General features: G+C 41.1%; 10 protein-coding genes across 15 annotated transcripts; 3 read left to right on the top strand and 7 right to left on the bottom strand.

The window, feature by feature from the left end:
• Window positions 1-32,087: 32,087 nt before the first annotated feature.
• LOC121184537 (cytochrome c oxidase subunit 5A, mitochondrial-like) lies at window positions 32,088-35,117 on the bottom strand. Its single transcript, XM_041042273.1, has 5 exons — window positions 34,972-35,117; window positions 32,941-33,057; window positions 32,723-32,844; window positions 32,411-32,533; window positions 32,088-32,214 (listed from the first exon to the last, which is right to left on the bottom strand). The coding sequence occupies exons 1-4, from the start codon at window positions 35,042-35,044 to the stop codon at window positions 32,420-32,422; spliced, it is 426 nt and encodes a 141-aa protein (XP_040898207.1). The 5' UTR covers window positions 35,045-35,117; the 3' UTR covers window positions 32,088-32,214; window positions 32,411-32,419.
• A 2,560-nt stretch (window positions 35,118-37,677) lies between these two features.
• LOC121184525 (synaptosomal-associated protein 25-A-like) lies at window positions 37,678-73,886 on the bottom strand. Of its 2 annotated transcripts, none has more exons than XM_041042261.1 (8): window positions 73,783-73,886; window positions 60,216-60,322; window positions 58,493-58,534; window positions 50,655-50,703; window positions 45,371-45,488; window positions 41,235-41,354; window positions 40,055-40,199; window positions 37,678-39,164 (listed from the first exon to the last, which is right to left on the bottom strand). In XM_041042261.1, exons 2-8 carry the CDS (start codon window positions 60,285-60,287, stop codon window positions 39,096-39,098), a joined length of 615 nt encoding a protein of 204 aa, XP_040898195.1. In that variant the 5' UTR covers window positions 60,288-60,322; window positions 73,783-73,886; the 3' UTR covers window positions 37,678-39,095. The 2 variants fall into 2 exon arrangements, with proteins under 2 accessions (XP_040898195.1, XP_040898185.1); XM_041042251.1 differs by lacking the exon at window positions 45,371-45,488 and adding an exon at window positions 45,026-45,143.
• A 4,362-nt stretch (window positions 73,887-78,248) lies between these two features.
• On the bottom strand, window positions 78,249-83,261 carry lrrc28 (leucine rich repeat containing 28). 2 transcript variants are annotated; one of them, XM_041043658.1, is made up of 10 exons: window positions 83,117-83,261; window positions 82,475-82,707; window positions 82,224-82,264; window positions 81,788-81,825; window positions 81,464-81,601; window positions 80,619-80,825; window positions 80,433-80,535; window positions 80,009-80,196; window positions 79,639-79,798; window positions 78,249-79,535 (listed from the first exon to the last, which is right to left on the bottom strand). In XM_041043658.1, the coding sequence occupies exons 2-10, from the start codon at window positions 82,640-82,642 to the stop codon at window positions 79,466-79,468; spliced, it is 1,113 nt and encodes a 370-aa protein (XP_040899592.1). In that variant the 5' UTR covers window positions 82,643-82,707; window positions 83,117-83,261; the 3' UTR covers window positions 78,249-79,465. The 2 variants fall into 2 exon arrangements, with proteins under 2 accessions (XP_040899592.1, XP_040899601.1); XM_041043667.1 differs by lacking the exon at window positions 83,117-83,261 and adding an exon at window positions 82,887-83,092.
• A 7,928-nt stretch (window positions 83,262-91,189) lies between these two features.
• Window positions 91,190-130,721, bottom strand: LOC121180471 (insulin-like growth factor 1 receptor). Of its 2 annotated transcripts, none has more exons than XM_041035914.1 (21): window positions 129,833-130,721; window positions 122,615-123,178; window positions 103,610-103,913; window positions 103,081-103,217; window positions 102,014-102,158; window positions 100,838-101,046; window positions 100,481-100,607; window positions 99,768-100,003; window positions 98,757-98,924; window positions 98,441-98,648; window positions 97,564-97,871; window positions 97,323-97,456; window positions 96,659-96,818; window positions 96,414-96,513; window positions 95,450-95,520; window positions 95,118-95,347; window positions 94,917-95,024; window positions 94,417-94,579; window positions 93,572-93,701; window positions 93,296-93,430; window positions 91,190-91,823 (listed from the first exon to the last, which is right to left on the bottom strand). In XM_041035914.1, the coding sequence occupies exons 1-21, from the start codon at window positions 129,921-129,923 to the stop codon at window positions 91,298-91,300; spliced, it is 4,254 nt and encodes a 1,417-aa protein (XP_040891848.1). In that variant the 5' UTR covers window positions 129,924-130,721; the 3' UTR covers window positions 91,190-91,297. The 2 variants fall into 2 exon arrangements, with proteins under 2 accessions (XP_040891848.1, XP_040891857.1); XM_041035923.1 differs by having other exon boundaries at window positions 94,417-94,576.
• A 5,347-nt stretch (window positions 130,722-136,068) lies between these two features.
• ap3s2 (adaptor related protein complex 3 subunit sigma 2) lies at window positions 136,069-143,119 on the top strand. The gene is made up of 6 exons (XM_041044099.1): window positions 136,069-136,272; window positions 137,007-137,098; window positions 137,715-137,826; window positions 138,925-138,996; window positions 141,165-141,272; window positions 142,345-143,119. The coding sequence occupies exons 1-6, from the start codon at window positions 136,204-136,206 to the stop codon at window positions 142,468-142,470; spliced, it is 579 nt and encodes a 192-aa protein (XP_040900033.1). The 5' UTR covers window positions 136,069-136,203; the 3' UTR covers window positions 142,471-143,119.
• A 602-nt stretch (window positions 143,120-143,721) lies between these two features.
• Window positions 143,722-161,566, top strand: LOC121183396 (aminopeptidase N-like). Of its 3 annotated transcripts, none has more exons than XM_041040465.1 (21): window positions 143,722-143,963; window positions 151,774-152,472; window positions 152,633-152,775; window positions 153,065-153,204; window positions 153,432-153,558; window positions 154,541-154,695; window positions 155,188-155,301; window positions 155,448-155,591; window positions 156,033-156,098; window positions 156,330-156,395; window positions 156,504-156,679; window positions 157,079-157,155; window positions 157,305-157,438; window positions 158,037-158,092; window positions 158,180-158,327; window positions 158,444-158,535; window positions 158,677-158,787; window positions 159,009-159,176; window positions 160,111-160,251; window positions 160,756-160,837; window positions 160,964-161,566. In XM_041040465.1, the coding sequence occupies exons 2-21, from the start codon at window positions 151,868-151,870 to the stop codon at window positions 161,114-161,116; spliced, it is 2,898 nt and encodes a 965-aa protein (XP_040896399.1). In that variant the 5' UTR covers window positions 143,722-143,963; window positions 151,774-151,867; the 3' UTR covers window positions 161,117-161,566. The 3 variants fall into 3 exon arrangements, with proteins under 3 accessions (XP_040896399.1, XP_040896382.1, XP_040896392.1); XM_041040448.1 differs by having other exon boundaries at window positions 151,739-152,472; XM_041040458.1 differs by lacking the exon at window positions 143,722-143,963 and adding an exon at window positions 149,920-150,039 and having other exon boundaries at window positions 151,739-152,472.
• Window positions 161,567-163,367: 1,801 nt separating this feature from the next.
• Window positions 163,368-173,941, top strand: LOC121184093 (aminopeptidase Ey-like). The gene is made up of 21 exons (XM_041041501.1): window positions 163,368-163,504; window positions 164,496-165,107; window positions 165,596-165,738; window positions 165,915-166,054; window positions 166,704-166,830; window positions 166,927-167,081; window positions 167,190-167,303; window positions 167,524-167,667; window positions 167,960-168,025; window positions 168,159-168,224; window positions 169,141-169,313; window positions 169,445-169,521; window positions 169,614-169,747; window positions 169,830-169,885; window positions 169,965-170,112; window positions 170,304-170,395; window positions 171,805-171,915; window positions 172,172-172,339; window positions 172,575-172,715; window positions 172,860-172,941; window positions 173,469-173,941. Exons 2-21 carry the CDS (start codon window positions 164,503-164,505, stop codon window positions 173,625-173,627), a joined length of 2,901 nt encoding a protein of 966 aa, XP_040897435.1. The 5' UTR covers window positions 163,368-163,504; window positions 164,496-164,502; the 3' UTR covers window positions 173,628-173,941.
• Window positions 173,942-174,715: 774 nt separating this feature from the next.
• Window positions 174,716-175,638, bottom strand: mespaa (mesoderm posterior aa). The gene is made up of 2 exons (XM_041038434.1): window positions 174,955-175,638; window positions 174,716-174,802 (listed from the first exon to the last, which is right to left on the bottom strand). The coding sequence occupies exons 1-2, from the start codon at window positions 175,636-175,638 to the stop codon at window positions 174,716-174,718; spliced, it is 771 nt and encodes a 256-aa protein (XP_040894368.1).
• Window positions 175,639-179,323: 3,685 nt separating this feature from the next.
• Window positions 179,324-180,249, bottom strand: mespba (mesoderm posterior ba). The gene is made up of 2 exons (XM_041038423.1): window positions 179,500-180,249; window positions 179,324-179,377 (listed from the first exon to the last, which is right to left on the bottom strand). Exons 1-2 carry the CDS (start codon window positions 180,247-180,249, stop codon window positions 179,324-179,326), a joined length of 804 nt encoding a protein of 267 aa, XP_040894357.1.
• Window positions 180,250-186,803: 6,554 nt separating this feature from the next.
• Window positions 186,804-198,049, bottom strand: sv2ba (synaptic vesicle glycoprotein 2Ba). The gene is made up of 12 exons (XM_041035888.1): window positions 197,572-198,049; window positions 193,900-194,080; window positions 191,507-191,658; window positions 190,762-190,895; window positions 190,101-190,190; window positions 189,136-189,249; window positions 188,913-189,001; window positions 188,412-188,576; window positions 188,188-188,321; window positions 187,717-187,917; window positions 187,439-187,598; window positions 186,804-186,987 (listed from the first exon to the last, which is right to left on the bottom strand). Exons 1-12 carry the CDS (start codon window positions 198,047-198,049, stop codon window positions 186,804-186,806), a joined length of 2,082 nt encoding a protein of 693 aa, XP_040891822.1.
• Window positions 198,050-212,370: the final 14,321 nt, after the last annotated feature.

Below are 212,370 nucleotides of genomic sequence, written 5' to 3'. Positions count from 1 at the left end.
CTGAGAAATTGGTGTGGGAAGCACTGCCACAGAGGGTACAGGTGCCAAGTGAGCCGATAAGATGGATAAGAATGCTTCCATGTGCTCTGCCAATCAAGGAGAGAAAATTCCAGGACCTCCAGTCAATAAAACATGTCATTCCTGTTGAGTGTCATCACTTCTTTGACAATTTGCCACATGAATATGCATCAGTCAAGCACCCAGCAAAGAATAGCTGGAGGGAGAAGTGAGGTGAGGAGATGCACATGTCTCCTCAGCTTCCTGTTTACTTAGTTTCTTATGCTATGTTGGTCACAAAGTTGCAGGTGTATAATTGCCTAAGTCACAAAGGCATGTTCAATAAATTGCCTAAGTCATTTATTTCTCTTACGTTATATAACCGACTGATAGTGTTATTAGTATTTTAATAGTCATGAATTGTCATAACCTTTAGGGGTGAAACCATAAATAAATGTCATATATTCAGTATTTGGTTGAGTTTTTTGTGTTTATTGAAAAATCTGAAAAAATGACTTAAGCCATTATTTTAGGAAGGCGTCGCATTAGTAAAAAGTCGGTCGCATGCAGGCCTGGCTCAATCCTTGGTACCGGCATGTATGCACAAACCTACCAACCACACACAGGCAAACGTCCCTTTGCAGGGCTCATGGTCATTACTTTGGCTTAGTGGTGGCTGGCGGACGGCACGTCATCGTAGAACCAAGGCAGCAGCAGCCTGTGCGACCGTCACAAACCCTAGATGTTCCACCTGTATTTAAAGGGCACAAGGCGCGTCCTCCTCTAACTGATGGTTACCACTTGTCTCCTTTGGCCATTTCCATAGCTGTCACACTCTGCTCGTCACAGTCACCTGCCAGACACTTTTTTAAAAGTTGAAATTGCTTGAATTTTCAAATTATTAGCTTGGATTTGGCTGAAACGGCCCTTTGGAATTATGGGAAAGTCCTAATGCCGCCGTGTAAAATGAATGTGTTGAAAATGATCATGACATATGCTTCAAATATGAACTTTTTATCGCTTCTGTGCTGAGTGGGGGGGGGGGGGGGGGGCTGCGGGCTAAATGACATCTCATGTGGCCACAGCTGCCACTGCAGTGCTGTTTAGTGGTTTTGAGTGCTGGAAACATGAGCCAATGGCAAGCTTTTATCATCTTGTTATGATTTAATGTCACCTGTGCTTGCGTGGAATGGAAGCCGGTGACACCGCGCTGAGCTGCGCTGAGCTGGAGGAAAGCGAGCTGCACTACCACTTTCAGCCACCACAAAGAGTCAAGGGGCTGGTGGCGCTCTTTCAACATCTAGGCTGCTGTCGATGGAGAGACAGGGAGGACAGCATGGGTGAAAACACAGCGGTGTAGAAAAGAGACTAAGCGGGCTCTCCAGCAGGGCAGATGCCAAACATGAATCCATAAAGCACAAGGGACACGTGTTTTATGAAAGATGAGCGCAGGAGCGACCGTGACAACCTGACAAACGTCTGCGCACTGTGATGGGCAGCAGGTGCGCAAGAGCCACAAGGAAAACCGAACCAAACATTTCCACACAGACAGGACAGAGAAGAACTCGGATGGGACAGGGAGAGGAGGGGAGAGGAGAGGAGAGGAGCCCAGACAAAGCATATCATCTGCACAATGACCGATGCGCGCCGATAAGACTGAGAGCAGCCCAGACCATTGTGCAAAGTGCTTTTACGCACAGCTGCTGTGATCATGGGACGTGTGAAAACGTAGGAAATATCATCCCACAGCAGCCTTTCCACTGGGTGAAATTTGATTTCTCAAATAAATGAATAGAAACAGGCCTAAATTTCTGTCTAAGTAGAGAACTTTTGACTGTTGCTCCTGTTATTTGCTTTTCGAGATGGTGACAGGTAATGAAGTGTCTGGCTCTCGCCCTTCATGGAGAGGTTCAGTAGAGGTTTGATATAGCCATGGAAACAGCGTACCTTAACCGCCCCCCGCCAGAAAAGACACCGACCAAAAGCCACGGTGTATATCAACGCTGCTTTAAGGATCATTGGGGCCAGCATCAGCAGCTCTGCTAGAGTTGCACCCAGACGCTCCTCGCGCATCACTTTGCAGCCTTTAATTATTGCCAAACACAGCAATGAATATGCAGACAAACGGTGGCTCTCGCTACTCTAACTAGTCAGCTGGACTCTGTGAGGAATGGAACCCGCAACCATTTTCCTTTTTCCTAATTCCAACTCAGTGTGGCGAGGGACATTAAAGGGAGGATTGAAATTACCCACAACGCCACCTGGGGACTTGCACCCCACTAAATTCCTAGCGTAAGGACTTAGTAAAAGTAAAAGACAGACAGGTACATTACTGAGAAAGAGGCGTGAGTCGAAAAGTATATTCATGTATTTAATAATCTAAATAAATAAATGAATAAATGGATTAATAAATAAATAATAAATAAAATAAAATAAAATAAAATAAAATAAAATAAAATAAAACAAAACAAAACAAAAAGCCGGGACTGGAACTGCTGGAAAAGAGAGAAAAAGTTTACAAACAGATGGGGGGAAAAAAGACTTGCAACTTAATGAAATTGTTAAAACGTACTTTATTACAATTTCTCTTCTAAAAAGGGGAAGACCTCGACATTCATTTAAAAAGGACAACGTATTTAAGGTTTAAAATTCAAGTTAAAACACTATAGGCAGAGGCCACATGCAGAGAGGCAGACTACACGAAGGAGTGCCAGGGGTGCTACCACTACTCGCCTTTGGTGCAGCAAAACCAAAACCAAACTCACGGCAACCTCACAGCAAACGGTGCAGTCTGTAACGTCCCTGTGTGTTAACTCGCATGCAATTAAGTGAAGCGCCCTCACCACAGGTGCCTAGCCTCCCCACATTAGCACTCCGCCTAGGAAAGAAAAGAACTTCAAAACAAAATTAAATCACAATCAAATAAACAATGATAGCAAAGCAAAAATAATAATAATAATAATAATAAAAACATATATATATATATATATATATATATATAGGCTATAAAGAACTGTCGTGGGCCAACTCACCACAGGACGTTCAAAACTTGCACCAAAATCCTTCACATGCAATACAGCACAGGGACAGAGCGGGAGGCAGAGAGAGACGGACAACAGCACACAGGTGTCTCATATAACCATGATTAGGTGGACTTGGGAGGGGCTGGCTCAAGGCTGCATTCATCAGCTGTGCCTAGACTAGTGGAGCATTCACCACCACATCAGCATGAAATTGCAAGTGGTTATTAAAAACGATTAAATATGATGTGCATTATAGCAGAAAATATTTATTTAATGACAAACTCACAACACTCTTAACATTAAACAATAGCAAAAGTGGGGTCGCATGCAGACCTGGCTCAATCCTTGGTACCGGAATGTGTGCACTAACAGCTCTTGGCTGCGTCTTCAACCAGAGGGCGTCTGCAAGCCGGCCTTTTGTGGGGCTTCGATTCCTGCAGGTTGGCGGACGGCACGTCACCGTAGAAGCAAGGCAGCAGCGGCCTGTGCGACCTCTACAAGCTCCAGATGTTCCACCCGTATTTAAAGGGCACAAGCCGCGTCTTCGTTTCACTGATGGTTACCGCTTGTCTCCTTTGGCCATTTCCATAGCTGTCACACTCTGCTCGTCACAGTCACCTGCCGGACACTTTTTAAAAAGTTGAAATTGCTTGAATTTTCAAATTATTAGCTTGGATTTGGCTGAAACGGCCCTTTGGAATTATGGGAAAGTCCTAATGCCGCCGTGTAAAATGGATGTGTTGAAAATGATCATGACATATGCTTCAAATATGAACTTTTTATCGCTTCTGTGCTGACTGGGGGGGTGGGCTGCGGACCAGATAACATCTCATGTGGCCACCGCAGCGCCCTTTAGTCGTTTTGAGTGTTGGAAACATGAGCCAATGGCAAGCTTTTAAAATCTTGTTATGATTTAATGTCACCTGCGCTTGCGTGGAATGGAAGCCAGTGACGCTGCGCTGCGCTGGAGGAAAATGAGCGGCACAGCCGCCACAAAGAGTCAAGGAAGCTCACTGGGGCCAGCATCAGCAGCTCTGCTAGAGTTTCATCCAAAAGGCTACTCGCGCATCACTTTGCAGTCTTTAATTATTGCCAAACACAGCAATGAATATGCAGACAAACAATGGCCCTAATCACTCTAACTAGTCAGCCGGACTCTGAGGGGAATCGAACCCCGGACCGTCGCGTCACCAGCTCTCCTCACTAACCATTCGGCCACGGCCAATAATTGGCTTTAGTGAAGGCAGAATTCTCCGCTCCCAGCAGTGCAGGTGCTGACGTCAGGTCTGCTCTCCTGCCGATGGTGACTGCGGGGAACTGACAGCTTTCTGAATTAGGAGCCAAAGATCTTGAGCTGCCTTTTTCCTAATTCTAACTCAGCATGAAATTGCAGATGCTTATTAAACATTATTCAATATTATCTGCGTTATACCTGAAAATATTTATTGTTATGACAAACTCACAACACTCTTAACATTAAACAATCGACGCCTTTCTAAAATAATGGCCTAAGTCATTTTTTGACCAAATTAGTTTTTTTTTTTTTGCCTAAATCATCTCCTCATAATGCTGGCCTGGCCACCACTGGTAAAATTTCCTACATTCTCGCTTGAACAGAAAATGTTATTTTTCCCCTGTAATATAATGGCCTATGTCAAGAGTGTGACTTAGGCCATTTTATTTTGCCTAAGTCAAAAGAGAGTGTGACCTAGGCAATTTTACAAGCTCTTCAAGATGGTGGCGTCTTCAAGAAGAAAGATCATCAGTGTGATGTTTGTGTTTCCTTCAAGTTCATTTTTTTTCCTCATTAATGTACACACAGCACTCCATATTGACAGAGAAACACCAAATTGTAGACATTTTTATTTTTTTATTTTCATTTATTCAAAAAGAAAAAGTGAAATATCACACGACCATAAGTATTGAGACCCTTTGCTCAGTATTTAGTAGAAGCACCCTTTTGAGCTAATACAGCCATGAATCTTTTTGGGAATGATGCAACAAGTTTTTCACAACTGGATTTGGGGATTTGGGGAAAATTGTCTCGAAGCACTTTACAGAGACCCAGAGTCTGACCCCAGAGCAAGCACTTGAGGCGACAGTGGCAAGAAAAAAACTCCCTTTTAACAGGAAGAAACCTTGAGCAGAACCCGGCTCATTTGGGGGACCCTCCTGCCGATGGCCAGGGTGGGTGAAAGGAGGAAGGCAGGGTCCATTTCAAACTGTCCTTCTCTGAGAAATTGGTGTGGGAAGCACTGCCACAGAGGGTACAGGTGCCAAGTGAGCCGATAAGATGGATAAGAATGCTTCCATGTGCTCTGCCAATCAAGGAGAGAAAATTCCAGGACCTCCAGTCAATAAAACATGTCATTCCTGTTGAGTGTCATCACTTCTTTGACAATTTGCCACATGAATAGGCATCAGTCAAGCACCCAGCAAAGAATAGCTGGAGGGAGAAGTGAGGTGAGGAGATGTACATGTCTCCTCAGCTTCCTGTTTACCTCGTTTCTTATGCTATGTTGGTCACAAAGTTGCAGGTGTATAATTGCCTAAGTCACAAAGGCATGTTCAATAAATTGCCTAAGTCATTTATTTCTCTTACGTTATATAACCGACTGATAGTGTTATTAGTATTTTAATAGTCATGAATTGTCATAACCTTTAGGGGTGAAACCATAAATAAATGTCATATATTCAGTATTTGGTTGAGTTTTTTGTGTTTACTGAAAAATCTGAAAAAATGACTTAGGCCATTATTTTAGGAAGGCGTCGTATTAGTAAAAAGTCGGTCGCATGCAGGCCTGGCTCAATCCTTGGTACCGGCATGTATGCACAAACCTACCAACCACACACAGGCAAACGTCCCTTTGCAGGGCTCATGGTCATTAGGTGTTTAGCAAACGTCCCTTTGCAGGGCTCATGGTCATTACTTTGGCTTAGTGGTGGCTGGCGGACGGCACGTCATCGTAGAACCAAGGCAGCAGCAGCCTGTGCGACCGTCACAAACCCTAGATGTTCCACCTGTATTTAAAGGGCACAAGGCGCGTCCTCCTCTAACTGATGGTTACCACTTGTCTCCTTTGGCCATTTCCATAGCTGTCACACTCTGCTCGTCACAGTCACCTGCCAGACACTTTTTTAAAAGTTGAAATTGCTTGAATTTTCAAATTATTAGCTTGGATTTGGCTGAAACGGCCCTTTGGAATTATGGGAAAGTCCTAATGCCGCCGTGTAAAATGAATGTGTTTAAAATGATCATGACATATGCTTCAAATATGAACTTTTTATCGCTTCTGTGCTGAGTGGGGGGGGGTGGGCTGCGGGCTAAATGACATCTCATGTGGCCACAGCTGCCACTGCAGTGCTGTTTAGTGGTTTTGAGTGCTGGAAACATGAGCCAATGGCAAGCTTTTATCATCTTGTTATGATTTAATGTCACCTGTGCTTGCGTGGAATGGAAGCCGGTGACACCGCGCTGAGCTGGAGGAAAGCGAGCTGCACTACCACTTTCAGCCACCACAAAGAGTCAAGGGGCTGGTGGCGCTCTTTCAACATCTAGGCTGCTGTCGATGGAGAGACAGGGAGGACAGCATGGGTGAAAACACAGCGGTGTAGAAAAGAGACTAAGCGGGCTCTCCAGCAGGGCAGATGCCAAACATGAATCCATAAAGCACAAGGGACACGTGTTTTATGAAAGATGAGCGCAGGAGCGACCGTGACAACCTGACAAACGTCTGCGCACTGTGATGGGCAGCAGGTGCGCAAGAGCCACAAGGAAAACCGAACCAAACATTTCCGCACAGACAGGACAGAGAAGAACTCGGATGGGACAGGGAGAGGAGGGGAGAGGAGAGGAGAGGAGCCCAGACAAAGCATATCATCTGCACAATGACCGATGCGCGCCGATAAGACTGAGAGCAGCCCAGACCATTGTGCAAAGTGCTTTTACGCACAGCTGCTGTGATCATGGGACGTGTGAAAACGTAGGAAATATCATCCCACAGCAGCCTTTCCACTGGGTGAAATTTGATTTCTCAAATAAATGAATAGAAACAGGCCTAAATTTCTGTCTAAGTAGAGAACTTTTGACTGTTGCTCCTGTTATTTGCTTTTCGAGATGGTGACAGGTAATGAAGTGTCTGGCTCTCGCCCTTCATGGAGAGGTTCAGTAGAGGTTTGATATAGCCATGGAAACAGCGTACCTTAACCGCCCCCCGCCAGAAAAGACACCGACCAAAAGCCACGGTGTATATCAACGCTGCTTTAAGGATCATTGGGGCCAGCATCAGCAGCTCTGCTAGAGTTGCACCCAGACGCTCCTCGCGCATCACTTTGCAGCCTTTAATTATTGCCAAACACAGCAATGAATATGCAGACAAACGGTGGCTCTCGCTACTCTAACTAGTCAGCTGGACTCTGTGAGGAATGGAACCCGCAACCATTTTCCTTTTTCCTAATTCCAACTCAGTGTGGCGAGGGACATTAAAGGGAGGATTGAAATTACCCACAACGCCACCTGGGGACTTGCACCCCACGAAATTCCTAGCGTAAGGACTTAGTAAAAGTAAAAGACAGACAGGTACATTACTGAGAAAGAGGCGTGAGTCGAAAAGTATATTCATGTATTTAATAATCTAAATAAATAAATGAATAAATGGATTAATAAATAAATAATAAATAAAATAAAATAAAATAAAATAAAATAAAATAAAATAAAATAAAATAAAATAAAACAAAACAAAAAGCCGGGACTGGAACTGCTGGAAAAGAGAGAAAAAGTTTACAAACAGATGGGGGGAAAAAAGACTTGCAACTTAATGAAATTGTTAAAACGTACTTTATTACAATTTCTCTTCTAAAAAGGGGAAGACCTCGACATTCATTTAAAAAGGACAACGTATTTAAGGTTTAAAATTCAAGTTAAAACACTATAGGCAGAGGCCACATGCAGAGAGGCAGACTACACGAAGGAGTGCCAGGGGTGCTACCACTACTCGCCTTTGGTGCAGCAAAACCAAAACCAAACTCACGGCAACCTCACAGCAAACGGTGCAGTCTGTAACGTCCCTGTGTGTTAACTCGCATGCAATTAAGTGAAGCGCCCTCACCACAGGTGCCTAGCCTCCCCACATTAGCACTCCGCCTAGGAAAGAAAAGAACTTCAAAACAAAATTAAATCACAATCAAATAAACAATGATAGCAAAGCAAAAATAATAATAATAATAATAATAAAAACATATATATATATATATATATATATATATATATAGGCTATAAAGAACTGTCGTGGGCCAACTCACCACAGGACGTTCAAAACTTGCACCAAAATCCTTCACATGCAATACAGCACAGGGACAGAGCGGGAGGCAGAGAGAGACGGACAACAGCACACAGGTGTCTCATATAACCATGATTAGGTGGACTTGGGAGGGGCTGGCTCAAGGCTGCATTCATCAGCTGTGCCTAGACTAGTGGAGCATTCACCACCACATCAGCATGAAATTGCAAGTGGTTATTAAAAACGATTAAATATGATGTGCATTACAGCAGAAAATATTTATTTAATGACAAACTCACAACACTCTTAACATTAAACAATAGCAAAAGTGGGGTCGCATGCAGACCTGGCTCAATCCTTGGTACCGGAATGTGTGCACTAACAGCTCTTGGCTGCGTCTTCAACCAGAGGGCGTCTGCAAGCCGGCCTTTTGTGGGGCTTCGATTCCTGCAGGTTGGCGGACGGCACGTCACCGTAGAAGCAAGGCAGCAGCGGCCTGTGCGACCTCTACAAGCTCCAGATGTTCCACCCGTATTTAAAGGGCACAAGCCGCGTCTTCGTTTCACTGATGGTTACCGCTTGTCTCCTTTGGCCATTTCCATAGCTGTCACACTCTGCTCGTCACAGTCACCTGCCGGACACTTTTTAAAAAGTTGAAATTGCTTGAATTTTCAAATTATTAGCTTGGATTTGGCTGAAACGGCCCTTTGGAATTATGGGAAAGTCCTAATGCCGCCGTGTAAAATGGATGTGTTGAAAATGATCATGACATATGCTTCAAATATGAACTTTTTATCGCTTCTGTGCTGACTGGGGGGGTGGGCTGCGGACCAGATGACATCTCATGTGGCCACCGCAGTGCCCTTTAGTCGTTTTGAGTGTTGGAAACATGAGCCAATGGCAAGCTTTTAAAATCTTGTTATGATTTAATGTCACCTGCGCTTGCGTGGAATGGAAGCCAGTGACGCTGCGCTGCGCTGGAGGAAAATGAGCGGCACAGCCGCCACAAAGAGTCAAGGAAGCTCACTGGGGCCAGCATCAGCAGCTCTGCTAGAGTTTCATCCAAAAGGCTACTCGCGCATCACTTTGCAGTCTTTAATTATTGCCAAACACAGCAATGAATATGCAGACAAACAATGGCCCTAATCACTCTAACTAGTCAGCCGGACTCTGAGGGGAATCGAACCCCGGACCGTCGCGTCACCAGCTCTCCTCACTAACCATTCGGCCACGGCCAATAATTGGCTTTAGTGAAGGCAGAATTCTCCGCTCCCAGCAGTGCAGGTGCTGACGTCAGGTCTGCTCTCCTGCCGATGGTGACTGCGGGGAACTGACAGCTTTCTGAATTAGGAGCCAAAGATCTTGAGCTGCCTTTTTCCTTATTCTAACTCAGCATGAAATTGCAGATGCTTATTAAACATTATTCAATATTATCTGCGTTATACCTGAAAATATTTATTGTTATGACAAACTCACAACACTCTTAACATTAAACAATCGACGCCTTTCTAAAATAATGGCCTAAGTCATTTTTTGACCAAATTAGTTTTTTTTTTTTGCCTAAATCATCTCCTCATAATGCTGGCCTGGCCACCACTGGTAAAATTTCCTACATTCTCGCTTGAACAGAAAATGTTATTTTTCCCCTGTAATATAATGGCCTATGTCAAGAGTGTGACTTAGGCCATTTTATTTTGCCTAAGTCAAAAGAGAGTGTGACCTAGGCAATTTTACAAGCTCTTCAAGATGGTGGCGTCTTCAAGAAGAAAGATCATCAGTGTGATGTTTGTGTTTCCTTCAAGTTCATTTTTTTTCCTCATTAATGTACACACAGCACTCCATATTGACAGAGAAACACCAAATTGTAGACATTTTTATTTTTTTATTTTCATTTATTCAAAAAGAAAAAGTGAAATATCACACGACCATAAGTATTGAGACCCTTTGCTCAGTATTTAGTAGAAGCACCCTTTTGAGCTAATACAGCCATGAATCTTTTTGGGAATGATGCAACAAGTTTTTCACAACTGGATTTGGGGATTTGGGGAAAATTGTCTCGAAGCACTTTACAGAGACCCAGAGTCTGACCCCAGAGCAAGCACTTGAGGCGACAGTGGCAAGAAAAAAACTCCCTTTTAACAGGAAGAAACCTTGAGCAGAACCCGGCTCATTTGGGGGACCCTCCTGCCGATGGCCAGGGTGGGTGAAAGGAGGAAGGCAGGGTCCATTTCAAACTGTCCTTCTCTGAGAAATTGGTGTGGGAAGCACTGCCACAGAGGGTACAGGTGCCAAGTGAGCCGATAAGATGGATAAGAATGCTTCCATGTGCTCTGCCAATCAAGGAGAGAAAATTCCAGGACCTCCAGTCAATAAAACATGTCATTCCTGTTGAGTGTCATCACTTCTTTGACAATTTGCCACATGAATAGGCATCAGTCAAGCACCCAGCAAAGAATAGCTGGAGGGAGAAGTGAGGTGAGGAGATGTACATGTCTCCTCAGCTTCCTGTTTACCTCGTTTCTTATGCTATGTTGGTCACAAAGTTGCAGGTGTATAATTGCCTAAGTCACAAAGGCATGTTCAATAAATTGCCTAAGTCATTTATTTCTCTTACGTTATATAACCGACTGATAGTGTTATTAGTATTTTAATAGTCATGAATTGTCATAACCTTTAGGGGTGAAACCATAAATAAATGTCATATATTCAGTATTTGGTTGAGTTTTTTGTGTTTACTGAAAAATCTGAAAAAATGACTTAGGCCATTATTTTAGGAAGGCGTCGTATTAGTAAAAAGTCGGTCGCATGCAGGCCTGGCTCAATCCTTGGTACCGGCATGTATGCACAAACCTACCAACCACACACAGGCAAACGTCCCTTTGCAGGGCTCATGGTCATTAGGTGTTTAGCAAACGTCCCTTTGCAGGGCTCATGGTCATTACTTTGGCTTAGTGGTGGCTGGCGGACGGCACGTCATCGTAGAACCAAGGCAGCAGCAGCCTGTGCGACCGTCACAAACCCTAGATGTTCCACCTGTATTTAAAGGGCACAAGGCGCGTCCTCCTCTAACTGATGGTTACCACTTGTCTCCTTTGGCCATTTCCATAGCTGTCACACTCTGCTCGTCACAGTCACCTGCCAGACACTTTTTTAAAAGTTGAAATTGCTTGAATTTTCAAATTATTAGCTTGGATTTGGCTGAAACGGCCCTTTGGAATTATGGGAAAGTCCTAATGCCGCCGTGTAAAATGAATGTGTTTAAAATGATCATGACGTATGCTTCAAATATGAACTTTTTATCGCTTCTGTGCTGAGTGGGGGGGTGGGCTGCGGGCTAAATGACATCTCATGTGGCCACAGCTGCCACTGCAGTGCTGTTTAGTGGTTTTGAGTGCTGGAAACATGAGCCAATGGCAAGCTTTTATCATCTTGTTATGATTTAATGTCACCTGTGCTTGCGTGGAATGGAAGCCGGTGACACCGCGCTGAGCTGGAGGAAAGCGAGCTGCACTACCACTTTCAGCCACCACAAAGAGTCAAGGGGCTGGTGGCGCTCTTTCAACATCTAGGCTGCTGTCGATGGAGAGACAGGGAGGACAGCATGGGTGAAAACACAGCGGTGTAGAAAAGAGACTAAGCGGGCTCTCCAGCAGGGCAGATGCCAAACATGAATCCATAAAGCACAAGGGACACGTGTTTTATGAAAGATGAGCGCAGGAGCGACCGTGACAACCTGACAAACGTCTGCGCACTGTGATGGGCAGCAGGTGCGCAAGAGCCACAAGGAAAACCGAACCAAACATTTCCGCACAGACAGGACAGAGAAGAACTCGGATGGGACAGGGAGAGGAGGGGAGAGGAGAGGAGAGGAGCCCAGACAAAGCATATCATCTGCACAATGACCGATGCGCGCCGATAAGACTGAGAGCAGCCCAGACCATTGTGCAAAGTGCTTTTACGCACAGCTGCTGTGATCATGGGACGTGTGAAAACGTAGGAAATATCATCCCACAGCAGCCTTTCCACTGGGTGAAATTTGATTTCTCAAATAAATGAATAGAAACAGGCCTAAATTTCTGTCTAAGTAGAGAACTTTTGACTGTTGCTCCTGTTATTTGCTTTTCGAGATGGTGACAGGTAATGAAGTGTCTGGCTCTCGCCCTTCATGGAGAGGTTCAGTAGAGGTTTGATATAGCCATGGAAACAGCGTACCTTAACCGCCCCCCGCCAGAAAAGACACCGACCAAAAGCCACGGTGTATATCAACGCTGCTTTAAGGATCATTGGGGCCAGCATCAGCAGCTCTGCTAGAGTTGCACCCAGACGCTCCTCGCGCATCACTTTGCAGCCTTTAATTATTGCCAAACACAGCAATGAATATGCAGACAAACGGTGGCTCTCGCTACTCTAACTAGTCAGCTGGACTCTGTGAGGAATGGAACCCGCAACCATTTTCCTTTTTCCTAATTCCAACTCAGTGTGGCGAGGGACATTAAAGGGAGGATTGAAATTACCCACAACGCCACCTGGGGACTTGCACCCCACGAAATTCCTAGCGTAAGGACTTAGTAAAAGTAAAAGACAGACAGGTACATTACTGAGAAAGAGGCGTGAGTCGAAAAGTATATTCATGTATTTAATAATCTAAATAAATAAATGAATAAATGGATTAATAAATAAATAATAAATAAAATAAAATAAAATAAAATAAAATAAAATAAAATAAAATAAAATAAAATAAAACAAAACAAAAAGCCGGGACTGGAACTGCTGGAAAAGAGAGAAAAAGTTTACAAACAGATGGGGGGAAAAAAGACTTGCAACTTAATGAAATTGTTAAAACGTACTTTATTACAATTTCTCTTCTAAAAAGGGGAAGACCTCGACATTCATTTAAAAAGGACAACGTATTTAAGGTTTAAAATTCAAGTTAAAACACTATAGGCAGAGGCCACATGCAGAGAGGCAGACTACACGAAGGAGTGCCAGGGGTGCTACCACTACTCGCCTTTGGTGCAGCAAAACCAAAACCAAACTCACGGCAACCTCACAGCAAACGGTGCAGTCTGTAACGTCCCTGTGTGTTAACTCGCATGCAATTAAGTGAAGCGCCCTCACCACAGGTGCCTAGCCTCCCCACATTAGCACTCCGCCTAGGAAAGAAAAGAACTTCAAAACAAAATTAAATCACAATCAAATAAACAATGATAGCAAAGCAAAAATAATAATAATAATAATAATAAAAACATATATATATATATATATATATATATATATAGGCTATAAAGAACTGTCGTGGGCCAACTCACCACAGGACGTTCAAAACTTGCACCAAAATCCTTCACATGCAATACAGCACAGGGACAGAGCGGGAGGCAGAGAGAGACGGACAACAGCACACAGGTGTCTCATATAACCATGATTAGGTGGACTTGGGAGGGGCTGGCTCAAGGCTGCATTCATCAGCTGTGCCTAGACTAGTGGAGCATTCACCACCACATCAGCATGAAATTGCAAGTGGTTATTAAAAACGATTAAATATGATGTGCATTACAGCAGAAAATATTTATTTAATGACAAACTCACAACACTCTTAACATTAAACAATAGCAAAAGTGGGGTCGCATGCAGACCTGGCTCAATCCTTGGTACCGGAATGTGTGCACTAACAGCTCTTGGCTGCGTCTTCAACCAGAGGGCGTCTGCAAGCCGGCCTTTTGTGGGGCTTCGATTCCTGCAGGTTGGCGGACGGCACGTCACCGTAGAAGCAAGGCAGCAGCGGCCTGTGCGACCTCTACAAGCTCCAGATGTTCCACCCGTATTTAAAGGGCACAAGCCGCGTCTTCGTTTCACTGATGGTTACCGCTTGTCTCCTTTGGCCATTTCCATAGCTGTCACACTCTGCTCGTCCCAGTCACCTGCCGGACACTTTTTAAAAAGTTGAAATTGCTTGAATTTTCAAATTATTAGCTTGGATTTGGCTGAAACGGCCCTTTGGAATTATGGGAAAGTCCTAATGCCGCCGTGTAAAATGGATGTGTTGAAAATGATCATGACATATGCTTCAAATATGAACTTTTTATCGCTTCTGTGCTGACTGGGGGGGTGGGCTGCGGACCAGATGACATCTCATGTGGCCACCGCAGTGCCCTTTAGTCGTTTTGAGTGTTGGAAACATGAGCCAATGGCAAGCTTTTAAAATCTTGTTATGATTTAATGTCACCTGCGCTTGCGTGGAATGGAAGCCAGTGACGCTGCGCTGCGCTGGAGGAAAATGAGCGGCACAGCCGCCACAAAGAGTCAAGGAAGCTCACTGGGGCCAGCATCAGCAGCTCTGCTAGAGTTTCATCCAAAAGGCTACTCGCGCATCACTTTGCAGTCTTTAATTATTGCCAAACACAGCAATGAATATGCAGACAAACAATGGCCCTAATCACTCTAACTAGTCAGCCGGACTCTGAGGGGAATCGAACCCCGGACCGTCGCGTCACCAGCTCTCCTCACTAACCATTCGGCCACGGCCAATAATTGGCTTTAGTGAAGGCAGAATTCTCCGCTCCCAGCAGTGCAGGTGCTGACGTCAGGTCTGCTCTCCTGCCGATGGTGACTGCGGGGAACTGACAGCTTTCTGAATTAGGAGCCAAAGATCTTGAGCTGCCTTTTTCCTTATTCTAACTCAGCATGAAATTGCAGATGCTTATTAAACATTATTCAATATTATCTGCGTTATACCTGAAAATATTTATTGTTATGACAAACTCACAACACTCTTAACATTAAACAATCGACGCCTTTCTAAAATAATGGCCTAAGTCATTTTTTGACCAAATTAGTTTTTTTTTTTTTGCCTAAATCATCTCCTCATAATGCTGGCCTGGCCACCACTGGTAAAATTTCCTACATTCTCGCTTGAACAGAAAATGTTATTTTTCCCCTGTAATATAATGGCCTATGTCAAGAGTGTGACTTAGGCCATTTTATTTTGCCTAAGTCAAAAGAGAGTGTGACCTAGGCAATTTTACAAGCTCTTCAAGATGGTGGCGTCTTCAAGAAGAAAGATCATCAGTGTGATGTTTGTGTTTCCTTCAAGTTCATTTTTTTTCCTCATTAATGTACACACAGCACTCCATATTGACAGAGAAACACCAAATTGTAGACATTTTTATTTTTTTATTTTCATTTATTCAAAAAGAAAAAGTGAAATATCACACGACCATAAGTATTGAGACCCTTTGCTCAGTATTTAGTAGAAGCACCCTTTTGAGCTAATACAGCCATGAATCTTTTTGGGAATGATGCAACAAGTTTTTCACAACTGGATTTGGGGATTTGGGGAAAATTGTCTCGAAGCACTTTACAGAGACCCAGAGTCTGACCCCAGAGCAAGCACTTGAGGCGACAGTGGCAAGAAAAAAACTCCCTTTTAACAGGAAGAAACCTTGAGCAGAACCCGGCTCATTTGGGGGACCCTCCTGCCGATGGCCAGGGTGGGTGAAAGGAGGAAGGCAGGGTCCATTTCAAACTGTCCTTCTCTGAGAAATTGGTGTGGGAAGCACTGCCACAGAGGGTACAGGTGCCAAGTGAGCCGATAAGATGGATAAGAATGCTTCCATGTGCTCTGCCAATCAAGGAGAGAAAATTCCAGGACCTCCAGTCAATAAAACATGTCATTCCTGTTGAGTGTCATCACTTCTTTGACAATTTGCCACATGAATAGGCATCAGTCAAGCACCCAGCAAAGAATAGCTGGAGGGAGAAGTGAGGTGAGGAGATGTACATGTCTCCTCAGCTTCCTGTTTACCTCGTTTCTTATGCTATGTTGGTCACAAAGTTGCAGGTGTATAATTGCCTAAGTCACAAAGGCATGTTCAATAAATTGCCTAAGTCATTTATTTCTCTTACGTTATATAACCGACTGATAGTGTTATTAGTATTTTAATAGTCATGAATTGTCATAACCTTTAGGGGTGAAACCATAAATAAATGTCATATATTCAGTATTTGGTTGAGTTTTTTGTGTTTACTGAAAAATCTGAAAAAATGACTTAGGCCATTATTTTAGGAAGGCGTCGTATTAGTAAAAAGTCGGTCGCATGCAGGCCTGGCTCAATCCTTGGTACCGGCATGTATGCACAAACCTACCAACCACACACAGGCAAACGTCCCTTTGCAGGGCTCATGGTCATTAGGTGTTTAGCAAACGTCCCTTTGCAGGGCTCATGGTCATTACTTTGGCTTAGTGGTGGCTGGCGGACGGCACGTCATCGTAGAACCAAGGCAGCAGCAGCCTGTGCGACCGTCACAAACCCTAGATGTTCCACCTGTATTTAAAGGGCACAAGGCGCGTCCTCCTCTAACTGATGGTTACCACTTGTCTCCTTTGGCCATTTCCATAGCTGTCACACTCTGCTCGTCACAGTCACCTGCCAGACACTTTTTTAAAAGTTGAAATTGCTTGAATTTTCAAATTATTAGCTTGGATTTGGCTGAAACGGCCCTTTGGAATTATGGGAAAGTCCTAATGCCGCCGTGTAAAATGAATGTGTTTAAAATGATCATGACGTATGCTTCAAATATGAACTTTTTATCGCTTCTGTGCTGAGTGGGGGGGTGGGCTGCGGGCTAAATGACATCTCATGTGGCCACAGCTGCCACTGCAGTGCTGTTTAGTGGTTTTGAGTGCTGGAAACATGAGCCAATGGCAAGCTTTTATCATCTTGTTATGATTTAATGTCACCTGTGCTTGCGTGGAATGGAAGCCGGTGACACCGCGCTGCGCTGCGCTGAGCTGGAGGAAAGCGAGCTGCACTACCACTTTCAGCCACCACAAAGAGTCAAGGGGCTGGTGGCGCTCTTTCAACATCTAGGCTGCTGTCGATGGAGAGACAGGGAGGACAGCATGGGTGAAAACACAGCGGTGTAGAAAAGAGACTAAGCGGGCTCTCCAGCAGGGCAGATGCCAAACATGAATCCATAAAGCACAAGGGACACGTGTTTTATGAAAGATGAGCGCAGGAGCGACCGTGACAACCTGACAAACGTCTGCGCACTGTGATGGGCAGCAGGTGCGCAAGAGCCACAAGGAAAACCGAACCAAACATTTCCACACAGACAGGACAGAGAAGAACTCGGATGGGACAGGGAGAGGAGGGGAGAGGAGAGGAGCCCAGACAAAGCATATCATCTGCACAATGACCGATGCGCGCCGATAAGACTGAGAGCAGCCCAGACCATTGTGCAAAGTGCTTTTACGCACAGCTGCTGTGATCATGGGACGTGTGAAAACGTAGGAAATATCATCCCACAGCAGCCTTTCCACTGGGTGAAATTTGATTTCTCAAATAAATGAATAGAAACAGGCCTAAATTTCTGTCTAAGTAGAGAACTTTTGACTGTTGCTCCTGTTATTTGCTTTTCGAGATGGTGACAGGTAATGAAGTGTCTGGCTCTCGCCCTTCATGGAGAGGTTCAGTAGAGGTTTGATATAGCCATGGAAACAGCGTACCTTAACCGCCCCCCGCCAGAAAAGACACCGACCAAAAGCCACGGTGTATATCAACGCTGCTTTAAGGATCATTGGGGCCAGCATCAGCAGCTCTGCTAGAGTTGCACCCAGACGCTCCTCGCGCATCACTTTGCAGCCTTTAATTATTGCCAAACACAGCAATGAATATGCAGACAAACGGTGGCTCTCGCTACTCTAACTAGTCAGCTGGACTCTGTGAGGAATGGAACCCGCAACCATTTTCCTTTTTCCTAATTCCAACTCAGTGTGGCGAGGGACATTAAAGGGAGGATTGAAATTACCCACAACGCCACCTGGGGACTTGCACCCCACGAAATTCCTAGCGTAAGGACTTAGTAAAAGTAAAAGACAGACAGGTACATTACTGAGAAAGAGGCGTGAGTCGAAAAGTATATTCATGTATTTAATAATCTAAATAAATAAATGAATAAATGGATTAATAAATAAATAATAAATAAAATAAAATAAAATAAAATAAAATAAAACAAAACAAAAAGCCGGGACTGGAACTGCTGGAAAAGAGAGAAAAAGTTTACAAACAGATGGGGGGAAAAAAGACTTGCAACTTAATGAAATTGTTAAAACGTACTTTATTACAATTTCTCTTCTAAAAAGGGGAAGACCTCGACATTCATTTAAAAAGGACAACGTATTTAAGGTTTAAAATTCAAGTTAAAACACTATAGGCAGAGGCCACATGCAGAGAGGCAGACTACACGAAGGAGTGCCAGGGGTGCTACCACTACTCGCCTTTGGTGCAGCAAAACCAAAACCAAACTCACGGCAACCTCACAGCAAACGGTGCAGTCTGTAACGTCCCTGTGTGTTAACTCGCATGCAATTAAGTGAAGCGCCCTCACCACAGGTGCCTAGCCTCCCCACATTAGCACTCCGCCTAGGAAAGAAAAGAACTTCAAAACAAAATTAAATCACAATCAAATAAACAATGATAGCAAAGCAAAAATAATAATAATAATAATAAAAACACACATATATATATATATAGGCTATAAAGAACTGTCGTGGGCCAACTCACCACAGGACGTTCAAAACTTGCACCAAAATCCTTCACATGCAATACAGCACAGGGACAGAGCGGGAGGCAGAGAGAGACGGACAACAGCACACAGGTGTCTCATATAACCATGATTAGGTGGACTTGGGAGGGGCTGGCTCAAGGCTGCATTCATCAGCTGTGCCTAGACTAGTGGAGCATTCACCACCACATCAGCATGAAATTGCAAGTGGTTATTAAAAACGATTAAATATGATGTGCATTATAGCAGAAAATATTTATTTAATGACAAACTCACAACACTCTTAACATTAAACAATAGCAAAAGTGGGGTCGCATGCAGACCTGGCTCAATCCTTGGTACCGGAATGTGTGCACTAACAGCTCTTGGCTGCGTCTTCAACCAGAGGGCGTCTGCAAGCCGGCCTTTTGTGGGGCTTCGATTCCTGCAGGTTGGCGGACGGCACGTCACCGTAGAAGCAAGGCAGCAGCGGCCTGTGCGACCTCTACAAGCTCCAGATGTTCCACCCGTATTTAAAGGGCACAAGCCGCGTCTTCGTTTCACTGATGGTTACCGCTTGTCTCCTTTGGCCATTTCCATAGCTGTCACACTCTGCTCGTCCCAGTCACCTGCCGGACACTTTTTAAAAAGTTGAAATTGCTTGAATTTTCAAATTATTAGCTTGGATTTGGCTGAAACGGCCCTTTGGAATTATGGGAAAGTCCTAATGCCGCCGTGTAAAATGGATGTGTTGAAAATGATCATGACATATGCTTCAAATATGAACTTTTTATCGCTTCTGTGCTGACTGGGGGGGTGGGCTGCGGACCAGATGACATCTCATGTGGCCACCGCAGTGCCCTTTAGTCGTTTTGAGTGTTGGAAACATGAGCCAATGGCAAGCTTTTAAAATCTTGTTATGATTTAATGTCACCTGCGCTTGCGTGGAATGGAAGCCAGTGACGCTGCGCTGCGCTGGAGGAAAATGAGCGGCACAGCCGCCACAAAGAGTCAAGGAAGCTCACTGGGGCCAGCATCAGCAGCTCTGCTAGAGTTTCATCCAAAAGGCTACTCGCGCATCACTTTGCAGTCTTTAATTATTGCCAAACACAGCAATGAATATGCAGACAAACAATGGCCCTAATCACTCTAACTAGTCAGCCGGACTCTGAGGGGAATCGAACCCCGGACCGTCGCGTCACCAGCTCTCCTCACTAACCATTCGGCCACGGCCAACAATTGGCTTTAGTGAAGGCAGAATTCTCCGCTCCCAGCAGTGCAGGTGCTGACGTCAGGTCTGCTCTCCTGCCGATGGTGACTGCGGGGAACTGACAGCTTTCTGAATTAGGAGCCAAAGATCTTGAGCTGCCTTTTTCCTAATTCTAACTCAGCATGAAATTGCAGATGCTTATTAAACATTATTCAATATTATCTGCGTTATACCTGAAAATATTTATTGTTATGACAAACTCACAACACTCTTAACATTAAACAATCGACGCCTTTCTAAAATAATGGCCTAAGTCATTTTTTGACCAAATTAGTTTTTTTTTTTTTGCCTAAATCATCTCCTCATAATGCTGGCCTGGCCACCACTGGTAAAATTTCCTACATTCTCGCTTGAACAGAAAATGTTATTTTTCCCCTGTAATATAATGGCCTATGTCAAGAGTGTGACTTAGGCCATTTTATTTTGCCTAAGTCAAAAGAGAGTGTGACCTAGGCAATTTTACAAGCTCTTCAAGATGGTGGCGTCTTCAAGAAGAAAGATCATCAGTGTGATGTTTGTGTTTCCTTCAAGTTCATTTTTTTTCCTCATTAATGTACACACAGCACTCCATATTGACAGAGAAACACCAAATTGTAGACATTTTTATTTTTTTATTTTCATTTATTCAAAAAGAAAAAGTGAAATATCACACGACCATAAGTATTGAGACCCTTTGCTCAGTATTTAGTAGAAGCACCCTTTTGAGCTAATACAGCCATGAATCTTTTTGGGAATGATGCAACAAGTTTTTCACAACTGGATTTGGGGATTTGGGGAAAATTGTCTCGAAGCACTTTACAGAGACCCAGAGTCTGACCCCAGAGCAAGCACTTGAGGCGACAGTGGCAAGAAAAAAACTCCCTTTTAACAGGAAGAAACCTTGAGCAGAACCCGGCTCATTTGGGGGACCCTCCTGCCGATGGCCAGGGTGGGTGAAAGGAGGAAGGCAGGGTCCATTTCAAACTGTCCTTCTCTGAGAAATTGGTGTGGGAAGCACTGCCACAGAGGGTACAGGTGCCAAGTGAGCCGATAAGATGGATAAGAATGCTTCCATGTGCTCTGCCAATCAAGGAGAGAAAATTCCAGGACCTCCAGTCAATAAAACATGTCATTCCTGTTGAGTGTCATCACTTCTTTGACAATTTGCCACATGAATAGGCATCAGTCAAGCACCCAGCAAAGAATAGCTGGAGGGAGAAGTGAGGTGAGGAGATGTACATGTCTCCTCAGCTTCCTGTTTACCTCGTTTCTTATGCTATGTTGGTCACAAAGTTGCAGGTGTATAATTGCCTAAGTCACAAAGGCATGTTCAATAAATTGCCTAAGTCATTTATTTCTCTTACGTTATATAACCGACTGATAGTGTTATTAGTATTTTAATAGTCATGAATTGTCATAACCTTTAGGGGTGAAACCATAAATAAATGTCATATATTCAGTATTTGGTTGAGTTTTTTGTGTTTACTGAAAAATCTGAAAAAATGACTTAGGCCATTATTTTAGGAAGGCGTCGTATTAGTAAAAAGTCGGTCGCATGCAGGCCTGGCTCAATCCTTGGTACCGGCATGTATGCACAAACCTACCAACCACACACAGGCAAACGTCCCTTTGCAGGGCTCATGGTCATTAGGTGTTTAGCAAACGTCCCTTTGCAGGGCTCATGGTCATTACTTTGGCTTAGTGGTGGCTGGCGGACGGCACGTCATCGTAGAACCAAGGCAGCAGCAGCCTGTGCGACCGTCACAAACCCTAGATGTTCCACCTGTATTTAAAGGGCACAAGGCGCGTCCTCCTCTAACTGATGGTTACCACTTGTCTCCTTTGGCCATTTCCATAGCTGTCACACTCTGCTCGTCACAGTCACCTGCCAGACACTTTTTTAAAAGTTGAAATTGCTTGAATTTTCAAATTATTAGCTTGGATTTGGCTGAAACGGCCCTTTGGAATTATGGGAAAGTCCTAATGCCGCCGTGTAAAATGAATGTGTTTAAAATGATCATGACATATGCTTCAAATATGAACTTTTTATCGCTTCTGTGCTGAGTGGGGGGGGGTGGGCTGCGGGCTAAATGACATCTCATGTGGCCACAGCTGCCACTGCAGTGCTGTTTAGTGGTTTTGAGTGCTGGAAACATGAGCCAATGGCAAGCTTTTATCATCTTGTTATGATTTAATGTCACCTGTGCTTGCGTGGAATGGAAGCCGGTGACACCGCGCTGAGCTGGAGGAAAGCGAGCTGCACTACCACTTTCAGCCACCACAAAGAGTCAAGGGGCTGGTGGCGCTCTTTCAACATCTAGGCTGCTGTCGATGGAGAGACAGGGAGGACAGCATGGGTGAAAACACAGCGGTGTAGAAAAGAGACTAAGCGGGCTCTCCAGCAGGGCAGATGCCAAACATGAATCCATAAAGCACAAGGGACACGTGTTTTATGAAAGATGAGCGCAGGAGCGACCGTGACAACCTGACAAACGTCTGCGCACTGTGATGGGCAGCAGGTGCGCAAGAGCCACAAGGAAAACCGAACCAAACATTTCCGCACAGACAGGACAGAGAAGAACTCGGATGGGACAGGGAGAGGAGGGGAGAGGAGAGGAGAGGAGCCCAGACAAAGCATATCATCTGCACAATGACCGATGCGCGCCGATAAGACTGAGAGCAGCCCAGACCATTGTGCAAAGTGCTTTTACGCACAGCTGCTGTGATCATGGGACGTGTGAAAACGTAGGAAATATCATCCCACAGCAGCCTTTCCACTGGGTGAAATTTGATTTCTCAAATAAATGAATAGAAACAGGCCTAAATTTCTGTCTAAGTAGAGAACTTTTGACTGTTGCTCCTGTTATTTGCTTTTCGAGATGGTGACAGGTAATGAAGTGTCTGGCTCTCGCCCTTCATGGAGAGGTTCAGTAGAGGTTTGATATAGCCATGGAAACAGCGTACCTTAACCGCCCCCCGCCAGAAAAGACACCGACCAAAAGCCACGGTGTATATCAACGCTGCTTTAAGGATCATTGGGGCCAGCATCAGCAGCTCTGCTAGAGTTGCACCCAGACGCTCCTCGCGCATCACTTTGCAGCCTTTAATTATTGCCAAACACAGCAATGAATATGCAGACAAACGGTGGCTCTCGCTACTCTAACTAGTCAGCTGGACTCTGTGAGGAATGGAACCCGCAACCATTTTCCTTTTTCCTAATTCCAACTCAGTGTGGCGAGGGACATTAAAGGGAGGATTGAAATTACCCACAACGCCACCTGGGGACTTGCACCCCACGAAATTCCTAGCGTAAGGACTTAGTAAAAGTAAAAGACAGACAGGTACATTACTGAGAAAGAGGCGTGAGTCGAAAAGTATATTCATGTATTTAATAATCTAAATAAATAAATGAATAAATGGATTAATAAATAAATAATAAATAAAATAAAATAAAATAAAATAAAATAAAATAAAATAAAACAAAACAAAAAGCCGGGACTGGAACTGCTGGAAAAGAGAGAAAAAGTTTACAAACAGATGGGGGGAAAAAAGACTTGCAACTTAATGAAATTGTTAAAACGTACTTTATTACAATTTCTCTTCTAAAAAGGGGAAGACCTCGACATTCATTTAAAAAGGACAACGTATTTAAGGTTTAAAATTCAAGTTAAAACACTATAGGCAGAGGCCACATGCAGAGAGGCAGACTACACGAAGGAGTGCCAGGGGTGCTACCACTACTCGCCTTTGGTGCAGCAAAACCAAAACCAAACTCACGGCAACCTCACAGCAAACGGTGCAGTCTGTAACGTCCCTGTGTGTTAACTCGCATGCAATTAAGTGAAGCGCCCTCACCACAGGTGCCTAGCCTCCCCACATTAGCACTCCGCCTAGGAAAGAAAAGAACTTCAAAACAAAATTAAATCACAATCAAATAAACAATGATAGCAAAGCAAAAATAATAATAATAATAATAATAAAAACATATATATATATATATATATATATATATAGGCTATAAAGAACTGTCGTGGGCCAACTCACCACAGGACGTTCAAAACTTGCACCAAAATCCTTCACATGCAATACAGCACAGGGACAGAGCGGGAGGCAGAGAGAGACGGACAACAGCACACAGGTGTCTCATATAACCATGATTAGGTGGACTTGGGAGGGGCTGGCTCAAGGCTGCATTCATCAGCTGTGCCTAGACTAGTGGAGCATTCACCACCACATCAGCATGAAATTGCAAGTGGTTATTAAAAACGATTAAATATGATGTGCATTACAGCAGAAAATATTTATTTAATGACAAACTCACAACACTCTTAACATTAAACAATAGCAAAAGTGGGGTCGCATGCAGACCTGGCTCAATCCTTGGTACCGGAATGTGTGCACTAACAGCTCTTGGCTGCGTCTTCAACCAGAGGGCGTCTGCAAGCCGGCCTTTTGTGGGGCTTCGATTCCTGCAGGTTGGCGGACGGCACGTCACCGTAGAAGCAAGGCAGCAGCGGCCTGTGCGACCTCTACAAGCTCCAGATGTTCCACCCGTATTTAAAGGGCACAAGCCGCGTCTTCGTTTCACTGATGGTTACCGCTTGTCTCCTTTGGCCATTTCCATAGCTGTCACACTCTGCTCGTCACAGTCACCTGCCGGACACTTTTTAAAAAGTTGAAATTGCTTGAATTTTCAAATTATTAGCTTGGATTTGGCTGAAACGGCCCTTTGGAATTATGGGAAAGTCCTAATGCCGCCGTGTAAAATGGATGTGTTGAAAATGATCATGACATATGCTTCAAATATGAACTTTTTATCGCTTCTGTGCTGACTGGGGGGGTGGGCTGCGGACCAGATGACATCTCATGTGGCCACCGCAGTGCCCTTTAGTCGTTTTGAGTGTTGGAAACATGAGCCAATGGCAAGCTTTTAAAATCTTGTTATGATTTAATGTCACCTGCGCTTGCGTGGAATGGAAGCCAGTGACGCTGCGCTGCGCTGGAGGAAAATGAGCGGCACAGCCGCCACAAAGAGTCAAGGAAGCTCACTGGGGCCAGCATCAGCAGCTCTGCTAGAGTTTCATCCAAAAGGCTACTCGCGCATCACTTTGCAGTCTTTAATTATTGCCAAACACAGCAATGAATATGCAGACAAACAATGGCCCTAATCACTCTAACTAGTCAGCCGGACTCTGAGGGGAATCGAACCCCGGACCGTCGCGTCACCAGCTCTCCTCACTAACCATTCGGCCACGGCCAATAATTGGCTTTAGTGAAGGCAGAATTCTCCGCTCCCAGCAGTGCAGGTGCTGACGTCAGGTCTGCTCTCCTGCCGATGGTGACTGCGGGGAACTGACAGCTTTCTGAATTAGGAGCCAAAGATCTTGAGCTGCCTTTTTCCTAATTCTAACTCAGCATGAAATTGCAGATGCTTATTAAACATTATTCAATATTATCTGCGTTATACCTGAAAATATTTATTGTTATGACAAACTCACAACACTCTTAACATTAAACAATCGACGCCTTTCTAAAATAATGGCCTAAGTCATTTTTTGACCAAATTAGTTTTTTTTTTTTGCCTAAATCATCTCCTCATAATGCTGGCCTGGCCACCACTGGTAAAATTTCCTACATTCTCGCTTGAACAGAAAATGTTATTTTTCCCCTGTAATATAATGGCCTATGTCAAGAGTGTGACTTAGGCCATTTTATTTTGCCTAAGTCAAAAGAGAGTGTGACCTAGGCAATTTTACAAGCTCTTCAAGATGGTGGCGTCTTCAAGAAGAAAGATCATCAGTGTGATGTTTGTGTTTCCTTCAAGTTCATTTTTTTTCCTCATTAATGTACACACAGCACTCCATATTGACAGAGAAACACCAAATTGTAGACATTTTTATTTTTTTATTTTCATTTATTCAAAAAGAAAAAGTGAAATATCACACGACCATAAGTATTGAGACCCTTTGCTCAGTATTTAGTAGAAGCACCCTTTTGAGCTAATACAGCCATGAATCTTTTTGGGAATGATGCAACAAGTTTTTCACAACTGGATTTGGGGATTTGGGGAAAATTGTCTCGAAGCACTTTACAGAGACCCAGAGTCTGACCCCAGAGCAAGCACTTGAGGCGACAGTGGCAAGAAAAAAACTCCCTTTTAACAGGAAGAAACCTTGAGCAGAACCCGGCTCATTTGGGGGACCCTCCTGCCGATGGCCAGGGTGGGTGAAAGGAGGAAGGCAGGGTCCATTTCAAACTGTCCTTCTCTGAGAAATTGGTGTGGGAAGCACTGCCACAGAGGGTACAGGTGCCAAGTGAGCCGATAAGATGGATAAGAATGCTTCCATGTGCTCTGCCAATCAAGGAGAGAAAATTCCAGGACCTCCAGTCAATAAAACATGTCATTCCTGTTGAGTGTCATCACTTCTTTGACAATTTGCCACATGAATAGGCATCAGTCAAGCACCCAGCAAAGAATAGCTGGAGGGAGAAGTGAGGTGAGGAGATGTACATGTCTCCTCAGCTTCCTGTTTACCTCGTTTCTTATGCTATGTTGGTCACAAAGTTGCAGGTGTATAATTGCCTAAGTCACAAAGGCATGTTCAATAAATTGCCTAAGTCATTTATTTCTCTTACGTTATATAACCGACTGATAGTGTTATTAGTATTTTAATAGTCATGAATTGTCATAACCTTTAGGGGTGAAACCATAAATAAATGTCATATATTCAGTATTTGGTTGAGTTTTTTGTGTTTACTGAAAAATCTGAAAAAATGACTTAGGCCATTATTTTAGGAAGGCGTCGTATTAGTAAAAAGTCGGTCGCATGCAGGCCTGGCTCAATCCTTGGTACCGGCATGTATGCACAAACCTACCAACCACACACAGGCAAACGTCCCTTTGCAGGGCTCATGGTCATTAGGTGTTTAGCAAACGTCCCTTTGCAGGGCTCATGGTCATTACTTTGGCTTAGTGGTGGCTGGCGGACGGCACGTCATCGTAGAACCAAGGCAGCAGCAGCCTGTGCGACCGTCACAAACCCTAGATGTTCCACCTGTATTTAAAGGGCACAAGGCGCGTCCTCCTCTAACTGATGGTTACCACTTGTCTCCTTTGGCCATTTCCATAGCTGTCACACTCTGCTCGTCACAGTCACCTGCCAGACACTTTTTTAAAAGTTGAAATTGCTTGAATTTTCAAATTATCAGCTTGGATTTGGCTGAAACGGCCCTTTGGAATTATGGGAAAGTCCTAATGCCGCCGTGTAAAATGAATGTGTTTAAAATGATCATGACGTATGCTTCAAATATGAACTTTTTATCGCTTCTGTGCTGAGTGGGGGGGTGGGCTGCGGGCTAAATGACATCTCATGTGGCCACAGCTGCCACTGCAGTGCTGTTTAGTGGTTTTGAGTGCTGGAAACATGAGCCAATGGCAAGCTTTTATCATCTTGTTATGATTTAATGTCACCTGTGCTTGCGTGGAATGGAAGCCGGTGACACCGCGCTGAGCTGGAGGAAAGCGAGCTGCACTACCACTTTCAGCCACCACAAAGAGTCAAGGGGCTGGTGGCGCTCTTTCAACATCTAGGCTGCTGTCGATGGAGAGACAGGGAGGACAGCATGGGTGAAAACACAGCGGTGTAGAAAAGAGACTAAGCGGGCTCTCCAGCAGGGCAGATGCCAAACATGAATCCATAAAGCACAAGGGACACGTGTTTTATGAAAGATGAGCGCAGGAGCGACCGTGACAACCTGACAAACGTCTGCGCACTGTGATGGGCAGCAGGTGCGCAAGAGCCACAAGGAAAACCGAACCAAACATTTCCACACAGACAGGACAGAGAAGAACTCGGATGGGACAGGGAGAGGAGGGGAGAGGAGAGGAGAGGAGCCCAGACAAAGCATATCATCTGCACAATGACCGATGCGCGCCGATAAGACTGAGAGCAGCCCAGACCATTGTGCAAAGTGCTTTTACGCACAGCTGCTGTGATCATGGGACGTGTGAAAACGTAGGAAATATCATCCCACAGCAGCCTTTCCACTGGGTGAAATTTGATTTCTCAAATAAATGAATAGAAACAGGCCTAAATTTCTGTCTAAGTAGAGAACTTTTGACTGTTGCTCCTGTTATTTGCTTTTCGAGATGGTGACAGGTAATGAAGTGTCTGGCTCTCGCCCTTCATGGAGAGGTTCAGTAGAGGTTTGATATAGCCATGGAAACAGCGTACCTTAACCGCCCCCCGCCAGAAAAGACACCGACCAAAAGCCACGGTGTATATCAACGCTGCTTTAAGGATCATTGGGGCCAGCATCAGCAGCTCTGCTAGAGTTGCACCCAGACGCTCCTCGCGCATCACTTTGCAGCCTTTAATTATTGCCAAACACAGCAATGAATATGCAGACAAACGGTGGCTCTCGCTACTCTAACTAGTCAGCTGGACTCTGTGAGGAATGGAACCCGCAACCATTTTCCTTTTTCCTAATTCCAACTCAGTGTGGCGAGGGACATTAAAGGGAGGATTGAAATTACCCACAACGCCACCTGGGGACTTGCACCCCACGAAATTCCTAGCGTAAGGACTTAGTAAAAGTAAAAGACAGACAGGTACATTACTGAGAAAGAGGCGTGAGTCGAAAAGTATATTCATGTATTTAATAATCTAAATAAATAAATGAATAAATGGATTAATAAATAAATAATAAATAAAATAAAATAAAATAAAATAAAATAAAACAAAACAAAAAGCCGGGACTGGAACTGCTGGAAAAGAGAGAAAAAGTTTACAAACAGATGGGGGGAAAAAAGACTTGCAACTTAATGAAATTGTTAAAACGTACTTTATTACAATTTCTCTTCTAAAAAGGGGAAGACCTCGACATTCATTTAAAAAGGACAACGTATTTAAGGTTTAAAATTCAAGTTAAAACACTATAGGCAGAGGCCACATGCAGAGAGGCAGACTACACGAAGGAGTGCCAGGGGTGCTACCACTACTCGCCTTTGGTGCAGCAAAACCAAAACCAAACTCACGGCAACCTCACAGCAAACGGTGCAGTCTGTAACGTCCCTGTGTGTTAACTCGCATGCAATTAAGTGAAGCGCCCTCACCACAGGTGCCTAGCCTCCCCACATTAGCACTCCGCCTAGGAAAGAAAAGAACTTCAAAACAAAATTAAATCACAATCAAATAAACAATGATAGCAAAGCAAAAATAATAATAATAATAATAATAAAAACATATATATATATATATATATATATATATATATATAGGCTATAAAGAACTGTCGTGGGCCAACTCACCACAGGACGTTCAAAACTTGCACCAAAATCCTTCACATGCAATACAGCACAGGGACAGCCACAGCAGGGACAGAGCGGGAGGCAGAGAGAGACGGACAACAGCACACAGGTGTCTCATATAACCATGATTAGGTGGACTTGGGAGGGGCTGGCTCAAGGCTGCATTCATCAGCTGTGCCTAGACTAGTGGAGCATTCACCACCACATCAGCATGAAATTGCAAGTGGTTATTAAAAACGATTAAATATGATGTGCATTATAGCAGAAAATATTTATTTAATGACAAACTCACAACACTCTTAACATTAAACAATAGCAAAAGTGGGGTCGCATGCAGACCTGGCTCAATCCTTGGTACCGGAATGTGTGCACTAACAGCTCTTGGCTGCGTCTTCAACCAGAGGGCGTCTGCAAGCCGGCCTTTTGTGGGGCTTCGATTCCTGCAGGTTGGCGGACGGCACGTCACCGTAGAAGCAAGGCAGCAGCGGCCTGTGCGACCTCTACAAGCTCCAGATGTTCCACCCGTATTTAAAGGGCACAAGCCGCGTCTTCGTTTCACTGATGGTTACCGCTTGTCTCCTTTGGCCATTTCCATAGCTGTCACACTCTGCTCGTCACAGTCACCTGCCGGACACTTTTTAAAAAGTTGAAATTGCTTGAATTTTCAAATTATTAGCTTGGATTTGGCTGAAACGGCCCTTTGGAATTATGGGAAAGTCCTAATGCCGCCGTGTAAAATGGATGTGTTTAAAATGATCATGACATATGCTTCAAATATGAACTTTTTATCGCTTCTGTGCTGACTGGGGGGGGTGGGCTGCGGACCAGATGACATCTCATGTGGCCACCGAAGGCCCTTTAGTCGTTTTGAGTGTTGGAAACATGAGCCAATGGCAAGCTTTTATCATCTTGTTATGATTTAATGTCACCTGCGCTTGCGTGGAATGGAAGCCAGTGACGCTGCGCTGCGCTGGAGGAAAATGAGCGGCACAGCCGCCACAAAGAGTCAAGGAAGCTCACTGGGGCCAGCATCAGCAGCTCTGCTAGAGTTTCATCCAAAAGGCTACTCGCGCATCACTTTGCAGTCTTTAATTATTGCCAAACACAGCAATGAATATGCAGACAAACAATGGCCCTAATCACTCTAACTAATCAGCCGGACTCTGAGGGGAATCGAACCCCGGACCGTCGCGTCACCAGCTCTCCTCACTAACCATTCGGCCACGGCCAATAATTGGCTTTAGTGAAGGCAGAATTCTCCGCTCCCAGCAGTGCAGGTGCTGACGTCAGGTCTGCTCTCCTGCCGATGGTGACTGCGGGGAACTGACAGCTTTCTGAATTAGGAGCCAAAGATCTTGAGCTGCCTTTTTCCTAATTCTAACTCAGCATGAAATTGCAGATGCTTATTAAACATTATTCAATATTATCTGCGTTATACCTGAAAATATTTATTGTTATGACAAACTCACAACACTCTTAACATTAAACAATCGACGCTCTTTCAACATCTAGCCCAGGTGTCTTCAGCGTTGTTTAGGCCAAGGACCCCGAAACTGATGGAGAGATAGAGTAGGGACCCTCTACGCCCTTGTATTTCATAAAATTGAGTTTTATATTAAACTGAGCCTAGTGCCATGTGTAAACATATCTTCTTACTGTGCATCTAGTACTAAGCTATTCAAACATTACACAGGTTCATATATTAACAACACTCTTAACATTAAACAATCGACGCTCTTTCAACATCTAGCCCAGGTGTCTTCAGCGTTGTTTAGGCCAAGGACCCCGAAACTGATGGAGAGATAGAGTAGGGACCCTCTACGCCCTTGTATTTCATAAAATTGAGTTTTATATTAAACTGAGCCTAGTGCCATGTGTAAACATATCTTGTTACTGTGCATCTAGTACTAAGCTATTCAAACATTACACAGGTTCATATATTAATGTTTTTATTTTAAACGTGCAAGGTACAGTGAGTAGAGAGGCCGTGTTGCTGCCATTTATAAACATAGGCATCTCGCTTTTAAATAATATAGCAGCGTGCTTCCTTGTGTCTGGGATCGTAGTTACCTGTGGGACTTTATAGGCTCTAGGCCAATTAAATTGTGCCAAATGATGGCACAGCAGCGAAAGGGGCGGGTCCTCCTGTTCTTGTGTAGAAGGCTTGGAGGGACAGGTCTAGTCTCCTACAGTGAGTGACCCGGTGCCCAGCTTGAGAGAGCTCCTGTGTGACCTCTGATTTACATATATTTCAAGAATATTTCTTGTATCACCCTTGGACAAATGTTACTTCATTATAGGGAGCATTATTGTGCAATAAATTATCACATGCAGTAATATCTGTCAATGTGTTAAATTGCTGACCAGGAAATATATTTTCTTTATTTGTGTCCAATGAAAAGACTCCTATTCCCCTAGATGTTTAGTCAGCAGGAAAATAAAGCAGTTGCTCAGCTACAACAATGTCCATCTGAGCCTCATATTTTAACCTCCTCCTAAGCTTCCACTCAGTGGGTATAACGACATACCACTGGCTTATTTGCCAACCGAAGTATAAAATAACCAGTGACCTGACAGTACCAGTGAACAACCAGTGAAAGATTGAACATAGCCAACAATAATTCAGTCTGCAGTAAAACATATCAGGTATAGATTTAAAAATATTCACTGATTTACACAAATTCTTTTGTTATTGGTTTTCTTTATTAGGTCCACCATTTTGTACACAACAGGACAGCTTGGATTTAATCAACAATATAGACATTTTTGACAGGAGAGAATCAGGAGAGTTCATCTCTTTATACATCAAATGACCTGAGGACAGAGGAACAAAAGATCTTTTCAGCTGCATGCAAGTAATATGCAGTCTAACTCTTGATCTACTGTACAATTTATAAAGCACGCCAGCACACACATATAGGCTGGACAGCACCAGAACCGCAATTATCTTTCTAAAGCCTCAATCAGCTTCTCAAGCAACATGCAGGGGTTTGGTGTAGTGCAGTCTCACCTTGGCAGTCTATACCCTGTCAATGCCCAGCTCCTCTGGTGTTGAGATGCCAAGTTCTGCCAGGGTGGGCTTGAGTTCTTGGATCACATAGGGATAGATGTCTTTGTGGGGGCCTGCTTTGTTCTGCAAAACACACACACACACACACACAATATTGTGTATGGTCACAATACATGAAAATTAGTCATTTCAGAACATCTGTTTGAGTGATTCATTTATCTCAAGGCGTGTGAGTCATTCTCTTTGAAGTTCTGGTCCTGGAACTTACACCTCTGCAGTTAAACTACGTTTGGCTCACTAAGCCTCACCCACCTTCACAGCCTCAAGGATGCGGATGGCGCTGGCCAAGTCATTCAGTCTCCGACAAGCTCTTAGTGCCGAGTCCAGGATCTTGGGCTCAGGAACCAGGTCATACCCAATCAGGGTGTTCATGCCTTTAGGTTGAAATTTTTGGAAAAAGCCCCCTTACTTCACAGAAGCAGTAACATAATGTAAAAAAATGACCAAAAGAAACATCAACACACAGTCACCTTTCCTTAGTTCCCAGGCATCGATGTCGGGCTTGCTGAAGTAAGTGACCCAACGGGCATCAAACTCCTCATCTGTCTCCACCTTGCCATGGGAGTAACATCTGGAGGCCGATGGAGCTGAAACAAATGAGGCAGAAAAAAAAGAGTTCTTTATGAATTATTTATTCTACATTGTTGTCATTTTTTTATACAAATGGTTATAACTACAGACAGATGTGATTAGAAAGTTAGGGAAAAAATGAAACAGGTTACAAAGTGTAAATGACGTAATAAGCTTGAATGTCATTCAGAGAAGTATGGCTGAGTATCACTTGAAGCTTTTAAATACTGCTGTGATTATGTAGTTACCTGGGTTTCAGTTAGAATCCTGTGACCACCCCTTTTCTTTATCTAACCAAGCAAAGCAAAATTTCTTAAAAGCTGTCAAGTTGCCGCACAACAACTGTGCTTAAATAAAATACAGTCTAAAATTGGCCAAATTGTAATTCAGACCAGTGAATGAGCTTTTGAGACTTAATGGTCTTTGATAATCATGCTGCAGATGCATGTTACTGGGTACCAAAAAAGTCAAATTTCAAAGCCCAAAAGAAAAATCATTTTGAATTAATTCAAAAAGAATGAAGAACAGCTCAAGATAAAAAGCAGTATTTGTAATCTTCTACATTTGACAGTGATTATCTCACTCAAATGGATGAATTCAGCTGCCAAAAACCTATTATCTCAGAAAGTTTTTGAGTCATTTTATACAGACATTGTTTACATCTCTTTGTCAGTGAGAAAGGCAACACTGACCTGAGATGGTTTGTCAGTTGTTGCTCTTAAGAAATGAAAAGACAATACTGCCCTTACACAGACATACAGTACCAAAATGACATTTACAGCTAAAGGTGCACGCTGCACACTTCCTCTTTCATCGCTCTATCACAAAGCGAGGCAATGTCTGTGTTAAATATGGAACAGAGAGAGTGTCTCTGTGGAAACAAACATGATAGCAATTACTTAGTGTTTTAAGAAACTAAATAAATATCAGGTTGCACAACCACATTTTTTAACTACGTTGTTTTCATCAGTGTGGTTGATGTAGATCTGTAAATCCCATTTAGACATACGTGATACAGGGCTATAAACTTGCTTTACTGCATGAGTTTGGTTTCAGTTTCTTTAAATACGCTGAGCTAATAGTCATGTGACCTCCACAACACATCGGGGGTCAAAAAACTCAAATCTCAAAAATAAATATATATAGAATATTTACATGCATAATGCATTACATTGCTGCTGTTTATTTTGTTAATCATAATTTATCGCTCACAGCAGTAATGTAATAGCTCGACATCTTAACACACATAACGATCGACCTGATTCAAATCCTTTTTTTTTTAAATATGAAAGTTCATTTCATCTCATGTCCTCCACATTTCACGTTAACATTAACAACTCATATTGTTCACAACACGTTTTTAAAATAAAAATAGACATACAGGTGTAACATAGTCTGCATTGATACCCATATACTGCAAGCTTACGACTGATCACCTAACCAGGGCAGTTCAGGACACTCAGTATGGCTGGATACTGGCACCGAAACAAGTCTCAAACTACACCATTAAAAACTTCCATGGTTATTTTTTTGGGTGTATTTTATAAACAGAAAATAAATTCCTACATTTTATAAGGTCCGATTTAGCGATTACAACGTGTTGATATCAGCTGCGTATACACTGCGGCCACTGACACTCACGAACTAACTAAGGAGGGTCATCACAAGGTCGTCACTTTTTTCGCTAAAATTCATTTCGCGCCTTCTGCCTTAATATAATTTACAAAATGTTGAGTTTCAAGAAAATACTCACTTCAAGCCCACAAGGGTAGTTAGTGATGATAATAATTCAATGTCACCCCACATTAGCATTTACACACATACACATAGCAGCAGGCTAAGCTAGGCAGCCAGCCGGTCAAGCTTAATTTAGTCATTTTTAACACAGAGGGCATTTATTTTTACGGCAGGTGAAGAGCAGGCAGTCCTACCTGAGTAGCAGGGCCGTGACCGAGCCAGACTCCGGGTCCCTGTGGCTGACAGTCGGAACACAGCTCGGAACATGGTACCGTGGTGAATGCTAACCGTCCCGTAAGCTAAAGAGGGAGACTCTGGACGGACACACACGATGAGGGCGGTGGGAGTCACGTGACTGGCGGAGAGAGCCGAAGGCTTCTGCGTCCAAGCTGCTGATTGGTTGCTTCTGGACCACATCCTGTGCACTCAGTATAAGTGTTTTGGTTAAGACTAATTATCTACACAACTATCTTTTAAGATGAGTTTAAATATTTGTTTTCTAAATCGTTTATTTAGTTAGTATACATACATATGTATTTATGCACACACATTACTAGTCAAAATTTTAAAGCATCTCCAATTTAAATTTTAAATTTTGAATTGGAAATGTTTTTAAAAAATATCTTCAACAAATAAAGATTAAAAAAAATCATAATCATAGAATATAAATAGTCATAGAATCTTCTTACTGAACTAATTTCATTCTCTTTTGACTCCAGCAGCTGAACACATTCATGACTTTCTTTCTACAGTGGAAATGAAACATTGTTCAGAAAGCTTGTCCCAACACTGTGACAGAAGTTCCCAGTTGCATGTATAGTTTGCTTTGCTTTCACCTTCTGTCCAGTTCATTCCAAACCAGCTCCATGGGGTTTAAGTCTGGAGACTGTGCTGGTCTTCATCATGTGAAGCTACTATAAAGCTCTTTTCTTCTAGTGTTTTAGGTCATGATCTTGCTGAAGATTTGTCAAATTCAAGGCAGCTGCAAAAATATCCTGAATTTCAGATGAGTCACACCCCCAATAATGCATCTTGAATGCATCTTTCATTAGACCCTCAATCGTGATACACCAATACATCTTTCAAACTCTCAAGCCAAAACTGAGGTTTTTTTTTTTATCAAGCTTCACAAATCCAGAGTAACAAAATACATTATCCAACAGTTTTCACAAGCTTTAGGGTACTCTTAATGATGAGGTTATTTGTGGAGTGCCCCATTAGCATCATTGTCCAGGTAAAGTCAGAAACCCAGTAGATGAATAGTAGTTCTATGATACCAGCAGAGGGAGCTCTTGGTTTAATAACAAACTCAGTACTCAGTGATCAACAAATCAAATTAGTTTGATTTATCAATGCAAAGTGAGTAACTTCTATGACAAGTTCATGTTGAGAGCAGAAGAACTGACAAATTCCATTTCAAAACACAACTTTAAAATTTAAGTGGAAAAATCATTTTTTGTTTAATAAACCACAATCATACATATAAGATGTTTTTAAATGTTTATTATGTTGGATGATAACAATCATCCATTTTATTTTAGTTTGTGCACATGCACACGCATGACATACATGTTCAGGAGCAGTGTAATGGCTGTAATCAAGGTATAGCAGATTATGCTGTGGCTGTGGCGTGTATCTGTTGTTGATTCAACTTTGTGTGCGTGTGTGTTTGAGTGTTCTTCGTGACGTGGTAAACTCTAATCCACCCTAAGCCCAGGGCACCACAGTAGATATCCATTAGTGTAATGTGCTGCTGCACATCTTTCTTTCTGTTTCTGCCTGTCTCTTTCTCTCTCCGTCTGACTTGTATTTTCTTCCATGCCTACAACACACTAAAGCCTGAAATATGTGTGTTGACACTGCATATTTCAGTGTCATATCTTAGGCATTTAGTTCCAGGTTCAGAGCACCTTCAAACCAGTAGTTAGGATAAGCTTTCTGATCCCTGGCCTCCCTGTGGAACAGCGCAGTAGAGAACACATTTTCCTGAACTGGATTGATACAGAATAACATTATATTACATTAATGTTCCCTTGTGAGCTGTCAAGTTATTACTATAATAACTTCACCTACAAAAAAGTCTCTGAATAAAGCTGAATTTTTCCTCTGTAAAGCTGTAGGTCATGTGACTGTGTGGAGGATGAAGACTGAAGTAGCAACTGTCAGCCACTGAAGGAATGTATTGTTTTAACATGTAAAAGGAATCAGTCACTTCTGGCAGAAATGAGAATGAATGTTATGATTCAACATAACACGAGATACGTATTGACGTATTGAGTACTGATATCATAATCTACATTGTAAAACCTCCCTTACCGAAGAAATACAAGGTCTTCAGTGTCTGGGAAGATTTTATTGTTCTCTAAAAGTTAAAAAAAAAAAAAAAAGCAGTGCCTCGTGGTCCCAGATCTTGCCATATCTTGATCTTCTGTTTACTTGATCAACACACTCTGTGTTATTTGATCAACACAGAGAATCATTCCACTCTATCGACCACCATAGGCTTTATTTCTTATTTCTTAACCAAGCACTCTGAGCACATGGTCCTTCCAAGGTCATAAGTGTAGTGATTTTGTAAAGGCCCTGCACATACGTAATAGTTTTGTTTCTTTTTGAGGTGATCTGGGGGCTTCTGAAGCAAATTCTGCTGTTGCAGTAATTGTATATATTATGCTAGATGATGGCATCTATACACATAAAAACGGCTCACCTGGTCAGTGTGGGTGCTCAGTTGTCATTCCAGTTCAAATGAAAATAACCCTGCAGACACATAGATCTTAAGTCTGGTATTGTACAATGACTGCAAACATTTTCCTCACAAAATTATTTCCCTCATTATCTCTCATAAAAATACAAAGGAAGCTAAGTTTAGTTCTACGTTTATGATGGTTTTATTGGCATTTTCCAAGGAATTATTTTACAGTGATGGTCACAGTCTGGAAAGGTAAAGAGACATGAAACAAAAAGAGTGGCACTATTGCAGATAAATATGGGCCTCTCCTCTGTGTGGCCTACATACGTAGCATGCGGTTGCCATGTTAGGATATTTTTGCCTGGATAAATGAATTATTCAGTGACTTCTAGCAGTGGATGGACATGCATAACACACTTACTGCGCTTCTTGATATTGCTAGGGTTGAATCATGGGTAAAGCAGTCTGGCCTGGTATGTGAAGAGGTTGTTCAATTTCCTGTAACTTTTCCATAGGATTGGTTGCTGTTGAACTATGGCCTCTAGCAAAGCTCCACCTCTTTTTCATTATTAATCACAATGTTAGCTGTTATGATTAATGCCCAATATTTGTCTGATGGTTTAACCAGAATCCCATCAACAATGCTGTTCAGACCGCATACAAATGCAATTTTTCACACATACACCAAGCCTTGTGGTATAAATATGAAGTATCGTTTTTATGAATTATAATGGGTCAATTAAAAATTCAACCCTTGCTTTTGAATGGTTAGATTTAGCTCCCTGAGGAAAAGGTGTATACTATACAGTCTATGGCATCGAATTGTTTTAATACTGCTCCGTCATTGGAGTTTAGTAAAATACTGGTGCGCTAACAGTCATGACCAAAAAGTTCATATTTTCATCCAGATGGCTCAAATACTTACAAACACTTAGCTGAGTATCCATGATCTACTGTGGTATTCAGATCTGAGCAGCTCCACACATCTACATTACATAATTGCAGAATTTAAACAGTGGCCTTGGTTACAAGTTTTCATGTTCACTATATAAACGGCAAATCACTGTGGCGTTATCATGTAGCATCACGACATCTTAACTGATGAATACACAGTGTGTCTTACATGGACAACACCAGAATACTGATATGGGGGAAGGACATCTTGAAGCAAGGTATACATACAGTTTATCTTACACGCAGACTTAAAAAAAAGAAGAGAATGATGAAGAAAACAGGACAAATGATCTAAATCAATGAAGCCATTTAAGAAGCACTATGTACAGTGTGGAGAGAGTTTGAGTGGATGTTGTGTAACAGAACTATTACTTCTTAACAAAATCAAAAGAGCAACAACACAGAACAACACTGACAATAAGGGGAGGGAAGGGACTGAGGGTAAATGATGGGCAGGAATGAGAAGGGGGGGGGGGGGGGGGGGGGCGTATGATATGTGCATGTTGTGCAAACTTCTACAAGTATCACAATAAAAGCATGATTTTGCAGCGCCTGCTGTTGAGCCAAGGAAGTGGGCGCCATTGGTGTTGGGAGCTGGGCTGGGTTTGGTTGGTGTTGTTATTTTTAGGGTGTCTGGGGTTAAACAGGAATCAAAGCACTTTTCGCTGCAGTTTAGCCACTGCCCAACATCTTTGTAGCACGCTGGTTGGCCTCGTCAATCCTGGTCTTGTTGGAATCAGCCTGAAAGGGGAAAAAAAAACAAACAAATAAAAAACGACTGGTTCTTACACAGCTCAGGAGATACACAGTAAGTCAGGAAAAGTGGTAAAATCAGTGATAAATGGTGGGCATGAGTACCTTTAATAAAGACATACATAGTGAACTAATGGACAAAGGATGTTTAACACCCAGATTTTGTCAATTGGCATGTGAATCAGATTTTCTCCATTAATGTTCCAAGCTCAGGCTTAATCTGCTCAAAATCAGCACAGCTGCATCTGCTGTTACCTAGTCTAATGCTAAGAACGTAATCCATGCTAAAATTCAGCTGAATGCTATACTGTGTGCTGTATATTAGCTATATTTTTTCTGGTTTGTCACTTTTCATTTACTTTCTTTACCCACAATTCTGACAATGCAAAATGTAAATCTGACCTCATTCTGTTTGCCCCCATTGTTTTTTATACCTTCTTCTAACATTAATATAAAAAGGCCCATAAATACTTAACAAAAACAATCTTGAAAATCTGGTTCACTTTGCAGCTTCTTAATTATCTAGTTTCATAAATACAACAGAAGTGTACTTGTATTTTCTCCCATATTCTCACACTGTATTGGATCGTTGTCCCATATTGCCAATACTTTGGAGCCTCACACTTCTAAGTGTAAATTCTGTTGGCGCTATCTTTGTCCAACTTTGGATTTGGAAACTTTACTTTGCTACTCCAGCAACTAGGAGAGGTTGTTGCTTAGTAACAACTGAAATTGACTTGTATCCATCAATAATTATGAATATAGAACAGTGAACAGGCAAGTACATCAGTTCTCCAGAAATATTGCAAACTCTCCGGCCAATTAAACTCTGCTGTTCTCCATGGCAGTGGTATACATGCAGTGCTCGTGTGCAGTACCTTCTCCATGATCCTATCAATCTGGCGGTTCTGGGTGTCAATCTCCTGGCCCATGTCCAGGGCCATGTGACGCAGATTGCCAATGATGCCGCCCACCTGCTCCAGGTTCTCATCCATCTCATTCTCTCGGGCATCATTTGTTACCCTGGAGTACACAGGAGGAGGAAATTGGACTGATTATTGGCCAAAGATTACGTGGTAGCTACTGTTGTGACCCATTGGATCATGCTCAAAAACACAAGCAACACAAATCTGTATAGTGCGGTACGGTACGGTACAGTCCAGGGTAGTACAGGCAGGCACAATATGTTTGAAATGAATTCCTGGATATCAATAAAACTAGTCACAGTGTTCTTCAATTTCAGATACTGGGATGTTTAAGGATAAAATAATAAGAGGCACTGACTGTTCATTAAAATGTATCTATCAACCACACTGCTCTGGTCTGCTCTGTTTCACGTTATTGGTTGTGTGAGGAGTCAGCACCATGGACAGCTCACTACGTGACTCTGTGAGAGTCCGGTTTTCAAGGAACTGAAAATCCTCAACAGGAGGAAGGGACCCTGATAATCCACTAAGATCCAAAAAGCTTAAATCATATGGCAAAGTCATTAACAACTAGAGGGTCAGGACCCCTTCAATGATTTAAATGAAGCTCTGCTACACAAATTTAAATTCATTTTTGTTGTCATTTTTTGTGGATAGTTTTACCTCTTCAGGTTGTGAACAGTGTGTTCAACACTGCTTAATTGTGAGGGTCACCTATGAAAAAGGTTAGAAACTAGTGGGATAACATCCAGTATATACAGTATGTCCAGATTTGTTGTTCCAGTGTTGAATTTTGTTTTCTAAATATGAAACAACTACACTGCTTTATTAAACCCTAGCTACCCTAGACTGAGCTGAATGTGTCCTGGTGCCTCTGGGGATTTCCTTTAGTCTGTGAGCTTATGAACATTAAATTAAACTGAGATAAACATTTTATCAATTCCCAGGGGAAACTGCATTACTCCAGCAGCAAACTCATGTAATGTTATTTAATTATAGATGTAAACAGTATCATAAATACGAGCAAACACAACCATACACAAGTGCTTATGTACACACAAAATCAGAGAAGCTACATGTACACAGAGGGGCACATACAACAACCAACGCCTACACACACACATACACTTACCTGCGGATGAAGCCCCCACTGATGGCCATCTGTTCACGCTCGTCCATCACTCGAGCCCCTGGCTGGCTGTTCACCACTCCGTCCTGGTTCCCTCCCCAGGCCTGGCCCCCGCCCTTAATCCTACCACACACACATTTCAGTCAGGGCCAGTGGAACTGTTGTAATGTGTGTTTGTGTGTGTGTGTATAGATGCATTTGCTTTTGTATGTGTGTACACTTGTTTACTTGTGAATGTAACGAAGACTAGGTGCATTGTGGGTGTGTGTGTAAGTGTATGTCGGCTACTATGTGTGTGTGTGTGTACACTGGAGTGTGAATGTGTGTGTGTCTACGTAAGTGCATGTTTTCTAGCGATTTAATATTAAAACATATACATAAATATATGTTTAGAATGCACTGAATAATATGGTTTCAAGCCAATTAGCCAACTAAAAGCAACATGCCACGTATGACAAAATGCACATACATGCATCTGCAGTCTGTTAGTGAATAATTGATCTGACATGCAGATCAATTGAATCTGAGCACAACGAGCTCACATGTGGCTTGTGTTAGAAAGTAATTAAGACTTAGAAAACAATCTCCCACAAGCTCACACAGAAGAGCACAAACACAGAACACAGTACTCAGACACCGGACGGAGGAGACACAAACACACACACACACATACATATAAACATGCAGAGTGAGAGGACATGCAAGGCAGAGACATAGTACACAATGTTTGACATGGGAGGGAAAACACATAAAGAGGAACAGGATCAAATACATGTTTTATCTATTAAAAGAAAACCAAGCAGTTACATCCATTGTGGAAAACCAACCGAAAAACAAAGTAATCATTTTGCATGCATGACTAAGTAAAACTGTAGCTGTGATCAGCCCTTCATTTCATCTGGATGGACAGATATGTAGGATGATACACTGTATACAGTCAAATAGTCAAATGTAATTCTTAGCATTTGTTTTATGGTGCTTGGAGTACCTTATGGGTGGAGGACACCATTGAGGACAACACAAAGGCCCATTTGAAATGCTATTTAAAAGTTGATTTTGTTCACTTTTCAGTGAAAGAAAACTATTGTTGTCTTGAGGTGGTAAATCACACCCATCAGGTGCTCCAGACAGTTTATAACAACAAGCAAGAATTATTTTTCTTATGCTATTTGACCCAGGGCTGTCATATAAAGAGTCTAGATCAGATGAAACACGACATAACCGCAGGATTACATAACAAGTGGTTCATGACAGGGAGGACCAAAGAGCTATAGAATAGACAAGATCTGAACCCAAAACAACTGCATGTGGAAGCAGGACCATAATGGACCAAATGGAGGCAGCAAACCCCAAATATACCTTCATGTAGAAAACAAAAAAGTTCAATCTAAAATCAGGTAGTGACTATTTAAAAAAAACTGACTCCAGATCCTACAAAATGACAGCTGTGACACAAATAAAACAGATTAGTAACGTGCTATTGTCAAGATCCTGTTCAGCTCTGTTTTGGAGAAAAGAATCATCTGTTGTTAAAATGCCTGCTGGTGTACTGTATTTAATCTCCAGAATGGCTATTAATATTTTAGCAATAGACAGTGAAGGCAAAGGAAAAGAATTACTAATAATTTACCACTCTGGGTCAGATCTAAGATAGAAAACCAGGTTTGGTTTTTTTTGGTTATGTTTAAGCTTTTCCTCAAGAAGACAAAAACCCCACATTTTATACTAAAACATGTTGCTGCGAACCCGACACAAAATAACCAATATGGCCATTTATTTCTTGGTTTGTCAGCCACTTGTGTTTTCTATAGCTCTGAGATAGACAACTGTATACAGTACATGTATTGGTCCCAGAGTACAGTATGCTCAGACATGACTCAGTGGCCATAGTTTGGCTGTGGAGGGCCAGAGAACAGATCACACAGGAGTTTGGCAAAACTGACATTAGGAATCCATTTTTATATTAAAGTTTGTGATATCAAAGTACAAATATAGGAATTAAGAGCTTAAAACTTAAAACATTATTACCCTATGTAGAGTGCACTTATAGAAATGTTTGCCTAACTCATGCATGATATTTCATTATGTAGGACAGCCCTGAGGGAGGAGAGGGAAGGGCCAACTGAGGCATCCTCAGTTTACCAGTTATCTGAGGTTTGTATGGCACAGTTGGTGTGTTAAAGAGTGAGTCAGATATTTTAGTAGCTCTCATCAAAACATTTCATTACTGCATGTGTTTGATTATAAAGGTAGTGTAGTGGACTGTTAATAATAATAACAATGGTCATTAAATAACATGTTACACGTTACCTTCACATTTGTGATTACAGTGCAGAGAACACCCTGAACTATATTAAGGCTTGCACTTTAACCACTATGTACTAAAAAATTGTACAATATAAGTATAGTATAGAGTATATAAAATAGTATACATTCAAGAATAAATAAAAAATCAGTCATCGTACCTAAGAACTAGAATCCAAACAAAATTATACTCAAAGGAATAATTTGAGAAATACACTTATTTGCTTTCTTGTAGAGGATATAATGAGAGGATACCACTCGCATGTCTGAGCAGAAAATATGAAGTTACCACCAGCAGACAGTTAGCTTAGCTTAGCTTGATACAAAGACTGGAAACAGGGGAAAACAGCTAACCTGGCACTGTCCAAATATAAAAACAAACAAACAAAAACAAATCCTTCTTACAGTACCTCTAAAGCTCACTAATTAACACATCTTATATACATTGACAGGAGTCTTATAACAGACTTGCTTTTCATACGTATTAAACAAACAAAATTAAATTTGCTAAATTAATAAATGAGCTTTTAGAGGTGTTGGTGGGTGGATTATTTTGGCTAGCTGTTCCCCCCGTTCCCCTGTCTATATGCTAACTGTCTGCCAGCTCCACCTAAATATTGACCATACAGACATGGTGGTGTCTTCTCATCTAACTTGCTGCAAAAAAAACAAATGAACATATTTCCAAACTATGAAACTATAACTTTAAGGGTCTGATCTGAATGACCCATCAGATTACTTGGCTGCAAGTATCAGTTGTGTGATATATTATAATGCCATGTACCTGATTAAAGTCAGTTTTTGAAAATTTTATGCAAAATAAATCAGGAGACTGTTCTGTATCTCCTAAATGCCAGGAATTGAGAGCCTTCATGAAACATTTCATTTAAAATTAGATACCTTTCTTTGAATGCACTGCAAGAGACCCATATAATCAATTATTCATGTAGAACATGAAAAACACCACCATTAATAGGTTTTCAAATGGCTACAAAACAGAAAATGTGGTAGAGAAGGCAGCTAGTTGATTTATTCTTTGGTTGGACTTTGTACACAGCATGATGCATCATGCTGCAGGGTGTCAGGGTGGGTGCTTGGGTGGGGTTTAGGGGGGTGGTGGGTGCTGTGGCCAGATCCCTGCTGAAGCTGCTACCTGCTGGAAGAGAATCTCTCATCCAATGTGGAATGAAGGGCTTTTGAGGACACCAGCCAAGGAGGCTGGAGAGCAAATAAAGCGGCATCAGACTTGTTGTGCATGTGTGTTGTTCATGCACGCAATGTTTCACTCAGTCAGTATCAGGTTACGCAAACACAACCACACACGCATGCAGCGCTGGTGCCGGTTCACAGAGTGTGTTGTTGTGGCTATGGTCCTGACTGCTCACACCACAGGTCACCATGCTCTATACACCAGAAGCAGGCAGACGGATAGAGAGGCAGGTAGGCAGGCACTGAAACACATGCAGTCAGGCGACACAGGCAGCACCTACTTGTTACAAGGACATGAACATAGACCACAGAACTGTCCTAGATTGTTCAAATTCTTTTCTGCATCCTTCATGTCCTTATTGATTTGGTCCATCCCCTCCTCGATGCGCTCCAGTTGTTCTGATTACCAACACATTGTCATTTTTCCCAGCAAAAGTACGAAAGCACATGAGAAGAAAAGAGAGGAGGAAGAAGTCGCGGGTGGAAGGAAGGGGAGGGGAGTAGAGAGGGGAAACAAAGGAGAAAAGACAAAAAAAGACATTGACTGTGACAAAAGAGACATCAGACATCACCACCACCACCAGCACTGGACAGGCAAGAGCGCAGGGCTCCTGGCCGGTACCTACTTTTTAATACATGGGCATATCAGACCACAGCACTGTCCTAAATCTTTTAAATCTTTCTCGGCCTCCTTCAGGTCTGCGTTCACCTTGTTCATGCCCTCTTCCACACGATCAAGTTGTTCTGGTAAGGACAAAGGCATGAGAGCAGTGAAATAAAGTTGACTGGTTTGTTTTTTGAGGGTTGGCGCTCTATGCTACAGTGCAAGAGGCAAAATGTTTTGGCTAGATGCAGAAGGCAAAGCAGGCAACAAGCATGTAGCTTACCTGGATATTTCTGGTGACACCGAATAAAAAACGCATGATTTTTTTCCAACAGCATTTGTTTCCTACCTCCATCCAGAGGAACATATTTCTTTTCTGAGTAAGTGTTTCACCTGAGTGGCAGTGTCAGTGTGCTTCATCCAGCTTTATCTGCACATGAAAATGTGAATTTTGCCACTTTAACTGTCTGAATACTTCCGCCTACCAATGAAAGCAGAGACGGATGACGGAGAGAGTGAACTTTGTTGATAAGGAAGAAATCTAAGGCTGCCGCCATGATGCAAAGTTTAGAGGAAAACCACACACAGACCTGAAGTTAATCAGAGACCAACCTATGAAAATGTGAAAGGCAGAGTTCTTAAAGACAAATGAATGAATGAGCAACTAATCAATGAACAAAATGAATGAGATGAAAGCATCATTTAGGCACATGAAGTCATGCATGTTTCCTTACTCAGGCGGTCAATAGGGCACAGAGCTATAAAAAGGCTCTGACTCAAGGTCAGCTCCTCTCTCTGGCTGGTTAACGGTTATAGGAGAGGATAGCGGTAATCTCCATCAGTGGAAAGGGGCATTTTGTCTTCCAGGAAAAATTCCTAAAATTTAAAATTTAAAAATATCTTTCTGCAGATATAGTGGTTTTACTTTTGATACTTTACGTGTATTTAGCTGATAATCCTTCTGTTCTTTTATTTAAAGGTCCTGCACATGCTCACAGGTGTTTTTACTTATTTTGCCTAATCAGAACAAAATCAATAATCAATAGGTTCTGTCATTTCAAACAGATACAGAGCCTCAATAAACAGGGGACAAACTATTAGATACAAAACAGGGGACTGGAAAGCTACATGTTCATCACTAAACTTCTGCAACAGCAGAGCAAGTTTCATTTTCTACATAACCAAAATCATAACCATCAACAGTAGGGAAGAAAAGGCGTTAGTACACTAGTGCTCTGAAAATAAATGGAACAAATATATTGAAAAAATGTTTCATAAAGATGACTTTATAAGTCAGATAAGTCAGTAGAGGAGGAACATGAGAGAAAGATGCGTCGTTTATCGCCTCAGCTTCGGACAGCAAGCCCAGACTTAACAACCTGCCTCCTCCCCCTCGCCTGAGGATTATAGTGTGAGGGCCTCCCCCTCCCCTCCTCTGTCCTGGACAGTGACTCAGTCACAGGTTTAACCAGCTAGAAAGACAGATGACTCAAATCAATGAAGAATGGGTGCAATAGGCCTTTTTCACAGCACACATTCTGGCTTGTCTTAGTAGGAAAAGCTCTGTTCTAGTGACCCAGTAAAACCACAGTAGTGAGCCTGAAACTGGGGCCCAGTCAGATCTCAAATTCCATTTTTTACATTTCTTAGCAGATTCACCAGGTTTTTTTTAAAGATACTCTTACTCTTAAACTGTACAGTCCAGCAGTTAAATTTACTTTACTCACAGTGTCATGGAGACGAAAATGAGACTCATGTGTTCAAGTTGGTTTACTGTGTGTCATTAGCTGGTGTGTAAGAAAATCTAATCTTTGGCTGCCAGAACTGAACTCTGATCCAAGAGAAATTGAAAAAGGGAAGAGTCACTGGGACATGCTGTAATTTTCCAGTCCAGTAATGGAGTGGGAAATATAAAAGAAGGAAAAACTATGATTGCCAGTTACTAATTTAAGGCAATTAAAATTCATCATTACAAACAAAAATTGACCACAGTACTTGTACATCTTCAACCTGCAGGAGCTACAATCAAACCTATGTTTTGTGCTTTGAGCTAAAACGTCGCAAGTTGCTTCTTGCTACATGCATGGGCTCACTGAAGTGGAGGTGCAATCCATCAGCCCTGACTGAGGTGTAATTCGGGTCAACGTGCATGTAACAGCCAAGCAGGGAGCAACTCATTAGCTGCAGTGAGACCTCCACCACAGATTATACATCACTGTGAGAAATGACAAATCTCCTCCTATGTATGACCTGTGTGTGTGTGTGTGTGTGTGTGTGTGTGTGTGTGTGTGTGTGTGTGTGTGTGTGTGTGTGTGTGTGTGTGTGTGTGTGTGTGTGTGCATATGTGCATGTGTGTAAAGGGCAGCTACACTTCTGTTTACAGCTCGACTGTAAAGACTTTATTAATAACCACAAGTATGGAAAGCTATTACTCACAAGTCTTTTTTTTCTTTGACAATATAACACGGAATTCTTCATGTAAATATAATGTCAGAGACAAGTAAGGTAGAGGTTTGTACAGGTCAGTAGTCACTGTAAACAGGAAAGAGGAGCTGGGAAGGAAGGAAGGATAAATACAAAGAAGACAAGACAGAATTTCATCCTTAATGTAACCACAAGGATCACACAAAGGGACAGGAGAAGGAATAAAAAGTGGAGGTCAGGAGAGAAAAGCAAAGGGAGTCAGAGCAGGTGGTGAAGGAAAAGAAGATGAGCATGAAAGAGAGGAAGGAAGAAGAGAAGGGGAAGAGACACAGACAGATGGGGGATCAAGTATAGAGGACATTAGCTGAGAGGCAGAGGTAATTTAAATCTGTGAATTGATTGCTGTCCTGTGATAACAGCAGTGAGCGGTGCACTGTGGCAGCCATTACTCTGGGGGGAAGACAGGAGTAAAGAGAGAGAGAGAAGAGAGAGGAGACAGGAGAGAGGGGAAACAGGCTATCTGTTCCTTTGACAGGCCAATTAGGCTGCTCTTTCACGCATGGAACAAAGCACAGGCCACACACACACACACGCACACACACACACACACACACACACACACACACACACACACACACACACACACACACACACACACACACACACACACACACACACACAACCTCCACACATGCTATGACTAGACGCTCCACTACTCACAGTAAATGTACCGCAAGTCTATACATGCACCCACAAAACTTAGACCTTTGACCTCTGATGCTCAAACCAAAACTTTCAGAATAAAAGACGACTTTGAAATTAGCTAGTGGGGCAGACAAACTAGCTTTTCTCCCTCTCTGTTCACATTTATCTGTTCCTACCACACAGTCAAAGCTCATAATGTCAAGCACTTTGCTCTCTCTGAAATATTAAAAGCTTCAAATACTTCAGATACACACACTGTGAGTACAATTCTTTAGCATCAAAACATCCCTTTGTTTGACCTTACATGTCACTATACATCAGTATTCAGCTGCACCAGCAGTTCATAAATCCATTCCTTAGTTTGTGCATGAAGTCCTTCCTGAGTACAATTTATATATACTCAGTATATATTAGTTACAGATTTACTAATTTGGTTTGCATCATTAAAAATTCAGAAATGTGTTCACGAGTAAAAATGTTGGTAATGTGGAATAGGAAGTCACTGCAGCATCACCAACTGTAGCATAACTTTCAAAAATAAAGATATTAAATTTACCTGCCAACATTATGAAAATGTCGGCATGACTTTGGTTTATTTATACCTGCAAACATGGAGAAATATGTGCATCAGTGTTGGCATCATTTGTGCAGTTTAGTGTGAGCAGGAAATATTTAATTCTGCTCAGGTGACCAACATTATGTGGCATTTAGGCTAATGTTATTTACATAACGTTTTGTAATTGTAAGGTATATGATATGCTCTTTGTGAAATGCAAATTAAAACTAAATAAAGTGTCAGGTCAGATGTGTTGTCCACATTCCATGTGTCTCTTTTACTCTCTAAACTGGTCATATTACATTAGCAAGCTAACGTTAGCTTTGTCAGTTAAACTACACCTGGCATTTACTGGGTGTAAATATTTAGTACCAAATTATTTTCATGTAAGCACATGCACAGCATATTTCAGATTAGTGATGTGTAAAATATCCACCAAGTAAATGCTTAGTAAAAGCTGGTGCAATTAAGCTCTAACAGTCCTCACCTGTGTTGATGCACAGTACTTTCAATTTGAAACTGAAAATGTTTAAAATCAGGCCCATAATGTTGAAAATTTATAATGTAGCAGTGACTACATTATTAGTACATTTTCTCTTAACACTGAGCTATGCTTTTTTCTTACTTTTATCTACATTTTTTTGTGAAGTACTGGATACTCCTACCTATTCAGGCCCTTGGAAATCTTACAAATGAAACAATCTGAACAGGACAAATCACTCTTTGAACAGCCAGTAGCTCATGTCCACACAAAGGCCATTACCTCTGATGAGGGATCACAATTAATCACTGCTTTATTGTAAGAGTCATGTTCTCAGTCTTTGGAAAGCTCCTCCAGAGCCACACAAGACATTATACACCTGTTCTCGCAGGCTGAGTGAGAGTAGTGCATTAACGGACATGTGAAGTCAGTGGAGTGCATCTTTAATTCTTAATGCTTGGTTGAGGCATAGACAGGGAAGAGCTGGTGAGGATGTGGAGGAATATGAGAAAAACTGTGCTTAAGTTTGTTACCTGTTAAATTAATCATTATTTTACCTCACAAAAAGGATAATGGTAAAATATGTCTATTACCAGCTGACCTCTGACCTCTCAGTCAGCCGGTAGGTGTCCTGGAAAACATGTCAACCAGGTCTCAGAGAGCATGGTTAGACGCATTCATTTATTTGTTTTAAAGTTTATGTTTAAACTACTCTATGGCTTATAAGTACGCAACATATAGATTAAATATAATCAGTAAGATGAACTCAATATATATCTGTTTGACAACTAGGCAGTGAATAGGGAGGCAAAGCAGTAGGCTAGCTGAACAGTCACATCCAGTATAATCATTTCAGCCACATTAGCTCAGACGGTGGCTGAGGCTAACTTTTAAAGATTTGGCACAAGCTTGAAAACCATTATTCTACTTCAGTAATTATAAAACCATAAAGGTCATTTTTCATGGTGTAAATTTGACTGAGACTCTACAGTGTTATACCAGATGTACTGCTCATAACGACTCTCCCATTATACAGCATAAAATAGAAGCAAGAGAGAATCGGTAGAGCAGATTAAAAATGAAAAAATGAAAACAGATGTTAGAGGGACAGTGTTCGGTGATCTCTCCCTATCAACTTACCTCCCTGCTCATCCAGCATGACCAGAGTCCTGATGCCAGCATCTTTACTCTACCAGACAGACAGAAAAAGAGAGGAAAAGAACAAAGAGAAGTTAGAGAGGAAAGAGGAATAAATGAGACAGATCAGTAAAGGTCAACAGTAGGGCTGTCAGCTGTCCCCTAAAATATGAAATCATCCTGTAATTGGAAACCAAAAGACGTGCTTCATATTGAATTTATACTGGAGGCACTTTGTTCAGTATTTTTGAGAATCAATTCAGTGCAAAGCCATGAGAGTAGAAATATTACTGGTTATATTATTAAGACGGGTTGAACTCCTGCTGAGCCTGTCACGTTGTGTTCCACTACTCTAACCGAGAATGTGCTTCTCACGACCAATGAGAATCGCTGTCAGCGTTGCTATAGGCCGACTGCACCGTCTGCCACCGGGTTTTCTCCATTAGTCACCGAGGACTTTGTGACAAACAACATGCATCAACAAACTGAGGTTTGTGCGTTAGCTTGTCTTAATATATATCTTTACTTTCTTCACGAAGACACGACAGTTTTAACAAATTCAAAAGTTTTATTCAAAGGAAATTTTAATGAATCAAAACCAGAGTCTCTGCTCTGATTTGCATTTTTTACAGAAAGGTGATAAAAGTGCAGAGGAAACTCTCTGCAGCTGAAACAAACCAACACACTGCAGATTGTGTTTAAAGCAGAATTACAGCTGAAGGAGCTGAGATTAGAGATGAGCTGCTGACAGCCCTAATCACACACACACACACACACACACACACCTGAGGACCTGCTCACTGTCTGGATGTCTGTGTTCTGTGTGTGTGTGTGTTTTGCACTTGTATGAGTACAGCCAATGTGAAGATGAATTATATCAAAATGTTGTTTGCACTACTGAAAGAAATTATTACAAAGTTTTTGTATATATTGTTTTTCTTATAATAGATACATGTTTTCTTATTGTTCAAAAATACAAAAATCTAATTCAGGTTTGTGTTTGCTTGTCTTAATACACAGGCCTATAAATACATGTCTGGTAAATGGTTGAAGCCACTGCAGTTTCCTTAATGTGGGTAGTGACAGGATGTCTCACAACCAAGTATGTGTAATATCTTTAGATAGGTCTAATACTGGTTAGTGCAGGTGCAAAATAAGTTGTGTAGAACAAAATGAGCACGATGCAATAATCAAACATTTGTTATAGGTCCACAGTCATCTGAGCTCCTCAGTCCAAGCTCATTTAATGCATACAGTCGCACAAACCCCAGGAGGTTGGCAACCCTCGTCAACAGTGCAGAACAGAGCAGAGCTATCAGGGCTGCAGAGGCGGGTCAAATTACAATCTGAAATCACTTTTTATGAATGTGACTGATCTTGTCTGGCACAGTGGAAACAAGTGTCAGTGGTCCATGGAGATATTTATCATCTCTGTGAGAACAGGTGCTTCTTTAAGACTAGAAGTGAGTTTCATATAACAGCATCAACAACAACATGTAGTACACAATAACTATGCTTTGTAGAAACTGTAATTGCTGCCTACATTGCATTAAGACGCAACGTTTTTTTAATGAATTGAAGAGATACATTTATTAACGGCAGTGGCGTTGCTACAAGGTGCAATCTTTCCCTAAACTTACCCAAACTGCTGTGAGTGCTAAAGCAGAACCACAAAAACACAGAATAATGCTTTCACTACAAGTCAGATATTTTGGTGCAAATTAAATTTGTTGTGAACATTTTACTGACTTGTTCCATATCACTGTATTTATATGTAAATATGTTAATTAACAATATATCCTCTTTGTGTTAATAGAAAACAAAATCCCAATTACATTTTCTCAAAGCATATTTGCTGTTGCACTTTAGTTGTATAGAGACAGGGTTGCCTATGGGCAGATTTACATCCGACTAACCAACAATAAGGCAGAAAAAAATTACACTCCCTGAAACCTCAGAGAATATGAGAAAAATCGTAATATTAAAATGCCACACATGCATTCATGCATGATTCTGCACAGATTCTCAGGATAAACTCGTCCACCAAATGGCATGTGCTATATTCGTTGTGTTCACTGGGCTGGTACCAGAGATTTGTTGACAGAGCTCCAGTAATGTAACATTCTGATTTGGCTTACAGAGTTGGCACACGCTCAGACACACAAGCACACACATATGTGCACACATAACACAAACATCTATGCAGATTAATGCGCTGTTATGTCTCTGTGCAACGGCTTCGTCACTCAATAACACTATTCAATGAGCACACAATAACCACTTTAACCACTGTGCATGCAACAGAACAACAGCTTTGTGCTCTCTGTGAGCCTGAGGCCTCCTCTGTAACAGATATTAGAGTCCAAAGGCCGTTCAGTTCATAGATCAGCTATTTTGGATCAAAGTCTGCTTTGACCTTCTTGGAGCAGTGATAGATAGAGTCCAGAGCTGGAGGCCAGTTAGACATGACACTGATATTAGTATCAATCAAAGCGTGAAAAAAATTGCCAGTGACTGTGGATCTGTATGAGTGTGAAGTTAAATCGTTGTCACTGAATGAGCGCTCAGAAAGATTTTCTCTGGATCAGTAAAAATCACATCAGAAGGAGAAAACAGGTTTATTTATGCAAACTCTGCAGAAAAAATAAAGGATGATTATATAATCCTCAGCATGGAAGCCTCAGCAGAGCTAATGTTTGTGCATAGATGTGCTCACGTCCAGTGGGAGAACTGCTTGTTCACCCACCAGGAAACAAGGGAAATCACATTCATGCGAGGGTAGTCGGGCTGCAGACCTACACAGGACAGGATGTGTGACCACGCCAACTGGCACAGTCTGATGTGGTGATATCACTTCTCTCTGCATGGCCAGTTAAACACACGGACACACACGACCAGGTCTTTTTCACACTTTGCTGTGATACAGTGAGTCACAAAGCCCAGGAAATGAACATGTGAGGCACTGACTTTTCAAAAGATTAATAGAGATGAATAATTAAAGCTCATTTCATCTTTCTTTCTTTCTGTGGTCTTCACTTCTATGTTCATCAGATGTGCTGGTTTGAAGTCGTCCATTTGGAATATTCTGTGAATTGTGAGCACATTTAGCTGACTAATAACGTAGGAATCAATGTTGTCTTTAATTTGCTGACTTTAAATAAACCCCTGGCTGCCTTAAAGGTTCTGTGAATTAAACGAGTTGCTAAAAGACTGAAGGTGGTGTCTGTATCATTAGAGTGTGTCAATCATTAGAGTAAACACAATCATCATCGGTTTGCCCTTAAGTTAAAAAAAAAAGTTAAAGGCAATACGGGCAGGGAATAAATAAAAATGTAATATATGCAGGAAAGAAGACAGAAAAAGGGATGGAGTAAGAAAAATAAGCAAGACAAAACAAACAGAGCAAGAGGTCTGTTGACATTAAGACAGAGCCTGGTATTGATTTTTCACTCAGATATCCACTCTAATGTCTCCTGGAATCTATTCTAATTCAGTCAATGTGGAGACGAGTCCACCAAAATGACCCATATGTCCATCTGCTGTGCTGCCGTCGACCAACCAGCACCTGAGCTGATATCTGAGACATAAACATAAATCTATTGGAGCCACTGATTTTGGAACCAAATCAATCAAGTGATTGGTTGGTAGATTCAAGGTGTCCATGTACATTAGTCCGTTCCCAGGAAAACAATGTCAAAACACCAGATGATGGCAATGTGAAGTAATTTTCTATTTTTTTCATCAATTAATTTAATTAAGAAATTTTAGTAATTTGATTTCTTGCTGAGAGTTATGAAACAATCAATACCAGTCACATAAAGACTGTCAACAAGCAGAGACATCCAGCCTGGCTCTGTCTGAAGGTAATAAAAAGTGTCTCCCAGCATCTCTAAAGATCACAGATTAACACATTTGTTTAATCTGAAGAAAAACAAAGTGTTGTCATCACAGTGAGATTTCCAGGCAACCAGCGGAAACTTCAGCGGAGTTACTGCTACATCTGCTTAGCACTTTTATTAATTCTTTTTTTTTTTGTTATCTTTGGACAGAGCCGGTCTGGTTGTGTCCCCCTGTTTCCAGTCTTTATGCTGAGTTAAGCTAAGCATCTGCAGGCTATAGCCTTGTGTTTATGAGAGTGCCGCCAATCTTCTCATGCTGTCAATCTTATCTAACTCTCAGCAAAAAAAAAAAACGCATATAAGCAAATTTCCCAAAATGTCACAGTATTGCTTTAAGTATCTCATGATTTCTTCCCATAGAGAACCATATTCAACCCATTTAACTTGGACCAAGAGTAACACTATACAACAAAATGTTGTTTCTCCATAAGCAGCTGAAAAAAAACCCATGAACATGGTAAAATTCCACTTGACTGAACTGAAATAACTACGATGAAACAAGAAAGAACAAAATACATGACCCAACAACAGCGACAGAAAGGATAATCTGAGAAAAAAATATTAAAGCAGTGTATTTTTGAGTTTAAGACTCAAATCCTGAATAACTTGCTATGGTCAATATTTTCACAGTGTAGTTGTTTCTGGACATATAACAGCTCCAATGAATGTCATGTCCATCTTCTGTAACGTATTCTCTGACTTCAGGCCTGATGCTGCTCATCAAATCAGATCTCCTGTACTGACTGATCCACAGAGACACAGGATTTGGACTGATGTCCTTCACAGACTCCTCTCTATCGCTCTGTTTATCTCTTAACACTCTCCTCATCTCAGTCCTCGGCGCTCTCGTCTTCAGCTGTGTCTTACATTCTCTTTTTCATTTTCATCTCTCTCTCACTTGCTTTCTTCACATTTCATTCTGCGACACCAAGCAGTTTCTCATTTCTCCTGCTCACAGGCTCAGTGTGAAGATAACAGTTTTCATAAAAACCTTTCTGGATCTGTCTCGATAAAGCTCTTTCAGAGAAATGTATGAAATGTGTTGCTGTACGAAATGGATTCATTTCCAAGAATAGAATGTATTACACCATGTCTCTTTATCATTTGATACTGTACATGCGGCTTGTTCTACTAATGCACAGATTATACAAGTAGAGCTGCCATGCCATCACCACAGCTTGTGCAGTTTATAGCAGATCTGAGTTAATGATTTCCTAATTATAGCATATATTTAAAACTAATTCTTTTGAAGGATAACTGTCACCTTAAATCAGTTACATCAGTTATTACAGTAACAGATGGGTGTACTGCACATAGTGTATATCCAGAAGTGCTCATAAAGAGACTGTTTTATTTTAGTGTCTTCTTATGTGTCTTATACATTTGATTTATAAGATAAGAAGATAAAATTGATTGACTGTGTTGCTCTCTAATTTAAGTTCAGGCATTTCACATGAGAATCCATGCATAATGATATGATGATACAGGTTCTGCATGGATTTTACAATTATGTTTTAGGTATTAAGCTGATGAGTTGAACCAGCTCCACCTACTAAGTACTAATGTAGGTCAGGTCATTTCTGGATCATCAACATTATAACAAACAGACAGTAAAGAGAGTGAGAGTCAGAGCTGTAGTGCAGTGGCAGTGTGGGTGTGATCCCTAAAGGATCACGTAAGAGAAAACATCTAGAAGACGGAAGAAGGCTTAAAGATGGAAGGATTGGATTTATCCTACAAGCTTATTTTAGTTATGATGCTTTATCGTTTTATGAACGGCCATTAATCCTAGTTAGGGATATGGTTAAGTTGTTGAAGCAAACATCATGAAGAAGAAGGATTAAAAAATTGTTGGATGCAGTGAAGTAGCACAAGAAACTCACTCTAGACCACAACAAATCAAATCTGAGAGAAAGCAGAGATTACAGAATTTGTTGTAAGGAATGAACACCACCTTCCTGTGGTAGAAAATTTTAATATAAATGCTTAAATAAACATCTTGATTCTTCCTACCTACAAGTGGAATTGACTTAGATTCATTTCCACTTTGTTTGTAGGAGTTATTTTCTCATAACTGTCCTTCAGCAAGACAGCAAAGGCTAAATGCCATCACTGCCCTTTAATACCCTCATACCCTCAGGGCACTGCACACTATCAAAACTCATTACAGATGCAGTTTCAGTGCAGACCCAGACCTGTACAGGCCCTGAACATGCAGGTAGCACTGCACAGATCTCAGATAGATCACTGCACGAGTATGGTCTGACTGCTCTGACTGCTCTGCACTTATTCTATTAGTGTAAGCTTCACTATAAGCCCTTTTAACACTGAGGTCATGGAGTATTAGCATGTGCTTACAATTTCCTGTGTGAGGGAAAGGTGCACCGTACGGTCAGAAACAGAATCACTTTGACTGCTAAATAATATAAGAAATTTAAAAATTACACTCTGTTTTGTAGCCAGTCTGCATGTAAGGCCCCGAATGACAACATACAGAATAATATAAACTGATAAATGAAAGTTGCTTTGCCACATAGTGTTGACCATCATTATGATGCTAAAAATCAAGTCACTTTGAAAAAGAACATTAAAGCCATAAACTCTGAAAACACAGACATTGTTTTTTAAGATCTGCTGTATTATAAGAAGAAGCATGTTGAGTCTCATCCATAATTCATGTTGCTTTATTGCTTATTTGCAGCGTATATTGAGCCCATTTCTCTGGAGAGATCCTAAGTGAGATGGATAAAGAGCATGCTGCCAGTCAGACAGAGGGGAGAAGATAAACAGGACACAGTAGCTGTTTGCCTCTGTTGTCTTTCTAAGGTTTAACTAGAGAACAACAGTCTTTGAGTATCACGAGGGAGCACACTCTGAGCTAACAAACCACTGGATATTTTCAAATCAGTGACAAGCGGTTGAAACGAACAAATGGCATTCTCTTGGCATTATCTTCAAAGGTCAAATATTCAGCCACTGTCAGTGAAAAGGCTCGCCTGTCCAGCAGGTCACTGTTGAGGTCAGCCGCAGGACTCTGACTGTTCCTCGAGGCTTTGTCTCATTAAGACATGCTGGCTGGTCCTGGGGTTAGAGCGGGGACATGTCTCTGAAGCCAGTAGGATTGTAACAGGAACTAGAGCCGCAATACACAAGCTGATTTAATACCAGCAATATCAGTTTGGCAGCACTTAAAGCTAACTTGATGCTAACTTGTCTTAGCATACAGACACAATGTTTTGTTTCAAACACATGAATGGTACATTTCAGCTACTCTTCTAGACAACATAAAAGAAATAAGCCTTTGCCAGACGCTGGTAGTTAAGACCTTGGTGCCTGGATCCACACGTACCTCTGAAACAGGCACACAGCTCTACCAGAGCACCACATACAAGGAGACTCTTTTCCCATGTAGACAAAGAACATCATTTTCAAAGTGACCCGGCTATTAAAGATATCTTTTCTGAACCTCTTCCTCTACATCTCATAAACTCACAGACACAGTAGTCCACAGCACAATGACCAAACTCAGTACAGACACCTGGCTGTTTAACCCACCATTAGGTTTCTACAGACGGTCACTGCACAATAAGTTCACACTCCTCGGACACCAAGCACTTCTCTCGTTCAGTTCAGTGAGTAGCCGAACATTTGGCTGCAATTTGCAATGTGAGCATGAGCAATGCGAGTGGCCAAAACAGTTTCATGGAAACCGTTTCCATTGAGAAAAAAAAACATGGTTCTGTAAACAAGCATGTGGAATCAATAATAAATCAATTTTTAAAGAATCAAAGATGATGGCATTATGATGTTAACCTAACACAATACAGCTTGTATTTAATAGTGTTAAAGGAGACGATTTTATCCACTAATTATTTTGTCCATGAACATGAGCATGAGACATGTTGTAAAAGTAGATGTGTGTCACTGCACTGTTAGACTCACCTCCTCGACCAGAGCCAGCATACGCCGAGTGCTCTCCAGGGACTACAAGGAGAGAGAGTGAGAGAGAGAGGGCTGATTAGCTGAGAGTCCACGAGAGAGGAAATGCAGACCTACAGTATATAACAAATATTACAAAGATGGAATATTAAGGGTTTAAAATAATCAAACGTTATTAAGTTAAGTTAGGGGAACAAAGAAGAACAGAAGCCCACTAATATGCTACAGTCAAATATGTACAAATAGTCAAATTACTGATAGCGAGTCATATAATAAGCTTTGATTATTTCTCTACTCTCCTCCCTTTTCCTCTGACTCCAAGATTAATTATCTGATTTGTACCCTTTGTTTGCTAACTTTCTACCCTCTGCACGATCCCGCCGAATTTCATCCATTTCTTAAACCAAACACTCTTTCATTCCTAATCCTTATTTCACTGTTTCCCCTTGGTAATCTCTTAATCTCCATCCACCCATCCATCCTTTACTTCCTTATTCCCCCCCATCCGGTCCTCCCATCACATCCGTGGAGCCTCTTGGCCTTGCATTATCTGCTCATGAATGTTTAATAAGGCCATTTGAGCTTCTTTATTATTCTGCTGCACAGAATTATCTGCTCTTCCTGAGCTCCTCTCAGCTCATTAAAAAGGGAAAAGTTCTCCCTTATCCAAAAAAAGCACAGTCTCCGCGAAAGAGACTTAGAGAACAAATTGCTAAAACAAGGGAGGGTCAAATTAAAGCAGCTGTGTCTGGTAGCCTGGAGGCTTTGGAGATATATTTTTGTCCTCATGAGAACAGGTCATTTTGAAATGTCAAATAATAATGATCATGACATAGACCAAAAATCTATAAAGAGTGTAGACCAAGTTTTGAACAAAAGTTTTTCTGCTTCCTGGCTTGCTACTATCTTCACCTACAGGTAAGCAGCAAATTACATTTTATTTTTCTGTTTATTTATTTATTTATTTGCCAAAATAAGGTGGTACAACATAAACTGAACTGACTGTTTTTTGTTATGATGTTTGCTGTGCAACTGCTCATTAAGACTGACTGAAGGCCAACTACCCAGGTTACAACACGCTGTCTGGATTGGTAGATAACAATCTGAAACAGTTCAACATGCACATGGAGTTTGTGCGTGAGCTGATATTTTCCATGGAAACAATGTTTGCATCTATAAAACCCTTTTCAGATTAACCCAGAAACCCTGATCAGATTTATCATCGGTAGATTGGAGCCTGGAGTTGAAAAGAAATGAAAATACAGTAGATGATGTTTCCCCAAATTATGATCAATGCCACACTTTTTCTTATTTAGATTAATGATAAAATGATTTGCATCTTAAAGAGTGTATGTAACAGGTAATAATGGTTAAATGTAAAGAATTCAATTAAGATGAAATTCACTCCACTTCAGCAGGTAACACAGGATCATATGAAATCCCAGTTCACTGTAGCACCCACTGTAAGCTGCAGCCCTGTATGAAGTAGTGTACTGTGTGTGTGTGTGTGTGTGTGTGTGTGTGTGTGTGTGTTTGTGTGTGTGTGTGTGTGTGTGTGTGTGTGTGTGTGTGTGTGTGTTTGTGTGTTTGTGTGTGTGTGTGTGTGTGTGTGTGTGTGTGTGTGTGTGTGTGTGTGTGTGTGTGTGTGTGTGTGTGTGTGTGAATATGTGCAATGACCACGTTAATCCAGATGTATACAAGAGTGCATGTGTGTCTTCTACTGTACCTCATCAGCTATCTGGTCTGCGCGCGTCTGCAGGTCAGCCAGCTCATTGCGCATGTCCGCTTCATCTGCCATAATGACTGTTGAACTTTGACCTCAAACAAGAAAGACTAAAGGGGAGGGAGAGAGAGGAAGAGGCAAGTCAGTGCACCAACAATACTACAACATAAAAGTACATAAAAGATGTTGTTTTGGACATCATGTGACCTACAGTGTAGGAAAGAATCAGAAGATTTTAAAGCATAAGCTGGTGTTCAGACTAAAAACACAGGGATGTGTTGGTGAGGGTGTGTAACTTCAGATACCACTATGACATGAAACACAATCTGACATGAAACACAGTCTGAGTAACAGATCAAAATAATAGTTTTCTGGTAAAAATAAAATTGTTAAAATGAAAGACAATTGTTTGGACACACGGACGAAAGCATCTGTTTCCCTATCTGCCTCCATAGCTGCAAACACCACCACGAAAAACTCCACATTAACTTAAATCAACATATTTACATATCATCACAAAGGCCGCACAGCACTGATCCTTCATTATAAAGGCAGCTTGTGATGACTCGTGAGTCCCTGAACTACTGCGGTTGAGTGGAAATTAAGGAATATTCATAATTATCTTTCAGATTTATGACATTTTCTGTCTTCATCTGTTGTGAGATTCATCTGAAGGTTGGGGAGGTTGTTCTATAACAGCAGGGTCAAAGCAACAATCACTCATAGTAACAGTTGTGTTGTCCTTCAGCAGAACAGTGAAGAGCTTTTCACACCAGACCTGACCCCTTTGTGAATCCTGAAGTTAACGCTTGTCAAATATCCATTTCACACTCACTAAAACTCCTTTCTTTGTGGACAGGAGCTACAGCTCAGGGCAGGTGAATTTCTCTGGGTTCCTAAAAAGGTTCCTGGAAGAGTCCCTGTGCTGCGATCTGGCCAGCATTCAAGTGAGAAAAGCCTTTGTCATACCTGCTCAGTCACTGTCAATAACACATGAGATGAAGCAAAGACAGCAAACTTGTAGACTGAGCTAAAGATAAGGGCAAAATTCTTACCACATAAGCACAAGTGATGCACAATTTATTGTTTAAACACCGTGGGTAAAAAGGTTTTACTTTTGTTTACAGCCCCAGTCACTCACACACTCGTACATGTGCGTGCACAAAAACAAACACAATAGTCAAAGTAACGTTGCTGCTACAGACTCTCAGAGTTCACCCTTCCACCCTGATGACCCTGAATTTCCTCCTCAGGGATCAACAGTAAATCAAGATGAACAAGGTGGGGGAGCTTCATCGTTCTAACGGTTAGAAGAAAAAGTATCAGGACAGAGACAGGGGTTTATTTTTGCTCCTCTGGCTCAGCGCCAGACAGTTTTTCATACAGCCACACACAGTGGAGCAGGAGGTATGGTCCATGAAAAATGCATGCGGCTGTTACTCTGCAGGCTGACAGAGCTACATGCTGCTGCTGGTCGGGATGAAGGTGACAAAGGCTGAGGAGACAAAGAAAACCAGCTCTGTCTCTCTCTCTGTTTCTTTTACTCCCTCCTTCACTCGCTCACTCTGCCGCTGTTTCTCTGAAAAATTAAGCCTTTAATGAAGGAAATAATCTGATCTGGTCCAATCAGATCTCAACTGTGTGTCTAATGTGCTTTTGTCTCTACAGGACAAATCATATTGAGGAGTTTCTGTTCTAATGTGTCTTGTTGCTGATATAACTTTAACCACCCAGCAGCTTTCAGCTCGGGGATCATCAATGCTTTATGTAATCTAATCTACTGCAATATACAGTATAGCAATGGGTCCAAGGGAGCACTGACTTTCGTACTCAATCAGGCGCTGCAGCTGCAGAAAGAGACTCCTAAATAACATTTCCAAAAACAGTTTCATAAGAATGAATTTAGGCTCAGTTTACATTACTGGGTTGTGGTTATGGTATTTTTTTCGAGGGGGTTGTGTGAGTGTGGCTAGTGAAACAGCAAAAACAACCGGTAGATTTTGGTAGTTAGTTTTCTGACGGAGCCAGAGGCATCCATCAATCAGTTCCTATCAGAACGTTACAGAGATGAACAGACACAAGGTCAGTCAGAGTCACAACTGGATGTATGATAAAGTATGTCCTTGTTCTGCTGCAACCCCTGTCTGTCTGTCTGTCTGTCTGTCTGTCTCTGCCTCCATCCCAGCGGAGTCGTCAGGTTGCTTAATAATTGAACATGTGCCGGGAAAAGAGAAGGGGGGGTGGGAGGGGGGGGGGGTATTCAGTCATTTCAAAGTGCTTCTCCAATTGTGTGTGTGTGTGTGTTTGTCTACTGCTCTTGGTACATGGTTGCACTTTAAAATATTTATGTTGACATTCTACATTTTAGACTTTTGGATGACGCTGTAATCCAGAGCTCTTTCCAATGAGTGCAACAGCAAAATAAACTGCAGGTCATGGATCAGCTACATTACATGTGAACCACAGCAGAGCAGACAAGGTTAATGTTATGAAAGATAAAAGACTGGAGAGGAAAAATACAGACAAACTGACTGAACTGACTGAAACTTGGATTGTGTCAGTTTGCGCACACAGTCTGCACAACTGATCGGATGAAATGTGTTGATTTAGTCAAGTTGTTATCACATCCCTCTGCTCCGTTTTAGAAAATGGATCTGAAGCTTCCAAAATGGCAGCGAACCAAGACTGTTGATCATATCCATGGCAATGCTCACTTCATGCCCACTTGTTGACAGTGTTGTCGTGGTTGTGTTGTCAGTGGCAACAGTATTGACGTTCCAGTGATACACGTCCCATAAAAGAACCTAACTGTAATCTTCATGTACTGAAATGAAGCATTTAAGAAACATTTAACACCAGCAACAACAACTTAACTAAATACTGGGCCAGCACACTCAGTCAATCTTTTCCTCACTATATCCACCTTCCCAGTGTAACATCCTGCTGTGTTATTGATCAGTCATTGATTGTTTCTCTCTGTTAGCAGTGGAGCTGCTTCCTGTTAAGTCAAACATACAACACAGCTGCTCCTCGTTTCCTCTGGCTTAGTTTGAAAGTTACACGATAACAAAACCGAAAGCTGTGTGCTCAGATGAGCCCAGCGAGCTCCTCTCATCTACAACTGTGTGTTAGGGTCATAGTGATCTAAATTCTGTGAGAAAGCTACTGATTTTTACTTGTAACATCAGTTCATTTAGATTCACTACACCACTATATCATCCAGGTTTCTCATTTTATCCTGCTGGTTTCATATAAAATCATTACTTGTACAGTACCATTTTAATCGCAGGATATTTTATTTTTCATTTACATATAAATGAAAAAGCTTACTGAATATGGAAAATAAAAGAGAGAGTGAATAACAGACTTTCATTCTTCATTCACAGGTTGCAGTTTCCCTCCCCAGCACTTCTCTGATTTAGCAAAATTCTTACGCAACAAAGTGGCAACAGCAACACAAGCATGATGGACACGGCAGCAACAGCAGGTCTGTTTTTTCTTTTTTTTTTCTTTTCTGGTCAGCTTTTTGGATGTCTGTCCATCCTTCCCACTCTGAAAGTCACTTCCTCTTTAACATGCTTAACATGTTTCACACACACACACACACACACACACACACACACACACACACACACACACACACACACACACACACACACACACTACTGTGAAGCTGACATAACACAAGGTCTGGCCGTCCCCATCCCCCACCTGTGGCCCTGCTGGCTGTCACTCGTCTTGACTGACGGCTGCTGTAAGGCCTGAGCTGCCAGGCTCAGCCCGTAGAGAGATTAAAGTCAGCGGGGAAAGAGGATTTACCCTCCACTGTTTTCTCTCCTCTCTCTCTCACACACTCTCTCCTCTTAACTCCATCTCCTCTCTCTTGCTTTCTTTGTTTTGCTTCATTCGTTTTCCACGCCTTCTCTGTCCATGAACATATACAGTGTATGTCCAGGAACAAGAGCGAGAGAGCGTGTATTAAATAAGATTTAGGTATTACCACACCATACCATTTACCTATAATTAAAGGCCACCACAGCAGTGATTCAGGTTGTACCTGAATACTTTAAATACTTTGGTGTCAGGTAAGTCTTTGCCAGGTCAAATCCTCTGGCACACGGGAAGGGATACAATTTCCTGAAGATAGCCAATGTCTGTGAAATCTTACCTCCTACAGAGCCTCTCATTACGTCGACAATATGAGTAAAAAGAACAAAAAGAAAATCTGAGTAATTGTTGCAAGTGATATCTGAAAGTACAGAGCAAAAAGACCACAGCATGAAGTGATTTGCATCAAAGGAAAGCAACAGATTCAAGGATTAGCGTTCCAGTTTCCAGACACATAACCACTTTTTCACAAGCAGACTTAAATGGCAACATTGAAAGGGCACCGATGAATTATTGATCAAAATTTTAATAGCATTAATCCCAAAAGCTGTTGAAGGGAGATGTGGAAACAGCATGTGAGGGGGAAAGAACGAGGTCATGACCTCAACAAGCAAAGCAGGTAAAAACCTGATCACAGAACCACTTTCACTGGTTACTGTGACAAAACCATGATTTTATAATTAATCCCAGTCTGCCCCACTGAACAGTGAAAAGTCCAGCTGCTAACATGTGGACTCCTACGTCTGTCACCCTTTCTGTGTTTCTTTTGTTGGATTAAAAAGTCTGAATTTGTTGACTTTGCTTGTCTGTCTCTGTTTTCCTCCTACCTTATCTGTCACATCCATCATCACATCTTTTCCTTCCTACAAAGCCATGGAGTGCCGCCACACAAGACAGCTATACCGTCTCATGTCATGTCAGCGTAAGTTTGTTTCATAGTGCTTGTGCTTGTGTGTGTGTGTGTGTGTGTGTGTGTGTGTGTGTGTGTGTGTGTGTAGTACAACAGAGCAGCATAGAGTTTTGGCACAGAGCTCCAGAAGGGGACTGGATTAGCACTGTCATAGGCTGACATGATTAACACACAGCTACACAGCCCCAGTCATGGAAGAATCCAACAACATGCTATTTCAGGCAACAAAGAGAAATCCTGTCAAAGCACACAAATGGAAAACTCAGAAAACACTAAAAGCTCTGCTGAAAAGGCAGCGTGTATTTGTATGTGACAGGTGTCAGTAATGAAAGAGTCTCAGTAAGAAGATGAGAGTTTTACTTTGGAATTATTCCACCTGTTGGTTGGAATAAATTAGTTTTATTACTATTAATATATCAGTATGCATATACATATATATATCAGTGTATTCATGCAATGCAAGCATGAACAGGTAACTCCAGGCTGGTACCACTAGTATGAACAAGCAATTTAAGCACAATAGCAGTTGTGGACACAGTACAAAACCTTGTAAAATAAGCAGGAGCACTTACGAAAGATGGACATGCAGCACAGACTTTACTTCCTTTAGTGGAAGCAGAGTCTGCCTTCACCCCATCTGATGCTAAACAGCCAGTTCTCAAGAACATACTTCTGTCTTTTTTGTAAGCAAGACACATCCAGTTTTTTTGCAGCTATGCTATATGTCAGTTTTGTAGCTTGCAAAATGTAGAACTGAACAACCACCAAACCACTACAATCTTACCAACAACACCAGGAAAGGTAAAACAAGGAATATGAATCCAAATAGACGGTGGCAAAGGAAATCTATCAACACCTCGAAACAGACAGGCTATATACTATATACAGACTATATCCATTTCCTACATTTACATCAAACAACTACCATAGAAAGTATTAGTGTAGGTACGGTTTCTGTTATCATCAACCTAAAGAGCTGAAAGTAAAGACGAGTCATGATACATTTCAGAGATCTTATAAAAATGCTAATTTCCAGTAATCTCCTTTGTGAGGTTTAATGAGAAAAACACCTGCAGGTGGATCTAGCTCAGCCTGGGTGAGGGATAAATGCATAGGAGGGATTTTCAACAATACGCTTGCTTAGCATCTTCCATTGTAGCAGACTGTCATGATAAACAGCCTCCACTCTGAACCGAAAAGACTGCTATCAATCAAGCGTCGTGTTCAGTTGAGATAAACAATGTTTGTGAAGGAAATAGGACATCGGTGCACTCTGGTTGCCAGTGAATCTCACAGTCAGGGAAACCAGGTCAGCTTGTCAGTTGTTCAGTTCCATGTTTCTCACGGGTTTATAGAAGCACTAACCTAAATCTGGAGGATTTTTAGGATAGCTGGTGCACTTTTCCCTCTCTTTCATGCATTTGTTTTTGTGGATTAGTAAGAGAGGTGGAGGGAAATGAGACGGTGGGCACAGTGTGACCGAAAATGAGTATTTCTATTTTTGCACTGCTCCTTTTCTTTGTATAACTGTGTAGAACTGGACGACACTAAAGCGAACCCTGGGTAGGTTTCTGGAGGCTTGACAGCTCAGGGGGAAGAGCCTGAATGAAAGAATAGCCATAGAAAGCTGAAAAAGTTTTCAACGTAGTGAGAAGTTCTTTCAGGAACATTTAACATCTTCTTATTCCCTATTTCCCTCCTCTATTTGCACCAGACTTAACCTCCTGTCTTCCATTTAACCTCTTGTATTCCTCTAGAATATTATTACAGCAGTAGGATCAGACTGTAGCTACAGACGTTATAATAATGTCTTTATAATAATCTCTGTAATTATAAAACAGGCATGTCATAAGGGCTCTGACTCTCTCATGTCTATTTTACACTGAAAGTGGAGCAGGCTGTAGATACACACTGCAACAGACACACACATATGTGTACGTGTTTGTGTGTGTGTTCTAAGGAAAGTTAACACTTCTCTACACTCAGAAACTGAAAACATCAATCAGTGAGAACTGGTTCAAGGGCAAGTGTGTTTGTGCACAGGTGTGGGTAAAGGTGTGTGTGTGCATGTGGCTGTGTGCGTTTGTGTGTGTGTTAGGGTCTAACATCTAACCACATCAAAGCAGAACCATGTTTCATTATTCACAGGATAGAGCCGGGTCAACATTATTAATGCAACAGCAGTGAGTTTGTGAGTGTGTGTGTGTGTGTGTGAGTGTGTGTGTGTCTGTTCAGATGCCAGTCTGTGCGCCCAAGTATATGTTCTTGTGCATGTGTGTGAACGTCTTTATGACAGCAGGAGCACATGCAGTGTGTTTATGTGTTTACTGATGCCTGTGGGTGCTGTGCATGTGTTCACCTGTACATGTGATTGCTGATATGCTGATTTTTTCATTAATTGTCTGTGTGATGTAAATAACATGATGTAAATTCACATGGCCGAGACAAACGACAACCAGTCACATCCAAGCCTGAAGCTGATATTTGTTAGTCATCTAGATGCTCAGTTTACACTTCAGCACCAAATACTTTGTCTATGTGTACAGCAACGTTTAAACCACTGGAGTCATTTATGTCCATGTTATCACTGAACATGATTTAATTTGGCCAATGAATCAGTCCTCACTTGAACTGATGGTGTTTAATCATAACAAGCAGGCATGTCAGGGTCCAGGAATATATACAAGCACAATGAAAAGAGGAGAATAACACATTTCTAAAATGGTCTTAGTGTAACACTGTTTCCATGTGCTGTAAGCTGTAAGCTGTCTGATGCCTGCACTGATCAGGGCTAACCTCTTTATGCTTTTTTCGCAGTCGATATACTTTAAAGGATAACACACACCGTTGCGTAAACCTGCAGAGTCTACTCTTACCCTGGAAAAACACTCATCCTGGAGTCTCTCTGACGCCAAGATGAGTGTTAAGATGGAAAGGCTGATAACCTTCAGTTACAAACACACAAATAAATGTAAACAGACTCCCCCATATTCAGTGATGCCTCGTCAGCCTGTCAGTCCATTCAAAACCTGCCTGGTCAGGACCAAGCAGAACAGTATATAGAGTCAAACCTGTCATTCAGACTCAGGAGGGTAAAGTACCTGACACTTGATATATAACATCATCCATTCTCCAACCTCAGACAACCTTCATATGATACCACAAAACAGTGAAGATTCAGGAATTCTGCAGCGTATCACGTCCTTTAGCTCCTGTTTCGTTGTTTGTCTTCGTGTCCTGCTTTGTCTCTCTGATCACTTTAGTGTCTAAGAGATAAAATGGTCCATCTACTTACTTACTTGATCATTTATTATTAGCATTTTGACAAAAAAAATCATTTGTATATTTAAATTCCATTACAAGAGCTATTTCTTCTGTTTAGAGCTTTTCACAGTCACACACACAAACCTCCAGTGCATACACACTGTACCTCCACACTGACCTATAAGCTGTAAACACATATGCCAAGACGTGACCAGGCCACAGAGCATGATGGGAGCCTCAGGGCTAAACTATTCAGACAGTACACCCACTACTTCACAGCTGACTGCTTATATACCATGCACGTACCAATGGCCACACACACACACTGATATTTATGCACAAAGCATGGTTTTATACACGCTGACATGCTTTAGCAGACTGTCACACACATTAACAAATTACTACTGATTACTAATGCAACTAGAATGAAAGGCCTTCTTATGAAGATAAAACACTAATAGAAAATTGCTCCTGCATACAACAAAATTTAAAATCCTACTATTTGACTGACAGTGAAGCATTTTATGTATAATATAGTTTAGGATGGATCTAACCATCACCAAAACATTTAAATTCAAAGTGCTTTGAAATGCTGGGTGAATGTCAGATCTTCAGAGAACAGCTTTATGATAGAGCCTAACCATCCAGGTCGATCACAGTGGCTGAATGTGAATGGAAGGTAGAAAACCTCATAAGGAGCTGGTTTTCTGCCCACAGCTACGCCTGTCCTGACCATATGGCCTCACATGAATTAAAACATTCCCTATGGAGAGACAGGAGGGACACACAGGGAGAAATCTGCTGTGGAAAATCACTGAGGAAATCTAGAAGATAAATGCCCGACCGTGTTATTTGTGCTATTTTCCAGTGAAATGCCACCACAATGGGCATCATCGACGTTACTGTCCCGAACACACATGCCGATCATTTGCCAAAACTTTGCACTTTGGTTATTTTTCAGTTCTTAGAGGCTAATTTCAAGCTAAACGTTCCTGTAAAACTATTACTCCACAGGATAACTGCATGCAGCTGCCGCTCAGTGACTGAGCAAAAAGGTACAAGGTCACAACCTGACCACCTGGCAGCGAGTGTAAAAATGTACCATTTAAGATGCCCGGGCTGATTTTAACACCTTCACTGTGACACAGGATTACAAGACCCAAAACAAATGGAGGGGGCAGGTTCCCAGCATTATTGTCTCAGCTGAGCGGGGGATGATGGAGCAGATTGCGTTTCTGACATTTCCTCATTATATAATCTGAAAGAGGACAAACAGGCAGAAAGCTATGGCAGGCGGGCTAGGATTGAGACAGGCAGATTAACTAGAGAAATGGAGGGACAAGAAGATAGATGTGTGCAGAGGTGGAGTGGTCAGTCTCACAAAGGAAGAAAATACACATTAAACTCACCCGAAAACAGCTTCTGAAAGTTTCAACCTTTATCAGAAGGATAACTGCCATAGATTCTTTACAAAATTTGGTGTTTTAATGACCTATAGACATCACAAATTTTGCAACATTTACTGAACGTCAACATGTTCGTAATAAATACAGAAGACAGAACCATGTGCAGGCAGACGGACATGCAGGCTGGGAACCTAGGTAGAGTGGGACGTACAGGAGATTCAAAGCAATCATCTGTGGCCTGTGGGGATAATCACTGCAAAGCCCCACTGTCCCATTCACTGAGGATAAAACCGCCTGGATTAATCTGTAGGCCTACAGAATACACACATGCACTCACACTCACACACACACACACACACACACACACACACACACACACACACACACACACACACACACACACACACACAGAGATGCCTCACAAGACTTACATAACACATGGACCACTCTCCCTCTCGCTCTTTTACTTTCCCTCCCTCATACATGCTCTCCCTTTTCTTTCACTTTGGCATTCACTGCCTCTCTCTCACTTCTGCTCTCAATAACACACACAAAACCTGCAGTGCACACAAATACACACACACACACGCTCTCCAACACCCCCTCCTCGCCTCCATTTCTTCTCCGCTCTCATTCCGCATGCACACATTCAAATGGACACCTGTCAACACGCAGCGCCGTACATGCTGTTCATTTAATGTACACTCACATATACATAGATGTCACAGGCACATATAGCACAGCACATGTTAAAATAGATATAGCTACATATACATACAGTGCTTTTTATTAGACCACCTGTCATAAAGATGATAAAAATAAAAATTTTAGAAATCTTTCAAAAACTTGTTTAAAAAACAACAACATACTGGTGTACTAACCATTACAGAAACATAAAAAATGATTTTGGTCATTAAATTAGGGCAGCTGTGGCATAAACCTTACGTTGGGTGGTGGTCTAATAAATTTGTTAAGCACTATATATTCAAACCATGGTCTGTACATACATATGGCGTACAGGAGGAAGAAATACACTGGGAAAAAAGGATTATTTCAGGATTCTTCATAATGCAGAGATACAGACAAAAGGATAAAAGTATACACAACACAGACACACGCAAGCTCAAATAAGCATAAATTACTGCTAAGGACCTTCATGGGTTTTTTCCCATACCTTCTCCATTTACTCATATGTATATTTATAAATATTACATATTTATTAGATAAGGATCAGAATACAGAGATGTGTGTGTTTCTGAGGGTAGACTGGAGTTGGTCAGAGCAAGAAACTATGCTCACTAAAGAATGGTTTGCTGCCTTTGCTGCCACTTTGACATAAAAGCAGGTCAGTGGTATAGCTTGAAAAGCAACAATAGAAATGTGGATCATGTAACTCTCTCCGTGGTTGTGAGCGTGCATAAGCATGCTTATGAACATGCAAGGTACAATCAAAACATGAAGCACCTCTTAAAAACATTGCTCCATAGTGCCTCTAATGATCACACATCCACACAGAGGGCCTTTAAGTTCCATGAAGTTCTCAGAGATGAGACAAAATTATTGTTTTGCAGGACACAAGTAAGTCTCAAGTCATGACTATGAAGTCCAGGGTCAAGGATCAAATCCTAAATTTTGTGTTTGAAATCCTTAAAGAATCATTATTGTTCTGTGCTGGCATGTACTGCCAAACACAACGTTCCCTCCTGTTGTGCAGTGTGATTGGCTGCAGGCTGGCTTGTTTCAGAGGACAGGCTTGGGGAGGATGTCAAGTCATTCCAAGCTATAGGACTCAAGTCCCAGTGAAGTCACAAGTCATTGGCGTTAAAGTCAGTTGCAGGTCTCTAGACTTGAGTTTTCATCAACTCGAATCTAATGTCATGTGACTCAAGCACACACCTCTGTAAGTAGCACAAATGACTTAGATCTAAATACACACAGTGAGACCAAAACATCCTGCAGGGCCTATGAAAACATGTTCCCCTCATACAAAAGATAAAATTAACAAAAGATGACGAACTGTGACATTTATAGAAAATCTGCACTGACAAATGATTTGCAATCTAGGCCTGTTTTCTCCTGGTCAGCTGGTCAACTGGTTGGTCAATATGCTCCTGTCGGACAAAATTCTCATTGTTCCGACAGTCTCCGGTATTTCTTTCATAAGGAGAAAAGTGCCACATCAACAGCCTTCCATCATTTAAAAAAACAATACCCCCATTTTCACAACTTTGAACTCAGCCAGCGTAATGGAGACAGTTTGCATTTAACTGCCAACATGGCTAACCTTTCTGTGTTTTGATGCTCCGTCAGCTTTCTTGTTTAAAGGTTGAGGCTGTGGGCGTGAACATATCAGAAATAGCATATTTGAATATGTTATGCTACAAATACTATCTACCAGGTAAAGTGCACTGTGGCTAATTTAGTCTAGTCTAGAGAATACATACATAGAGGTCATAGGGGTCAGAGCAGAGTTGTGAGAGAGAATCGGTAGTTGTGCCTGAACAAACAGCCCAAATCATTATTTCACCAACCAGCCAAGTAGTGTTTGCTTGGTTGTAGATCAGCTTCACAGCCCCTGGCTAGGTGTTTGGAACAGAATAGGATTGTGTTTGATAGTCTTTCAAAGTGCCTGTTAGAGTATAACTCACCAGCTGCAGCCAATCATCACATTTGAGGTCTGTTGTACTACAAAACCAGTCAACGCTGATATGACCGACAATCTGGTTCTAACTTCTTCACTAAATCATTTCTATAAAACTAAAGCAAAAACCAAATCACAGCAGGAATCAGGGGAGGTTGGATATATTTTGATTGATATCAGTGTATGTCCAACACTTTGTGGTCATTTCCTGCCCTAATTGAAATATCTATCTGTTTGCTCCTGATTACAAACAACACCAAGCTGCCAAAGACAGAGACAACACAAACATACACACACACACACACACACACACACACACACACACACATACACACACACACACACACACACACACACACACACGTGTTGATCTGCTTAAGAGCTGGCCTGAGCTCTTTGTCCTCACTGACATTAAAACAGGTACAGTAGCAGGACGGGAAGCAGGGAGGGCCAAGTTTGTATAATGCTCTTTTTCCTGGAAAGGAGGTTGCAATTCATTTCTAAAATAATCCAGTTTTTAATAAAAATGATTCAGCCTCAGCTGGATGCAGTATCACATTTCCATATATACACATTACATTCAATCTCACAAAATGGCTCACAGCTCACACATGATGATGCAGTCACAAAACAAGACTTTATTTTCTTGTCTCACTGACTGAGAATGGGTTGTGAAATTAGCCTTTAACACTAAAGTCTCCACTGGAAACACAGGAACCAAAATATTGCCAGATTCTTGGTGTCCTTGTGAAAACAACAGCACTTCCACCTGAGAGCTAACATTACTGATGCATTACCATGTAAGACAGACAGATCTTTCATCCTCTGTGGAGCGCCTCCATACATGTGACAACCTAGATGAGATCATTTCACTCGTTTCCAGTGCAGGTCAACTTTCCCATGAGGTGACCTGCCTCACTCACAACAAGACAAACGTCCTCACCAGCACACGTGAGACCTTATCTAAGGCCTGTGGTGGATGTAGTGTGTGTGTGTGTGTGTATTTTGCAGCCTGTTGTGTGTCCGTGTGCGGAGCTGTCCGCGGTGCTGAACACGAATCACTCTGCAAAGGGCTTTTTAACCGCGACAGAAACATGCGAGCCTTTAGGAAGACGAGAAACAACTTCATAGAGGCCGCATTATCCTTTAATTCAATCCTTACAACAAACAGCTACTTTAATCCTGTAATATATTTAAGACGGAAACGCCCCATCCAAACACGGGCTGAGTATCAGCGGGTACACAAAACAACACAGAAGTTAGAGACACTGAGACACCTCCGGTACTACAACACCATCAGAGGGACGTTTATTCTGACTTTTCCTGAACCGGTCTAACTTCAGCGCGGCATACTTAAGGAAAAATTCAAACTTTTCCTGATGCTCTAACAGTGAGTCCGATAGACTAACAAACAACAAACAACAAACAAACAACAACAAAAATCAACTTAGTCAGTCCTACCTCGTCAAGTTTCCTCTGCTCTTCCTCTTCTTCTCTTTTCTGTTTTGATTTATTTGTTTCGACGCACGGTGAAAGCGTCCGTCTGCTCTGCCGCTCCGTTTAACGGGACTGTCCCCGGTGGAAACGCACCGCCCTCCTCCTCCTCCCACCCAGGTGTTAAGCCGGACGGATTTTACAGACAGTACACTTCCTGTTAACGCTTTACAAAATATAACCTTTATGGAGGAACCTCGTGGGCACGTTAAATTCAACTTTTCTAAACATTTTCGGAGACGTGGTCACCTCAGTGTGTAGACTAGGTTTTCTGATGAACAGTGCCTCCATCACATGTTGTTTCTTCAAATCTTTGCTTACTCCTTGCTATCAGGAGCCATAATTCAAATGAGACTTCCAGTCATCCAGTCATGTCGAAAAACGATATACAACTGTAAGTTAAATTAATCCGCCTCCTCGCAAACATACTCACTTACAGTCTTGAACCGACGCCTTAAACTTCCCCCCAAAATTAAAAACTTTTGTAAAAGTGCTGAAACAAAAATAAAAATGGGAGTACTGTGTAAATTGCCCCTTTCAAAACTGTCCCTCAACAAAAACAACCCCCGTAAAAACAGTTCCGCCACCTGTTCTGGAGCATGTGACACTGATGGAGGATTATAATCAGATTAATCATAAAAAAGAGTAATAATGTGCCAATTAATATTAACCAGACAATAATAGTATATATACATATATACACATGCATATGTGTGTGTGTTTGTTATTATTAATATACTTTTTTTCAATTTTCAAATTTTTTTCCACAAACTTTTGGGCGCTTTTAATTTGATAGTTGTGTCATGGAACTTCCTGCCTCATTGTGTTATATTTGATGGCGCTTACAAAATGGCCGCGCCCTCTGACGTCAGAGGTAGCGGATAAAAGGTAGGGCAGCTCAGCACCCTCCAAAGCCGTGTTGGCTTCAAGACGGTCTGCTGGTCACTGTTTGTTTCCACATTTAATGACCAGGCCGAGCTGCAGGATGAACCACAGCAAACTGCAGATTATTGATTACTGATATAATCTTCATTTATTTAGAAAGTATTGTGAGTAAGAATAAAGTGAGAAATAAAATTAAGCTTTGAATTAAAAAAAAAAAAGATGTAAAAAAAAAGAAAAAAATGTGTAAGAGTAAATGGCTTCTTCTATTAATGTCACACATCAAATCCGGTGTATTACATTAAAATTCAGTGTGAGCGACTGAGATGGAGAGAGACAAAGAGAAACAGTTTCAGTGTGTGATGTCTTCTTTCATTTTCTCCAGTCCTTCCTCCTCACACACCTGACCCTCTTTCCATTTGTCTGTGCTCCTTCAAAGTTCTGCAGGTACCATCTGAGATACACGGATGACCTCTTAGATTGACATGACTGCACACACACACACACACACCATCACAGAAGTCTGTGTGCTGGTTGATGGCATCTTCAAAGAGTGTGCACTTAAAATAATGTGTGCCACTGTCTACATCTTCTCTTCAGTTCAACGTATTTTAACACTGTTTAATTCCAGAAATTCTTCATCAGTGTGACTGGTGCACAGACACTGACCGCACCGCCAACACCTCAAAAACAAGGATAAACAAGGTTTATGTTGCAAGAGCAAGTCATGATCTCAGATTTGTTACTTAAATGCATCCAATGATCTCATATTTCCACATATCAGTCCATGCTCGCCTCATGCTGGACATACCACAGGTCAGTGTAAAGCATGCAACTATAGCATACAGTGTGAGCAGGCATGTGTGCACATACTGTACATGAAGGTGAGTGTGCACAGTCCCCTGCACAGGCAGAAAGGCTCTTTGAGATTCTCCTCAGTGTATAAGGCTGTTTGCCCCTGGAGTCCTTGACTTTACATAATCAAACACATGATACTTTTTTGCAGTGCTATAAAGCATGGGACATGAATACTGAATACCACCGGAGCTATACAGTAAGAAGCTAAACTACAGAAAGGATGGCATGATGTGGGGAGTTACACTTGTCCTATTCAACGTCTGCTTTCGTCAGGCCATCCTCATATAAACCACACATCAACTTTAACATACAGTCAGTGTTTTATAATAATTCATCTCTATGAAATTTTAGCTACATGTGTTAATCATGTGTGTCCTGTTTAAACCTTACTAGCTCCACATTACGGGATTTCTGGCCTTAGAGGTGTTTTTACGTGATCCATACCTGCACCTCGATGCCTATGTGCTAAAAGTCCACATCCTGCAGATGTGTGCTGTAAGCAACACAGTCCAAAAAAAAAAAAAAAGCTGTATTGAGGAGGTCAAAGGTCAGAAACACTGTGCTTCGACTATCATATATTATATATTATTATAAAAATCCTTTTGGGAAGGTCATTTAAGACTGAGTGAGACATGCTGAGAAAAGATGAAGGGTTAGGGGAGATGTACAGATGTAGCTACAGGGTATGATCTCATCTTTCTCCTCCTCCGCTCTGTCTGCCTTCTCACTTCACCGTCACTTGTCAGTTTACTCATTTGAATGCTGGATGCTCATCACTGCTGCAGGGAGAGATGACGGCTGTTTTCCTCCTTCTCTTTACCTCTCTGCAGTCTCCTTCATCACCTATTCTTTAAAAAAAAAACCTTCACAGATTTTTTTTTTTTCTCAGCAGAGGATCCAGATCTGAAAAGAGATGTCAGATCAACAGAGGTCTGGTCTTTACAGGCGATGGTTGGTTCCGATCATTGAAGGAACCATTGAAGGAACCATTAAAGACTTCCCTCCCAAACTGATTATCCAGTAGTGATCAGTCTGAGCACAATGACTCTCAGTGCTTTGCCAGTGACTGGAGCAGGACTGACTTCTCTCCTTGGAGTGTTGCACTTTCAAATTGACTGACTGCAAATTTATGCACAGCACACTACATCCAGTAAAACAACATTTGAGATTGATTTCTTTCGTGTGTGACAGATGGTAGGACAGTTACTGCTACTCTGGCAGAGGTCAGTGACAGATAACTGTGAATTACGAGCACACGGGAGCTCTGAAAAGGTTCAAGAAGGCTCTTCTTCATTTTTTACAGATTTGTTTAAAAGGTTGTGCTCACAGGAGGCAGAGATGTGAATAAAGAACTCAGCAGTATTCTGAGTGAATACCACACTGCATGTATTATCAGACACTAACGTGGGAATAAAACACCAGAATTTAGCAGAAAACAGGGCCTTAGGAAGCTGAAACAGGTGATCAAAGGTAAATAAATATACATAGATAAACAAATCCAAAATGTGGAAATTTGTATTCATGATGTGACATTTCACAGTTTGTATTATCTACAGCAGACTGAACAGCACTCTAGTCAGTTGTTCAGTCTATTAATCTTCCCCTCAGCCCTCTTCACACACTGCCCTGCCTGACTCACCACAGGAAATTACTTTGGTATTGCATGACGTATCTGAATGCCGCACAGTGCCTCATGATATGGGCTCAGGTCAGAGCAACATATAGTTTAGCAGAGCATATACTGCACAGTTACTTCAATTACTTAATCCTAAAACTGGTGCACCCTAAGAAACGCTGAGGGGATACATTATTAAACAGGAGTCCATATGTGTAGAGAATCTATTATATCATTAATGATAGATTGAAATTAAATCATATATTTTTTTGCCTCTTAAAATGTCATTGATTTTAAGGTTTAAAAAAAATCTTTGAATTTGCCTCCTTCTTTCTGTTTCTTTCACGTGTACAGTGTTTTGACCAGAAATAAAGACTCAAAGTGTTTCTCATGGACTCACATGATGAGGTGCTGCTGCTGCTACAGCTACAGTTAATGTCTGATTATATGTTCATACCCTGGATATCATCACATGTTGTTACAGGTTGGTTATTGCGTGTGTGCTTCTTTAATAAGTCCTGCCCTCATTTTGGGCACAGATGTGTGTTTATGTACACTTTCATTATGTTTTGTGTGTGTGTGTGTAGTTGTATGTTTTTATATGGACATGCAGTATGCTCCTGTGTTCTCTCATCTGTGCACTCAGCAGAGATGTGATAGTCCCAGAGGGGCAGAACAAAGCTGAAGCACAAGTCAGACAGCATCATGGTCTCGCACTCACCTGAACACACCATCGATCCCGAGAATGGAGCCTCTCAGCTTTCTGCTCCACAATCCACAACCCTGCATCGTCACATAAATACATATTTAGGCTTCAAGAGCTCATTCTGTTCTAAGAGCACCTTCAACAGTCAACAAAGTCGTGTTCTTAGTTGGCTAGTTCACAAAAAAATTCATTTTACATGACGGTTTTCAAAATGCCTTCATAAAGGTACCTCACTTTGGTCTTTGTGTTTGTTGATGTGCTTTTCCAGACTGACCAACAGTGACACTGTGCCATGACAACAGGTGTGTTATCATGCAACACCCGTAACAAACTGTGGTGTAAAAAAAAAAAAAGGAACAAATTCACCAAAAGTCAAACATCAGTCAATATTTACTCCCAAATGCAACACAATCAGAACAAATGATAACTTACAACTGTACAACATAGGTATGAATATTAACACACAAGCGTCTGTCCAACAGGAGACTCACACAGTGCCACTGAAGTGTACAAATCTAATTTTCTTCAGACAGTGACAGAAAACTGGGTGACATGACCATTCTGGGCTCCTTCAATGTTACAGAGATATTTCAGATTAACGCAGGTAATGAAAAAACATTACCTGTGTTTTAACATGTTAACTACAAGAAATTTTGCTCCAAAACCAGTGAAACTTTAAAAATGGATACCTGCCTTACAATACAACTGACACTGCAAACCGACAAAGATTTTGGTACCATTGCGATGAACATGAGAAACTAATCCTTGGCTCGTTTTGCTGAATAGTACCAAGGTGTTAGAAAATATTTCAGAATAATTACAAGACAAGAGTTTGACCTCATAAAATATGTTGTGTTGATGCTCTGTGTCCAAATGCAGATTTTTCCAATTCATTCATCTACTGTATGCGATGCCCTCTGAGACTTGAGTGTCCTGCTCAAAGACACATGGCTTCTGTTGTAAAGTTAAAGTCAAAGTCTCCTCTGCTGCTGGAAATGACACATATCAAACAGGTACGCTTTCTTTTAAATTAGAACCCTTCAAATGTTCATCAGTAATCAGAAAAGTAAACTGCATAACAAATGTTAATACCTTGAAGACTGATGACTCCACAATCAATGGGATGTGTCAGCTGTGTGAAAAATGACTGCTTTCACAAATATCAAACAGTGCTTGTCTTTAAAAAGTGCCCATTTGTGAGTAGGGGTTTGTAGTTACTTCTGGTCTAATACTGTTAGTTTCTAGACAGATGGTTGTTCGCTGTTCACACATAGCAGTTATTATGTTGAACCTCAGGAACACAGTCATCCAAATTGGTTAGACTCTAGACAGAAGCACCATGTAGGTTTGGGTCTTTGTCTACAGGGCGTTGAAACATTGCTGGACAAGCCCTGTGTCCGTCATCTGACCCACCAAACATCCACAGAAGCTGCTGCTTCTTTGTGGTTCTTAGTATTGTCAATCAAGCACAGAGCTCCCTGCACTTGTGCAGTACAGACCTTCAAGATGACAAACCATCATCTGTCACCTTCTGGGAACCAATCAACAGCTTCTGCTTCAAATGTGGAAAAGGGCAAAGAAAAGTGATGTCAGCCCTGGAGGTCAAACGTCCGGAGGCAGTGACTGGAGCAGCAATAGGCCACGAAACTCACAGTCGTCCTAAAGAGGAAAGACGTGAGAAAGAAGTGAGAAAGATGAGAATTCGTGTTTAGTTGAGAAGAATTAACTTGCTCGAAGGGAATGAAGGTGTGTTTGTTCTAACCTGCGGTGCACGCCTGCCAGGGCGGTGTCACGGAGAGGGAAGAGTTTAGGGTAGATGATGGTGAACATGGCTTGGCTGCAGCGGTGACAGTGACCCAGGGGGAACTGCAACAGGTCCAGCAGGCTCTTTGGGAGGCTGATGGGAGGCAGCAAGTTGAGGTCTAAAAACACAAATGCACAAGAGCTATTTGTAAAAAATGTTTCAGCATGTTTTTTCAGCTTCAAATCACACTTCTTAGTCCTGAGCATACCATTTATTTACCTTTTTTTTTTTAATGTTTCATTGTGGCATTCTGCTTTACATTCATACACATCCACACTCTTATACTGGCTGGTATAATGAACATACAGGTGCTCAGAGTGCTCCTCACCTGTTGGGCGGTGGTGGTAGATGCGGTGCAGGGTCCTCATGGCGAGCTCCTCCAGGGGAACCACGTTATCCGTCTCTGAGCCCACCACCTTTACTTCAGCCGGCAACCCGACCAGAGCCTCTCTCAGAACCTCACCCAGAACCTCACCCAGGTCACCCTCCAACACTTGGTGTGATGACACACCGCACCTGTACAGAAGCAACATACATGCAGATACTGTCACTCAACTGTTTTTTTTTTTTTTAATTATAATATAAATCATCTGTAAGTGCATTTCTTCCTCTAAGGTACTTCCATCATTCAATCAACACATGGCTAAACAACCTCATACTCTTCTATATCAAATACAGTTTAACTGTTTTAAGTTAAATTAACTGAGTCCAGCTTGAGTTATCCAAGTTAGCAGTTTGGGGAGCTGTATTACCCGCTGCAGCCAATGACCTTGTTATACAAGTAGGAGGGGAGGCCTTTCAGGTCCACATTGTTGTCCACGAACACGAACTGCAGCTCCCGTGATCTGCCCAGATCTGGAAACACACAGATATGAACACTGCCGTGCTCATTGCATCTGCATCACTATGGCAACGCACAGATAAGGGGATATACGGACCAAGTGGTAAAAAGGTCAGCCGGTTAGCGGCCATGGAGAGCTGGTTAAGGCGGTGGAGCCAGCAGAGCTGCCGGGGAACGTGGCTGAGCAGGTTGTGGTCGGCTGTCAGATTCTGCAGAGAAAGACAACGGTGCAGCCGATCTGGCAGAGACATCAGCTGATTCATTGACACGTCCAGAGTCTCCAGTTCCTGCAGATCACCGATCTCTGAAGGCATCAGACAAACATGAGAGAGCGAGCCTGAATCTATTTTTCCAAATCTGATTTCTACTATTTCAAAAAACAAATCAACAACAAGTCTCACAACAAAACAGCACAAAATTTAAGTTGTTCAAGTTAAGGTTGAAAGTTGTAATACATTAAAATGTGAGGTTGAACAATAGTTTGCTCAAATGATATGGTTATGGTTATGGTTATGATGGTTTCTGTAAGTATCTGTGTCAGAGACAGAATATGTTGTCAGTACCTTGTTTGTTCAGCACAGTGATGCTGTTGTGTCTTTTCTTTTCAGTGTATCTGAGTGACTCTGTTGCCCTCTGCTGGCCAACACAATACAACTCAACTACAGTTGGTATCCTTATCTTAGAAAGTTAAAAGTCAGTTGCAGGCTTGCAAAACATGACGTTATAACCCACAGTGGGAACTGTTACAAATAAAAGGTTAATCCGTTTGCTTGAGTTGAAGCAGTGTATCAAATATAAATCTGTTATTTAGAGACTTGAGCAACTGAGCTGTGTGGTGCACCACACATACACACCAAAATGCTCAGTCTATTTATGTTATGTTTCAAGTAAACTGGAAAACAATGACAAGTAACAAAAAGGCAGACAGCAGCTGTTTTGTACCTGGAGGAAGGCATTTCAGCTGGTTATTGGACAGTCTCAGGTGGCGCAGAGACCTCAGACGGCCAATCTCTGGACAGAGGAGCTGGAGGGCATTATTGCTGAGGTCCAAAGACTGCAGCCTGGCCAGGTTTCCAATAGCTGAGGATCAAACCACTTTCACCTTTATGTTCAACAGAAAAACTTCTCCTAGCTCCTTTCATATGCACAGATAAAGGCTAGCAGTAATTAACGCAAATAATGTTCAAAGAAAGCTACATGTCAAAAAAAAGAAAGAAAGAAAGAAAAAAACACTAACATGTTACCAGGGCATAATTGAAGACATACCTTCAGGAATAATGACTATGTTGTTTGAGTGCAAATACCTTAAAGAGAAAAAAATAAATGTTAGTTTTAGAATAGACCATTGGTTACTGTTGAATAAATAATGTGACACCTTTTATTTTCATGTCAGTGAGGTTCTGGTGAGTGCTGAGCATACTGTTCATCCAGGTGTAACAGTCTGTCAGAGTTACAGTATAGGAATTAAGAAGACAGCCTCATTCACTGCAAATTGCAAAGACTCACGCAGTTCACAACCTCAGCGTCTGGTGGACTGGTAACATTCACCAGCCTCTTCTCTCATTATACCAGCCAATAATAACAACATAACACATGAGTAGAGTGTCATGGAATATGGCAACTCTTCTCTGTCAAATAACTAAATAATTCAAACACAATTATAAGAACTTGTACAAGAATCACAGCTTAGCTGAGTACTTACAGTTCAATTAGATTTGGGAGCTTCTGAGCAAGATTGTCAGGCTGACAGGGAAAGAAAAAGCAGAAATAATCAGTAAAATAGAAATTAGACTTGACTACACACTGCTGCATGTTTTGAGGAACCTACTGACCTTCTAACATTTGAGAAAAGGTCAAGTTATGTTCTGTTGGGAATTTCTGTTTACATAAGACAGCAATAAACAATATCACTGATGCCTGACATGGCAAAAGTATAATGTACTGTGTGAATACCAGTGTAGTGAGTGAGTTCCTCTTCATGTACAGTCTCTCCAGAAACTGCAGGCCTTCATCTTTAAGCAGCTCTACAGGGAATATATTCAGGTTTTTGTAGTTAAGAAACAGGTTTTTATGGCGCTCCTGCTTGGCCATGAATATAGTCTCATGGAGTTCAGTTGCCATTTCTGAGGAGACCTCTCCTTCCTGGTGGAGAAGACTTGGCAATGCCTCCTTCCTCTATGGCATTACTGAAAGAAAAACAGACGAACAAGAGCGTTATCAGACAGCAGTTTGCAACTGAGAACAGACCAGGATATAACAGCACTGGCTCAAATTTCTGTTTCTCTATGCTTAACCGACAAACTACGCTGCTGCAGGAGACAATGGTAGCTTCAGAAACACTGCACATTCAAATAGTTACATTAACCTGTTCCGCTCGACAGCACTGGTAGACACAGGAAGATGCTGCTGTCACTGTCAGACGCAGAATACAGCAAACAGACCTTGCAGCTTGTAGTTAGCGTTATGTCAGAGCAGAGTGACTTCAATTAGCTGAGTTGTCGGTGTTTTTATCTGTCATACTTAGCACCGTTAGCATGCTAGCCAAGTGGCTTCTATTAGCACATTACGTTCACTGTCAACGAAGCAGTTATTTACCTTACTTTTGTAGGGCTATTTTATTTCATTTAAATTACCACATACGCTCAGGATCTGTCTATTGCTAAATGTATGTTTGTAAAAAGACATTAAGCTAGCGACGTAAAGGGTTGTTGAGCAGCAACACTCGTCGTAAACAACGTCTGACGTCACTGACCCGTCAGGTCAACGGTCACTGCGCAGCTTCTTCGGCGCGTCCGGAGAACAGTGCTGGTGTTTTGCTGCCACCCGCTGGTACATCGTTGAACTGCATCGATTGTAATGGCCTCATGCAATGGTGGGAAGTATAATCAGAATCAGAATCAGAAAAAACTTTATTAATCCCCCGTTAATAAAGAAAAAACTTTATTAATCCCCGTAGGGAAATTCTTTTGTTACTTACACTCTCCCAAATGAAAAATGAAGAAGAAAATTGAACAGAGAAAGATTAAGATATATATGTAATCCAATATCAAACAGAAAATAGAAAAAACATAAAGACATCTTTTTATTTGCATTATATACATGAGGTATGTGGTTTAACTGTTTAAAAATGATGTATACACAGTATACATGAGTTTTTTTTTTTTTCAGTTCTGAATTATATATCTTGATTGCGACAGGCAGGAATGATTTCCTGTGTCGCTCTGTTGTGCAGCGTGGAACAATGAGTCTGTTGCTGAACGAGCTTCTGTGACTGATTAGCACATGGAGGAGAGGGTGTGAAGGAGAGTCCAATATTGTCCTAACTTTGGACAACACTCTTCTCTCCAACACTGTATTTAGTGAGTCCAGTTCCTCCCCCACAACATGGCTGGCCTTCTTGATGATCTTATTGAATTTATTAGTGTCCTTTACCCTCAGACTTCTGCCCCAGCAGGCAACAGCGTACAGGATGGCACTGGCCACCACAGACTCATAGAACATCCGCAGCATCGTCCGGCAGATGTTGAAGGACCTTAGCCGTCTCAGAAAATAGAGACGGCTCTGGCCCTTTTTGTACACACTGTCCACGTTTTTGGACCAGTCCAGTTTGCAATCAAGGTACTCCCCCAGGTACCTGTACTCCTCCACCATGTCCACATTGACCCCTTGAATGGTAACAGGGGTCACCGTAGCCTTGGTCCTCCTCAAGTCCACCACTAGTTCCTTTGTCTTTGTCACATTGAGTGGCAGGTGGTTTCTCCTGCTCCACGTGACAAAGTTGTCCACCACAGTACCTGTACTCACTCTCATCACCACCTGAAATACATCCTACTACTGCTGAGTCGTCAGAAAACTTCTGAAGGTGGCAGGTCTCTGTGCAGTATCTGAAATCAGTGGTGTAGAGGGTGAAGAGGAAGGGAGAGAGGACGGTCCCCTGCGGAGCCCCGGTGCTGCTGATCACTGTCTGACATACAGCACTGCAGGCGCACGTGCTGTGGTCTGCCAGTCAGGTAGTCCACAATCCAGGACACCAGTGGGGCATCCACCTGCATCGTTGTCAGCTTCTCACCCAGTAGAGTCGGCTTGATGGTGTCAAATGCACTGGAGAAGTCAAAAAACATGACCCTCACAGTGCTCGCTGGGTTGTCCAGGTGGGTGTAGACTTGGTTGAGCAGGTAGAACATGAACTCAAGCGCTCAAGCTCTTTAATGACGGGTTACGGGTGTAAAATATGATGCATGGTTATAGATTAAAATACCCCAAACTGTTTAAAGCAGTAAGAATATTTAACTTTTGTTCTAGCCTACAGATATAATTATTACGAAAACATTCCATAATATACAGCAGAGTACCACTTCCTTCAGTCCACCTTCTGTCTCCATAGTACATCTTCATAGGTTTTCTTTCTCCTGAGAGCTCCATACCTGCACAAATATCCCAAATCCACTCACTGTGACTATGTTCCCTGCAGTGGTTTAGAAAGCTAAATCCCCTAACAAAACCACAACGAGAAAGAAAAAACTCCTTCATTCAAATAAGTACGGCATGCATGGGGTCTAACAGCTGGGAAGTTAATGAATCATATTATTATGTAATTTATATTTTTTTCTGTAAAGTTGCAACTTAGAACTGCAGTGGAGTAGAAGAGCACTGGGCACTTATTGCCTTATGTGCAGTTTAGAAGTTTGGCTTATAATAACACTGGCTACCTGTTCAAGTTGTACTTGTGAATGTGGAGCATCTACTGTGTTGCACAAGCCTTTGACAGTTACTGCCCTTTTACCTGAATGCACTGTACAGATGCTACCCAATATACTGGAAGGGTGGATATTTTTGCTCCTCATTTGCAGTGGTTTGAATACAGCAGCACTGGTGCACAGATGATCCACACTCCCCACAGAGACAAGCAGCCAAACAGTTTGCATACATTTTTATTCATCTTAAATTTCATGTAGAAAAAAAAGAGTCAGAGAAACAGACATTCTCTTTTCCTTCAGCCAATCATTTTTCCCGGTACTCAGATTATATTGATAACAGGAAAAATTCTTACAACAGCATGTACAAAAGAAAACCAAAATGTAACCTTAGTCTAACAAATCATTTCAATAGAAACGCAAGAGTTGGAAGGCTATGAATAATTTACACACATTAAGATCTTGGTAACAAATTGGCCATCAATGTAACAAAAAGGAAAAAAAAAAAAAAGAAGAAGAAATTTGTTCGATTTTATGTCCGCTCTGTGAGGTGTTCCAGTGGTAAAAGTGAGGCAAAAATCAGACCACAAACAGTGAAAAACCCATCCTGACCTCAACACTTCAGTACTAACCGCCACTGATTAGTCTGCTGTGGTTGGACTGGGCCAGAGGACTCTAAGCCAGAACCCATATCACTGAGACTCCCAGCCTGAAATTACAAACCTGCCTTGTTACGATGGGAAGAAACTCACAATAAAAAAAAAGAAAAAAAAAACAGAAGAGTAAGGATGCTTTTTACTGGGATTACAATCACCATGGCAACAGGTCTAGGCACAAGGAACAGCGCCGAAGTCCTGTAGTGGTAGTAGAAAAAAAAAAACAAAAAAAAAAAACTCAAGAGTCTTCTGTCTACCAACACATGGAGAGAAAAAAAAAACATCATTAACTAGCTCCTCGGTTACCAGAGGTGCTTCCAATAGCAACCAGTACAGGTCAGCTCTCCGGTCACACAACATGTCACATATGACTGACTTCTTTCTACCTGGTACGGCACATGGCTTCACTCATTAATGACAAGAAACAGCCAACTAATCATTAGTCATTAGCTGTTATGGGAGAGCAAAGAAACATCTTCATTAAATTTTCACTGTAACATATACTTGCAGGAGCAAGTTATGAGAAAGTGCACACTGCCCCAAACTAGACAAATAACCAGAAATGTCTTCATCATTTTTAGCAGGAAGAAGAGACTCATAATGGTTCCCTATATGTAGTGAAACACATATAAAGCTGTCTGTGAGCTTGCAGCCCTGTATGTACACACCTCCAATTAAATTCCTAAGAATCCTCAAAGGCTCTTCTAAACATCTGGAAGAACAAATATTCTAACTGAGCTGCAGTATGAAAAAAAAAAAAGATTTTTAACCTGCTTCTTAAAGTTGCACTGACTCCTCATTCAAACAAACATGGTAGCCAGAAATGAGATGCAATTCTATGCTGAATTTGTAAAAAACCAAAAAAAAAAAACCAAAAAACTAAACCTAAAGTTCTATATTTGTCTATATTTATGTTACACTGTATTATTTTACATTTTTATATAAAAAAAACATGTTTGCATTTCATTGTACAAAACAAACCAGGAGATATGTCAGTTCCTGGCTACCTGGAGAGGAAATACAACTGCAGTTTAGGAAACGGGTTAAATGTGTTTTTCTTGTCATGCAGCAGACAGAACATTCTTCATCAAGATGGTCAGAAGAGTATTTTTGTGTCCTTGACGTAACTTTAGAACAGTGGGAAGAGTCAAATGACCATTTGGGTTTTTCAAAGTTATTTTTTGAAAGAAAAAAAACTGCATGAATGTAATAATGTAATGGGAATGAATGAGAGCCACAAACTGGGACTAGACTTCAGGCTGTAGGTTTGAAAAGAGCAGGGGGAGGAGGTGAGTGAGAGGGGGTGTGGAGAAGGGAAAGGGGAGGACACCTCAGCCTCTCACAGCAGGACTACACTTCCTTCCTTCTTCTATGTTCCTAAACAGTTTTTCTCACAGCAGAGCATCCGAGAAATATCCCAGATGTCTACCCTTACAGATTTCAAGCAAACAAAAAGACAAGTTCTCATCACAGTTACTGAGACATATTAGTATATTCACCAGCAGCTGTTATGATCTGCTGATCATCTGCAGCATAAAGAGGAATATTTACCAGAAGTGTTTTTTACTGGCCATCTTGTTTCTGTTGCACCCTCCTCCCCCCCAGGATGGTTTGGTTTGTGGTTTGAATTTGACCATATTAACAGCACTCAGTAAGACCGTCTTTACAGCTGGACAACAGAGATGACATGTTTTGTTTTTCTGTACATGTATATAGATTGAAAAAGAAAAAAAACAGTGAGGTAGATGGATGGTTGAAGGAATAATAACAAAACCTTCCCCCAAAATAGCAAAAGAACACCAAAATATCAGAAAGAAAAAAAAAACAACTTGTGGGGAATTTGTACAGTGATTTACACTTCACAAGAAAAAGTAACATAAATAACCAAGAAACATCTGGGCTGGGAATCCAAATGCAACTTCTTGAGGTTAATGAGCCTTTAAAATCTATTCCATGCTGTCTTCTCTGATCATACTCGTCTTCATTGCTTTGTCTGATGTGTTTCTTCAGTAAACCTTGATGGAGGAGTCTGTTATGTGCTTAGATGTTCAACACAGGGATCTCCAGTTACAGTTAATTCTCTGACCAAATGCGTCTTGTTGAATTTAGATTTAGTATTATAATAAAAGAACATGTTCAGGAGGAGGGCCTTACCAGCATTCACTCCTCATATGAATCCTTTTAGTGTCATCCTTAATTGTGAAATCTTATTTTTCCTAAAGCATTAAAAAAATTCTCTCAGTGCCGTAAGATAATTCCACTTATTTCTCAACCCAATTCAACTTCAGCAATCTTCTACAAACATGTTAATATGTTGAAAAAAGATAAATAATATGAATTACTCCAGCAGCACCCTTGATTCAAGAGACGATTAGCAGGAAGTGAAATTATCTGACAGGTTTTTTGCACTTGCCTTCAGAAAAATAAGATGTTAAGACTTGCTGCTATATTAAATAAATTCTATTTTGCATTTACTTTGTTCCTTGTACCCAGTGTTACTACACAGCACAAAATATGGAACCCTGACACTGACAAAATCTAATAAGACGTTATCCCAAAAGACAAAAACTGAACTCATGAATAAATAATACTGTTATCCAAATAATTAAAATGTAGAGTAAAAGGAAATATGAAGCTTAATACTCATCCCTTCTGAAATGTAATTTATTTTACACTACTTTTTATCTTTCACTGGCTCATCTTATTTTTCAACATCTCAGTTTTCCTTTTTCTGTCTTGGCACACATTGAATCATTTGTCTTTACAACACTTCCCTCTTCCTTAGCACACATCCTGGTTTAGTACAACAATATGTCAACAATGTGTCCATGTACCCTATAATTGCTCCAGGGTTTGCATGTGTGTGTAACATCAGTGGAGCAGTTGAGAAGACTGTCTGAAGATACTGATAACTAAAGACATGGGGAATCAGCCTCAGCTAGCAACCTAGCTACAGTTAACTTTTGTCACCAAACTATGCTAACAAAGCTAGCTAGCTAACACTACTTGGAAGACACCGTGCTTTTATTTTCATAACACTATTTTCATCTTCAAGTGCTTATTTCTTTTCTTCATCAATGACAAGAATGAAAATAGGTCTTGGACCTTTTGTTGTGTTATCCTTGACATTTAGCAGCTACATATCATTTAATGACTCTTATCTTGCAGTAATCAAATTTTAAGTAGCATTAGCTAGCTTAATGTGTTAGCATTTGAGTGCAGGCTGAAATGCTTTAGCTACGGTTTAGCACCAAACAGATGTCTGTGTGGAAAACAGGAAGCAGATAAATGATAGTCTGTGACAAGACTTTATATATTTTATCCACTGACTGAAGAAAAAGGAAAACAATAAAAAGCTTTTTGTTTTTTTACCAACTGATGAAACATTACAAGAACAGAAAAATATTCCTTTTTCTGCTCCATTTCAATTATTTAACTAACAATATGTTTTTATTGATGTATTCAGTTATATTTTGACTCGTCTGACCGTTAAGTACATTTTGTCGATATTGGGCCTCCATACAATAAGTGCATGGACAAATTCAAACCTGGAAAACCCCATTCTGGTTTCAGACTGATGTAAGAAACATTGCTCTTGTCTAATCATCAAAGAAAATGCAATAACAGAGTCAGAGGGACATAGAATCAGACACACACCAGACAGGATGTCTCTGGGTATGACAGCACAAAAAAAAAAGTAGAAAAGGATTTAACTTTTCTCTTTGACCTGAGATTTAGTTGGGACTCAGCAGTGACGCCTGACCTCTGAGTATGATGATGGGTAGAGGTGGTCTAGTCAAAACCCTAGAGGACAGAGGTCGAAGGTATCCCGAGAGAACACGAGAACATCGATTTGTCACTGGCACCATCGCTATCCTCTAGTCAGATGGGAGGGGACGTTACCGGTGTTTCAAAACACAAGGCAAATTGTCGTACCTTTTACGCAAACACAGAAACGAAACTAGCTCAGATACACTTTACACAGTTACAAGCATTTAAAAAAATGGACTGTAGTGGAAACGTTCGTAGATCCAACCTGAAGGAGTTTTTTCTCTTTTTATATATATAGATATTAACTATATTACAACCACGAGAGAAATAAGGAATAGCAGCTTCTTTCTGTACATGATAAATGTCTCCAACCATATAAAAGTTAGAAAAGTGACACAAACAACTGGTGTGTACATAAATGCTCTGCCCACAGAGATGTTGTAAATGTTGGCAACTAATGACTAGTCTAAAAAAATACCTGTTTGTATACAACAAGGATGCCTCTGAACACGGAGCAAATCCCGATTGAGAGACGTTATAGATCTAGTGTTCATATTTCATATGTTTTCCTGTTTATGCTTTTCCCTCCCCAGTCTTAGCTTTGAAGGGTTTTTTTTGCTTCTTTATTGACTCGATTTGGTGGTTAAACCATAAAGAAACAGCACTTTGCGACAGGATGTGGCTCAATTTCAGATGAATTCATGTAACCAAGGTCTATGATGTCAATTTGATAGAGTGCAGTAGCTGTAGATACCAAACAGCAATAGAGGCATGGTGTAGGACTGTAGGGATGTTTGATCACAGATGAAGAACAGAAGAACAGTGTGGTAGCAGATCAAAGTGCTTTTGTTTTGTTTCCATTTTCAATTCGGTGTGTTGGAGAATTACAGGGCAAGACTGCAGAGGAGATAATTTGATAAAAAGTACAATTTTGGCAACAAATTTGGCAGATTTGACCTTTCTCCCTCTGGTTGTTAGTTTCAGCGGACTGGCTGTTGACCTGGCATTACGCTGACACCCAGCCTGCAGAGCAACGAGACTACTGAACGACCGGCGGAGACGCTGACCTCTTCTTCATTAGATATGCTTAACAGTTTCACCATAATGCCCACCCAAAAGCGACCAAAACGCCAGTCATTTATAAAGGCCTACGCATTTTGTTTTCCCATTTGGAAATGCATATAAAAAAAGTAACAAACAACAATTTATAAAATAAGTTCAGCCATAAAGAGAGAGAGAGAGAGAGAGAGAGAGAGAGAGAGCGAGAGAGAGATCTCCCTCAAGTGATTTTTTTCTTTCTTTAACCGTCTTTTTGGTCTTCCCACTCAGCAGCAAGGGCAGTGTCACATCCGACAGCCAGCTGGTAGAAACCAAAAGTAGAAAAATATGAAAAAAAGTGTTTGGAGTTACAGCAGAACACGACAGTTTTCTCCACCTTCCATCGAGTCTTTGCTCCTCATTAAGTAACCACACCAAGCTGGCAGACATGGTTTTGCTGTATTTTAACTAAAAAAAAAAAGAGAGAGAGAGAGAGAGAGAGAGAGAGAGAGAGAGAGAGAGAGAGAGAGAGAGAGAGAGATCCCACCCACTGTGACATCAGGTTCTGCAGAGCAGCAGGTGGCAGGGTTTGCAGTCTGGTGGGTGTCTCCGTCCCATCAGCAGGCAGAGGACTGTGGGAGAGGCATGGCACGTTCGTTTTTACGTCCTCCGTTCATGTGCGCGTACGGCGGCAGTTCCTCCAGAGACGGCCGCATCGTGACGCCTGCACCTGTCCCAAGCCCTGACCCTGCTGCAAGGCTCGGACCTGACAGCCCGTTGGCTGCCTGCTGGCCTGAGGCCTGTTTGTCCATGGCAGCGGTCGACGTACAGGGAGAGGATGGGGAGCTGGGACTTAGCGAGGGGGCAGGTGGAGCCTCTGAGCTTGGGGAGGGGGGTGTCTGTTGGGGTACAGGGGACTGCTGTGGTTGTGTGGAAGAAGGGGGGTCCAGAGGAACGTCATCAATGTTGTCCATTTTGTCCAGGTGGACCTGCGGATCGTCGGTTGGCTTGTTATCAGCGCTGTAAAAGAAACTAACCTCTTTGAAAGACGGGTCCAGCTCATCCTTTATGCTGCTGATGATCTCCACAAAGGACGGACGCATCTTAGGATTGTACTGCCAACACATCCTCATCAGTTCGAACCTACACACACAAATACACACACACACATACACACACGCACACACACACAGAGGTTAGCTCAGTACGGATCAACATGTCCTGTAGTAATGACTATCCAGAGGAACTGTGCCCCTCTTCCATCAAGCCAATACTTACTTCTATCAAGTGTTTGCTTTCTGTTGCTAAAACAGCTAAATGTTTGGCCTGTTTTCTGTGAAACAACATTTAATCTGTGATTAAAAGTTTTACTTGCAGTACACTTGTATAATAGTGTTGACAGAGAACAGAGAGAATCTAAATAATTCTTGTTTGTGGTGTAGAATTATGGCTAAAAAGTGTTTTTTTTTGTTGAATTACAGCAGCAGCAAGCAAGATTAAAGCTAGCAGCAAGCTGGCTCTGTCCAAAGACACAGACACCCCTAAAACCACAACATTTTATTTTTTCTGATTAAGCAAAGAACATATAAAACGGGAATTAATGAGCTTTAGAGGCACTGACCAGTAGCTGTTTTCCTCGGTTTTCAGTCTATGTGCTAAGCTAAGCAGCTGATGGCTGTATGTACACAGTTAAATATGAGAGTGGTATCAATCTCCTCAACACCAGGCCTTAAAGAAAATAATCACTGGGATGTAGAGAAACTAGCGAGAGGGTCCCATTTACGCTTTTCACAGTTCTGCATAGCTGTGATAGACTTGTGATGTGATCAATTTATCTCTTTGAAGGAGTTTCACACAGAACGCTCTGACAGCTGAAGTAGTCCTTGGCTTCGCTTGTTTCTCCTGTTTGTGCAGTTGCATGTAATCTCACAGCGCCACACAAGTTTTACTGATTCCTGGTAGTAGCACGTTCTTCTTCTTTTGTTGTTTAATGGGGGCTGGCAAACAGCTGTTAGGTGCACGACCGCCACTCTCTGCAGTTGGAATGTGTACCACCAGGCGCCAGTAAAAACGAGGGAAAATATTTTTTTAAGACAATAGTCACATAAATTATACTTTTTATTATTATAAGTTATTATTTAATTATTTTATAATTTAAGGATTATTTGAAAATGTGAAAATCCTGATCTATCCCTTGAAAGTAAGGCATCCTCATTATTCTCACAGCAAACCCTGTGGCTTCACATCTGTTCTCCTCATGACTCCACCATCTGATGCATCCTCAATGTTTTGTGGTTGATGGCCAAATCTGTCTGACACACTTACAACTCTTTTGATGTGGGTTTATACTCGGGCTGTTTCGTATTAAGAACAAACACATCATGGAGGACACAAGAGCACAGAGTGACAAACAAACAGGCTGTGGTATGGAAACTCCAATGAACGCAGAACTGCTTCACTGTTTGTGTGAATAAACATCAGTCACTTATGATTTTACTAGTAAAGTGGAAGAAAACATGGTAAACAGACAGACAAGGAGATGAAAGCATTTTTGTCACTGGTAGTTTGCTGATGTGTTAATCTGCAGAGTAGTGTTGGTGTGTTTGTCCTCTTACAGCATGTCAGGACAGTTCTGTGGTTTCTCCAGCAGCCCTCCCTCCATAACAAAGCGGAGCACCTGCTCATTGGACAGACCCTGGTAGGGCTGCTCTGCCAGAGTGGCAATCTCCCACAGTACAACCCCGAATGACCTGTACAGAGGGAAAGAAGGAAGGGGTGAGTAGGTGTGTCTACCATTATCACAATCACAATAAAAAGACATTTTTGGAAGCAGTAAGCACAGAGATTGAAGCTGCCACCTTGTGTTTGTTTGTGTCGGTGTGCCTGCTTACCAGACGTCAGAGTTAGTGGTGAAGACTCCGTCCTTCAGGGATTCGGGAGACATCCAACGGACAGGGAGCAAACCCTTGCCACCTTTGCGGTAGTAATCTGTCTCATAGATATCTCTGGTCATGCCGAAATCTACAGATACACAAAGACACACACACAGGGAGAGAGTGAAGCTTTAACAGTGTCTATAACAAAACCTCCAAAGCGTTTCAGAAAACGGTCCTAACTGTTTTAAAAAGATGGACCTTATGTGGCACAGGTTTGACAAATTTTAATCACATTTCAAACCAAACACCGAGTATGAATTTCTTGTTCATGTTATATTTTAAATACAACTCTTGTTATTATGCTTGCTGTCTGTTGTGTGACCCATATTCCATGTGAGGGCGCTGTTTATAAAGATTATAAACTCAGACATATTAGTGTAACCATAATCCCTTGGGGATCACTCTGTGCTGGTATTACAGGCCTTTAAAAATGCCAGTCTCTTAAATTCCAGTAACAACGATTGTCTACATAATAATCTAGACATTTCAGACTCAAAGAGGTTACACATTCAAAATGGGTTAGATTTCATTTTCCGATATAAAGGAAACCTGGAAACACAATGTTTATTTGCAACACGTTTACACTGAAGAGGTGAGCGTGGGATCTGTGGATGAAAACATGTTGACATGGCTGACATGTGTTCCCTTTACTGGGATTAAAGTTACCCCAATGATCTTGTCATCTAGTAACTTGATATACTAACTACCATTTCATTTCCACTTAATGAGAATACTCCCAACTCCCCCCAGCTTCAGCTTCTCAGCTGAGAGAAAGTTCTGACCTCCCTGCGGTGCCTTACCTCCTATCTTAACAGTGAAGTCCTCGGCCACCATGCAGTTCCTGGCTGCCAGATCTCTGTGGACAAACTTGTTGGCGTTGAGGTAAGCCATGCCGTCAGCGATCTGCCCGGCCATCTGAAGCATCTTTTTCAGGGGAGGGAGAGACAGGCTCGACCACTGCTGCTGGAGACAGACAGACAGACAGATGGGACAGTAAGTTCTACATGAAGAACAGGGTCCACAGGGTAGGATGCAAATTCAGTGTGTTATATACAGTTTCTTCGAGTTTTTGTCTACATCACGTAGAGTTCTATAAAGAATAGAAAAATTCTAATAATACTTTGTAATTATACAAGAACTACTCTGCATTGCACTGCAGTGTAACGTTCAAAAACTCAACACTTGTTATCTAAACACCCCCACCACTACTAAATCCCATTATACCCAAAAGGAGGGCTGGCCACCACACACTGGCGACCTGGTAGGAAGAAGCAAACGCAGGTAATAAGTCAGACAGTACCTCTTTAGGTCGGAGGGAGCGTAAATAACTCTTCAGATCTCCTCGTGTCATCAGCTCCATGATGACCAAGGTGGGCTGACCCTGAGAGACCACCCCCAGGAGACGAACCTGCAACAAACACATCGACATGAGGCAAGAACACAGTCATAACACTCCCCTTGTTCCCTGGACACTGATGTGTGAGTTTGTGTGTATACGAACCACATGGTGACAGTTAAACTCCTTCATGACAGAGGCTTCATTGAGAAACTCTATTCTCTCCCTCATGCTGGCCGACTCGTTGACAGTCTTTATGGCGACGCGTGTCTCTGGTTCATCTTTGACCACGCCCTTTGCCAAGCCCTCGTACACCATGCCAAACGACCCCTGGCCAAGCTCACGGCTCAGAGAGATCTTCTCCCGTGCCACCTCCCACTCATCTGGTACATACACTACACAGAAAGAAAAAAAAAAATCCACATAGAAGTTTTCAGTTATCCTGACAACAACAATAAAACTGTGCACTATGTTTGTCATGTAAACATTTCACCCACTTTCTGCTGCACTGAAGTACTCTGGGTTAACTGAGGCATACAGGACTCCGTTTCCAAGACGGTCGCTGTTCCTGACCGAAACAAAAACAAAAGCGTTTACAGACACACAAACGTACTTGCATATACCTTTACAAACAAACACACAAATGCACGCATGAACCCACGCACTCACACAACATGCTTGCATACTTTTGGGATCTACAAGGTGTATAATCACACATATCACAGTTTCAGCTTCCAAAGAACACTGGCAAAAACCAGTACTGAAACATTTCAGTTTCAAACCCTACTGTGGTTTTCACTTCAAAATATTTATTCATGATAATAAAATTAGCAATTTATTCCTTAAGGGAGCATTACAGCATGGCAGGAGCTGTTCACTTTCTGTGTAAAATACTTTCTTTACATTTCTTGGCTATGTCCTGGTGTTTATATCACACTGACGAGGTTTTTTGTCACCTTAAGTTTTCTTTAAGGTAAACATTTACTAAATAGTGAAGGTTAGAACTACATACAGAGAAGAGTGCCAATCACGTAACAGTGCAAATTGTAGCTTTATTTGCCTCTTGGTTTTATGGACTATAATTGGCAGAGGCATTTTCCTTTGGTTGGTGTGTTGGTTTGAGTGGGTTGTGAGTTATGGCTCCTGATGTGACCACACCAACCATTAGAGAGTTGTTCAAACATTTATTCTACAGAAGAAAAATAAGAGCATGTTCAGCCACCCTCAGCAGGTGTCTCCAGGGCATTTTCTCTGAAGGTCTATGGTGGTCTGTTGTACTTGGTTTAGCCATGTGACTCAGATTAAGCAGACATATTTTATGTTTCTCTTACATGATATTCTGCATCTTGTGTTTTCTTTCTATTTGTTTTATGCAAATACATTGTGTATTTTCACATTTACAGGTAATGAAACAATTTGCTGTGCTCCACACATATAACTACAGTACACAGAATCACACACCTTTTCCTGTTGAGGACCACCAGCAGTGTGACCAGAAGGCAGATGAAGAGGATGATGGCGATGGGAACAAAGATCATAGCATAGAGGACGTTTTCATATCCTGTTGGGTAGCACATTTTGATTACCGTGATTGTTAGCGTTCACAGCATTTCTGTGTTATTAGAAAACCGGCCAAAGAATTTCACAGCGTACAGATACAGGGGAGTGACAAACACTGATGATGCACGAGAGTGTGTGTGCCTTACGTTCAGTCACATAGAGATGCAGAGTGTGTGTCCAGGAGCCGTTGCCAGCCAGTGATGTGGCTCTCACTCTGACTGAGTAGTTTCCTGGACTGAGGTTAGAAAGCCGAACGCCACGCTGGGTCTGATACATCTGACCAGAGACACACTCGTGCTTCTCGGTCTGACACACACACACACACAAAGAAAAAAGAAAATTTGTTATAGACAGAATTTTAATAATCCAAAAGAAAATCCAAGACTATGACTCATGTTTGGTCATCGGGCCAGCTGATTGGTCAGTTTGTCTTTATGAGAACAACTTTTGTCACTTAAACTGTGGTTTCTTTGTGTTTATGATGACGTTTCTAATGCTTCACTTGAGTTCATGACCAGAAATCTTACTTTAAAACGAGCAATAAATCGCTCTTACTATGTGATATTAATGGGATATTTATCGGAGGGACATAATGGATTTGATTCTTATAACTTACATCTGAGTGTGGGCAACAGACTAATTTAGTCTATGAAGCTAAAGATATTTATGTTATGCATGAAGATGATATTGATTTTCTTCCAACTAAACAACTGGTCAGACAGAGAGGTCAACTGACGCTCCAAACAAATTCTTCCTGGTTCTTAACAAAATCAGCAGGTTTTCAGTGAGGATATGCAGATGTTGTCTTACCTCAGCAGCCTGTTTAAACTTGATCTCGTACATGAGGATGAGTCCGTTGGGGTGAGGTGGCTCTGGCCAGCGCAGAAAAACCCAGTCTTCATGACCCTCCCAGGTCACCTGGCCCGGTATATCATCAGCCTTATCTGGAGAACACAGGGAGAAAAGTTACCATGGTGACCATACAGTATGGACACGTGCTACAGATGGCCAAGTGGCAGAGAAAAAACTTGAGTTACACTTCTCCTCTAACCTGCAGGCTTGGTTCTGGAAAAGACAAACTCTGCCGCGCTGCAACGCTGGACCTGTCGATTACAGGCGTGAATGTCGATGCGGTAAACCGTGAACGGCTGCAGGCCAGAGATCTGCAGCTCACGCTCCGTCACAGATTGCTCCACGAACTCAAATTCTCTCTCTGCTGGCTCCAGGTCAGCAATGGTGCTGCTGTTACCAGCGGCTTGGAGAGGAGGAACAGTGCTGCTGTTGGTGTGCAGACGGTTGCGGCGGGAGTGAGTGGAGTTGGCGACACCAAAGAGATCTCTACGACGACGATCTGGTGGCCTTGAAGTGAGAAGAGGAGAATGGAAGGGTGGAAATACAAGAAGGAAGAGAGGGAGGAAGAAGAAAGTCTGAGTGTTGTGTATTGTATAGTACAGTGTTCTAATCTAATCACAAAGCAGAATCCAATCAGAGGGCAGATGGAAAACAAGTTTTACACTCAGTTTTCTGCTTTATATCTGTACACAGGTGTTCACAAAAGCTTCTTCTTTTTTCAACCTCTTTGTGAAAAGTCTCAAAGGTATGTGTGGAACAATCACATAAACAGAGTTCAGATTTAGACTCCAAATTACAAAGCGACATACATGTTCAATCACTCACTACTGTGGTCTGAAATACTGAAGCATGATGACCCCTGTTCCTTCTGTGGAACTAACGACATCCATTCATTTCTCCTGAATCTGCAAAGCATGCTGAGAGCTAATTAACATCAACTGGACTGAACTCTGCATGTGTCTGCGCACGTGCCAGTGAAGATATGATATGATGAAGATGTCTGAAGTACACTGACTCCCTCACCGCCAATCCACACCTAAACTAAACAGTGAAACAATAACAATGAGCTGCTTTACCTTGGTGTAAAAATTGAGTTGTGCAGAAAGTTTTCAAAGACTTTTCGGTAGGAGGCGTCGGCAGCTTCTGCCTCCAGGTCCTCCACTGACTTGGGGCAGGGGCAACAGGGACCCTTATCTGCCCCCTCAAGATCTGGCTTAGTGGGCTTGGTGTCCTCTTCCTGGTCTCCCACACCTATGGCAGCAATCCTTATGGGGATCTTCAGCTCTGCAGGGGGACGTATGGAATGTATTTCATGACTGGTGTACTCTCAACAAGTAGCAGTAAAGTTTAGAGAGTGTAAAGAGTGTTTAAGGTGTGTGTGTGTGTGTGTACCTTTGGAGCAGTAGTCGTGCTGGTACAGCTCCTTGTCTTCAGCTTGTTGCTGCCATCTGACAAGGTAGTAAGTCTGGTTTCCATTTGGTGAGATAGGGGGCGACCAACGCACCACCAGCTGTGTGGAGGAGTTAGAGTATGCTCGCACATCCTGAGGCATGGAGGGCGCTGAGAGAGAGAGAGAGAGAGAGAGAGAGAGAGAGAGAGAGAGAGAGAGAGAGAGAGAGAGAGAGAGAGAGAGAAAGAAGAGACAAAACTCCAAATTATTCTGATCTCAGTGTCATCACTATGCGGCTGCTTGATAAACCTGATTTCTAACGACTTTTAGGAAACTTCTCTCCTTCAGGGTAGGATGCAGAGTCTGCCAGTGCAGATGTGATTCCCTGACATCACAGCACTGCTATGTCTTTACAGTGCAGCTGGATTTGTTTAAAGCAGTCTTTCATTTCATCTAATTGTATTATAGTTTTTCTAAATCAGCTTTTCTCCATCTCTTTGAGTTGCAGCCATGTTTATTTAAAAACTCTCTTCCTCTCCATCTTCTTACAGTGCGTTTGGATTAAATCCAGAAATGTTATCACATGTTGAAACAATCTTGTATCTATCTAAAAACGAGCAGCAATGTGTACAGAGCACTGCCTGTCAGTAAGTGGATTCTGGTGACACCGTATGTAGTTTAACAATTGAAACGTAATGTCCATTTGTTTACAATCTTATGTTGTAAACAAATGGGCTGCTACAACCACTATTGAAGGCTCTTCCTTTACTTTCTGCTGTGGTCATGTCCTCACTTGGCCTTTACTATTCCATCTCCTTTCACCTAAATTAAGGAATGACCTCTGACCTTCTCACCACAGACCCTTATGTAAGATGGAAAGTTTTGGACATTTAGTGAAGGCTTAGTTCAACAACAATTTCACTCTTTTCGTAACTCTCCCGCATTCTAGGGTCAGAGTGACATTTGTTTTCTCTGCTGTTCGTCTACAGACTGCAACAAATGATTAGGTTTACCTGAGGGGCTCGTGCGGATGTAGACCACCTTGCTCTTGGCACTCGGCATATGTTTGTCCTCCACCATCAGTGTGATAGCTTTGACAAAGATAGCGTACTGCGTCCAGGGTTTAAGGCTGGACAGGAGGACTCCGGGGTCTGAGTCCTTTTCCGGCCTCAGCTCCACATCCACCATGTTCCAACTGTTGGAGCCACAGCCATCCTGCCCCTCGAACTCTGTGATGTTCTGGTATGGTCTGGAAGGAAGACAATTAGTGTCAGAGGGCAGTAATGAACCATGAACCTTTTGGCTTTCTTAATTACAGTTGTATTCACAAGAGACTGACTTTCTGTCCACGTTTTTATTTATACTTTCTATTTGTGCATTAAAAAACAGGGAGGAATTTTGAAATAAAGATCTTCTTCAAATTAATACATCAAAGAAAAGTAATATTTTCCATATTGTTTTAGCTCATTTGACACTTTACTGGAGAGCTTTTAATTACACCATATTCTTCTGCATCTGCACCTGACTTAAGAATCAGTGCCACCAGGTGTTTATCTAGATTTATTCAACTTCTAATACTGACATAAAAGTAGGGGATGAACATGCAGATTTTCTGGAAATTGGTTTAAATTTTTTTGTTTGTTGTTCAGTATATTTAAAGTACTGCTATAATCAGAGGTCTGAGGAAGGACACCGCTAATAACTGGGGCTACTCTGAAAAACGTACGCCTCCTTGTAGTAGACGATAAAACTGATGAGGTCTCTGTAGTCGGGGGGTCGGTAGCGTTCCCAGGTCAGTTTGATCCTTGTGCTGCTGGTGTTGTTGGATGTAAACTTCAGGATAGTGCTTTCACCTAAGAGGGAGTTAAAATCAAAGTACTTCAGTATGTTTCTGTTCAAATGTGCAGCAATTAGCCTTGTTGACAGAGTAACGCAGTAAATACTGACACATGGTGCAGAGCAACGTCAGGCTCAGAGGAGGCGTTTTCAAACTGCTAGTAAACTAGAGTAACTCCTGCACATGTACTGGACGTAGCAATTTAAATTTTTGTGGTTTTCAGACTGAAGCTCATTTGACCCTTACAGCTGGCTCGGTCGCCGTTGTTTCGGAAATCGCTCTCATCAAAGCGGCCCTGGGTGCCCGTCTTTTCCCACATGTTGCGGATCTCTGACATGCAGAGCTTTGGGTTGGCTCTGAAGAACAGCTTTCCTGTTTTGATGGTGAGATTGTGCTGCTTCCAGTCCCAAAGATACTGGAGCTGCTGGTTGTCGAAAGCTGAGAAGGCATACATGCTAAAGGGCAGAGAGAAGAGAGGATGAGTGAATGAGATTCAACAATGTCTTAATTCAATATTCACTCAATGTACTGTGACTGCTTCAGTTTATCATGTGTATTGTGATTCGTGCCAAGCTCAAGGCCAACTTTCCCACCAAGGACAATGCCTCACTATCAGTGTATGGTGGAAAAATGCACAATGAGGAGACAAAGAACAGAGTCTACAGAAGTGGAAACTCGTATATACCCATGACTTTTTACATGAAAGAGGAGAGGAGAGGAGAGGAGGAGTTTTTATGAGTCATTGGGTAACACCCAGACATCCAGGAATGACTGTAATGTGGGCCTTGGGACAGTAAGATTCCTGTGAGCTCAAGGAGAAACAGACGAAGGGGGGAGTGAAGGCCACTACATGACCCTGAGAGAACCTTTCCTTGGACTGTTGGAAGTTATGCTGCATTCAAGGTTTTAAAAAAAGAATGGGGGGGGGGGGCATATGCTGCAAGTTTCACTCAGTTGGTTTACTTTTCCAGTTAAAAACAAGATTCTTGAATGAGTTTTTTTTTAATTCAGTGATAATATTACACTTAACCAACCCAAAGCAAATAAGTTTGTCCCACATAAAACACATTCCAGTCTGAACCCACACAGTCAAAACATCCTTTCTTCATCTGCCAACATTTCAGAGATGACCTTGACCAGCCACACTGGAACACAAACACTATGCACTGTTCCTTCCTCACATTGGAGTGTTGAAACAAAACAGACTTTTCTCAGTCTGACTATTGAGTTGAGTGCAATTCCCTAGAATTAATTACTATTCAGGAGAACCCTCTGTAGTAAAACAGATTGCAAGAGAACAAAAGAGTGTAACTGAACTCTGAGTGTGACCATAAACCAACATCAGTCTCAGGGGCAGATCCTGGGATTGTGTCTGTCTGTATGCGCTCAGTGTTAAGTGTGTGTGTTTGTGCGTGATCCTACTCGTCCAGTAGGTCTTCTCCATCGATGTATCTGAGGCTGCGGAGGAAGGCCAGGGAGCTCAGAGTGTGGGAGTGTCTGATCCGCACATAACCCGTCACCCTCTGGATCAAACCAGTGAAACTCTCCAGCTCTGCCACCATGTTGTCTAAACACACACAGACGCCCACAGACACACTCCTGTTATTACCTATTTTCTCACCTGTCCTGTTAGTTTATTTATGTATTTATGCACTTTTAATTATTAATGTAACCAGATTCATATCACTATTAACTAGGTTTGACTGAACTGTAAATCTCTCTTTTATATAAACTTGTGGAACTTGTATATTTGAGATATTTCTTTAGAGGTGTGTTTCACTGAAAACCTCTACAGTAAATCATTAATGAATAACTACCTGCCTGAATTGCCTCTTCTACCTACTACTCATTTTCCACTCATTCTTTCCCCTCATTTGCTAATTTTCCTACTTGCTCCTGCTTGTGATTTGCTGAGAAACACCTGGAAATTATACATTTCCGAGTCTTTCCAGACCTTCTGGAAGCTGGTCGAGGCTAATCCTGACACTGCTCCTACAATACAAAGTCTCAAAGTGAACATTCAAGTCAAGGCTGGTGAATAACTTCTTTGTCATTATGTTTTTAGCCAATAATCAAAGTGAATACAGCCATTCATGAGAGGATAAAGTTTCACAATGATGAAGCTCAGACGATCTGATGTCAAACAATATTTTCAGTTTTTATAGTACCAAACATTCAAAGATGGTGGTAATCTGCAACAAAAAAAGTGTTTCTTCGTGATTGGAGTAAATGTTATGAAATTCTGTAAAGTTCCCTGGTGATTTCCCCAGACAAGGAACTTGCTTCTTTTGATGTCGTCAATCGAGGCTTAACACTATGTAACCAACAGGTCATTATAATTGTCTTAGACAAGCTGAGAAACATGTAGGCAGATGGTGAAGTGAGAATGAACTCCACTGTCCTCCCTCAACTAACACTGGCAGCAGAAGAAGTAGCGTGGAAATGCTAGCGGTAGCTGTGGCGTTGTTGTGGTACGCTGCAGTACTTACGGCCTCTGCGGATGTTGATATGCAGGTTGCCTTTGATAACAGTGCAGCCTTTGAGAGACTGAGCAGCGTCCACGGAGTCGATGACCTTCTCCTCACACACTTTATCACAGAGACCATCACAGGCTGTGCAGAACATACTGGAGACAGACAGAGAGAGATAGTGAGACAGGAGACAGTAAATGAGCAGTGTGTCTTTTCACTGACACACATTTTTTTAGCTGAAGTCTTAAAGTTCTCCCCTGACCTTTCAGTGTTTATTTCTGTCCCTGAGAAATTTCACGTCAGTGTTTCACAGGACCAGCTTAATGACGTCTAGGAGAGATTCCAAGATTTAACCAGAAACTTTCATTATATAAACAAATGGCCCTTTATTGTAGCTGTTGTATTACACTCTGTTCTTGCCCAGATGAAACTTCAGAATGGAAACTAATAGCAGGGTGTGGAACTGGTATCAGTGTCAGGCCAACAATAAGAGTACCTCCACCCAGTCGCTCCATTTCAGCCTAGCTCAGGGTAGACTGCAGCTCACCTGTTGGGTGCGGTGCGCGTGTACCCAGATGGGCAATCCGGCATGCACTCTCCACCGTGGATGATGAAGCTGTCGAATTCGGGGAGGTGGACTTTGGAGCAAAGCTCGGCACTGATGCAGCGCCAGCCCTCGAACTTGTAGGTACCGGGAGGGCAGTCGGCCACGCAGTGCCCTTGGTGGTAGTAATGTACGCATGCAGCACATGCTGTGTCACTACCGGGGACTGTGCAGCTGCCTAGACACTGAGGGTGACAGCACTCGCCGTCCGCTGTGCACGCTCGCCGTCCACACTTCTCAGGGCACTCTGGTAGGAAGACAGAGAGAGAGGGGGAGGAAGGATTATTTATCAGTGTGAGCAAACAGAAAAAACACAACTGACATCACGAGACATCAGGACAGTAAGCTTTTCTTGCCTGTGATCCCACTTGGATTCCTTTGGTAGAATATCCACTGATGTGATATTTCGTTTTACATATTTCAGTTGCACAGACCACACTTAATGGGCTATATGAAAACGAGTAAAGGAATTGTTCCACTCAGTAGCTTTGCATTTATGAAATACACTCCACACCAGAGCTTCTGGTCCTTGTAATGGTTTCCTAGAATGCTTAATGTGTTGACACCTATGGTTTTGTTCAGTGTCAATCTTGAGCTGTTGTAGCAGGAAGGGCCACCCTCTCACTCACAGCATGCATGTGAAGCATGGTGTGGTACAAGCAAAATGTCAGATGTCAACCCTGACAATTAGGACACAGTTCTAGCAAGATAATAGTAATTAGTGGGCAACAATTAATCAAGTGGCAGATAAACAGTTGGCAATTATTATTGATCATGTATTTATCGTTTTAGTCATTTTTCAGAAAAAAAAAGCAAAACATACTCTAAATCCTGCTAAATTTACCTAAAATGTGAGGATTGGGTGCTTTTCTCTGTTTTAGGTCTTTGCAGACTGAATATCTTTGAGTTTTAGATTGTTGGTCAGACAAAACAAGTAGCGTAATTTTATGACATCTTATAGACTTAGTGACTAATCAAGAAAATAATGCTGCATCCCTAGTTATGACAGCAAAAAACTATGTGGCTCAGTCATTGACAAATACCCTGATCGGCCACAATTGATCTGCTCGGGGTTTCTCCTGTTCCTGTCATCCACATCTAGAAAGCAACAAACACAATTTTCCCACACAGTGAAGTGGCATTTTCCTATTTTAGCTAATGTAAGAGCGTAACAAACAAACACAACCAGCGAGTCCTCAGCTTAAATTAGCCTCTGGCTTGATGCTGTTGGCTACAGCCCTTAACAAATGATTTGCATTTACTGGAGAATAACTGACAATGCATGTGCACACACATGTAAACCAGCCCAGATTAGAGCTTGTAAAGGACCAAAAACAGGCACTTACAAGGAAGGAAAGCAGGCTGCTTCATATCCAACCACCAACTCTGTGTGTATGTTTCTTTTGTCTAAAAAAAACATGTGAATGCAGCTAACAAAACCAAGTCCAACAAACAACAACTCTGAGCTTTTTGTCTAGCACAGTTGTTGGTGTTGAGCCCAGTAGTGCTGCGTGAGGTTCAACCCAGAGCCACCATGACAAAACCATTTCCAGCCCGGGTTTTCCGACAAGCACTGCTACAAATAACTCTTCTAGTTGCTGTGGTGTCCCTCTAAATAAGAGGATACTGTAACTGATGACAGGAAAAACTGATTGAGGAGCACAAGAAGGAAAACACTGGACTGACCTACGTATGGAACGGAGCCACAACTTGTGGCAGCCTTTGTCTCTGCAGCAGGGGAATTTAAATCAAGACTGATGGAGACAGAGGGCAACCATATGCTAAAGCAGCTAAATTCAGTGGTCGACACACAGCTTCGAGCAGAGAGTGGGGAACTAAATGATGCTTTGGGTTTGGGTCCAGTATGGGCCTCCTTGAAGTTAACTGAAACTCCAAGGAAATAGCAACAACAGATGCATTTAGCCCCTTACCACCACACCAGTCACTGAGAAAGAAGCAGAAACTTGCTGGAAAAATACCAAAGTTTAGCATCTACCCTGAACCCAGATTTACTGACTGAAGCTGATCCACACTAATTGCTATGGAAACACTGAAATCACTGCTTGAAATCATTTGTGTGTGTTTGTATGCGTCCTGTAAGACAAAAACAAAGGGATATCTGAATGAACAACAGCTAGATGAACAAAAAACTGTAATTTTGATTATGTCATCTGCTTAGGTTAGCCAGGGGCTGTGTTTAAACAGAAACCAAACAAAGCGAAGTTATGGGAAATTGTTCAAGCTGAGCGATAAAACAGTGGAACACGTTTCAGCATGCTGCCTCCACCAGCTCTGACTGAAGACAAACTGAAGACACCAGGCCAGAGGAGATGCCTACTGCCACTACTCATATTTATTTTTCAGTGATTTATCCAGAAAGACTCCGGAATCAATGCCACACTTAACGTACGTAATTTGTTTTTGTTTTATTACTGTATTCAAAATGGGTAAACTGATGCTGAAAGAGCTGGACGCTGTGTGTGAGGCTCTTTGAAGAAAAGCCTCCAAAAAACAGATGTCAAATTGGAATAGGAAGTCATTCCCAGGGCCTGAAACACAACGGAAAGGTTCCAACCATCTGCTTGATCTTTTACCTCTATAACTTGGAGCTCAACGCTTGAGGAAGTGTGTTTTTCACAAAACATGTCTTCACAGCTGTGCGCCTGAGCCTGCACCAGAAACTCATCCTGCAGGAAAACACTGCTCTCTTATCAGCTAATTGTTGCAGCTGTCATATAATAATAAAGTTTAATAATAAAGTTCATTTACATAGCATGCGAGGAAACTATTTTTTAAGTGTATTAAAATGCTATTACCAGCATTTCCACGCTCAGAGCAATGTGCATTTACTCTTTTGTGTTCATGGAGATGACTGTCGGAAATTAATAATACCAATTTATTCATATTTACTCTGAAATTATCAGTTGTTCATTTTTCCATTTTTCAGTTTTACAATCCACCAAACCAAAAATACAGTAGCAACCATTTTGAGCTACAACCCCACAAAAGCTACTACTGATCGATTTTTGGATTTTCTGAGTTTGCACATGCTGCAAAGGCTGCTGGTCCACACTTCTCTGACCAGACACTGATACTAAACACAGACAAACTGCCTCGATTGAGAAACCGATCCAGCACACCTGCTTGGGAAACCCCTAATTGTAATGTCAACTGCAAACACAAAAAAAATCAAATGAAGCGTCTGTGTGCTCCCAGGCCTTTTAAGCTCTCTGATCTGTTTTTCCATTTTCTGTTTACAAAAGCGGGTGACTGAATCTGAATTCAGGAAGAAGAAATCTACTGTCCTCACCATATGACAAAAAAGTCATCATCAGGCAGTGACCATGAGATGACCTTCCAGCCCGCCTTCCGACTGACAAGGAAGCCAATCAGAACCTTCAGACTGTGTGGTCCTACCAACCCTTCAGCACGCTGTTTGTGCTCAGGAGGAGACAGCCAGTGCTGCATTTCTCTGGTACAGAATGTTCTTTTTCTGCTCCGAGCCCCTGCCGCCCCTGACTCCGTCTCACCCTCTGACCTCTGCTTGGAAAGGTATAATTTTGCGATGTGATAATGTACAGCCTAGGGCCTGTAGGGGAGAGGAGGGAGATAATCTCTGTCTGAAGTTTGGCTTAGGTTGGAGCTACTAGTCTGAAGCCTCCTCACAGACTGACTGACCAGTGTAGGGTGAACAGAGGTGGAGAGGTGGAGGGGTGGATGGGTACATTGTGTACATCAGTGTTTCACTGGATGGCTGCTACATAACAGATCCCAGTTTTTATTCTCTGTCTCCTCCTTACTATGCTTTCAGGGACAGGCTGATGCATAGCTGCAGCATGAGGGGAGGATAGGGTAGAGGGGGAGAATGTGTAGAGGATTGAAGACAGAGGAGGAAGAATGGAGAAGGAAGGAGCTAAAGATGGAGATAGGGAGGTGGTAGAGGAGGAGGAAACTAAATACACCATTTAACACATCGTGTCTTTCTGAAACTAATGCATGGATGCGCGCACACACACACACACATACACACACACACACAGACAGTGGCTGGGCTGCCAGCTGGGGGAGCCAGACAACACAAATTAACACAAAGAGGTGGTGAACAGAAAAGTGTGCCATTTAAAAACATATGGAACTGTATCTCAGACTCACATGCAGTACTGTACCACGTGACTGCATGTGATTTATGGGAATTAACTGAGATTATTCAATAGATAACATTAGGACAAGATATTTTCTAGCTCACCAAAGTGATAAGATGCATTGAACTGTGATGATTTTTACCAAGAAAAATGTGGTTGTTTAATGAATGGCTTATTTACACATTTGATTTTTATGATTTTATTAACGTATCTTTCTACAAAAGTTATTATTTCCTGTGTCCTTACTTTGGTCTGAAAGGGTTATTAGAAACTTAAAGGGTGGGTTGTAGAAATTTACTGTAAGCTGCGCAGTAAAGCATTTCACCTTTTCCATTCTGTCATTACACAGCACTCTGGCTGTGGGATAAAGATCGCTGCTGTGGGTCAAAAAGCCAATACAGGGCTTCCAGGGAAACAGAAATACCAGCCCAGCAGGAAGGTCGGCTGGGAAACTCACACCAGTCGGCGGGAAAATGTCTGAGTTGTTGTTTCTAAACTAATTTATTCTAGCAGCCACTTCTACAAGTAACAAATACAACTAGAGACCATCCTGCGATGAGATCACACCAACTACGACACCAAATCACTGTTCTGTGCAATGGAACACACAACATGAGAGAAGTGAGTCTGGCAAAACAGGTGAACTCTGCCAGATTTCTTCAGTCTTCCTAACTGTCCTGTCATTTTTAGCCTACGTTAGTATTCATGTTTGTTTTGCTGAAATATCCCCTGGTGTCACACAAAGAATGAACAATGTGAGACGAGGCTGGTCAAGAATGTAGAACACCTAATGCCTTAGAGTGAGGGTGAGCCAGGGCAAAATTGGGGGGGGGGTGTACAATGGCCCCCTTCCCTAATTCCTTCTCCCTACTTCCAGTATCCTTGCTCAGACCACACAAGCTTCGAACTCAGCCTTCATTTTGATCTCAACTACACACCTGTAAAATTTCATGCACAGCATCTTGCACAGCTGTGATGCTATGGAAGTGACAAAATCTGTCCACAGGCAGACATATAAACACCTCATTCCAGTGCTGGAAACGGTCTCTGTGGTAGTTCCCGCTATAGTGGCTGTCTCAAGGACCACATTTTGCCATGATGACACACGCACACACAAAACAATACCAGCCACATGCTGTCATGGCTGGTAATCAACTACAATGCCAGTCCCGTTAGTTTCTAAATATCTTGCAGGCTGGTTAAACAAAGAAAGTGGCAGGTGGACTGCTGTTTTTCCTCTCTCTCTCCTGCTTGATCAGCTGATAAACTAAGAATTAAAAGCCTTTCTAATTGTTAATCCTTGTTTTCAGCTCCCCTCCTCGTGGTGATAGGAACAGGATGTACCACACAGACTCAGAGTTGCTGTGATGACGCTCCAGGCTTAAACAGTACGTACTACTCAGCAGCACAGCACAACAATAACAGGGAAAGGCAGATGTCTAGACTGATGACAGCACAGTTGATTCAAAAACACAGATAGGGATCAGCATTGGCTTCGATTCCAACAGCACCAACCGGAAACTCATCAGTTATTACTCCATAACTGACAATAGTTTAGGATAACCATTGTCTCAACCCAGTGCCAGACCCATTCAGAACAGTAATGTTACTTGCCAATATAAAAGGTCTATTCTATTATGCTGAAACATTAGCGCATTGATGTACCGAAATGAGAGTTGTGATGGAAACTATCACGTCAATTATGAAGTGTGGCAACACATCTTATTTCCAATATTCCATATAGGTCACTGACCATTAAATGTTAACGGTTAGTGAATTAGCTATGCTGAAGCTGCTGATCCTCCCTGTGAAAGCTAGGCAAACAGCTGGTTGATTAAGCTGGCGAGCTAGTTGGCTAACGCTGACGTATCATATAAATGCCATGTCAATGTATCATGCAATGAGAATGGATTAGTTTAGCCTCACTAGCCTATACTGTGCTAGCTAGAAGCTGATAATGATATTAGACTGAATAATGTTTCAAAAACATATAACGTTCGTCAAATTAGTCTCCCATTGGCAGACACACTTATCTCCACACTTCACTGTAGTGCTATGCCAGTGCTGGACAGTCAAATATAGTTTACAGTCAAACTATAAACAATAAACAAACTTTATGAACAGTGCAACTTTTAGTGGTAGCATCTAATCACGTTCAGTCTTGTGTGTGTCATGTCACTGTTTTGGGTGATGCCACGATGCTCACTCACACATACTTACAAACTCCGAACATGCGCGTGAGCACGAGCAACAGGATTCTGACCACAGCTGCCAGTGTCATTAATAACAAGGGTTTTCTGCATGTTACTAAAAGCACCTTTAAAAGAGGAAAGGGAGGAGCCAAATACTATACAGGAAAAAATTACTTGATTTATTTGTTGTGATTTTCCACAGAATTAAAAATTCCTTGTTTAGGAAGTTCAAGGTTCAACATCTTACATCTTAAAGAAGCCCTACAGATATGTTGCAAGAGATATGCAAATAATATGTTTGAATAATCATTTGTTCAGATGACGGCTTTTCACAAAAAAAAAGTTCAATTACCTTGGCTGAAAATTCTTAAAATTACTTCTCCTCACTTCACTTTGTTAAAAAATCCTGAATATTTTCCACTTTAAAAGTTGAGCTACAAGACACTTGACTTCTTCAAAGTACAAGTCCCCAAGTCTCCTCATCATATTTGTGTACGTTGCATTTTGGACCATGATTGGCCTTGTAAACTAGTTGTGATTTCACAACATTATCTTGCACGTACACGTCTAAAACTCAGATGTAAGGAGAGAAGAGAGAAACTTTCCTTCCTCAGAAGGAAAGTACTTTATAAGTCCTACCTCAAATTAGTTAAAGCACTTGTGGTATACTATGATGTTGCAGGAACTGGTATAATGGCTGACATAGACAGCAAGCATATAGCAACCACACTGAAGACATTCTGGTTAGCAAACCAGGAGAAGCAGAGAGGCTTTAATGAGGCCTGGGCTGGTAAATATAGATAAAAAGAGGGAAAGATTGATATTGGGATGACCCTGTTAATTCTTTATCACTGTCTTTTATGAATAATATTCAATGAAACATCCACATTTCCAGTAAATAAATAAGAAACGAAAACATGAATGAAACATCTGATTCAAATATTTACCATGTCACTTAATTACAAGGGCAATGATTCAATATAGAGCTGTGAGGGATCAGACCTTGACCTTCCCTCACCACTAACAAAAATAACCAGAGCCACATGACTGTCTCTGTTACAACTCAGCAGCAGGCAAAAGAATATTGATCTGCACCATTTCATTCATCAGTATTCAGCCCTAATTCACAGTATGTGCTCTACAGCTATGATTCTTAGCCTGAACTCAAATGGGTCTACAAACAATTGGTTTGGCCCTGGTCTATCTGTAATTTCAATTTTTTTCTTTCCATAAACCGGATCATGTCAAACACTCATTGTAATACCAGGTGAGTGTCTGCTGCCTTGCACAGTCAGCACAGTACTTTACATTTATAAACTTACATGGGCCACTCAAAAGTGATGAAAAACATTAGGTAACGGATGTTTCCAGACTCACTTTGTTTTTCCCCATTTTTTGAAGGTTTGGTGTGTGTGACTGACTGTGGGAATCGAGTGAGAGTGGAATTATACTTGCTCCATTTCCAAACTCCACACACTCCAAGCCCTCCCAGTGTGTTCCATACTCAGGCTCAATTGGGAAGTAAACAACACCAATACAGTCTCCTCAGGCAGAACAAGAAGTTGATGATGGACAGAAAACACAACAATATTTCAGTGTTTCCTGTCTCACACAAAGCATGCTCTGTTACAACCAGAGAGTCTGTTCGCGTGTAGGTTCAGTCAGTGAATCAGTCATTCAGAAAACCAGTCAGTCAGTAGTGTGTGTCGTATCCACAGGCTGATTGGCATCAGCAGAACAAGGATCTCCATTCACAGCTCTACATAACTGACCAGTACTGCCGTGTTCATCTCTTGAGCCTCCCAGCAGATCCCAGATATCACAACCTGCCAATCAGTCCGGCCTGACAAACAGACTGCTCATAAAATGCTTTGAGCAATAGAGGCAACAACAAAGAGAGAGCACATCATCAACCGTAAAAGCTGCATTTGGGCTGCCAAAATCCATGAACAATGAAAATCACTATATTCACACAAAATAACACAACGTACCAGAATTACAGAAGAATTACTGGCATTATTTTAGTCATATAATCATAACCTCTTAATAGTCATTGATAAAAACACACTTTCACATTTTATTTAGCAGACGTTTCAGAAATTTCTATAAAGGAAGGAAACAATTATTGGTCATTGGGAACAGGGCAGATGAGGTATAGTTTTCATTGGCTGGTACGAAGTTTTTTTTTTCGGGTTACCAATTAGATGAGTCAGAGACAGCTTCACTGGGTCCTTTAAATTAATAAATTAATCGTGTGTAAAAAGGAACTCCACAAGGCTTCCATTTTTTGTAGAATCAGACATTTAGGTAAGTTTAACACCAAGGCAGACGCTCGAACAAGTACAGGCAGTGTTCACATTAAGCACCAGCTGTTTCGTGCAGGTAAGAGCTGTAGTTTGCACACTGGTGCTGAAAGGAATATCAAAAGTAATACTGGATTTCCTCTTCCTCCTCCCCCTCGCTCCTCCCAGCATAAGGGGGCGTCCCACAGGAGATGTGTGGTCTGAAGCTTCCTGTTGATAATTACAGTATGTTCAGAGGGAATAACACTAACAGAGGTGAAGAACTCGCAGAACGTCATTCCTGTTAGTGATGAAAAGCTGGACATGCTTCTCTCTCTTGGCTCACACTCTCCATAAAAGGGGATTCACACAGGTTGTGAAGATCCTGCTGCCTGTCACCTCATCACATCATACCAAGATCTACTGCAGCTTCTGAGACTGTTGATCAAATCTTGTTTCTGTACTTGAGTGGTGTGACAGCATGAATACAGGTCAATAACTGCAGTGTCTGATGGTTTAGAGTGGTGATTCACAGCCAGGAGATTTGTACCCAAACGGGGTGTTTCTGCAGCTCCTTGAGGATACGTGACAAGTTTGTAGAGCACTTAAATTAATTTGATAAAATATATATACTACAATGTGAATCAAAACATCCATGTACTGAGTCAGCTATACCATCTGAACACCATCAAATTGATGGGCAAAAGTTGTAGTAGTAGTAGTTTGCTAAAAGTAATTAACAAATGGTTGCAGTGAATATCAGTATTAGTGAAGGGGTACAGTACTTCATCTGATAGGGTTGTAGGGATTGACCTGAAAACCTGTGCAAGCATATGTCATAATTTTGGAAAATCCATGACATGAAAAAAAAAAAGGTCAAACTAGAGGGCTAAAGATATACTGTGGTTTAGTGTGGAAATGATAAAACATCTGCAAGGGGCTGTATTTGTGTGGGCATGTTGCTACAGGGCACTGGTGAGAAGATGAAATACGAACCAGGAAGCCCAGTGTGAAGGCTTATCAGAGATGAAGACAGCAGACGGCAGCTTATTCTCCTTCAAGGCAGCATTGTACAACTCTGGAAAATTGTTACAGCAACATTTATTTCCTCCACTGACTTTTTTTTTTTAAACTTTCCCACACTTTTCCCTACAGTTTGAAATGATCAGTACACTTTTATTAGAACTGTCAATGTACTGCCTGCTGTTTACGACAAGCTCTTGTAGACATTCAAGGTAACAGCCATGTGTTACCCCGGTGCCTCTAGCCCCTTGTTAACTTTGTGCCATCCCAACCAGGTTCCCAGTTACTTCTAGTTGGCTGATCACAAAGAAAAATTGTCAAGGTATATTGAAAACATATTTTGTTTAAGCTAGTGTAAACACAACGGTTGACCTTGTGAACCATGCTGGGAACTAGTATCTCTCAGATCAGCTGACACTACAGGATAACTACAGACAAAAGGAATTCCTGGCATCCTCCTGCTGACTGACCTGAAAAAGACAAGACCAATCTAACAGACAGAGGGTTGTAGGAACAATGACAGACAATAAGAATCCCTTCTGATGGTGTAGGTCAAGGGACAAGGGTGTTGACATCTTAGAGGAACTGGCCACACACACGCTATGCATGCTACCCAAGAATCCGCATGCTAATCAAGAATCTGTGTGTAAAGGTGAGATCTTACACACATTAAGACAAGAAATCACTCCCAACCCAATTTTATATTTAAAAGAAAGTTCACTAAACGCCCAAACTCCACACCAAATACAACGTGGGCAGAGGAATGGAGACAGCTTCTAGTGCAGGGTGGTTGTGTATCTGTGAGTGTGTTATTGAGATGGTGTTTAGGGTGTATTATACAGTATCATACTTCCTGATATATATTCTGTGGCATTGGCCCTTCACACACTATACAACCCAGGCCACAGGCTCCGAAACCTTTAGAGTGTTTATCCTCCTAATATTATGTCTTATTGTGGTACAATGTCAAATTTGAGTAAATGAAAATACAGTCTTGACCACTTAGGGATCACTTGGATCGCTCTTGTTTTCCATAAACACAGTTTATTCTTCATCACTACATCATAGTGATGTTACTGTTCTGAACTTGCTTGTAAAATAATTCATCAGATTCTTACTGGGCTGAAACTTTTATTGTTTATGTAATGATATAAGTAATTAAACCAGAATTAAACAAGGCAGCGTAATTCTGACAAAATATAAGACTGCAGCTGGTCAGGAGAAAAGGATGTGGCATTAAGCCCAGGGTTTCCATATCAACAGATACCGTGAACCCAATACTCAACCTTACTGTTCCTAGTGTATTTTCACTTGGACTGTGTCCCTCTTAATCATATTATTCTATTGTTAGATTTCAACTCATTAACCGTGCTGCCCTACAGTAGAGTCATTTCTCAAACCTGTGGAGTGAATCAACAGTCAGTGTCATACACAGGCTAGTTCTGAAGACGTCCTGCAACTGTCCACTTTTAGTCTAAATGTGCAAATTAAATCACTGGGTCCATAGAGTTGTTTAGAGAGATTCAAAATCTGTGAAATGCAAATCATGATTGCTAATTTTATTTACTTCATCCACACACACACACACACACACACACACACACACACACACACACACACACACACACACACACACACTGCATCAGAAGGAGTTGTCTACATTCCTAAGTCTTTGTGTTTGTGTGTTTACTTAGACAGAAATATCCCAGGAATTTGATGGAAAGGATGAAGGAGGCAGAGTATAAGATTCCCATTCACATTGTGGCAGCCTGGTCTGGTTAACTGGGCGAATGACCTACAGTATCTCTCTGGCAGCCTTCAAACATGTTGAGCAACTTATTACAGCCAGAATTCAAGGCCTGGATGTTTTGCAGTCACCTAGCTTCCTTTGATGAGAACAGATTCCCAAAGCTATTCTTTTCTAATATATCATCAGACCCTCTGACCAAACCCAAGCGCATTAACAGTATGGCCAGAGATGCAACAGACTTGCTAATATAAGTATACTTAACACATTATCTATGACCAAATATGGTGGGAGATTGGATTAGAGTAGCTGTACGTTACCTTCACATTTCACACGGTATGCAAAAGCAAAAGCAATATATTGCTGTACAGATTAGTTGATTTTAGCCGGATGAGTTCTCTGCTATTTGCTTGAACAAAACATCAAATCAGAGGCCTATCAGTGTTTGTGTGTACTAGGTGACAATAAGACCTGTGCACCCCTCCCCCCCCTCCCCCCCCCCACACACACACACACACACACACACACACACACACACACACACACACACACACACACACACACACACACACACACACACAAAACCCTACTCTATGGGTGAGAAAAAAGAAAAAGAACAGAACAGATTTATCAATAAACAAAAGTCATCAAGTGTCAATGTTTTTATTCTTTTCTTTCTACTACATGGAGCTTGTTACATCCCTGACAAGCACAGAAAACACAAAACTCTAGCTATAAAGTAGGGGACTCAAAAATCTCCAACAGGGCCAAAATGTTGCAACTTCCTTTTTTTCCTCTCTTTCATTGTTTTTCTTCTCTGATCATGGCAGAATGAAATGATGAAAAATGAACCTTTATAAGAAAACAAACTGTTCTCCAACCAAATCCAACCAGCCTCAAGTCCACAAACAGGAGACTCATCTCGGTCCCTGGTCACAGCTCATCCCAATCTGACGGTGTTAACAGAGCACAATTAAAGGCCACATAATTACAGTAGGCACTTCAACACAGCCAAACCAGTAATGTTCTCTTCCAGGAATTCCAGGGATGGGTGTGACTGTTCACTAAAAGTAGTCATGGATGTGCCTGGTTTACAAAGCAGTCCCTATAATTACCAGTCCTGACAGCCTCTGGGTTCTGGGTCAGGGTAAGGGGTGCAAGACTAGTTGTGTATCTAGTTGTGCTGTGATTTTAGTAGTGATGATCAATAACTGCTTTCAGAAATCCTGCTGTAGGTAAACACAATGTAGCTGTTGTTGCAATCCCGAAGGACACGGTCATCATATTTAATTATGACATTTTACTGATTGCTTACCAAAACAGTGGGTCTGACCTGTTTCCCACAATCATTTTACTAAATATGACTCAAATTAGAGCTCTGATTTGCTGTTCCAAAGCTATGATTCCAAACAAAGGGCTGGTTACACCAACTACAAATAGTTACAGTGTAGAAAACATAGTGACCTATATATATTGCGGGTGAACTTTCTCAAAATAGAAGTAGGCACAGCCAAGTCATGTGTGGGCAATGCATGTTTATTTTGATAAATTCTCCTGCAATGATAGTTATGAGGAAAGACAATTACAAAGTTGTTTTTGTACCAAGTAGGTCTAAAAGGCCAGGTGAAGTCAATCGATACTAAAACAGCCAGAAAAGAGTCCAGTCAGACCCAATCCCAGATGGACATGTGGAAAACCTGCCTGTACCCCACGTGCATACATTAGTTTAAAAAAAAAAAAAAAAAAAAAAAAAAAAAAAAAAAGACAGCCAGGCCCCACCCAAACAGACCCAATCCAAAATGCGGTCAACCCGAACCGACCCTAACAGAGAGAAAACACAGACACCAGCAGCAACATGATGTACTATGGATTAAAGGACACGTGTGTAGGATTTAATGGCATCTAGCAGTGAGGTTGCAGACTGCAGCCAACCGAATACCCCTCCCCTCATTCCTCCCTTTCCAAGCGTGTAGGAGAACCTACGGTGGCCTTCATGTAATGTATGTAAAAAATGTAAAAATGACAAAAAGCCCTCTCTACAGCCAGTGTTTGGTTTGTCCATTCTGAGCTACTGTAGAAACATGACAGTCCAACACTGCAGGCTCCATGAATGAGCCAACATATCTATGAATGAGCCTTCATATCTATGTAGATATGAAGGCTCATTCTAAGCTAACAAAAACATCGATTCTTTGCCTCAGGTGATTATACACTAATGAAAACATAATAGTGACTATAGATCCCCCTAAATCCTACACAGTGGTCATTTAATTCAATCAATTCACAAGCAGCAGTGGTGGAAATTAATATAAATAACAAATGAATATAAATAATGTAAAAGTCCCATTCCCATCTCCTGCAGCAACAATAAAACTTTCTGCAGCCAATCGGTCTTTGACAAAAGACAAAGTTTTAACCTATTTAATAACTGTCAATCAAATTCCAAAAAACTCTAATTTAGTAACAGAGATCTTGTAGGCTACTGATTTTTCTGAAATAAGCTCAGCTTTCCTCATTAGAACAAAGCTTTAACAGTTCTCATTCTGGATCTCACCTCGTAGCACACCTGATACTGTGTATGCTCATATTAGACATTTTGACACATGGACCTGGGACTGAACCTGAACCCAGGTAGGGTCTCAGGGAGAAAGTGTAGCTGAAAGAAGGATCAATGAAGTGTGTTTCAGTAACTAGTTACGGAGGCACTGCAACTACTTCATCCACAGAACCAGGTCCCAGTCCAAAAACCTACACACAATTTAACACTTTATAGTACAAATCAACACCTTAGCACAGCATGTGCTCATCGCAGCCACCTCATCTAGAACATGTTGAGACAGAGCAAAAGCTTTCAAGGCCAAGCACAGCAGCGATGGTTCACTACTGAAAACCCCCAAAACACCAGTGAGACAGAAACTGAGAGAAGGTTAGTTCACATTAAGAAAATATATGTTTAAAAATGGCCTCGCATTTAGCACTCGAGAAGCACTGGGTAAATAAACACTGGATATACCACATCCAAAACCAACCAGAAAACAGGAGTGGGAGGGGGGTTTGGGACTGAGTCCACAGCTCACTCTCTCTGTTGGACTCTCTTTAGCTCTCTTTCACATCCACAGCAATGTGTTTTCCTGCTAGACAGCTGATAGTGTGTTTCCTACATGTCAGCTAACATGCACAGTTTCACTGATACTGCAGTAACGTGTTCAGCATTTGAACGAATTTGAAAGAATTTGCAAAATCACAGCAGAACTTGTTACTGTAAAAGCAACTGTGTAAACAGACACACTATTGTTATATATTAATTAAATGAAATAGTGTGGCAGAATTAAACAGGCAGACTTTTTTTTAGAGATATTCTGCTACTAAGCATGTGATAATTTGATCTGAGCCCGCCCACCCCAGCCCTTACCCACTCAGCCCGATAAGCTTTTTACAAAGCTATATTTTGGGCAGAAAAACAGTTGGTGGGGGATGGTGGTGGGGTGAGGGGGTGGCTGAGCGCACTGTTGTCTGTCTATCTGTCTTTTTTTATTCTACCACTAGAAGTCACCAAACACAGAAACATTAAAACTCTACAGACAGGGCCACTGAGTTTAGAGTTTTCCGTACACAATTCATCTCTCAAGTTATAATAGCTCACGAAATAACAGCTTTAGCTTAATCAAACCACAGGTGTCACTTTACACGGAGAAAAAATAGATCATTAATACATGAAATACACTATGTCCACTATATCCACATGTGCACATTGCTTTTGCATACCAAGAATATTGATACATGAGGTCCATTTTTCCATCAGGATAACATGTCAGCTAAATGACTATAAATATAAATGAGCAAACACTGACATGTCAAGTATGGTAAATTAATCTAGTGGCAGGCTAAACAACAACCCTGAAGACAATCCGTCTAGTTTAATGTGTAATCCCTTCAGCCAGGGGTTAACAAAAGACAAAAATTCCTTCCAGTAAATCCCAGAAGACCTACTTTGTACTTTAATGATGTGCTTTCATCTCCTCAGACCATACAAAGCACCGGAAAAACATCCCCCATGCTGTTCAATGTGTGAGCGTGTGTGCGGGTTTGTGTGTTTGAGAGAGAGAGAGAGAGAGAGAGAGAGAGAGAGAGAGAGAGAGAGAGAGAGAGAGAGAGAGAGAGAGTATGTTTGCGTCCCAGCATGCACGGACATGGCTCGTCTTTAGAAGAAGCCTATGAGTTATGAATGAGACAAAACACCCAAACCAGATTCCAAAAAACAAATGAGGGAAATAAACACGGGAGAATGCAGCCCCCACCGCCACGACTAAAAAACACGGCACTTTCCCAGAGAAGGAAACAGGCTTTGAACCCTATTTTCCCTGTAACAGTTTTATGAATGCATCCAGGCTGAAAGCATGTCCTTTATATTAACTCAACAAAAACAGGGCTAGCACTTTTCCCTTCCATCATTTATTGATCTGATGAATGACGGGATCTGAAAATAAAATGCAGCTGAAAACAAAGTTGATTCTCGTATCAACAAAACATAAGGGCTATGAGCAAGGCACACATTCAAACAATAGATCCCAGATAAGACTACTGAAGCTTGATACAGGGTGTTATCAGAGGATACAAATCATAATCATGATAATACAGTCCTCTATAGTCACAGTTTCTGCTGCTGCTGGTACAAAATCAAACAAACAGACATTATTCCAAGTACAGCAGCACCAAGCTTTCGTCTTTTTTATTGCTACATACTACTAACACTCATGATTACACAATATATGTGTAGGCAGCCTCTGATCTGCAGATACTGGAGCTGCCAGACAACAACTTGAGAAAATCAGCACTGTTTGGTCAGCCTGCCCAACTACTCCGCTATTGGCCTTCCTCACTTTAATGAAGCCTGGCTTTACTACCAACAGACTTCTCCAATAAACTGCCTAATAAATGGCACAACAATGCAGTCTCTGCAGTGAGAGCAGTAGAGCTCATGTTGTCTGAGATCAATTCTGTTTTAAGGCAGCGGCAGCGGCGACTGATGGCCCATTTGCCCTGGCTGACACACTCCCGCTGGAGCCCGGTAGACTGCTTATGAATCTCCACGGGGTCATCCTTCACTTCTTTTATATTTAGCCTATTTAAACTGACTTAACAAAACATGTCAACCTCTCGGACAGGAGGATGCCAACTGAACTCAAACACATTAGCCATGCTTGAAAGTGTCCCATCTGTCCAGTTAGTCAGGCTCTGATATATGGCCGGGGGCAAACTGTAACCATGAGGCTTTGGGGCAAGAGTGGTGAAACTGTCTGAACCCCCATGTCTTAGGATAGAAGATGAGTCTTTATTCTGCTGGTATTGCTGAGCTTTCTGTTTTTTTTTTTTTTGTCTAAATGAAGAATACAATTTCCAAAATTAAAAGAAAAGAGATTTTTCACCCAGGCAACACTTTAACTGTGCAGGCACCAGTTAGTCAAGAGTATAGTGGAGCAGAGGTCTGTCTACGTACAAGTGTCTGCTGGACTCTGACTTCATACAGCTGCCAACAGGAAGAGTGGCCCCAGCACTAGTGCTCACAGTGGTGTTAACAGTGGATTTTGTAGCAGCAAGATGTAGAAGTAACTGTTGTAGTCTTAGTGAGAGAAGTAGTAAAAGTAGTTGTAACAGCAGCAGCAGCAGCAGCAGATGGCTTAGTAGTTGAGGCAGTAGTAAGAAAAACAGTAGCAGCAGCTGCCACAATATCACTGGTGATACAAATGATACCACCCAAGTTTATATTTAATATATAGCCAACAACTAATATTCAGTATGAGTTGTTGGAAATTTAACAATAATACTGATATCTATTTCCTGTCCTTCACCAACCCTGACCTGTTGAAAAACATGTTTTAGTCTAGTCTCAACAGAGTGGAGACAGACAGATGGCCTCTGACCAAGAGAAAGTGCACTGTGTCCATACAACACTGTTGCACTTGACCTCCTTACCACTGGCTGTTTGTGCAACTGGTATACATAGACAAAATGTCTTAATGTCAATATTTGTATCATCAGTCAGATAAAAAAATGTATGTCTGTATTTTACTGTGGCCTTAAGTCCAGGAAGTGACAACCTTCAAGCTAAAACATTAAGATAACCAAAATCCTAAACAATGCCTGGTCTCACACATTACAAATACTGTATTTGATAAACTCTCGCTCCATGTTCCTGTTGCTTGTAATGTTGATGATACAGAAATTGCAGCTCATCTGACCGATGTTGAAAGAAGACACATTATAAACACATAACCAGAATTTTAAATGTAATATCCTTGCAGCTGTAGACAGGGTGGCATGCAGGTCACAATCCATATGATGATGTGGTTCTGACACATGCTCTGGACTGATACTGCGTCTTATTAAATGAAAAACCTGTTTCTAAATGAATGGAGAGGGTTAGATTTTATTGTGGACTCTGTATTGTGTTTTCCTGTTGATGAGAGAAATGATAAATAGCGCCAAGTTCTGCTACTCCTCTTGACACCCCCTGGATCATCCTCCATCCTCCAACACATCCATCCATCAAACATGTCTTTCTTCAACATATTCCACCTCTGAATTTCTTTTCCAGCATGCCCACACTCTGCCACTCCAACAACCCACAAAGCAGGCCGGGGATATGTGTGTATGTCAGACATATTTGCATCTCTGTAATTTGCCTGTTTACGTGTGTGCCTGCCTGCATCTCTGTCTGCGCTTCGAGTGCGTCTGATGATGACAAGTCTGTGTCTGTGTGTGTGTGTGTGTGTGTATACATGCATGCAATCCAGGCCAGTCCTGCGACAGTTTCATGTCACAAGACTGAAAACATCAACACGCTGAGTCTGCAGCAAGGCGCCAGTCACTAGGGAAACAATTCAGCCAGACACACACACTAAGTCAGCCAAAACACATCGTCTGAAACGCACCAGCAAAACAAGTCATCTAAAACACTGCAGTCGTAAACACAAAATTAAAAGAGGACTTCACACTCATTGTGCCTGGAGTAGTTTAATTAAACTCTAAAGCATTTACTCCTTTAAATCAGTTTGTTTAGGCAGGTCAGAACATTTGAAATGAACCTGAATGGCACAAAATAACTGGCACAACCCCTGAATATGTGTACACTATTGCTACACATAGCCACCCTAAAAGGTTGTTTTGTATTTAAGTTAACATACATTGACATTTGACAACCTGTAGTTGCTCGTACTCCGAGAACCTTGCACAACAGTAACACGGGCTGAGGCAAAATTGCAGTCTGAAGTGATACCTCTGTTTAGATCTTTCTTCATGGGTTCTTAACTTGGATAAACACCTGAGATACATTAGGGCATGGATCTCCAGATAAGTCAGTCATGCATAACAACATCCAACCACTTTCCTCCTTCCTTTAGCCAACAGCTAAAGTGACAGATAGCAGACCACAGCTACAAGCACTGGGTCGTTCCATTACACTTCCATATTTATACCTACACAAATCAGGTCAAAGGCTAGATTGTTCAATCTATTTGCAATTCAAATCCCTGTTGAGCTTTCATGTGTGACAGTCTGCTTACCTTTCTGGCATTGATTTGAATTCCAGCAGCGGTAGATGTAGTTGTTGTTGAACATGGTCTTTCTGCACTGAGGGTTGTTCTCCATGATCCCCGGACAAACATCACTGCACTCCTTGGACTGCTTGTTCCCGGCAATGTAATTGTTGAACTCCGCGTCCATGATGAGGGACCAGTCTATGGAGTCCAGGTAGCACAGCTCAGGGTTCTTCTCAATGCGGATGGAGCCACGGGTGATGTTCCTCAGGTTGTACAGGCCAATGTCCTTCAGGCTGGTCATCTCAAAGATTACCAGCGCGTAGTTGTAGAAGAGGTTACGTCCACGGATGACGGTGAGGTTGGGAAAGAGCGTGCTCAGACTGTCTAAGCCTGAGACCCGAAATAACAGCAGATAGTCAGTGATCATGGTCAACTTGGGGAAGCTGAGGGAGCGGAAGACTTCCTGGTTGACATTGTTGTTTTTGTCACCAATGAGGAGAATCTGCAAGTAGCCCTCCACCACCGTACAGTTCTCTAAACGCCTGAATTCACTGATGTCGTTGCCAATGTCGATGCTGGGACCACAGACTGCAGAGGGAAACAAAAGGAGAGGGTACGATGATGACGATTATAATCAACAATAACATAAATATCTAACACCTCATTTGGTTTATTCTTAATTATTTCTTTGCTGTATCCTTTTATTTAATGTTCCCCACAGGAATCATAACAGTTTCATCAGCACAATATGATGTTTTGGCTAAATCAAACGGCCCTGCCTGTATTTTTTTAGGCTAAGCAGCAAAACAATTACATGAGAACACATTCTTACAAATGATCTGGATATTTCCTAATTTTCTGACTCACTCTTTGTAATTAATGGCTGTTAACTGTAACAATATATAAAACAATGTTCTCCATTCCTGAAATAGTGATATTTATAAAGAGATGTTTATCCAATACACTTTTTAAATATTGACAGAACACTTGAGCTGTGCTGTTGTTGACATAACATGTTTGCCTTGCTATTCTCATTTTTTATGCCAACTTAATATGTAAACACTGGACTCTGGTTCCATTCAAGCTCAGGTTAAAGGTGCAATAAAGTTTAAATTGCTCTGATTTCAGGCTATTGTTGCTTTTGTGCTTACCTAACATGACCCCAGTTTTTTGTTTCACAGTCTGCTTTTATGAAGCTTTCATAATACAATGACATTAAAAGGCCTATAAACTATTCTGCTATAAACAACATCATCCATAAAACATGGACATGCTGTCAGCTGATTCAATACAGTATATGTGATAAAACAACTTGTTAAACAAAGGGCAAGAAAGAATCATGGGGGAGTTTCACACAAACTATGGCAACATCATTCTTTATGAAACAAGAGTCTGCAGTCCTGGCAGGAGCTCTGTAAGTCATAGCAATGATTTGTACTAAATGCTATTGTCACACTAACATAACAACAACAATGCTAACATGTTACTTTGTTCGGGTACAATGTTTACAGTGTTTTATGTTCACTATCTTATTTTGGCTTTTTAGAATGCTAAAAAGCACTAAACCCCAAGCACCACTGAGGCTGATGGGCATCTGTTTATTTTGTTACGAAATCACCAGTTATTACAATTCATCCACAAATGGTGACGCTAGAGTTGAGGGTTGACCAATAGAATACATCATCTGGGAAGCCTACCCATTGAGTACATGTTGAGATATTTCACAGTTTAAGTGAAAACTTTCATCATGGCACCACCGAATGGCATCATTTGATCATGGCACTAAGTGAAAAGTCAGGAGATTACCGCCCTCCGTATGATTCATCCTCTGGGAACCATGAATGTCATTGCAATCCATGCAATTTCAGTCTAGACCAGAGAAATGGACCCACCAACAGACAGACTGACACTGCCCACCCCAGAGCCAGACTGCTACCATGCATAAAAACAGCTTGTGTAAATGCAGTATAACGCCCTCTACTGGGAAAGTCTCAACCTGTATCAGTCTTTGTAAACATTATGATCCAGTTAACTGAAGAATTATCTACGGCACAAGTGAAATGTCTGGGCTTTTGATCAAAGGAAGTACAACAAAGCATAGTAGCTTCTTTGATGGGAACAAATTGTAAGAACATGTATTTATGCTCTTTTATTTTCAGCGTAAAATAGATTTGTTCACATTTGTTTTGTTTTTAACTCGCTGGGTAGTACTTTGTCATTTACTGAGACAGTCAGTACAGTCTGATTCTATTTCGACAAAGAAATACACTAAACCAAAACAACTACAAAGAAAAGTATGAAAAGAGGCACCGCTCTGGATTCTGTGTGGCCTCTGAATAATCCTGACCCACATCAGGAAAAATTTGGTAAGGCATGATGGTGATGATTGGTGTTGATAGGTGGAGTGTTTACCTTTCCAGCTTTTACTCCCACTTGTGCGCTGTACTCTAAACAATACTTAGCCTGAAGCCCCAGCAGCACCCACAGAAACATGGAGGCCATTATCGCACATCACTGTGAGGAGGATTTACACTTCAAAAGCTGCAGGGCAGTGAGTCATGGAAAACTCACACCAACCAGCTAACAGGTTGTCACACTACCACTTTAATGCTGGTCTATAAAGCTTTACTGTATGAATGTGACACAGAGAGGTTCAGGAAAGACGATGCATTCTTAGCAAACAAGAAATTGTTTTCTTAATTACAACCTTTTAAACATTAAGGCTGATGTTGCAGGTTTAGTGAGTGTAAATAAATGTCAGTTTTACAGTAAGTGATTGCACTAAAAGCAACGTCTGGAGAAAAAACAACGTGCTGCTCGCTATACATATTCCCATATCATGCATCACGCTAAATTTCAACATGTCAATAAACATCTCCCCTGCAGGGCTACACTGCTATAACTCTTGCAGGAGAGGCGCCTTGTCAAAGAAGGAACACCTCTGTGTCTTCCCCGCCGACAAGGGGCGTACGGTGAAGGAACAGTGCTTGAGGCCCTGCTCCTCCATACCCACCTCACGTGGCAGCAATGCTGACATGAGTGAGACAGGTAGGGTAGAGATGGTGCGTGTAGCCTGTTCCCCCACACCTGCCTCACAAGGCGATTATGCTAACTTGGCTGCTGACACGCAAGCAGTGCATGTGGCCAGCATAACAGCGGAGAAGCCTTACATCTTTAACCAGTTCTCATTCTGGCACGGCAGCTCGCGCATTAGGTGCATTACCATTCTCAGCTAATGCTCTGTTTATGCACATGGACGCAGACTTCGGGTACCACACACAGCCCTTGAACGGTGGAGGTTGACGGCAGAATTGTTGTGCGTAATCCACCTCTGCTGTGAGTGGTGGGGATCACTATGCTCTGTTGGTGCACCTGCCCCCCCGAGTCAGCGAGGATAGGTGAGTGACTGAACTGCAACCTAACCCACCCATCTCAACCCAGGGACTTCACAGACTCCTTCAGGTCGAGAGTCATTCGACTGAAGACGTTTTTTCCTCCACCTCACAGTAGCGAAGAGGAGAAGCGCCTTCACACTTTGTGCCCAGTGCAGATGCTCCTGCTCCATGGACCACACGGTGGGCCTGAGGAAATCCAGTCAGTTATTTGTTTACTGTGGCACACGGGCCCAGGGGCCTCTGCTGTCTGCTCAGCAAATTGTTCATTGGGTTTGGGATGCAATCTGCTGGAGCTAAGAGATAGTAATATGAGCCTACATTGGTGGGTGCACATACAATCTGCTTGTTACACAAACAGGGAGGCGCAGAAGAATCTGCCATTATAATAGCCATTATAATAGCAAACTGCCGAGGTGCAAGTGCACCAATCAGATGGCATTCTGATTGGTTTAGTGCATGTTATGCCCAAAACACACCCATGATTATTTGAGAGACTAACCACAACCCTTACCAAGCACCTGGCGCAGTGACCTTTTTTTTCTCTAGCAAAGGTAGATCTGGATACACACTAAATGCATTTGCTCACTTAGATTGTTAAAACAGAGCCTTGAGAGTCTGCTGGTGCTTGTGAAACCTATAGTCTTCAGCTAATGACAGAAAATATTAAATAAGCTGATTTTATGTTAAATTCATGTCAGAATCGGCGGCTTGTGTATTTAAAATATATATACAGTTCATTCACTGTTAACCTCAAGGGAATGTAAATTCTCACCTGTAAAAAGTTCCTAATATTCAGTGTTACATTTCAGAGAAAAAAAACTGTAATCCCAATTGGTAAACAAAAACCTTCCCAAAGTTGACCTCTTTCAACCCTGCTTGTGTTCAAAACACAGTGAAGTTGTCGCCAGTTGCTTGTGGTGTAATGTACCAGCATCCAGCTAAAAAGCAATAAAGCTGAATTGCCTTTATTTGTATTAGGCATTTTAATTGGGGATAATCTGGTTCTCACATTAAAAAGAGGGTTAAGAGCTATAGGTTTTTCAACCAAACCTGCTGAGTATTTAAATATTCTCCAGACGGAAACACAAGAGCATTTGGTGTGCCACTATAAAATGCCTTTGGTGTGATTTAAGGCAGGCAGTGTGCTGGTATGGCGGTTATGTCTTTCTCTATAATCTACTTGTCAGTGCACACTGTCAGCAGCCCTCAGCCAGCTGCATACCTGTTAATTCGATTCCAGCACCCAGGCCTGCAAAAAGACACACTGACTAGTGATGTTACATCACCACAGCCTCGACGCTTTGCCCTCTGTGGCCTCACTGCAACGCCAGCATGGCCATCTTTCATGGGAACTGCTCCTGACCACGCTCGTGAAAATCCTAAACAAAAGTTTCTGCTCAAAATTAACATCCTGTGCACCAGTTAAACGAAAATACCGATAGCAGGTGTAGCAGCTTAATAACTCCCCCTCCCTCTCCTCCCACAATGACACATTTTAAAACAGCTGAGTACACAAGCCTATCTCTCTGCAGCTTTGATGAGCCTCCAGATCACATATTTACTTTTGATAACCTTTTCCCAGCTGCCTGAAGCACCCAGACTGTCCATAAACAATCAGAGGAAATCCACTAGAAGCCCCATATGACAAGAAATGGGAAGCAATACGCCTTCTAAGGTGCTTCATTCACTGCTACTAGACTGCAGCAAGACTGTTTACTCCTCATTCCCATCCTGTTAGTGACAGACTGCCCGAGGGGGAATGTATTCATAAATACTTTTCCACATGAGAGGCAAGGTGAGAAGAAATGCACTGGGAAGCATTAGAAAGAGATCATTCTTGACAGATAAAACTTGTTTGGTTCATCTGAAAAGCTGCGTCTGCAGCAGCAGAGCTGAACCTGGTCAACCCAAACCTGCCAGCTACCCTTTAGTCCCAACTGATACAGTAAACCAGCAGGAATGCTCAGAGTTTAGCCACACAAGGAACCTTTAGACGGCTCCACATGGGAGTGAGAATAAATGCAGTACTTCGATAGGAGCACCACTCTGCTTTTCCCAGGTTTGTCCTGTAACCACTGGGGCTAACAGTAAACCCCATAACACACAGTTCACAAGCTCCTCACTCTTTCCAATCAACAGAACTTAGTCTGTTTTGCTTGTGAATGTACTTTGGCTTGTTCTATTTTAAAACCCAGACCCCGGTTCAACCCCCTGACCCACCCCTCCCCAGCATGTCACGATGAATGGGATGAATCGGGAAGCCTAGTTTACAGTATAGCTGGAAACATGGAAAAATTTCAAATGGCAACACATAAATATAGAAGCTTTAAATTCATTAAATGTGAAGGTGTACAAGCTTACTTCAATGTGAGTTTCAATATGCTGCCATAGTTAGGCACTACAAAGTCCTACGTGATCAGCGTGGTATCAGCTGATTCTTCAAAGTTCTGTCAAAGTTTCAACAGTTTAGTTAACTTCAGTGGATCATCACTGGACCACAGTCTAGCCCCTGTGGTCCCCCATCTTTTGCCTGATGGGAAGATGTTGCTGTGCCTGATCAACTGCAGCAGTCTGGTATTCATGGAAATATTTCCAAGGTCAAGGTATCCCCACGTTTGTTTGGTAAAGGTGATTAAATAACAGCGTACTGCTAGGAAAAAGCATCGTGACACCACTGGACAAACAGGCTTTCAGTAAATGTTGAGGGAGTGATATTAAAATGAGCAGCCTTTTGTAAAGAACACCTACACACAAAAGAGTGCCTACAAATGACAGTTAATGTGTTTTTCCACTCAGGTTAGGTCTGCGGCCAAGGTCTTCCATAGTACTAAATTAAGTGTAAATCCTTAACTTCTTACGGTATGCTGCCCCACTAAGATCCTGAGTGGACAACAGAGGACTCTAAAACCAACACAATAGTGGGCTTCCCCATCTTTCTCTGATAAGTTCTGACCAACAGGACCTTGTCAGAAAAGGATGTGTGCAATTTTTTAAAAATACAAAATAGTGTCAAGGTTCTTGGTACATCAGATCCAGTGACCATAGACATTATGTTTGCCCACACTTTTGCAGAAGTTTTCAGTGTGAAGATAATATATCACATTTTTGGATGTAAAGGAGGACAAACACAAACATTATCCACTTTCTAAATTTCCCAAATCATATGTTATCTGTATTTTTTTTCTTTTGCTGAGATCACAGATACCTTCCACTCTTTGTTGATTCTGATTCACCACACTGTGACTCAGAGTTGACAATGTGGTGTATATATAACTTGACTGACTTTCTCCATTGGCTGAGTCATAGTAATGTAATTACCAACACACTTCAACTGAGTTATTTTTGCGGTGTGTTTTAAAGCCAAATAACAACATCACAACTAGACTTTTCTGGTGCACACACACCATATTCACCCAAACCAAGTTAACTACACTTATTTGCACTACTGAAACAATAACATATTAAATGCTTTTCCCACAAGCATAAAAAATATATATTTCCTCCATATACAAATAGTATTGTACTTTGTAATATTTAATTTAAATTAAAATCTTTTATTATCCTATATCCCCATAAGCACACTGTGATATAGCATATTTATTCCTCTCTATTTCTTATATTTTCGCCATAAAAGCAGAAAAGTGATATGTAAATGACCAAGAAAACACTGTCATCTCTATAATTACATAGTGCTCAACTAAATACACGATGTATACTGTAAAACAAGATGTTTTCACTTTAACGAAAGCCAACTTTATTTTGCACATGTGAACAGTGCTGGAGCATGGAGCCTGGGAAAAAAAACAATGTTTCCCCGTGTGTAGTAGAGTGGTGTAGCATTACTTACTCTCTGCGGTGGCGGGCCGGAGGCAGGACGACAGACCCAGCATCAGACCCCAAAACAAGGTCAAGCGGTTCCTTTCCGTTCGAGACCTCATTCCTGGATAACTAAATCCTCCCAAATCCTGTAAATAAATATGCTGGGGGAAGAAAACGTGGGCAAAACCTGGTCAGAATTATTAAAACGCTTTTTTAATCTCCAGCCAGCACCTTTTAGCTGTTAGCCGGCTAAAGGAGCTAAAAGCTAACGTTATTACTAGCAGGATAGCTCTCTCACGTTTCCTAATGGGAGTCCTGTCGTGCTCCAAAAATCACCGATTTATTCCTCTGGCCAGAAAATGTGTATTCATAGTTCTGTTTATTCCTGCCAAAAACAACACCGCATTGACGTGTTTAATGAAACCAATGCGGCTAAACCAGCGGCGGGGATTCCTCTGTAATCCGCATCTTCACACTCCATATCTGGAGGAAAAAACGTTCAACGTCCCGCTGCTGAAGGATCCTCAGGGGGCAGAAAACGGGTCAGACCCCGTTAAAATTGGGATGCAAAGAGACGGTCTGGGGCGTACAATGACATATTAAATTAATACACAACCCCCTTGCGTGAATGACACGACGTTTGTTTCGAAATATCCAGGATAAAATCTGGTTTCAGACCGCAGCCTCCTTTTCCTCCTCCTCCTCTTCCTCCTCAGCCGCTCATCATGCACACACGCACCGCGTTGTTGTGGTAGCTGTAATTCACCTTCATTTCAACGGAAAATTGAGTATTTGACCTTGCTGCTCCGGGTCGGTCGAGTCCTTTGGTTATCTAATGCCCTCCGTCGATAGATAGCTGAACGGGACGCGCAGTTAGACAGATTAATGTACAGGTACATACACAGTCTCTTTCGGTCAGTCTGCAGTCTGCCGTGTTCGCTGTAAACACGGCGCCGTGCGCAGAGATCGTCTCCGTTTCAAAAGATGAATCACTCGAGCCTCTGCCCCGCCTTCCAGTCTGTGAAAGTGGGCGTCGCTCTTTTACTGCAGTTTAGCCACCGTAGGAGAGCAGTTACCATAGTGACTGGTCTGGTACTCATCACAAGAAGGCCAGTTTTATCTTTGTATGTTTACAGTGTCTTGGACAGAACACACCGTAAACGATTTCTGTATCAGGACGCCACATGTCATGCCTCTATCATTTTTACTTGCAACCGAGAGCAATTTCTCTACGGCAAATTTCCTTCTACCCTCAGATCGGACACAGCAGTAAGGGTTATGAGGCGAACCGTTACTGATCAAACAGCAGCCCATAAACAGAGACACTCTCCACATAGACAAAAATCATTCGCTTGTGCCCCTGTTTACCAGAGTCCACACCATCCCGGTGAGAGATAAAAATGTGGACAGAGTGAGACCTCGTGCTTCCCTCACCTCTCTGGTCACCGCCGTAGCGACTCCGTTTACGACGCGGTGTGATGGAAATCCGGGATGCTGATCCAGGATCAGGGTTGTTTTGCTACTCACAAATACACAGCGGAGGGCTGCCTATACTGAGATCGTGCCTGTCTGCACCAACTGTAATTAAACTCTTAATCAGTCTACGCAGTCACAGAGGTGTCTTTATATGTACGCTGACTTATAGGCCTGTCATTCATAGATGTATAAAAACATCAGTCACGTCTTATATGTCACTGCCCATTTTAATTAATCTGAGAGTCTGTATTATGTCTGTCTTATCTAGACATGATCAATATGTGTCCACAGTATAATGCGATCTATGGCTATCTAACTGCTCCATATGTACTGTAATAGAAGTCACATTACATATCTACTAACAAATAAAATCACAAAGGGAGATGAATGTACGGGGGGTTTTTCCACGCAGCAAACATTTCTGGAAAATTAGCCCCTCAAATTTATCTCACCACGTAAAGACACCGAAATGCTGCCATCTTGAGGGGATAGAAACTAACTGCAGTAAAATAATCTCCAGTAAAATAAAAATGTGAGGGATAAAATTTATACTTACTTGCTAAAGAAAGTATAAAGGTGCTAAAGCATTCCTTCTAAAGACATCGGTTATAGTGCTTTGTCCAACCTGTAGAGCTAAACAGGGATTTGAGCCCCTAACCATGGGTTTGCATGACCTATTGAGCTAAAAAAAAAAAAAAAAAAAAAACACAAAGAAGTCACAAATCTAATGCTGTATCCTTGTGAACAGAACAGGACAATTAAGACAGAAGAATTCAAATGTGGGGATTTTAAAACAACTCATCAAAATCCAGTGTGACTTTTACTTTGTTTGAGACACAGACAGGTACAATGTCAATGATTTGAATGATTTATTTATTTATTTATTTATTTATTTATTTACTGGAGGTCTGAGGCCCAGGCTGAGGAAGTGGAGGGCCAGCAGCTTGTGATGCTGTGAGAGAAGCAGACAGTAAACAAAACCGTCCATAGAGGAGCCCCTGACAGTTTTGATTATCCCCGTAATTACAGGCCGCTTTCATCACTTCACAGAGCAGAGCACAGAGGCATTATTTGAACGCCACACATTACCTCAGCTCTGGCAGACAGCACTCAGCATCCATCACAATCCAACAATTAGCACTGAGTGAAAAAAAAAAATGCACATTAAAAATGAAGTGAATATCAGTGGCCACCCAAGAGTCCAAATACAGTGAGTCACCCTCTAACAAGTGCTCACTGTACCAACATGACCCCCCCTGTGCCAGAGAATGTTGTGCCTGTCCACTTGCATTTGTTAAGTGCCTATTAAAGTCCCCATGAAGGCAGCCGGCAGGCCCACCTACCTCGACTGTCCCGGTGGAATCCATTCTCGGACTGCACTCATGTGGAAATAAGCCTGTTTACCACCAATGGGTCACACATGCTAATGAGCGTCTGTTTGTTTTCCACTGTGCTCATGCAGGAGGAAGGGAATTTGGGAAATAATAGATGATATGCAGACAACAGTCCAGTGGCTTTGCAGCACTAATGATGAAAAACATACAACAGAGAATTAATGGATATGAAATCAGAACAGGAAATGTGGTCTGACATTTTGATATTGTTGAGTCTGATCGCATAGAAATACAGAATGTTGTCTGACCTGGTTTGAAAAGAGTGTAGTTGTGGGTCAAGGATCCCCAGATAGAGTAACATTAGACCACAGGCCCCCAAATGGTTTGTCTGATGGATCCCCATCTTACAAGAGAGGTATGATATTGTGTACAATAAGATTTTTGTCTGCTTCATAAGCTGTGGATGCTGCATTCAGGTCCATATTGATAACAGAGCAGCCAGTCATCAGAAAAGTTATTTTGTATCTTGAGATTTAAAGTTAAGTTGTTGAGAAATAGTTTGTTTTTACCAGTAGACCTTGGGAACCAGCATACAACATGTACAACCAGTAAATGTAAAATTTTTCTTTAGAAGAAATCGTTATTAACTTTTATTTCTCCAGTTACAGTTTGTCAAGTATATTCATGCGTCATACTCCTTCTTAAGAGCTGAGATTCAGATCAGACTGCTTCCCTGAAATCATTACTATTTCTTGAGCAAAGCACTCAACCTCCAGCTGCTGTGAAGTAAAGAGCATCTGTCATACTGTGTTCAGCAGTAAGAACCTTGTCCACATTGAATTCGTAATCCAAATATCCAAATATGTGACTCAGCTAATGACATTAGCCCAAAAGCTAATTGGAGTGGGTTATAAAAAACATTCAAACACTTTGAACTTGCTATTCATAAGAAGCTGATGTGAACCATGCCTCACAAACGGGACATCTCAGAAGGCCTATGATCAAGAAATGCTGATTTGCATAAAGCTGGAAAGAGTTACATCTCCGAGAGTTTAGATGTCCATCAGTCCACAGTCAAACTGTCTATGAATGGAGATGACTTAGTTCAGTAGAAGGGGACACTCAGGGATGATGACTCCGAAGGCACAATGCAGGGTGATCAATAAGGTAAAAAAAAAGAACCTCAGTGCACTTCAGGAAATCATCGGAGCTGGTTAACTTCTCTGTTCACGAGTCTGAGACGCAAATCATGTTGCATGGTTGCATGGAACATCTGGAGGAAGCTGCTGCCTGCCTGCCTGTACACTACTACTGTACAACCCTACTGGGAAAATGCCTTGTGTATCGATAAAACTAGGGTTTAATTGTTTAGGAAGAACATGCAGCACTACATATTGTGTAGAAGGTTCACTGCGTGCCAACATGAAAACATCATCCCAGTGGGATGCATCATGCTGTTTTGCTGCTTCCCTGACTCTCACCAGTTCTGTGAGCACTGGCTCCAGCTCCCTCATGAACCCAATGACCCAGCAACACTGTTTAAATTTCAGACTGAAACGGATTTATCAATTAAACAAATATATTACTCAATCAATTAAATCATGTATGAAGATTTCTGAGGCCTTAGTTTGAAGTGTGGTTTGAGTGTTGAAGAGGGTCTTAGTATGACCACTGCTCCTTTTGGCTCATACAGTTTCTCTGTGTTTAGTACATGTATATTGATTTTTCTTTGCTTTATTACATAATTTAGCCTTTTGTTCTAATGTAGTCAGCAACTACTGACAGCATCAAAACAAAGAAAGCATCGACAGTTTGAGCTTTCAAGGCAGCGTGAAGCAGCTGACAAAGGCACAAAAGGTCCAGTAATTACGAGGTGCCTCAGTTGCAGGTGTGTTTGTCACAAAGACTGCAAAATTATGTAATGTGGCAGTGAAAAGGTCTCAGAACTATGTGATGGCACATGGAAAATAGATAAACAGTGGAAACCCTCACCAGTGTTGACTGAGGATACTTTATGGGATACTGGCTTGACAACACTATTCATAGCCTCAGAAACAGTTTCGACAAACACTAAATGACCATGAGTTTATATTTTATATTTTGTATATTTATATATTATTTTTTTAATATTATTTTTATGTCTAAAGCCTAAAAACACGTCAGTGTCTTTTGAGGATTTTGTGACAAACAAATAACAATTCTACCAATATGTTAAGAAGCAAAGTTCACATACTGCGTCACATATTATTTATTTCACCTCTCATAGGCTGCAACAGAGATGTCTGAATGAAGAAAACCAGGCTTGAATTTTCAGTACTTGTCTGGAACAAAAGATTTGAGTCGTGTAGAAACCAGGGAAGGACCCATCAAGTCCAATGAACTGTAGGAAAGACAATGGTAAGAAAGATTGCAGACAGATGAACTTTATAAATGGAAAGCAGAGTGGATTTTATTTATTTATTTATTTTGACATAGAAACAGTGTTTGACATGGTTTGGAAGGAGGGATTGATGATCAAATTAAATATGATAGGAATTCCAGGCAGGACATACAGAATAACTGGATCAAAGACTTTTTATTTGATAGATTTACTCAGGTCAGTATTGGAACAGTCCTATCAGGAAGATATATGGTAGGTAATGGCACTCCTCAGGGCAGTGTCACAAGCCCAGGACTCTCTTCCATTATGATAAATGATGTTTTTTACTCAAGTTCACGGTGAAATTGGATGGTCAGTGTTTGCTGATGATGGAGCCTTGAAGAAAGGGGCAAAGAATATTAATCATATTATGGAAAAAATACAAGGAGCAGTTAATGTGGTTGAAAAATGGTCTTATGTGTGGGGATTCAACTTTTCAGTAGAAAAACTGTCACAAAACAGTAATGTTCACTAAAAAGAGATGCGTTGATACACAGATGAAGATGTATGGGTAAAGCATAAAACAAGTATTGCTTTCAGAACGACTCCTGTGTGTGCTCTTGACGCCAAAGTGGGTAAAAATACCACTGCATTTTAGACAATAACAGTTAATGATGAACTACTGGGCAAATCTTCAAGGGAATTCTGAAGATCAACATCCAACAACAATAGTACATCTCTCGTGTTGGGAGAGAAAAAAGACCAAAAGGGGCACAGTCTAGATACATCCCTACAGCTCCCACACTGTTTTCCTCAGTGTCAGCTGGTTTCTATATTCTGGAAAAATGCAGGTACATAAAGGTTTTGGAAATACAGCTTGGAGAGGAAACATGGAGTCTAAAAATGTATTTTCCATCGGGTTAGGAAGTCTTTTTATTTTATTGTATTTATTTTTTGTTACTATGCTTGTTTGGTTAAGCCTCAAGGGGACAGAAGACTCTAGCCACACTCCAACACAGTAGGTGGCGGTAATGCACCTTAACGGGTTGCTACCCGCCGTGAAAAAGGAAGAAGAAGAAGAAGAGGAAAAAGAGGAAGAAGAAGAAGAAGAAGAAGAAGAAGAAGAAGAAGAGGCCGTTTAGCTTTCTAGTTAACGTCATCTAACTAGTCAAAACCATAATATATTTTAAAAGATTTCATATTGTGATCTTATAACCCTAAAGAATAACAATGATTAAAGCCATCTTAATATTTAACAACCACGGAAAACCGCGGCTGATCAGATTCTATCAGTATTTTGTAAGTATCTTTGGGCTCCCTGTTCAAAACAATAGCATTTTTGTGTTATCTTCATTCAGTATTGTATTATCTGAACAGCTCTCTTCACCCTCATGTGTCTAGCGGTCAGTGCTGGCTTAGCTTTTGTCGGCTTGTACTTACAAATGTAACCAAAATCTTCATCGGTGTGTGTTGTTAACCACATTTCAACTTAATAAAAACGTTAGCTAGTGTTAGCTTGTAATGGCGAAGAGGAGCAAACCCAGAAATTGGCTAGACACTTTTCAGTTTAAGTTCCTGTTCAGGCAAAAATATCTCTTTATGACATACTTTAGGGATGTACCTCCCCAAGCATTATTAAACGGGTGTTAATTAGTCGTAGATATGATTTCACTAAATTGAAACACACGTAACGTTCATGCTTTATACACATGCGTTGTACCTGTTTGCTTATTGGCCCAGTTAGCTTGTAATCTCTGAGTCTGGATCACTGTCTTTTTGCTTCGTAGCTTTTAGCTGCAGCTAAAAATGTTCTCTCGTCTTTCACAAAGAACAGTGAAATGAGTGTGAACATCAGGGCTCAGTAACAATAACTCCTGTCATTTTGTTTTCTTTGGTGCTATAAGGTCATTGTGCAACTTGTCCTTCATCAGCCAACGAGGTGGTGGTGCACCTGTAGGTGGATTTATTAACCAGAAACAAAATTTCCTGGATTGGTGAGCACTTACTAGAGTTTGTAACATGTTGTCCTGCAGGCGGAGGACATGCAGCAGCAGATAATTCGGGAGACTTTCCATTTGGTATCTAAGAGAGACGACAATGTCTGCAACTTCCTGGAGGGTGGAAGGTAAGGAGGGCTGTTTGCTGTGGTTCTGTATGAAAATCACATTTTTACACATGAAGAACAGATCAGATATTTATACATATCAAACCTATCATTTATACATACATCTATAATGATTCTTGCATGCTTTTGTAAGTGATGTGTGATGAACTCTGCTTCTTAATGTTGTGATTTGTTTTCATGGAAACACTGGTGCTGTGGCAACTAAATATAAGATGATGTGCATTTGGAGACTTTTAAGTTTATATTGGCGGAGACTGAAAGGCAGTCCTGTCATTTTTGTGATGATTTGTTATGATGTTTTGGCAAAACTTTAAAGACTAACTACTGTAAACCGAGTGTCAGTTTCTGTGTTTTCTTCACTTAATTTAATGAAACTACAGAGTCTGACTTCACTTGAAAGGAAAGATGAGCCAGAAGTTGGCTGCAGATGCAGTAGCACATTTTTGACCATTAGATGGAGGCAAACACACAAAAGTTGTCTCTTATTTCTGCTCTCTGGTCAACTACTTTACACAGACCCAACTGTTAATTTAATTCTATCATTCATTTATTTGTTTGTTTGACCGAATAGACCTGTAGAATTTTCTTGGAACAAAGCATTTTTATGTGTTTTCAGTCTCATTGGTGGCTCTGATTACAAGCTGATCTACCGGCACTATGCAACCCTCTACTTTGTCTTCTGTGTGGACTCATCTGAGAGTGAGCTCGGCATTCTGGACCTGATCCAGGTCAGCCTTTGCTTTCTTTAATTGCTGTATAAACATAATCAATATGTCGTTTTTTGAAGTAAAATCACATTTTCCACAGTTCCCTCTGTTTGCTCATACAGTGACTCAGTCAGGATAAGAAGAACGAAGCGTCTTTCCCTTGATTTGTTGTATAAGCTGCTTTCCATCACAAGATGCTGTATTGAATTAATTTTGGGAAACAGGAATCTTTCATTATTTTTTTTTTTGCTGTTGTAATCCCAGAAATGAAACTTTTTTCTACTTTTTATCTCAGTGGAAATCTTTCTGGATACAGCAGCTATGTACTAACAAAATGTCCACGGGTAAACCCTGATATCACAGACACAGGCTGTACAGACATCTCAACTAAGCTATCACGAGAAATGGTGACATTTTATTCATTTATTTATTTATTTATTATTTATCAGTGCTGAAATCTGGTTGCACGTGTTTATTGTCCCTGTGGGGAAATTTGGATGTACTTGTGGCAGCACATAAGAGACACAACTCACCCACACAAGAAGTTAAGCAACATCAGTATTTGAATCGGGAACAAGTGGGTCAACCTGCTACTGCAGATTATTGGCGTCGCTTATTTAAAGGCACATGTGATCAATAAAGAAACTACTGGAGGTCGGTTTAGATTCAAATGAATAAAATAAGGCATGACTGTCACTGACGACTTTTCATGCCTTTGCCTTCGGTATTTCTTCTAAATTCCTTTGATCATTGTGCTCACATTACATAGATTGACCTGTATTAAACCCTTATGTGTGTACTGAGCCACCTACATGGCCTCAGTCTTAATGTTGGCATCAGTACTGATGGTGTGTACTGGTGTCCTGCTGTTAGTTATGAGATGTTTGGTATGAAGCACAAGTCATTGCACCAACCACTGACTTCCTGTGTTAATAAACAATCAAAATCCCTGAGGAGATCCAAAGTTTGTTATTCCCTCAAATGTAATTAGAATCTCAAACCATAATCTTCCAAATATGTCCCTTTGTGATAACATTTGTAGGCTCACTCTCTCACTCTACATGTGGGCATTTGTTTTGTAAATGAGATATTTCACTGACCAAGTTCTCTTTGTTGTAGGTGTTTGTGGAAACACTCGATAAATGCTTTGAAAATGTCTGTGAGCTGGACCTCATATTCCACATGGACAAGGTGAGTGGGCAACAGGGGAACCTTTTCTGTAGTGTTTCCTCCACACATTGCTGTTGTCTAGAAATACAGTGATTAGTCGATTAACTAGCCCATTGCCTGAAAATTAATTGACTCTTAGTTTGATAATCAATTAACGGTTTCAGTTATCTCCCACTCAAAAATGCCAATGTTCGTCTGGTTTCAGTTTCTCAGATGAGACTTTTTGTCCCTTTTCTTTGTCACATATAATAAACTGCATATCTTTTGGGCTTTGGACTGTTGGTTGGACAAAACAAGCAAACTGAAGACATCACTGTGGGATCTCAGAAACTGATTGACATATTTTGGCCTTAAAAAAGAACATTTTATAGAGTAAACTATGAATCAGTGATGAAAATCATAATTGGTAACAGGTCTAGTAGGGTGTGTGCCACCGTGCAACTCGTCGTAAAGCAGCTTTGACATGTAGACATGATTAGACATGTTTTAGCAGCACATAACGACCTGTTGAACTGTGGCCCCTTTTCCAGTGTCATAACAACCTGCACTGCTGTTTCTCATCTGTAGGAGAGCAACCCCAACAATATTTGCACGTGATGTTAATTTGCTGTAAACTCAGACTCAACACTTCACGTTGATGCTTCACAATAAAAGCGTAAACTAGTTAGGTTATGACCCATTAAACGCACATTTATCTCAGTCTCATTGGTGTGTATGGTCCACCTCCTGATGTTGGCCAAATTCACACTTAGCACACTGTTCTACCCTTTTAACATTTACCTCAGGGTACCCAGCATCTGTGAGACTAAGAGAACATTAAGGGCTTTGTGAGTTTGTAAGTCTGATATTTTGATCCAGAAATGCTGAAAACATCATTTTGACTCGGTTTTGTTTATTGTGTGTGTGCAAACTTCAAAACAGCAGTGGCATGACCACATGACATGACCACTAAGTAATGCGCGGCATAGTGTATAGTGAGACATGAAAACATAGTGTGTTTTTATGTCTCTCCCTTGCTGATTTCCAGGAACGGCTGCATGGCTGTAATTGGCCCAGCTCCTTTTTAGTGTGTGGGCTCCTGACACCGTAAAGTAGATCTTGAAAGAGCGATTTTGCAGCTCTGAAAATTTTCACCTCAGAAGTGAAAATGTCTGTGCCTGGGAGCTGCATTTTGTTTTAACATGGGAATTTTTGCAAGGAATGATGAAAAGAAAAACATCAGTGTTAAAGGTTTCATCTTTTTCAGATGATGGATTTTAAAAAAAAAACATTTAAATTCTGCACAGGCTCCTTTTAGAATGAAGCTCTGCATTGTTCAGGTTACAACAAGGCCTCCTTTCTCTCCCTGGAACTGAGCTAGAAGTGTTGCTGGAGACTAATCAGACACATCTTCGGCCATCTTGATTGAATTTTCCCAGCAGGAAATTGGTATCATGTGGTGCAGTGGGGTTTGGCCTGAGGAATGTTCCCAAGATGTAACGTAGAAATATTTCTGTTAGAGTGAGAACCCTGTGCTCTCAGAAAGCTGAACAACACCAACTTGCATTATAAACTTATAATTTATCCACATGCACAGGGTTTTAAGTCATGCACATATGCAGATAAACAAATCAGAGATTTGGGCTGCATTTCTTGCAGCTGTTATAGATACAGTCCAACCCCTTTTCTGAGTGGAGAAAATTTAGCAATATAGCTTTATGGAGTACTATTTATTTACTGATTTCAAAATAATCCTTAATTAGGTGTGCAGTGGAAGACAGTCTCATGTTCCCACAAATCTTTTCCACCCACAGGAATTCACAAATCTAAACTTAAGCGTGATTTTGAGACTGTCCCCCATAGAGCCAGGAGTGACATCTACTTTCCAGAGAGGACTGGACCCTTTTTTTCCTCTGTCTCCCCTTTGATATAAAGACACACAGAAGAGCTGAGTTGCTAAACCAGACAACTGTAAACTACAACTTCAGAGGGTTACATCTGGCAGTCATTTGGAGCAGTGTTGTCTAATCTGGGGTTTTATTATATAATTTTCTCCATTCTGCCATTCACAGTTTTCCGTTGCATTTGGTAACGTTGTCCTAATGTTAAGTCACAGCAAGCGTGCAAGGAGACCTGTTTGAATGGCTGGAATTCGGTTGGTCCACAAGCTGTTGCTGTGTATTAACCGCTGCGATGGATCTGTCTTGCAGGTCCATTACATCTTGCAGGAAGTGGTGATGGGAGGCATGGTGCTGGAGACCAACATGAATGAGATTGTAGCCCAGGTGGAGGTGCAGAACCGCATGGAGAAGTCAGAGGTCAGCCTGTTAGCCACATTAAAGGACCGTACCCTTGTGTTTGTGCATGTTTTAGCCCATATACTGTGAGCTGTGTAATCTTTCTTGTGTAATCTTGACTTTGATGTGTAAAATCGATGGAATTCCCCTTTAAATCAACATGTTTCTTTAATTATTGTGAAAATTATTAACTGCTCTTAGCATCCTCTACTTCAGCTTCCTGGTCAACTGAACATGACGATCGCAGATATTTCACTCACGACTGACCCATTGGTTTGGAGAAAAACAAATGAACCTCCCTCCACATGAACACAATGTCAGAAGTGAAAAAAATGTCAGTTCAAGTCTGACTATTGTACTAAGTCACTGTTGCCTTTATGTCAACATTTGTCCTGTGGTTTGGTGAGGCAGGTTAGGGCAGGGACTGCGTTCCCTGTTTGGATGCATTCAGGTGCGTATGGGAGGCAAATGACGTTTGTGCAAATGAAATTTGAGAGTAGGCTGTAAAAGCACTGTAATTTGCTTTCTTGCTGAGAGTTAGATGAGAGGTTTAATACCACTCTCATATCTGCCACGCATGGAGCACCAGCCTGGAAATGATTAGCTTAGCTTAGCATAAAGACTTGACACGGGGGTGGACAGCTAGTTTAGCTTTGTCCAAAGGTTACATTACACCTGCAAATCAAAAACTCAAAAGTCGAAAAATGTCAAGTTGCTGTTTTACAGTGGATCATGTGTTGGACTGTTTCTTGACCAGAACAGTCACTTCCTGGAATGTTGTCATTAGTTGTTTCCTATTCTCCCATGACTTGGAGGGTAGAATGAAAGTTGAAACAATCTAATGGCATGCTTTAAAAGGGGTTTAGCACTAAAGCACCAACCATAAATGGTAGTAAATGGTCTAAAACCTAAAAAAAAATACAGTAGTTTAAATCTTCCAGTCTCTGTTTTTGTTATTTTACTTCAGGTTTTTTTCTGTAGACAAAAACTTGTCAAAATGTCATCAGAACAATGTGAAAGATGCTATAATCACATCAGAATTCCCCTCACAGTGGCTTTAAAGTTGTCTTCTTGTGTTGTTTTGTTGGGGCAGGGAGGTTTATCAGCGGCCCCCGCTCGCGCTGTCTCTGCTGTGAAGAACATGAACCTGCCTGAGATTCCCCGCAACATCAACATCGGAGACATCAATATCAAAGTGCCGAGCCTCTCCCCGTTCTGAGAAGCATCCCAGCTGAGCTCTGCAGGGCTGATGTACTACTGATGTCTCCATGTCTCCGCTGTTCCCCTCCACCCAGCTCTGTACCTGAGACAGAGAAAACTGTTTGTATATATGTACAATAGAACCACAGCAGCTTACTCTCCCACCCATTCCAGTCACACGTACGGGAGATAAGGTGTGGATTATTTTTGAGTTCTGCTGTGTACAAGTTACAGACTACTCCATTTGAAGGATTTGCACAATAATGTAAAGTTAAAATCTATAAAGCATCAAGAGTAACATTAATATCTTTAAAATTTCTGCTGTTCTTTGTGTGTTTTGTAGTTCTCCTGTTGATTTCCTGCCCTTTCAAAAAGAAAAATGGCTGTGTTGACCCAGTGCGTATTTTCATGCACAACTCTTCCAGATCTCTGCCATTCATCACCGGTTCGACTGCATAATTTTTGAAGACGTTCCTTCCTGCCTGAAGTGAACTGTTGGCCTGAGCACAGTTCACTGTAATACGATCCTCTGGCTTCTGTATTGGGCTATAATTACTCAAACACATCTTTATCTCCTATTCCAAGTGTGTGCTCATACAGGCGGGGATTAGACTCCTCTGCTTGGCTCTTGTCACAATTTGTTTTCCCTTTTCTGTAATATACTGTGTCTCTGACATCCTTGTGATTTGTGGGTAATATTATTGTTCTCCTGGGTGCAGATTGTGCTCAGTAAATGCTGTGTAATTCTAGCCAGTGTGTTGTGATAGGATCATGCCAACAAAAGGTTGACCTTTTTTTGGATCTTCTTTCTTTTTCTTTTTTTTTCCCTTTGGAAGTGTTTCTGTAAAGTGTGTTTGTGTCTTATTGGCTGTATTTAGAGGTCTGATAGGATCAGAGTCACACTGACATCTAAGCCATACTTTGTTGCTAGAGTTTTACCATGAAATCCTGTTGAGCCTCCCTCTCAAAGAAGGCAATATGTCTCGGTGTCAAAGACATTCCTCGCCAAGAAATTAAATAAAGGAAAATACACATTTCTCTGGCTGTGCTTTCGTGTGCACCAAGTCATTCACAACAAACTTTTTCTTACATGTCGGCGAGTAAGCTGAGTCACCGTGGTGACGGAGGTGAGCCAGCATCATGTGAAACTTTCATCGGAAATGGTCAGAACACTGTGTACTTCCGAGGATCGTATTCACTGAGTGCTGTCCGTTCAGCCACAGTGTGTTTGCAGGCTAGTTGATACAGCCACATTCTTTCAGCCCCCCTTCCCAGTAATTTAGGGATTTTTTTTTGGGGGGGGGGGGGGTTTGAGGGAGTTGCCCCCCCCCCCCCCCCCCCCCCCCCCCACGTCCCTAGAAAAACCTGTGGTAACTCTCTCCACCTCCCTCCTCCCTCACAGATGCAGACTGTGAGTGTTTCACATCAGCCAGGATCACTCCAACTCAACTTGTGTGTCCTATGCAGACTTAAAACAGGGCTTGCATTGGACTTCCAGCTGCACTGGATTTGGTATGTATTGTTTTTCTCCTGCTTAACATGTTAATCTATCCAACATGTTGCATGCCAACTCACTCTTTTCTTGCAAGTTGTGTTTTCCTCGACAGCAAAGGTTCTGTATTTGATTCTGCGTAAGCTTCGCAGCTTTTGGCACCTGGAGCAATGTTGTGCTGCTTCTTTTACACTGAAGAAAGCTTCTCAGAGTTTGTCTGCAACAAAAAGCTTTATCCTTGACTGTTCACAAAAGCAGAACGAATGCAGAATAGACTCAATATATCCACTGTGAGATACAGTTTTGTGATGCTGCTTTATGAGAATCACAGATCAATCAAGATTTCTGGCCTCTAAGGTTCTCACATAAAGCAGCATATAACAACGCCAGTAACCACTCCAGCTGTAAGAAAACAGTAAATAGTACTTGTGCAATGCAGTTGTGAAATTCTGGTTATTTTAACTAGGGAATATTTTTTTTGGTGTACTGAAGTCCATGTTTGACTTCTTGGCTGTGCTCTGGATTTATTGGTTGTCTAACATCCAGCGTGGGCTGTGCTGGATGTAAACTCTGCAGCTCCTACAGCTGGCTGAAGCTTATCTGTACCGTGTGGAGCTGAGACCACGTTGTTGATAGGTTACAGGTTCATGTGCAGGCTAGGGTTAGGTGCAGGCAAAAGTGTGTGTGTGTGTGTGTGTGTGTGTGTGTGTGTCTGTGCATGGGACGGTAGGTGAAGGTAGTTTACCTTCACCTTCTTGAGATAAGATTAACTTTATTTGATCCTGTGCAGGAAATGTGGTTGAGATAGGGACAAAGTGTGAGAGATGATACAAACAAAATGGCAATGATGTATTTCTCCCTACTGGCTAGACTGTGATTTACAGTAAAAAAGCAAATGTCCAATTTTAGTGCTTGCCAAATGTCACCACTCCTGAGCAAAAAAAGTCTGAATAATTATTAGTAGAGACAGAAATCAATATTTCTGTCTCTACTAATCAATCCCATTTTAATTCAAAATAAATAAATAAATAAATAAATAAACTGCAAAGATGCACAGAGGACATTTAGTGATTTCTAATCAGATGATAACAAACATGATACGCAGTAATACTTTCAGGGATAAGAGAGTGGAGAAGAGAGTGTGTGAAAATTGCACTGTGAAACGGGTGTGGTCACGTGGCTCCTTTGTTGTCATTTTTTACTCCATGAAAATATGTGACTTTGGGCCCCCAAGATAAACTTTCCCACTCACAAGATTATCCCTCACTCTGCTGGCACGGGGGAAAGTGTTAGTGATTTGTTTGGCTTATATTGCTCATTAACTTAAATAGACATAGACCTAAATTGACATTTTGGAACATTAGAGACATTTTGTCTGAGAGACGGCTGATTAATTTCCACTTCTCTCTTATTAACCCCTACTCACCTATTTCATGAGCTGATTGTGCTTCACTTTAACAGTGACTTAACCTTTAACACTCCACCTGGAACAGAATCCTTCTGGCCTGTTATATTAAAATGTAATATTTAATTTTATATCAAGATTTAATAATTAATTTTGTATATGTACAACACAGTGTGTATACACACACACATACACATGCTTAACAAATTTATTTTATTTTTTAGACACGTTATAGTCACACATGTCATGACAAGCCCAATGTATTTGAAATAGGTAGATGCTACTTATTTGGACAGAACTCAGTTAAAGCCTTAGACTGACAGATATACACACCTTTTATACTCTGTAAAATGTTGTTATTGCCCAGAAATGTGTAATTTCTGGGCAAACTGCTTTTAAATTTGCAGTGACTACTACTCATACAGAACAAAAGAACTACGAACCAAGCTAAAACGCAGTATCTGAACTTTGTCTTGATAATCCGTGGACTGTAGAACTCACCAACACACCCACTGCACTAAAAGAAAACAGCTAAAGCTAACTCAGGAGGGGCTATCTCTGCTTTTGACTCAGTAAATTTCATGTCATTTGGTGTGGTTAAGATACCTTTATATCACATACTTAATGCATTAAATTGCTCCTTAATTAAATTGATTTCAATATAAATATTAATAGTACTTGAACATACAAAAACACCAAGAAAACATTTAAGTCCTACTGCTGACTGTAAATCAAAATATTGTTTATTTTCTTGAACAATCTACTTAAAATAGACAACAAAGCTGGAAGAACATATTTTGTTTGTAGATGTTCATTTTCACTGTACATTTTGTGAGGATTTGCTATTCAAAGGCAGTGTCTCTAAACTTTTTCCATATGTGGTTTCTATGGCAATGGCTTCTTTGGGTAAAATAATCAGCCAAGAAAGACAAAATCCAGTAATTACAGCTTTTCTACTGGGTGCACAGTTTGCTGTCCTGCTTCCTGTTTTTTTCTCAGTCATCGCTTCTGTAATTACTGTACCCTGCCTTCACAGGACAGAGTAGGATATAGTGGTAGTAGTTTAAAAGGTAACTGTAGTTCTTATTTGGAGCATGAGTGCACACAGGGCATTACAACAGTATTAGCACTTCTAGCCATGAACTGTAGATGTGCTCTTCTTTCAGGGACTGCACGGCAGCAGCACAGATGGCTGACAGCATGTTTAATATTATGGCGTTTTCCTAGAATGTCTGTGTTTTGTGCTGTGTCTTGGTCTGCAGGGAGTTTAATCAGGTTCGAATGCATCATTTCCAGATGTTCTGTGCCTGTAGGGTGTTGAGTTCACATGGCAATGACTGTGGAAGATCTTTTTTTATATTTGTGCCTGAAGGACTTATTGATTTTTTCAGTCTTGGTGTCTTCAAATAAATAAATCAATAAAATGGGAGATAAAATGTGCCTTATCGCTGCTGCACAGTGCCTGACCTAAGTAAGTAACAGGCCGAAATACCAAGACGGGTTATATTAGGAATTCACATTTCCATCATCAAAGTCTTTCCTTCACATTAAAATTTACTACTTTTACAACAAGGAGAAAAATCTGTATGCAAGTAAAGTAAAACAACAACAACAAAAACAAATTGAATACCAGGCATCAGTTGGGCTAAACTTATTTCCAAATGTAGGTTTCTGTCACAAAGGAAACCTTATCTTTAGCTGTGGTCCCTCACTAGTACAAATATGCTGTAGATTACTATTACAAAAGCCCATGGGTTGCAGATAAATCATCAACTTAGGCATGTGAAAGGAAGATGAAGTTGTATGTGCTGTTCACAAAGAAAAAGATTCCCTTTTGCAATAAGGCATATTTTCTAAGGGTACTTGTAAGTTGTAGCTAAAGGGTTTAATAAGTTAATGCACAATTTACTAATGCTTCATTGATGAACAAGCCATTCATAAAGAGATGTTTGGACTGACAAACTGAAAAAAAGAGAAAATAAAACACTTGAGCTGGTTTCTACCCTCCAGTTTAACAGGCAGTTGGGTGAGGAATTTAAAGAAAAACCTGAATAAACGAGTGGAGAAACATGAGCAGATGCTTCCGCACAGGTGCACTGTAGAGTACAATTAAGCAGTTAACATCCAGCCATGCTCTGTGGCATGCATTAAAATACTGAGCAGACCCACTTGATGCTGATTTTGTATCAAAATGGCAAGAGGAAAAGATCCCCGTGATTTTGAGGGTGAGGAAGAGGGTTCATAGTTGGGGCACAGATGTCAGGAGATTCAGTTACAAAGACCTTTCAATAGGAACAGTGACTAAAGTGACATCTGCATTTAGAAACACATCAGTAAACAGGGTCAGAAATTTTGGTGAACAGCGCACATTTAATGACTGATGTGCATCAGTGCGACATGTAGAAGAACTCTTCTTCAGGTGACTGAGAATGTCAGTGATGTGATCAGGCTGCGTCAGCAAGAAAAGTCCATCCACAGTCACACAGAGAGGGATATTATAGTAGGGTTGCAGAGCATAAACCGCTCATTATAAAGATGAATGCACGTATGAGTGTTCAGTGGTGCAGAAACCAGAGGCACTGGTCTACAGAGATATGGTCAGATGAGTCATCCTTCACCATGTCCTCAACAAGTTGGTGAGTGCATGTGTGTTGTGCACCAAGAGAACGGTACATACCTGAATGCTCCACCCGTAAAGTGAGGAGATGCAGTGACTCTATTATGCTGTGGGGCCATTTTACTGGCATGGTTTGGGTCCACTTGTCCCCTTAGAGGGAAGAGTCACTGCAAATCAAAACTAAGTTGTTCAGCGTGATCACCTTTATCAGAATCAGAATCAGAAGCCTTTATTGTCATTGTACCAGAATACAACGAAATTATAGCAGCCTGGAAGTAAACTAAATAAATAAAAAAGTATGTACAAATAGTATAAATAAAAGCAGAAATAAAAATAGAAATGGAATAATACTTATAAAAATAGAATAGAATAGAATACAAAGGTGCTGCAGTGGAAAAAAATAGTGCAAGAAAGACAGAGCTAATATAAATATTGATTATTGTTATTGCACACAGTATTTGCACATAGAGAAAGTGGAGTTCAGCTGCATAGTGCAGTATGTTGAGGTGTGTGTATGTCCAGTTAGAAGTGGGGTGTGATTAGTGTATGTGTGTGTTCAGAATGGTGATGGCTTGAGGAAAGAAGCTGTTCCTGAGTCTGTTTGTCCTGGTTCTTATAGACCTGTACCACCTGCCAGACGGCAGCAGGTCAAACAGGGGGAAGGCAGGGTGGGTGCAGTCACTGGTGATACCAGTCTGTCCTGTGATGAAACATTTCTATCCTGATGGGAGTGGTCTTTTCCAGGATGTCAGTTCATCCATAGGGAACGAGGGGTCACTGAATGTTTTGATGAGTATGAAAATGATCATGAATCATATGCTATGACCTTCACAGTCAGCAGATCTCAACCCAGTTGAGCACTTTGGGAGATTTTGGACCAAGGGGTTGGACAGTGCTCCACACCACCATCATTGAAACACCAAATAAGGGAATATCCTCCCTCCAGTAGATTCCACTTATAGGCTTGTAGAAACAATGCTGATGTGCACTGAAACTGTTCTGGCGACACACTCATGGCCCAACACCTTCCTGTTGGTTTTTCCTTTAATTTGTCACCCGTCTCTATGTTGGTGTTTTAGGTAGCTCTTCACTTCAGAACAAAGACTCGTTACCTTCTAGAAAAGTTTACATCTAAGTCTAAATGAATGTATAAGCAACTTATCAGTATTTATAACTCCAGTCTTTTATTAGACAGTCAGAAATGGCACTTGTCAACATTTATGACTGCAGACCTAATAGTTTATTAGAAGGCAAGACAATAACTAAAGGTCACAAGTTTCACAGATTAGGTCTGCAGCTGTAAATGCTATTAAATCATTAACATGAACGTGAGTTGTGGACTTTCAACCTTAACTCCCAGTCTTCATCAGCAGATAAATTTTACTCATTCATCATGGAGGTGTTGTTATTATGTGAAGAGTATATAACCGGTCCAAGGTTCCACACTCAAGAGCAATAAAGTTTTTCCTCTGCAGAGTCAATGTAAGTTTCAACTAACAATACAAACCCCTTCAAAAGAAAGCCCTATTACTAAGTAATATGAAAAATGTTAATACACAGTATTTTCTGTCCACAAAGAGGTTATTATTACAAAACTATTGTATAAATTATATAATTAAAGTTATGACTGATTTGACACATAAAATGCTTTTGTAGAAGAGCTGACAAATTACCAAATCTGCTGACATTGCTGTGGTTACTGACAATTGTGGGAGTTGTCTCATTCACTCCCTTGTTGTAGAGGAAACAGATGTAGGTGTAATTATGTAGGAAGGAAAACAGATGTTTCACTAAAAGTAAAGAATAAATAGCATAGTCAGGACTTTGTATGACAAATGGAACAGTATGTCATCTGATGTCTTTTGCTCTGAGTCATCTTCTATCGCATATGTCAGTAAACATTATCAGGGCTGATCCCTGTGCAGTTACTGAAGTAATTCTGAATAAAGCAGGAGAAAACTCATCTCACCTCAAGGTCAGTAGAATTATTTTACTGATAAACTGATGAAGTCAGACGAGTTGGAGTTGGAGATACGTTGGGAAGGCTTTGTTGGAAAAAATCTTTGCCTTATATGTAAGTCTGAGCTGATTTTTTCTCATTTTTCTCCTTTTCATTAAGAATAAATTTGTATCCTTCTGGATACAAACTGAATAAAGGCACTATAGATTGCCCATTAATGGATTAATCAATATTATTTTATTGACTTTCTTTTACAACTCTACATAATCAGCTTTTATGGTCTACAGTGTGTGAGTTAGGACTACATAAAAATGTCAGGCTGCTGGGAATATTAAAGAGTATCAGTGCAGGACATTCACAGCTGATATAGCTATAAATGTCACTTATCGATAAGGCAATTAAGCAGAGTCTGTTTCATGATCCCACACTTTGATCTTTGTTCAAACCAATTTTGTGTTGCTTGTGCAGAAGTGATAGCTCACACTGTCTGTTTCCTCCTGAACATCTTTATTTGCAAAATCATCCAGATATAGCCACGACAACTGTCCACCCTTCAGGTTATTATTAAAAATAAATGACACACATCGAAGGGTTAATGACAAAGGGAAGTGGAAAATACTGCTGGTAGGAAATAAACCATAAGACATACAGAGAAGAAGGGTGGACCAATAATATAAAGAAAGAGAAATGAGAAAAGAAAAAAGCAATAACAGAGGGGACTTGATCTTTTGACTTCATTTTCTAGATCCATTTTTCATCCCTCAATATACTGCATGTATGGCAATAAAACAAACCAGCAAACAAACATCTATCCTGTTTTGTACTAAGAAAGAAAGCAGCAGTTTTAATAAGCAGAATTTGCCGAGTCCAAAAATGGATTGAGAGCATATTCACAACACTGAGCACAGCATCCTTCAACCTAACATGATGGTGATGCATGATAGCTGTTTGTTTTCAGTAATTCACAGAAGTTTATTATTAATACTTACTAATCCAAAGCAATAGCTCAACATTTAGGGAAATATGAGATTTAGGTTGATACCACCATCATGTCTGTGTGCTATAACCAGCCGCTGGTTAGCTTAGTTTAGCATGAAAGCCTGGAGACAAAATCTGCTCATTATCACTTCTAAAGCTGGAGCCATCACCGTGAGGTTTCCAGACAAGAGACCCGAAGTAGTGCTGCTCTGTCCTTCTGTTTCCAGTTGTGCTAAGCTATCTAGCAGCATCTATCAGCATATCTATACAGCAATAGTTGCTGTATAACATTAGTCAGTTCACTGACTTTGTCACTGTATTTGTCCACCAACTCTTCTAATTTTGTTTCTTTGCTTCTGATCATTTACTATTATTTCACAATTTCCTTCACAAGGAGCTGAAAGTTAGCCCTCCAAAGCAGCACTTGATATTTCTTCCATATTGACTTAATTTCTTTTTATTTATTTGTTGTTAGAATTTACCTTCATTGCCTTTGCCTTTCCACCATTTGCTTTTTAACCAGTTCAGATTGCTAAACTTGCATGCAGTGATATTTTCTTTTGTGTCATGTCATTGACATTTTTCAGTTTTTATGCTCCTACATTGTCCACTGTATAGGAATAGGAATAATAACTGCAACCTTGCTTTCCACTGCTCAGCACCAAGAACTTTCCCATGTGTTAAAATAATACTGCAGTAGTAGCACATAGTAATAGTGAAACTACAACACCAGTTTTGAACAATGCAGATTAATTTATTTGACATTTACGAGTCTGACAGCTGCTGAGTTGCAGACTAAATGACCACAGTATTCCTGTGTTTCTATTTCTCTTAGGTGTTATGAAAATGTCTTTTTTGCCATGTTAATAGCTCAACCATTAACTGAGGAGGGAAGAGACCTGCTGAGCTGGACAAACGCAGACTGAGACCTCTCAGACTCCTACTCTGACCTCTTGAATCGGACATGGGGAAAGTCTACTATGTCAGTAAAAATGTGGGCCTTGGGATGCTAGTACTGGCAGGCTGCGCTTTAGCCACGATTATAGCTCTGTCCATTGCCTATGACAAGGAAAGGGTCAAGAATCAAGGCAGGCCTGGCGATGGAACAACAGACAGCACCAGCATGCCTCCACCCCCTACTACCCCCTTCACCCCGAAGGAGCCATGGGACCACTACAGACTTCCAGACTCCCTTGTTCCCATCTTTTACAATGTGACCTTGTGGCCCCGACTGGAGCCCAATGCAGACGGCCTGTACATCTTCACTGGACATTCAGCGGTGGTCTTCAGATGTGTGAAGGAAACAGACCTTATCATCATCCACTCCAATAAGCTGAACCTCACCAACTTCCACGGGCATCTTGCTAAACTGAGTGGCCAAGGTGGAGTCACTGCACCTACTATACAGAAGTCTTGGCTTGTAGTGAAGACACAGTATCTGGTTCTTCAGCTGCACAGCAGACTAGCTATGGGAGCGACCTACGTACTTTACACAGAATTTCGGGGCGAGCTGGCAGACGACCTGGAAGGCTTCTACAGGAGTGAATACACTGAGGATGGTGTGAAGAAGTAAGTAGTGATATAGCATAGTATAACAGTGCCCCATCTTTCTGCTTTTGACAGTGAAAGATAATTTTCATGGTTCCAATGTTCCTCTTGGTGGGACTTTGGAGTATTTCACTTCGTTGATGTCTATTTTGTGTTAATGTTCAATTGAAAAATTTTGCAGAGTTGTTGCTACCTCGCAGATGCAAGCAACGTACGCCAGGAAAACCTTCCCTTGCTTTGATGAGCCAGCCCTGAAAGCTGTCTTTAATGTCATCATCATCCACAACCGAGACACTGTGGCTCTGTCCAACGGCAGGGAAATTGGTTCGTGTGAAATGAAATGATTTCCTTTAAAAGTTTTCTTACGTCTTAATTCCCTGAGGAAACTAGGTCAGCACAAAAGGAAACTGTAAAATCAAAACAAAAAAGAAAATTTTAAGCAACTGCAACAAAAAGACCACAAATGGTAACAGAAAATTGAGTTTCAGAGCAGATGTCAGGAACAAACACGTGTTAATAAATGTGTGAGACAGTTTCATTGTAAATAATTAATAACAAGATACTGTTAATGCTAACAGAGTGTCAAGGTCTAACTCTTCCTCTCCCTGTACAGATGCTGCAGACTCTGTCATCGATGGTATTCCTGTCAGACTAACTACATTTGAGCCCACAGCGAGAATGTCCACATATCTGTTGGCATTTATCGTCAGTGACTTTGTTAGCATTCAGTCAAACCACAACAACAATTTGTTGGTAAGAAAATCACAGTCGTTCATAGTTTCATTGTTGTTGAGATCAGCTTACAATGTAATCTGGATTCCAGTTACACCAGCAGTATAAACAACCAATGTAAAGGAGGACAAGGGTCGGAGGTCACAGCACCCATATTACTGTGTATTCCTGTGAATACAGAAACAAAGAAGATTTTTTTTCTTTTTTGATCCATAGTTGTGGTTTACAAGCTTTCAAAATCTTTGCAGATCCGAATCTGGGCTCGAAAAAAAGCCATAGATGACAGGCAGGGTGACTACGCTCTCAACGTTACAGGGCCAATCCTTCACTTCTATGAGCACTACTACAACGCTACATATCCTCTCCCCAAGTCAGGTAGGCCAACTCAGCGTCGACATGCTGCGGCAAACATTTTCCTATGAAGACAGAAATATTAATGTGATTTCCTTTATGTCACATAGCCAACATTCAGTCTTTGCAAATGGAAAGGAAAACACTGTGGTATGTGCAAGCTTTGCACATAACAAAATGACTCTGCCACATCTACAGTCATGCAAATGGCTCTATGGGGCTGTACTTACACAGGGTAAATGTATATGTAAGTGTATATGAAATGGTAAATATAATGTGGACACAGTTACAATGCTGACCTGCTGATGTTTAGTGGGTATAATGTTTCATGTTCACACTCTTTGTAAGTTAACACATTACTGCTGTCACTCTTAAACTGGACACTGAGAGAATCTAATATTGTTTTATAAATATGAAAGCTGTCAAAATATTTTATGAGGCAGCAAATTTTAACACCAACAATGTAAAATGTCTAAATTGCAAATAAAACCAGACTACCCATGTTGTGGTCCTGGATCCTTAGTTCCTCTATTCCCCTCACTGCTACAGTGAGTTTTATACATATTTAATCATAAACCAAAGTATTGTGCAATTTAGATTTTGGCACTATATAGAGAGTTAAAGGATTGCAAAAGTTGTTACACTTTGTCCTGAGGGGTGGCATGAATGTCTGCACCAAATTTCATTCCAATCCAACCACTAGTAGTTGAGACATATCACTCATAACCACAAAAGTCAACCTCATCATGGCACTAGAAAGTCAGTGGATCCCCAAAATTGGTAGGATTCATCCTATGGGAACCATGAATGTGTGCACAATATTTAATTCCCTGTAAATGTTAGGCCTAATGTATTCTGTTGTCTCTTATGTCTTGTTGATGATTTCCAATTTGCAAAGTAACATTGAAATGTTATCATATTGGTGTGTGTACTGCCATGGTCTTGCTGGACCATTTCTAACACACACAAATTAACTTTGAGTCTCTGATGTCCTTGTTCTCTCTAGATCAGATAGCTCTGCCTGACTTTAATGCTGGTGCAATGGAGAACTGGGGTCTGGTCACATACAGGGAGACCGCCCTTCTCTATGACCCTGTCGTATCCTCCACTGGAAACAAAGAGAGAGTTACAACTGTCATCGCCCATGAACTTGCACACATGGTAAGCAGTCATATTTCTGCCAAATGGCTGTCATTACTTCAGTCCCAGTTTTGGTAATCAGGAGAAACACACAAAAAAAAGAGAAAACATTATAGATATACAAACTCAGTGTCAGCTTGGTCTTCCTCCAGGTCACTGAAGAAAACAGTAACGCTGTAAAAATAAATTTATCCAGAGAACTAAACCTCCCTTTGCAGAAGGAAAGATGACAGATCATTGCCTGGGGACAAATTAACCCTGCTCCCTTTTAGATATATTTATCAAAAGGGATGTGAAATTCTGTGGTTGGGAATTTTCTTAAGCCCTCGCTGATTTAGTTTTTATATTTGTTGGAGAGGATCTTTAGTGGTAATGATAGCCAAAAGCTTAATGTGCTGTCTGAAACTGTGTTTGTGGAAGCAGTAGTTTCCTGAGAATGAGCTGAGATTAACTGAGGGGTTACTGTGGCAGAACTCTTTATCTTTTCACTCTGTATGTGATGTGTTTTTTTAGTGGTTTGGAAACCTGGTGACTCTGCGATGGTGGAATGACCTGTGGCTGAACGAGGGCTTTGCATCGTACGTGGAATACCTCGGTGCTGACTATGCTGAGCCCACCTGGAACATGGTAAGAGCCGTGCTTTTATCATCAAAGACATGAGGCCTTATGACCTCTTCATAGGAGACGTGGTTATGTTTCACAGATCAACAATCTCTCAGAGTTATGGGTTGGATGAAAAGCCTGTGATAACTCATCTCTCTGCTTGGCTGCAGAAAGATCAGATCATTCTGTATGACGTGCACAAGGTGTTTGCTGTGGATGCCCTGGCCTCCTCTCACCCGCTTTCCCGCCAAGAAGAGGAGGTCAATGAGCCTGCTCAGATCAGCGAGATGTTTAACACCATCTCCTACAGCAAGGTCTGCTCCTCCGACAGAATGTCATACAGTATATGACGCAGGATCTTACACAGACATAAAGGATTTATTACAATTTTGCCTTTTTCACAGACAATATAGTTAAATCTGTTCATTTATTTTAAGGAGTAAGGAGGCCCTGAGATTGGAAGTCTCAGTTCTTTTTTCTCTTATAAGCTGTTTTACATGCTCTATTCATTCATAAATATATTTATCACAAACACCCAGGTAAACTGTAACCCCTTTATATCAGACAATCTGAGTCTTTTCTCCATGGCTCTGTCTTGGATCGTGCCATTTCTCTCTGAGCTATATTCCACCATCAGGGCAACATCTTGTTTTAATATTTGCTTTGGAGTAAATGCTAAATACCTTGCTACTTTGCTTGTTATGAGAAATTCAAACCAACCAAATTCTGGTGGTTTCTATGTTTCTTGTTTTCAGGGAGCGGCTGTTCTCAGGATGTTGTCTGAGTTTCTCACTGAACCTGTGTTTGCCAAAGGGCTCAGTGTGAGTATTAACCCTAATTACCACTTCCCCCGTGTGTGTGTTTGTGTGTGCGTTAGAGCACTGGTGGTGACTGATGTTGTGGGTATGACAAATCAAAGTGAAGTCATCTTTTTGGTGCTGTAACTGGGTGTGTGTCTGTGACACAAAATTACTCATGATTCACTTTAAATTCAAGATTCCCCATTTTTGTTATGAATAACTGATTGGCTGTTCACTGCCTTGTGTCCCCAGTCTTACCTGAACACATTTGCCTTCAGCAACACAGTGTATACAGACCTGTGGGACCATCTCCAAGAGGTCAGTTCCTCCACAGTCACAGATACGTTGTGCTTGATTTTATCTTGCAGTGTGTATACAGGTGTGAGTGTTTCTTCTGAATTCTTGCTGCCCTCTGCTTGTTTTCAGGCAGTTGAAAACACACCAGGTATTCATGTTCCACACACAGTCCATGAAATCATGAACCGCTGGACTCTCCAGATGGGCTTCCCTGTGGTCACTATTGACACCCGGACAGGAAGTATCACTCAGAAACACTTCCTGTTGGATCCAGACTCTGTAGTGGACAGGCCCTCTCAGTTCAAGTAGGAATCAGTTTTATCTTATCCTGTAAGTTCCATGTAGGCGTTAAATGACGAGATCGATTCCTTAATGCCATATCCTCCTTTTGGATAAATGTCTATCAAATAAACACTATTGGTTGAAGCAAAGGCAAAGTAGCTATATGTCTTGATTTATCTTATGTTAGCATGTCAATGTCAGATGATCACCAAAGTCTTAAGGATTCGTCCTCTGGGGATGATGTATGTCTATACCAAAGTTCATGGCAATCCATCTGATAATTGTTGGGATATGTCTGGACCAAGTTTCAACATAAACACCAACCAACAAACTAACTAACGTATCCATCCCTAGAGCCATAAAAACCATAATTTGTCCACGTTTCTCACTGTTTCACTGTCTTTATCTATGTTTCTGTCCAGTTACACATGGTTTGTCCCTATTAAGTGGATGAAGACAGGTGTGGAGCAGCAGCAGTACTGGCTTCTCCAGAAGACAGGTACAATCAGATTTATACCAACCCCTCCTTTACATTTGACCTGCAATACATAACGTAGACGTAACAGACCAGTGGTCTCTATCACTGGTCATAGCGTTAACTGAATATTTTGCAGCTTTGGCTTCTCTTCCTTTTACATTTTTGGCCAGACACCAACAGTCTGATGAGAGTATCAGGAGAGGACTGGGTGCTGGCGAACACCAATGTATCTGGATACTTCAGGGTGAACTATGATCTTGATAACTGGAATCGTCTTCTGTCTTTGCTCGACAGCAACCATCAGGTGAGTCACATGACCAGTCACTGTCAAATGTTTTGATACTGTGCAGTAACAGGGTTGTTTGTCCACTTTTAGATAAATACAAGAAGGTAAGATGTACATTATGCATTTCGATGAAAGTTGCAGACTTGCCCACTTTTTCTGTACTTCAAGTTCAAGTTTAGGTTCATTTGTTATTCCAGCTTAAAAGTCGATCCTGAATTTGGGTACAATGGTGATTCACAGTGGATATGGTTGATGTGAATGTCCCAATAGGCCAAACAAGTTAAGAAGTCTCTGTTTTACAGAGCAGAAAAGAAACGTAGGGCCTCTTGGACTTTATTTTTTTAATTAGTTGGGCTATTTCCTGTTGTGCACATTTAGGGTTTCAGGTTTTTTATTAGTTGTCTTTGATAAGAAATGATAACAGATTTTTATCCTTGATGCTGCATTTTCAGTTTGTCTTACAATTAAATCCCAGGATCCAATAAATGTGTTTTTTGAAACTGCAGACATCATGACTGTATAAGAAGAGAATAAAACAGCTGATATCGTTGCTTTACCACACTGTTGTCAGTATATGTGAATTTGAGCATGTGATTGTGTGTGTCACTTCTCTTAGACTTTATCAGTCATCAACAGAGCACAGATCATAGACGATGCATTCAACCTAGCAAGGTAAAGAAAAAAAAATATTTAAAGTGTTTAACATTTCAGATTTTGTGCTTCTGTAATGCATGTGAATAACTCTATTCCTTTTTGCAGAGCCAAAATGATCAGTACAACATTAGCCCTGACAACTACCAGATACCTGTCCAAGGAGAGAGACTACATCCCCTGGGAGTCGGCTCTGAGAAACCTCGAGTACTACATCCTCATGTTTGACCGCACTGGGGTCTACGGAGCTTTACAGGCTAGTACTGCTTTACTGTGAATAGTAATACTAATAGTTACTCTGATACCAACAGAAGTGTGTAAAAGGAAAATGTAAACGACTGGACAGAAAAACTATTGTTGATATATTTTTAGGCATACCTCAAAAAACAAATACAACCACTTTTTGAGCACTTCAGGACAATTACAGCTAACTGGACCAGAGTACCAACAGGACACACTGACCAGTAAGAACTCTATACACTATAGCAGTAGATATATTTTTAAAACAGAAAGCTAATGACTTAACATATGGTGCCATAATTTAAGTTCAGGTATTGGATATCATTGTTCCATATCACAGTTTTTTCAATCATTTTCCTTCTCAGATATAATCAAATCAATGCCATTGGGATAGCCTGTAGTATGGGTGTGGGAGGCTGCAGGGAGCTGATCAAAAGCTGGTACAGACAGTGGATGGAAAATCCAAGTCACAACCCGTGAGTACAGAGCAGTTTAAGTCACTTCATTCACGTTTTAACTTAATTAATAATCCCATAAATTTGACTGCTGGACTGTTTGTGTAGTTAATTTGCCCCAAACTGCCAGTGAAACTGTGCAAACATTAGCCGTAGGCAGCTGGTAATGTACACACCAACTCTCTGTGTGAGAAGCGTATTCGTATTCTGATCTACTTTATCTTTACCTTGTTGTTTACCAGGATCCATTCCAACTTGAAAAGCACAGTTTACTGCCATGCCGTTGCTTTCGGTGGTGTGGAGGAGTGGGACTTTGCCTGGACAATGTTCAAAAATGCCACTCTGGCTTCTGAAGCTTCCAGGCTCAGGTCAGCCATGGCCTGCACCAAAACACCTTGGCTTTTGAACAGGTCTGTGCAGGGTTTTTATCTCTTCTTTTTTTTTTTATCTGCCCTCTACACCATAATTCACAGTCATTTCACATACTTTTCAAGCACACTAATTTGGTTAAATGTTGATCTGGAATCTTGTTTCAAAACAAGACAGTCACAACTGGGCCAGAGTTTCACTTTGGTGTTTTCCTGTAGAATGATTGAAAGTGAGACTCAAACTTCTGCCGAAAAGTTTCCATTTTGGACAGATATAAATTACAGGATGGAGGAGGAGGACTCTTAAAACCATTGAAAGATGTGTCTGCAACATGCTAAAGTGTAGCACTAAGAGTAGCACCAGGAGAAAAGTCAGTGAACTCAGTAATGTTAATTCCACAACAGTCTCTACCTCAAATTTGTTCACAGGAGATTGTAATGATTTGAGCAAGGGTGTGTTTTGTTGCTAATGAATTCAGCTTTTCATTTGTAAGCGGGGGCAAATGCCACTTCAAAAGTTCAATTTCATCTTATGCTATTCACATTAATTTAACTGCTGGACAGTTTGCATAGTGTGTTTAGGTGTCCAAAACCTTGCTAATGTTAGCTGTGCCTATGGCTACTAACATACACATCATCTGTGTGTGTGTGACAGCTCAAACTTGGCTACTCTCAAAACTCTCTATTATAAATATTTTCCCCTAGTATGGACAAATGTTCACCTTAATCCATCCCCCTTAGAGTTAATTTGCATCTGTTCACAACCACTTGTGTCTTTCTGTTGCCTTTATAGCTCAATTGACTTTACAATTTTAAGATTGTAGGTAACCTTAGCACAAAAACTTGTCAACCTTTTCGCATGCACCAAATGTTTAAAATATTGAATGATCTGATGCTAATTTTTCTTCTGAATTAAATGTATTAGATAGTGTTTTGGAAATGATTTCTTTGTCATGAAATGTTTTGGTTGGACAAGGTATCTGGAGTACACCCTAGACCCGACTAAGATCCGCAAGCAAGATGCCACCTCTACCATCCAGTACATCGCACGAAATGTTGTGGGAATGCCCCTGGCCTGGAACTTCGTCAGAGCAAAATGGAGTTTCATTTTCCAGCAGTAAGAGCTCACTCCTCAGAGGAGGGTTTGTGGGAAAAACACCAATCAGCAGACAGCAATCTTAAGAAATTAAAGGACAGAAGAATATTTAATACACAGCATACACAGCAGCTCCTAGCTGAGTGCTAAAGTTAAAAATACTTAGGATTTCAAAGTAGAGATGCAACTTTTCCAAGTGCACATGCTGCTGTTTTTCACTTATTATGCAGTTTGTCAAGCATTTCTTCAGTCCTGCCCGAGAGATAGTGTAAGCTAATCATGAATCATGAAAAAATAATCTTAAGGCTTTGACGATAAAACATGAATAACCATATTTTAAGAGCTGACTATGTTGCAGCTGAGGTTCTTGAGGCTTCACACTTGTCCAACATCATCAGATTTTTTTTACCATTGTAGATTTTCCTGTTTACAGGGACATTTTTTTTCCCAGAAAGATGATCGCCAAGGTTGCATCATCACATCACCACATCTTAAGAGTGAACTGCATTCTTCTTTGTGTTTTAGGTATGGAAGAGGATCCTTTTCCTTCGCTAATCTTGTCAATGGAATCACAAAGCGATTCTCCACAGAGTTTGAGTTACAGGAGGTTTGCAGCCCACACAACCAAAACCACACTGAAACACACATTGCTTTTTCCTGAGGGTATTAAGAGGAAAACAAAGACAACAAATGCAGAGATTCAGTTTTTTTCTCTTTGTTTTTGTCTCTCCAGCTGAAGAAATTCAAAGAGGACAACCTTCATGTTGGGTTTGGCTCAGCCACCTTGGCCGTGGAGCAGGCCATGGAGAAGACCACTGCCAACATCAAATGGGTGGCAGAGAACAAAGCCCATGTGCTGAAGTGGTTTACTGAGGAGTCCACATGAGAACACTTCAAAAGTGAAAATGACATTTTGTCTTTTTTTTTTTTTTTTTTTTTAAATGTCAGGGATCTGTAATGAAAAAAGAATCAACAAATGACCAGCCAGGTTTCTTGGTGACAGTTGCGCAAGGACAATTAGTAAGACAACACATCACTGGACATCAGCTTCAGTGTGAGGGAACAGACGCACGGTGATTAGTGGGCCACATGTTTCACTATGTATATCAGTGATGTAGTGGGAAATAAATGAGTTGAACTCTCACCTCTAGCTGTAATTTTACTCAAATAACATTCATTTATACTCTCAGAGATTCATTAATTTATGTTCTTTCTTCATACTTCATTTTATAAGTTGCTTCTTATTGAGATGTACACAAAGCATTTATACCACAAACATGAAACTTCATACTATATTTCGAAGTGACTGAATTATAAATAAAGTTGGATGTGTGTGTGCCAGATATGTGTACCATTGCAAACGTGTAATTACTGAACATTTTTTTTATTTGCTCAGCAAACAGCCAACAGGTTTTTCCAACTCTCTTAAACTCACATTTCCTGAAGCTTCTTCCAGATTGAGTCATTCTTAACACTGGACGTCTACATCATTTTGCACTTCAGTGGTTAGAGAAGAAAATATTGTAAAAAGTGATCTTACTGAATAAATTAGCCCAACTTGTATTAGGCTCACCCTGCTAGCATACCTGTAGGGGATTCCAAGTTTGTATCTAAGAAGAGCTGAACTGAGAGCAACCAGACTTGTTTGTAGCTCTTGAAGACCTGTCATCCAACAAGCTTCTTCAGCTCTGACTGACTGCTGGGATGAGTCCCAAGTTCAAGAGGTGATTGAAGATTGAAGTTTGTCGATCTAATGTAGGAGGAGTCAATTTTAAAAAACCTAGCACATTTCAACATAGTCCCCTCCTACATTTACACACTTAGTCCAGCAGTCGTGGATCTCCAAGTTGGCGTCTTGGACCCCCAGAAAGTGGCCCACAGCAGCAATGACGTGATCATCACTGTTAAAATGACTAATGAGCTCCTTCTTCATCTTGGGGAAGAGGTTGTTGTCTGACAGTGATTAAATCAAATCAGATCAAATCGGGACAAACAAGTTATAAATGTACAAGTTATAAGCCACAAACTTATCAATCACTCCTCGTATTTAACCTCTGTAAGGTCGTTATCAATGCCACTGATGTCACTTGGTTTGTTGGTGTTCCTGGCTGTTGTAATGATTGTCATTAGAGTCATTGGAACAACCTGAGGCCAAGTGTAGACAGTCTTTGGAGTCACATGAGGCCAAGTGTGAATGGTTGTTTAAGCTCTTGCGAAGGGAAGAAAGAACAGCGTGGGGTGGGGGTGTACATGATGTTGTACACCCCCCACCCCCTCCTCTTGTTGAGGGATGATTTCTCTAATTCCAGCTGTCCTCAATTCAACTCTTAGACAACCATGACCTGGATGAGAATGGTCTTTGAGAAGTGTATTATCTGTTGTTTTGGGGGCTCTTTGAGGTTTGTGGCCATTGTATTTTAAGTGATGGTGTGGAATCACTTTAACAACATGGCAAGCAACTGTACCGCTGAGTGCAAATATGACGGAGAGCACAGAGCATTTTTTACAAAGTGGGAGCTCATATCTTGTTCCACTTAATGGGAAACCTTTCTGCCTGATGTGCCACGCTTTTCTGTTGCTTTTCAAGGCTTCCAGTGTCCAGTATGATTTCACTGCTCTTCATACTAATGTGGCACAGGATTTCCCCAAAGCTACTGAGCCTTAGAGGCAGAAGCTAAACACTTTGAAATGCCACTTTGCAAAGAAGATCTTGTTGTTCCAAAAATGTACTAAGCATTCCTGCAACAACTCTTGTAGCATGGAACATATTACTTGCTGAAATCCTTACAACAAAGATCCATTAAAAAAAAAAAAAAGCCTCGAATGTCTGTGTTCAAGTGACCTTTTAAAAAGAACCTCAGCTGTTTTGACACATGGTTTAACTTGAATACCATGGCTGATCATAGAGTACAACTGTATTCTGATCTTGAGAAATACCAACATTCAAAAGCATGATACCATATAAATACTCAAGACGAGACACAACATGTTCAAGATGAGCCACAGAAAATATACATCCTGTGATGGAGTATTGTGCAATATCCTACTGGATCATTTGGACAGACTCAACCCAAGTCTTCTGGGGAATTTGAATATTTTGTCTGAACTGGTATAACTAGTATTCCCCTTTGTCAACAAACTGGAGCTCAGCTTCAGAACACATATTCAAATGATAACTCTAACAGTGTGGCAGACAACACTGCTTTAAAATAAGAGTCCACCATCTGAAGGTGAAGAGGCCACTGAATCTGAGACAAAACCACCTAAATGCAAGGTAAGAAAAATGATTTGCTGCCATTGCATCTTACTGTCATTTGGTGTTTGTCAGTCTGCATTTGATGTGGCTCTTTAGCGTGTTGTAACAATTTTTTTTTGGGGGGGGGGGGGGGGGGGGGGGGGGTGTCTTACCAGACTTTCAGCCCTGTGACCACTAAGTAGCCTGTGTAGATACGGCAATACAGCTTCTGACTCAAACTAAAACCAAGCAACATAGCATGAGGACATGACTCACTAAACTTGTCATGTCCTCATGCTATGTTGCTTGGTTTTATATTTTCTCATAATGAGAGATGTCAGGCTGTCCGATCAATCGTCCTTCACTCAGCTCAGTTTAATGTGGATACATCTGTTTTGATTGTTGATTGTTGGTACAATCCGTGAAGTTATGTAAGTAATCATTCACTAATTTTTTTTGTTCTGTAAAGATTTCAGGAAGACATTTTCGTTGAAATGAGCGTCACAAGTGAAATGTGTGTGTTCAGTTCAACCACTGGAATGTCACATTTCTTAAAGCCTCAACTGTTTTGGTCAACCACAGCAAATTTAGGTTTTTTTTTTTTTTCAAAGCATCTGAAGCTAAATAAAAGTTTATCCTATTTTGTAAACCCATTGTGAGCCCATTTCATCATTCAATGCTTCTGCACTATCAAATAGCCAGATCTGTATACACATGACATTTGAAAGTTGTTTACACACACACATACACACACAGGGTTCTACTTTATTTTCACCGCCACACAATTTACAGTGCTGAATAAACAGAGACAACACAGGCCAGCTTCTAAAAAGGGTCTTTATTCAGAGTCATTTTGTAGGTTTAAAGTTCAGAGATGAGGAAGAACTCGCTGTTATCTCTTTTTACAACTCACTGTTTTGGACTTTGAGCTGTCCCTACCCAGGAGATCAACCTTTAACTTTGGACTGAACCTAACAAGGTAGGACATAAATAGCTATCATTTTTCCTAGTCTGTCTTCTTCTTCTCTAGTGGAGACATGGGGAAAGGCTTGTACATCAGCAAAGCGGTGGCAGTAACCTGTGTGGTTGTAGCCATCGCCGCCTTCGCCACCATCATAGCCCTGTCTGTGGTTTACGCTCAGGAGAAGTCCAAGAATGAAGTGACATCTACATCCACCACCAGCCCTACCGCCACCACCTCCCCGGGCAGCACCACGGCATCCGTCCCAAAGGAGCCCTGGCAGCGCTACAGACTTCCAGACTCCCTTACTCCTATCTCCTACAATGTGACCTTGTGGCCCCGGCTGGAGCCCATCACAGATGACCTGTACATCTTCACTGGACACTCCGCAGTGGTTTTCAGATGTGTGAGGGAGACTGACCTCATCCTCATCCACTCCAACAAGCTGAACCTCACCACCTTCGAGGGATACCATGCCCAGTTGAAAGCCTTGAATGGAGGCTCTGCTCCCACCCTGAAAAAAACCTGGCTGGAGGTTCCCACCCAGTACCTGGTGGTCCAGCTCAACAGCCCACTGCAGGCTGGCAATACGTACGAGCTCTTCACTCAGTTTGTTGGAGAGCTGGCCGACGACCTGGGAGGATTCTACAGGAGTGAATACTCTGAAGATGGGGTGAAGAAGTATGATGTTCTTTTTAATCTTAATTTGTGTTTTTTGAAATTTAGTTTTATTTGTTATACAATATATGTTGTTAAATATTTCAGTTTAGATTCAAGAGATGTATCATAGCTTGCTTTAGCGTCATATTTAACATACAGTCACATTTCAGTCCCTGCTTTACAAAATAGTTCATTAAAATAAAGTGAATTAAAAAAGAAATAAAAACAATATACCTTTTGTTACATGAACCATCTCAGCTAAAAACAAGAAATTAACGCCCATTTTCCATGGTTTGCTGAAATACATTATGGAAAGTGCAGATGTCGACAACATGGGGGAAGTAAATAAGACAGGCTTAGGGAAACACCAAAAAAACTGTACAACCGCTTTATTACAAAATAACACCAAGAAGACACAGAATAGGAATCATATCTAAATATAAGTGTGTCTAAGGGTGGGGGTTTGTGTTGACATTTCTCATCTTGATGTGGGTGTCTGCTTTTGTCAGAGTTGTGGCCACAACTCAGATGCAGCCAACAGATGCCAGGAAAGCCTTCCCTTGCTTCGATGAGCCAGCTATGAAAGCTGTCTTCCACATGACTCTCATTCACCCCCAGGAGACCGTGGCTCTGTCCAATGCCATGAACTACGGCAAGTTTTGGTTTCAGTGTTCAGAACAACATTTTACAGTCAATCAAATGTGCATCAATAACACACTTTTAGCACTGCAGCAAGAAACATAAAATCCTCTGCTGTATTATACCACAGGCATTGTTCCTCATTTCTTCATATATAGTAAATCTTCTGCTGTCTTTGTCTCCACACAGACCCTGTTAACATCACCGTGGATGGCCAGAATTTAATCCAGACAAGATTTGAACCCACAGAGATTATGTCAACCTACTTGCTGGCTTTTGTTGTCTGTGATTTTGCCTACATTGGGACGAATCCAAGTGCCCAAGTTTTGGTAATTATTAACTTTTTGTCTGAATTCTTGTGCCACTGCTATCATTATGCAGTCTTTGCTTCTCAGTCATTTTGCAGTACACGCCACATTGGATATTTGTTCTTTTCTAATAGTTAACTACCACTGTAGCACTGTAAGCTGCTGTGCTGAAACAGACTCTGATCTGTGAGCTCCTTGTAGAGCAGAACAAGGGAAAAGATGATTTTGCTAAAATCAAGAATGTCTAAAATTAATAATGAGCCTTGAGAACCACACTTCTACTACTAATGCTGGATTCTTTTGCTACTACTACTGCTATCTGATATTTCTACATACAGTACCACTGTGGCTACTACAGCCAGAATTTGGATTTTCCTAGTAATTCTGAAATGATCAATGCTATGACAGGAAACCAGCTGTAGAGCACATGGTTTGATTTAGATTATAGCTCAAATGGTTTCACTCAGTTTGTATCCATGTTTTTTGTTAAGCAGTTTTTGGCAGTTAGCTGTATTGTGCATTGTTGATTGCAGGCAAGTAAATTTGCTGTCATAATTTGCTCTGCTCTGTTGGTTGGCTCTATGCTGCCCTCTGCTGGACTCAAAGCTCACCTCTGGCCCCCTTTTTTCTAGTTAGTAAGTCTACTTCATAAACCACTGTTTTTGTCCAGATCAGGATCTGGGCTCGCAGGAAGGCCATAGAGGAGGGCCAAGGAGACTATGCCCTTGAAAAGACTGGACCCATATTGGCGTTCTTTGAGGACTACTACAATTCTTCCTACCCCCTGAAGAAATCAGGTAGGAACCACAAATGCACACCTACAGACCAACACATGGATACTATTTTTGAAATTATAGCTGTCAAAAAATGACCTGTTTTGACCTTGTTTTTAGACCAGATCGCTCTTCCTGACTTCAGTGCTGGAGCCATGGAGAACTGGGGCCTGATCACCTACAGAGAGACTGCCCTTTTATATAATCTTGGTGTGTCGTCCAATGGAGACAAGGAGTGGGTTGCAACAGTCATCTCTCATGAGCTCGCTCATATGGTATCACACTGAACAACACCCTTCAACAACCAATCAAATCTTTGATAGTATTTGTGCTTGGCTTTGAAATTTTCTGCCAGTAAAATGAAGGTCTATCTGTCCTCATAGTGGTTTGGGAACTTGGTGACCATGAAGTGGTGGAATGACTTGTGGCTCAATGAGGGATTTGCCACCTACGTCTCTTATCTTGGAGCCAACTACGCTGAACCAATGTGGAATATGGTGAGTTTTATTCTCTGTTGACAATTAACTGCTGGATACTAAATACTGGATGTGCCTCTTTTCAAGATGCTCCAGTGTGAGCCAAGTCTTGACAATGCAGATGTGGAAATCAATATAACACCTTAACACATTTTGTGATCCTGATGTGCTCCTAGCATTTAATAATGTGTGTGATAATGAGAGAATACAAAATACAAACATTTCTCTGTGCATTTTTCAGACAGATTTAATTGTTCTGAATGAGATTATTGGTGTGATGGCTGTGGACGCTTTGGCCGCCTCCCATCCCCTTTCAACCAAAGAGGAGGACATCCTGAAGCCAGAGCAGATCAGTGAACTGTTCGACGCCATCACATACAGCAAGGTACAGTTTAATTGAGGGTAACACACAACAACAACCTTACCCCAGTGCATTGTTCTCTGCAAGCCCCACTGAGCAAGACTTCGATCTAAGATAAACAAAATAAGAATGAGTTAAACTGTGCTCTTTTTCACAGTTGACTCCAATTAGGAAGGACTCTTGATAGTTTCTTTGTGGACTACGGAATTAAAATTACTAATGAATCAGTGATCCTCATCAAGAAATTGCATTAATTTTGTCATATCTGTTATGTCATCCACTAACACCGCTAATATCTTTCTTTTTTCTATTACAGGGCGCTGCAGTCCTCAGGATGCTCTCAGAGTTCATCACTGAGACCGTCTTTTCCAAAGGACTCCATGTGAGTACAGCTGATTAAACTAATGAGCATCATAATCTGTATGTGTGGTGAAACGGAACTGCATCTAATTTATTTTGTTCACCTCAAAAAGCACAACTAGAGTATAACCCATGGTTTTATTATCTGTCTGCAGACATACTTAGAGGAGTTCAAGTACAAAAACACAGTCTACACAGACCTCTGGAAGCATCTGCAAATGGTAAGACAGCACCATCATCATGACTGCTTTCTTTCCACAAAACAGCCAATTAAAGAGAAAATGCCTTCAAAACCTTTGTTGAGAATTATTAATTTACTGAAAACATTTACAAAAACAGCTAAATATTTCCTTGTAAATCCCTGAATAAATATCTCTTAGTCTAAACCCTCTAACTGCTAGGCTAAAAGAATATGCAAACCTTACAATATATTCAGCATGTTCATCATTTCATCATATCAGGCTTTAAACACGGTTGTCGGTCTCATGAACTGTTATGTTACTGTTATGGATATGAATGTAAATATAATTTACTTATATGTATATACTTATATATAATTTAATTTAAGTGTCTACAATTATGGTAAATGTGCTGTTTCTAGTGTATCTATGTTCTCCTTAATACAGCCATGATCAGTTAACTCAACCATATAGATGGTTATAATAAAGTTTCATATAGAAATATATGGACTACTTTTCCTTTGGTGCAAAATACTGTATTAAAGCAGATGTCAAGGATCTTTTTTCCACTTAGGGGCAGTGCAACAAACTTTAAATACTAGTCACTAAATTTGTCTTTTCTGTTCTTTGGTGTTGGGCAGGAGACGTTAGCCTACAGTGAGTTCACTAACATGTAATATGAGTCTTTTGACAAATTATTTACGTAAAAATATTTATCAGTGCAACTTTAAACAGAGATCGAGTAAAAGGTTAGAAGTCTTGGCACTTTATATTAAACCAAAATATAGAAATACTGAGTTATTACAGTATACCCAGTATCAAAACAGTGTAAAACATCCCTCATGTTTGATGGCTGCCCTCTGGATTATTGACAGAGATGACCTGTAAAAGAGAAAACCTCTGCAGGGAGCAATGAAGAGTCGTACTGTTATTAATATTTGAATGTTCCTGTTACCAGGCAGTGGATAACGCTGGCATAAAGCTGCCCTATTCTGTGGAGGTTATCATGAACCGATGGATCCTTCAGATGGGTTTCCCCGTGGTCACCATCGACACCAAGACTGGAAAAATCACCCAGAAACACTTCCTATTGGATCCAGACTCTGTAGTGGACAGACCTTCAGAGTTCAAGTAGGAACCACCTTTTAATGTTTCAGTGAATATGCTGAATACACAGGATGCTGTTAGATATAACTCTGTCATACTGAACTCCTGCTTTCTCTGTAAACTGTCTTCATATGTATGGATGGATGTGGCTCCAGTTACGAGTGGTTTGTTCCTATTACGTGGATTAAGACTGGTGCACCTGAACAACAGTACTGGCTTGTTAACAAAGAAGGTAACAGTTATTTCAGATGTATGTTCAGTGCAGTGTAAGGGTGATGACACAATATAAAAAGATGCATTCATTTTTCACCTCCATCCAAACAGCCACAAATGAGGACATGATTCTTGGTGTTAATGACTGGTTGGTGGCCAACATAAATATGAAGGGCTTCTACAGAGTCAACTACGACTCTGAAAACTGGGAGGGTCTTCTCACCAAGCTCAGCTCCCAACATGAGGTATAACACCTGCAACTGGAAATGATGCTCTGATACATCTACATACACAATTTCTTAAATCAGCTTCCTGTTCACTTTTCAGGATATTCCAGTGATCAATCGGGCTCAAATTATCGATGATGCTTTTAACCTTGCAAGGTGAGATCAGATTTTTTAACCAAGCATTGTTGTCAAATATTGAAAGAGAGAGCTGAGCAATTGCATGTGACCTTTTCAGGGCAAAGATAGTGAACACAACTCTGGCTCTGAGGACGACCAAGTTCCTCAATAAAGAAGTAGAGTACATGCCCTGGCAGACAGCCAGGAGAAACTTGGACTACTTCTTCCTCATGTTTGACCGCAGCGAGGTGTATGGACCCATGCAGGTTTGTAAACAATGGTATACTTGATAAAAAAAAAATTAATTCTGATGCTAATCCTAGAAAATTAGAGCAGAAAGGTGTTGCTGGCACTTTTATTGTAAGTAAATCATATAGTATGCAACGCAAATTAAATGTGCCTCTAGTTAACTATTTCTGGATGACAAATTAACAAAACGTGTATGTTCATTCCTCAGGCTTACATAAAGAAACAGGTCACTCCTCTTTTTAACTACTTCAGAGATCTCACTCTCAACTGGACAAAGGTCCCTGAAAAGCACACTGACCAGTAAGGATGTTTAAAACCATGTCTATGTCATTCTTTTGCACACATGTGCTGCAGTGACCTTTGAGACGATCACTGTATCAGGATTGGATTGTTACTTGAACATGTTGCCATAATGTTTGTGTGTTTGGGTGATAAAATGACAAGCAGAGATGCAGCCTGTGTAACCAAATAAAAACTGCATTACATAGTGTTATAAATTGTTTAAAAAAAAAAAAAAACCCAGAGCTGAGTCTAACAGCATTTACAGGATGATACCTGAGGTATCACATAATGAGACTCCGACAAGCAAAAGAGTTGGAGAAAATAATAAAAATATACTTTTTTTGTGATTGACAACTTATATTACTCTGAGCCACAGTAAACCATATCTCTTTAGATTAACACAATGTTGATAAGACAAAACTTCAGTTACTGGGAAAAAACTCCCAAACAGTACCTCAGGTAACCTTCTCCTTACTGTGTCCCTGTTTTCAGTATCTCTTAAATGTGTTTACTTCAATTTGCTCGTATCTTGATAAGATTACATTCTACTGTACAGTATCTCCCTACCCTTTATTTACTTCTTCCCTTTCCCCTCCCATCTCCTTTCCTCACTCCTGCAGTTCTACTGACAATGTGTGGTGGATTTTACTTGATACCAAATGAATTAAATGAGTTTGTACTCATCTGATCATATAAATCAGCAGTTTTTAGCCTAGTGGCAACTTGATGGCAATATTGGTCTGTTAGTTAGTTGGTTGGTCCAACTCTTTGTTCCTCATTGAAATCTCACTGGTCCCCAGAGGATGAACCCCCCTGACTTTGGTAATCCTCTAACTTTTCCTGTTGGTGAGGATTAAATTTCGTTATAATGTCTCAACCGCTGCCCTGAAATTTGGTCTACAAATTCGTGACCACCTCATGGTGAACTGTAAGCTAATCACTTTATTGCTCTTCTGTCATCCAGAACCATCAAGTTAATGTTTTACCTTGTCCAGTGCTTTAGTTTATGACTAAATACATGCAAATGACATTGGCATCAGCCTCAACTCAACTCTGTTCTTTGCAAATTAGCACTTGACTATTCTTAATTACAGTGCTTCAGCTAATGTATTCTTCTCCTTCTTCTTCTTCTTCTTCTTCTTCTTCTTCTTCTTCTTCTTCTTCTTATTATTATCATTATTATTATTAGGTTTTTATTATTACAGAGCCAAGCATAGAGGTGTGCTTGGCTCTGTTTCTGTACTGCTGTCATCTGGGACATATTTTTAACCAACTAAAGAGTCCTCTGGAGCTCTAAATTTAAGAGCATTTTTGCATCCATAGATGTTTGATACATTGTTGTTATTCTTAAGTTTGTAAGTAGCCGCTAGCGTGGCTGTTTACCCTTTTAAATCTTGACCCTTCTATCATCTCATGTCTCTGTCCAGGTATAATCAGGTGAATGCAATCTCCTTGGCCTGCAGTACTGGAGTGGAAGGTTGTGAGGATCTGACCAGTAGCTGGTTCAAAGAGTGGATGCAAAACCCTGCTAACAACAAGTATGTCCACAGTTTCTTTCCTTTCTTTTCTTCCTTTCTTTTCTTTTTCTTCACTTTCTTTTCCACAATATTAATTTCTTATTTTTTCCTTTTCATGTCCTCTTCATTTTCACTTTAGGAATTAATATGTCAGACTTTCCCAAACTCAAAAAAGAGTGCAAGTCAAGTGCAATAGTTGTTCTTGACCCCCCTGATTCTGCTCTTAGCCACTGCTGTCACCACCTTAACTCTTTCCCATCTTTTTCAAACCTTCAAGAATTAGTGCCAACTTGAAGTCCACAGTGTACTGCAGTGCAATCGCAGCAGGAGGAGTGAAGGAATGGAACTTTGCATGGTCCATGTACAAGAACGCTACGATCGCTTCAGAAGCTGATAAACTTATGTATGCTCTGTCCTGCACCAAACAGCCCTGGCTGCTGAACAGGTCAGTAACACTGACATCATGCTGGATAATGGCTCTTTTATCTTTGTTTGCATTTGCTCTTCTTAAGGTGATTTTGCACACTGCATCATGCTGTAAATAAAAAGAGCTTCTGTACTTAGGTTTTTTTAAATTAAACTCTTATCAGTATATGATAACCTGTGCTGACAAAGAGGGATCACTGCAGGGTTTTGATGGTGCACGTTTGGTGTTTGTCCTCACTGTGAATGTGTTTCAGGTATCTGGAGTACTGTCTGGACCCAAAGGAGATCCGTAAGCAGGACGCCACTTCCACCATTGCTTACATTGCCAGTAACCCCATCGGTCAGCCTCTGGCTTGGGACTTTATCAGATCCAACTGGAATCACATATTCAATGAGTGGGTTTTCCCCTTATTTTACATAGGTTTGTGCCATCCGACAGGCAGGATTGGCATGTTGTGTCCAGCAGGATATCTGTGGTTACACAGTCTGCAGTTGTTTGCAAAATGATCAAAGCATTCTTATTTTTGCTTCTTCTTTAGCTATGGTGGTGGATCATTTTCCTTTGGAAGACTAATTGATGGAGTGACCAAACGGTTCTCTACTGATTTTGAGTACAAGCAGGTACAGTTTTACTTATATTTGGTCTTGTTTGTTGGAATGAATGCCCCTGTCTTCCCAACTAACGTCCATTATTTCTGATGGAATTAAAACTGATAACACTGATTCTAGTGTTTGTAGGATAACAGTGGTGGCTGTGGTATTTTTTTCAAAAGCAGCAAATACCCACATTTAAGTTACTGGAAGAATGTAATGTTTGGCATTTATGCATGAAAAATGAAATTACTTAAACTTATCACCTTTTTGTAAGCTCCTCCTTTTTTTGTATGTAAAATATTCTATCTTTAACTCTTAATTTGTAACGTAGAACTTGTAACTAAGAAGTGTAACTGTCAAGTAGTAGATTCAAATTATACAGAAATAGAAGTACTCAGGAAAAGAACAAATACCTCAGATTTAAGGTCTTGAGTAAATGTACAGTGGTGTTACATTCCAGTGTTGTTAAATGTGTTGTTCTGTGTTGTTAGATATTCTGTATATACATAAATCTGCCAATTAAATCCTAATTATTTCACCATGTTCCTCTCCAGCTGCTGCGGTTCAAAGAAGACAATGAAGGACAGTTTGGCTCAGCCACCGGGGCTCTTGAGCAGGCACTTGAGAGAACCAAGGCCAACATGGACTGGGTGGCCATGAACAAGAAACAGGTGCTTGAATGGTTCACCAGTGAAGCCTCTTCCCCAGTTTAAAAACCCAAACACTCAGTACACAGTTTTCAGATTTTATCCTCCATCTAAAATCCAATTTATTATGAAATATTATGTATATTCTAATTGCGATGGAGATTTTTAAAAATGTTTTTAAAGTTTTGATAAAGCCGTTTTATGGATAAAGACTATTTAATACCCAAGTCTGATTTTGTATCTGAAAAATATGTTATTTGCTGTGTGTACTGTCAAACCCTGACATCATTTTAAAGATAACAGAATTTCGCATCACGTGATATTCTGTGCTCACCAAATGTATGCATCTTCTGTGGATGCCAATCTATGAAATAAAAGCCATTTATGTATAAATTGTGACATTCTGCACCTCCACATTCAAAAAAGAACCAAGCTGGGATCTTACAAAGGTTGTAGAGCAACTGCAGACATCTGGACAACATCACACATCATGTTGTTGAAATTAGAGCCGTATAAAACATCAATTCACAAAGCGGGACAGCCAGCTTACACTGTAGACTGACATTGTTTATGCCCATATTAAGTTTGGTATCATGTATGGATCCAAACACAACAGAGGTGGCAGCATAATTGGTCAAGTCTCTGAACGCAGTCCAGGGCCCTTTTTTTTGTCATGAGGGTTTTTCCAGGCTCACGAGCACCAGACGTGTTTACACAGGAGAGGAAAAAGGTGCCAATTAACTGGTCCTAGTTCAGCTGCCACCACCTCTCAGTAGGGGTCTTTCCTCTAAGTCTTCAGAGGGGATGGGCTCCCTGTTTAACACCTCATTGTCCTGACAGCTGCAGTGTTTGTGTAAGGAAGTGGAGTAAAACGCCAAGTCTGCATGATTACATATGTGTAGTTTGTAAGATTTGGGTTGAAAAAGAGTAAACATAACAACAAGCCCAAGAGTTTTTTTTTTAATGAATAATAATCTTTATTCTGTTCACATTGTGAAAGCTCAATAAATACACAGTTCTATATACAAAAAACACACAAAGGACAGAAATATATACTTTGTTCAAAATAACAAAAGTGAGAAGTTTTGTCCATAAATGTTGCTAGAGGTCATTGTTGCAATGAAAATAACTGAGTGGACTGACAGTCATGTGTCTCAGCACTGTCCAGGGAATGTGACATTTTGTAGTTCCTGCTGAGGCGTCCAGTACTGCTCGCTGGTGAAGCAAACTCCACTAGAAACCTGGCAACAGAAAACAGATTCTGGTTAGGATCTGATTCAACTCTAACACTCTGGAGAACCACTGTAAACAGTGTGAAACAGGTCATTGTAAAGCATATCTTCTGTTTAAAGTGTAAATGTTTTTGAAATGTATAACCATGATGTGAACATACCTGATATGTGTGCTGGAGGGAGGACAGCTGGTCTGTGCTTATGGTGTTACAGGCTGATTCCTGTGGACTGTAGCTGGCTGTTGGCTGAACCATGAACTGGCTCAGGGTTTGGGGTTGCTCCATGAAGCCTGAGGATCTCCTCTGCTCCAGCGCCTCCTCGCTGAGGCCCAGCTGGGCTGACAGGTAGGAGATGTAGCGGATGGTGAGGCGCAGTGTCTCGATCTTGGTCAGGGTCTGTCCTACAGGTGCCACTGAGGGTGGCAGGTATGTCCTGAGGTGATGCAGAGCCTTGGTCAGATCCCTCATCCTCAGCTTCTCCCTCTCACTGGCCGTCTGGCGCTTCTTCCCTGGGTACCTGGACCTTGATTTCTTTGTGGTTGAGGTGGTTGTGGATGGCCTGGAACTGGGCAGAGGCTGTGTCTCCTGGGTAGGACAAGGAGCTTCAGGGCTGCTGAAGATGAAACAGTCCAAGGCTTCTTGTTCATTTCTGGTAGACTGGAAGGAGGTGGGGGAGAAGCAAAAGGAGTCCACAGACGAGGTGGGAGACAGGCTGCTGCCTGCGCTGAAGTAACCCGGGTCCGAGACTGGATCATAGGCCACAGGATCATAAGATTTCTCCAGCAGGGACTCACAGTCAAAGAGGAAAGAGTTTTCCTGGAGAGTAGAGCAGTAGGACACCTCCATGGCTGCTGCTGTAGTTTTAGTTGCAGTCGGTGCTGTGGCTGTAGGCTCTTCCCTGAGCAGTGAGCTGTCAGTGTGTTGCTGGTCAAGCAGTCAGAGGATAGTGAGGAGGGACAGGGAAGCTGCTCCATATATGTGGTGGGAGGTGTGAGGTTGCACCTCCGGCAGCCACCTCTGGTCCTGAGAAGCTCTGGGAGCAGGGCTGACACCTAGGCCAGGGGGTCCCATGGGAAACAGGCCAGCTCCAGTACAAGGTGTGACCTGGCAGCTCGCATGGGCATCATGAAGAAGACAGATTCACGCTATACGCTCCTGCAGCCTGGGAACATGACCCTGTCATGACAGAGGCCATACCTGGGTCACAGGTCTGTCTCTGAACCTGAGGGATTTTATCTAGTGAGTCCCTGGCTGTGAGTGGAAAACATGTCCAATAATATCCTCACAAAATCACTGTCAAACACACAGATGGTCACCGCATTACACCACATTATTTTTTATGACTGGCTGATAGATAAATAGATAGATAGATAGATAGATGAAGAAGAGCCATAACTTGAAGGTACAGTCAAATACAGTAGTCAATGCTGTGTCATTGACTATTGTATTTATATATATGGATGTTGACAAGCTCTCTATATAAATGTTTTTCTTTTACAGTGACACTGAACATGGTTCGGCAGTTCTACATTGATGCTGCTGTTTCTGCCCTGGAACCTGATTCCCTGTAAGGTCAGGCTTTAGAAGTGTGCCGGGGCAGCTGTGAGGTGTGAGGACTTTGCACCTCGTCCTGTTTGGACAGTAGTAGTGCCTCACTGTTCTGGGAACCCAGATCCTCACATGTACAGCATCAATAAAAACTGCCAAGCACGTTATATATTAGGAATTGGGCTAAATTGAGATTTTCAGTAAGGTTGGTGATAGAATAATCTCGTTGTCATCCTTGATGACTGTGCTGAATGGTGACATTGTGTGTACAGTACCAGCACTTTACTGTCTTTCAGCTGTCTTATTGTGTTTTTATTATGTTCCTGTTTTATATTTTTTATGGAGCCATGCTGCTAAATAATTCTGTTCTGGGACAATAAAGATTTGAACTGAACTCGGAACTAAGTTTAAAAAGAAAAAACAATTTATAATACACACAGACAAAGCATATCACATACATTGACATATCACATAATGCTGTGTTTTGTTCATACCCATGTTTAGAGCAATTGGATTTTTTTTTTTGTTTGTGAATGGTATTTCCTGATCACTGGATTCTCTCTGATGATACTGTGGATTTGAATGTCAGGTGTGGACTGTGGATCTGAGTCTTGAGCAGCGTTCCCACAAACCACCGCGTCGCATTTGACTCCTGGTGAATTCCATGATTGGGACGTGTGAATCAGTCTCACACAGCTCTCCACCCAAAAAACAAAACAACAACAAAGAAAATAGACAACTGAATTAGACAAAAAAATATCCAAAGCAAAGATAAAGGTCTTCTGAGGAAACATTTCTTGAACTTCCAGTAAAAATGATTTTGATGTAGCAGTGTTTTTATCTTTTTTTTTTTTTTTTTTTTTTTTTTTTTTAAATTTTACTGGAGCTGGAAAGTGTGTGAGGTGACACCAGACTTGACAGCTGACTCAAGGACTAGTTCCCACGGTGACCTTTGAACCTCCACCATGAGTCACCGGAAACAACAACATTTCTGTTTTTTTATATAAATGTTTTTGTTACATACGTATCTATAATCACTTCTGACATGTTGCTCAGTAACATACAGGTTAACTGTAACATACAGGTTAAAGTATTTATCATGTAATAAAAGAATGACTGATCACATTTATTGCAGCTAATTCTACCACTTAAATGTTTGGTTGAAGCTTGTACAGATGGGATCCTTCAGATTTTATGCAAAAAAATAAAAAAATAAAATCAATTGGAACTTCAAATATTAAGCTCAATGCCTAATTACTTATTCTATTTTATTTATGATCTCCTCTTTCTGTTTCAAATTATAAAGTATTAACAGTTAATTATTTTTGCATCATAAATTTCCTCAGCTGTCAACTCTCTTGGCTCTCAACTCTCTTAGGCTGATGATGGAGAGGATCTTCCTTCTCTTAATCCACATTAGCTCCGACGGTGTTTACTCACATGTAATGAGTGAATAATCAGCACTGCGGTGCTAACCCTTTCATCCCAAACCCTTTTAGCCTGGAGAGTTTATTAGCTTTACCATGATGAAAGACCTAAGTTAGTATATTAGGCTTTGTGTTAGGTTTGCTGCTTGCATATCAAATGAACTGCACGTATGTGGCAAACTAAACACTCAGGCCTAATTCTCCAGCCTGATATGCAGATCCACACTTCTCTATGAATATTAAAGGCCTCTCCGTTGGCTTTAGCAGGTAATTAGGGCTGTAGGTGAGAGAAAGGGGTAAAGAGTAGGGAGGATCTTTTATCTTAGTCTAGACTTAGCGGTGCCAAGGACCCCTCTGTGTTTGCTGAGCCACATTAACAAAGATACACTAAATAAACTAGATAGCCGGTGGCAGAGGCTGATCCCGGGTCTGCTCACCTTGGACTACACACATGTCACAGGCTTCAGACCACAAGACGAATTTACAATGATGGTTCTTTGATTCCCAATCAGTAGTGTTCCTAAATCTTACTCTTCAGGTATTTGTATCATGTAACATGTCATCGCAGAAACATTCACAAAGGATCATGTATAGCTTCTCCAGTGTACTATAATATAATATAATATAATATAATATAATATAATATAATATAATATAATATAATATAATATAGTATTTAGTATTTAGTATTTAGTTTTTACATGTTGCAACAAATTCCATTTTAAAATTACTTAAGGTGAAAAAAAGGAGGAAACTGTATGTTAAGGGGTTTTAATCTCCATCTGACAGCTTCTGTGCAGTTATGGATTTGTGAGTTGAGTTGTTTTTTGTCAATAGGAGGTAACAGCTCCAGAAATTAGTAATTGCAAATGATCACTCCCTCTCCATAGTTATCTTGTGTCATAATATAACATACTAAGCATCTCTAATATGGTCAGCAAATGCATAAGATTTGAACAAGATTTAAATCCCATCTTCTTTTACGAAGAACATGCATTTAATCTTTTAATGTGTATTTTGTCATGGTAACTACAACATGGTTAAACAAGAACTGACTGTGTAATTTTGTGCTTCACTGACACTGAAGTTTACATCCAGATTAGAAGTCACTGTTGAGGTAGTGTGATGCCACTGTGCCTGTGTGACCAGGAGAGGGTACTCTCACTGGCTTCATCCTGCCTCGTATAACCAGGTACCCTTTCTTTAACAAGCCCCTCAACTTTTAGCCAAAAGTTGAGTTTGGTTTTCAGACCTAAAGTGCACATATGAAGAATACCTGTGTGAGTGATGAAGGAGAGACACTATTTCTAATGGGGACAGAGATGACAAAATGGGAGGACATTTGAATATTTTATTATAAATAGTGGTATAAAGAAATATAAAAATAGTTGTTAGACATATCAGTATTTACAAGGAACACTTCATAGGACAAAATAAATTAAATGTAGAATAGCACATATATTTCAAATAAATTACTTGATTCACAGTGAGGCAGTAAAAACAACTGAAGTAGTCTGTCTCTGTTGTTGGATGATGACCGTATAGTGTTGGAGTGTTTAACCCCAATACTCTCTTGGAGTCAACGGGATGCAGAAGTCTTTGCCACACATCTGTATTTAAAAAAAAAGAAATCAACAGAAAATGTGTTAGCATTTTGTACAAACTGATGCTGAATGTGTGATTTTACATACACCGTGTCATTAATAACTCTAATGAGTAAATGATCACATACCTGACAGGAGGGCTGTGTTGTTGGAGGTGACTGCAGGATGGTATCCATGCTGATATCTCCCAAAGGAGCTTCACTGTACTGTCTATTGTACTGATCCACTCCAAAACTACAGCTCCCAGAGTGCAGCATGGCGCTCTGGCTGTGACACTGGGATGGGTACAGGCTTTGGGTCAGGTTCTGGTTCTGGAGATGGGCCTCCTGACCTCCCATGGAGCCGTGCTGGAAGTAACTGAGGATGTCAGGTGAGGATGCGTCACTGGCCGAGGTGTCTCCTTGCTCCCTCCGCTGAAACAGGACCTCCTCACTGAGGCCCAGTTGGGCTGACAGGTAGGAGATGTAGCGGATAGTCAGGCGGAGAGTCTCAATCTTTGTCAGGGTCTGTCCGGCGGGGGCCACCGAGGGTGGTAGGTAGGACCTGAGGTGATGCAGAGCCTTGGTCAGATCCCTCATCCTCAGCTTCTCCTTCTCGCTGGCGCTCTCCCTCTGTTTGCTGCGGATCCGGGTGGCTCGGCCCGACTTCCGGCCACGTCCAGACAGGGAGCAGGGCGAGGATTTGAGGCTCTGAGAATATCCAGTTTTAGCTGCTTTAGGGATGGACTGAGGAGGCTGCTGGTAGGAAGGAGACAGGCTGGAGTCCATAGAGTGGACAGGGGAGAGGGTTTCTGGAGAGGAGATGCTAGAGATGTCTGAGTCGGAGCACCACTGGTACTGCAGGCCGTAGTTGAGCAGAGGGACCGAGGAGGTATCCATGTTGTGTGGAGAGACTCGGTGGTCTTACTGGAGAGACTGGGAAGCTGTGAGTGCTGCTCAGCTCCCTCGCACTGGTTTATAAGTCCAGGCCAGGCCACAGAGGTGTAAAGTGACACCTCTGCAGATTCTCACAAACCATCAGTGTCTAAGGCAGAGGCCACTGCCCCTGAAAACACACACACTCCCTCAGTGGGACCCTGTCTCTGTACCTCTCCCTCTGCCCCTGTCTCTCCCTCTGTGTCTGGGAAAGTTCAGCTGCAGGAGTGGAAGTGTGAATTTTGACTCCTGCTCAAAACAATAAACAATTTTGCTTTTTGTTTTTTTTTATTTTTTTCCCCTGCAGCAACTCAGATGCATTTTGCACATGTTGAGGGGGCATGGTTTATTTTAAATGATCTTACATTCACTTGTTTTATTTACACTGAAGCCTAAAAAAACTGGTCAGCAAACTAAACAATATAACAGGAAAGTGTGAAGAAGCTATATACTGCAAAAATAAACCAGTGATAAGCCCATACAGAAAAAGCTGCTTGGACACTGAATCCCTGCTCTCAAAATCTTCATGAACCACAGTTTTAACATGTGAACTGGAAGATCTATACAGTACATTTACTCTTCACATTATTCTGCAAAGGTAAAAAGGTCCAACATCATTTATGTCAAGTTAATCATATACAATAACAATTCAAAATATTTTGAAACTTGGATCCATTACCACCAAATACACATCAGTCTATTGTAACAATAAATAAAAAAGCACATAAGCAGTGGATAAATGTTGGGAACAGGGCTGCAGTTGCAAAGACTAATAACTTTCAATGGTGGAAAATAATTACACTTTCTCAAGTATTGTATAATAAGGTACAGTTTTGATGTAGTTTTACTTTACAAGTAATTCATACCACTTTGAACTTGTACCCCACAACATTTCAGAAGGCAAAATGCTCTTTTGACTTCATCTCACATCAATAGTTACTAGTTACTTATACCAGATTCAGATTTTACTTATAAGCAAATGACCAACCTCTACTCTGAAAAGGGCTCATTTTACTTAATGATTACATGCTATAATCTGCTGGTAATACAGTACTTTTTTCAATTTTGAATGCAGGACTTTTACTTTGAATTTTACATCGTGGCACTGATACTGCTTCAGTCTTTCTTCCACTGCTTCTTTGCAATTAAGTAGTAAAAATGGATAGTAAATATGTTGACACGTGAGTAACTGATTTGTTTTTATTGTTAATGTTAATCAAACAGACTAAAATGAAACTTTTTTATTCAGTCTATGTGGAGACACTGTGCCAAGACTGTAGTATGCATAGTATGGGAAGTAGGGACTTGGGGCTGTTCACTGGACTGGAAAGTGATTCTTACATATGGGGTATGGGGATGAGCGCAAATCATGTTGCTCTATTTCTGATGATTAAGAGAGCAGAGTTGATCCTGTCCTAACACCTTTCTCCTTTCTCCTCACCTCACTCCAACCTTGAACCTGACAGCAGTGTCTTCTACCCCTCTCTTGATCCTCTCCACTTTATTTCGCACCATTTCTCACCAGCATGATCATTTTATTGTCTCAGCAACTCAGGTGTGAGCTGTCATCTCTGACCCTTTACTTTATTTCTCTTGATTGAGGAAGTGAAGCTTATCCTACTGCTGCTCCCCTTCTCTGTTCTGGACAGAAAACCTGTGTCCTACATGGCTAAAATGTAAATGTAAATAGACTGAGGTTTAATGAAGCTTAATGACTTGTATTATCCAGTTAAAGCAGAGGTGTGATGGTTTCACACTGATGAGAACTGATGAGTCTGGGGGCGTCACTTCACACCTCAGCTGTGAGAACCAGGAATGCTGGAAAACACTGCCACTGCTAACCTCCTCTGTCCCCGTCTCTCCCCTCGTTTCTCTGTTCTCCTTAAACCTCCTTTTCATTTTCTCTGCATGTAGAGCAGAAGAAAATGTTGTTACCACATCAGATCTACTGGGAAAGAACAATGCATTTCAATACAGATTGAAAATCGTAATGTGGTTTTATAGAATTTCTGTATACACACACACACACACACACACACACACACACACACACACACACACACACACACACACACACACACATATTCATACATACGGACATACAGACATACATATACATACATGTATCTGTGAAAAAAACTGAAAACCCTTTGTAAAGTCTAAATCACAGTTGCTCAAGTATCAGCATGTCTCAGTGAATGCTGTGTGAGTGGATCTTTGCTTTTCACTTTATTTTCCCCATCCAGCCTGATTGCAGCCAACCCCCTTTCTTTTGAGCTATAAGCCATATTATCTGTTCTGTTCTTTTTCCTTGGAGTCTCTGTTGTTTGTTAAATCATCTTAACATCAAACCTGTCATAAATCTCAACCCTATTCAACACCGGGGACGATTCTGGCTTCTCTCGGCTCAGTTTCCATGAAGCATCAGCCCTTTGTGGTTGGCTTAGAACCTCCCTGATGGAACGGGCTTACAGCAGTGCAGCAGTGCAATGCAGATAACTGTTAAAAATGTTCCGCGAAACAAACTGAAGAAACAAAAAAGCGTCTAAAATGCTTGTTTGTCTGGCATTTATAGACGGTGTCCTTTAGGATCCAGGAGTTACTTTCACCAGAACAGAGAAGCCCTGTCATAATATTACTGAATCATCTGAGGATAAAATACACAACACACCAAACAAACTAACGTAAAAGTGTGTGCTGTGTCAGGGTGAGGGCATGGTGAACTGGGGTTGAACCCGCTGTGCGACCCTGCCAGTCACCCTGACCGAGGTGAGGCTGTGGGAGCCTGGCTGCGAGTTTGGCACCTCTGGGTGGATGCCCACCCACAGCAGGCTCCGAGGCTGGGCTGCCTGCCACCTGTCTGGGCCTCCCGTGTCATTCAACCCCACCACGACCTCCACTGTTCTCCCTCTGCTGGAAATTAAATTAAATAAAACATTTAAATTATTCCAGTGAAACTGGGTTGGTGATACAAAAAAAAAAAAAAATTAGAGGAAAGAACTGAAACAGTTCACCATGTAAGGCGGAAATGTATCAAGGAAAGTTAAATAATATAGAAGCTGCTCAGCTTAGTCAAAATACTGAGTAGTTTTTCTTCTGCATATTCTTCTTCATTGTCAAAGCCTGGAGACTACGCCACCCACAATGCAACTTGACTGCCAACTGTTTGGTTGGAGACTTAAGCCACTGTCTTTAAGCAGAGATGAGGAGTCGCTACAGAGGTCTGGTAATCTCATCCCCATTTTTTTTCACTTTCAAACTCGAAGTCTTCAGCCCTAGCCAACTCTGACTCAAGTGACATCAAGACATCACTTGTGGTAATTTATCGGACTTCATGTAGCTATCTCTGGAGCCACAAAAAGATTTATTCAACTTTTTTCACTCTTCAAGAGATGTTTGATGTGAAAATCAGTGCAGTTCCCCTTTAAAATGGTTCCTGAATTTCTTCTAGGAAGATTTAACGTCTCTGAGTGTCCCTGGAGCTCTGACAGTGAAAGACTAAAAAAAAAAAAAAATCACCTTGATCTTCGACCACCAAAGAAAGGAAAACCCTCGCAGAGACAGGATTTTATACACTGAAGCAGTTGCTTACAACTTCACAGGGATAATCTATTGGAATATGTTGCTTTGGTTGACACACTGCAAGACAAAAGTGCTTCACATTATTGGAGGGATAACCTTGATGAAGATCAGTAAGATTTCTTTCACATAATTCTTCTAACTGCATGTTAATGTGGACTAATTTAGGCGCAGAAGAAGTAAACCTCTGCTATAACCTCTGCTGAGCGGACACCACTTTTCCTGTTGCAAAGACCACTGCCAGATTTTAGTTTTGGTGAGTCTTGGACCATGTTACAGTCAACACAGACGATGGCAAATAAAAATAAAAATAATTTTAAAAAGTTGTAAATGCAGTATTACTTTATTCTGAATTAGTCTTATTTATCTCAGATATGTGTGGTTATATTAGCTTCGTTCAGTGTGTTTCAGTGTGTGTGTGTGTGTGTGCGTGTGTGTGTGCGTGTGTGTGTGTGTGTGTAAACATGTCAGCGGGTGAGGTGGCAGGTGAGGGGGATACATTCTGCACCCTAGGTGTGAAACATAGCTGGTACTGGAGGGGTCAGCCAGAGGTGGACAGTAAATTTCATCTAATTGTTAGAGAGTGACATTCACCGAATCATATAACAGGATTCGACAGAATAACAGAGCAGAAAAGACTGAAATAAATTTGATTGTCCTGTCCAAGCAGGAAACAAAGAGCTGACTACAGACTAGGTAAGAATGTTGGTAATATTCTATTACTGTGCTCCTCCTTCAATAGTAAACACCTGTATGTCATTAATGTAAGCAACAGCGATGGGCCAAATCTGAACTAAAGTCAAACAAGATGAAAATTTACTGTTAATATAAAACGTGAGTCTTGTGCTTGCCAGCCTCCGCAGTCTGACATTCTGATAAACCTGGTGGACAGATCAGCAGAGCGTCTTTCACACCTCTGCCAGAGTAAACATGTCCTCCTACTACTGGCACTTGCTCACACTTGTATCCTGCCATGTTTTTACAATCCCTCCTTACTTACACCCCCGCCCCCCAACACACACAGCTGCTGCTGACATGGGAACATGCTATGTTGAGCTCCCACTCACTTATATCATGCATAAAATATAAAGTGAGGTCAAGACTATCTCAAGAATAATGAAAGAGCGATTGATTCCTATTTGTCTTGACAAAACAAAAATGCTTCCAATTTCATGTTTTTATTATTATTATTATTATTATTATTATTATTATTATTATTAATATTATTCTTACATCACAGAACAAAACAAAAATCTCAAGGTTCTGTGCAACACTGAAATGCTAATATACTCTGTCCTCTAATTTAACACATTTTAAACCTTCCCAATAGTGTTTCATAGTAAATAATCCCTTTGTGCTTTTCTTGGAAAGTATGTATTCATTTGTTAGGCTTTCTTTAAGTGGACACTGCACCTGCTCTGACATCTTTACATTTAAGTGAAAATTCATCATCACATCTGCTGTGATTTTATTTCCCTTGTATTTTATTTAGCTAATGGTCTGCTAGTTGTATTTCCCAAAATGTCAAAGTATTTCTTAAATCTTAAACTGTCTACCATTCACAGTATTCACACAACTTGGTTCATGTGTTCAGTTCACATTCTGCATCTATTATTAACCAGGAAAAACTGGATCACGAGCCCTCAGCTTTATTCAAGTCATGATGGAGCTACTATTTTACAACTAATATACACAGGTCTACAATACTGTATGTACAACAACAAATATAGTATTGGTAATTAGACTATTGTGTTTCATTAAATTCACAGACGTCGATTACAACCACACACACGCACACACAGCTCAGTCATGCCAAAAAAGTAACATGCTCCTTAGAAATCTTGACACACGTTGTCAGAAATGCAGCAGGTTCTGTAAAACAGTTCTTCATCAGAACGTTAAAATGAGAGCATCATATCAAAACATCTAATCTCACAGTTTTGCATCATTATCTTTTTTAGAAAAAAGACGAAAAAATATATCAATAAACAAGAACAGAACAATTCCTTACACTTTGTCATGGCAAGATGTGACAGATAAGACTCTGATTCTATGTTATCACCACCTACAGAACACAGCTCTACAGTTAAGGACGGACACAACGTCTCAAGAGTTCAGGACAAGACAACAAACAGGAGGAAAATCCAGTCGGCTGTTCAGGTTGGACTTGGATCAAGAGGGAGAAATGAACAGAAATGAATTTGATCAAAAAAAAAAAAAAAACATCTCCTAGATATAATAAAAAGGTCAATCCAGGTTTATGTCTAGAGAGAACAAACCAAGCAATAACATCTGTACTAAAGAAGACTACAGACACCACAGGGCAGGACAGAATAAATAGAGACTGGGTGAATGAAAGAGGTGTTTTCTCTGAGTAACAACACCAGCAGTGATATTGTTGCTGAGCCTCGGCAGTGAATGCGACAGGCTTCAAATCCAGTTCAAGTTAAGACTACTACTTATGTACCTCTGTCTTTCCTTTTTTTTCTTTAGCAGGGAATGAAATCAAAGCACAACATGGTAACATGAACTACATCACCTTTCAAGTACAGACACATTTTCATCTCATAGTAATCTTTCTTGTACACAAACCTCAAACAAAACAAATGTGGCTACACTGTGTGAGTGTGCATAGAGGGGTGGGCAGTACATGATAAAAAGGAAATGACAAACACTAGTTTCATATGGTGTGTCAGAAAAGCTGGGCAGCCTGAGGAGCTTACAGAGGGAACAGAAAGCAACCACAGGTCCATGTAGGCAACCAAACAGGTTTTCAACATTATTATTCATATGACCATGACAGACTCAGAAACACAGCTAGCACAGCATGGCCTTTCTTTCTTGTCTTTCCATTTCCGTTTAAGCTGATACTTTTCCACAAAGCTTTCCCCATAAGCTATACTGTGTTTGGGGCCTGGAGGCTGCAGAAGTTTGGCCTTTCAAGACAGGATTTTCTCCCGGGTTTCGGGCAGCTTGAGAGCCACCAGACCTCCACAGACGAGGGCGGCGAAGGCCAGGAAGATGGGGATGATCTTAGTGATGCCAATGAAGGCTGCAAAGATGAAGCTGGCAATGATGGCTGCAAACTTACAGATCCCGTTCAGGATACCAAATGCTGTCCCTCTGTGGAGACAGAGGAAAGATTAGATGTATAATGTTATGTAATGGTCATCCGTTAAATAACCTGCTAAGATGAAACTCAAATTTTTTTTGCTCCAAACAGCAACTGTCTTGTCCTATGTTAGCAACTATAACTAGTGATGGAAGGTCTATCAAGGTTTGGATTTCTCCACATCCCATGCATGTCCAGCTCATTAATGTACTGTCTACAGTAATAACGCTGACGTAACGTCACTTTCTGAGCCAAGCAGCATATCATTAGCACATTACATTAATTGATGAGGTTACAGGTTACATTAGAAAAAGAGCCTTTCAGTTCTGGGACTGTGAAGTATTTCCCTCATGGGAGCCAGGTCTGGATGCTAATATATTAAGTGTAGCGTTAGCAGCTCTGTCCCAGTTGGGGAAACTGATACTCCAGCAAGGTAACACAGGGAATTGAGTTAGACTGTACCTTTTAGAGGATGGATAGAGTTCCACAGAAATGACCTCTAGCCCATTCCAGGCGGCCACGCTGACAGCATAGAAGAGACACTGCCAACATATTACTGCTCCTTGACTGAAGCTTAACAGCAGGAGGAAAGTACAGGCAGATGATGCCAGCATAGATCCACCTAGATAGATAGACAGATGATGGATTACTGAAACAGATACAGCAAACACTTCAGAAAAACCCGATCTGCCCTAGGTTTACTGCATTTATTGTGTATTGCCACTTTGTGCTGATCTCACCTATAATTCTGATCCGTCCTATCTTGTCCATGAATAATGCTGAGATGATGTTGCCAGGCAACACAGCCAAACTGCCCAAGAAGCTGACCATGTAGATGACAATGTCGTTCTCCTCCTGGAAGTTCAGATGGCATCCTTTCTTTGGGTGGAGGAAAGTGGTGTTCTCCATTCGACAGTCTTTGAACTTTTCCTGCCAGAGGTCTGGAGAGAACCAATGGATGTAGGCGATGGTTACAGATTATTGTTTTTTATTTCACATTAGACTGTACAGAGTTTTTCTCCTCTCAGTGCTGGAGGATAAACACACTGCAAAGTGTTGCTTTGACTAAGGTGACTGTTTTAGAGCAGTGTGTTAATAGTATTTTATACAACTAATGAGCTGAGTTTTTCGAGCTCTGGGCCTTAATGTGCCTGCAGTGTAAAAGTACCATAAACATTTTACAATCATTCATCACTAATTCTACGAGGTACCTGTGTTGTAGAAGACAGTGTTTTTGATGGTGCAGTTCTCAAAGAAGGTGTTGGTTGACTTGATATCCTCAAAGTAGCAGTTCTCAAACAGAGAATCCTCGAACTTCACAGACTTGATCTCAATGTTTGCAAACCTAAATGAAAAGAAGGATGTGACATTAAGCAGTGGTGAAAACAAACTGTGAATTGTCACATAATAGAGGGGCAGCGTTGAGGGGACCTACTTGTCATGGATGTACTCTCCCTCACGGTGGATCTGGTTGACCAGAGAGAAGTTGAAGTGGAACCGTTCAACCCGTTCCCGGTGGAACACTCGGACCTTAGACTCGTATTCCTCATACTGCATGTACTTGATCATATCAGGGAACCATACTCCCAGTCCGTGATAGCTGTAACACACAGGAACAAGAGACAGGCTTATTATAGAGAAATACAAACACATAAAACCAAAAATAGCCTGCATATAGCAACTCAACACTACTGGGGTAAGTTATGCAATGTTTTTTTTTTCTTTTTTGTGATTTGGTGGAACTGACCCTTAGTTTTACCAGTGAGATTATGTCTATCTTCAGTTAGCTCTCCTTGCTGTAAATCTCCACTGTTCGTAATTTGAAAATTGCTGATTTGAATATGAATTTCAACTGATGGGAGGATAAGTGTATTCCACTAGGTTCTTAAGGCTCAGATCCTAGCATGGATTTCCATATTAAACAGCATATTTTTACCTGAAGGCCAAGCAGAACCAGACAATAACCAGGAAGAGGCCTTGCAGTCTGAGCTCTGGAGCTGATAATGACATGATGTTAGCCATCACCTGAAAGATGGGCAGACAGAAACATGTCATTTCTGCAAGAAGACAAAGGAGTAGAAACTTGATAATTAGTGTTAAGAAACACAAAGTTCCTATTCTGTTCTAATTGTACTTCAGCGTGGGAGTGTTTTGGAGACCTGTTGCAGCATGGTCATGTGTCGGACGGTCCAGCGCTGGAAGGCGGTCCCAGTTTCACTCTGGATCTCTATGAACTCGTCCTCCTGAGTCTGTGGGGTCTTAATGTTGGTCACCTTCAGAAAGAGACACAGGTGTGAACATATAGTTAATACTGTCTTCTTCATTACTGTTAATTATTTCTACACACTGAGTGCATTACTTTTTTTTTTTTTAAATAACCAATAAATTGCTTCTATGCTTTAAAGATGACTGTCAACAGAAATTCAGAACATACTGATTCTTTTCAAGAATTTAAACAGGGTAAACGTGTTATATATTAGAAAGGAAAATGCAGACTATGAAGATCCATTTACCTTTTTCTTATTTGCCACCATTCCAAATTACAATCTGTCATCATTAGGAGATCTGTGTAACAGCTGCACCAATATTTAAACATGTGGAGCTTTTGTGTTCATACTGTCTGTACTGTACTGTACTGTACTGTGTTTGTTAGTTATGTACTATGGGCACAGTACATTACACAATGCAGTACATTAGTGTTTGAAATGCTACTGGATAACTTCACATTTGAAAACTCAATAACATAAATAGCTAGCTTTTTCATGTCCCACTTATTTTTTTGTGACATTTGTCACAGCAGGAACAGCACAGATGTAATGAATAACACCAATGATGGCTACATTCAAAGTACCCCAATAAGCTGCGACAGTGAGGCAGCATGCACAGTAACAGCCATCATTAGTGTTATTAATTACACTTACAAAATGCTGCCCTTACAAAAAAGGTCTATTGTGGATACTCATTTCCTGTTATGGCTTACACTTAATCATTGTTACTGTGACTAGAGACACCCGTGCATTTCCTGCTATAATAAGGCAGGTCTGTGTTGTCCATCACAACCACAGTCACAAACCAGGCTGTGTATGCTGCCATTATTAAGTATTCCTTAAGTACAAAGACTTACAGTGAAAACTCTCTCTGGCTCCCCCTTGGCCTTCCAGTTTGTGTCGTGAACTTGTCGTAGGATCATCCAGGCCTCATCATGTCGAGCATTCTGAAACAAAAAACAGAGAAAAGGAAAAAAATCACATACAAACTTTCCTATGAATCATGAATATCTACATAACCGGAGTGGTCTGTGAAACTTCTCAGAGTTTTTTGTGAGTTTAGTAGAAGTTATATAGTATATTATATGTAAAAACAACCATTTTAATCATAGGTTTCAGTCGGACGACTGAAACTTTCCCACATAAACTCTAGCCAGATAAGCAGCTGAGTAACAATGTTCCCATGAGGTCTGCCTCTTATCAGAGGGGGCAATGTGTGATAGTTTGGGGGTGTGTGATATGAACATGTCGGAGCAGTAACATACAAATACAATACCACATGTGGTTAAAGGTCTGACAATGTCCTGGATGAGAAACAGGGGTGGGTGGTCTTCTGGTGATGCCTTAGCAGCCCTTTGCTACCTTTGCACAGCAGTGGCATGTTGCTGTGGTGGCTGATGACTCAACGTTTTTAACCAATCACAGCCTGATGTTTAATACTGTACACTGAGATAATGGATATTAAGATACAGCACTTGTATTTACTAGCTTTGAATCTAAGAGGTTCCAGTATCTGACCTCCAGGAGGAAACGTGGGCTCTCCGGCATGAAGATGACTCCAATGAGTGCAGCCAGCGCAGGGAAGAGACACACCAGAATAAACAGTCTCCAACTGTGGATCTGGAACTCTGTCCCGATGGCAAAGCCCCAGCCTGGAAAACAGTCCAGTAAAGACCAAGTTAATTTGTCTAGAACCAGTCCAAATTACAGAATTACTGCAGTGCAACAAAAGACTAAAAGCATTTTTATTGTCAGATTTTATACAAATAAAATGTATTTTATAGACAAATTTTTGCATGATTCATTTGCATGTGAAAGACTGCATTGATTAAAAAGCTGACAGTAAACACACAGGTAACCGTGGGTGTGTTTTGGAGTCCCGTAAAATTATTTTCTAGACCAGATACTGCCAAGATGTTCAGTTAATGTGAATTATTCACATTTAACAAGTAATTGCTGAGATAACTTCTTAAGTTAAGACACATTAGCAAGCACAAACAGGAGCTAAGAAATTGATTGAACCACTTCCTGCTGTTCATGCAAACTGAAGGTAGAAGTCCTACGTCTCAGAGTGCTCCTGCACTTATTTGAATTTTAATTAAAAGTCAAATAAGCATTAAATCATCTCTGTCTTCTGAGTTTGTGTACAGTATATTTGAATGTCTGTGAGCCTTTGTGTGCATTTATATACTGTAGGTGTGTGTGTGTGTGTGTGTGTGTGCCTGTTTGTTAGTCAGCATGCTTGTGTGTGTGTGTGTGTTACCATAGTGAGGGATGATTCCCCAGGCAGTGAAGGAGGCGTACAGGCCTCCCAACATCCAGAACATACAGAGCCAGCTCAGATGTTCTCCACGTTTATCCATTTGCAAGAACTCGGTGAAGTAGGTGTACACTATAGGGATGGAGCCGCCAATTCTGGAGGAGGAATCACAAGACATCTGAGTCTTCAAAAAATGATTCTTTTCTTTTTATAGACATTGTCCATCATCTCCTGACGATTTTACTGGTATTCAAGCTCTTAGGTTGCTTGTAATGTTGAGATCTAGGAATTCAACAATATTGTACTTTTTTTCCTCATTTCAAGTATCTTCATTCAGATTACACAGAATTTGGTCGCGCACCACTAGTGGTATATAGCCATGCAGATGATTTTGGTTGAGTTGATCCAGACTTTCAGATATTTGTCACAGAGACTTCTCGACATAATTTCCAGTGGAGAGGCATAAAGACTTCAATGGTGCTCAAAGTATTGAAAAATGAAATGTAAAGGCTTCAGCAACAACTTGACACAGTAACACTGGAGAATCTCTCTGTGGGTGGTTTTTATTGGATCTATCTTCTCCTGAAGGTTTAGCAAATAAATAGCAAAACATAGTCTTTTCTCACTAAATGTTTACAATCACCTTTTATGTTGTGAACGTTCTCAGCTTTTTGCTAATGTACGAAAATAGCTTTAATGTCAGGGTTAATTTTGAAATGTAATAATCTAAAGCAGCAATTAAAACCTACAAGTTATTACCCAGATTCTGAAAAAAAAATCTGATATGCTGATTAATTTACCAGATAGAAAATCTAATATGAGGACAGTTTTAAAGTTATGACTCAGTACATATAATAAAATGCCTTTTGTGAATTTATTCACAACAACTTCCATTAATCTGATCTTTGGCATTTCATTTTGCAATGACAGACTAATCTCACATTTGAGATTAAAACTGATTTAAACAGACTTAAAAACAATATAACTATAAATAACCAAAACTAAAGTAACCATATACTGTCAGTTCAGCAGAGAAAAGACTATAGAAGATACACTTCAGCGTGTTTAACACCAAGACAATCACTACTTTCTTTATTTTTTATAACAATGATTAATCTTCTTTAATGGGGGTGTGGAATCTGCTGCTCCTTGTGTTTTTTGAAGCCAGCGAAATGGCCACAGTTCTTCTGCAGATGCGAGCATTAATGACTAACATGGGGCTCATTATGGCCGTGAATCAGCAACAGCTGAACGTTTTAGTTCTGTGACCTTGTATTTCTTTGGCTTAGCAAAAAGCTCAAGCATCAATATTGCAGGTCCGGGTAAGCTCAGGCTGCAGTCATTATCATAAGAAATGTGTCTTTGAAAGTTGCAGAAGTAATCTGTGCACAGCAACAGCTTCATCCTAAGGTGCTGGCGACAGCAGGAATTCAGCACTAAAACTAACACATTAAGAACAAGCAAAGATCATTGTTCTCTTGTTTTAATTAGTGTAGTGAAGAAATGCTCTGGTAAAGTAAATAAACAAACTACAAAGTACAGTTAATATGTCTTTGAGTTGGTATTAACAGAATGTGACTGTGTGGTGGTGTGACGCACACATGCAGCACATGACAGCATGTTGAGTAGATGGCAACCTGCATGTAATTATCATGTATCTATTCCACAGCAAACTGATGGATAGAACACTTTTCTGCATGTTCTCATAAGGTCGGATCCAGTGGAGCAGCATTATTTTGACTTCATAATAGCAGAGAAAGTGGCGTCAAAGTTAATCCCCCTGAGGGCCAATGAGACACAAACAATGAGCTTGTTTTTGAATAAGATAATAATTAGATTAAATGAATAACCCAGTATAGTCCACTAAAACAGAGCCAGCTTGTAATGAAGCACTAAGCAGCATGACCAGTTAATATTATGGTTCTAGGCTACAGGCTCTTGGTATTACATATCTGTAACAGTAAAACAAAAATAACCTTCCTTTGTTAGATTAAATGCCATGTAGTAATCATGAGCCTGGGATCAGTTTGACTAATTTAAAAATGACTGCAAATACAAATGTGAGCCCAAAGAAGGAAATAGACTGTAAAATGTAAATGTGCTCACTATTTAAATCATGTCCTGTCTCCCTCCACATTGTTCCTTAAGGACCATGGTTTGTTTTAATGGAAGTGCCACTTATTACTCATCTTACATCAGGTATCTTAGTTTGGAACAAATATCATATTGAATTAACTGGATGTACTTTGCCCCCCCAAAAATGTTACAGACTCACTTATTTCCACTAAAAGGATTACAGTATTCAGGGAAAAGTTCAGTCAGTATAAAAAGGCTGCTCAGTTGTCTTTTGTTCAAACAAGGACTGGAAATGAAATGTGAATGTGAAAGTGTCTCACCCGAAGCCTGAGCAGAACCTGAAGAACAGGAAGAAGCCGTAGCCCTGAGCGAAGCAGGACAGGAAGGAGAAGACCAGGTCGATAGTCAGTACGTAGATCAGACACTTCCTCCTCCCCATCTTATCACACAGACCCCCCCACACCAGCGCCCCCACCATCATGGCCACATACACCAGCAGACCTGCAAACACACACACACACACAAACTGTGACACACTTTGACCTGGTACACTTATAATCCAGTTAATACATAACCCACTCTTGAAACAGTGTAGGTTCTACAGATGTATTTGCAGACACATACATGCACAAACATCACTGAAATGAATGAATGATTGTGGTAGATCTATTATTTAAAGAAAAAACTAGGCCAAGACTCATTTTGTCCACAAGGAGGCTCCCTTTACCCTTTTATGAGCACAGATGGAAAGAGAACTGTCAGACTTCCTTCTGTAATTCAGTGTGATGCACCTGATCGGTATTGTGTGCTCTGATCAATATTTCTGGTTATTCACAGGACATTCCAAGAAAATACACCTGGACTGATAATAGCATTCCCAGAAGAGAGAGAAATAAAGGTAATAACTGTTTTGGACCATGAACAGAGAGCTTCCCTTCTTCACACTTAACTTCCATACTGTTAAAACTGCTTTCAGCGTGGTTCTGATGTTATCGGTGTTGTCTTTGCTCTTATCAGAATTTTCTTTTTCAAGATTTTGTTGTTACTTTGATTAAATGTTTTATCACTGCAAAACTCATTTTCTTCTTAATTTTACCTGCCGATTCCCACTCTGAGTCACAGTGGTCTATCCCAGCATGCAGTTGGCAGGTAGTCTAGTCTTCCGTTTCTTTTTGTTGTAAGGCAACAGCCCATAACAGTGACCAACTGTGCTGCCCATTACTGCACCAAGGAGATAATAAAGATTATGTACTTCATTTTTATGTCTCCAGGGAGAGCAATACGCTCTCCAGGTGCCAGGACTGAAACTTACAACATCAGCCATCCTCTCCACCGTGTTGTTTAAACCTTCAGACCCATACCTCCTGCCTCCTCTGTGTTTTTACTACACACAGCCCTAATTACAGTGGGACTAAGCAGCTTAACGGCACGTGGAGCCATAGTGTGCACCTTTCCTGTGGATTACTAGACTATCCAAATGCTCTGGCGCTCCACACGTCAAGCTGCACATCCTTAACTCATTCAACAAGAGGCTGCTCAGGGCACCGGGAGACAAAGAGTCAAGGCTAACATGACTGTGACAATTGCTATCCTGGACCAGCTTTTAGTGAGCTAACAGCAAACTGAGCTAACGGACAGAGCATTTAGTTCAAAGTTGGCTTGCTAATATGTGACTTGTTCAGACTGAAGAAAAAAGGGATATGGACGTCACATCAGACGTGACACTTAGTAAAAAATCTGTTTAATAATGTTGCAAACTGGGAATATTTTAAATGACATAACAAAAGCATACTAAACTAAAAACTAAAACATACTAAATCTCAAATTACAAAACTTTATGCCAATAAAGAACATCAGTCAGATGTTTCAGTCATTCACAACTGCATGAATATCACTAACTCTGAAATTAAATATCTCATGTATGCACTTATAATAATTCATTCCTACATTGTGAAGTTTTGGCACATATACCACTATCTACCACAAAGTTTTATTGGTGCAATCTGATTTAATAAATTGAAACTAGCCAGTAGTGTATTTTACATGTCATACAACAATAACCACAGTTTACTAGATAGTTTGCATGAGCAGTGAAGCGATCACTGCTCAACGAACAACAAAAAATCTTCAGAACCATGTGAAAAGCCATATTTCATCAAAAGGAAAAATACATCACAGACCTGGACATCTCCCTTGATTGACATGATGTCTGAGAGTTTCAGTGCAAAAACACTACAGAAATGAATGCTAAGCACCAAAGATATTCTGGATTAACATTTTCATAGCAGGAGGCAGGAATCATAAAACTGCTTCATAATTTATGCATGGCCTTTTTAATTGCAGTTTGGGTTTTGTTCCAGAAATGCATTAGATGCTTTGCACATTTAGCAATTTCCTTGGGATAACCAGATCAAGTCTGGGATTTAAAACCTGCTAGGACTTTCACTTCTTTGTCTCCGACATTGTGTCTGCCACTATAAGTTGCTTCTATTTTCACTCTATAGATTAAATGATAAAACCCCTTTAAAAGGTAAGTCCACCAACCACAATCCTCTGTTTAACAAAACGTTTGGCAGTCTATCTGCTGTCCAAGGCTAAGGTTAAAATTAAACATATTTCTGCTCCCGTGTACCTGGTGAACAGAGCATGAGCATGAATCAAACAGCATCATTCTGCAGATCTACTTCATATTCTAAGCCAATGATCTGTGCTCCCCTCCCGTTCTGCACAAACAGACGCTGTGATTTCATTTTCGCCAGGCCTTCCTCCTGCTACCACAGACTGTCAGAGGTCTGAAGCGTATCTGACAGCTCTGCACCGGGCGCTGCAGGCTGCCAGCCTCTCTGACTGCTGCAACATGCTCCATATTAGCCTGGGAACACACACTGAATACAATCACCACCGGGTTCCTCATCAATCTCTTGCAATGCTTCATCCCAGGAGCCTGTTGTTAAGATGAAATGAGCGATGTGCAATCTGCCACATCGTCTGGCTACACACGAGGCCTGGGAAATAAGGTGAGAGGCTTTAATTTGCAGTTTAGATGTCTGAACAGAAAGTGAGGAACAGACGTTTTCAAGGTACATTTCCCAGTAAGTTGTGTCTATGCTGCATACAAATTTCATGTTTTGTTTTTTTTTCTTTAGTGTGTTTACTTTTGTGGCATAATATTTGGGAGCGGTTTCCTCTCTTTCAGGTAACTGAAAGAGAGGAAACACTCCCCTTAAGCAGGTGCTTATTTCTCTATCTAGTATCTAACATAATTAAACATTTAACGTGGTGTGGTGGCCCTCAAGTGACCTTCCAGACACTTTTAGCACCAATTCCAAGGCTCAGTGAAGCTAATCTGGTGGCGAACAGTAGATCCATACTCTATTTGGACACACATTCTTGATAATGTTCTTTATTTTTGCATTTGCCTTGATGGATCCAAGCCTTTTTTCCTAATTTATCCCAATGGCTGGGGATATTTCTGCTTGAAGCAGTGGTCTGCAACCATTTGCCATCAAGAGCCAAACATTTCCAGGATTTGTTTCAACCAAGCACAACAGCAGATCATTTCACTGATGAGTTCCTCCTCTCTGGGTAAAGACTGGAACTCTTCGACAGATGATTGTAATTACCGAGTTTTGTAGGTTTCCAAAAGGCGTTGTATCTGTCTAGAAGAAGTATGTGTGCTAAATCAGTTTTTAGCCATGCTAGCTGCATGGCTCCAGGGATGACAATGTCGGTCTATCAGTCAGTTCAGCTTTGATCTAAACTGGAATATCTCAGCAACTGTGGGATGGGTTGAAATTTAATGATTTTCCCATCAGGCTCAGCTGTACTTCCTGCCTCAGTGCAACCCTGGAAATAATTCTACATAAACTAAATTCTTTTCAAATGATGACTATTTCATGTTGCAATGAAAAACTAGTTCTCAAGGTTTTAACTTTTCACCACATACTCCTCTCATTGGTTTTTCCACATCCCTCCCCTTTCCTGTCACTTACCCAGCAATCCTTTGTCAGCGTTGGATATGCACATGTCCTTCTCAGCACTGGGCAGGACGAAGCCCACCACAAAGCCGTCCACTCCGTCGGCCATTAGCGCCAGGCCCAGCACGAAGAACAGCATCCACTGGAAGCGCCCATGGCCGCAGTCCTCCATGATGGTCTCGTATTGCTCTGGCAGGGATTCCTCCTCCTCTTCCTGCTGGGCAGCCATACGGGCTTTCCTCCTGGCCTCCACCCGAGCTGCCCGTCGTGCCTCCTTGATCTCATCGGGGTGGGGGATGCCCTGGTACTCCCCCTCATACATCTGCTCATCATCATCTGCCCCTTCAGTGGCGTCACTAGCAGCGTCCTCTTCCTGTGGAGGATAGTCCGTCTGGTAAGGGTAGCCGTCATGACCTCCTCCATCCTGGGTGTAGATGTACTCTCCACCCTCTGTCACCTGCTGGTTCACGTTGTTCTGATAGGGGTCATCCATGGTTCCTGCTGCGTGTAAGGGGAGCAGGACTGACTTTGCCTTGTAGCCGTCGTACTCTGAAGAAGCTCAAGTCGTCAGCTATAATGGCATAATCCTCCCAAGGAGCTGTGAGTTGCTCTCAGTGTTCCAGGTGTCCAAAGGGAACTGCAGGTTTCCTGTAGTAAGAGTCTAGGTCTCAGGTTTAAGGCCTCAGCAGAGTTAAATTATCTTCTTTGATCTGGACGGTGCTGCATGCTTGTGACCTGCCAAATCAAGACACAATGATAGTTTCAAAGGGTTTCGCAACAACATATTGTAAAATCCTAAAGGCCACATCATAAGTTTTGACCCTCAGCTGAGGCCAGAGTCCCAGAAAAGCAGGAAAAATTGCCTACTATGTGTCATGTCATTGTAGGAGGGCAAGAAAGGCTTTTAATTTTATTTATACAGTTTACACTGATGGTTTCTCTCTGTTTTAGTTCCTTTTCCTACCAGTTTATCCTGTTTTATGTTAGCTATTACTACTTGTAAAGCCCTAAAAATTCTAAATAAGCCCCGGATATTGTTCTGGTCAGAAATGAAAGGTGTTATTAGGCAGAAAGGAGCAGTTCAGGACTCCCTGTCTCTCCCGTAGGCTGCTTGTCCTTCCACACAACCAGATAATCTCATCGTCTCCCTGCTCAAATGCTCTGACGCCATTTTGATCCATCACACAGCACTACTGCAACGATGACACATTCAGATCTGTCTTGATTTTTTTAGTGACCAAAGGCCAGAACCACCAATAGGAACACAATAACACAAGTTACACTGCATATTAAAAATCCTGCTGTCACATCCATTACTGATGCATTTAAACGACTTGCACAGTGATGTAAGGCACATACTCTCACCAAATCAAGCGTTTCTTAGCCTGAAGCTGCATCCTCTGTAATTTTGAGATAACAAATGATGTTGTTGTCAAAATGTTTTGTGTCAGACAACCAAGCTGCATATCTGAATGCTAAATAATGCAACTCATGAGAAACTGTTATATCACAGAGTCATGAAATTATAAGATAAACCAAACCTTGTTTTAACCTTCATGTGCCCAGTCTAGTCCAACTGTGTACTCAGTGGTCCTTTTTCAGTTTTTACTTCTCTCAGTTGCTACAGCTTTACAATCACACTGGGAGGTCTGCAGGGCAGCTGTGTTTCTCAGTGCCTTGTTCAAGGGCACACTGACAGTGCTACCTTTAAAGCTAGCCATGTAACTTTTACAGCGGAAAATACAGAATAATGCCGGAAACTAAAATGCAGTAGCTGTAACAACAGTAGCACAAGTCAGTCAACTGACATTAGCCACCATCTCATCACACCAGAACAAGGAAACCTGCAGCAGCAAAACCTCAAAGTACATAATAATTACCAGGGGTGTTTTATGTTCATAGATTAACAACTGAGGCTGATTGATTTGTAAGAGAACAATGTGTTATTTCTCCTTTAAAAGTTACAAAATCTGGCTTTAAGCACAGGAACATTTCTCTTGTTTAAGGCTGAATGTTTCTCTAAATAAAAAAAAAATAAATAAATACCCCACCAGTTGTAGTACCGGTGGGGTATATTTTTATTTTTTTATTTTTTATTTTTTTTAAACATAACATAGGTGGTTTCAGTTTTAAATTACACCTATTTGGTACAGTATCATTGCTCCAGACTGAATGTTTATATAATTGCTAATGTTTTGACTCAAGTTACATAATAAATTAGTAGATGGCATTTTGTACTAGATTTCAAAATATTTTTGTGAAACTACTTGTTACAAATATTTCCACATTCAAGAATTTAGATTTTCCTCCAAAATACTTTTTTTTTTTTGGTATTGTATCACTTGCTTGATCTAGACACAGTTGCGATCATCCAACACTAGTTGGTTTGGTTTGGTTTGGGTTGGTCTGTCCTGGTTTAGAGCCAGGATGACGAACACTGTAATTTAATCCAGATTAAGACTGGAGATTTTTTTTCATTTTGTCCTTGTTGCCTCACATTATTGTTTCATCACGAAACTCATGGAGGTGGCTGATAGCGCCTGTGGATTATGGAGTCTGGGTTGAAACATGGAAATGTACTAATTTATCCTGGCTTTGTTGCCAGGATAAATTAGAGGAATTGCAGTGCCGTGATGTGATGTGATTTATTTATTTATTTTTCATTTGTTGTTACCTTCAGTAACGTGAATAATACATGAACAGTTCAGGAGAGAAAGTGAGCGGCTGGATGCTCAGTCTGGTTGAGGGAGGTGGTGTTGCTTTCACTATCCCTCTGCTACTCCTTTACTCACACAGCTGGCACTTACATAACACACTGCCTGCACTCACTCTTTTCCCCTCTGTCTCCCCTCCTCTCCCCTCGCCTTTAACGTATTGATCTGTGTATCTGTTTATGAATGTATCACCCTGATCCCCCTTACACCTAACACACACACACTAATTCAGACGTTAAATCAGCATTTATGCCCGTGCAGAGTTTGAATAGGTCATGATCTGCCTTCCTCTGAGAGTGTCCCGATGTTGAAAAGTCAAAGAGCTGTTTTGAGTCGTGAAAATCAATGTGAGTCTGAGGTTTAACAAGAAGCAGAGAGGTCACGGCGTAATTTACAGAAAGCTATTTCAATCTCGCAAGTGACCTTTTACTGTTCAGATCATTTATTAATTCGACTGAGCCAAACTCTGTCATCTTTGTTTCATCAGTTTCTGTGGCTCGTTCTGCAGGGAGCAACACAGCCATACACTCATGTGGAGTTACATATTAATGCTGTGATAATGGAAGAATAGCTGTACACACACACACACACACACACACACTGTAGATAAGATACACCAGTAAAGCTACTCTGTGGTCAGCACTTTAAGACTTTTTCCAGCTACAGCTCTCATATTTAATTCAAGCTGCCCAGTACAACCACAGTCTCCTGCTGCTGTGCTGGCAGCTCCAAGTGCTTTGTTCAGTGTACCCTGTATAGCTGTAGGTGCTTTCAATGCCTTTTCTATCTGTACTAAACCGAGAGCCTGTGCTATATACACTATTCTGTTATACAACTTTAATACAGGTGTTTGACCTGAACCCAGCAGCTGTTTTACTTCTTCTCAGAGTTTGTATATAGAGTGATAATATCATTTTTGCTGAACAGTTTTTGGGAAAAAATAAAGACATGCCTTTGATGCCGCTCATGATGTCCTCAGCATAACTGTACAACCAGATTTCCTCAATAAACATTGCTTGTCCAGGTACAAAAATGGCTGACCACCTCCGCCAGTTTGCACCACCAGGGTTCTACCGAGCAACAGAGTGAGGGGTTTGACTCTCCTATAGGCCACAGACATTACAAAAACATATAATGTTTATTTGAGTAAAAACATCAGATTGTATCTACTACATGCATTGCATCTGTTGGTGAAATAACTCGACCATCAAAACAGTGAGTTCAGTCTAATCTCAGCTCCTCTGTGACCTCGAGAGGTTAAAGAACAATCCTGTGTCACTTCTGGGGACAACCTGTCTGCAAACCCGTCACATACATTTATTAACAACCAGTTTCTGTGCACATTACCACCACTGGGTCAGTTATGGAGCGATTCTGGTCCTTTTCAGATATGTCACTTATGATTGAATGTTTTTACCCAGCCATAAAAAAATGTTACAGTGAATAGATCCTGATAACATACACTAGAATTCCTCCTTCATGCAATGGAAGATATGAGAGTGTCCTCTTTTTACATATCAGCTTGGAGCTGAGGGATATGACAAATGGTAAAATGTGTAGCAAAATATCTAAACAAGAAAATCAGGTTTACTTAAGGTTGGCCAAACTACATTTGGCCAACCTTGGCCTGGCCTGTATCTTCTCTATGTAAGAATATGGATTTTTCTATGTAGATGATCATGTTGATAGAAAGGCACTATTGCTTTTGAATTGCTTGTTGATGTTGTTGCAACAAATAGAACTTGAAAAAATATAGCATTGCAGGTATTTTTTCAGTCTAAATGATCTCTTACTTCCTCACTAATTTGTCTCACAAAACAACAAACTAAAAGGCACAACGCAGCAAACATAAAAAGCTGTCTTACCAGAGTTGGCATTCCCTTAATATAAAATTGTCTTCTGAAACAAACATAAATTAGAAAAAAAAAAAAAAAAAGCTAAAGTCCAAGTAGCATTTTCACATGTCCAGAGCCTACATGTCAGTTTATCCTAGGGCCGTACTGCAACCAAGCCTGAGGGATTAGGATCCAACCTCACGACCCCCCCCCCATCCACACTACACCTCCCTCACCAGGGCTCATCCCCACAGGAAACTCCCCGGAAGTAACCCCCCCCCACATCTGGGACCCAATGGTACAGTCCTAAAGGCTTAAATAGCAACAGGCTCCACTGACACTGAGTACGAACTTTGTAGATACTCTACAGGATTTTTTGTGATACTATCTAAAAAGGCTCCTCCCTCAAAGAGGTCACGGGTCAATGTCAGCTGCCAGAACAGCAAGGGGTGACATTCTTTTTTTTATTTTTTATTTTTTGCTCAAAGACACTTCAGCAGGGCAGATGCTTGTTGTCATGGAGACTTACATCTGGGCCTTTAGTGGTCCGCAATCATTGGAAAGAGATCTCCAAGAGTGTGCACATTTTAGATTCCATTTAAACACTTAAACACTACACCAGGTGGTTTTAACGATCAGCGTCATCCCAGTAGTGGACTGTAATGGCATATTTGGATAATGACTGTCGGTAGTTACACCAGCCAGGATGAGCCCTTTTGTCCCATATGCAGAAGAGTACATCGCTCCAGTAGCTGTACGTCCTGTCAAAGTGTCCTTGAGTGAGACATTGACGCGCTACAGTAGCTGCTCATCCATCCTGAGCTGCTCTGGATAAGCATCAGCAAAAATGGCTAAAATATTCCTCTTCCCTTGAAGCAGGAAGGAAGGGCTGAGGGTTTTATTTCTTTGGTGGATAACTGCAGAGGTGATTATGGATGTGTCTGAATGGCACCTAATGCTGGAGATGGATAATCATAGCTCTCCTGCACCACATATCATTCCTGTGGTTTACATACAGAATATATACGGAATCTGTGGGAAAGAAGGACGGACGGCACAGAGGGAACAAGAGTTATGATATGGTAGATTGATGCCTGACTTTCCCCAAATTATGGTACATTATGTATGCATTTAATATAAAAATCTAATAAAGTATAATTTTGTACTTGTGTATTTTGAGAATTATTAATATTAATATTAATATTAATATCATCACCATCATCATTATATTAAAAAACTCAAGTTATACTTTATCGATTGACTAATTCATAAAATGTGTCATATCCAGATCCATTTAGATTTGTGACCCCATATGGGGGTCTCTACCCCCAGGTTGGGAACCACAGCTCTACAGAACCTACCTGCTCAGTATGTGAGCACATTTCATACATGTTCACAGATGCTTCATTTATACTTCTGTCATTTTACACTGATGCATGATAACGTTTCACTCTTAAACATTTACAAAAAGAATTCCATGTAGAAGACATATAGTGTGACTGGAGTACTATAATGATGCAAAAATAATATTGTGTTCTATTTATGTCAGGTGCACTTTATCATTGCTTGTTCACTACATTATATGTTGCATTGTGGGATAACATCAGTCCACTATACAGTTAGATATTACTGTATAACTGTCAGTAAATGGACAGTTTTATAAAATGGCACTCACAGTATTTTCACACTGCATACCAACTAGTGAATGATTTTGTCCCATTAAACAAATTCTTCATTCATTTCAGCAACCGGCCTGCCTGCTACCTACCCCTACCATGAGACATGGTATGGTCTGCTATGGGACATCATTATAGAGAGTAGATGTCTTGCATAGAGGCAAAGCTCTCTAATCCGAAGGCCAGATAATTCGAGTGCAAAGAGGATTAGCTCCACCCCAGCAGAGCCATTGGCTAAATTTAGCCCCCATACTCTCTGTCTTCACCAGTCTCCATTTAACCCCTCCTCCAAGCCCCGCCTATGTCTCCTTTACCCATCCATCCAGGCATGCTGTCCACCAATCACACGCTGCAGTTCATCATTACACCATCATGACATCTTTGGACCTCTCCAGCCAAATCACCCAGTATTTAGGCCCAACACTCAGGCCCTGCATCCTGTCAACATAAATGACACAGAGTCAAATCACATCACTGGGAGACCACCTTGATGTGATCAAGGTAGATGTGAGTTTTCCTGGGAGGGAAAGTTAGGGCTGATGCTGCTAAAATGTTATTCGCTCTCTGCTATCTCTGCCCTTCATCTGCAGAGCTTCGTCCTCTGGCGAACACACCGGGATTACGGTTGATGGTGCCTGCCCGCACAATCCCTGTGATGGCGAGCAAACTGCATCGCAGAGACGTCTCATGCAAACATCCAGGAAATTAATAGCTTCCAGGGGGAGGATTCTGGGAAAGAGTGATAAACCCTCTCCCTGTGTCCCTTTTGTTCCTGGTTTAACTTGAAACCACTATCTGCTATGTAGCTTTATTAGTTTCCTCCAGTGAATTTCATGATGACTCCAGGGTCATGTGAATATTTGTTTATGTTTGTCTCTGTCACTTTACATCCTCACTGGTAGCTGCTTGTTGATGATCAGGGATTTAAAGCTCATTCTACAGAGTCAGTGAAATGCACGTTATTTAAAACACAATACAGGTTGTATTGACTTTGGTTAAGGAAATTATTTACTTTTGCTTCTTTTCTTTTCTTGTCTTGTCATGAGCACTTGATAAATGTCGATGTTGTTTGCTTTCTGTTAAGATTTTTCTGAAATACTGTTTATAAGCCCCTCAGGGGTTCTGTATTACCAACTTAAGTTTCAGCTAGCTCTCCTTTTGTTAAGTGCCTCATCCTTTGTATGTGGGTGGAAAATAACTTTAAGATAACAAGGCAGAGGAGAGAAACAGCATACAAAACCCTGCTGCTACAATTACTGCGACATAGTTTTGTGCCATTTTTCCTCTGCTAACTCGGCTTTAATGGAGCCAGTGTCACATTTTTTGGGGGGATTGTTTTTTCAAAAACAGTTGTGGAGCATCCCGGTAGATCTCAGGGCTCGGGTAAGCTGTGGAACCACCCTTGAAGTTTTGTTGTGGCTCATTTTCCCTCTCCTTCTTGTCTATCTATTATTCAGTGTGCATGGGGTAAAAATCACTTACCTACGTGGTAAAAAAAAAAAAACTGTTACCCTCTCTGATGTGACTAATAGTGAAAAATGTCTCCATATGATGTTACTTTTTGGAGTAAAAGATTGATTTTCACTGTGTCCTCTGCATTGCAGAGATGGTAACGTATGAAATGTATGATTCATTAGATTAGATTTAGATTAAATTCAACTTTATTGTCATTACACATGTACAGGGACAGGGAAACGAAATTCATCTCTCCCACACTCAGTAAATTTTGTTTTATACAATATATTTAAAAATAATAGACTGACATCTTTACATAGAAATATTTAGAGATAAAATCTGAGATTATGTGTCAGGAACAATACATCAGGCCCTCCCTGTTTATTTGCCCAGCCGTGCTTCTTTGAATTATGTGTATGGAGTCACTGTGCCTTCACTCCTCCTGTTTGCTCCTAATTAAAGAAGGGAGATCTGTCGGAGGTAATCTGCTGGGTTGTGGTGAATGGAGGTGGGACGTGGAAGTGGGTGGGAGGCAGTGTGGGTCTGACCTCCCCAAATCCTTCTCGTCAGATTGGACATGCCAGCTTGGCTTAAGTCACCTGACCTGCTCTCTGGCATGCATCCAGGATTGAATGCGTGGACACACACAGCACATGCATGGATACATGTAGACTAAGACAAGAGGTTGGTAAACTCTGACCTAAAATCGGTCTTTATGAGGCAAACGGCCGGCTGTAATGACACATTTCAATCATTGTTTTACGTTAAAAATCATTTGTACGCTCAGTTCTTAGGTCTGAAAATGTTTTTTTTTTACCACTCAGCAAGATTAGTGGAACACACACACAGCTTGTGTGACAGTGATTTGTATTGTGGTGTGTTTAGACTCCACAAATCCCAGCTGATGGGATCAAATGGACTTACTGACCTGCAGCACCACAGACACTGACATCTTGTGGACATGACAGGGACTGAAATTATTCATGAGTGCTGTTAATTGCAAAAACATGACAGATTTATTTGATCAAGATTTGAAGAACTTTGAAAGGTTTCTTGCTTTCTCATTTGGTTTCTTCATCGAAATGTTTTTACATCATGTTTAAAGCCCAGTACAAATGTCTGTTTTAGCTGATTAATATAACAGTTTTTGTTAAATGCCTGGGTAATAAAAGTTTCAAGCTGTTCCATGATATTCCAATAACCAGTTAATGGTTTATGAAGCTGGTTGCATGTATTTAATAAGGAGGTGAAGTAAGTAAGAGGGTTAATCTTAAGGATAAGGATTAACATATTTAGATAGTTTTCTCATTCTCAATAAAACCCAGAAAGAGACCAAAACCAACAGTGTTATTCGACACATTATGACTTCACCACTCTGTCTGTGGCACTCAAGCGTATTGGTTCATACTGAAGGAGCAAAATGCACATATGGAGTTTAATTTAAAGGAGAAAAAAAGGCTACGCAATTTCCTAAGACAAGAACTGAGCACTGTAGTTGTGTAAATGGTGCAGTTGTTGTAGACTATTTTCAGCTGTGGATGAATACACATTTGGTGCTCTTCTTGTCCATGCTCCTTCTGTGCAACGGTGTGGTTCACTGATGTGTTTTTAATAGTTTTTGAACAACAATGGAACCTGTGGCAAAGAGGAACGAGCTATTTCTGAAAAGACTTGTTAGTTGGAACATTTTATTGTTGGTTTTGGTCTTTAATGGGGTTTGGCCATAAAGGACAAAACAGTTTCACCAGAATTATCCTTTAGGAAGAACTCACACATAGGCTGTGGCAATGTTGGATGTTACTCAATCCAACCAGCTGAATGACAGCAGCATGACTGGTATGTTGTTATCTGTGCAATTACACAGCACGGCATCAAGATAATTCTGAGGTACATTTTGATGCTCTGAGATATTTTTACAAGCTGAGATAAAAAAAAGGAGGAACATCTGGAACAATCACACATCCAGAGACAATTTCTAAATGACAGTTACAGAGAACTGGTATGAAATATCCTGAGAGTTGTTGTACCTGTAGGGTTAGTATGCAAAAAGCTCTGCTAAAACAAATGGCAGGTGGCAGTTGAATGAACTGTGTTGCCAAGAACACAGACAGCTTCAGCCCAGGGGAAGCTTTCAGATATCTTCTTGATCTTTACAATGTCAGAACATTCTATGCTGAACATGTGTCGACTTTTCCAAAATAACTGTGAACAGAAACTTTAAAGCAAAACCGTCGGGGCATCTTGAATCCTCATCATTTTTCATATACAAGTCAAATATTTACATACAAAGAGATTTTGTTTTGCTTTAACCTTGATACATTTTTTTAAGGAGATGGATTCAGTTAACACTGGATCGAATGACTGTATGTAATGTGAGAGGGCTTTGCTGACATGTTTGCCAAATGGTGATGAGCCTACAGAGAATTATCATACAACTCTGCAGTTTCCTTCAGCTAAATGGATATTTTTAACACCTTTTAGCAAACTGTTTTGGTTCTTGGCTACCTGCCAAGAATTAAATAGCAAAATGATCAAGTTAGCCACTAGTTGGTGAGCACTGTCGCATGTTTAGAAGCTACATGGCCAAATATTTCCCTCAGCAATTAGTGGAGAGAAACAAAGATAAAACAAGAGTGGGTATTGAACTTGCATTCACCAGGTGGCCAGAAAATAAACTCCAAATGAATGCTAATGTTGCTCTGTGTCTGCTAGCAGTGTGAAAAGGAAACTGTTTTCTGCCACAAAAACATTGTAAGGTGCTAATATGCAAATTTGTGTTTTCATCTTGTGCTGCCCCTAAGTCACCAAAAAACTAATTATTGCTGCTCTAAATCAAGCTGGCATGAAGAAAATAAAACTAAATAAAACATCTTCATTTTGATTCTATCCATGCTAACTGGAAACAGCAGGGTTTAGATGGTAGAAAGAAGTAATTGCACTGTATGTCTTCTGTTTGGCCTCCAAACTGTAGAAATGTCCAAGATCGTCCAAGACATATTAACAGCAAAAACACTAAATTTATTTCACAGTAATTCGTTAACTGAAAAGAAAGTGACATCTACGGCTATTTATAGATGATTTTACACTCATAAATAAACACTTATTGCACTTCAACGGTCTTACCTCAAAAGATCTAATGAAGATCATGTAATATGATCAAAAGCTCCAGAACACTTTCTGAATTGACCCTGAGGCAAGACTGTTTTATTATCCAAGGTCAAAATTAAACTTTTAAGCTCAGATTTTAAGCCAACATGGATAATAAGTCCCTAAAGTGCTCAGAATGAGAAGAAATGTGCACAGTACTGCTGAGTGTAAGACGCTTCCCACTGAATTGTGAGACAGTGTATGCAGCACTCTGGAGGCACTTCAGCCAAATTATATGCCTCTCGCTCTTTTCCTCTCTCTCCCTCCTCCTTCCTCTTGCAACTAGTGTGTTTTTTGTCTCTATCCAAGTGTTTACTCTGGCTGGGGGTTTTTCAGCGCTATCTCTTCCATCCAAGTCCTCCAACTTACAAAACCTCCTTTTATCGCTACACAAAGGCAGCTATGTACGTCTTTGTGTCTTGCTTGTTTCCCCGTCTCGCTTATGTTCTGGCAGTCTGCAGACCGCCCTGCTTCAACATTCCCCCCACGTCCCTCCACTCCTCCTCCAAACTGCAATAATGTGTCTAAGGGCAGCTCAGCATGGCAGTGAATGGGGACTCTTTTCTATACCACCTGCCATTTATCTAACCCTCGGCTGGTTACAGGTGGAGGAGAGAGACAAAGCTCTGGGCTTCCATGCTTGTGATGGGAGGAAGGCCTGGACGCCTGCTGAGCCACTGAACCACTTTCTGTGGTTCAATTTCACATACAGTGATGGAAACCATACACCTGGTGTGTAACTGTGTGCATGTGTTTGATGAGGTGCCAGATGCCAGCTTGTTTTGCAGAACGTTGAGCTTTAAAGAGTGTAATACTATATCTTTGTAGCTTTAGCTGCTGTTCCAATATGTATGTTCAATTTAGTCGACCAGTGACAGAACAGATTGTGTCCTTTTCAAAATCATCATCTTTTTTTATCTTTGTACAAACACAGAAATGATGTAATACCCACTGTTGCACAAATGTGCAGAAATTTCATTTTAGTCTAAAAATGTTCTAAGATTTATTTGATGCCCATCCATCCATCAGGCTTAAATGTAAGTCTGTAGGCTCTGCCTGCAGCAGCTGAAGACACTCCATGGCGGAATACAGGGTATTTATTGTGTCTTTCTCTTTTTGGCAACAGGCATTTATTTGGAAAAGCCAGCAGACAGTAGTGTGATTCATCAGTAATGCTTTTGTCATAGTTATGATCCATAACAGCAGATAAGCTGTGCTGAGTGTGGAGTGTCGACAGACGCAAACCCAGATTCTGAAAGGAAACTGATAGGTCAGCCTGCTCTTCCCGTGACAAGCCATCAATCTGGATTCCTAGTTGGGTCATAAAATTATCAAAATACAGTGCTTAAATTATTTTAGGATGAGCGGTCTCAGACTCCCTGTCTGCTTCATACAAAACTCCTTCTTTCCTGCCCCAGGGACCACTCTGACATTATTAACAGTGATTCCATCCGGACGTGTGGGCTCACATGCTAGCAAGGCTTGACTCAGAGCCACTGAATTTCTTTTTCTTTTTTTTTTTCACTGCCACATAATAAAAGCTCTGTTCAATTCATGTCACTCAAGGATCCAGAATATCTTCTCCAGAATCTGGAGAGGCATGATTCTGAACACATTCTTTTCTTATGCGTTTGAATATGTGATGTTTCTTTACAAGCTTTACAAGCTAATGAATTTTATTGATTTTTGAAGAAAAATAATGGAAGGTACAACTAAAGCTGGGGAATGAATGCTCCTTTTCAGCTTTGCCCTGCTTTGCACTCATACATACCCTTATTTATAGAAACCTGATAAAAAAGGGAGGTTATTCTAACACTGAATCTTTTATAAGTGTGTGTTCAACAAACCCACACAAGGTTTAGAAGAACACATTTCACACCAGAGGACAGCTGAGGAATAGAGCCGCTTGAATGCTAAACAGTGCTCATCAGAGGTAGGGAATCGTTTCTGAATATAAGGAAACCATTTCAGTCTAGCACAGATACTCTATGAGCTGTTGTGAGGTAAAACAGTACTGTGCTTGGGTCTGCTTTTCCAGTGTTTTATCTATCTGTATGATAAATAAATAAGTCACAGCACATCCACACACTTAAACTTGTGTTCCCTCTTGCAGAGATCATTGCAGGAGGCCCTTTGAACCAGCAGAGGGCAGTTCAAACCACAAGAGTTTTTTGCCCTGTGGCTAAAAGGTGAAACACTGTGTGCAGTCACGATGAGACAACAATGTAACCTCCCTATAGAGTTTTAGAGCAGCAAACACTTACCTAATACTTGCACCACTGGGTAACCCATGTATCTGTGATTCATACTTTAATGACAGTAGGTTATAGTTTCCACCTCTGACTACTTGGCCAAAAACATGGAACACTACATGATACAGTGGTGGAAAAAAGTTTTCGGACACCCCATGCATTTGTGATATATTGCATTAACAATCACTCTTAAGTTTCCAAGTGCAATTTGTTTTTGTACAGTCACAGCCACAATACTAAACCAATCCTAAAATCAGCCATTAAAAACTTAAAATTGATTAGCTCTATAAAAATACTTTTTAATTTTGAGTATTGTGGTACCGCTGACCCACTAATGAAGATCATCCTTTTTACTGAAGACAATTTTTGTTAGGATGCTTTGTGTCTATATAAAGCCAGCACATTTGAAAGTTCTTGAGTGCTGCTGGCGTTGGTCACCTCACTGTCTGTGATGGCACATTGTGCCATTTTTGAAACCCACATGCTCCCTTCTGCACATGCACTGTTCTGTCGAGGACGAAACTGGATGTTTCAGCAAGATAATGCCTATTGCCACGCATCCAGGTCAAGTAGAACTTGGCTGCAGGAGCACAATATCCAGGTCTTAGAGTGGCCAGCTCAATCCCCGGACATGAGCCCCATTGAAAATCTTTGGTGGATTATCAAAAGGTGTGTTTCAATGCGGAAACCAAAGAATTTTGAAGAATTAAAAACAGTAATTCAAGAAGAGTGGGAGAAGATTACCCCTCAACAGTGTGAAAGGCTCGTGGAGAACAACTTGTGAAATACAAAAAAGATTTTTCTGCAAATATTTCATGATAATATTTGAGATTGTGTAAAATTTTAAGAGCGTCTGAAAACTTTTTTTCCACCACTATACATTTCTATCCTGAAAAAAAGAAAGATAGAAACTCCTACAGATTCATATAATGTGCCTGTTGTGATGAGTGCCCTTTATCATACTGTATAGCATGCATACAGTACTGAATGGCAAAATTAGTGTCCTTACAAGTTCATGCATTTAAATCACTGTGCAGCGATACTAAAGCCTAACATTACTACAAGATGATTTATAGTTGGGCTTTCAGAATGGTATAAAGCAGTATCAGCTACAGTGGTGGAGAAATGTGCAAAGCTGGAGCACACTGTTCTGTGGTGAGTGGGTTTGAACAGCACATCCAGGTGATTATAGTTCAAGTTTTTAGATGATAGTTTAGTAACAACTAAAATGGAACATGTGCAATTTCCACATCTGTCTTCATTTTTAATACTGGAAACATGGTAAAATATTTGTCAACAGCAGTTGACAAGATGTTTAGTTAGATGTTTTTTTGGAATGTATTACTTTCACAATAAAAGTACACTAATGTTGAAAGATGACAGTTTTGCTGCAGTTAGTACAAGGTCTAGTTTGCTAGTGAGACTTCTGTCTGTATAAAACGGAGTCTTGCAGTTTTCATCACAAAAACCCAACAGAAAATGTCATTGCAGTTGTCGAGTATAACCATGTTGTTTATGTAGATTTGGAGCACTTTTAGTATTTTACACAGCCAGTCCAATCAAGAAGTCAGAAGAAGTGTTGAAAACGTCTTTTATAATAAATCAAACTCATTATAATTGTTCATAGACATCATTTAACCCAAACAGCCAACTGTGCATCAGTGAACCTTATTTGGATAGTCAACCCGCTAGTGGTCACTTCTTTTATTATGAAAAAGAGAAACAGGAAGTTAAT

The sequence above is a fragment of the Toxotes jaculatrix genome, chromosome 1, assembly GCF_017976425.1.
Source record: "Toxotes jaculatrix isolate fToxJac2 chromosome 1, fToxJac2.pri, whole genome shotgun sequence".
Lineage (NCBI taxonomy): Eukaryota > Metazoa > Chordata > Actinopteri > Toxotidae > Toxotes > Toxotes jaculatrix.
Note: the sequence above shows the minus strand (reverse complement) of the source record. Positions and strands in the feature narration are given on the sequence as shown.

Bases quoted from the DNA above. Each gene is read 5' to 3' on its own strand.
- ap3s2 (XM_041044099.1), top strand. From the start codon at position 136,204: ATGATTAAAGCCATCTTAATATTTAACAACCACGGAAAACCGCGGCTG. The intron at 137,099-137,714 runs GTAAGGAGGGCT...ATGTGTTTTCAG, and splicing joins AACTTCCTGGAGGGTGGAAG to TCTCATTGGTGGCTCTGATT. The intron at 137,827-138,924 runs GTCAGCCTTTGC...TCTTTGTTGTAG, and splicing joins GCATTCTGGACCTGATCCAG to GTGTTTGTGGAAACACTCGA.
- sv2ba (XM_041035888.1), bottom strand. From the start codon at position 198,049: ATGGATGACCCCTATCAGAACAACGTGAACCAGCAGGTGACAGAGGGT. The intron at 191,659-193,899 runs GTGAGACACTTT...TTCCTCCTCCAG, and splicing joins AGGTTCTGCTCAGGCTTCGG to AATTGGCGGCTCCATCCCTA. The intron at 187,599-187,716 runs GTGAGATCAGCA...CTATCTATCTAG, and splicing joins AGGACGGATCAGAATTATAG to GTGGATCTATGCTGGCATCA.
- LOC121184093 (XM_041041501.1), top strand. From the start codon at position 164,503: ATGGGGAAAGGCTTGTACATCAGCAAAGCGGTGGCAGTAACCTGTGTG. The intron at 168,225-169,140 runs GTAAGACAGCAC...TCCTGTTACCAG, and splicing joins TCTGGAAGCATCTGCAAATG to GCAGTGGATAACGCTGGCAT. The intron at 170,113-170,303 runs GTTTGTAAACAA...TTCATTCCTCAG, and splicing joins AGGTGTATGGACCCATGCAG to GCTTACATAAAGAAACAGGT.
- mespaa (XM_041038434.1), bottom strand. From the start codon at position 175,638: ATGGAGGTGTCCTACTGCTCTACTCTCCAGGAAAACTCTTTCCTCTTT. The intron at 174,803-174,954 runs GTATGTTCACAT...TTCTGTTGCCAG, and splicing joins CCCTCCAGCACACATATCAG to GTTTCTAGTGGAGTTTGCTT.
- LOC121183396 (XM_041040465.1), top strand. From the start codon at position 151,868: ATGGGGAAAGTCTACTATGTCAGTAAAAATGTGGGCCTTGGGATGCTA. The intron at 152,776-153,064 runs GTTCGTGTGAAA...CTCCCTGTACAG, and splicing joins GTCCAACGGCAGGGAAATTG to ATGCTGCAGACTCTGTCATC. The intron at 158,788-159,008 runs GTGAGTACAGAG...GTTGTTTACCAG, and splicing joins GAAAATCCAAGTCACAACCC to GATCCATTCCAACTTGAAAA.
- lrrc28 (XM_041043658.1), bottom strand. From the start codon at position 82,642: ATGGCAACTGAACTCCATGAGACTATATTCATGGCCAAGCAGGAGCGC. The intron at 82,265-82,474 runs GTATTCACACAG...TTTCCCTGTCAG, and splicing joins GGAACTCACTCACTACACTG to CCTGACAATCTTGCTCAGAA. The intron at 80,197-80,432 runs GTAATACAGCTC...GCTTCTGTACAG, and splicing joins AAGGTCATTGGCTGCAGCGG to GTGCGGTGTGTCATCACACC.
- mespba (XM_041038423.1), bottom strand. From the start codon at position 180,249: ATGGATACCTCCTCGGTCCCTCTGCTCAACTACGGCCTGCAGTACCAG. The intron at 179,378-179,499 runs GTATGTGATCAT...TTTTAAATACAG, and splicing joins CAACACAGCCCTCCTGTCAG to ATGTGTGGCAAAGACTTCTG.
- LOC121180471 (XM_041035914.1), bottom strand. From the start codon at position 129,923: ATGAGGTCTCGAACGGAAAGGAACCGCTTGACCTTGTTTTGGGGTCTG. The intron at 96,819-97,322 runs GTAAGACAACAT...TGTGTGTGTCAG, and splicing joins AGTTTAAACAGGCTGCTGAG to ACCGAGAAGCACGAGTGTGT. The intron at 95,521-96,413 runs GTGTGTGATTCT...TGTTTCGGTCAG, and splicing joins GTGGTCCTCAACAGGAAAAG to GAACAGCGACCGTCTTGGAA.
- LOC121184525 (XM_041042261.1), bottom strand. From the start codon at position 60,287: ATGGCAGATGAAGCGGACATGCGCAATGAGCTGGCTGACCTGCAGACG. The intron at 58,535-60,215 runs GTACAGTAGAAG...CTCTCCTTGTAG, and splicing joins CAGACCAGATAGCTGATGAG to TCCCTGGAGAGCACTCGGCG. The intron at 45,489-50,654 runs GTAAGTTGATAG...TGTCCTTACCAG, and splicing joins CATGCTGGATGAGCAGGGAG to AACAACTTGATCGTGTGGAA.
- LOC121184537 (XM_041042273.1), bottom strand. From the start codon at position 35,044: ATGTTCCGAGCTGTGTTCCGACTGTCAGCCACAGGGACCCGGAGTCTG. The intron at 33,058-34,971 runs GTAGGACTGCCT...CATTTGTTTCAG, and splicing joins GTCACGGCCCTGCTACTCAG to CTCCATCGGCCTCCAGATGT. The intron at 32,534-32,722 runs GTGGGTGAGGCT...TGTGTTTTGCAG, and splicing joins GCATCCTTGAGGCTGTGAAG to AACAAAGCAGGCCCCCACAA.